The sequence below is a fragment of the Myxocyprinus asiaticus genome, chromosome 29 (genome assembly GCF_019703515.2).
Source record: "Myxocyprinus asiaticus isolate MX2 ecotype Aquarium Trade chromosome 29, UBuf_Myxa_2, whole genome shotgun sequence".
In the NCBI taxonomy this organism is placed as follows: Eukaryota; Metazoa; Chordata; class Actinopteri; order Cypriniformes; family Catostomidae; genus Myxocyprinus; species Myxocyprinus asiaticus.
The window spans coordinates 17048181-17336538 of NC_059372.1; the positions used below are offsets into that span (position 1 = coordinate 17048181).

At 37.7% G+C, this 288358-nt stretch overlaps 9 protein-coding genes across 21 annotated transcripts in view; 8 read left to right on the top strand and 1 right to left on the bottom strand.

Moving 5' to 3' along the window:
* Positions 1–3045: 3045 nt before the first annotated feature.
* On the top strand, positions 3046–39593 carry LOC127419768 (transmembrane protein 201-like). Of its 2 annotated transcripts, XM_051661477.1 has the most exons (11): positions 3046–3209; positions 4333–4453; positions 7747–7935; positions 8279–8458; positions 12641–12999; positions 14495–14692; positions 27610–27833; positions 35287–35346; positions 35476–35757; positions 37823–37951; positions 38408–39593. In XM_051661477.1, the coding sequence occupies exons 1-11, from the start codon at positions 3124–3126 to the stop codon at positions 38503–38505; spliced, it is 1926 nt and encodes a 641-aa protein (XP_051517437.1). In that variant the 5' UTR covers positions 3046–3123; the 3' UTR covers positions 38506–39593. The 2 variants fall into 2 exon arrangements, with proteins under 2 accessions (XP_051517437.1, XP_051517438.1); XM_051661478.1 differs by lacking the exon at positions 8279–8458.
* A 2380-nt stretch (positions 39594–41973) lies between these two features.
* Positions 41974–43875, top strand: LOC127420173 (forkhead box protein L2-like). Its single transcript, XM_051662224.1, has one exon. It carries the CDS (start codon positions 42029–42031, stop codon positions 42887–42889), a length of 861 nt encoding a protein of 286 aa, XP_051518184.1. The 5' UTR covers positions 41974–42028; the 3' UTR covers positions 42890–43875.
* A 4767-nt stretch (positions 43876–48642) lies between these two features.
* Positions 48643–81840, top strand: LOC127420056 (phosphatidylinositol 4,5-bisphosphate 3-kinase catalytic subunit delta isoform-like). Of its 3 annotated transcripts, none has more exons than XM_051662000.1 (23): positions 48643–48902; positions 49756–49930; positions 51106–51334; positions 53608–53834; positions 55536–55715; positions 57630–57785; positions 60253–60342; positions 62663–62881; positions 65369–65465; positions 65675–65805; positions 65951–66001; positions 66219–66386; positions 69557–69678; positions 70077–70220; positions 70320–70419; positions 72868–73046; positions 73977–74077; positions 74177–74255; positions 75077–75244; positions 78094–78217; positions 78524–78669; positions 79701–79833; positions 81089–81840. In XM_051662000.1, exons 2-23 carry the CDS (start codon positions 49790–49792, stop codon positions 81221–81223), a joined length of 3120 nt encoding a protein of 1039 aa, XP_051517960.1. In that variant the 5' UTR covers positions 48643–48902; positions 49756–49789; the 3' UTR covers positions 81224–81840. The 3 variants fall into 3 exon arrangements, with proteins under 3 accessions (XP_051517960.1, XP_051517961.1, XP_051517962.1); XM_051662001.1 differs by having other exon boundaries at positions 48643–48888; XM_051662002.1 differs by lacking the exons at positions 78524–78669; positions 79701–79833; positions 81089–81840 and having other exon boundaries at positions 75077–75292.
* A 6034-nt stretch (positions 81841–87874) lies between these two features.
* Positions 87875–134927, top strand: LOC127420150 (beta-catenin-interacting protein 1). Its single transcript, XM_051662199.1, has 4 exons — positions 87875–88014; positions 106275–106392; positions 108296–108386; positions 132784–134927. The coding sequence occupies exons 2-4, from the start codon at positions 106297–106299 to the stop codon at positions 132840–132842; spliced, it is 246 nt and encodes an 81-aa protein (XP_051518159.1). The 5' UTR covers positions 87875–88014; positions 106275–106296; the 3' UTR covers positions 132843–134927.
* A 47484-nt stretch (positions 134928–182411) lies between these two features.
* clstn1 (calsyntenin 1) lies at positions 182412–251563 on the top strand. 4 transcript variants are annotated; one of them, XM_051662165.1, is made up of 19 exons: positions 182412–182718; positions 216978–217100; positions 221373–221402; positions 224866–225061; positions 227475–227683; positions 230260–230409; positions 230773–230958; positions 231451–231699; positions 232868–232989; positions 233743–233905; positions 235418–235468; positions 236949–237106; positions 237357–237505; positions 238914–239152; positions 239612–239782; positions 240456–240601; positions 241025–241160; positions 241603–241787; positions 247609–251563. In XM_051662165.1, the coding sequence occupies exons 1-19, from the start codon at positions 182637–182639 to the stop codon at positions 247801–247803; spliced, it is 2940 nt and encodes a 979-aa protein (XP_051518125.1). In that variant the 5' UTR covers positions 182412–182636; the 3' UTR covers positions 247804–251563. The 4 variants fall into 4 exon arrangements, with proteins under 4 accessions (XP_051518125.1, XP_051518128.1, XP_051518129.1 ...); XM_051662168.1 differs by lacking the exon at positions 235418–235468; XM_051662167.1 differs by lacking the exon at positions 221373–221402 and having other exon boundaries at positions 182413–182718.
* A 136-nt stretch (positions 251564–251699) lies between these two features.
* lzic (leucine zipper and CTNNBIP1 domain containing) lies at positions 251700–256823 on the bottom strand. Its single transcript, XM_051662191.1, has 7 exons — positions 256685–256823; positions 256221–256330; positions 254509–254644; positions 254248–254346; positions 254042–254137; positions 253826–253907; positions 251700–253715 (listed from the first exon to the last, which is right to left on the bottom strand). Exons 2-7 carry the CDS (start codon positions 256319–256321, stop codon positions 253657–253659), a joined length of 573 nt encoding a protein of 190 aa, XP_051518151.1. The 5' UTR covers positions 256322–256330; positions 256685–256823; the 3' UTR covers positions 251700–253656.
* A 57-nt stretch (positions 256824–256880) lies between these two features.
* Positions 256881–266735, top strand: nmnat1 (nicotinamide nucleotide adenylyltransferase 1). Of its 3 annotated transcripts, XM_051662189.1 has the most exons (7): positions 256881–257068; positions 257630–257756; positions 257886–258021; positions 258258–258293; positions 263566–263749; positions 264492–264625; positions 266165–266735. In XM_051662189.1, exons 3-7 carry the CDS (start codon positions 257907–257909, stop codon positions 266557–266559), a joined length of 864 nt encoding a protein of 287 aa, XP_051518149.1. In that variant the 5' UTR covers positions 256881–257068; positions 257630–257756; positions 257886–257906; the 3' UTR covers positions 266560–266735. The 3 variants fall into 3 exon arrangements, with proteins under 3 accessions (XP_051518149.1, XP_051518148.1, XP_051518150.1); XM_051662188.1 differs by lacking the exon at positions 257630–257756 and having other exon boundaries at positions 256882–257068; XM_051662190.1 differs by lacking the exons at positions 257630–257756; positions 258258–258293 and having other exon boundaries at positions 256885–257068.
* Positions 266736–266870: 135 nt separating this feature from the next.
* On the top strand, positions 266871–269768 carry LOC127420146 (retinoid-binding protein 7-like). Its single transcript, XM_051662196.1, has 4 exons — positions 266871–267709; positions 267983–268161; positions 268888–268989; positions 269098–269768. The coding sequence occupies exons 1-4, from the start codon at positions 267637–267639 to the stop codon at positions 269149–269151; spliced, it is 408 nt and encodes a 135-aa protein (XP_051518156.1). The 5' UTR covers positions 266871–267636; the 3' UTR covers positions 269152–269768.
* Positions 269769–270586: 818 nt separating this feature from the next.
* LOC127420131 (ubiquitin conjugation factor E4 B-like) overlaps positions 270587–288358 on the top strand; it is a 30838-nt gene continuing 13066 nt past the window's right edge. The window contains exons 1-15 of one of the 5 annotated variants that reach the window (XM_051662159.1): positions 270587–270882; positions 273245–273464; positions 278323–278458; positions 279010–279097; positions 279374–279521; positions 279622–279847; positions 280452–280844; positions 282401–282505; positions 284612–284753; positions 285043–285143; positions 285834–285948; positions 287073–287156; positions 287270–287326; positions 287438–287554; positions 287670–287768. In XM_051662159.1, the coding sequence (XP_051518119.1) occupies positions 270859–270882; positions 273245–273464; positions 278323–278458; positions 279010–279097; positions 279374–279521; positions 279622–279847; positions 280452–280844; positions 282401–282505; positions 284612–284753; positions 285043–285143; positions 285834–285948; positions 287073–287156; positions 287270–287326; positions 287438–287554; positions 287670–287768 (2055 nt within the window). In that variant the 5' untranslated portion in view covers positions 270587–270858. The remainder of the gene's footprint in view (positions 270883–273244; positions 273465–278322; positions 278459–279009; positions 279098–279373; positions 279522–279621; positions 279848–280451; positions 280845–282400; positions 282506–284611; positions 284754–285042; positions 285144–285833; positions 285949–287072; positions 287157–287269; positions 287327–287437; positions 287555–287669; positions 287769–288358) is intronic. The other 4 variants (XM_051662161.1, XM_051662160.1, XM_051662162.1 and 1 more) reach the window with 4 other exon arrangements.

Sequence of the window (288358 nt, forward strand, 5' to 3'; positions counted from 1 at the left end):
GAACGGCTTGTAATGCAACTTAAAAAATGAGCCCTTCCCGGACTTCCTAGGTTGCCTATTAAAGCCTGTAGACTGATTTTCATGGGAAGGGAGCGGGTCGCTTTTGCCGGGAAAATCCAAAGGATGTGACGTTTATGCGCGCTCCCGAGAGTCTTGCCTCAGTGCTTCCGCTATTCAACAGCAACAACAAACTGGAACACTGGGTAACGTTATCTTAGAGATGGAATCCAGCAAACATCCGGCTCCCAGCACAACACCGACTCCTACACACTCAGAGTAAGCCAAAAAAAAAAAAAAAACATTTATCTACTGAATCCCATCTGGCTAAGCGGAAAACGTGATCGTGGTGGAGCGAAAACTAGAGTAACATCGGCAGGGCATTTGATTCCTGGACCTTCATTCGGTTTTGGCAATCAAAACCGACCCTGAATAGGCGTTCTTCTTATTGGACAGGTAAGCTTACATAACTGCAAAGCATGTGAAATATAGTGCCATAAGGATTGATCTGTGTAATTTTAGCTAACTTGATCTTGCCTGCTAACGCTGACGAATTGCAAGCTACCTTGCTTCGTAACTTTCAAATAATTTCAACGTTCTTCTCTTTATACTAAAAATCAGGTTAATGTCAATGTAAATCTGTAATTATTCAGCAAGGTAAACTACAATAACACATGAAACGTGATCAGTCATGATCAGTCATATTTTCAAAATTTCACAATTTCTGCCAGGGTATGCAAACTTGAGCACAACTGTATTTATACACTACTGGTCAAAAGTTTTGAAACACTTGACTGAAATGTTTCTCATGATCTTAAAAATCTTTTGATCTGAAGGTGTATGCTTAAATGTTTGAAATTAGTTTTGTAGACAAAAATATAATTGTGCCAACATATTAATTTATTTCATTATAAAACTAAAATTTAATAAAAATAAAAAAAAAAAATTTAAATTGATGACTTGGACCAAATAATAAAGAAAAGCAGCCAATAAGTGCCCAGCATAGATGGGAACTCCTTCAATACTGTTTAAAAAGCATCCCAGTGTGATATCTCAAGAAGTTGGTTGAGAAAATGTCAAGAGTACATGTCTGCAAAATCTAGGCAAAGGGTACGGAAGCTCTGAACCGCAAGGTGGAAAAAAAAATTGTGTCCTTCCTTCCTGAGCCTAAGTCTTTTTTTTTTTTTCTCTCTCTCCCTAAAATGTTTTTTTTTTCTCTCTTCAAAATTTTGTTTTTCTCTCTTCAAACATTTTTTTTTTTCTCTCTTCAAAAAAATGCACGCGGTACCAACCTTGGCCACCAGGTGCCACTATCTGTAAACATGTAATCTTACGCTTTTAATGCTTTGTTGCTGTATAGCTGAATAACACATTTATTATTTATTTAAGGGTTTACAAACCTTAATCAAGACAAAATCAGGATACATATGTTTGATATGGCATTCGTTGTCATGTAACAACTGGAGTTATTTTTTTGTTTGAAATTGTTGGTCTTTCTAAACCAATCTATGCCGTTTGCTCAGTGTTACATGGTGGAAGCGAAGGAATGTATTGAGGAAAACAGGAAACATGGGGAAATTATTATTATGTCTGTCCTTCTGAAGTGTTAGGAGTACACCTGGTAATATTAATATTGTTGTAAGTAATCTAATTTCTAAACGAAAAGATCACTTATAAATTAAATCCTCACGACTGAACGGGGATGTCATGTGCAGACTTTCATGGTGGAGTTTAATTATAATAATATATTTTAATATAACAAGTTGTCTGTGCTTTTGAAACACACTGTCTACTGCAGAAGTGAAGAGTTCCAGATGAAGAATGTCAAATAAATATCCAAATATTGCTGGTCTGTCTAAACATGAGCTAGACAGTTACGCCAATGTAAAATGCTCATCCCAAACAAATTGGTGAATCACCTATAGTATCGCTCCCGGGTAATCTTGAACTCGAGGTTTAGGCGACCGCTGTTGATGTGTTCTACGAATGCTGTATCCCACGTCCAGTAGCGGGTTAGGAAGCCAGCAGTACATTTTGTTGTTGGGTTATTTGTTTTACATGCTTGTGGGTTTCTTTTCTCCGGGGAGGCCTCATTGAATGTAATGTGTAATGTTATTTATTAAGTCACAAATAACCCCTCCCAATTTACTCATGCCGTTTTCGCAATAACAGCCAACCCACGTCCCGGCACGGCAGCTCCGGCAAAAAGGTTGGTACCGCATGCATTTTTTTGAAGAGAGAAAAAAAAATTTTTTTTTTTTTTTTGAAGAGAGAAATTTTTTATTTATTTTTTTAATGAGAAAAAAAAAAAACTTTTTTTTAAGAGAGAAAAATGTGTTTTTTTACAGAGAGAAAAAACATTTGAAGAGAAAAAAAAATTAAGACTTAGGCTCAGGAAGGAGCTGAGACACTATTTTTTTTTTTTTCACTCTTATTTATTTATTTTTTCACTTTGCGGTTCAGAGCTTCCGTAAAATGGTGACTACTTTGAAGATGCTAAAATATAACACAGTTTTTGTTTATTTTGGATTTTGTTTAGTCACAACATAATTCCCATAGTTCCATTTATGTTATTCCATAGTTTTGATGACTTTACTATTATTCTAAAACGTAAAAAAACAAAAACAAAATTATAATAAAGAATAAGTGTTTCAAAACTTTTGACCGGTAGTGTATATTTACACACATACACGCACACGCGCACACACACACACACACATACACGCACACGCGCACACACACACACACACACACACACACACACTATATATATATATATATATATATATATATATATATATATATATATATATATATATATGATTATTATTTATATATAAAATTCTATCTTTATTAATTAATGGAGGAGTTTGGAATATAATAATAATAATGTATTAATATAACGCCTTTATCCATGCTTATGGTCGCTTCACAAGGCAAAAACCCTGTGTTTCACTTGATTGTGGTGCGGTAATGATTTCTTAAGAGACCTCGAGGCGCATTGACTTTTATTTTGATAACTCCTTCACATGACCATGTTGTAGATCGCTGCACGTGGACTCTGTTGCCACATGCACGACTCCAGCTTTCTTATTAAAAACACTACTGTCAATATCCCATTTTGCAATGGAGGCCTTTAACCAGATGTTACTACAATACCCGCCATTAATAGTCGGTGGCGTCGGAGCGCTGATCTACAAACTTACAACCAGGTATAGTGTCCCTGCCCATAAAATGTCGCTGGGCCTCGCAGAACAGACATGTGTAGCTTGCTACGACTCTGGAGTGCATCACAATTAACAAAACGCTTTTCCTGACCTCCTTTCAATAACGTGCAGGAGAATTTTCATGTAAAAGTTATTGCCCTCCCTTCGCATACGCAGCCTGTGAATGCGGGCGCGCGCTTTCTAAATAGGCGCGCGAGTTTTCCCTTCATATTTGAAGTGCTTAAAAACGTACACAAATTCATAATGGTACCCATAGTTAGTATATAATATAGCATAGCTATTATAGTTATTGTTTTTACTATAGAATTATAACACAAATTAATGTAAAATGTTTAAAAGCTTTTAAAATATTTATTTCTATTATATTCTATTATGGTATTGGTTAATACCAAGTTAGTAATAGAAATTCCCAGTAAATATTTTATTATATTACTATGTTATATAATATTTCTACATGTCTTAAATGTCACTACTGTCAGAAATTAGCTTATACCACGCATTTCCTAAAGCTAGACTAAAAGCATGTATATTAATATAAGATCCCAGCTTTGATAAGTTTTCATGCTCTAATTATATGTGAATTAATCATATTTTGTCTAGACTGCCACTTTATCTGGCAATTAGGCTACACCATTCATTATGGAAAAAATACATAATTTCCTGGAATCTAGTTCCTTCAAATTTCTAACTAATAGAAAACATGTCATCACTTGTTATGGTTGATGAATCATATTTTTTATGCATCCAATCATGTTGCCATTGTTTATATTCTCACAGACTGAATTTATCCATGTAATCAAACTCTTATCCGCTTGTAAATAGTTTCATACTACTGTTAGGTAGTCAGTTTCAAATCCCAATTAATAAAAGACATTGATTGATTGAGTAGTTTATTTACTCGATAGATTAGATTAAAAGCTAGAGGATACATAAATATGAATTAAATCATGTTTTTCAGCATATCACATCGAAAGGAATGCAGCCAAAAACTAGACTGTCAGGTCAAGCTAATGAAAGAATTGCACTGCGGTTATATCCTGCTATTGATAGGTATTGATGTGTAGCACTTCTAAGACTGATCTTCACAATTCTTGTTTTAATTCTACAGGAAGAAACCAACTCATGTCAAAGTGAATTGTTGGTTCTGCAATCAGGACACAGTGGTACCATATGGGAACAGAAACTGTTGGGATTGCCCATACTGTGAACAGTATAATGGGTTTCAAGAGGTATTGATTGCATCCAAAATGATGGGAGATACAGTATATTTGTTGTTATATGTGTCTGATAATGGGCATTATTCATAAGATTTCATTGGGCAATTTACATATGAAGGGGTTCATAAACAATTTACACACAGTTTTGTTCTGCTCGTGTTACAATACAATACTGTATGTTGATTAGAGCCCGACCGATATGGGATTTTAGAGAGGGAAAATTCACTGATTACCGATATGGTGGCCGAAATAGTTAATTTTTGAGCTAGAATTAAAACAGACCTTTCGTATGTAGATTTTGCACAGATATGACTATGCAAAGGTACTGAAGGCTGCTTTCATAAACAAATATTTTTATCAAAGAATATTTGACATTATTAATATACATTGTCAACAAATTCTAGAAATGAACACTGAGAAAATAAAGAATGAATAAAAAATACAATAAATAGCTTAATAAACATCAGTAATGTATGTTTAGTATCAGTCAGTTGCTGACCATTTAAATAAAGAATAAATACAAATAAAACAAATAGCTAAATAAACATCAGTATTACTGTTTAGTATCAGTCAAATGTTGACCATCAAAATAAAGAATAAATAAAAATAAAATAAATAGCTAAATAAACATCAGTATTACTGTTTAGTGTCAGTCAACTGCTGACTATTAAAATTAAGAATGAATAAAAATGAATAGCTTAATAAACATCAGTATTACTGTTTATTATCAGTCAAATGTTGACTATATTAATACTGCTGAGTCAAGATAAACAGCGGCAGTGGTGTTACACCGTATTCTGCTATACAAGTTCAGGGGAAACTTTCAACTGTGGAAAACCAGACTTTTAAATATTACATTTTATAAATGACACGACTGGAATTGTTCAGCTGAAGGGAGTATCAAACTGTGAATCCTGAACAAAACAGTTTGGTGAATACATGTTTACACATTAGCTCCCTCTCAGCTGCAAGCAGTGAAAGTAGCTATGTGATTAGCTAGTTAGCTATAAGCTCGTTGTCACGGAGAGTAGAAGACGGACGTTTATTTTAATTTCCAGCATTGTGTCTCACCAACTAGGTAATAACATAGTGTGAAATCAACACTCAGACACAATCCACCACCGCACCGTTGTCTGCTGAGCTGCAAAAACATGCTCTGATTACCTTTCAATCTGCTACATTACTGATTGCACTGACAAACTAGAGCTGGCTAACAGCAAACAGACATGAGTGACATGGTTGTCAGGGACAGGGTTAACGTTATATTAGTAATAGGGAAAATTATGGGGTCATTGTTTATTAACTTTCCAGTATGTATTTCACAAACTAGTTAGCAACTTACCGACACAGCTCAACTCCGCCCTTTCTGCAGACCCACCGTCAGCTCAGAGTCAGCTCTGTAAACAATGGAGTTGGAGCGTGCTCAGCTGAACAAACGACATAATGACACCAATTCTAAAGCATTGTTTTCTTTATTATACGTTCTGAAAAAAAGTTTTCATATCAGCGCATATTGGTAAAATATACAGGTGCATCTCAATAAATTAGAATGTCGTGGAAAAGTTCATTTATTTCAGTAATTCAACTCAAATTGTGAAACTCGTGTATTAAATAAATTCAGTGCACACAGACTGAAGTAGTTTAAGTCTTTGGTTCTTTTAATTGTGATGATTTTGGCTCACATTTAACAAAAACCCACCAATTCACTATCTCAAAAAATTAGAATATGGTGACATGCCAATCAGCTAATCAACTCAAAACACCTGCAAAAGTTTCCTGAGCCTTCAAAATGGTCTCTCAGTTTGGTTCACTAGGCTACACAATCATGGGGAAGACTGCTGATCTGACAGTTGTCCAGAAGACAATCATTGACACCCTTCACAAGGAGGGTAAGCCACAAACATTCATTGCCAAAGAAGCTGGCTGTTCACAGAGTGCTGTATCCCAGCATATTAACAGAAAGTTGAGTGGAAGGAAAAAGTGTGGAAGAAAAAGATGCACAACCAACCGAGAGAACCGCAGCCTTATGAGGATTGTCAAGCAAAATCGATTCAAGAATTTGGGTGAACTTCACAAGGAATGGACTGAGGCTGGGGTCAAGGCATCAAGAGCCACCACACACAGACGTGTCAAGGAATTTGGCTACAGTTGTTGTATTTCTCTTGTTAAGCCACTCCTGAACCACAGACAACGTCAGAGGCGTCTTACCTGGGCTAAGGAGAAGAAGAACTGGACTGTTGCCCAGTGGTCCAAAGTCCTCTTTTCAGATGAGAGCAGGTTTTGTTTTCATTTGGAAACCAAGGTCCTAGAGTCTGGAGGAAGGGTGGAGAAGCTCATAGCCCAAGTTGCTTGAAGTCCAGTGTTAAGTTTCCACAGTCTGTGATGATTTGGGGTGCAATGTCGTCTGCTGGTGTTGGTCCATTGTGTTTTTTGAAAACCAAAGTCACTGCACCCGTTTACCAAGAAATTTTGGAGCACTTCATGCTTCCTTCTGCTGACCAGCTTTTTAAAGATGCTGATTTCATTTTCCAGCAGGATTTGGCACCTGCCCACACTGCCAAAAGCACCAAAAGTTGGTTAAATGACCATGGTGTTGGTGTGCTTGACTGGCCAGCAAACTCACCAGACCTGAACCCCATAGAGAATCTATGGGGTATTGGCAAGAGGAAAATGAGAAACAAGAGACCAAAAAATGCAGATGAGCTGAAGGCCACTGTCAAAGAAACCTGGGCTTCCATACCACCTCAGCAGTGCCACAAACTGATCACCTCCATGCCACGCCGAATTGAGGCAGTAATTAAAGCAAAAGGAGCCCCTACCAAGTATTGAGTACATATACAGTAAATGAACATACTTTCCAGAAGGCCAACAATTCATTAAAAGTGTTTTTTTTATTGGTCTTATGATGTATTCTAATTTTTTGAGATAGTGAATTGGTGGGTTTTTGTTAACTGTGAGCCAAAATCATCACAATTAAAAGAACCAAAGACTTAAACTACTTCAGTCTGTGTGCACTGAATTTATTTAACACACGAGTTTCACAATTTCAGTTGAATTACTGAAATAAATGAACTTTTCCACGACATTCTAATTTATTGAGATGCACCTGTATGCCGATACCGATATATCGGTGAAAGGCTAATATCGGCCGATAATATCTGCCGACCGATATATCGGTTGGGCACTAATATTGATGCAGTGTTTAGACGTGCTATACATTTATGTGACCAAGCATGTGAGTGCATTGGGTCTGTGGCCAGCAATTGATGCTTTGAATTTGATGTTGATATGTTTTTGATCTGTAGAATGGGGATTACAACAAACCCATCCCTGCTCAATACATGGAGCATCTCAACCATGGAGTTTCGGCTGGCGTTTCTGAGTCACCTAAAACTCTGCAGTGGGTCAACTGCCAGATGCTTTTGTGCAGGAAGTGCAACAACAACCAGATGCTCAAGATTAAGCAGCTGGCCTCGTTCATCCCCAGGGATGATGTAGGTTTAAAACCGACCCATTTATTTGCATAATTATGAGGGGTTGTGAATTGATTTTGGTTTTATTGTACAGTGTACATCAACTTCTGTCATGCTATTTTTACGATTTTGAGACTAAATCGATTGTTTAAATACAACATGCAAAAGGCATCTATGAATCTGTCATAAATCTGTTTTTTGATGGTAGGAACATCTAAAGCACTGTCCTGCTCTTAACCATTTTGTTTTGAGTTTACTCCAAGTTTACTTCAACTTACCATGCCTGTGATGAAAGACACCAGCTTAATAAGTAACAGACATGCAACCAGTAACATTAAATCTGATATGTTCATCACCTTGGCAGGAAAACTATGATGAAGAGATCGAGGTGTATAAGCATCACCTCGAGCAGACCTACAAGTTGTGCAGGCCATGCCAGTCTGCAGTGGAGTACTATATAAAACATCAGAACCGACAGCTGCGAGCTCTGCTCTTCAATCACCAACTCAAACGTAGTTGGGATGCTGATAAGGCTTTCGTTAAGGTGATTTTCACTATATATTTGGCATATTTGCTTCAAAGCATTAGTACAGCCAAAAAGGAAAATTATGTCCATTTACTCGCCCTCATGTCATTCCAAACTTCCATAGAACATGGACATTGTAATAACATCATGGCCACTTTTTTCATACAATGAAAGTGATTAGGGACTCGGGCTGTTAAGTTCAAATGACACAAAAAGCACCTTTAAAAGTGGGTCATATGACTTGTGTGGTATTTTCTGAGTCCTCTGAAGTCATACGATACATTTGTGTAAGACCAAACAGACCAAAACTTGAAGTCAGGAGGGTAAATAAATAATAGTGACAGAATTTTCATTTTTGGCTGAAATATCCCTTTAAGACCACATTGGACTCAAGATTGCGCAGAGTATGGCGGCTGCGTTGTGAGCTCCGACACAACATGGTAGTGTTTGTTTGTTTTGTTCACAGTTCTTATGTTTTTTGTCTTGGATGTTGTCTGCCTTATTGTCTACGACAGACAAACACTTTTGGACATTGGTTCAGCAATTTCACACCGTAACTGGACTTCAGATTCCTCAATGCCGACCCGCTGTTTACAAACACGCAAGCGGAGCCCTTTGTCTGGGCTGCACGGCCGCGGAAACGCAGGAGGAAAAGGGGAAATGGAGCCGGCGTTCTCATCAGAGTAAGACGCCGCACAAATCGACCCCAGCTACCCAGTATTCTACTGGCAAATGTTCAGTCTCTGGATAACAAGCTCTGCGAGCTGAAAGCGCAGATCTCTTTCCAACGAGAGACGAGGGACTGCTGCATTGTCTGCCTTACAGAAACTTGGATGTCTGTGGAGATTCCAGACTCAGCCATTGAACCCGCGGGGTTCTCCGTGCACTGAGCGGACAGAGCGAAAGACCTCTCAGGTAAAAGCAGAGGTGGTGGTGGTGTATGTTTTATGATCAACAAATCCTGGTGTGATCAGAGGAACGTACATTCTATCAAGTCTTTCTGCTCTCCTGATCTGGAATTTCTCATGCTTCTGTGTTGACCATTCTGGCTACTGAGGGAATTCACAGTGGTCATTATCACTGCTGTGTACATCCCGCCACAAGCCGACACAGACCGGGCACTCAAGGAACTGTATGGGAGTATAAGTGAGCAGGAAACCGCGCACCCTGAGGCCACGTTCATTGTGACCGGGGACTTTAATAAAGCCAGTTTCAAATCAGTCGCACCAAAATACCACCAGCACATTAGTTTCAACACACGAGGGGACAGGGTTTTGGACCATTGCTACTCTCCCTTCCGGGATGGCTACAAATCCCTCCCCCGCCCACCATTTGGCAAATCGGACCACTCTTCCATTCTGCTTCTGCCCGCTTACAGGCAGAAACTGAAACAGGAAGCACCCACCCTCAGAACGATCCAGTGCTGGTCGGACCAATCAGACTCTATGCTACAGGACTGTTTTGATCATACGGACTGGGAGATGTTCCAGTCCGCCTCTGATGACGACATCGAGGTTTACGCTGATAGCGTAATGTGTTTCATCAAAAAGTGCACGGAGGACGTCGTTCCGACCAGAACAACACGGATCTATCCGAACCAGAAGCCATGGATAAATAGCGATGTTCGCGCGGCACTTAATGTGCGGACCTCCGCTTTAAATTCCGGGAACGCGGAGGAGCATAAACAAGCCAGTTATGCCCTCCGAAAAACAGCAAAACGCCAGTACAGGAACAAGATTGAAGGACAGTTTAACACCACCAACTGTAGAAGCATGTGGCAGGGAATTAACATCATCACGGACTTTAAAGGGAATAAAAACTCCGCCATGAACACCGCTGCCTCTCTCCCGAATGAGCTAAATACTTTTTATGCTCGTTTTGAGGGAAATAACACCGCCCTCGCGGAGAGAGCTCTCGCGGCCGAAGCTACAGAGGTGAGTTCACTCTCCGTCTCTGTAGCGGATGTAACCCGAGCCTTCCGACGGCCCAGACGGCATTCCGGGCCGCGTCATCAGAGCATGAGCGAACCAGCTGGCTAGTGTTTTTACAGACATTTTCAACCTTTCCCTCTCTTTGTCTGTAGTCCCCACATGCTTTAAAACATCTACCATTGTGCCTGTTCCAAAGCAATCAAAAATAACTTGCTTAAATGACTGGCGTCCTGTTGCTCTGACCCCCATCATTGGCAAATGCTTTGGGAGACTAATCAGAGATTACATCTGCTCTGTGCTGCCTCTCTCTCTTGACCCATTGCAGTTTGCTTACCGCAACAACCGCTCCACTGATGATGCCATTACATCTACACTACACACTGCTCTCTCCCACCTGGAAAAAAAAAACACTTATGTGAGAATGCTGTTTGTAAACTACAGCTCAGCATTCAACACTATAGTGCCCTCCAAGCTAGATGAGAAACTCCGGGCTCTTGGCTTAAACAGCTCGCTGCGCAGCTGGATCCTGGACTTCCTGTCAAGCAGACGCCAGGTGGTTAGAATAGGCAGCAACATCTCCTCATCACTGACCCTCAACACTGGAGCCCCACAGGGCTGTGTTCTCAGCCCACTCCTGTATTCCCTGTACGCACATGATTGTGTGGCAACACATAGCTCCAATGCCATCAAGTTAGCTGATGACACGACGGTGGTAGGTCTGATCACTGACAATGATGAAACAGCCTACAGAGAGGAGGTGCACACTCTGGCACACTGGTGTCAGGAGCATAACCTCTCCCTCAACGTCAGTAAGACAAAGGAGCTTGTGGTGGACTTCAGAAGAAAAGACAGAGAACACAGTCCCATCACCATCAATGGAGCACCAGTGGAGAGAGTCAGCAGCTTCAAGTTCCTGGGTGTCCACATCACTGAGGAACTCACATGGTCCATCCACACTGAAGTCGTTGTGAAGAAGGCTCATCAGCGCCTCTTCTTCCTGAGACGGCTGAGGAAGTTTGGAATGAACCGCCACATCCTCACACGGTTCTACACCTGCACTGTATTGAGCATCCTGACTGGCTGCATCTCCACCTGGTACGGCAATAGCACAGCCCACAACCGCAAAGCACTGCAAAAGGTGGTGCGAACTGCCAGACTCATCATCGGAGGTGAGCTTCCCTCCCTCCAGGAAATATATACAAGGCGGTGTGTGAAAAAAGCTCGGAGGATCATCAGAGACTCCAGCCACCCGAGCCATGGGCTGTTCTCACTGCTACCATCAGGCAGGCGATATTGCAGCACCAGGACCCGCACCAGCCGACTCCATGATAGCTTCTTCCCCCAAGCAATCAGACTTTTGAATTCTTGATCTCCCACAATCAAAATACATCAGCACTGCACTTTATTACTCTTATATCTCACACCGGACTGTCATAAATTATATTATTATATATATTCTCTCTTAACAACTTACTATCAGCCGACAGCCTGAATGTCAATACAGTACAATACAGCCTACTGTACATCTATATATACTACTATATATACTTTTTTTTATTTTTATTGAATAATGTGTATCTATATTGTGCGTATTGTATACTGTACAGTGTATGTTATTATTTGTATATTGTTGTGTGTAATTATGTGTATATTAGACTTTAAATTGTGTTGTGTTAATTTGATGTTATTGTAAATTGGTATATGTCTCATCACTTTCACGACTGCTATATTGATCGGAACTGCACCCAAGAATTTCACACACCATTGCACTTGTGTATATGGCTGTGTGACAATAAATGTGATTTTGATTTTGATTTGATTTGACATTGTTTAGTTCCTGCCATTGGACTTGACTTGACATGAAAAATAGAGCAAGTTCCTCTTTTATACGACTCTGAAGTCAATTTGATTCAGTGATACTAGAGGCTTGATTAGGTGCCAAGGGATTGACATGAAATATGTACTGAATTCAGATAAGTTGCCCAGATAACCTGCAATTTTACAACAACTTAGTTTGCGTGTGTAGCGTGTAAAAAGTGTGATTAATGACCAATCTGTTACTACTGTTTTCTTAAATCACAGATAGATGGATGTAAGTGAATGCCAGAGATAAGAAAAGACCTGTTCTCTCTTGCTGCTTTTGTGTCCTAAGTATTTCATTGTACAGCTACTGTTGATTCTTGTTGAGGTTTTAATCAGGCTTGGCATGCAACTATCAAGTGCTCTTCTGGTCCTGTATCAGGTAATCTTCCATTTTTCTTTTGGACAGAACACCTACACCCTCACCACACCAGCCTGGTCGATCTTCCCTCGAGTCCTTGCCTTTTTCACCTGTGCCTTCTTGGTAGCTGTTGCTTTGTCTGGATCTGGAGATCCAGAGGTGTCATTCAAGGTCATGCAGCCCTTAAGCGGAGGAGTTACCCCGCCCAAAAACCCCCTTAAAAATGGCAGCGAAACCAAGGCCAATGAGAGCACCAAGATGTGGGCCAATTTTGTGGGTCTTCTACCAGAAGAGGCCGTGAAGAACACCATGCTAGTGTGGAAGTCTGGAAGTGATAACCAGATGGCTGTGGCCTCTGTTGGTTTCCTGACTTGCATCACAGCTGTCTTAATGTCTGGACCTGTCAGGTGAACCACTTACACTTTTCCAGTACAATGTATTCTCATTTAGCACTTCTTAGGTCAGAAACATAGAATGCTGATGCAAATGCCTGGCCAATGCATTGCAAGTGCACTGTCCTGTTGTACAAACTTATGCATGTTTTTAAGTAACTGTGGCAGTAACGAACCTCATTACTCAAGGAGGCGATAGAGAGTGTATGTTAATAAACCATATGTTAAAGAGCGTTCACACTGGCACCGACAAAGCATCCAGAATTTATCATTTTCAATTAGAATTGGCAATTTCTGGCAACATAAGAGCATCCATTGGCGATACGACGAAGTTAAGCAGAGTTCAATGGTGGCGGTGGAGCGTTCACACTGACAGCGATTTGCAGCGCTTAAGCAAATGAAAGTCACACATTTTCAGTGAGAATTGGTGATTTCCAGCAACATGAGTGACAGCCACCTTTGGTGATGCAACATAGTTTAGTAGAGTTCAACTTTATGCAAATGAGTAGTGAAGTGAAGACTACTAAGGCTGTAAAATATTTTTTTTTTTATCATGGTCAAAGACTCCGTGTAGTGCATGCTAACATAGAAAAAGACGGACTCAAAGAGGCATTCAGAGTGACTGGCCCCTTAGATGAAGGTCTTCGCAATTGAGTCTTGCTCTCTTATCAATGGCTCGCTGCATAAGCATTAGGTACATACATACAACTGTATTTAATGAAAAACAATGTGTTACCACCGGCATTGTGATCTTGAGTCCGTGGTAGTGCCATGGCAACAGTATAGGCTACTGTGCAACACTAATTTAACACACTAAAGTGTTTCTTTTCTTGTTTTACTTTTTTACTGAAGATCTGAGAATATGAACTGTATATGAATATGAAATCTTTTAAATGTATAATTTTATGCACTTTTGTTAACAGCCAGATACTGCATGTTCTTTGCAATAAACAATAGCTAAAACATGGTTCTGTTTGGTTTGTATTGTAACAGTGGATGTAGGAGGCTTTTTACCCTACCTGAAATGTCTTTAAAATTCTAATATAACTTGATTTGAAAATTTGAATTATTATTTTATTTTTTTCAGCCATTTTGACAGCCCTAACAACTACCAACTACCAGTGCAGACTGGGATTCACTGCATATAATTGCATGTGATACACTGATGCAGAGACAGTAGTCACTGTCAGTGTGAACAGAGCTTTTTTTATTTATAGTAGCTATAAACGTGTTTATACAGTCTAACTTTGAAGATTCTCTTCAAAATGTTGCTTCGCAATACTAGCTGACCTGAAAGAGAAAACTGACTGCTAATGCACTGTAGCACCCCTTGTGGCAACACTTAAAATGCAATGTATACTAGTGTTGCTTAATGGATTGCGTTTTGATGCATTTTCGGAATGCAACAAGTTAAATCGAGCTTGCGCATAGGTGTATGTTTCTGGCCTTAGAATGTGAATGTTACCTAAAATGATTAGATAAATACATTTTTCGTTTTTTTCTTTTCAAGGAGGATTGATGCAGTGGCCTCGGTGCTGTGGCTCCTGGTGATAGGCTTCTACCTGGCTGAATTTTACCTGAAGACAGACATCCCAGACTGGTTGGAAACGGTCAAATTTGGCATCATATCTGTGTGTTGTCTGGTGGGATTCACTACTGCTGTGGCAACACGCAAATCTACGAGTCAGAGAAGAGCCAGAGTTCGCAGGTTAGAATCTGAACAGTGACACTATTTTATGGGATACTTAAGAGAGGACCCTTTTGGGACATATAAGATCAAGGGTTTCATTTTTCTCAAATTGGATCATTTCTTCCCAGCTTTCCTAACAAATTAATACACTCCAATATAAACCTCCATGACCTTTAAGATATCTGCTATAGTTTATATTGGCCTTTGAATCACCATGCTTTTAATCAAAGATGGTTAGGGTGCTTGATTCTTGCCTTGATGGTCTTGCTCAAGGTGAAGTAATAGAACAAGAAAGTTTATTGTGTGCTTTCTGTTTTGTAGTTTAATTCTTGTCAAAGTGCCCCTGATTTGACATAGACCAATCTAATTTTTCAATACAACATACTGTTTGGGGTCACGTGACGCCATGCAAGGAGCAGACGTGTGAGCGACAAGCTCTGCGCACTTTGCTGAATTTTCGATTATTTTCATGTTATAATCTGGTGAATTTTGATACACCCAGTTACACATTTGCCCTTTGCTGCAAAACATGGCAAAGAAGTCAAAATCCTCGGGCTCGGGAGACATTAAAACATAATGACACTTACGTGTTCAGGATGAAAGCCCCGACAGGCCTACAGACCCGGGACTCGATTTGGATGGCGCGGCGGGAGAGGAGATCCAGCGTCCGTTGTCCAACATGTCGGTGATGTTGACGAAGATTCTTGCTGACTTGGAGGATCTCACTGTAATACGGCGATCGATTACGGCGATGGAAATAAAATTCTCCGAGTTAGGTACAAGAGTGACTGATGTTGAAAAACAAATCGATTTTTTTGGAATCTTCGGAGAGGGAATTAACCGCTAATCCGCCCGTGACCAAAGTTGATTTGGAACATCTCCTTGAAAAGCTTGAAGATCTTGAGAATAGAAGCCGCAGGAATAACGTTTGAATTGTTGGAATTCCTGAGCATGAGGAGGTCAGAGATATGGTGAAATTCCTAGACAAGCTTTTCCCGAGTCTGCTCAACATAACAGGCCACAAGCTGGAAATCGAGCAAGCTCACAGAGTCCCGGCTCACAGATCTGCTGAGGGAGGAAGGCCCCAGCCGATTCTGGCCAGATTCCTGAGATCATCCGATAAAGATCTTGTGTTGCGCCAGGCGAGGAGCAAAGGGAAGCTTTCTTGGAAGAACCATAATATTTTCTTGTTCCTGGACTTTGCGAGTTCGACAAGAGAAACGCGATTTGTTCGAGGAATGTAAGAAACTCTTACATCAGAAAAAGATCTCGTTTGCTCTGATGTTTCTGGCCAAACTGAGAATAGAAACGAAGGTTGGTCGCAAAGTATTTACATGTCCAAATCAGAATAGATCTATTATAGAATCAATGTCTGAGTAAACCATTGGATGTGTCTCATGTGAGTGGGTCTGACTTGCTGTACTTACTCTTGAGGAAGCTGGGCGACATTTTGGGTTTTTTGCATTGGCTTCGCCGAGCGGCTGGAGCTTGTTTTGTGAATAACACTTTTCCTTAAAGAAACATTGCATTGAAGTTCCCGGACAGATTGAGAGAGGACACTACGGATGACCGCAAAATATCTACATGCTCACACAAAGGATGTCTTTTATAAAGTTGACGGATTGTGTAAGTCATGGTATATACTTCTATGCGGCCTCCGAGTGAATTGACTCGACCATCCGGGGAACTGGGATGCCGGTTTTATTTCTTTTTGTGTTGGTTCCGCCTAGGGGCTGGAGCTTGTTCTATTGAATAACACTCCTTTGGAACAGCTGTGGATTAATCTGTTCGTTCTTCGTGCTTATTCCTCCTCCTGGCTGTAGTTTGTTTTGTTGAGTTTTTTTTACGGGACATTGGAATGATTATGTCATCCGCTGAACTCATAACAGCTGGCTCACTAAACATTCGTTTGTCTGTCTGAGGATTCTGAACGGATATTGGCTGGAATTAGTTTTGTGGAAGATCACATCTTTGAGACAGTTCTGTGGATGAATCTACACGTTCTTTGAGTTCATTCTTCCTATTTGCTGGGTTTATTCTACAAAGTATTTTCTGTTATGTAATTTTGCCTCACAAATTTGTGAGGCAAAATTGAGCAATCCGATGGTAAAGTTGTCGTGGGGGCTCGTGGGCGTTCATGGACCTTTTGAGTTTAGAGGGTTTGTTGCTGGTTGGCGCTTTCGTGCGTGGAGTTAATGCGCACGTTTTTCTTTTTTCTGTTTGTTTTGTTCGGGGGGATGTTCGGGGGTTGATTGTTTCACTAATGGGGAATGTGGTCTGTATAATTTTGTTTTTCACACACAATTTTTTTTATTTTTTTTATTATATCAATATGTCAGTTGTTAATATAAGTGTACTATCTCTCTCCACATGGAATGTGAATGGGTTGGGGCACCCTATAAAAAGAAGGAAGGTTATTACTTTTCTTAAACGTAAGAAATATCATAGTGTTTCTTCAAGAAACGCATCTCTCCCCGCAGGAAGCTGAAAAATTTGGGAAGATATGGGGTGGACATGTTTTCTTTAGTGTTGGCTCAAGTAAGAGTAGGGGAGTCATTATATTGATTAATAAACATCTACAATTCAAATGTCTCAAACAGATTAAAGATAAATTAGGAAGAGTCATTATTGTTTTAGCAGAAATTCAGGGGCAAAGGTTGATTTTGGCTAATATTTATGCACCTAACGCTGATGATCAGGGCTTTTTTATAGATCTTGAAGGGATGTTGCAAGCTGCTGGCACCCCTCATGATATAATATTGGGAGGAGACTTAATCTTTTGATGGACTCAGTCCTTGATCATAGTGAAGCAAAAGTGTGTAAGCCCCCTAGAGCAACATTGACGCTTCACAGGATGTGTAAAAATCTTGGTTTTACAGATATTTGGAGACTTTTGAACCCATCTGGTAGATTATTTTTTTTTCATCAGTCCATAAGATTTATTCTAGAATGGATTTTTTTTATTTTTTATATCCAAATCCCTCATTTCATCTGTTGTTAATTGCTCAATTGGAAATATCTTAGTCTCAGATCATGCCCTGGTGAGTTTAGAGGTGATGCCACATATAGAGAAAAAGAAATCATATAGTTGGCACCTTAATGTATCCCTTTTGCAAAATCCTGATTTCCAACAAATGTTAAAGACTGAAATCAATGTTTATATGGAGACCAACTGGTCCTCAGTATCCTCTGTGGCTGTGGCTTGGGAGGCACTTAAGGCGGTTCTTAGGGGTCGGATCATACAGTATGCCTCATTCATCAAAAAATCCGAAGCACGAGAACTTGTGGAGTTGGAAGAGAATATTAAAAGTGCAGAGGCAGAGCTGAAGCACTGTATGTCAGCTGATGGCCTCAGAGAATTGACCTAATTGAAATATAGATATAATACTATTTTGTCACAGAAAGTGGAGTTTTGGTTATTCAGGGCAAGACAGTCATACTTTGAGTCAGGGGACAAAGCAGGGAAGCTTTTGGCTAGATATATAAAGCAGAGAGAGTCTGTTTCTATCATTCCCTCAGTGAAATCTGCTGGTGGTGAAATTTTTACCTCAGCCATTGATATTAATAATACCTTTAAAGAGTTCTATCTTGATCTTTATAGTTCCACATCTTCATCTACTGATGAAGATATTAGAAACTTTGCGAAACCATTAGATTGATGATTGAGCAAACAAACTCTCTTGATTCTGAGATAACCTTGGAGGAGCTTGACGAGATAATTAAGTCCCTACCTACTGGCAAGGTTCCGGGGCCAGATGGTTTTGCCGCTGAATTTTTTAGATCCTATTCTACAGAACTGGCTCCACTTTTGTTAGAAGTCTATACTGAATAATTAAAGAATGGAAAGCTTTCTCCAACCATGACACAAGCCCGGATCAGTCTGATTCTTAAAAAGGATAAAGATCCAAGTGAGTGTAAAAGTTACCGTCCAATCTCCCTGATCCAACTAGATGTAAAAATATTATCAAAAATGTTGGCTAACTGATTAAGTAAAGTTATGACATCTCTTATAGAACAGGTGGGGTTTATTTGGGGCCGTAGCTCTTCTGATAACATCAGGCGTCTCATCAATATTATGTGGCGAGTGGTCAGTCTCCGGTCGCTGCCTTCTCACTTGACGCCGAAAAGGCGTTAGATATGGTAGAATGGGATTATCTTTTTAAGATTTTGGAAATGTATGGGTTTGGGAATACATTTATTGGTTGGATTAAGTTACTTTATAAACACCCTGTAGCAGCGGTACAAACAGATGGATTAATTTCAGATTATTTTACTCTGGATAGGGGAACTCGGCAGGGCTGCCCTCTTTCCCCTTTATTGTTCTGTCTTGCCCTGGAACCATTAGCAGCCGCGATAAGAAAGGAGGATGATTTTCCAGGGGTGATTGCAGGAGGTGTGGCGCATAAGCTTCTGCTTTATGCAGATGATATTTTATTATTTGTCTCTGAACCTACTAGATCTATGCCTTGCCTCTACAGAATTATTAATTCCTTTCCAAGTTCTCAGGATACAAAGTTAATTGGTCTAAATCCGAAGCTTTGGCTCTGACAGCGTACTGTCCAGTAACGGCTTTCCATCCGGGTGCCTTCCAATGGCCCAAACAGGGCATTAAGTATTTGGGGATTTTATTCCCAGCAAATTTGTCTGATTTAGTTAGTGTCAATTTTGACCCTTTAATAAAAAGATTTTCGAGCGATGTGGGCAGGTGGGCTTCATTACATTTATCGATGATTGGAAAGGTTAATGTTATTAAAATTAATTGTATTCCAAAATTTAACTACCTGCTACAGTCCCTACCTGTAGATGTCCCCCTCTCTTATTTCAAGCAATTTGATAGCGTAGCGAAGTCCTTCATTTGGAATGGTAAACCTCCCAGATTGCATTTTTATAAGTTACATAGGCCTGTTGACAATGGTGGGTTAGGCCTACCCAAGATTTTGTTTTATTACTATGCGTTCAGTCTCAGACATTTGGCTCATTGGTCACTTCCACCTGAGAGAGCCCCTCCCTGGTTTTTTATTGAACAGGCAGTTGTTGCCCCTATTTTGCCATTTACAAAGCATCTCTATCAAACTAATCAGAAAAGTAAAGTTACATCCCGTTATTTCGCATTTACACTCGGTATGGACTAAAGTGTCCAGATTGTTTAAATTGGACACTTATTTAAATGTTGCCTCGAGCATATGGCAGAACCCAAGATTGTGTATTGGCAAGTCCCCTTTCTGCTGGCCAGAGTGGATTGTGAGGGGGGGTTGCTACACTCGGTGACCTATATGAAAGTGGAGTGTTGAGATTGTTTGAAAACTTGGTCCAATATTTTGGGATCCCCAGACCTCAGTTTTATAGGTATTTACAATTGCACCACCTGCTTTGTACTATTTTTGGAGTAGCACACACCCCCCTGAGGAGGCAGATGCTTTGGGAGAGGTGATTGCGGCTTTTGGAAAAGGTCATGAGGCATCAGTGTATTACTCCCTATTAATTCAGAGTATGGGGGATGGAGCTGATTTCATATACCGTGAAACCATGATATTTTCGGAGACTGTTATCGTACCGTGAAAATCTCTTACCGTTGCAACCCTAGCTACAACATAACGCATTTGATAGAGAGAGTTTGTCACATATTTGTGCCTTGTGCCCTTCTCTTTGTATAGTTTCTAAATAATTAACAAGCCCGACTGAATTTCAGGTTCTTAAGCCTGTAATGACTTCACCAATTTGATTTCATAATCATTAACACAGAATTTATGCAATATTATTATTCACATATAGGAAACAGAAAAATTAGCTAACCAAGTACTTGGCATTCAAGTCAAATCAAACTTTATTTATAAAGCACATTTTAAAACAACAGTAGTTGATCCAAAGTGCTGTACAATTTACAAATCAAACATATAAACAAAACATATAAAAAATATATAATAAAAGATTAGTTAACAATCAGTTAAATAGTATCAAAAGACAATTAATAAAAATAGATTTAAGGGCAGATTTAAAAATAGCTAAAGATGGAGCAGACCTCATGTGGAAGGGCAGGCTATTCCAAAGTTTTGGAGAAGCAACCGAAAAATCCCGATCAGCCTTTGACTTGCAGCGGGAACTGGGGACAGATAAAAGAAGTTGATTACCAGATCTTAGCATTCTTAGAGGAGAGGAAGTGTGGAGAATGTCACTAATGTATTTCGGTGTGAGACCAAAAAGGGCTTTATACACACAAACATACATTTTAAAATCAATTCTGCACTTAACTAGAAGCCAGTGTAGAGAAGCTAATACAGGGGAAATATAATCCCTTTTTTCATTCCAGTTAAAAATCTAGCTGCCGCATTTTGAACAAACTGCAGACGAGATATGGCAGACTGAGGCAGACCGACATATAGTGAATTGCAATTATCCAGCCAAGATGTAATAAGAGCATGGATCACCGTTTCAAGGTCCTTTTTGAGAGAGAAACTATTTAATTTAGCAAGAAACTGTAGATGAAAGAAACCTCCCTTAACAACGGCATTAACCCCCGTGGGGACCCAGGGTAAAATAGGTCCCTAGCACCCCCTTCCTGATCGTAAGAGGTGACAAATGGGTGACTTCTTTGCCGTAAGTTGCAACCCGTGTCTGGGGAGGACGAGGACCTGGTATTTGAGGAATGTGTATGCTGCGGCTGACTCAGATCCAACACAATACTTTGGCTTCGAATTCACATAGACGGGAAGTTGGAACTAGCTGGCACTAGAGAGCTACACGACATGGATGAGGCTGAAATAGCATCAGAATTAACTCAACAAGGTGTAATGAATGTCAAGAGGATCACAATCAAAAAAGAACAACAGATAATTAAGACAGGTACTTACATTATGACTTTTAATAAATCCCAAACTCCAGAGAGGATTCAAATTGGATATGTGAGTGTACCAGTCAATATCTTTATTCCAAACCCATTGAGATGCTACAACTGTCAAAAACTTGGCCATGGTTCTGCTTTCTGTAAAAGAAAAGCAATCTGCTGCAACTGTGGAGAAGGACATGAATCAGTATGCTGAAGACCGTCAAAATGCAACAACTGTTCAGCTAATCACCCAGCTTCAACAAAAGAATGTCCGATTTGGATAAAGGAAAAAGAAATCCAAAGAATAAAATGTGTTGAAAGGATCAGCTATGTTGAAGCACGTAAAAAGGTTGAGGAGTCCCCATCCTTTAATTTGAGGAAAACATATGCTTCTGTGGTGAAACCAACCATGAGTGTCAAACCACTGACTGTCAGACTAGAAACCACAAAATGTCAGCAACAGAATTTCTAATCAAAAAGAAGAATCAAGGAACACAAAGTCAAATAATGACAAATCAAATCCAAGCCAAGGAAGACAAAAAATCATCAAATGAGCACAACCAGTCCTTAAGAGGGAAAAAGATACAACAAAGTACAAAAACTCAATCAACAAAATCGAATCAAGAAAGGAAAACACAAAACGGAATGTTTTAAAGAATAACGATTTTGAAATGACAGAGTACAAATTCCCGAAATCGAAGCTTGTCTCCAAGATGCAAAGGTAAAGGGCAGATATTTGTTTTACCTACTTGAAAATGAGGAATCATATAATTCAGTGGAATTGTTGAGGATGTAAGGCCCATTTTGAATCTGTACATTCACAACAAATGGCAAATAGAATGGAATGAATGCATATATAACAAACTACATGAGGTGAACACAGTACTAACTCAAGGAGTTTATTATTTTGAAAATAATGTCGAATCGGTCACTCAAGACTCACTCATTCATACTTTTTGAAAGGGGAAGAGAAACCGGTTTGTGATTTATGTAAGAATTTCTTGTGTAAAACATATTTTAATAGAATGTCCATTTCTAAATGATATTAGACAACGTTTTTATTCAGAAAATATATTAATGGACATTTTTAAAAAGGTTTCTCCTGGAATAATTTTAGAATTTCTATCATATATTAAACTGAAAGATTCTATATAATTGTTATTATTACTATTATTACTATTGTTATTATTGTTATATGTATTTTTGTATATTGATTGTTTTTAATACAAAATTGTTAAATTAGTGTAAACAATATTTAAATTGAAACACTGTTGTTTTTGCCATGAATATAGCCATTGCTGCTGATAAGGCATCAAATTATAAATAAATAAACAACGGCATTAATTTGTTTGTCAAAAATTAAAGATGTCAAAAATGACCCCAAGATTTTTGACGTACTTTTAAATGTTGGAGGGAAGAGAACCTAACTGTGCTTCAAGGGCAGGAAGGGGCCTGGAAAAGCCTAAAACAATAACTTCTGTTTTGCCTTCATTTAACTGCAAAAATTGTTTGCCATCCAATGTTGGATGTCCTCTAGATATTTGAAAAGCACTTCAAAAGGGCAGCTACTCTCTAGTCTGACTGGTAAATAAAATTTGGAATCGTCAGCTTAGCAATGATAAGAAATATTATATTTCTGAAAAACAGAACCCAGGGGGAGCATATAGAGTGAGAAGAGTAAAAGGCCCAAAATGGATTCCTGGGGCACACCACAAGATAAGCGGGCTGATGTAGAGGAAAAATTCCCTGTGCTCACAGAGAAGGTCCTCTCTCGCTAGTAAGAGGTCAACCGCTCCAGGGCCACACCCTGAATGCCGACCACACTCTCCAAACGATTTAACAAAATATTATGATCAATAGAATCGAATGCAGCGCTAAGATCCAATAAAACCAACACTGCATTTGATCCGGAGTCAGTGAAAGTAAAATATCATTAGTGACCTTCAACAGCACGGATTCTGTACTATGTAAAGGTCTGAATCCAGACTGGAGCATGTCCAAAATATTAAAAGAATTAAAAAAAGAATATAGCTGGGAATACACAATGCTCTCCAAGAGCTTTGACATAAAAGGCAATTTGGAAATAGGCCTGTAGTTATTGAGCACAGTTGGATCGAGATTAGGTTTCTTAAGCAGAGGGTGAACAACTGCATGTTTAAAACTAGTAGGAACTACTCCACTAACTAGAGAGCTATTTATGATAGCTGTCACATTTGAGCTCACAGTTTCGAAGACATCTTTGAACAGACGTGCAGGAATAACATCTGTCGTACAACTTGAACACTTCATCTTTAAAACTAAATCAATTAGCTGGGCCAAAGAGACTGGTTGAAAGCAAGTTAAATAAATGAACGGCGGGTATTCCCATGGTGGATCAAATTTTAAGGGCTTAATGGAAGACTTCAAATCTTGGATTTTATCAAAGAATTCTCACAGGTATCAAGAGATGGATTAGGACAGGCAACTGAAGAAGGGTTTAGCACCGAAGCGATTGTCTTAAACAGTACTTTGGGCCTGTTTGAATTTTCTGAAATAAATTTTGAGAGGAACTTTAATTTAGCCTCTTTCACTGATCTTTGATAACTGATTAGACATGCCTTTAATAAATCATATATTGTATATACAGTTGTGCTCAAAAGTTTGCATACCCTGGCAGAAATTGTGAAATGTTGGCATTGATTTTGAAAATATGACTGATCATGCAAAAAAACTGTCTTTTATTTAAGGATGGTGATCATATGAAGCCATTTATTATCACATAGTTGTTTGGCTCCTTTTTAAATCATAATGATAACAGAAATCACCCAAATGGCCCTGATCAAATGTTTACATACCCTTGAATGTTTGGCCTTGTTACAGACATACAAGGTGACACACACAGGTTTAAATGGCAATTAAAGGTTAATTTCCCCACACCTGTGGCTTTTTAAATTGCAATTAGTGTTTGTATATAAATAGTCAATGAGTTTGTTAGCTCTCACGTGGATGCACTGAGCAGGCTAGATACTGAGCCGTGGGGAGCAGAAAAAAACTGTCAAAAGACCTGCGTAACAAGGTAAAGGAACTTAATAAAGATGGAAAAGGATATAAAAAGATATCCAAAGCCTTGAAAATGCCAGTCAGTTCTGTTCAATCACTTATTAAGAAGTGGAAACTTCGGGGATCTCTTGATACCAAGCCAAGGTCAGGTAGACCAAGAAAGATTTCAGCCACAACTGCCAGAAGAATTGTTCGGGATACAACGAAAAACCCACAGGTAACCTCAGGAGAAATACAGGCTGCTCTGGAAAAGACGGTGTGGTTGTTTCAAGGAGCACAATACGATGATACTTGAACAAAAATGAGCTGCATGGTCGAGCTGCCAGAAAGAAGCCAATGCCACAAAAAAGCCCAGTTACAATATGCCAGACAACACCTTGACACGCCTCACAGCTTCTGGCACACTGTAATTTGGAGTGACGAGACCAAAATAGAGCTTTATGGTCACAACCGTAAGCGCTATGTTTGGAGAGGGGTCAACAAGTATTATGCTCCTTGAAACAACCATACTGTCTTTTTCCAGAGCAGAATTTTCCACTTCTTAATAAGTGATTGAACAGTACTGACTGGCATTTTCAAGGCTTTGGATATCTTTTTATATCCTTTTCCATCTTTACAAAGTTCCATTACCTTGTTACGCAGGTCTTTTGACAGTTCTGCTCCCCATGGCTCAGTATCTAGCCTGCTCAGCGCATCCACGTGAGAGCTAACAAACTCATTGACTATTTATACACAGACACTAATTGCAATTTAAAAAGCCACGTGTGAAAGAATGACTATAGATTGAATGTTTTTCTAGTTTTACATTAATGTAATCCCCAACTATATGTATGTAGCATATGCTGGGAAGTTCATCTTTGCTGTGATCAGAGTACTTACTGATGTGACATAGACAGTTACTGTTTTCAACTTTCTCAATCTTAAGTCTATTTCTCAAGCACATTTTCTCAGATGTGTATCACCTTATAAAAATGTTGTGGTAGTTAAGAGCGTCCCAAAAGTATGTTCACCTCAGACAAACTATAGGCTCTCAACATATACTGTAGACTCTGGCTTATAGGTAAGCTTTTGTTGAAATATTTATATATTTTGTATTACCAAAAGTTAAAATGTGCCTAATTTGATTCTTTTTAAAGCTCCGTTAATACACTATTTAACATTTTAAAATGCATTGATTAGCAGTAAACTGGCTAATCATTAGTGTTAACATTTCATATACAATATAATGGCGCATTTCACTTGCTTTTATAGTATTTGACTGTAGGCATCCTTAATCTTGAATATTAATTTGTTTTATATATCCTCGTTTATAGTTTGCTTCCCAAATGCTGATTTTTGTTTTTTGTTTTTTTTGTTTTGTAAATAAGCCATTGTATCTAGACTTGACATTGATGTAATTGTCTCAGTCATGTATACTGGTTAACCAGCCAAAGCTTTATTTGTATTATTTTAAGGATACTTGATCCTTTCATTGACTACCAATTCCCTCTTATCAGGCTTGAGTAATTGTTGCCTTTTGCTCACATTTCACCTAGTGTCCTCCTTTTTGGTGTAAGTTGGCAGTTATCTTGAGATCCACAGATTTCATATGATAGCAAATGTAAGCAGATAAGTGGAGTTGAAAACAACACAGAGGATTTAATGTGATGGGACAAAGTCACAGATCTGTACACATTGTGTCAGAAGGTGCATGCCATGGTGATGTCAAAGATTGATTGGAAAGAAAGGAAAGTTTTGAAATTGGTACCGCTTGTCCAAATTCCAGTTTCTCAGTCTGGTTTGGACCACCTGAGGTCTTACAATTAAAAAGCTTAGGTAAGCAATTATAATACCCTAAATCTATAAGAAACTAAGATCTCAAATGAATAGGAATTTGCCAGTTTTCATACTAAATTTGTAGTGATCAGAAGCCACAATGTGTTTTGTACCTTTATGGTTCTTTATTGCTTTTCCTTTGTTGCAGGACCAGAACATGTTCAAATTTGAATGTAGAATAACATTCTAAAAATTGAAATCTAAAATACTTGGTTTCATTCTCATCAACCATTTGCCTTTTTATTAAAAAAAGCTAAGACATTGGTGTTGCTATTGTCTCTCTGGTACAACTGATAAAAGATCAAGACTTTTGAATGACTCCAAAGTTGTGAAAGTCAAACAACTGCATTGTTGAATTGTGTGAAACTGTGTCCGTCCAGAAACATAAGCTTGGATTTGTGTTTGTAATGTTTTGGAGAGTTGCGTTTTGAGTAAAACAGCATGTTGGAGTAATTCCTGTTGTCTGCTTGGGTTGTGTTGAATATTTTTATACCTGTATTATTTAACCCTATTACAAAAAGTGAAATTAAATGCTGAAAAAATGGGAACTGTGTGTGCTGTTTGTTTTGAAACTATATCTGGTAATTTCGATGTAGGTGTTGCATTGAAGTTTGAGATGGAAGCTATTGTGCTTTTGTGTAGGCTATTAGAGAAACTTTACCAAAGAAATGTGTATGACATACAGTAGCAATACTGTCTTTACTGAGCAAATGGAGGTGGATTGCGATTTATTAGTGGCATTGGATTTCATAAGTTTGCAAATTTGCTATATTAAATTTTGTTGCTTGTTGTGTCAAATTACCTTGGAGTTCAGTATTTACATTTCTGTCTGCAATATGGAAATCATTAGCCTACATCACTACGGTCTACTAGATTGTAGTCTATCAATAGTTCTTCATGGGAACAATGATTGGATTTAGTAATCGGACAGTCAGTAACCCTCTTAGTTTGTATTCAGCAGAAGAAAGTAAGTCATACACCTCTGGTAGGGCATAAGGGGTGAGTCAGTAATGAGAGAATTTTCATTCTTGTGTGAACTATCCCTTTAATGACATGGAAATCTGTGGAGTTTTCTACAGAACTCTGTGGAGGCAGATTCCGATACAGGTCTATCAATCAGTAATTAATCTATTCACAGAGGAGTTATCTGCTTTTAGTACAACAGAAAACAATGTTTCACCAAAATAGTAACTGAAAGTGATTTGCTCTGCCCAGTAAAACTCAGCGGCGGATGGACTCTGCTCTTGGTGTGTTGCAGGTACCTGTCTGGCTTTTCGTCTGAGCTATACTACAGCAATCACTCTCCTCTGTCTGCACCTGTGTCTGGATCCTCTACCTTCATCCTCACACCTCCCCAAAACCTGTCACAGCTGCTCATCCGCCAACAAAGCCACAGAACACGAAAGGTCCCGCCCTCCTCGTTGCCTGGCCGACTCAACAGGGCCCTCTCTCTGGGAACGATCCCCTCCCTAACACGAGCAGGTGAGTGCATGTTAACAGAGTACTTCACATAGTCTGCTTGTCTTTGTGTATGTAAAAAGTGGTCTGGTGTAGGGTTGAATGAGATAAAATCTAAGAGAATTAAACTGTGAAAAATGTCATCTTTTTAGCTATTGTTGGAACACAAACACACACACACATGTGTGTGTGATTGATTTTCAGTTTTTGTTTGCCTGAGATTATGTGCACCATAACTATTGTTATTAGGTTTAAAAACTCTTGACCTCATATTTGTGTGAAAACATACTTTTTGGACAGGTGATTCATGTGGTATTTCATTTCATATTGATTAAACAGACAAGTGACTTTTTTCTTTTTTTTTTTTTACAAATAAATTACATGTTAATTGTTACCTGTTAGTTAGATAAAAACAATTAAAAACTGTAAAGGGACACTTTAGGATAAGGAAGCTGTCCACATTTCCAATGAATATGGCCTTCCTGAGAAATAGAGGCCATAGAATGAGAAAAATCCTCATTTGCGAGGCCCCAGGTGCTGTTTTGTGGAACCAGTACAGAGGTGCATGATGGGAAAGATAGGGGTCACTGATTGACTGAATGAATGGAACGGGGAACTCTGCTCACTCTTCACTTCACCCCAGACGGTGCCGCACCTAGCAGGGGAATTTTGCCAGCTGCCAAAGAAAACTGCAATGTGTGATTAAGAAATAGTCTGTAAGGTGTCTCCAGCTACCTGCACGGCACAGGGATTTTCCCACCACTGATGGGTTTTGAGTTACAGGAAATTACTTCTGTACATTATTTTATCCACAGATGTCCTGTTTCATCATATTCCATTTATTTATACAACAAATGCACTTTCACTTATTGACCTTTTTGATTTGCTGTTTTTTTTTAATGCATTTATTATCATTCAAATACTGTATGACTTTATTTTGTGGTACAAGATGTTACGCAGAATGTTAGTCTCAGTCACAATTTTATTAAAATAAGATGCAATGAAAATGAATAGTGACTAAGGCTAACATTCTGTCTAACATCTTTTTTGTTCCATGGAAGAAAGTAATACGGTTTTAGAACAACATGAGGGTACATGATGACGGTTTTCTCATTTTTGGGAACTATCCCTTTAACTCATCAGTGAATTCCATTTGCAGTTAAACTACTAGCATAACATATTTATTAAAAGGTCTTGCAGGGACAACATTTATGTATGTTTGACCTTTCATGTGGGACTTAGTATGACACACAGGCTTTTTAAATCCAGGGATCAGGATTAGTGTTTAAATGACTGTTGTGAGACAGTAGAAGTATCATGGTTTGTTTCATGTGTGGATCTTCAGACGAGACCAGATGATATGGGAAACTTTAGCCACCTTTAATCAGATGCAGAGGCTCGGCAGGTGGGATCAAAAGGCTGAAGCCTGGTCTTTGCCACTGCCTTTAGCTCTTTATTTAAACACACACTCACACACATCAGAGAATCTCAGAGTGTTCTATTTATTTTCCACAATATATACCTTATTACTTACTATAGATATGGGAACGTTCACAATTTGGTCTGTTGTTCAATTCTTCACTAGGAAATACTGTACCAGTCAAACGTTTGGACACACTTGACTGCATGTGCTTTCTAATTTCTAAAAACCTTTTGATCTAAAGGCTCTATATGCTTAAATGCTCAAATATAAATTGTGCCTACATATGAAATTCTTTACAAAATCAACATTTAATTAATGAGTTGAACCGGATAGTAAAGGAAAAGCAGTAAACAAGTGTCAAACATGGGTGCCCCAGAGTGTACAAAGCTATAATATTGGCAAAGTGTGCCTGATTGGAAGAAGCCAAAATATAAGATAGTTTAGATTTTGTATTAGATTAGATTCTTTTGGTCATTGATTAATTTCCATTCTTATTCTATTTGTGTCGTTTTACAGTTTTAATGAATTCTAAAATGTGGAAAATTGTAATAATTAAGAATGAGTGTGTCCAAATTTTTGATTGGTAGTATCTCTGGTAGTATCTTCTGTACCAATGTGAGCGTCTCTGAGATCATTCACAGCAGGCTTTGTTCAACAGAAATATTAACGTATCACTCATCTCCCTGCCTGCTCGTGAAAACACTTCCACAAAAGTTACTGAAAAGGCTTTCATGTGAACAGTGCCCTGTACCTACTCCATCATGTATCTTCACCCATTCTGTCTATGTTGATTGGTTTGATTGGAAAGCTCCTCTATACTGTTGCAGCTGTGTTGGCTCCACAGAGACATTCTTGGAATGAAAGTATGAAAATGTGAAATGACTCTACTCTGCAGCTGGATACTTGTTTATTTTTTATTGATAGCTGCTTTCACATTCCGAGAAAGTTGGCTATCCATGGAAACATTTTAAATAAAAAAAAAACTTCTAATGTTTTAAACTCCAGATGCTGTCTGTTATCTGAACAATGGAAGACAGAAGGGATGGCAGGAGTGATTGGGAAACCTGTTTGGTCCTGCTAGATGTGTAGAACATACACACTTCATCTTTAAAGGATTATTCTGGGTTCAATACAAGTTAAGCTCAATCGACAGGATTTGTGGCATAATATTGATTACCACAAAAGTTCATTTTGACTTGCCTCTCCATTAAAAAATGCAAAAATCTGGGTTTCACTGAGGCATTTACAATGAAAGTGAATGGGGCCAATCCGTAAATGTTAAAATACTCACTGTTTCAAAAGTATAGCCACAAGACATAAACAATATGTGTGTAATGAATTTAGTGTAATAAAATTGCTTACTAACCTTTGCTTTGTAAAGTTATAGCCAATTTTACAACTTCATTGCCATGATGATGTAATGTCAACAAACCCTAAAATTACTGTAACAGTTATGATTTAAATAACTTCACATCTCAAATAATACATGAATTTTAAGAAAGTCCTTTAAAAAAAATAAAAGGACTTTCAGTTTTTAAACCTCCAAATCCATTGGCCCCATTTACTTCCATTGTAAGTGCCTCACTGTAACCTCAATTTTTTTTCCTCTAAGTCCTCGTGGTGGCGTAGTGACTCGCCTCAATCCGGATGGCGGAGGATGAATCTCAGTTGCCTCCGCATCTGCAACCGTCAGTCCGCACATCTTATCACGTGGCTTGTTGAGCGCATTACTGCAGAGACATGGCGCGTGTGGAGGCTTCACTCTATTCTCCGCGACATCCACGCACAACTCACCACGCACAACACCGAGAGCGAGAACCACATTATAGTGATCACGAGGAGGTTACCCCATGTGACTCTACCCTCCCTAGCAACCGGCCAATTTTGTTGCTTAGGAGACCTGGCTGGAGTCACTCAGCACGCCCTGGATTCATACACGAGCTACCCAGGCCCCCGATTTTTGCTTTTTTTTTTATTTAATTTTTAAGAAAAGTACGGACGAATCGAAATAATTTTTGTGGTAATCAACATTATGCCACAAATGCTATCAATTAAGCTTAACTTATATTGAAACGGGAATATTCCTTTAAGGAGTTTTCTGTTTAATCCAGGTTTTCCCACGCTCCTTAAAAAGTACTTGAAAGTACTTGGAATTCAGACGTATAGATTTAAGGATGGGAAAGTCTGTGAAAATAGACTTCGGTCCTTGAAAGTGCTTGAATTAGGGCTGAAACATGGGCTGAACAATTAATCAGAATAAAATCAAATGACATGTGATATGAAAATAATATAATCAGCCTATTATTATTGATATTATTTTACAAAATATATTTCTGTAATCATTTAAGTTATTATTGGATTGCAAAAATGATTAAGTGAGCTGAGACAGAGAGAAAAAAACAGATACACATTGCATTCACACCTGTCCATTGTGTATCTTTTTTTGTCCAATGTTTCACTGTATTTTTTTTTATTAATTCTGTTTCCCTTTAAAAGGACTCTAGTGTAACAGTATTTCTACTTGCAGTAGATCATGTTTGTCCATTACTTAATTTTAGTCAAAAAGAATCACTTACTATTTTTTTAATGTTAAACATATTGCAGTTCAAATCGCAATATTTTTCAAAATAATGACACTTGTACAGGTGCATCTCAATAAATTAGAATGTCATGGAAAAGTTCATTTATTTCAGTAATTCAACTCAAATTGTGAAACTTGTGTATTAAATTCAATGCACACAGACTGAAGTAGTTTAAGTCTTTTGTTCTTTTAATTGTGATGATTTTGGTTCACATTTAACAAAAACCCACCAATTCACTATCTCAAAAAATTAGAATATGGTGACATGCCAATCAGCTAATCAACTCAAAACACCTGCAAAGGTTTCCTGAGCCTTCAAAATGGTCTCTCAGTTTGGTTCACTAGGCTACACAATCATGGGGAAGACTGCTGATCTGACAGTTGTCCAGAAGACAATCATTGACACCCTTCACAAGGAGGATAAGCCACAAACATTCATTGCCAAAGAAGCTGGCTGTTCACAGAGTGCTGTATCCAAGCATGTTAGCAGAAAGTTGAGTGGAAGGAAAAAGTGTGGAAGAAAAAGATGCACAACCAACCGAGAGAACCGCAGCCTTATGATTGTCAAGCAAAATCGATTCAAGAATTTGGGTGAACAAGGAATGGACTGAGGCTGGGGTCAAGGCATCAAGAGCCACCACACACAGATATATCAAGGAATTTGGCTACAGTTGTCGTATTCCTCTTGTTAAGCCACTCCTGAACCACAGACAACGTCAGAGGCGTCTTACCTGGGCTAAGGAGAAGAAGAACTGGACTGTTGCCCAGTGTTCCAAAGTCCTCTTTTCAGATGAGAGCAGGTTTTGTATTTCATTTGGAAACCAAGGTCCTAGAGTCTGGAGGAAGGGTGGAGAAGCTCATAGCCCAAGTTGCTTGAAGTCCAGTGTTAAGTTTCCACAGTCTGTGATGATTTGGGGTGCAATGTCATCTGCTGGTGTTGGTCCATTGTGTTTTTTGAAAACCAAAGTCACTGCACCCGTTTACCAAGAAATTTTGGAGCACTTCATGCTTCCTTCTGCTGACCAGCTTTTTAAAGATGCTGATTTCATTTTCCAGCAGGATTTGGCACCTGCCCACACTGCCAAAAGCACCAAAAGTTGGTTAAATGACCATGGTGTTGGTGTGCTTGACTGGCCAGCAAACTCACCAGACCTGAACCCCATAGAGAATCTATGGGGTATTGTCAAGAGGAAAATGAGAAACAAGAGACCAAAAAATGCAGATGAGCTGAAGACCACTGTCAAAGAAACCTGGGCTTCCATACCACCTCAGCAGTGCCACAAACTGATCACCTCCATGCCACGCCGAATTGAGGCAGTAATTAAAGCAAAAGGAGCCCCTACCAAGTACTGAGTACATATACAGTAAATGAACATACTTTCCAGAAGGCCAACAATTCACAAAAAATGTTTTTTTTATTGGTCTTATGATGTATTCTAATTTTTTGAGATAGTGAATTGGTGGGTTTTTGTTAAATGTGAGCCAAAATCATCACAATTAAAAGAATCAAAGACTTAAACTACTTCAGTCTGTGTGCATTGAATTTATTTAATACACGAGTTTCACAATTCGAGTTGAATTAATCAAATAAATGAACTTTTCCACGACATTCTAATTTATTGAGATGCACCTGTATTGTTTTATCCAAATCATTCAGCCCTAGCTGAAACCAATAAAAAATGATGCAGTTTAACCAGAGCCTGAGAGGAAAAAGATGCAGCTCACAGTCCAGACACTCCAAACTTTCCAATAATGTCAAAATAATGCAGAAAGCAAAGTATTGCAGAATTATTAAAAAATACTAAAGTAAAAAACAGAATCAGTGTTGTCGTGAAGTAAAGGGGAGCTGGCAAAATTTGCATGAAAAAGGAAACACCCCAGCATTATTTCCATCAATTATAATGCATACCTTAAAGTTCTATTAATAAGGAAGCAGGTAATATATATAAGCACAAACCCTGAAAGAGGCATTTCTCTGTGAGGTCAGAGCTGCTTATCTGAGTTGGAGCAAAATCAAGTTGAAGGAATATTCCGGGTTCAATACTAGTTAAGCTAAATTGACAGCATTTGTGGCATAATGTTGATAAGTACAACAATTAGTTTTGACTTGCCCCTCCTTTTCTTATAGTTACAGTGAGGCACTTACAATGGAAGTGAATGGGACAAATTTTGGGGGGGTTTAAAGGTAGAAATTTGAAGGTTATAATTTTAGAAAAGCACCTACATGAATTCTTCTGTTAAAATTCATGTATTATTTGAGCTGAAAGTTGTTTAAATTGTCATTTCTACAGTAGTTGTAGGGTTTTAGGTGTTGTTGACATTACATTGTCATGGCAACTAAGTTGTAAAATTGGCTATAACTTTACACAGAAAAGGTAAGTAATTTTATCACACTAAAATCGTGTTAACGCATATTTGTATGTCTTGTGGCAAAAATTTGAAATAGTGAATATTTTAGCATTTACCGATTGGCCCCACTCACTTCCATTGTAAGTTTCTCACTGTAACCCAGATTTGTACTTTTTTTTTTTTTTTTAAGAGAAGGAGGGGCAAGACAAAATACATTTGTGTTAATATTATGCAATAAATGCTGCTGTTTGAGCTTAACTTGTATTGGACCCGGAATATTCCTATAAGGTGTGAGAGGGTAAGCCTATTGTACACTGTGAAAAAAATAAAAATTAACCTGTAAATCAGTGAGGGTCATTTTAAAGTATTTTTTAAAGATGTTTTCATGCTCATTTCTTTGTCAGTAAGCACATGTTTAATACCTTTTAACTTGATGCACAAGCTGAATTGTCAGATGTTTATTAATCATTGCAATAATTGCCTAAATAGTCGGTTAATCATTCTAATAATTTATTGATTAGTCAAGTATCAAAATAAGCCTTAGTTGCAGCCCAAGTGGACGCTATCCTGCATGGGTACAGATCTCCAAAGATCAGGAACGCCACAAATTCTGAAAAGTGTGCCTTCAACTGCTGCTGTCTCATGGGCAGGGACAGTAGTTACACATGTTTTTCTTAATGGTTCTGCAGTTCATTTGTTCAAATGATACAGGGCTTGTACGAAGCACTAGGTTTGGCTAAATCTAGTCCAATGAAAAATCACTTCCCTTTGGTCATAGATGAATACATGCATAGATGGAAAGGTGATGTACACAATACTGTTGACCTGAAAGTATTGTTACATTTTAACCATTAATTTTTCTATTGATCTTAAAGAAAATGCTATGTTCACTCATTAAATATTATGTTTAATTTATTATCTAAGAGGCCTTCATTACCTTGTATGCTCAAACATGATTTTGATAGGTGCTTGATAAAAATGAAAGGTGTTTGAAAAAGTCCTTGAATCTGGTGTTCATAAAATAGCGGGAACCCTGTTAATCCAACATTGTTAAACCCCCCCAGTTGAGGATTATTCCTGTATATACAGTATATTGTTTTTCTGAATTGTTCTCTTATTTGTAGATTCAGGCTTCCTGTTCAGTGGAAGTAGACCTTCACAATGCAAAGACTCTCCACCTTCAGGTAACTCAGAAGGATTAAATGAAGACATTTTGTTCCCATCCTGACATAAATCAGATTTGTAATAATGCTACTACAGGTTTGTAGTAATTTGATCAAATTACTCTTATTTTTCTTCCATCTTTCAAATAGACTACTTCTCCCTAAAATCTGGAAGCCGGCCCTCCTCTCCTGGACCGTCTACAACCCCTTCTGTGGCTAGTTCAGTCACCTCCACCTCCAGCTCTGCCAGGCAGCGTCGGCCGCTCATCAGCCCAGCGAGACTCAACATCAGTGGGCAAAAGCTGCAGCTTTTTTCCTCTCCTCTGGAGGCTTTAAGTTTTCCCTCACCGCCTCCCTTTCTGTCTGAGCAAAGCCATGTGCAGAGCGGAGGATTTTTGCCTGTTGTTCCACACTTTCATTCACTCAGTCAAGGTATATAGCACTTTTAGATTAAACTACTTTTCAAGTTACCTTAATGAAGAAAAAGAGTCTTGGTGTGTGTGTAAGTATTTGTTAGTTCTTATTATGTTAACAATATTTTTCAAATTCTAATAATCACGTTACCTGTACATGATTATTTTTATAAATCTTTTTTTATAGATATTACAGTGCATCCGGAAAGTATTCACAGCGCTTCAATTTTTCCACATTTTATGTTACAACCTTATTCCAAAATGGATTAAATTCATTATTTTCCTCAAAATTCTACAAACAATACCCCATAATGACAGCATGAAAGAAGTTTGTTTGAAATCTTTGCCAATTTATAAAAAATAAAAAACGGAAAAAAATCACATGTACATAAGTATTCACAGCCTTTGCCATGACACTCAAAATTGAGCTCAGGTGCATCCTGTTTCCACTGATCATCCTTGAGATGTTTCTACAACTTGATTGGAGTCCACCTGTGGTAAATTCAGTTGATTGGACATGATTTGGAAAGGCACACACCTGTCTATATAAGTTCCCACAGTTAACAGTGCATGTTAGAGCACAAACCAAGCCATGAAGTCCAAGGAATTGTCTGTAGACCTCTGAGACAGGATTGTATCGAGGCACAGATCTGGGGAAGGGTACAGAAAAATTTCTGCAGCACTGAAGGTCCCAATGAGCAGAGTGGCCTCCATTATCCGTAAATGGAAGAAGTTTGGAACCACCAGGACTCTTCTTAGAGCTGGCCGCCTGGCCAAACTGAGCGATCAGGGGAGAAGGGCCTTAGTCAGGGAGGTGACCAAGAACCCGATGGTCACTCTGACAGAGCTCCAGCATTTCTCTGTGGAGAGAGGAGAACCTTCCAGAAGAACAACCATCTCTGCAGCACTCCACTAATCAGGCCTGTATGGTAGAGTGGCCAGACGAAAGCCACTCCTCAGGCACATGACAGCCTGCCTGGAGTTTGCCAAAAGGCACCTGAAGGACTCTCAGACCATGAGAAACAAAGATTGAACTCTTTGGCCTGAATGGCAAGCGTCATGTCTGGAGGAAACCAGGCACCGCTCATCACCTGGCCAATACCATCCCTACAGTAAAGCATGGTGGTGGCAGCATCATGCTGTGGGGATGTTTTTCAGCGGCAGGAACTGGGAGACTAGTCAGGATCAAGGGAAAGATGAATGCAGCAATGTACAGAGACATCCTTGATGAAAACCTGCTCCAGAGTGCTCTGGACCTCAGACTGGGGCGAAGGGTCGTTGTCCTGTTAGAAGATGAACTTAAGCACACAGCCAAGATAACAAAGGAGTGGCTCTGGGACAACTCTGTGAATGTCCTTGAGTGGCCCAGCCAGAGCTCAGACTTGAAGCCGATTGAACATCTGTGGAGAGATCTGAAAATGGCTATGCACCGACGCTCCCCATCCAACCTGATGGAGCTTGAGAGGTCCTGCAAAGAAGAATGGGAGAAACTGCCCAAAAATAGGTGTGCCAAGCTTGTAGCATCATACTCAAAAAGACTTGAGGCTGTAACTGGTGCCAAAGGTGCTTCAACTAAGTATTGAGCAAAGGCTGTGAATACTTATGTACATGTGATTTTTTTATATTATTATTATTTTTTTTTTTTTAAATAAATTTGCAAAGATTTCAGACAGACTTCTTTCACGTTGTCATTATGGGGTATTGTTTGTAGAATTTTGAGGAAAATAATGAATTTAATCCATTTTGGAATAAGGCTGTAACATAACAAAATGTGGAAAAAGTGAAGCGCTGTGAATACTTTCCGGATGCACTGTATACTGCCAAGATTGTTCTGTGAATGTTTAGTCAAATCATATATATTAATTTAATTTTGATGAGTCAAATAACTTATTATATTACAAATTTATGAAATGTAGTACGTTATTAGTACAGATGATGTGAATGTTTCAATCAAATTACCTGTACATATTTCAAAATTTTATATTATACTACTAAGATTATTCTGTGAATGCTGAGTCTGCAGGCTAACCTTTGTATGTACTATTTTGCTCATAATTCTAACTATGATATCATTTTGCACCCAGGTTCACTGATTGATGAAGGCAGTGTATTTGAGCATGTGGAGAAGAGAAAGGGCAGCTCCTCTGTGTCTTCAAACTGCCATGTAGACACAACCACTGGAAATGGATCTGACAGCAAGTCTGAATGGAATGGTAAGCAGCATTTAGACAGTCCGAAACATACTTTTTGCAAGTACGCAGACTTGATTTTGTACATTGTTCAAAAATGTGTCAGACTTCCGTTCCTATCACAACTAGAGTATGTATTGTATTCTCAGCATTGCCACAAGGGGTGCTATATAACATTACATACTGTGCGCTGCTTCAGTGAGTTTTCTCTTTCAAGTTAACTACTGTCATGGCGGAGCAACAGCTGGAAGAGAATATTGCTGCAGAAATAAGTTCAAGTCAATATATTTATAGCAACTTACCTGAATAATAAAGCCAGTTTAATGGCACATATTTTGGAAGGTAGCTCTATCATCTTAACAGTAACACAAGAATCCATGTTATGCTCAACCAGACCACACATTGGGCAAGCACTCCCATCTGCACACGCATGAGTAAAGTATGTTTCTAACTCTTTCCTGACTCTTGCTATTTGCTCAGGTTTCCTGGGCCTGTCCCTTTGGCCTGGTCTACTGTTCACAAGCCTGACTATCAACCTAACCTTCATCTGCTTCTATTTATATTACAATTGGAGATGAAAATGTGGGTCAGAACTGAGGAGTCAGAGGTCACAACAGAGGTCAAACTCATCTGTGATGTATGCTGATCTTTGTCCCCTGTGTACTTTGTAAATCTGGGTTCTTTAACAGGAAATACATGGGGAACATTGATCTTGTGTGATGATTTCAAAAATGTTTTGCTGCTGTACAGTTTCTGAGATACAAAGGCTGCTTACTGGCTTTGTGCCTGGTCATGTAATGAGACGACCTTGTTCTCTTAAGTTCTGTAAAATTCACAAATACAGAGATTCTCTATTTATGCAGCGAAGTACAGTGTGAGCTTTGTAAAACATGTTTTTTGTGCATGTTCAATCATCATTTGTACTTTTAAACACTGGATGTGTATGAGAATGAATGAGCATGCCATGTTTATTTAATAGAATGATGTTTGTTGGGCACATGGTATATCTTTATTAAACGTACATCTGGCTGTTCTTTGCCAGATACTGGTGTACACAGAGTATTTTTGTATGTCCTGCTTCCTCAAAGGATAATGCCATTTTCTCAAAATGATTTGAGATTATAAATTGCAGTATATTTGTGCTGATCTACTAATGTCAACAACCATGACACTGAAAAACATATTGATTAAAAAAATATCCATAGAGCAGATTCCTATTTTATTACTGACTCAGGCTTTGTATTATGATATAAAATAGGATAACATTGATGTTTTGTAAAACAAATTATGGCGTTTCAATTACCAGATTGAAATAAATCTTCATTGTAATAGTTATATGATGTTTTGGTGTCTTCTGTGTGGCATAAATCAAACCTACACTGAAATACACTGTTTCAATGAAATATTACATGCAAAAATTATCATTTAAACTCTAAGCTGAGTGTATTGATGTTGCAACCATCTTATTTAAATCGTTTCTTTTTTTGTGTCTTTTTCATTTGTTAAACTAAACTATGTAGTGTTTCTATAGTGTTTCAAGGTAAAAGATCATGTATTGTTAATGTCAATGAAATACCATGACAGAACTGTGTACATTAAATGTGCCATCTTAATGTGATATATTAATATATCCATTTAACATTGCTGACAATTTATCTGTACTTTTCACATGAAGTAACTGGAAGAAAAGTAGATAACTTGAATTCAAAAATTCTTGAAATATATTTGTTGAAAATTTTGGTTGCTTGCTTGGTGAAAAGATGGTTATGAATGGCTTTACACATCTTTATAACTGTCATTGTGGAAAAATTGTTTGTTGAAGTTATTATATTGCTATGTGCTTGGAAACATTCTCCTGTTCATGCAGGTTGCCTTTTTAAATTAATCTGTTAATTGCCTGACAGGTTCTACATAAGTAGCATTTATAAAGAACACTAATATTTGTAATTTTTTTTTAAATGTGTAACACATCATTGAAACTGAAAGTGAACTATGAAAAGTATTCCAGAGTTCCAAAAGTTTATCTTTCTGGATCACTGGTTCAGTGTAGACAGTCTGTCGCCTGAGAGTCATTGATAATAATCTCTGTTCTCTTCTCTCATGTTAAAATGATCAGAGTAAGTGATCAAATGCTCCTTGCTGTAAGAATGTTTTATATTACCTTAGGATACATTCATGCAGAGAGTATGTTACTTGTGGTCAAATATTAGATCTAGATCTACCGTAGTAGTGAATTAGCTGAATTCTCAAAACTACAATTGTTACACTAGTGTGCAAAGGAGCGGATCTGTCAGAGCAATTATGTGAAAAACTAGTCATACCTCAACATATATAAAGTTATAGATTTAAGTGTATGGGTAACTATCATTTGTGCCAATAGGGCTACATTTATAGGGCCGTTCACACTGAACGCGTTTTTCTGTCTGTTTTTCAATTGTTTTGTTTTTTCTACAGCGATTTAGGCTAGACGGACGTCTTTGACCGTCGCGTTTCGTTCTTTCCTGATTTCTCAGCTTCTCGCGCAGGAGCGCCGCGTTTTTTAGACGTCCTGTCTTGTTAAAAAGAATGTCAACTTTTAAAAACGCGTCTCGAGACACCTGCATCCCGCTCTATTCGTTGCGTTGCGTCTAGCTGGGTTTTTTTTTCTTCTTTCTTTTTTTTTAGCGCAAGAACAGCCCTTAAAGGAATATTCCTGGTTCAATACAAGTTAATCTCAATCGACAGCATTTGTGGCATAATGTTGAGTACCACAAACATTTGTTTCGACTTGCCCTTCCTTTTCTTTTAAAAAAGCAAAAATCTTGGTTCCAGTGAGGCACATAATGGTAGTGAATGGGGGCCAATTTTTGAAGATTATAAAACTCACTGTTTCAAAAGTATAACCACAAGACATAAAGGAAATGTATGTAAAAATGATTTTAGTGTGATAATATCACTTACTAGCCTTTTCTGTGTAAAGTTGGAGCCAATTTGACATCTTCATTACCATGACGATGTAATGTCAACAAACCCTTAAACGACTGTAAAAAATGATGATTTAAACAACATTTACAGCTCAAATAATACATGAGTTTTAACAGAAGAATTAATGTAAGTGCTTTTATAAAATTATAAACTTCACATTTCTGCCTTTAAACCCTTCAAAAATTGACCAATTGACCCCATTCACTTCAATGGTAAATGCCTCACTGAAACTCAGATTTTCGCGTTTTTTTTTTTTTTTTTTTTTTTTTTAAGAAAAGGACAGACGAGTCGAAACTCATTTTTGTGGTACTCAACATTATGCCACAAATGCTTTCGATTGAGCTTAACTTGTATTGAACCCGGAATATTCCTTTAATTTGTTGATGCCTGCTCCTGATACAACATCAGTATTTAAAGCAACAAAGAGGTGCTACAGAAATATTTCGTTTTAATGTAAAAACAACATAATTCTGTTTACAGACATGCTCATTTGACCTTACGCGGTAGCGCCTCTGATGTTGCTATTCAGATCTGTGATTGGACAGACCAGAGGTGGGAACACTTTTGAAAAATGGCACAGCTGTGCAGAGGGATAAAAAGTTTACAAACTTATTTTTCTTTGTTCTTGAGACCTGAACAGTCAACAAATGTTCTAATTTGCGCATTGCACATAAACACGAGCTATTAAAGATTTTGCAAAATCGGAATGAGAGTAAACCTCAAATTTTTTTTTTTTTTGTTAGTTTGGAGGCTGCAATTTGAAACTGTACAATTGGTAAGAAAGAAGAAAATGTTCCAAACAAAAACTCAAATTCTTTTGATTTCACTGAAGTAGTCTTTTCTCTATATCAAGCCTACCAAATGTTGTCTAATACCAGAGAACATCAAACAGATGTTTACTGTAACATTTTTAACAAGCAGCCGAAATATGTCTGCGACCCTCTTTCATGTTAAATGTGCGAACTTTTGACCTGAAGGCGACCTGTGGGAAAAAGAGACCGGAGGCAGGAAAAGTAGGTGGAGACTAAAGCAAACCTGATGAACACCTGGGCAATCTCAGTTTGGCTTCTGCGCAGTGCAGAATAAACTTGATCTCCCCAATTCATCCATCTCAAGTGCACTTTGGCAACGGCGATCATGGAGAACGGTGAGGAGACATTTGGACACAAACTCAAGTCGAACTCCCACGACCCCGTGTCGACTACCGCGGACGACAGTTCCACAAGGGATGATGGAGTTGCCAAAGCACCTGGACCTCCTGCATCTGAAAAGCCGCCTTATTCATACGTGGCTCTCATTGCCATGGCCATCAGAGAGAGCGAGGACAAGAAACTGACTCTGAATGACATCTACAGCTTCATTGTTTCCAAGTTTCCGTATTACGAGAAGAACAAAAAGGGGTGGCAGAACAGCATCAGACACAACCTGAGCCTGAACGAGTGCTTCGTGAAAGTGCCCCGGGACAGCGGCGGGGAGGGGAAAGGGAACTACTGGACGCTGGATACTGCGTTCGAGAATATGTTCGAGAAGGGGAATTACAGGCGCAGGCGGCGCGTCAAGAGACCCTACAGACCACCTACCTTAACGTATTTACCTTCGGGGTTTAATTTGACAGACTCATATTGCCTGCAACAGGAGCCCGTTTACTGGCAAACCCCGTTCGTCAACACCGCCACCACCGCCTGGAGTCAACACCAACCCAGCTCTCCATCGCAGCTTGCCAACTTCCAGCACCTGCAGCCCATGCTCGGCAACGCGCGTCCTCTGTCTCCAAACGATTTCGCCAACTCTCCCGTGAGTTACTATCACGGTCATCCTCACCTCCTCCCGTCCTACAGGGCGTATCAGCGACATCCGAACGCTCTGGTGCCTCTGAGCGCGCGCACGTACAGCGGGATGACGCCGCCGGTGAGTCCGGGCGGAAGCTCCATCTCCACCTGCAGCTATCCGCAGCATCACAGCAGCCACCCTGAACTGGTGCATCATACATTCGAATGATGTATGACCTGAGAGAACTGGATATTACAGACTATGCGGATCCCTATTTGTTATTTTTCCCCCCCAGTGTTTCTTGATGTTAATCCCTGAAAATATTAAAAGTGTTCAGTGGTCGGAAATAATGTTTCTCAGTTTGGAGAGTTGGATAGGCTACTAAAAGTAAAGTAGGTACAAAAAAGGTAATGAAAGTATTGTCTAACCGGATAAGAAAAACAACATTTGTTGAATTCGTTATTATTTTGAGTAAAATAATGTCTTTATTTTTACATGGTTGCAAACAACAATTCTACATTAGTTTAATAATTAGTAGGCTACTTTGAAAGTAATGGGTTCACAGTTGGATCTTAATAAATGGCATTCTTTTCCTATGTTAATTAATAGTTAAGTTGAAACTTGAAACTGTTTTTCTCCCTCATTAAATTCAGCAAATGTTTAAAGAAAGCATCAAGCAAGTTAAGCATATTTATTTTGCCATATGTTGAGTTATAGTGGACTGAAGTTATTAACATTTTGATAGCAATTTTACTGTGTAGAAATGTTATTGCTTAGGACAGATGAGGTGGACAGTTTTTAAACTCTTTGCACAACTGCTTTACAAGAGTTCTTTATCCATTCAGAGGTGTGTTTTCTTTGAAGACACGTTTTTATATTTAATAGACATGTTTATTGTCTGTATTCGTTTGGAAAATATTTTATATGTAAACTTGTTCGGGCTTTTCTCTTGATAAAAGACTCTATCATTTATTGGAGAAATAATTTTTCAGTTATTAATTAGGCCTAAATTTCATCTGATAATGTTATGAATGAAAAGTTCTTTATTGTCGCAAAGGGAATAAAAAAGAAAATAATTTGCTTGTAGCACAACAGCAGATTAATGGTCCTAACTTGCCTAGTTTTTATTTGAAAATATCACAAAATACACTGAGAATCACAAGAATTATTCAATTATTTTTTTAATTCTAAAATCTGTATAAGTGCTATGCACATATTTCATTAATCAAAATTGACCAAACTATGAATTCAGAACATAAGACCACGGTTAGTATAAACTCCATAATTCTCTTTGTAGCTTAATGGCGCCCTCTTCTGGAATTGTAATACATTTGCTGTTCTATACTGTATAATTTCCCCTAATAACTGATAAATATTTATCTATTGATATATTTACGTTTAAATATATTTAAAACTGTTAATTTTAAACTATAGTATATTTTACTATTTAAAAAAAGACGAAATTTACATTCTATTGATAAATGGAGGATACTCTCCCCTTGAGTTTTTATGAATCCATTTGCTATAGCATGTTTATGAAAAAAGCACCAGACACTGGATGACATGAGATGACTGATTATTGTGTCTGTTCCATGTGTTTATACTGATCTAATCTGGTCACTGATCCCAATTTGGGTTTGTAATTTAATAAGTAAGACTCAGACTACAGCTTAAAGAAAAAGTTCACCCAAAAATTAAAATTCTCTCAACATTTACTCACATTTAAATTTACTTACCCTCATGCCATCCCAGATGTGTATGACTAACATAAAGGTCGCATTAAGGTAATCCATATGACTCCAGTAAGCGATCCAAACAGACCAAAATGTAACTCCCTTTTTACTGTACATCTTGCCATTGCATTCTCACGTCATGATTTCAAGCTCGTTTCCTAGTGCTTGACGCATGCGCAGAGCGCTAGATGGTGCTAGGAAGTGTAATCAAGCTTGAAATCATGATCGCCAAGGAGACTGCTGATGTCAAGATTGATAGTGAAAACTGAGTTACATTTTGGTTTGTTCTCACCCAAAATCGATACGATCGCTTCAGAAGACATTGATAAATCCACTGGAGTCTTATGGGTTACTTTCATGCTGCATTTATGTGCTTTTTGGAGCTTCAACGTTTTGGACCCCATTCACTTTGTATGGAGATATTCTTCTAAAAAATCTTTGTTTGTGTTCAGCAGAAAAAAGAAAGTCATATATTTGGGATGGCATGAGGGTAAGTTCAAACATTCATTTATGATAGAATTTTCATTTTTGGATTAACTATTACTTTAAACCAGTAACTGACCTAAAGTGCCTTTGAGAAGAAAAAAAAAATGTCATCATTTTATGACAGTTCAGATTCAAATACAAGTTGCTGGTTGAATAAATAAGAGATCAATTGTAAAGAAAGACAGGGTGCCAGAATCCCAAGGATAGACAAGTCTCTGATTCTGTTGCCATGGTGAGGAAAGTCTGTTTAACAGCTATTTTTTAATAGCTACATTTTAAAAGTATAGTTGGAGCTAGACTAAATGTGTGTAATTTCGTTATATGTTGTATAGTAGATGGATTCTATTAAAAAATTTGAATTAAACTTATAGTAGTACCAAGGTTTGGCAAAATTCTGAATTTAAATTTGGTTCTCTTTCATGAGTTGAAATGAGCTGAAATGGAATCTGAAGTGGAATGACTGAATTGCAATTCAAAGAAATTTAACAGTAACACAATAGAGGAATTTTAATAGTCCAACTGTTTGGGGACAAAACATAAAGAAAAATACAGTGTAAGTACAGTTAAGAGCAGAGCAAGGAGAGTTAAGTAAAAAGTGTAAAAGAAAAAGGTATAGCTAATGAAAGTATGTCAACTTCTTGTGTAATACATAATTAATTTGGTCTAATTTTCAATATTTATTCCCTGATATTTAGAATACATGTTTGTTTGTTTTTGCCAACTAATCAGACATTTACTCTCCACAAACTAAGATTTGTACTGTCAAAATACTTTTCATTTATACATAATACTTTACCCATTTATGGTGAATTAGAGCAGTCTGGGAAATTAAGTGTAATTCATGGTCCATAAAATAAATTGTATATATATATATATATATATATATATATATATATATATATATATATATATATATATATATATATATATATAAAATAAATGTATGCATTTCACACATTCATTATTAATATAATCGAATGTTTCCGAAAGTACCCATAAGTTGTGTGTATGATACATACTTGTTTATGGGTAATTCATACTGAAAAATAAAATGTATTACTAAAACTACACTTACTAATTTGAATTTTAATCCATTTTGAATGGCACCCAACCCTGCTTACTACAGTTCTCATGGAGCAATCTGGGGTTAAGTGAGCACAAGGGAAATTGAGGGCATTCAACTGAATGTAGAAATGTACCAGCCCACATATTTAACCACTACACTGCCACAACACTGAAATATTCAGAATAAAAGAACAGAAAATGAATTTATCTACAAAGATGATCATGAATCAGTTCAGGTCTAGATCTGTTTTTTGGTCATGGATTAATCATGAGGTCAAATCATCAGTTCAGTTTTGATGTGGTGAAAGCTATTTGACCTATATGTATGTGTACAGTCTGAGGTTACAAATCTGGACTCATAGGCCTAGTCATACAGGGAAAAAGCATAAAATGACGATCTAACCCTAACCTTTTAAAATGTACATTATGGATTTAGTGTACTAATTTGAGTAGCCCTGCCGTCTAATCTCTGTGCAACAAAACTGTTGGACCATTATCTTAGAAGCAGGGTTGTATGTCCTTCCATAATTTCCATTTAATGGCATCTGAAGCCCCTTTCTACAGCTATATTTGATTAGTTCAGGGGCCATAATGACATTGCATGTGTTTGGTTTTTCCCGTCACCTCCAGTAACTTCCCTGCGGTGATCGACTGTCTGGCAGACTGGTGCACTTTGCCCTGCAGTGACTAGTTGGTAGGAGGGTAAAGGTGGGTGGTTGCAGGCACAGGGGTCTTTGGCTTTATTTGACTCTGAGTTTCTGTTCTGCACATACACTTCCTGTTTTCACAAGCTGTGAGCGTGTTCAATCGTGGCGTGCATTTTAGAAGCCTGTTATCATCACAGGTTCACAACAGTCTGCTTTTAGATGACTGAAAAGAGGACCTATGAATGTGTGTGCAGAGGAGAAAACAATATGTGTTTAAAGGAATAGTTCACCCAAAAATGAAAATTCTTTCATTATCGACTCACCCTCATGTCATACAAGATGTGTATGACTTTCTTTCTTCTGCTGAACACAAACAAAGATTTTTAGAGGAATATCTCAGCTCTGTTGGTCCATACAATGCAAGTGAATGGTGGCTAGAACTTTGAAGGTCCAAAAAGCATATAAAAGCAGCATAAAAGTAACCCATGCGACTCCAGTGGTTAAGTCCATATCTTCAGAAGTGATATAATAGGTTTGGGTGAGAAACACCATTCACTTGCATTGTATGGACATTCAGAGCTGTCTTCATTTGTGTTTAGCAGAAGAAAGTCACACATATGGGATGGCATTAAGGTGAGTAAATGATGAGAGAATTTTCATTTTTGGGTGAACTATCCCTTTAAATCCATGCAGTTATAGATCTTATATTCAATAGCAGTGTTTTGATAAGGGATCCAGAAATTAGGCTGAAAGGGCACCATCTATCATTTTTATTTAATGCAAGTAATTGTGTGTGTGTGTGTGTGTGTGTGTGTGTGTGTGTGTGTGTGTGTGTGTTAGCAACAAAGTAATACCTTTTGCCAGCCATCTTTTGAAGGCAGACAGGCTTTTTTTCCTGAGTGACGGAAGTGTGTTCCCCATGGAACTATAATCGTAATTCGCTTGCAGTGGCCTCCAGAATTAGAGCTTCCTTCAGTCTCTCAGAGGAAGACACGTCTGTTCAGTTTTTGTTTGAAAACGAGGAAATATTTGGCTCCATAATTCGTCGCGTAAAAGTAAAGCATTTACACTTCTTATATCACGTGGTAACTGGGGTCGAATAAGAAGTTGTTCACATCGAACAAATTTTTGCTCTTTTCCCAAATATAAATAAATAAATAAATAAATACATTTTTGTATATATATATATATATATATATATATATATATATATATATATATATATATATATATATATATATATATATTGTATCTAAACATGCGCATTACGGACATCTTTGCGTCGCGTCTCGCTGTTTTTTTCAGTGTTTCTCGTAATGTTTACACGCCGTGTGAAAAAAAAAAAAAAAAAAAAAGAACGTCTCGAGACACCTGCGTTCTAGCTTTTTTCAGCGCGAGAACTCCTTCTGCTAAAATATGCCCAGCATTGAACAGCACATAAATGCCAAGACAATTTAAAGAAAATAATATATAATACTAAAACAATAACTGACTTTATTATCGAGAATCAAATCTGAAACCTTACACAAATAATTACCCATAAAAAGCATAAGAATAATATAATTAAATTATCACAACATTGCAGTTACAGCAGTCAGATCTCAAATAAACGCACGCTTGTGACAAGCGTGAAAACACCCAAAATGAGGAAGCCAGTCGTTGCTGAGGCACAGTCAGGGACCGTTGCTAATGTTTGCAAGCGTTCTAAAAATGCAAACCTTTATTACAAATGCACCAATGCATGAGATTTCACTCAAAAGTATCCAAATGTCATGTAGAAAAAAAATAATTTGAGGCCGAGAATTGTGTATATTTTACATATAGCAACAATGCAGAAAACGTTGTCTCTCAACCACAGTGGAACCCCTTTCCTTTGTACGAAAGATTTCTATTAAAGGCAGAGATTATTGATTATTGGTATTGTTGTACATAACAAGAGGAGAGAGAGAGAGAGAGAGAGAGAGAGAGAGAGAGAGAGAGAGAGAGAGAGAGAGAAAGGAAGGAAGGAAGAGAGTGCGAGAGAAAGAGGAAGAAAGACAGACACTATGTTGATGATCCCTACGAGTTAGGAACGCACGGTGCACAACGCGCAGTGCAGACAGCTACTTCACCACCTCCAATCATTAAACGATTATCAACACTTCAGCTGGCATTTCGTTCCGAAATAATCAGACCGTTCAAATACTGGCTTCTAGATCTGTCCTCAGAATTACACGCGTCAGGAAGATCTCAATTTTCAATGTCAAAGTGACTGGAGCATCGCTGATTCTGAAGATGATGGAGAAATGAACAACTGGTGAGGCTTTGAAGGCAAGTTCAAACTGTCACATTGTCACATTTTGTCTCGCGTTCCCCGTTGCTGCAATATTACATGTGCAATGGCTTATTCATAATGGCTCACGCACAAACATACCGGTTAACACCTGCCATTTTAAAATGCATCATAAATATGATATATTTTTGTTCCTTCCTAAGCCATATATATATAATCGACAGACTCATAGTTCAAAATCTAGTAATATAACCATCTGCGCTATGAAATTGTCATGGTGATGAGAGATGATGTGCGCCACGTTTCTCGGATACTGGCCCTCCAGCCGGCTTTGTAACCCTAGACACTACGACAATTCATCACAGAGCTGCAGTATGTGCCACATGCATATATGAATTGAATAATATAATATAATATAATAAACTATAGGCTATCCCATTTGGGAAATTAACCTATGAACTCATGCATGTTAATACTGTTTATTAAATGCATGTGAAGTTGTCGTTTTGTCTTTGGTAATGTAAATTATTACTGTTGTAATGTAGTGACCAAATAAACAAATGTGTGCAATTAAATGAGCTCTCTACCTTACAAGAGATTTAGCAAATACTGTTTATTTAGTGTATCATCTAGTATGAAATGCTGCTTTGAATAAAGCAGCTGGTTTACAAACCATGGTAAAGTGATCAACCTAGTATAAATTAAATATTATTCTACACAAGCACAATGTCTATATCTTTATAATGTCTTATTATGTAGGGTGTGCTATATTCTCTCTTTGAGGTCACTCTCTGTCTCTGTGTAATTGGTTCAATGGGTTGTAGAGCTTGTAAACATTTAATGTGTATTCAGTGTTGTATCACTTGTGTTAAAGTGTCTGTGTGTGTATAGCAGTGGGATCGGCTGTAGATGAGTGTCCTGCACCATGCCGCCGGGGGTCTACGGCATGCAGGATGTGTGGGAGAGGGAGGGTCGGCAACAGGTCAACATGGAGTTCCTCCTCCCCACGGGGATCTACCTTAGCTTTCCCGTCGCATGCAGTGACACCATTAGTACCATCAAGAAGGTGAGGAGCCCCCCATGATCGCCTGTAAACATCAGTTATGGTATTTAGAGGCTTGTGTGCAGAAAAAGCTTAATATGGTAGTAATAGACTATTGTTTTTTAATTGAACTCGGGTAATTGACAAATAACATGGACATAGACATTTTAGACTAAATTTATATGAATATATTTGGGAAATTGTATATTTTAGGGGCTGTGACTTGTCACAGTTTCTTTGAAGTTTTTCCACTTTTTATCAATTTTTTTTTCTTTTACTAATTTATTTAAAGGGATCGTTCACCCAAAAATGAAATGTTTCTCATTTACTCACCCTCATGCCATCCCAGATTTGAGAAGATTTTTAGAAAGATTTTTAGAGGAATATCTCAGCTCTGTTGGACCTTACAATGCAAGTGAATGGTGACCAGACATTTTAAGCTCCAAAAAATGATGTAAAGGCAGCATAAAATTAATCCATACTTCTCCAAAGGTTAAATCCATGTCTTCAGAAGAAATATATGTGTAGGTGAATAACAGACCAATATTTAAGTCCTTTATTTTACTGTAAATCTGCACTATCACTTTCAAAATGTGAAAGGAGAGATTTATAGTACAAAAGGACTTAAATATCAATCTGTTTCTCACCCACATCTATCATATTGCATCTGAAGACATGGATTTAACCATTGGAGAAGTATGGATTACTTTTATGTTGCCTTTATGTGATTTTTGGAGCTTCAAAGGTCTGGTCACCATTCACTTGCATTGTAAGGACCAACAGAGCTGTGATATTCTTCTAACAAATTTCATTTATGTTCTGCAGTGGAAGGAAAGTCATAAACATCTGGGATGGCATGAGGGTGAATAAATGATGAGAGAATTTTCATTTTGGGGTGAATTAACCCTTTAAATGATCCTGCTGTGTGACAAATTAATTTTTAAAAGTACAAATATTTAATGTGTTTTCTCAATTAATATAAGATCATGAAACCTGGTTTAAAATCATTATAGATTTCCTCAAGCATTTCATGTAAATTGCCCATTCTTTAAATAGATACATTTGCACACAATAATACAATACATTACGGACAAAAAATTGAACAACAAAGATAGAGAAATTGTTTAAATAATATAAATGAAACAGCTGTTAAAACCATTGCAACACATTTTAACCCTTATTCGTGGCATGTGTCTTAGTTGGTGTGGAAGAATGCCAAAAGCGAGCCTCTCTTCAGTGCCCTGAGTGACCCAGATGCCTACGTCTTCACCTGCATTAATATGACCGCCGAACGGGAGGAGCTGGAAGATGAGCAGCGTCGTCTGTGTGATGTTCGGCCCTTCATGCCAATTCTCAGGCTTGTGGCTCGAGAAGGAGACAGAGTTGAGAAGCTTATCAACACCCAGATCAGTCTGCTCGTAGGGAAAGGTCTGTTTCATACTGCAGGTCTATATGTCTACAGCTTATCTCAGAAGCTATACGGCCAGCTCACAATGGGAGTGCACTTACCACTGCAGCAGAATGATGTAGTTTTGGCAGCTGTTCAACAAATAAGAAGAATTTGTGTTTATTGAAACAAGTGGTGCAGGCATGAGGTTAAAGGGATAGTTCAAACAAATATTTAAATTCTTTCATAATTTATTCACCGTCATGTTGTTCCAAACCCTTATGACTTTCTTGTGAAACACAAAAGGAAATGTTAGGCAGAATGGTAGCCTCAGTCACAATTCGCTTTCATAATGTGGAAAAAAAGATGCAATGAAAGTGAATGATGACTGAGGATAACATGAGGTTTAGATTTATCCATTTAAAATAAAGGTAGATGCCCTTTTCATAGTGAGTCCCCTCTTTTTAGTGAATGTATGATAGCTTTTGTATTTGTTTTATTTTGTAATTAAAAATTTAGCATAAACACAAGATATCGGACAGGCCATTTTATAGACCGATATTTGGCCATTTTTGACAGCGGTGCCTGACTGGCTGATTAATAGAGGCTGTAATTTTGCCTGCCACCAGTTCCAAAATATAGTGTCAGCCATATCTGTGGATAATGCATTTTTTCTGTTTTCAACAGTTTGTTTTTTTTTTTTTTTTTTTGTGTTTTTTTTTACATTTTAAGTACTGGTAAATATTGTGTGCAATAAATGTTGAAATTTCACTTATTGTACACAGTTAAGTAATTTTATTTGGCATAATAAATTATATACACTGTAGTACTGTGCAAAAATTGTAGGCACTTATGAAAAATGCTGCATAGTGAGGATTTATTTCAAAAACAATTCCATAAATAGTTTTCATTTATCAATTAATGTCATACAAAGTCCAGTAAACATAAAAAAGCTAAATCAATATTCGGTGTGACCACCTTTGCCTTCAAAACAGTGCCAATTCTCCTAGGTAAAACTAGACTGAGTTTTTCTTGGATGTTGGCAGATAAGATGTTCCAAGCTTATTGGAGAATTTGCCACAGTTCTTCTATCTATTTAGGCTGTCTCAATTACTTCTGTCTCTTCATGTAATCCCAGACTGACTCGATGCTAAGTCGAGGGCTCTGTGGGCGCCATGCCATTTGTTGAGGGGCTCCCTGTTCTTCTATTCCAGTGGTTCTCAACCCTGTTCCTGGATCCCCCCCCACCCCCAATACTGCACATTTGTATATCTCCCATTTCTGACACACCCAATTAAAGACTGTTTCTCAATGTGCGTTCTTTTGTGTTCTTACGTTCTCGTGGACTCATTCTACGTCATTATCCACATGCCGAAGTTTGATTCCAATCCTCAAGAACGCAAGTACTGAGAATGCAGGAAATTACATGGATGTGTCCTTGAAATCGAGGATGCATCGGATGGTGACTTGTGAGCAAGAACTCGGTACTATGATGGCAGAGGAAGGATGACGTTTTGATTTGTTTTTTCCTTAAGAGTTTCCCGCTGTAAGCTCACGAAAGTCTGACGGCTTGAGAGTCGTTATACTCCGTTAACATTTTATTTTTTGGGGCATAATTTTAATACAGTAAAAAACATGGAGAAAATGAGTATTTACAGACTTTATTCGTTTAACGTGTCACTAGTCATGCAAAACCTCACTGGTGTGATAATGCCAGTAGTTCTCTCACTAGATTCAAATGTGCTGTGACGGTTAATTGTGCAACAGGAAGATCACAGCACATCTCAAAGCTCGCAATAGATGCATTCTATGTCCTCCTGTCCTTCCAAGTTCGTTCTTCCAAGGTAGCTTGGCAAGACTTGTCTCCATTCTTTGTTCTTAGAATTGAGAAACACCCAGGGTCTTGGGGTCTCCACTAACAAACTGATGATTTGAATCAGATGTGTTTGATTTGGGAGATATCCAAAATGTATAGTGTTGGGGGTGCTCAAGGAACAGTATTGAGAACCACTGTTCTATTCTATTCTATTTGCAAAAGCAATGTTTGGGAGTCTAAAATTTATATTTCCTATTGACACACTAAAGCTAAAGATATAAATAACCATCTTAAGACAAATGTTTTGTGAAACACCTAATGTGCTTAAGACTTTTGCACAGTACTGTGTATATATGTATATACAGTAAATTCAATATCAGTCATATGCTAACTAGCTGCATCGGCCATTAAAATACCCATATTGGTTGACCACTAGTTTACACCACAATTTTATCATCCTCTCTTTGTTCTAAATGCCTGAAAACCTTGTCTCTACAGGTCATCATGAATTTGACTCTCAGAAGAACCACGAAGTGAATGAATTCCGAACCAAAATGCGAACATTATGTGAAGAGCGTGCTCAGGAGCGTCAAGTGTTGCCATGGTATCAGTGGATGGAGTATAACTTCCCTTGTGACTTGGAGCCATGCCCTATAGTGGCAAATTCTGGGAAATCACGCAGTATGAAGAAGATCTTTGTCAATGTGAAGTTTGAGGGCAGTGAGGTGATTCATATTTTATATTGTTTCCTAATAAACTCAATTTGCATTTCATGGAGGAAAAATCAGTGCTTGCAAGGCAGCAAAAAAATAGTGTTAAAAGTTTTAGATAAAGCTTAGGATTTGGGCTTTGGTTCTATGTAAATGAAATGTTGCATCAGAGCTGTTTAGCCATTGTCATGACACTCATAGCACTTGTCTTGTTTTTTGTCGGCTGAGAGCAAGAATTACCACACACCGTCTTTGCAGTGTAAAGGTGGCTATAGATGGTTAAGTAATTGCAATAAAGGAGACTAATCGCAATTCAGTATACAAATAGTCATAATTCGGTATGCAAATATTACGATGATGTCACTGCTGTCGGTTAAACTTTGAATGGCAAACATTCTGTCGGTTTAAGTCAATGGACTTAAGTCAAACTTCACTTTTACATTTCGCAGTAGTGTTTACAAATCCATTTGTCTACAGTTATCTAATTTAATCTGCAAAGTTTGAATGGAGTCTGTATGTTAAGTAGTTCGGGCTGAATTAATTGCATAATTGAATTTTCATACTTTGGGTTTAGGGGTTTAGAGAAATCCCTAACTAGAATGTTTTAGGAATATCAATACAGTGTTGCCTTGCAAGCACTGTAATTCCATAGCTTTTACAGTACAATTTCACCTTCTGAGAATTCATTACTTCACTATAATTCAATATCTACTTTCTGTTCGTGCTGACCATGTTAAATGAGCATTTTATCTAGTTATCTTGCAGTTGAAGGTTTAACCTGCACTGCACACATGCAAAAGTCTAATTTTAGACTGACATATTTTCTGCCTTTGAAAACACAAATCGTAACAGTCAGGAGATATTTGACACAGTGATGATGTCACTAAGCAGCATCTGCAGGCACACTTGGGTCTCACGACCCAATTTTCCAGAGGCCTTTCATAGTATTTCTGTGTTGTGTTGCTTGTCAATCCCCCACCCACTCATATGAGCTTAAACCATGTTTTGAGACAGAAAGTCTGAAACCCTCCAGCAACACTTGTTTTCAAAATGCATGACATGGATCAAAGGGCCAAACTTTTTAACCATTGCAGTTACAAGGGAAAAACAATTATTTTATGAGTAATTCATTTTACTATTGTGAGTAAACTCTACATCAGTAATTACGAGGGTGTCTTCTTCATTTTAGTAGAACTAGAGCAGGGTTTATTCAACTTTTTTGAACCAAGGACCCCTATCATAATCGCAAACTCGCCATTACCATTCTTATGGGAATCACGGCAACAGTGACCAACCACTCCCATACAGCACTCCGTTATCAACTCCTTCCAGTGAACTTTGCAATTGCGCATTCATATTTATATATTATATTCATGGTGTCATGAGAGTAGTTTAATTGCTGGTTTGATTTCATCATTCGCAAGATTAAGTGTTGTACCCCTTCTGATTGAACACTTTTAGCTTTGAATAAAATAAATCTTGAAAAAAGTCTTAACTGAAGAATTTTAAAAAATGCATATGAAAATGCTTCTGGAACAGAGACTGCTGGATGCCATGTTTTTCAATGAGAATTTTCCACAGATCCTCCTCACTATTTAAAATGGCCACCTCCCAGGGGGTCTGCGGAACCCAAATACTAAAATAGATATATGTAAAGTATATTAATTTAACTACTGTACAGCATCTAAATGTGTGTAACCTACCTGTTCTCTGTAGGAGACCTTCGTTCTACAGCAAGATCTCCAGGACTTGCCAGTGGTTCTCAAACGGAACGCCCTGAGAAAGAAATCCACTGTGTTCCGATCGGCAAAGCAGGACAATCCAGAGGATTACACCCTGCAAGTTAATGGGAGATTGGAGTTCATTTATGGAAAATATCCACTATGCCAGTTCAAAGTAAGTCAATGAAAATGAAGAAAACATCTCAACTTCACAATTGTTTCAAAGTCTTTTCAAAGCACCCCTTTTAGATTGGAATTTACACATTCGTGCAGACACAACCCATCTCTCATTGACCCCTGCTCCGTGTTTTTTTAAAGGAATAATTCACTAAAAAATGAAAATTCTCTCATTATTTACTCACCCACATGCCATTCCAGATGTGTATGACTTTCATTCTTCTGCAGAACACAAATAAAGATTTTTAGAAGAATATCTCAGCTCTGACGTCCATACAATGGACTCATTTTGTAAGTCGCTTTGGATAAAAGCGTCTGCTAAATCAATAAATGTAAATGTAAATACTAAGCAAGTGAATCGTGACCAAAAGTTTGATGCTCCAAAAAGCACATAAAGGCCACATAAAGGTAACCATAAGACTCCAGTGGTTTAATCCATGTCTTCTGAAGCAATCCAATCAGTTTTGTGTAAGAACAGACCAAAATGTAAATGTAACCTTTTTCACTATAAATCGTGACATCTGCAGTCTCCTTGGTGATCATGATTTCAAGATCGATTACAATTCCTAGCGCTATCTAGCACTCTGTGCATGCGTCAAGCTCTAGGAAGTGTAATCAAGCTTGAAATCATGATCAACTCTAGAGACTGCAATGGCAATATGTACAGTTAAAAAGGAGTTACATTTTTATCTGTTCTCACCCAAAATCAATTAGATCTTTTCAGAAGACTTTGATTAAACCACTGGAGTCTTATGGATTACTTTTATGCTAACTTTATATGCTTTCTGGAGCTGCAAAATTTTGGTCACCATTCACTTGCATTATATGGACCTACAGAGCAGAGATATTCTTAAAATTTTTGCTTGTTTTCTGCAGAAGAAAGTCATATAAATATGGGATGGCATGAGGGTGAGTAAATTATGAGAGAATTCTCATTTTTGGGTGAACTATTCCTTAAACACTCTGTCCCAAAGTTTGCTAGATACATTTTTATTAAATTTTGCTGCAAGTTAAAGTTTTTAAAACCCTTCAGACACCTTGATTTGAATTCATCGTACATTTCAAAGGACTTTACGGCTCTCAAGCAGTTGTTGATTTAGAAACTGCCAGTACCTGCAGAGATGAGTCATAGACTTCTATCAGCCTTCAAAACATCAACTACATTCAGGATAATATGATTTCAGCTGCATTAAGCTACCTAAATGAACAGGCTCTGATGATGATTACTACATGAGTACTGGATCTGGTCCTATATTTTGGAAAACAGGAACTGATAAAACCATCTGTATCGCTGCTACCATTTTCGTTCCTCGCTGTCTATCTCTGTGTGTCTAAGAAATTATTACAAATGATCATAACTTGAGAAAAGACAAATTCACTAACTTTTTAGAGCTTTTTATTTTCAGTGTTAAATATATATATTTTTAAATCTTTCTATTCTCACCATGTTGTTCCAAACCCGTTTTTTGTTCTTCTATGGAACACAAAATATAATTTTAGGCAGAATGCTAGGCTCCATTCACTTTTATTCTGTGAAAAAGATGCATTGAAAGTGAATGGTGACAGACTAACATACTGCCTAACATCTCCTTTTGTGTTCCACAGCAGAGAGAAATCATCATTTCTATTTCTATTTACATTGTATTTAGTCATTATTTTTGCAATTCTGTACAGTGGCGCAGAATTTACGCACTTCGCCTTTAAGGATTCTTTTTTAGCTTTTTGTCATTTTATTAATAGCAAAAGTGGAGAGATGAAAGGAAATTGTGGGGAGAAGAGAGCAGAATTGGATCGGGGCACGATGTGGGCTGGATTCAAACCTGCCTCTTTCTTGTGAGCAAGAATGTGTTTTAACCACATGTGCACAACCTAATTTTTCTCTATTTTCATTCTCTCTTTTCAAATCTCACAGTATATTTTTTCATGTTTGTACGGTGGCCATACCGCACACCTGACCATGGTGCATCATTCAGCCATCATCAAGTACCAGGAGGAACAGGGTGGCCTCAGTAACCAGGTGTCCAGGAGTCGCACTCTGTCCAAACCGCCTCCACTGCCTCTGAAAAGGGTGAGAAGCACTTTTACACTAGAACATGATCTATCATTAACAGGGGATCTACTTACTTATATTCCTCTTGTAACTTGCATTGTAGACTTTGACCTCTGTGAACTCGCTTACCCACAATGATGACTTTTTGGCCCTCTGTGACCCCTTCATTGAAATGTTTTGAATTTATAAAATGGAGCATAAAAGCTTGTCCCTGCTGGCTCAATAAAAAAAAAAAAAATTGATACAAGAAAAAAATAAAATAAAATATATATATATTTTGATTACATATTTAATGTGGCCGTTCAACTGAAATAACTGCTTATCCAGTATCATTATCATTCTTGCTAAAGGAAGCTTCACAATTACTATTGCTCATATTCAGGGTTAGGTATATGAACAAACCCTTAACCCAAAGTATTAAACTTTAGTGTACGTAACTCATACCGCATCATTTGTGCTTTGAATATCATGTGGCATGTTGACTATAAGGTTTGCTTAGCGGATGATTAAACTGGCATAAGAATTCCATAGACTTACATTGAAGAAGGGACCTGAGGCATATCTAGATCCATATCAGAGAAACCTGGGCAAATACAGTGCAGCAGTCTAGTTCCGGAATAAAAATCCCATTCATTTTCTCCATAGACAAATTAATTTTTAACGATGACTTATAAACCTTTAAACACAGACCTACCATGAGCTCCAAGGTTGTTAATCAATGGTATATGCTTCTGTTAAAGCCATCAGTTCGCGTTATTTCAGCTTTATTTTCTAAACATTGTGTTTAATAGCAGAATATATGTTGAAGAACTACACTGCCCAATGTACCCATGATCAAGTAGGGAAATATCCACCAATCAGTGAATCAAGAGCATGCCAAACAAGTGAAGCTTTGACCCCTCACTTCCATGACATTATCGAGTCAATCTCTCTACACACACTTGCACTTATATATCTGAATTTTTTGCAATAAACTTAAAGGTGCACTCAGTTTTTCCTCATTAAAAAAGTTGAACTCCTAAAGACATGAATTATAATTTTGTAATATATGTAGGAAATCATGACCACTCACATTAAAATGAAGACTCCAGTCATATCAGTAACCTTATAAAAAAATTTTATTTTTTTTTTCCTCCAAATTTGGAATGCCCAATTCCCAGTGTGCTTTTTAAGTCCGCATGGTCGTGTAGTCCGGGTGGCGGAGGACGAATCTCAGTTGCCTCCGCGTCTGAGACCGTCAACCCACGCATCTTATCACGTGACTTGTTGAGCATGTTGCCACGGAGACATAGCGTGTGTGGAGGCTCCACGCCATCCGCCGCAGCAACCACGCTCAACTCACCACGCACCCCACTGTGAATGAACCACGTTATAGCGACCACGAGGAGTTTACCCCATGTGACTCTACACTCCCTAGCAACCGGGCCAATTTGGTTACTTAGGAGACCTGGCTGGAGTCACTCAGCACACCCTGGGATTCGAACTAGCGAACTCCAGGGGTGGTAGCCAGCGTAGTTTACCACTGAGCTACCCAGGCCCCATTAAAGCTGTTTTACTCTACAAGGAGAGGGTCTGCACACGGGGTCTGCCAGGTAAGAATCATATGACCAGCCGAATATTACTCGCTCAGTCTCAGTAACAATCCTCTTATTGACACTTTCACTCATTGATTAAAGTAATCATGGCTGACTGTGAATTCTTCATTTCTGCAATGGCATCTGAAACTGAAAACTGTTGATTTTAAATGATGCTGCATCCAAGCTGCTAGGTGTCAGTGTGAGTCCAAGATGACATAAAGACAAAACTTACTGAGTGCACCTTTCAAAAATTGATTTTTCTATACTCATAATCACGTTTTATATTGGTCTATCATTTCGATTGCATCATTTGCAATACTTCATGGGACTGTAGTGCGTTCCCTTAATAAATACGTTAAGTATGCACTCTTGTACCTTTTCGTTATGTCTTTTTTCGTCTGATTTTCAAATAGTTTCTTGCTTCAAGTTAATAATGTTGTGATTCACCTCGGAGCTGTTTTGTTTGGTTCATGGCTTAGAACTGTTTTATAAAAGATTTTATGAAATCTCTATGGAAACTGAATGGAAAAAATATTTCCAGAACCAAGATGGCTGAAAAAGTGGACGGGCACTATTTGCTCTCTTAGAAAATGGATAGCAACTCCATGGCAACCACCCACTTTTTACCCGAGCATTTAAATGTACAAATCTAGTCACTTTAGATGTTTCTACGTATTTACATTTGTCCTGTGGTTGTTTGATGTACCAGCTACACTTTACAATGAAAAAATTGTACTGTGCTTGGTTTACCTTTGAAACATTAGATTCACACATTGCAAGTTCCCCCTTTTTTAATTTGGCTTTTGTTTCTCTGTTACTGGAGAGCATGCACAGGCATAAACAAACAATTGGGAAAATGTTTAAGTTTCATATGTTAAGACGAAAATCATAAAATATTTTCTCAACAGCAAAACACATTGTCGCTGTGGTGTGTCCAGGAGCCGTTCTACATACACCTTTTACAGGGTAGTCGAGTGAATGCGGACGAGGGCATGAAGGTAAGCACACTTCTTTGTTTACTTGTTTGTTTATCTGCATTTGTTTATCGTTAGTGAGATGCGAGTTCTGTTGTTTAGTGTCTCAACTGTGGCAGGCAGTGAAGAGTGAAATCATGAACACTGTGGTCATGTGACCCTGACCGCATATTTCCCATAATTCATCAGAAGCGGTTAAGTGAAACATCAAAACAGGAAGTGGGGAGTGACTATCTGGCTTTACGGCTCTCTCTCTTGGGCCTGGATTCTTTGAAAAGGCCAGCACTGTTGCTTGTGTACACCACTTGCATCTCCTTTTTTTGCTTGTCATAGAAGTGAACAGACATTGGACGGTTGTTTCTATTAAAAAGTCATGGGAAACTCACATAGGCAAGTTCGATGTTTCATTTGTTCCTTAATCTAGTCTGAGGAACAATTATTGCAGTGGTAGACAATGTTAGATTGCTATGTTTGCATGAAAAAGCATTTTATCATGCAAAAACCTTCCCTTGGAATTTGTCATTTGTTCTTAAAACAAACTGTTTCTGGCTTTCGACCTCTGCAACTAGCAGTTTCAGCGTGAAGAATCAGATTTTTGTTTTTGTTTACAGCATTTCCTTAGTTTTCCAGGTTCAATACAAGTTAAGCTCAATCTACAGCATTTGTGGCATTATGTTGACTACCGCAAAAAATAATTTTCGACTCGTCCCTACTTTCTTTAAAAAAACAAAGCAATAATGGAGGTTCCAGTGAGGCACTTACAACGAAAGTGAATGGGGCCAGTTTTTGGAGGGTTTAAAAGCAGAAATGTGAAGCTTATAATTTTGTAAAAGCACTTACATTAATTCTTCTATTAATACTCATGTATTATTTGAGCTGTAAAGTAATTTCAATCATCATTTTTACAGTCATTTTAAAGTTTTAGGGTTGTTGAAATTACATCATCATGGTAAGAACATTTTAAAATTGGCCTTAAGAAAAGGTTAATAAGTGATTTTATCACACTAAAATCATGTTAACAGACATATTGTTTATGTCTTGTGGCTGTACTTTTGAAATGGTGAGTAATTTAATGTTTACAAATTAGCCCCATTCACTTCCATTGTAAGTGCTTCACTAAAGATAAGGAGGGATGAGTCTAAATTATTTTTGTGGTAATCAACATTATGCCACACATGCTGTTAATTGAGCTTAACTTGTATTGAACCCAGAATATTCTTTTAATAAGTTTTTTGTCTTCCAGTGAAATATCTTTTTTTCCTCTTAAAACAAGTCTTAATGTCTTTGGCAATTTAGCTTCTCAAGAAGGCTTTTCTTAAGGATGTTTCTATGTTTTTGCTGGAAAACAATAATAAAAAAAATATATTAGATTTTTATTTTTTAATTTTTTTTGCAGTGTTCGCTGGCTTTACTCTTAAAAGAATAGATGAAAAACATCTTTGGCATGCTGTCAATTACTATAGAAAATAATTGCAACTCATTTCGACTAGCATTGACAGTTATGCGCTCACACTGAAAGTGTGAATGTGAAGCCACAGAATGTGGCAAATGTGCATTATATATAGTCTCACACTGTAAGTGGATTTCTGTTAGTCAGTCAGTTTTTTGTTTGTTTGTTTTTACAAACTGAATATTTCCAAGTTGTCACATTGGCAACCTGCCATTAAACAGTGACCGCATGTTTAATGTGATATAAATGTGACAACCTGCCCTGACCCTTGTCTGAATGTAGGCCAGTGTGGGTTTTTTTATGTTCAGTTGTTTGCCAAAGTACTTTTACAAATTATGATATTTGGATTGTGGTTTGGAGGGTAGAATTTATGTATTCAGACTATTGAATCAAAGCATCATAGTTCCCAAGATATAGTTACTAGCTCTTGCAACAACTTCCCCATGTAACAAATATCCTTAGTCTCCCCTACATGCCTTTTTCTATCAGACACTCATTCACTTCCTCATTTATTCACTACATTCATTCATGTATTCTTTCATTTTCAGAAAACTGAAATTTACTCATAAAACTCATTTTTATAAGCCAGATCTGTTTTTATTGCCTGAATGTAATATGCATCACTTATTCCCTGCTGAAATAAAACCCCATCTTAAACCATCCTAAGCTTGTTTGCTGGCCTTAGTTGGTATTCCAGCCTGGTCCGTTCTGTTGGCTGGTTTTAGAGGGTTTCTGGGCAAGTTGGGTGCTGGGAGACCAGCTAGACCCACTTTACACAAGCTAAGACCATCCTAATCCTGCAAACTAAGTCCAAAAAACTAGCTAGGGCTAGTTCTTGTTCCTAAACCATTTAAGTATTTTCCATACACTGAAATCATTATTGTTATCTCTCAGCTGGTGGTTCAGGCTGGCCTTTTCCACGGCAGTGAACTCCTTTGCAAGGTGGTGACCAGTAATGAGGTCAGTGTTTGCTCGGAACCAGTATGGGACCAGAAACTAATGTTCGACATCTGCGTGAGTGACCTGCCTCGTATGAGCCGCCTCTGCTTCGCCCTCTATGGTGTCATCGAGAAGACCAAGAAGCGCCCTACCAAGAAGAAAAACAAAAGAGCGGTATGTTTCAGTTCATCTGACAAGAGATGAAACACCTGACTCAGAACAGATGCTATACTTCAATGTTTGACATGCATGAATGCTAAACATATTCATTGCAAATGTTGCATCAAGACAATAAATTATGTCTAATTGTAAATTAGTATGTGTATTTAAAGGGATAGTTCACACAAAAATGAAAATTACGTCATCATTTACTCACCTTCATTGCATCATTTTTCCATACAATGAAAGTGAACGGTGACTGAGACTAATGCTCTACCTAACATCTCCTTTTGTGCTTAATTTCATAGACAGGTAAAATGGTATTAAAGCTGTTTCCCAATATATTTTAGAGTTGTTTAGATAGCAGTTATGTATTGATTAAACCTAACACTTCTCAGAAAAGTACACATCATTGTTAGGATCTTATACATAACATGATGCATTATTATTTAAACCCTCATAACAGGATGTTGTGGTCCATTGCCTCCTTAATGCGAGTAAACTAAGTTAAAAGTTAGGACAGAGCAGCTAGTTGAAGTCAACTCAGAACTACCCTAACATACCTCTTCGTAGCTCACTGTCATGTGATGTGCAGACAGTGTCAACTGAAGCAGTGTTGTAATTCCCAGGTGTCTGTGTGTGTGTGTGTGTGCGCGTGTTTGTGTGTGTGTATGGTGGGCTGCTTTGGCAAAAAACGCCAACGCATCTACTTCTGCTTTCAGTGTAACTTCTCTTTCAGTGAACATGAGAAGTACACATTGATGTGAGACAAAAAAGTAAAAAAAAAAAGTGTCTCTCCACCCCTTTCTGTTGTCCTCATGTTATACAGGCGGAAGCCCATATTTGACCATCTTTGTATTGAAATGTCTTGCGTGTGTCCATTTGGCTCGTGAATCTTATCGCTTTTGTCTTTACTGCCTGTAACACAAGTTCAAGTTTGTGCATCAACAGGTTGAAAAAATGTTTAGCTCTAGATTTAGACAAAATATTTACATTTAGACTTTGAATTTAGAGTTTAAATTTAGAAATAATGTTTCTGTGTTCTCTAGAATCAGATCTATGATTAAGACTAAACTTTGATTTATACAGAATAACAATTTAGATGACATTAGAACTGACATTCATAAAGTGAAATTTGTAAATCTTTTTAAAAACATTTTTAAAGTTAACTCTGGCCAGTTATTTACTGCAAACGTTATTTTATATGTGGCAACCCATGTTTGTCTGAATCTGTGTCTTATCTTGAATATATTTCACAACATTCTACTGGCTTAACAACTTCATGTTTATGTGGACACGTATTTAAAAAAAAAAAAAAAAAAAACTTTCTCAATTATTTTAATGATTACAAAAATGGTTGCAAAAAAATAACAGCATCACACCAATGGCATTAAGGCTATAGTGGAGATCATTACCATTATGTATATTTAAAAAATCATCCACATTGGTATATACTGTGTGGTTTATATCAGGGTTTTTAAAAACTGGTACCCCCAGGGCCTGCAAAAAATGTAATAGAAAAAGGGTGTAAAAGAAAATGTAAAACAAGGACATATTTTTTTATTATTTTTTTTATTTCCATTTCATTCTATTTTCTGAAGACTACATTTGAATTTCAATTGAATTCTTTTTACATTTTTATATTCATACATGTACCATTACTCTAGAATGCAGAAAAATATGCTGTCAACTAAATGCAAAGCAAATCTTTTAGAGATAATGTTTTATATTTTAAGCCAATTATTTAATCTGGTTCAAATCCTCTATGCACATTTCGGTACCTGAAAATACAGCTTTCTTTAGGGAGTCCCTCGCAGGTGGATCATCATATTTGGGGGTCCTTGGCATCAAAACGTTTGAAACCCCTGGTTTAGGTGATGATGCCAACTCTCTCACTTAAAATTACTATTGTGTAAAAAGTGTAATGTCAATATGGTCAAAAGGGTCATGACTTGAGTAATAAAATTTTCCTTGATCTTTTGACATATAAGAGGTCATTGTAATATAAAAACATGCTGTAAGTTTCAGAACTCAAAACGTCCTCCTCACTGCAAAAAGAGCAATTGTTGAAACCAAGCTGCCAAAATGACTCGTTCTTTACTTTCTCCACATTGTAATGTCACATTGTGATAGACATTTGCATCTGACCTTCTCCACAAATACACATCAAGGCTAGTTTACCTTTAATCATGTCCGTAGGCCCGCCCATTAGCAGTGAGCAGTGAGATGGCAAGTAGAGAGAGAAGGTCAGTCAAGAGCAGAGAGCCAATCATAACAGCGGGCGTTTACTGTAAAGTCTTAAAGGAGAAGCAGCACCAAAACCGAGTGTTTCTGACAGAGGGTCAGAATGAGGGTGGAAAATGATCATGCTTTACAAATATGTTTTTTGTGCAAAAAAAGTTACTAATATTATAAGTGAACCTTAAGGAACATTTTAAAATAATAAAAGGCGGCATGTCATGCCCCTTTTAATATACCTTCAAATGCTCTCTCTTTCCACAGGATTGCCCTTTGGCCTGGGTTAACACGATGGTGTTTGACTATAAGGACTGCCTAAAGACTGGTGAATTTTCCCTGTCCACCTGGCCCTCCGTTCCAGGTACTTGCTAATTAAAGCTGCTTCTCTTGGTATGACCTTTGGTCGGCGAGATATTTTAAGGAATTCTCCAGTACTCCCTTGTAGGAAGGATTATACAGTATGTTCTGAATGTTGTGGCTGAGTTCCCTTCTTTTGAATAGTCATGTTTGATATTGCAGACATTAAGGGACCTCTAATTTGGTTTTAATGGCCAATGTCTTAATTTTCAGATGATAAAGGTGATCTATTGAATCCTATGGGCACTGTGGAGAAAAATCCAAATATTGACAGCACTGCTGGTCTCCTGATTCGGTTTCCCAACATCAGACCACACCCCCTGTACTTTCCTCCAATCGAAAAGGTGCCTTTTTGTGGTTCCCCATAATGGTTGTATAGTTCTCGTAATGTCTAATGCAATAAATGCTATATGTTTTTTGAGAATGGATTGTAATTTATATTGCATTTGTAAGCTCTTAATTCAGTCCCTATGATCTTATTGTTTTCAGCTAAATGAGCTGGGGCTAAATGGTGAAAAGGTCATTGCTACAAAAGAAGAGGTAAGGAATTGCATTCATCGGTCTGTTAGCAGGGAAAAATGCAAAATATTTACTAAACAAATGGCCTGGATTTCTAAAGCACTATTATGAGTTGTGGTTGGCCAAGGCAATGAACATGTTCCAATTATTGATTCAGATCACTTAAGATGCAGATGCTGAAATTACAGACTCTAGTCTCTGGTAAATTCTGGCATACTTCTGTCTTCTCTCTCTTCAGCACCTGAAACTGAAAGAGATAGTTGACAATAAGAACCACACAGAGTTCTTTGAGGATGAGAAGGAGCTCCTTTGGAAACTGAGAGGGGAAGTGAGGAAGCGCTACCCGGAGAGTCTGCCCAAACTCTTGCTCATCACTAAGTGGAACAAACACGAAGATGTGGCTCAGGTAGTATGAAGCACTGCTTGACCTGTTTTTAAGGGCTCGTCCCTTTTAAAAAATAAAAAATAAATAATAAAAAAAAATAACCAATAGGCTTTAGTTTAAGTTATGACTGTGAACCCTCATTTGCTACTTGTTAGTTGGTTGCAAGGGGAGGGACATTCTCATTCTAGAGAGAATTTAATTGGACAAAAAAACTGTGTAGTGCAACATGAGTCATCAACTCCTGTAAGAGAAAGATGGTCAATTTTAAATGTGTAATTTGCTAGACAAAAATGTTGTCAACTTATAGGGGTAAACTAGTATGTAGATGGCTTCAAAGCTAATGAGTGTGGACTAAAAGCTACAAAACACTGTTTTTATTAGTTAGAGAATAAATCAATATCAGGCACTAACCGGGATTTAGCGGGTCAAATTCTTAAAATGTCTTATTCCGTTTTCTTTTTTTGGAATGCCCAATTCCCAATGCGCTCTAGGTCCTCGTGGTGGTGTAGTGACTCAATCCGCGCATCTTATCACGTGGCTTGTTGAGCACGTTACCGCGGAGACCTAGCACGTGTGGAGGCTTCACGCTATTCTCCGCGGCATCCATGCACAACTCACCATGCGCCCCACCGAGAGCGAACGACATTATAGTGACCATGAGGAGGTTACCCCATGTGACTCTACCCTCCCTAGCAACCAGGCCAATTTGGTTGCTTTGGAGACCTGGCTGGAGTCACTCAGCAAACCCTGGATTCGAGGGGTGTGGAAGTCAGCGTCTTTACTTGCTGAGATACCCAGGCCCCTTAAATTCCGTTTTCTAAAAATGTAAGGTCCTAATAAATCTTAAATGGTTTAACAAAAGTCTTAATTAACATTTAAAGAGGTCTGAAAATTCGGGATGTAATGACCAGAATCGCGATATGGCCCTAATATGATTATTATATTTTATAAGGCTACAATTTAATTTAGGAATAGTTCACCCAAAAATGAAAATTCTCTCATGATTGACTCACCTTTAAGACATCCCAGATGCATATGTCTTTTCTTCTTTAGCAGAACTGAAATTAAGATTTAAATAAGCACATTTCAGCTCTGTATGTCCATACAATGAAAGTGAATGGGTGCCATGAGGCTGCTGGCTGTTTGACGGTCCAAAAGGCATATTTAGGCAGCGTAAATTTAATCCACATGATTCCAGTCGATCAATTAATGTCTAATGAAGAAAAACGATAGGTTTGTGTAAGAAACAAATCAGTAATTAAAACTTTATAAACTTTAAAAAAATGCTTCCTGCTAGCAGTCGATGCATCTCAAAGTTGTCTCGTGACATAAGTGTGATGGCGCGTTCACGCGAGAAGTTGGAAGCGCACACGTTGTTTACAACAGTGGAATGAATGAAATGCGAGAGTTAGGTCATTTCAAACAGCAATACAGCGGTGGGTGGAAGAACTATTTAAAGTAAATATATATATATATATATATATATATATATATATATATTTGTTTCTTACACAAACCTATTGATTTGCTTCAGAATACATTAATTGATCAACTGGAGTCATGTGGATTACTTCTATGCTACCTAAATATGACTTTTGGACCACCAAACAGCCAGCAGCTTGATGGCACCCATTCACTTTCATAGTATGGATATACAGAGCTGAAATGTGCTTATAAAAATCTTCATTTCGGTTCTGCTGAAGAAGGAAATACATACACTTCTGGAATGGCTTAAAGGTTAGTCATTCATGAGAGAATTTTCATTTTTAGGTGAACTAATCCTTTAATAAATGTATCGTCTGCATGCACTGCGGGTTTCAAAGTGAAAATCATGTGGGGAACTCGAGATTCAGTGTTCCAGTGGCTTCAGAGCGTTTCACAATCAGTGAATACCAGACATTTATGACAGGCATTCGCTGATGATCTACTTTTCATTAATTATTACAATGTTTATTTAAAGTTGTTGTATTGTAATACCTTGTAGATGAACGTAAAAGTGCATATTTTATTTCCCTTATCTGTTTGAATGAGCAGCTGAAAGCATTGAAGTGCATACATTTCAAAATAAGAGTCCTTCGTGTATTTTGGGCTTGTTTATTGTTAAAAGTCCTGCATTATTCACCTGTTGTTTTTTTCTTTTCTGGTTATTATTGGTATTTTGGTTGCATAATAATCTGCTTCTGGGATTTTATTCAATTTGAACTCTTGTAGCCTCTGTCTGTCATGGAAGGAAGATTAAGAAAAAATTGTAACACATTCAAAAATTTATTTTAATGTCATTTGCACAGATCACACATGGTAGAAATTGAGCATTAAAATTTGTAACAGGCAGATTAATCTGTTATTGCTGTTATTTCTTTCAGCATAATATTATCGCATTAGCAAAATCCAATATCGGTCGACCTGTTTTGATATATTGGTGCATAAGACAATTTTAATATATGTGGAAAACATGTTTTGAGTATTTTAAACTTGCAGATACACTGTTTTGCTGATAAGCAGTGTTACAAGCTCTAGGGCCTTGTTAAATATGTGCCACAGCCTGTTTAAGTAAAAAAATCCGTAATTTATGATTTATTTTGAGATTGTGAAAGTTTGTTCTGTTTGGACATGGTATTAATTGTATTTGTTCAGGTCTTAAATTTGATTTAAAATCGCTGCAGCAATCCTGAATAATTCAGGCTCATTTTTCTCTTTCTATCAGTTTACTAAAAACTTAGTTGGAAATAAGGGATACAAAAAGATTTCAAATGAAGATCGTTTACCTTTTGAGTACATAAATGCATGTTTACCTTTCAGTCTGTATGTTTATATGTGGTCTACAAGATGACCATGGTTTCCTTGGAATTATCAGGGAATCTTAATGTTGTGATTTCCAGACCTGGAAAAGTCATTGAAATGAATACAATCTGAAAACGTAATGGAATTGTATTTTTCTAGTTATGCTTAGTTCTAAAATATTTCATCGCCTAAAAATTCCTCTTTGAGAAAGCAACCTCTATAAAATTATTGTTCAAAATCCTGATCGAGTAATGATAAACAACTAAAAAAGTCACAGAAATTAATTGTTCCAATATGAAAACATTTTGTTTTAATTTGATTTGCCTTCTAAGGTTTACTCATTTTGCAACAGCTTACACACAAATGCCACCCAAAATGCTTTATTTCTAACATGCAGTGTTTTTTTTTAGATGGTTTGTTTATTGCAGAAATGGCCAGACCTGCCTGCTCTGCATGCTCTAGAACTTCTGGACTACAGTTTCCCTGACCCTCATGTTCGTTCCTTCACCATCCGCTGCCTCAGGAAGCTGCGGTGGGTAGCACTACCTCGCTCATCAACACCTTCTCTTTCATCTCTGCTCTGGAGAGCTATTCTCAAGAGCTAGTGGGATCATGTCTGTCATGAATACTTGTCCAAAAATCTGAGGTGTTGTTTTCTGGAAGTAACATATTTATTTTCGTTGTTGTCAAGTGCATAAGTGCAAACTTATTGATTAATTATGATTTCTGCGTGAAAACGTTCGCACACAGGTTTTATGCACAGATATGTGCATATACAAGTTAAATAGTTTGTCAGTGATTTTCATTGCATTATCATTCACATATTGAGTCAGCCTTAATTAGTTATTCAGAAGTGATATAGATGTAGTATATTGTTAAAAATGGCTCATCTGTAATTAAATGTAAAAACAAAATGTTTTTCCTCAACAGGGATGATGAGTTATTTCAGTACATTTTGCAACTGGTTCAGGTGCTGAAGTACGAATCTTACTTGGATTGTGACTTGACCAGTTTTCTTCTGGAGAGAGCCCTGGTCAACAAGAAGATAGGCCACTTCTTATTTTGGCACCTCAGGTACAATCTGGCTTCACAGCAGTTTTGTAGTACTCTACAGTTATTGTGCCCTTCTATTCCTGCGGGTGTAATTTTGGTTTTGTTTTGCTCTCTCTGAAGATCAGAAATGCACGTCCCCTCTGTCAGCTTGAGATTTGGACTTATTCTGGAGGCCTATTGCCGTGGAAGCATCTATCACATCAAAAGTTTGATGAAGCAGGTGTGTTGCAGTTATTCCTAAAGTTTTCAATTTATGTCTCTTAATAAAAACTGTACCTTTTATCTTTTTATACATTATTAGCAATTTTCAAATTTAGATTTGTACTTTTTTCTTTCCTTGTTCATTATGTTCTCAAATTGTTTGCTGAAAATATAATGTATCTAAAATGGCAAAAATTAAAAACAGACCTGTGGACACCACTATATACATTAGATTAACCTAAATTTTTTCCACTTACTGTACAAAGTTGCATATGTACTGTGCTTGGCATCAGCCTTACTCCATTTTAACCCTACAGCTGCTCTCATTGACAACAATTCTTAATTGTCTTGTTTTTTGTGCCCTAGTGTGAACTGCTAAAGCTGTTCCATTTTGTATCACGGTCTCGGGTGCCCTTCTTGGCACTTGTGGCCCAAATTTAGAACTTGTCTTGTTTTCTCAGTTACTCCTTCTGATAATAATCTCTTTGCAACGTGCCCTTTCTTGGAATTCGCTTTGAAAACTTTCAAGAACATACAGTAAATGTACGTTTAAATGCTGTATAGTAGCTGAAGACATACATTTTGCCCATTGTTGCAGGAATAAATTTCTTTTTTGTAGCTGCAGTTCCATAGTAACTGTGATCAAAAGCCATGTTCATTTGAATGTTTAATAATAGCCAAACGACTGGAGGGAAGAGGAACTGCACAGTGTTGTTCAAAGTTTGTAGCTGCAGCTGCTTTTTTTTATCAGCAGGGTTGGGTGTAATGCATTACTAAGTAATTAATTACTGTAATTAAATTACTTTTTTCATTGAAAAATTATTTTTTCAGTAATTTAATTAGTTACTTCTGATGTAATTGTGTTAAATACAGTATAGACTATAGAACAATCCTATATAAAACGATAGTGAATTTAAAATCCAAATTTAACGTCTAATGTTAAAATATGTCTTCTAATTTAATGCAGCCCCCTTAAATTCTTTGGCCAGTTCATGAATAATTTATTTGATTTTATATATTTTATTTGAAAGAATTAAAAGAACAATTTCATGTCTATCCTTATATTTTTCATCTGGTCGAGGTTGATCAGTGTTCTAGAAAGTAATAAGTAATAAATAATGCAATTACTTTTCAGACAGAGTAATTAGTACAGTAATCTAATTACACTGTAGAAGATGTACTTAGTAGTTAGTAATTAATTACTTTTTTTTTTTTTTAGAGTAACTTACCCAACACTGATTATCACCTCAAATGTTATCACACCCCTGTCTATAATTCTTGGTATTAATTTCTGATACTTTATATTCGGTGACTGAAAAAGAATAGGACTGCATTATTATGGTTGTGCTGAACATATTTGTGTGTATATGAATTTACAAATACAGTGGGGTTCAAAAAGCTGAGTGCACTTGTGAAAAGGCTTTTATTTTGCATCTTCTAATTTAATGAACGTTTTTTTTGTATTTTAGTACAAATTATATAATAAGTGTAACAATTTGAGTGGAAAGTTGAATAAAAAAAATTACGTGAATTTCTTAGTACAGTATGTCTCCCTTTTACTCTAATGACAGCATGCACTCCAGCTGGACTGCAAAACCTGATGATCCGTGTTATCCTGCATGGTTAAAAGGAAAGTTCACCCAAAAATTACCCATTTACTCATCCTCATGCTATCCCAGATGTGTATGACTTTCTTTCTTCTGCTGAACACAAACAAAGATTTTAAGAAGAATATTTCAGCTCTGTAGGTCCATACAATGCAAGCTCCAAAAAGCCCATAAAAGCAGCATATAAGTAATCCACACGACTCCAGTGGTTAAATCCATGTCTTCAGAAGCGATTATGATATGTATGGGTGATAAACAGATCAATATTTTGTAGTCCTTTTTTACTATAAATTCTCCTCCCTGCCCAGTAGGTGGTAATATGCATGAAGAATGTGAATTGTCAAAAATAAAAGTAGAAGAAAGTGAAAGTATAGATTGATGGTAGAAAAGGACTTAAATATTGATCTGTTTCTCACTCACACCTATTATATAGCCTCTGAAGATATGGATTTAACCACTGGAGTCTTATGGATTACTTTTATGATGCCTTTATATGCTTTTTGGAGCTTAAATATTTTGCTACATTCTTCATTTGTGTTTAGCAGAAGATAGAAAGTCATACACATCTGGGATGGCAATTTTCGGGTGAACTATCCCTTGAACCTTTTTAATGTCATAAATTTGCTTATTTGATCAGTGGCCTAGAAATAGTGCAGAATCTTAAATATTTTGGCACTATTCTGCACATAATGTTTCTTTGTTTTAAATTTAGCAGATTCCTTAAACTTTGTTTATTTCCAGGTTTATATTTTATTTTGAGTCCGAGATTGTCAGTGTGAACTCAGACTTTCAGAACCCCACTGTATGTATACTTATTACGCATAGTATATACTTATTGTCTGCTCTCATATCTCCTGTAGAATGAGGCTCTAAATAAGATGAAGGCTCTGAATGACTTTGTGAAGTCAGGCAGTCAGAAGGCGACCAGAATACAGACTACAGAAGACATGAAAGTGTGCATTAAACAGGACACTTATATGGAAGCACTCTCAGATGTTGTGTCTCCTCTTAACCCAAACATCCTGCTGTGTGAACTCTGGTACCACTCACATATCATTCTTGCATGTTAATGCATGTAAATAATTTGGATTATAATGATGACTGGAGGAAAGATGTCCACTTTTAAGTCTGAAGTGTGTAATTTGTGCACCACTTGGGGCAAAAATAAAAACAAACATGTTTCCCGAACACGCCCCCCAATCTGTTTGTTGGACAAACAGATAGTCCCGCCCCATACTTATGCTTTTGTGAGCCAATGTTGCAATGTTGGAAGTGGTCGGGATGCTCAAAAAAATTAAGAAATGTTTTTAATTGCTTCTACGAGTGGCTTACTTACAGTTGCATATTAATCTGGGATAGGAGAAAGTACATAACCTTAACATTTATCATTGCACATATGATGTGAAAAATTACACACTTCAGCTTTCATTTTTAAATCACCAGGAAATTCATGCTACGTCTTAATTATAAAATCTAAATTAAACAGTTAAAATCTAATCAGACACATGCCCCCTCATGGACAATGACTGTGATGCCCCAGTTCTTTAAATTTATGTTTGTTTTACTTTAATGGTGGTGTTTTTTTTGTTTTTGTTTTCTGTCTTAAATATGTTTTCGAGGCTGTTGTGTCAGATCTTGGTTAGTGATAGTTCTCTCATATTAAATGATATTTCCCTATTTGGTCGATGTGCTACAGATTGTGTGTGATTTTAGCAATGCAGATTTTGAGAAATAACTAATGATTTCTCTTTCAAAGGAATCTCTCATTATACCTTTTTATTATTGTAAACAGTAACTACTTCTTCAAAGCGACATGCATAATCCACAAAATTTGTAGTTAAGTTTGCTTATCAGTAATGCCATATAGTCACCATGCCATAAACAAACAACTAAAAGAAAAGAAAAGAGGCTATTTTGCAAGCGTTTGAGTATGTGTGCTGTTTTTTTATGTTAATCTTTTTTGCCTTAGTGCAGACAAGTGTAAGTTCATGGACTCTAAGATGAAACCTCTGTGGCTGATGTACAAGAACAAATATGGCACTGAGGGCATTATCTTCAAGAATGGAGATGGTATGCGGACAAATTTATGCTACCTCATTTTATGGTCATCCTTTGGTCTAACTAGAAATTGATGAAGACATTGACCTTTGTCTCCATTTTTTTTTTTAGATCTGAGGCAGGACATGCTAACCCTTCAAATGATTCAGCTAATGGATGTTTTGTGGAAGACAGAGGGTCTTGACCTTAGGTTTGTATTGTTTACTTTGTTCCACATTGCTGTTATATTTACATACAATTGGATAAGTAGTGTTTTGCAACACAAAACCACCTACCAGTAGTGGGGAAGCTATTTTGAAACTGTAACTTCCCAAGCTACAAACTAGTTATAATTTAAAGTACAGTCCAGTTACCCTTTTAAAAGATTAAATTATTTAATTCTGCAATGAGAGCAGTATTTACCTGCGCAGAAGCAATGAAGATCTCAGTTAGGGTGACAGCATTCAGCTGAACAGACACATTAATATATTTATTTAATTCCTTTTTTTTACTATAAATTCTCCTCCTCGAATTGAATTGAATAGGTGAATCATTTATTTGTACCTGTTCATTTACATAAACCATCTGAGCGAAGCGATTCTCAATGCTACATATTGTAATGTTTTGTGATGCTACATTGTTACTCACTGGGAAAAGTAGCTTGTTTCTGGGAAAATTCTGTCATCATTTACTCATCCTTGTGTTGTTCTAAAAGCCTCAGTCACCATTCACTTTCACTGCATCTTTTTTCCAAACAATGAAAGGGAATGGTGACTAAAGCTGTCATGGGTTTTGAAATGGTAAATGATGAGAGGATTTACATTTTTGGGTGAACTACATTATTAAGTTAGTAACGTTGGGACTTTAGTTAGTTGCTCGCTAACACTGCCACCTACTATATGTTGATTTTTGAGAGGATTCTTATGAAATGCTAAATAATGTCCTCAAACTTGGGGGTTTACCAGTAACAGGGGTGCTATGTAATTCTAATGAACCACTAATTTCTATTGGTGTTTGTTTTTTTGGTGCCAGAATGCTTCCCTACGGATGTCTTTCCACTGGGAGTAAGACAGGTCTTATCGAGGTTGTGAAAAACTCGGACACTATTGCCAACATCCAGAGAAACAACAGCAACAGTGCGGCCACTGCTGCCTTCAACAAAGACGCTCTTCTCAACTGGCTCAAGTCCAAGAACCCAGGGTGAGCAACACGCCTTCCAGCCCTAACGGAATGCATGGTGTGAACAAGGCAAGCAAGCAAATTGTATCCGACTATTTAGGGTGCCGTCAAACCTCACTCAAAGAGTTAAACCTCTCTGTACTCATTTGACCTATTAGTGTGTCTGAAACTTTTATTGCTGCCAAGTTACCAACCACTATAGTGTAACATCAAAGGTGTTTTGGTTGCGAAAGTTACAGCAAACTTATAGATCATAAATTTACCCTGCATGGTGCTGTGCGTGCAATTACATTTGTTCTCTTTAAGTTGTTGTGTTTGTAATGATAACTACTAAGATACAAGCTGAACATAGGCCACTTCCACACTAATATGTTTTCTTTTGAAAATTCATTAATTTCTCTACGTTTTGGCCTTCCGTCCACACTGATATGCTGATTTTGTCCACCAGAAACTGAGCTTTTGGAAAACGCTCTCCCAAGTGGATACATTTGAAATGGCATCTTCGCGTTGTTGTTTGGACAGGGAAAATGGAGATGTTTGAAAATTATGTATTTGTTTTCATGTGAAGCAGTCATGTGATCCATTTAACCCAAAACAATCAAGATGGTGGCCCATTTTGTAGCGGTGTTGTTGTGCCTGTTATTCACTTTGATATCATTGTTAAAGATAAATGTTACTTTGTACAACTTTCACATTGCATTCCTTCAAAGGCAACGGGAAGTTTACTCATAATTGGTGTCCAATGGTGGAACTCAAGGACAATTGTGTTTCAGACCGTACATGTAAATGAAGCAGGGCCACGCTTCTTAAGTTTTTTTTTTCCTTGCATGCACAGTAAGGGTATTTAAGCATTTTCAGATGTTTCACTGTGGACGAACAACTTTTGGAAAACATTTGAAAATGCCAGTGTGGACGGAGAGCATTTCGAAAATGAAAATGCTGTTTTCAAATGTATCCGGATTAATGTGAACATAGTCAAACTTTTATTGCTCCCAAGTTACCAACCACTATAGTGTAACATTAAAGGTGTTTTGGTTGTGAAAGATGCAGCAGAAGCAAGGGCGTAACTACAGGGAGGGCAGGGTGGTCAGCCGCCCCATGGTCCATGGTGAGAGGGGGCCCGTGTAGGTCGACCAAAAAGAACCATAAAACCAACTGCGGGCCTGATGGGCAATGAAAAATTACCGAGGCCCCCCCAAAGAAGGACCCCTGAAGGGTTCTTTGCACAGGGGCCTGTAAGATCCAAGTTACACCACTGAGCAGAAGATTAAATTTACCCTGCCTAGTGCTGTGCATGCAACTACATTTATTCTCTGCAGTTGTTTTCCACTAAAGTGACTAAGTTGTTGTGTTTGTTATGAGAAAAGTTTAACTTGGGCCACGTCCACGCTAATATGTTTTCCTTTGAAAACGCATTATTTCGCTACGTTTTAGAGATATCTGAAACAACGTATTTGTTGTCATGTGACGCAGTCATGTGATCCATTCAACGCAAAACAGTCAAGATGGTGGCCTATGTTGTAGCGGCATTGTTGTGCCTGCTGTCTGCTTTGATAGCGTTGGTAAATATAAATGATATTTTGTACTACGTTCACATTGCATTCCATCAAAGCCAAAGGGAAGTTGAAACTGCTGTTCAGCGGCGAAACTACTGGATAATTGCGTTTTAGACCGTACATGGAAGTGATGCAGGGCCATGCTTCTTACGTTTTTTTCCCCCGTATGCGCAATAAGGGAATTTAAGCATTTTTTAGATGTTTCAGTATGAGTGAACAATTTTTGGAAAACGTTTGAAAACAGCAGTGTGGACGGAGAGTGTTTCGAAAATGCAGTTTTCAAATTTATCCGGATTAATGTGGACATAGCCTGAAACTTTTATAGCAACCAAGTTACCAACCACTTTCGTGTGACATCAATTACGTGCAATTACATTTGTTCTCTGCAGGTGTTTTCCACCAAAAACGACTTTAAGTTGTTGCGTTTGTTATGATAACTACTAAGATACAAGCTAAACTTAGATGAAACCACAAAGTGTGTTGCATTGCATAACACACAGTCTCCTTGTTTGAGGCGTAGATCCGGTAAGGTAAGAGAGAAAATCATGCTGTGTTAATATGACCTTTTCTAGAATGGACTACTTGTTAGAGTCTTATATGTCTTTGACACACACTAACCACTCAGGGTCAGGAGAATTCACTTTGCTGACATCATTGACCTTTAAATAATTTGTGTGGTGTTTTAGCATGTAAGCACCTAAACTAGCTCAGAGAGTCTAGCTCCTCAATAACAGACACATATAGCCTTGTGAACTCCTGAAATTAGACTACAGCAGACAGGCAAAAGACCACTGATGCGTGTTTGAAACCGATATATGCCCCCTGTGGACATATCCAGTTCTGTGCACCGGTTGTCCGCTTACTGTAAACGTTGTGCTATATTGTAAGAAATAATTTACATCTGAGACTCTTTGTTCCAGTCCATTGTGCACAAATTGGATGCTGTATGTCATTTTTTGTATTTTTCCAGAAACAAGGAGCGACACAAGCAATTATTTGCTGAGCTGTTTAATGTATCTGTCACTGAAAGCCATTGAATGACAGTTCTTTGTAATATAACTTCATATGGAATCTGAGCTAGTGAGGAAAGGGGGCCTAACAGGAAGACACAAACTATTCACTCACCAATGTCTCGGGTGAGCCAGAAACACAGCTTTATCTGAAAATGTTTAACACTAATGAGAAAGGCAACCTTCTGTGACTCGCCGAATATTTGTGTACGTGTCAATGGGTTTACAAACAGGAAGGTAGTAGGGAAAAGAATTGGTTAATAAGAATTCAAACATGTTATTCTTTCTATATTCATCTAAACAGGGATAAACTGGATCAAGCCATTGAGGAATTCACCCTTTCCTGTGCGGGCTACTGTGTAGCTACATATGTTCTGGGAATAGGGGACCGTCACAGTGACAATATCATGATCAGGGAAACGGGGCAGGTAAGAGTAAACTTCTTGCACTCATTGGCCTTTCGAGTGCACGTGTGCAAAATTGTGTAATCATAAATGGTATCACAAGATGGCACCAGCGTTTAATGCCATTGTATAGAGATGGTCAGGTCATATTTCACACACGCAAAGCAACATCAGTGTAATCAGTTTATCTGATTGCCTCCATTTTATAATAGTCGTTTAGAATAGTTGGTTTAGAATAGTGTACATAATAGCAACACTTGCAACACAATAGCATACTTATCGTCTGGGTTATTTCATTTCTTTTTTTTTTTCTTTTCTTTTTTTTTGCAGTTATTCCATATAGATTTCGGGCACTTTTTGGGGAACTTCAAGAGCAAATTCGGGATCAACAGGGAACGTGTGCCTTTCATTCTGACATATGACTTTGTCCATGTTATTCAGGAGGGACGGACCAACAACAATGAGAAATTTGAACGGTCAGTGCAGAGAATTCCTAAAGCAACCTGAGTAATTCATTTCTTGATTTCCAAATCGACACCACACAGTTAGTTGTCATTAGAACATATTAACTAGTTCCATTTTGTGAAATACTCATTATTAAAACTGTTTCCACACAAGTACATGCATAATTTACTCACTCTCATGCTATTCCAGAAATGTATGACTGGACGCACATATTAATTCTCTTCCCCTTCACATCTGACACAGTAGTTTTAAATCATGTATCATCTTTGCAGTTTAAATAAACCATAATTGACACCTACTTCAACAGTGCATCTTTGATGTATTATGAATATATTAATAAATACTGTACTTTCTATATAAAGTGCTGTATGGAGCTAGAAAGTGTAATTGAGCTCGAAATCATGATTGCTAAGGAGATTGTTGATGTTAAGATTTATAGTAAAAAATGGGCATGGGGGGCCTGGGTAGCTCAGCGAGTATTCATGCCCCTGGAGTCGCGAGTTCGAATCCAGGGTGTGCTGAGTGACTCCAGCCAGGTCTCCTAAGCAACCAAATTGGTCCGGTTGCTAGGGAGGGTAGTCAAATGGGGTAACCTCCTCGTGGTCGCGATTAGTGGTTCTCGCTCTCAATGGGGCACGTGGTAATTTGTGTATGGATCGCGGAAAGTAGCATGAGTCTCCACATGCTGGGAGTCTCCGCGGTGTCATGCACAATGAGCCACATGATAAGATGCGCGGATTGATGGTCTCGGAAGCGGAGGCAACTGAGACTTGTCCTCCGCCACCCGGATTGAGGTGAGTAACCACACCACCATGAGGACCTATAAAGCAGTGGGAATTGGGCATTCCAAATTGGGGAGAAAAGGGAATAAAACATTTTTTTTAATTAAAAAATGGGCATGAGGATTAATAACTGATGAGAGAATTTTCATTTTTGGGTGAACTATTCCTTTAACTGCAGAAAACCTTTCTCCAGATTATCATTAATCTGTTAAGGTTTTATGGGATGGGAAAAAAAGTGACTAAAAAAGTGTCTTTGTCAGGTTTCGGGAGTGCTGTGAACAAGCTTATAAGATTCTTTGTCGGAATGGGACTCTTTTTGTGAATCTCTTTGCCTTGATGAAAGCTGCAGGACTCCCTGAACTCAGTTCTTCCAAAGACATCCAGTACTTAAAGGTAAGAATTATTGAGAAGTATAAGCTATATGAGCTAAACTGAGAAAAATTATAATGTATAATCAGCAGGTCATTATGGCAAAATAAACCCCCTCAAGGGCGATAATGAGGCAGGGTTCTATTAGTTTTACTTTCCAAACAAAGAAATGGACACAAAATGTTGATTTGTGTTTAAATTATTTTTTCTTTGAAAAGAGACCATAGAGAGACCTGAAACAAGCACAGCTACTGTATGTCAGTAATCAGTTGCCTGGAACAACTATCAATTATACTGAATGCCGTGATTGACCAAATATTCCTCTAGTTCAGTGATTCCCAACCAGGGGTACCATGCTGGTATGGAAGCAGGTTCCAGGGGGTACTTGAGAAGAATTGGATTTTGCTTTGTTTAACCTATATGACTTCAAATAAAAATAATGGGATTATGGCAGCGTAAAAATATAGATTTCCCAATTTATCATGATCTTAATTCTCAAAATCCCAAGATCGATCTTTTATTATGCGAAGTTCAGCACTGAGATACTTTCACTGCGTGTTGAGAGTTTAGTTTGACTCGTTTCGTTTAATGGGTGTTCAAAGATCAGATCCATCAAATTAATTTTTCACTGATAATGTCTCTTTTAATATCCTTTCTGTTCTTCACAGTCAGTTGTTGATCTAAAAACCAAAAAATAAGAATGCTATTCTAATAAAGAAGATGTGCGTTAATATGCGCTCACAAAACAAAACGCTGAACAGCTGGTTGTCTTAAAGAGACAGTACTGTTTTAGCAATGGTTCTTCATATCAGTGTAAATACTTGTAAATAGAACAAATTATGCAAGTAAACAATAAACATCTGAAACATTTAAAAGGTCTCTTGTATAATTAAACAGCATTAGTCTATTCCAATAGTTTCACGGCTTGTATGGCCTGGTTTTGTTTTTGTTGTTGTTGATGAATAAACATCATAACCGGCAACTTCCTATTACAAAATTCATGATAACATTAAATTATATTTTGACTTTGGTACAAATCTTTGGTTATGTGAAGACGAAGGGGTACTTGAGCCTTACGAAAATTGCTGTGGGGATATTTATGGCAAAAAAAGGACTGTTGTATATCAGAATTAAATTAGAACAAAGCAATGACCAGTAGATCATTTAGTGTTTCATTCATTTGAGGACAAGTTATTCTCTTATTAGGCTGATTCACAGTATGTTCATTGGTGACATTCTTCCTTCATTAAGATTGATTGACTTGTTTAATTTCTCCAAGGACTCTTTGGCGCTGGGGAAATCTGAGGAGGAGGCACTGAAGAACTTTAAAGTGAAATTTAATGAAGCTCTAAGAGAGAGCTGGAAGACCAAGGTGAATTGGATGATGCACTCATTTGCCAAAGATAACAGATAAACAGCACTTGTTTCATGAACTGCTATGGGAGAGCCACCAAAATCCTCTTGATGCTGAGTTTTTATTTAAACTGATGCAGCTTTAGACAGAATATGTAGTTGCACTGCTGAATTTTATTCATTGAATTATAGGTGACAGATCACATCAACGGCTGTTTAGAGAATGTTTACATCTGTAACTTAATAGTAAATAATTATATAAATTTGTTTTAGTGAGACTTCCAGTTTCAGATTTCATATGTTGTAATTGCAACACAATGCACTGGGGATCCAAGCTACTAATTTAGATTTGCGTGCCACTGGTTTGTTTCTGTAATACTTCACAGAGATAAGCTCAGAGCAAGTGAGATATGTATTTATAATTTCTAACTGTACAGGATAAATAACAAGTGATTTTGGTTCAGGAGAAGAACACTTTTTTGTTTTTATATCGTTTACATTCAGATTTGGGATTTTTCTTTATCAGTTTACTTGAATGTGTTTGTACATATTGTTTTGTGTATCAGGCATATACAGTTGTGCTCAAGTTTGCATACCCTGGCAGAAATTGTGAAATTTTGGTATTGATTTTGAAAATATGACTGATCATGCAAAAAAAACTGTCTTTTATTTAAGGATAGTGATCATATGAAGCCATTTATTATCACATAGTTGTTTGGCTCCTTTTTAAATCATAATGATAACAGAAATCACCCAAATGGCCCTGATCAAATGTTTACATACCCTTGAATGTTTGGCCTTGTTACAGACATACAAGGTGACACACACAGGTTTAAATGTCAATTAAAGGTTAATTTCCCACCATTAGTGTCTGTGTATAAATAGTCAATGAGTTTGTTAGCTCTCACGTGGATGCACGGAGCAGGCTAGATACTGAGCCATGGGGAGCAGAAAAAAAAGCCCGGTTACAATATACCCGACAACACCTTGACACGCCTCACAGCTTCTGGCACACTGTAATTTGGAGTGACGAGACCAAAATAGAGCTTTATGGTCACAACCATAAGCGCTATGTTTGGAGAGGGGTCAACAAGTATTGTGCTCCTTGAAACAACCACACCATCTTTTTCCAGAGCAGCCTGTATTTCTGAGGTTACCTGTGGGTTTTTCTTCATATCCCGAACAATTCTTCTGGCAGTTGTGGCTGAAATCTTTCTTGGTCTACCTGACCTTGGCTTGGTATCAAGAGGTCCCTGAATTTTCCACTTCTTAATAAGTGATTGAACAGTACTGACTGGCATTTTCAAGGCTTTGGATATCTTTTTATATCCTTTTCCATCTTTATAATGTTCCATTACCTTGTTACGCAGGTCTTTTGGCAGTTCTTTTCTGCTCCCCATGGCTCAGTATCTAGCCTGCTCAGTGCATCCACGTGAGAGCTGACAAACTCATTGCCTATTTATACACAGACACTAATTGCAATTTAAAAAGCCACAGGTGTGGAAAATTAACCTTTAATTGCCATTTAAACCTGTGTGTGTCACCTTGTGTGTCTGTAACAAGGCCAAACTTTTGATCAGGCCATTTGGGTGATTTCTGTTATCATTATGATTTAAAAAGGAGCCAAACAACTATGTGATAATAAATGGCTTCATATGATCACTATCCTTAAATAAAAGACAGTTTTTTTTTTTTGTTTTTTTTTTGCATGATCAGTCATATTTTCAAAATCAATGCCAAAATTTCACAATTTCTGCCAGGGTATGCAAACTTTTGAGCACAACTGTATATACAGTCCTTGCAGAGTATTTTGAATTGTTTTGAATTATTTGTAAAACAGGAATTGTTCATCAGGAAAGCCTTTGTATAGTGGTGTATATGAGAAGACATTTTCTATGTCAATGTAGATATGAGCCTTAAATATTTTGTATTTGTGGGGTAATCTGTGCCTTTGGGATGAGACACAAGCCATCTTGAAGACATGTCCAAAGAGTTTGCTTTTTATTTAGTGAAATGAGTTCAAAGGACGTATGCCTTGAACTACTGTACTATGTATCAGGGCGAAGTTAAAAAAGAAATATTATTGCATTGTAGAAAATTGCGCATCTTAATTGTGTGCCTATTTTGAATATCAATTCAATCTAAAGTAGTGTTTTCTCTTCCGGAAAAACCTTAAACAGTTCTAGAATGTATCACCACAGTATACTGGAATCCACTGCTAAATGATTTATGAAGATAAATATACTTTCTCAAAAGATGCATAAATGTTTATTTTGAATCTTCAGATGTCCTCTAGAATGTGAATTTTTGAATCCATTTAATCTTTACATACATAAAAAGTCCTATAAAACAGCCATCACATAGAATTGTATTAACGTAAGGACCTATTATAATGTAAGGAATGTTGGTGCATTACTATCTATTGGACTACTAACCGGGTACCTCTCATGCTATGGTCTCATCCAAGCCATCATTATTTTGTATTTGGTTGTGTGCCATGATCGCTAACCATTTCACAGTGTGAAACTTCAGCATCCTGAAGTCATCGGTTTACTAATGTATTACTTGTTTTACTTTTTAAACATTACAACTTCTTTGTTACAAAGTCCTAAACAATGTTTTGAGTTATGGAAGTGTGCTTTACATTTTTGTTTTTGCCATAAATTATTGATTCTAAAACTGATTCTTGAACTTTTTGTTTGATTGATTCATTTTTGACATTTTAATGTTATAACAAAGTTTCATTCTGAAAACTCACTATTGTGGTTAAAGGGTTAGTTCACCCATAAAAAAGTGAAAATTCTGTCATCATTTACTCACTCTCATGTTGTTCCAAACCTGTAATACTTACTTTCTGTTAGCTGAGAGTGTCATTCTGCCATGTTCCACGAAACAAAAAAAGAAATATACGTTTGAAACAACATGAGGGTAATACATTTTCATATTTGGGTGAACTATCCCTTTAAATATGTCAAAAAATCAAACATTTCACTGAATGGAAAATAGTCTTGCAGGAGCCAGACTTTTGACTGTCCATGGGTGGTCCGTGGATGTGCTATCTGATGCTGAGACTAACTGAGAGAAATAAGCATGCAGAACTTGGATGCATTTGGACAGGAAGCTAAATAAGCACAATCAGCTTTTGAATATCATTATAATGGGTGTGAACATGGAAAATGGGAACTGAAAGTTACATGTCTCTCTCTTTTTTTGTATAATCAATGGTAAACAAGGCTTTTCCTGTGTGAAAAGTACAGTAGATGAGGTTACTGGGAATCTCTCTGTAACATTTGCTTTGATGTGCAATAGTGGTGATAACTAAGTGAATGCAAATAATTTGGTTTTAGCTCAAAGGAAGTAAAAAGGAATATGGAGGTTTTCTGTAATACAGCAATACTTTTAAACCCTAAAGAAAACGTGAATTATCTCGCTTGCACTCCTGAATGGTTTATTCTAAAAAATGCCAATATTAGCTACATTTTATTACAGATCCTGTGCACTGCGGACTTTAAAAAAGGGTTTATTATTGCCTGACATGTTCACGCTGCCTAAAATATTTCAAATGACAAACGATTGAATGGTTGTACATTATTGTTATGCTTTTCTCAAGGAGGTGATATACTGTGTAAGGTTTTATATCAATCAACTTAGAGGGATAGTGCACCCAAAAATTACAATTCTGTCATCATTTACTTACCCTCATGTTGTTCCTAACCCATGTGACTTTCTCCTGTTGGACACAAAAGAGATCTGAGGCAGAATATTTACCTCAGTCACCATTCACTTTTATTGCATCTTTTTTTCCCCCATACAATTAAAAGTGAATGGTGACTGAAGTTAACATGATGCCTAACATCTCCTATTCTGTTAGACAGAGGAAAGAAATTCATATGGGTTTGGAACAACATGAGGGTGAGTAAATGATGACAGAATTGTGATTTTTGGGTGAACTATCCCTTTAAATGTCAACATATGTGATGGTCACAAAAATGCTATTTTAATATAGACAACTGCAGATTGTCTTACCTTGGATAAAGTAATCATAATCATACTATGAAAAATAGTATTTAGGACAATAGCAGGACAAAAGCAATGTTGTAGGACTGAAAATGCAATTGCAGAACAACCACTGTTTAATATTTTTAGATGCACAATGTCAGTATTAGATCAGTGTTTGAAAAATTGCTGATAGTCAAAGTTCAGTCTAGTAAATCTGAAAATATGAACTGCGATGAACATTTTGTTTTTGTTTTTTTGCATTTATTGTTAACAATCTGTCAGCTAGTGCTTATGTACTCTTCAGCATATTTCAGCAGTCTTTATTTTCCTTGTTCCTCCTCATCCTTTGTTTTTCATTTGATTATTTATTTTTAAGTGTGTTTGGGGATGTGGGTGTTTGGCCTGGGTTTCCCTCATGGATTCTCTTGAGTTATTTTAGTACATCCAGTGCTAGAATTTTCCCCAGCTTCAGTTGTGACAGATGTTACTTAGTATTTACATCTGTTTTGACTTATATTTTGTACAAATATTATTTTCCTGTCTGGTTAGATCTCTCTAATGTACTGTTGGAATCCTGGCTTGGCCTAATGCTCTTCTGACATTATGAGTAGATCTATATAATCTGGTGTAGCCAGCAGGTCTGAGTCACTGGCCGGAAACAGTGTGTGCCCGTGAATCTACTATCTCTTAATCCATTCATGCCACTGTAACATGGCAATTTACATCTGGTTCCACGTTTTCAGTCATCATGATTTAGCATACGATCAGGTGTGGAGGAACACCTGGGCATACTTTTGGTTCCTCTAAAGATCTGATATCTATTCTGCAAAGACCTACTTGGTCCAGCTTGTCCAATCCATCAAAAGCCTAGTTGTATCTATTAATAACTTTGTTTTTGTTTTTATTATATTTTATTTATTTACATTAATCTACATTCAGCTTCTCACCTTATTGTGGTTCTATCTCAACTTTGAGGATCTTATCATTCAAAAGTGGGCAAATTTTTGGCAACAAATTATTCAAATGCCCTTGTAACCAGTGTTGAATTTACAATGAAGTCTACATTACACTTGTTCTTTTTTGTATTCCCTGTCATGGTAGGCTTAAATATATGTACAATGTCAGTAACAAAAGCCAAAAACTGCTCACACAAATTTTAACTGGAGAAGTTTGTTGCTTTCCCACAGTAAATTTATTTCATTTTATTTTTGTTTCAGCAGTTTTTTTTTTTTTTGTGTGTGTGTGTTTGCTTCTGATCAAGTATGCCAACAAACCTATATAATACATCTATCTGAGCTCTTCATTTATATATTATCCATAACAGATTATTATGTATGTTTCACCTGCTGATTATTAGAAATGGCCAAATTTTATTAGGTTATATAAAATGTTCATTAAGAATGTTGACTCTCTTTTTTTTTTTTATTTGAATGTATGTAATTATCCTATATAAAATGATAGAGAAATCCATACTGAAGCCCATACTGTACTATACTATAATATAATATAAATGTGTCCACATCATATTTGTGGTGTAAACACTTGTGCAATTATATTGTTTTATATTTATTATAATATAATATTTTAATTGTTATTTTAATGTTATGTTATGATAAAATCTGAAGAAAAAAATATACAAATGGCAAGTTCATGGTTTCAAGCTCGATTACACTTCCTAGTTCATGACACATGCACAGAGCTAGATTGCGCTATAGGAAGTGTAATCGAGCTTGAAATCATGATTGTGCCTGGAGACTGCAATGTCAAGATGTACAGTGAAAAAGGAGTTACATTTTGGTCTGTTCTCACCCAAAACAACTGGATCGCTTCAGAAGACATGGATTAAACCTCTGGAGTTTTATGGATTATGTTTATGCAGACTTTATCTCCTTTTCAGAGCTTCAAAGGCCTGATCACCATTCACTTGTATTGTATGGACCTACAGAGCTGAAATATTCCTCTAAAAATCTTAATTTGTGTTCAGCAGAAGAAAGAAAGTCATACACATCTTAGATGGCATGAGGGTGAGTAAATGATGAGAGAATTTACATTTTTGGGTGAACTATCTCTTTAAGGATGCATTAGCATAGAGCTGACTCTCAATTTTAATTTTAATTTATGTAATTATCCTACATAAAATGATTGAGAAATCTATACTGAAGCCCATAGTATAATATAATGTGTGGTGCAAACACTCATATGCAATAACTTTATTATACTGTTTTATATTTATCATATTACTATATTATAATTATTAGATTATGATAAAATCTGAAAACAAATTATACAAATATTTTTTCTCATGCACCAAATATCATAATTATGTAAAAAAATATCTAAATTCCGAAACCCTTTTTTTTCTGTCTCTCAGGAGGATAAGGCCTTAACACGTCTAGGTCGTTTTGCACCCTTGAAGGGCTTTGAGGGAAGGGGACGCCACTCGAATGGTCAATCCAAATGAAAGAAGGTAAATTCTTTTTTTTCACGAAGGGAAGGGCCCTTCCAGACTGTTAGCGAAGGGTTCATTCATGCAGTAATGCCATGCTCCCTTCATAGTGCCCACATAACGAGCTCTGTCCTCGGAGTGAGTAGAGCATAGGTACGATCCCTTTTGATAACTGGCACTTCCCCCTCTCACAATGAACCCAGTGGCCTGTACGACAGCATCACAGCGCCCCCTGGTGGCAACAGTCATGTAACGCTTCGGCAGGAACTGATTCAGCAGAGCGTTTACGCTCTCGAGTCACTCCAGCGCTACCGACTGTCGGGATGTGACCCCGGAACAGGACGCCTCCTTACACACAACACAGCTCTCAAATAGATCAGAAACGTCGAAATCCTGGACCAGGAGAGGTAAGACCTGAAACGGGACGTGGTTGAGGCAACATGTTAAAATTACGCCCCAAAACGAGGCGAGAAATGAAGCGGTTTGGCTGTTTTTCTGTTGCTAGCTGAGCTAATGTGTGTGTGTGTGTGAATGGGAATTGTGGGAACTTCATTCAGGGCTTTGTTACAGCCAGACTATCCAGTTTGCCTTTTAAAACACCCTCTGTATCGGACACGGACTAACTTTTCTCTCTTAAATCGCATAATAATGGATAAAAGGGGTCTGTTTTACTAACAGGCTGCATTTTAAAGAGATATGAGGGATGTATGCATGCTGGAAGCGACAGGAAGACTGGAGTGGCAATAGCTCACTGACTTATGTAGTTCAGTGTTAGAGATACTTTATTATCTTATTGATTTAATTTTTATCTCATTTGCACATCTGTTTTGTTGTTTATGATCTGCAGACCCTGTACTGCTTACCTTTATTGTTTTTAGCCCTCTTTCAGTACATGAATGTGCTTCAGTGAATGCACAGATATGTTTTCAAATACTTGCAAACCTCATTATGATCGCAGGTTTAGGTTTATTTCTTTATAAAGTGGTTTACTCACCCCCATGTTGTTCCAGTCCTTATGAGCAAACCATGTGCAACACAAAGGGCGGAATGTTTGGGATTCACAGGCTCACCCCCCATTCACTTCCATGGCGTCTTTTTTCCATACAATGAAAGTAAATAGTGACTGAGGCTGTGGGTCCCTAACGTTCTGTCGAACATCTTTTGTGTTCAATGAAATAAATGAAGTCATACAGATTTAAACAACATGAGAGTAATGACAGAATTTTATTTTTTTGGGAACTATCCCTTTAACACTAAAGTTGGTAACATTTTTACTACCTAGTTTTACAGTTGCGGCATTTCATGCATTTGTTTGTTTGCTCACATCTGTTTAATTTACACTTGTTTATTTGATCATCTCAAACCTCATGATATGTTCATTCCAGTATAACCTGTCACTTGTGCCACATTATTATGCCTAAGCGCTGATGATCATTTATTTTTGCTCTATCCACGCCCTCAACTCATTGTGAATACCGAATGCCTCTGCTTTTACAACTGTCAGCTAACAGTGTGGCTCGCATTCTGCCATGAAGCTGGCAGTTTGCCTGCAGTGGGCACTTGAACTACGCCGGGGTTTTGAGAGCTGACAGGGCAGGGCCAGCTACTTGTGAACTTGGAAGTGAAGCTGTCTCCACATTCTCCTGAGGGTTTCTGGCTCTTTGAATCAGAGACTTAGAGACCGTTCCCTCCTCTGTGGCAGGGGGGAAGGTGCGGTGCATGGACTGCTCAACTCTGCGTCCCAAAGGGAGATCATCAGCTGCCTTTGAGCTACAAGCCTAGGCATGGGCTGAGACCTCCTGCCAAGCCAAGCTTCGACAAATTTTTTTGTTGGGGAGCCCAGCCCCCCTGTGTCACTTGGCATCCCCCACCCCCATCTCTTTTCTGTCTGTCAGTTAGCACACAGGCTGTGTTTATGCCTTAAAGGGCTGCTTCTGCATGATCAAGGCTGGGATGCAGGTTTAAATCAAGCTCACTTGCCACAAATGTGTAATCTTTCTGTGGTAATTAGTGAAATCCTCTTTTCGCTTAAATTTTAATTGGTTGGTCTCCTCTGACTTTGAAGATGAGACCTTACAATAGGGCTGGGCTATAGGATGATGTAATCAGATATCTACGATATCTGACATATACCCCTGTGCCAGTTGACAGTCACTGACAGATGATGATCGAGAATATCGGGAAATGACAAACCATGGAGCTGGAAGTTGCCAAATATATTAAATAGTAGCCCAATTTTTGTCATGCACTCACGTTTTTAGATGCTAATCAAATTATAAAAATGCTAAAAGCATTTGGGGATATGCAAGACTAGTCGACTAAATGGTACTGCTGCTGCTAGTCGGCACTGGAAGTTGTTGGTTAATTATTTTCCCCATTAAACTTTTCAGTATTTTATTTACACATTTTCATATTTTTTACAAAGGCTACACTCAAATTACTGTCATATTAGTGTTCCTTTTTTAAAGGCTTAGTTCACCCAAAAAGGAAAATTCTCTCATCATTTACTCACCCTCATGCCATCCCAGACTTTCTTTCTTCTGCTGAACACAAACAAAGATTTTTAGAAGAATATCTCAGCTCTGTAGGTCCATTCAATGCAAGTGAATGGTGACCAGGCCTTTGAATCTCTAAAAAGCAGATAAAGTCAGCATGAAAGTAATCCATTGACTCCATCAATGTCTTCTGAAGCGATCCAGTTAGTTTTGTGTGAGAACAGACCAAAAGACCAAAACATAACTCCTTTTTCACTGTACATCTTGTCATTGGAGGCTCTAGGCATGTTGACTGCTGTCAAGTGGTACAGTGCAAATGGAGTTATATTTTGGTCTGTTCTCACCCAAAACCAACTGGATCGCCTCAGAAGATGGAGTCTTATGGACAGTGTTGGGTAAGTTACTCTAAAAAAGTGAATAATTACTAACTACTAATTACATCATCTACAGTGTAATTAGATTACTGTACTAATTACTCTGTCTGATAAGTAATTGCATTACTTATTACTAATTACTTTCTAAAAACCTTTATCAACCTCAACCAGATGAAAAATATAAGGATAGACATGAAATTGTTCTTTTAATTCTTTCAAATAAATCATATAAAATCAAATAAATTATTCATGAACTGGCCAAATAATTTAAGGGGGCTGCATTAACCCTTGTGTGTCAATAAAATAAAAGTTACTCACTGGTCTTAAGAGGACAAAAATGTCCACGTCAAAAAACTGCCATAAAAATATTATATATTAATATTATTTTCCACTTTCAGTGACTTAGATTTTTTAACCAACATCAGTCCTGATCTGTTATAATACAGTATGTTTGGTAACTTCTACTTGGTGAATTCCATTTAGAACAGGCTATTAGGTTTGCTCTTATTGATCCTGCATTGCAAATTCATTGAATCGTTTTCAATAAATGTAACAGTTATAATCTACTCTATAGACTCAGACATGAATTCTAACACACGCTATGGCTTAGCAACTAGATAACTTGTGTGAGAGTCTTTTGTGAGAAAATGCGATTACTAATGCGCACATGCCATCCATGGTTGCTGGACTACTGTGTGTACTGATATTTCCTTCTTCTTAATATATTAACAATTTCTTAATGTGCAAATAAATGACTTACATTTTATGACTAAACAGAAATCAGAAGAAACTAGTGCCCGACTGATATATCGGTCGGCCGATATTATCCTTTCACCGATATATCGGTATCGCTGTATATTTTACCGATATGTGCAGATATGAAAACTTTTTTTCAGAAAATATAATGCAGAAAACAATGCTTTAGAATTGGTGTCATAGCATAGTTTGTCCAGCAGAGCGGGCTCCGACTCCATTGTTTACAGAGCTGAGTTGACGGTGGCTTTGCAGACAGGGCGGAGTTCAGAGGTGTCATCACAGTAAATTGTTAACTAGTTTGTTAAATACATACTGGAAACTTAACAATGACCCTATCATTTTCCCTTTTCAATATAACTAGTATAACGTTAACCTTGTCCCTGACAACCATGTCACTCATGTCTGTTTGCCAGCTATAGTTTGTCAGTACAGTCAGTAATGTAGCAGATTGAAAGGTAAACATCAGAGCATGTTTTTGCAGCTCAGCAGACAACGGTGCGGTGGTGGATTGTGTCTGATGAGTGTTGATTTCACGCTATGTTATTACCTAGTTGGTGAGACACAGTGCTGGAAAGTAAAATAAACAACTTCCGTCTTTTACTCTCCGTGACAGCGAGCTTATAGCTAATTAGCTATTCACGTAGCTGCTTTCATTGTTGTCAGCTGAGTGGAAGCTAATGAGTAAACATGTATTCACCAAACTGTTTTGTTCAGGATTCACAGTTTGATACTCCCTTCAGCTGAACAATTCCAGTCGTTGCATTTATAAAATGTAATATTTAAAAGTCTGGTTTTCCACCGTTAAAAGTTTCCCCTGAACCTGTATAGCAGAATACAGTGTAACACCGCTGCCGCTTTTATCTCTTGTCTTGGCAGTATTAAAATAGTCAGCATTTGACTGATACTAAACAGTAATACTGATGTTTATTTAGCTATTTATTTTATTTTTATTTATTCTTTATTTTAATGGTCAGCATTTGACTGACACTAAACAGTAATACTGATGTTTATTTAGCTATTTATTTTATTTTTATTCTTTATCTTAATGGTCAGCATTTGACTGATACTAAACAGTACTGATGTTTAGCTATTTATTTTATTTTTATTTATTCTTTATTTTAGAATTTGTTGACAATGTATAATAGTAATGTCAAATATTCTTTTATAAAAATATTTAAGAATGCAGCCTTCTGAGTTCCTTTGCATAGTCATATCGGTTCAAAATCGGTGAAAAATCCACATAGAAAAGGTCTGTTTTCATTCCAACTCAAAAAGTAACTATATCGGTAATCTGTGAATTTCTCCTCTCTAAAATCGGTATCGTATCGGTCTGAAAAATCTAATATCAGTCAGGCTCTAGAAGAAACTGCTATCTACCATTTAAAATACAATCTTATTTTCTTAAAATACGCTCTTCCTGCCTCCTCCTCCATGTGACGCGTGACCTTACCAACAAGCTTATGTCATCCCTGTCATGAGCGTGTGTCACAGAGATGTACGGACGTGAACGTTTGTAGTTAAAAAATATATAAGTATTGTTTTGTTTCTAAAAATAATCAATCGTTTGGGTTCAGAATAACTTTATTTGTTGACTGGAGTCGTGTGGATTATTTTGATGCACCCTAAATATGCATTCTGGACCGTCACAAAAATGGAGGACATTCACTTGCATTGTTTAAAGGGGGAAGCCTGAAATGAAATCCTAAAAATCTTAAATTTTGTTTTGATGAAAGAAACTCGGATACATCTTGGCCTGAGGGTGAGTAAATTATCAGCAAATTTTCATTTTTGGGTGAACTATTCCTTTAAGACTAGGTTTCAGCCAGTAAGTGCATATAACAAAAGACGTGCATGCTTTCTTTAGCGCATCCATGTGTGATTAGAATTGAATGTTTTTTTGTTTTGTTTTTGTTTTATCAACATCTAACTGTAAAAAACAGAAAGGGTTTTAAGAGACATTATTCAATGACAAATAGATCAGTGGATCTCGTCTTTGGACACACAGAACGAGTTAAACCAAACTTTTACTCTGAACATGCAGTGAAAGGACCCCTATACTAATAACTTCTTCAGTATACTACACAATCACTGGTGAGTGAAATCTGAACATTTACTAGCCAGTGGCTAATCATAGATATTTTTAGCCGCATAGCATGAGATTTGGTTGCACATCTGAGTGATTTACTTGCATTATAGAGGGTTGCCACCTAGAGTAAAAGGTCAGTCTTGGGATTTGAGAATTGATATCGAGATTGTTCAAACGAAGATATTTTTACCCAGCCCTTATTAAGAAGTAAAGTTGTTTAAATCGTCACTTTAGGTTTTACAGTGTTATGTTGTCATGGCAACGAAGTTATAAATAGGATGTACATTTTCTCAGAAAAGTTGAGTAAGCGATTTTATCACACTAAAATCATGTTAGCATGCATATTGTTTATGTCTTGTGGCTGTTCTTTGAAGTATTGAGTAATGTTTACATATTGGCTCCATTGACTACCATTGAAAGTGCCTCACTATAACCCAGATTTTTGCTCTTTTAAAGAGAACAAGTCAAAATAAATGCTTGTGGTAGCAAACATTATGCCATAAATGCTGTCGATTGAGTTTAACTTGTATTAAACCCGGAATATTCCTTAGAAAATTAAACTAGTTTATGTCAGTACGTTTATTTGCACAATTATAATCAAGCTACAGCCTGATAGTCTGATTTCTACGAAGGTTTGATTTTAGCCAACCTGAAGCGTTTACATGACATTTAGTTCAGCTGAAATCGAACTTTTAAAATGAATAAACGTACTCACTGAGATAATTGTCCTGTCATTGTATCTCTAGCTGTATGCAGCAGCAGTGATCCCAAAGGGACCTACCCACTGCAGTAGGTTTTGTATTGTGATTCATGACAAGCACTGTGTATGACAGCCATCTTCTAAAACACTTAGATGGATTTGAATCCTGAATTGAATGTGCATTGACAAAATATCTTTTGGAATGTTTCAGGACTTACTTTGTTGTACTGCACACCTTGTTATTAACTGGGTTGAAGTTAATTCCAATTGTGATTTGGCTTGTTTACATAATTAATTGAATTCAAGTGATTGGTTAAATTCTGAAGCATCACACCAATATTTTTTGAGATGCCTAACTATTGAGCCTTACAGACAACCAAATCCTGGCAAGACACAGTATTTATTCTTTGGATATCTGTATGAAGCCTGTCTGCCTTTAGTGAAACCTATTTTCTGTTTTGAAAGTTGTGAATTTGCAATTGCATTGCTGGCTCATGCTTAATTAGTTTGATAATAAGTAATGACCTAGTTATCAGCCATACTGGCTCTTGCTGCTTCATCTCTATTGTTGTCAAATACAGTGACTATTGTTTCCACACAGTAAATATGAAAGGGACGTTTACCATAAAATCTATAGGCAAACATTGCAAAGAAATAACTAAAACAGTACTTGCATTCGGGTGACATGTGCCAGTAGAAGTTCTGTCAGCTCCCTTTAACACATTTTGCGTGTTTAAATCCATTCGAAATTCCACAGATTTCCAGTGCTGAAGATGTGAAAACAATCAACTGATGTCGTCTGGTGATGAGGCCTGCAATATTTCACCTGAATGATGATAAAACCTGGGGGAAAATCCCTAGTTTTTCCAATCTAGAATCCGAGAGCCGTATCTAGGGATCAGAATACCATAGAGACTTGGATGGCATATTTTTACTTGGGCCAGTAAGCAACCTTCAAGAAATCCCTAGCGACCGCATAGCAACATGCTAAACCCCACTTAGAACATCTTAGCAACTGCATAGCAACACTCTGGCAACCACCCACACCTAACATTGTGGCGGCAAGTTTTGCACGGGCAAGTAGAAAATGTAAAAATCTTGTTGCACTATATTTTCTGTCAAAAATTACCTAGAGCTTACTTGGAGTCTTCTATTTATCTTTGTATTTATTTCATTACATTTATTAAGTCAATGTAATGTATTCATTTTATTTTTAAGTTGGGCGAAGAGTAGTCAGGAAAGCTGCTCAAGAAGAAGAAATAGTACTGCTGATAAGGTTGGCATTCTCGCTGACAGATTTACTCTGACGGGATTATTTTTTGGGGGGTTTGGTAGTTAGTCCCATCCAATAATTCTTCAGTGACTTATCTGCCCACACAAGACAGCATCTTCTGTTTTCACTGGCAGGACAAAGTTATGTGACGTCTCCTTGCCATCCAAAGCAAAATCCACTGTGGTCTGTCTGGGTCTTCTCCCCAATTTGTCAGCCATTTTACTGCTTCAGTTAGGGCTGGGCGATGTTTTTTTTTTTTTTTTTTTTTTTTTTTTTTTTGTATTTTTTAGGTTGTATAGATTTTTTTCGAATTTACATTTTGACATGATTTTGTTTATATCGAGGAATCGAGGCTTTGCATAAAAATATTAGCAAACGCTACAGTTCGAAACAGAGTCAATCCACCAAAGGCTGAATAAGGAAGATATTTTTTTTTATATAGCGCTTGGCTTGATGCTGCCCTCAATCTGATCAGCTGTACATGTGTGTGCACTCCAAATGAACATAACATAGGTCAACTACATGGAGACTGATATAAAAGCTGGTACTATTTCCAGTGCAATTGTACAGTGGTATTGTAGTTCAACTTTGTCCATTATGCATGTATGCACCGGCTTAATCAGACTGTTACTGGCCTTGAAGTTTTGTGCATGTTGATGAACTAAATAGTCTCCTTTATCTTTGAAAATACCCATAATAAAGTGTTAGTTATGTGATAGTTACAGGCCCTTAATATCAAATCATTAATGGAAAGCTCAAACATCCACCTCTCCTCCTTCTACCATGATGATTCAGATAGATCACTAATTATTGCTTTGTTAGTTGATGTGTTTCAAGTATACTGCATCTATATCCATTATGTGGGAAGCGATCATTTTGACAAACTTTGCAAGTTGAATTGTAATGATAAATCATTTTGCTGCACAGTGTGTACTGCTAGAGGGCGCCACATGCTCACACAGCGCTGACTGAAGTGGTAAAAGCAGATTATTAGATTTTAAAATGCAGCCTTTTGCAGTTTAGTAATATTGCGTTTTCAATCTTCAATTCAATTAATCGTGCAGCCTTAATAGACACCTTACTTTTTCTTCCTTTTTCTATGTCAGTTTTTTCACGTCTGTAACACAAGTTCATTTCCCAATCTAAGCTGGAAAAAAAACTTGTCTACACTGAAAATGTTCTGATGTCTGAACTCGATCTGCAGGAGTTTATGATTATACATGTAAATTGTTTGATATACAATGTGTTCTTTCTAGATAAACTTGATAATTTCTAGAAATTGATTTCTATATAGGCTTTTTTTAGATAAACATTAATACCTAGATTGGCTAAGAATTTTTTTCCAATGTTTCTTATTTTATACTATTATTTCTGAACATCTGGGTTATTTTAAATAAATTCGATTTTAATTTATTTTACATTTACACTGTGTGGTGCATTTTTTTATTTTTCTTGCACACCTATGTTTCCTATAATGAAAAGTTACTTTTTAGTTGAGTACATTTAAAAATTGAAAAATCATAAATCGTCCTTCAGTTTAAAAGGACGATTTATTTGTTTTCATTTATTTATTTTTTGCCATATCGCTCAGCCCTAGCTTCAGTACATGAAGTAGCTGTCTAATTGTTTAATCTAATTGAATCTGGGCCACAGACACAAGATGATGCAGGTTTATTACCTTTCTGAAACTTAAACTACTAAGTTACTGAGAATCAAATTCCTGACATTTGAACACAGTGCTTGCACCCAGGAAGATTTAAAGATGTTTGACTCACTGTAGTAATAGACTATGATGTTAGCCAAGATAAAATGGTTTAACAAGCCAGCAGAATCTGTTTTGCTGCCCACAGACAGAGTTATGTGTGCAACTCATTGGGGGTGCCTGGGTAGCTCAGCGAGTATTGACGCTGACTACCACCCCTGGAGTCGCGAGTTTGAGTCCAGGGTGTGCTGAGTGACTCCAGCCAGGTCTCCTAAGCAACCAAATTGGCCCGGATGCTAGAGAGCGTAGAGTCACATGGGGTAACCTCCTCGTGGTCGCGATTAGTGGTTCTCGCTCTCAACGGGGCGCATGGCAAGTTGTGCGTGGATCGCGGAGAGTAGCATGAGCCTCAACATGCGGAGTCTCTGGTGTCATGCACAACGAGCCATGTGATAAGATTGACTGTCTCAGAAGAGGAGGCAACTGAGACTTGTCCTCTGCCAACCGGATTGAGGTGAGTAACAGCGCCACCACGAGGACCTACTTAGTAGTGGGAATTGGGCATTCCAAATTGGGAGAAAAGGGGATAAATAAATTTAAAAAAATTAAAAAAAGAGTGCAACTCATCTGCTTATGCAAGACACAACACAGGATGAGCAGGTATTAGTTGTGGTGAACAGTGGGATTTTGATTGCCTGTCATATATAAACCCAAAAATCAATACACTCTGAACTGTCTCATGCTTTGCCAAAGGGCAGCATGATCTAATTGCTCTCTCGGAAGAAAACTAGATCAGCTAGATTATTTTTTGAGAGTGTGAACTCAATATTGCAATATGTATTGTGAGGTGGCTGGCGAGGCCCAACCTTAGTGAAAACAGAGTCTGATATTAGCCGATGTTGAACCTATGCAAAAGTTTTTTCTAAAGGATGTTGAGTTTGATGCATTATTTTTAAGTATTCAAACAATTGAGGAATCTGTATCTGCAAGTTGCTTATGAAGATCCACATGACTTGATTATTCTATAAATAGAAGCGCTATTTGCATGGTGTATCTTCTTCCAGGCCTCCTGCAGCTTCCCTACATGGATAGTGGCAGCAGTCACTAATGAGGTGTCTTTGCTTGGCTCAATATTGCGACCTTACACCAGAACACCGGTTCATTTCAGTGATAACACCTTGACTAAAACACTTTGGGTTTAGCCACTTTTGAATCATTCAAATTAATCTTTAATTTAACCATGTGCAGTCATTAGAGGCTAACTTTAGCCCCACAATGCAGCCCATGTTCTGACTGAAACAGAGGATAGGTGTTCTATATTTAGCTGTCCACCCAAAGGACTGCATATGATCTTCAACTATGAAATTGAGCAAAGTTTAACATGACATCTGATGGCAGTAAGACAGATTAGACTCATGTTCTTGTTAGTGATGTGTAATCCAGATCAGTCCACAACAATGTGTAAAACGCTATCTGAAACTTGTTTAAATTTACATTTAATTCCAAATATTTACATTATCTATTTATACATTACCTTATTAATATATATATATATATATATATATATATACACTAGCGGCCAAAAGTTTGGAATAATGTACAGATTTTGCTATTTCGGAAGGAAATTGGTATTTTAATTCACCAAAGTGGCATTCAACTGATCACAAAGTATAGTCAGGACATTACTGATGTAAAAAAACAGCACCATCACTATTTGAAAAAAAAAGTCATTTTTGATCAAACCTAGACAGGCCCCATTTCCATCAGCCATCACTCCAACACCTTATCCTTGAGTAATCATGCTAAATTGCTAATTTAGTACTAGAAAATCACTTGCCATTATATCAAACACAGCTGAAAGCTGTTTTGTTAATTAAATGAAGCTTGATATTGTCTTTGTGTTTGTTTTTGAGTTGCCACAGTGTGTAATAGACTGGCATGTCTTAAGGTCAATATTAGGTCAAAAATGGCAAAAAAGAAACAGCTTACTCTAGAAACTCTTCAGTCAATCATTTGTTTGAGGAATGAAGCTATACATTGCTTGAAATTGCCAAAAAACGGAAGATTTCATACAAAGGTGTACACTACAGTCTTCAAAGACAAAGGACAACTGCCTCTAACAAGGACAGAAAGAGATGTTGAAGGCCCAGATGTACAACTAAACAAGAGGATAAGTACATCAGAGCCTCTAGTTTGAGAAATAGACGCCTCGCATATCCTCAGCTGACAGCTTCATTGAATTCTACCCGCTCAACACCATTTTCATGTACAACAGTAAAGAGAAGACTCAGGGGTGCAGGTCTTATGGGAAGAATTGCAAAGAAAAAGCCACTTTTGAAACAGAAAATCAAAAAGAAAAGGTTAGAGTGGACAAAGAAACACAGACATTGGACAACAGATAATTGGAAAAGAGTGTTATGGATCTTAACCCCATTGAGCTTTTGTGGGATCAGCTAGACTGTAAGGTGCGTGAGAAGTGCCCGACAAGAAATGTCACCTGAGTATCTGGACAAACTGACAGCTAGAATGCCAAGGATCTGCAAAACTGTCATTGCTGCATGTGGAGGAGCTGTCATGACTGGAAATAGCTTCCCGAGAACGTTCCAAACATGGCCGACAGTGGACTGACTTGCTAGAAAGACTTTGGTTGCACTCACGCTGCTGTGCGTATCCAGCACGAGCAGCAATCTCCATGCAGTTTAAACGGCCTGGATCGGCTGCTTGAATTGTCATGGACTGACTGTCATGATTTGTGAATCAGAGGAACTTTTGATCCTGATCCTGAAGTTTTGATTCTGGCTGATAGAATACACGCTTCAGAGGAAGATATTAGGTGAGCGCTCGATGGGAAGAAACTGTTGAGGAGAGAGAGGGAGAATGAAACATGCGAGCACATTAACTTTATGAGCTAGGGCTGCATAATTTGTCAAAACTAATTGCGATTACGCTTATGGCTGCCATGATTATGTAATCGTGAAAACTGATGATTACAGCTTTCAATTTAAGTCTGCTCCTGTTGTGTCAAAGGTTTCTATTTACAATGTGTTTTTGCAGTGGTTGAGTAATCTAACCAATCACTAACATGTCAGTTGAGCAATGAAACGGCAATGGCCAATCAGAGCCACTTAAATTAGTTCTCCGTCCTATCAATAATGACAACTGATCCTAATGTGCAAGTTTTAAACTATCTGAATGCCCAGATGCTTGTTTTATGTTCCACCTCTGTTCGCAGTGGCACACGAAAATTAATACTGAAGAAATATCACCTGACACTGGGAAAAAAAGCTGTAGAACAAGAGCGAAAAGCACTTTGGAATTATTTTGAATTTACTGCATATTGCACAGTTCGCTTTGAACATAGATGTTAAATACACTGCAAATGAGCACCATGACAAAACTAAAACACTCCCGTTCTAATCAAGGCATAGACGTGGTGTAAATAATAGATTTATTATGCTGATTAGACAGCTTTGTTTTTAATGAGAGCATTCACGAGAGTGCATGGAGCATCATTGAGCTTGCGTCCTAATGTAGGTCTCAAACAGTGTAAACCTGCAGTGAGTGACAGCAGTCATTCTAATTGGAGAGTTTGTCGATTTCTGTGTACCGTTTATTAAAAATGTAAAAACAGTTTTGTTTTGTCATGTTAATAAGTAGGCCAATGTGAATTTGATTTGTACAAAACAGCAATAAAGTAATTCAGCTTAACTGTTCTAAGTGTGTTTTGGAGGTGTAGCCAACATAAAGAATATGGCATGAATAGCATATTTCAGGAATCACCTTCATTTTTATCGCATCTGCTGTAATAAGACCTATTTGGCACGCAGCTGGTATTGGTAGATTTAACATTTTCACGAATCGCACAAACTGAGATCGCAAATGACTGTTTTTAATTTCCAAAGTGCAACCACTGTGGCCAAAAATGATCTAACGATGATCTTACATGAACAAGATCACCATTGAAGATCTAACGGGATGAATGGTCCCCTGTCTCATCACCAAAGGGCTTACTGAACGCCGTAAGTAACTTGGTCAGTTTAAATCGGCTGTTATTAAGATTGAATATTGAATATGTCATATTATTTACAGTACGTGGACTAATAATTTAAGCAGTAATTTAGCAATAAGTTAATTTATTCGATACCATAGATATCCATTTGAAATCATTTTTATTTGGCCTAACATTTAACGAACATTATTACAATATTTAATGCTTGAAAAGATGCTTAAAAGAAACTGGAGCGCAGCACATATGAAATCTGCTACTCCGAAGAACCGCACGGTTGCTTCCTTTGTGATGTCACGTTAATTTAATATTTTATTCAACATTAATAATCACAATTACAACATCAGGTGCAATAATCGACAGTTATGATTTTTGCTATAATCGTGTAGCCCTATTATGAGCTCAAATGCGTCTGCCGCAGCTCTGATATGCGGACTGTTTAAATAACACTCTGTTGCATACCGGTCTGTTACTGTAGTAACATGATGGCATGTGACAACAAAACCAACCATGACTGGTCGTTTACATGTCTCAGTCGCTTCACATGCAAGCAGGCGATTTTTGGTGCCCCCAAGAAAAAAATCGGCCAAACTGGAAAATTTATCGGCTAATGCCGATAATTAAAAAAGTCAGAATATCGGCCGATTTATCGGCCTCTGCGATATTTCGGTCGACCACTGTTTGTAGGTCCTCTATGTTGTGGAACTGAATCCAACATACAAATATGTCATATTAATTAACATACAAATATGTTGGGTACTAATAGGTCTGCATGATTTGGACAAAAAGTCATATTGGTATTATTTAAAAAATATTGCGACTGCGATGTGATGCACAAACAACTAGTAAGGGATTCCTTTGGACCAAAATTTGATAATGTCTTGTCCATGTTCTACTGCCAATAAAAAGACTTTTAAGGGTTCAAACTTGAGTCCACTTAAAAAGATCCACACTCAGACCTTTTTAATTTCAGCCACAAATAAATATGTGCGGGGTGGTGTGTGTGTGTCAACATGCACTGTTTCTGTTCAAATATTCAGCCTTTTTTCTCTTTCGGCTGAAACCGAAAATAGCTACATTTTTGTTACATTTGGTGCATCCCTATTACTCATTCCTTATTTATGCAATACGTATGACTGATGTATGTCAACAATAACCTGTAATACAAATCCCTCGTCTCATTCTTCGTGTTTTGTTTTCTTTCATGGTATACAAAAGTAATTTTTCTATTAAGATCATAGTTACTGTAGGTTTAAGTTAAGGGTTAAACTTAGGAAAATGCAATAATATTGTTCGTTGGTTCGTGTATTTTTCTCTATGGAAGTAAGTCAACTCATTCCTTTTTCTTTCTTTTTTTTTACGATTTTGCCACCTTGTACTAATTATAGACTTTTCTTGAGACCGGCAATGAGGGGCATTTAATTAACGCAAGACTATTGATTGACTTATTTTTTTAACTACTACTAACACTTCGGTACATGGTGCAAGATGCTGAAAAAAACAAAACCGTTAACACCCCCAGACTTTAAAAACAAAAACCTAAAGCAACCACAAAAGAAAAACTGCAGACTTGCTCAACCAAAACACCTGCTCCTGAACTGGAGTAAGCTACAGATCGAAGCTTGCAAAAGCGATGAAAGATTACAGGGCATTTTTTAGAGATCCATACGCTCAGTCTTGGATGGATGAAAAAATATCGTTGTTGTGCACTGGCTTTTCTTGGGTGTGAGTACGGTTGCAGTCTGGCCTGTCTCGTCTCCAGCACTGAGGACAGCAATGATCAAAAGCGAGAGAGACTGCCGTCTCCCCACTGAAGGTGTGCCTGGTGTCACAGAGCTGCAGAGCTGCCACTCCAGTCCCTCTCTGTCTTTCATCTGTGTCCTGCCTCTCTCAACGAGCGCTCCTCATCCCCCCGTGGCTGCCAGTGAGATGCAGCAGAATAAAGTGCATGCTTTATTGAATATGAAGCCCTTTTGATGCCATGGGCCTTTGGTGACTGATGAGTCCGTGACTGTAAAGGAAATCTGGGTTAGTTATTTTGCTAGTCACTCCATTTCTATACTGCTCTCCATCTTAAATCCATCAGATAATTCACCCAAAATTTAATTCTGTCATGTTGTTCCAAAGCTGTATGACTATTTCTTCTGTGGAATATCCTTGCCACTCTTTTCTATATAATGAAAGTGAATGGAGTCTAGGGCTATCAAGCTCCAGAATGACATAAAAGTACTTTAAAATTATCACAAAAGTGGTTCAAATTATTTGTGTGCTATATTCCAAGTCTTCCGAAGTCATATGATGGCTTTGTGTGAGGACTTAAAAATGTAAATAATTTTTCACTTTAACCTTTCCCTTCATTAGTCAGTCGACCGCTGTGACTGGCTAATTGAGTCAGTCAGCTGAACTTGGGAACCAAATCATTCAGATTTGTGAACAAATAATTTTTTTGTAAACTGGATCACTGATTTCTTGACTCAAACATTGACATTTCTTGTCAGATTTATCTGACTCAAAAGAATGATTATTTCATGATTCGGACATAACTTTTTTTCTCATGTGCCAAGGAGAGCTAGGGCGGATGTCATGATTTTCAGTGAATTATGACACAAAGTTTGGTCTGTTCCTCCTCAACCATTATGTAGTGTATTTTGACCCCTTGTATAATATTTGTATGGTCCTTTTTTTTTTATCATTTTGGAATTTAATAGTCCCAGTCCTCCTTTACGGTCATCATATGGAGAAAAAAAAGTGACCTGGAAGTGCTGAAGGTTCACAGGTACCGGGGTTCAAAACTGGTGTGGGTCATGTCCTGATTCTGTTCCCTTCTGTCCTATAAATAAAGACTAAAAGGCCCAAAATTAAAATATAAAAAAATAAACTTGTGTTCCATGGAAGAAAGTCATTCATACTTCTCAGCTTAAAGGAAAACCGTAATGGTATTTCGAAGGGCAGCTTACACTAAGTGCCTGCTGTCATTCTTAAAGTCAAGGCCAGATGAATGTGTCTGAGCAGTATAGCGCTGGCTGTCGTAAAATGGAGTGTTGAGCCAGCTTTTCAATTAAATATAACCCCACATCAAACAAGCTTTCAACATGTATTAGAGGCTGTTTGTGCAGATAAAAGGGTGTGAGACATCACAGGCTGGATGTTGCAAAAGAATTCAGTCTGACAGATTCACAGAACCACAGAATGTATTTGATGTTATTCATTTTGCTGCATTGTCAGCCCTTTACCCTTCTATCTTCATTCTGTGGGTGATGTAGGATACTTCCTCCCCATGTCTGTGATTTATTTTTTATTTTATTCACTTGGCATTGATGGGATACAGTGCCAAGAAAAAGTATGTGAACCCTTTGGAATTAGCTAGTTTTCTCCATTAATTGGTCATAAAATGTGATTGCATCTTCATCATAGTCACAAGTATAGACAAAGCACAATGTGCTTAAGCTAACAACACACAAACAATTCTAATCTGTCATGTCTTTATCGAACACATCAATTTAAACATTCACAGTGCTGTGGAAAATGTAAGTGAACCCCTAGGCTAAAGATGTCAACAAAAACTAATTCAAGTCAGGAGTTGGCAAACCTGGCATCCAATTAATGAAACGATATTTGAGGAGTGGGTTAGAGCTACTTTGACTTTTAAAAAGCACTCAAACAATTTGAGTTTGCTATTCACAAGAAGCATCTACTGACGTGGACCATACCTTACAAAAAATGGATTTCAGAAGGCCTACGATCAAGAATTGTTGCTTTGCACAAAGCTGGAAAGGGTAACAAAGTTATCTCGAAGAGCTTTGATATTTATCTGTCCACAGTTTTCTATAATTGGAGATGATTTAGTACTGTGGCAACTCTCCCAAGAAGTGGCCGTCCAGCTAAGATAACTCAAAGAGCACACCACAGAATGCTCAATGAGGTAAAAAAGAACCCTAGAGTGATAGCTAAAGACTTGAAGGAATCATTGGAACTGGCTAACATCTCTGTTCACGAGTCTACTATATGAGAAACATTAAACATTAAAATCCTGTCCATGACAGGAAACCACGAAGGAAGTTTTTCCAACAAAAACATTGCTGCGCATCTGAAGTTTCCCAAAGAGTCCCAGTCAGAGCCCAGACTTTAACCCAACATAGATGCTGTGGAATGACCTCGAGAGCTGTTCACACCAGACATCCTAAGAATATGGCTGAGCTGAAGCAGTTTTGTAAGGAACAATGGTCCGAAATTCCTTCTGAACATTGTGCAGGTATAACCCGCAGTTACCGGAAACACTTGGTTGAGGTTATTGCTGTCAAAGGAGGATCGACCAGTTTTTAAATTCAAGGGTTCATTTACTTTTTCCACAGCACTGTAAATGTTTAATGGGATGTGTTCAACAAAGAAATGAAAGATTATAATTGTGTGAGCTTAAGCACATTGTGCTGTGTCTATACTTGATGATGAGATCACATTTTATAACCAATGAATGCAGAAAACCAGCTAATTCCAAAGGGTTCACGTACTTTTTCTTGCCAGTGTACATTAATGCATTGTTTACTTTGTTTACTGTGTTGTGATGCTGTTTTCTAGATTTTTTTTTTTTTTTTTGCCGCATCAGATGGAGAGAATTGTTTTGCAGTTTTACTGTGTCGCATGGGAGCTCATTTCTTTTCTGTGATTAAATTCTTTACTGCTACTCTCAGGATTCTTAAAAAATGTTTCACTCTGAGTGCTAGTTTAAAATAGGTCATTGGGAAGTGAGGAAGATGGGAAAGCAGGGAGTACGGTTAGATCTAACATTAAATATGAATGAGGGCCATTTATGATGATGTCTACCTGCTCTATGATCTGAAGTGTGTTCAGATTTTAAACATGGTCTATCTGTTTAATTAGAAGCTTTCTGCATCATAATTGCAAAGGTTATGATGAGTTTGAGTTAAAGCCAAATATGTTGTTTTGGCATGTGAACAGCTAGTTGTTTCTTTGTAATTTTATTTTACAGTTCCTTTTTAATTGAAATACACAGGCCTAACCGAAATGTGTTGTTATACAGTTTAGTCAATTTTACAGTTCAGCAGTCATTATACAAAATATTTGACCACAGAATGCTTAGATGGACCAATCAGAATAGAGTATTCCAGTATTCTAGCACAGTTATGTAGGAAGCAGCAACGGTTGATTATAGTTTAGCAGCATTATCCAAAAGGGAATGTATTCGACTAGAATTCTAAAATGGAATTTTGGGTTATGAATAATTGAGTAATCTCTTGCTGTGTATGTGGTTTTTCAGCAGTGCGTCAGGAGCAGGGGGGATGAACCGTGAGGAAGCCCCTGGCAAGTCTCCTGAGGAGATGTACATCCAGCAGAAGGTGCGGGTGCTGCTAATGCTCAAGAAAATGGGATCAAATGTAAGTGCCAGGCCATGCTAAGATGTTTTAAAGGAATAGTTCACTGAAAAATTACATTCTTTTCACTGACTCACCCTTATGCTATCTCAAACTCGTGTGGCTTTCACTCTTCTGTAGAACGCAAAGATATTTTCATAGATGTATGATGTGTTTATATCCCTGTGATGCAAGTCAATGGGGTCCAAAATTTTCAAGCTCCAAAAAGGACATAAAGCTCAATTGCACTTCCTTGCACTTGACGCTCTGCACATCAGGGTTACCGCGGGTCCTTAAGTCTTAAAAGGTCTTAAATTTACTTTTTAAATTTAAGGCCATAAAAAGTCTTAAATAAATTACAAGAAGTCTTACATTTCGTTTGCTGAGGTCTTAAATTTTGGGGCGTGAATAGAGAAGACGCTTAAAACAGCAGAATCTGCCCGAGTCAAAATCATCTCTCTCTCTCTCTCGTGCATCCATCATTTAGCAGCTGACACTTGAGTTTAGTGTGAGCGTGCACAGGGAAGCGCATTTTTATTGAACTTACGATGTTACACATGTATAAACCTTCATAAACCCGTTAATCAGAAATGCAAATGCTGTTATTTTGCATCTCTGTAAGCGAGCGATGCGCTAATATTATCGCAATATATAATGTTATTCAGCACATACTAGGCCTTATTCAAAGCAGCGCCATGTTTAATTTTTAACGAGAATGACATCGAGGCTGTGAGGGATAGACGTACAGTCTCTTCAATGGGCTGTACTGCAGTTTAAAGTGTTTTTGGATCTTTCTGCTGACAAAACATTGGAAAAATATATTTTCAAGGACACACAGTAGGCAAAAAACTCCAGACAACATGAGTTGTGGAAAATCAGATGGGATATTGGAGCTTTTTACAGATTTATACCGTGCATGCCATTGAAGAGATGGTAAGTCTATCTGGGTAGCTCAGTGGTAAAATACGCTGGCTACCACCCCTGGAGTTCGCTAGTTCGAATCCCAGGGCGTGCTGAGTGACTCCAGCCAGGTCTCCTAAGCAACCAAATTGGCCCGGTTGCTAGGGAGGGTAGAGTCACATGGGGTAACCTCCTCGTGATCGCTATAATGTGGTTCGTTCTCGGTGGGGCGCGTGGTGAGTTGAGTGTGGATGCCGCGGTGGGTGGCGTGAAGCCTCCACACGCACTATTTCTCCGTGGCAATGCGCTCAACAAGCCATGTGATAAGATGCACAGGTTGACGATCTCAGACACGGTGGCAACTGGGAATCACTGCGTGACCACGAGGACTTAAAAGCACATTGGGAATTGGCCATTCCAAATTGGGAGAAAAAAAAAAGAAATCAAACATGGCGCTACTTTGAATAAGGTCTATAGACCAATCCTCTTGTTTACAAAAATGTCAGCGCATGCGCAGTAAGTGGTGGCAGAAAGCCCGCTGATTGTTGTGTTAGATTTCACAGATTAGCGGATTAAACGAAAGTATGACATCACCTTCCATCATAAATACAAACATATTCTTAGCGATACAATTACTATAATGAAATGAGTTAATAACAAACATGTAATCATGTTTGCTATAAATTTTTGCTGCAAAGTTGAGAGTAAGAAATGATCTTCTCAGTCCAGTCAGCTCTGTTGATGATCTTGAAGCCACAGCAGTCAACGAGAGCCCTAGGAATCATTTTTCAACCACGTAATCTGATAAAAGTTTACTTTTTGCGCATGGTTTTTGCCACCACTTCCATGCTTGACATAAACGGTGACGTTGCCAAAGCATTGGTCATATGATAGAAACCAGATCTACAATCCTCCTAACTTTGGTGACAATTTCCCTTCACTTTGGGTTAGCCAGTTTAGTAGCATTTAAAAGCTATGAGTGTTTCTTGAACCCTGACGCTGGCATGAATTGTCATCCCCCCTGTAGCTGACGCCAAACGAGGAAGCATTTCTGAGGAATTATGCAGGCGTGGTGCACAGCCAGATGAGTCAGTTGCCACAGCACCCCATTGACCAGGGTAAGTCAACATTCACCACAGCCTGAACAACACAGGCCAAACCTATGACATCACACCTCCACCCTTTCACCATTAAACACTCATATTTACAGACATACTGATTCAGGTCTTATCACACTAACCAATAAAGATTAGAAGAATTTTTTTTCTTTCCTTTTTGACATTTTGCAATGTTGCATAGGTGGTGTCGGTAAAGTGTCACGCATACTGCGATACGGAGTTTCTATCCTGATATGAAGCAGATATATTGATTTTGAGTTATAAAATATTTTATTGCAATATTAGACAGCAGACAGTGATACAAGAGACATAAATCTAGCACAGTTATGTAGGAAGCAGCAACGGTTGATTATAGTTTAGCAGCATTATACAAAAATATTTGCCCACAGAATGTTGCAAATGCAAATGTTTTTTTTTATTATTATTTTTTTTTTTTATTGTCTTCTTGGAAAAATTACAAATGCATTTTTCAAATTCGGTAATGGAAATGACCATAAAGCTTAATAAGTGGTTTACATAACTGTGTACATAGTTATTAATACAGATTATTAACAAAATAACCTTATTAGCTATTTAAAAATGAGACTTTAGAAAACTTGCCTTGCCATTCAATGGATAGGATGTTCAATCAACACAAGGGGGCGCTAGTACTGTATAAATATGTCTTGCTGTATGTCTGGTTGGTAGACTGGATACTCCGTATTTTGTTGGAATTATTTCTTTTGTAATTCACCAAGATGATCAGTTGGTTTAGCATTCCAAAGTGAATTAACTTTAACTGCATCATTGAGGAATAGACTGAATTGCTCAGTTTTACTGAGATGCATTACTATCTTCAAACACCTTGGCATAAAGATCACATGCTCTTTGAAATTTGTTTAATTTTTCGACGGGAAAAAAAAGGTGTCTATGTTTAGAATAACACTAGGTGCATCTAAGAACGAAGCACACATTTTGCGCTCATTAAATATGCATACTAGCCTGGTTGTTAAGCAAGCGTATCAATATGCTCTTTTTGGAAGGATCTTTATAAATAATGCAGTAGCAGAAGAGAGATGGATCTAGATGTGTGTTGCACTTTTGGGATTTTTCCTCTATAAAATGCTCTTGTCTCTGCTTCATATCTGTTGTATGCATGTATTTGTTTCAACAATATGAAATCTATCTATCTTCTGGCATTGATTATTCAATATTTTGGTGTGTGAGATTTTAGTAATATGTGAAATGTGATATTTCTAGGATAAGAAATGAAATTGGCTGCTCTTAGATAAAAGCGATCGCTATCTATCAAATGCAGTAGAGGCCTTTGGTCTTCTGCAGTCTAATGAGGCCAAGATGAAAGAGAGAATTAAAAGGAAAACACATTTAATGAACACACATCAAAGAACAATAGAGTCTTCTGAAAGCCCTCTACAGAGTGAGAATGAACTGTTTTATTTTGCTATTACTGAGGTTAATAACTAGGGGTTAAATGAGATTCAGCCACCCATCCCTTTTTGTGGTACTATTTTGTACATATATGTGAAAGAAAATAAGCAAATAACACAAAAGAAATAAATTAATAAAATACAATACATTAATGTGTGTGTGTGTGTGTGTATATATATATATATATATATATATATATATATATATATATATATATATACAGGTGCATCTCAATAAATTAGAATGTCGTGGAAAAGTTTACTTATTTCAGTAATTCAACTCAAATTGTGAAACTCGTGTATTAAATAAATTCAGTGCACACAGACTGAAGTAGTTTAAGTCTTTGGTTCTTTTAATTGTGATGATTTTGGCTCACATTTAACAAAAACCCACCAATTCACTATCTCAAAAAATTAGAATATGGTGACATGCCAATCAGCTAATCAACTCAAAACACCTGCAAAAGTTTCCTGAGCCTTCAAAATGGTCTCTCAGTTTGGTTCACTAGGCTACACATTCATGGGGAAGACTGCTGATCTGACAGTTGTCCAGAAGACAATCATTGACACCCTTCACAAGGCGGGTGAGCCACAAACATTCATTGCCAAAGAAGCTGGCTGTTCACAGAGTGCTGTATCCAAGCATGTTAACAGAAAGTTGAGTGGAAGGAAAAAGTGTGGAAGAAAAAGATGCACAACCAACCGAGAGAACCGCAGCATTATGAGGATTGTCAAGCAAAATCGATTCAAGAATTTGGGTGAGCTTCACAAGGAATGGACTGAGGCTGGGGTCAAGGCATCAAGAGCCACCACACACAGACGTGTCAAGGAATTTGGCTACAGTTGTCGTATTCCTCTTGTTATGCCACTCCTGAACCACAGACAACGTCAGAGGCATCTTACCTGGGCTAAGGAGAAGAAGAACTGGACTGTTGCCCAGTGGTCCAAAGTCCTCTTTTCAGATGAGAGCAAGTTTTGAAACCAAGGTCCTAGAGTCTGGAGGAAGGGTGGAGAAGCTCATAGCCCAAGTTGCTTGAAGTCCAGTGTTAAGTTTCCACAGTCTGTGATGATTTGGGGTGCAGTGTCATCTGCTGGTGTTGGTCCATTGTGTTTTTTGAAAACCAAAGTCACTGCACCCGTTTACCAAGAAATTCTGGAGCAATGCATGCTTCCTTCTGCTGACCAGCTTTTTAAAGATGCTGATTTCATTTTCCAGCAGGATTTGGCACCTTCCCACACTGCCAAAAGCACCAAAAGTTGGTTAAATGACCATGGTGTTGGTGTGCTTGACTGGCCAGCAAACTCACCAGACCTGAACCCCATAGAGAATCTATGGGGTATTGTCAAGAGGAAAATGAGAAACAAGAGACCAAAAAATGCAGATGAGCTGAAGACCACTGTCAAAGAAACCTGGGCTTCCATACCACCTCAGCAGTGCCACAAACTGATCACCTCCATGCCACGCCGAATTGAGGCAGTAATTAAAGCAAAAGGAGCCCCTACCAAGTACTGAGTACATATACAGTAAATGAACATACTTTCCAGAAGGCCAACAATTCACTAAAAATGTTTTTTTTATTGGTCTTATGATGTATTCTAATTTTTTGAGATAGTGAATTGGTGGGTTTTTGTTAAATGTGAGCCAAAATCATCACAATTAAAAGCACCAAAGACATAAACTACTTCAGTCTGTGTGCATTGAATTTATTTAATACACAAGTTTCACAATTTGAGTTGAATTACTGAAATAAATGAACTTTTCCACGACATTCTAATTTATTGAGATGCACCTGTATATATCAAAGATGGTGAAAAACTGTTCCAGATCGTTCTGACAAAATGTTATAATTTTTGTTTAATGTCTGTGTGCACCCTTAATGAAGCCTATACTAAAAATATTAGAAGGCTACTGAGGTCAGTAGGACTGTGTTTGGTAGAGACACTTATTTTAAGCAAATTAAATAATGTAGAATCATGACACAACTATCTGAGGATTTTACGGTAATGTAATATTGTTGCAAATGGATGACACTTTTGACCTACAGAGGCTAATGCTTTCTCTCTCACATCAGACAAAATAGAGCAGAATCTCTATGGAAAGAATTTATTACAGTTGAATTCATTTTTGTATTTTTTTTTATTTTTTATCAAGCTGTCTCAAAGGGCTGTCTGTGTTTGCGTCAAAAACTTTGCATCAAACACGTATATCTGTGCAGACTAAATTTGCTTCTCATAACGAAATGCTGGCCTACTAAAAAAAGAAAGCAACTACATGGATTTCCATCTAAAAATATGTGTAATCTGTTGATCTCTCAGATTTCTGGGGTGAATTAAAGGGCCTTCTCTTGGGTTAATGAGAACTGTGTAAGGATGGGAGTTCATTTGTGATGGGCACAGTGAAGTGTTCGTGTGAGAATAGACTCAGTCTACAGACCCTGACCACTGAGGCTGACCCTTTCACTCTCTGAACAACTATTGTTCTCACAAACACTTCTGTGTATTGAACTGTTTTTTTTTTTTTGTTTGTTTGCTTTCTCCCTTGTTTTAAAAAAAGAAATGTTTTTGCACGATAAGGCTTTGTGTTTTTTTTGTTTTTGTTTTTTTTAAGATGTGGTCAATTTTTAAAAGTAAACACAATATTTCTCCGTATCTATACAAGCATGATTGATATATCACTTTCAAACTAATATGTATTCACAACTTCCAAAACTGAACAGAATCTAAAAATACTAAGAATCATATACTGTACTTACTGACTACGTTAAAGGGTACAGACCAAACTGGTCATCACACACCAAACGACTGGGGATCAAAGACTATCTGGCTTTCAAGGTGTTCTGATCACGAAATAGCGTGGAAATACATGGCCTCTGGTTTTAAGAGACGCATGACAGCTACTCTGTTCTGAGTTGCGAAAGAAACAGGCTAAGCATATTTGGAGGGGTCTCTGGTGGAAAGACGGACTGTGACGGAAGTTGGAGGTGAGTGCCGTTAAAATTTTAGCTCCAATTTGAATGTTTGTTCGCCATCTCCATTTATTTGTGTTCCAGTTTCATGGCCGCTCGCGCTCGATTTCCATTGGCTGCTCACAATATGACTTTAGATTTGAGCCATGATGCATCATACTGAGATTTCCTTTATTATCGGCTCTAAAATATAAAACATTTTTGATATCCATTTTTTAAACGATAACATTTTGGGATAATTTCACTATCTTATCCAATTTTACAACAATTTTGACTCATGAGTAATTGCGTCATCTTCATCAGAACTTTGTGATTGGCCCAAAGCTGACTTCTTTCATCAGCGCATCCTGACCTTGTACTTGCTCAAACCAGTAATCTTATGGCTCTGTTCACACAAAGCATCAAAACAGAACTTTTCAGGGAATGCTCATTTTGGGAAATTGCCTGAGCTGATTTACTGGTATCTTCTAACAGGTCGAGTGACCTCTAAATGAAAACTTGCAATTTATTTTCTGGGAAAAGGCTGTATGTGTAAAAGCAACTATTGATGAACATAATTCAGATGTTTCATTTTACCACTAAGGGGCTGTTTACACGACAACGTTTTCAACTAAAACGGAAAACTTTTTATGCGTTTTGGCTGTTCATTTACACGACAATGGCGTTTTGACGCCTGAAAACGCAAACTTTTGAAAACCAGTTTCAATGTTTTTGAAAACGATGCTGTTATCGTCTCCGTCTAAACATACAAAAACGCGAATTTGTGAAAACGATGACGTCATGCTCATGCGTATTACGTGTTCTAGGCTATAGGCATGAACTTCGTACTTACCTCCAGGGCGAACAGACCAACATGAGTCATTTCGAGCTACATTAGCCAAATTCAAAGTGTGATCAGTCTGACCTTGTTAAACACTGGGGGTTTTAACGTTAAACTTTGATGTGTAACTCGTCCTGGACCATTTGTGCTATGAACATGAATGATACTTCAAATCATGTTTCTTCAGAAAATGTAAAAACTAATGTGATGTTTGTTTTTAAAGCTCTTCAGATGCTCATAATCTGCCACTTTGCCTGTTTACCAGTCTACGGATTTGAAAAAAATAGCATTTGTGACCATCTAATTGGCTCATTATCATAGATGTGCATATTCTAAATTTTGTAATGCATATTTAATCGATTTAAAGGCCTTGAAGTTTAGGGTATGAAACTGGATGGAGTCATGGGGGAGAACAGTGGACGTAGGAGGACTTTATGTGCTGTATAAAGCTTTGTGCTGACTGAACTCTCACAACAGACTCATTAACAGGCCTGAGGACATCGCTGCAGTGCAAATGGAATGATCAGACAGTATTTTCTTCACAATAACTAGATTTTTACAGTTGCTAGTGTGTTCTAGGTGGTTGCTAAGGTGTTCTAGGTGACTGCTAGGTGTTTACTTTCTGACCCAAGTCAAAATAACGCAATGTAAAAAAAGTAAGAGCACACCTCTCCTCAAATAACCAAACAATTTTAGGTACCATAATGTCTGTAGCACAAATGGTGCGGGACAACTTATGCACCAAAGTTCAATACTTAGTATACCAAGGATGAGCAATAGTTATACTAATGCTTGCTTTATAAATTTGTGCATTCAGTGTCTCTTACACAACCTTTTCACACAATTTCATAAAAAAGAGGATATAATGTATACTGAGCATATATATTTTAATTAATACTCCGTATTTGCCACAGTAAGACTTTATGTTCTTGTGGTTTGATTTAACTTCGATGGAAGCCTGAACTAATTAATCATAGAGAACTCTGAGTGACAAAACTGTCACTAGCTGAGTTGTGAGCCTCGCCATTGGCCGAGAGCCCACAATGAGGCTGCGAGAGAACCTGCCGCCCCTTTTGTCAGGAGCCTTGGGCACCGAGCGAGTACGGTACACAGTTTCCATGACGACGGAATGGGTGAACAAGGGCTCTGTGGTGGTGTGTGAATGAGGGAGAGAAACAGGCTTCATTAGAGGACCCTCAGGCAAGCTGTATTTTTAATTGCAGACGGATGGTTTGATAGCATCACACTTAGTTGTTTGAGCCTAAGCGTTTGAAAGGACACTGCTCCTTTACATTGCCCTTAGGTGCTTTTATTGTCGTTGAACTGGAAGAAACTGTATTGACTAGATGGAAACATTGTCTAAGTGGTTGCCCAATAGCAAGAGTTCAAAGCTATGCAACATTTAAGGTGTGTATTTATTATCCATTTTTTATACTGATGCAGCAGAGTCAGCACACTTTTGTCTTTTGTGTCTGCGTTTATAATCCTCAGAGAGTGTAATCCCAGACTGCACTCCATCAGCGCACTGATGCAACACTGAGCGCACTCTTAAGACCTTCTTTACTAAGCCAATGAGTCAGTAAGTTCCAAAACACACACATTTTATTTATTTTATTTATTTTTTTTTTGTAACGTGTACGCCAAGTTTGAACTCCAAGCCATTTTTTTACCTCTAAAAATGGTAATGCATTCATTTTTAGAATCCATGAAGGCTTGAATGAATTACTTTTGCCTTTGGCTAAAATTAGAGGGGGAAATAGCATATTATGGTTTACATGATAAATTCCCTCTGTTACTTTAAGCCCAGCCTAAATATATCAATTTCTTTTTTTTTGTTAAATGTAACTATAATTGTTTTGTTTGCCAGCTGTGAACACTGTTTTAGGTGGCTCAAGAACATAGCAGAATAATGTAGTAGATATTTGATGTGCTACCCAGCTGTGCCGCAGTCCTGCTGTTCAAATCGTTATCTGCTTCTGTAGCAGATTGTGACCTGTTTCTAGGAACTGTAATAATGGTTGGAGTCTACTTCCCCTGATAAGACAATTAGTGACCATTAGAGGCCATGTTTGAGAGATTTACATGTGGAAAGGGGAAATTAAGTGTCAGAGTATCATAATGAAACTAAAGATGTTGTTTGCTATTGTGATACAACAATAGCAAACAACATCTTTAGTTTCATTATAATAGCAAATCTTTTTTGACAGTTTTTTTTAAAGAAATGATACAAGTTCTTTTAAAAAAAAAGGGAACTGTCAAAATATAATAGCTTTCTTTTTTTAGTGTTTGTATATTCAGTATGTGTGTATACTTATATATACACTGTATGTGTATGTGTGTGTGTGTGTGTGTGTGTGATATATATATATATATATATATATATATATATATATATATATATATATATATATATATATATATACACTGTATGTGTGTATGTGTATATACAGGCAGGATTAACTAACAGATTTGCCAGCATAATTTTCCAACTGCAACATTTACAGTGTGTTTTTAAATAGGTGACTTGTTGGGTTTGAATAATACAATTTCACTATACAAAGACTGCAGAGAATTTGACTTTTAACCAAAGTCCCATCTGGGTTTGATTTATAAATACATTTTTTGTTAAGAAAACCATTCTTCTTCATTTACTAATAAATTTGAGCCCTGCTATGGGATCATTGTGTCTGAGTGTTAAACTCCAGACTCCTGTGCTGTTGCTCCAATTTCAATCAGTCTTTAGAAAGAGGACAGAACAGAAAGAAGGGGTCAATTTAGGTAAATGCATTAAATTATGTGTAAATTAAAACATCTAATGATGTAAGATTTATGTAATTTCGTGAAAGTTAATGTTAACTTCAGAAGCCCTGATTAGTTACATTGCATTCCATGGACCTTATATGTTCAACACAAGCAGATCAAATTTCTGTGTAGATTGGGCATAAAACCATTCTTATATTAACTGTCACAATGAATTTATGTTAACATTGATTTATGAATGATTTAAACAAATTAATTCTGCTTATGCATTACATGAATAAGGCCCCATGGATTTATATACTGTACCAGTCGTCATGGTTACTAAGGCTAATTAGTCTAAGTAAAGATGCCTATAATTTTATTTATTCAGATGGATCTCTGGCACTGGAATGGAAATGAAACTTAGAGCTATAGTCTGTGATTGTGAGTCATATATTGGCTGGCTTGACTCTTTGTCGGTCTATAAGTGTCATGCGTGGTCCACACAGAAGGGTGTGGGGGTGTATGTGTGGTCATGTGGTCAGTCCTACACGCTCACTGCTCATGATTTATCACTACTGTTCATGTTCCACCATGCTTCCTATAATACCCCAGTAACCCCATTAAGACAATCTCTACTGTCTTTCAGCTTCTCAGACATAATCCAACCTGCCTTTATCACTCTATCAGAGATATGAGCTTTTTCTTGTTTTACTCTTATTGCCTTAGCACTATTTTGGCATCATAAGTCGAAGGATTCATACAGTTGAAGTCAGAAGTTTACATACACCTTAGCCAAATACATTTAAACTCTGTTTTTCACAATTCCTGACATTTAATTGTAGAAAACATTCCCTGTTTTAGGTCAGTTACTTTATTTTAAGAATGTGAAATGTCAGAATAATAGTAGAGAATGATTTATTTCAGCTTTTATTTCTTTTATCACATTCCCAGTGGGTCGGAAGTTTACATACACTTTGTTCGTTTTTGGTAGCACTGCCTTTAAATTGTTTAACTTGGGCCAAACCTTTTGGGTAGCCTTCCACAAGCTTCTCACAATAAGTTGCTGGAATTTTGACCCATTCCTCCGGACAGAACTGGTGTAACTGAGTCAGGTTTGTTGGACTCCTTGCTCGCACATGCTTTTTCAGTTCTGCCCGCAAATTTTCTATCGGATTGAGATCAGGGCTTTGTGATAGCCACTCCAATACCTTGACTTTGTTGTCCTTAAGCCATTTTACCACAACTTTGGAGGTATGCTTGTGGTCATTGTCCATTTGGAAGACCCATTTGCGACCAAGCTTTAACATCCTGGCTGATGTCTTGAGATGTTGCTTCAGTATATCCACTTAATTTTCCTTCCTCATGATGCCATCTATTTTGTGAAGTGCACCAGTCCCTCCTGCAGCAAAGCAACCCCACAACATTCTGCTGCCACCCCCATGCTTCACGGTTGGGATGGTGTTCTTCGGCTTGCAAGCCTCACCCTTTTTCCTCCAAACATAACGATGGCCATTATGGCCAAACAGTTCAAGTTTTGTTTCTCCAAATTTCTCCAAAAAGTAAGATCTATGTCCCCATGTGCTCTTGCAAGCTGTAGTCTGGCTTTTTTATGGTGGTTTTGAAGCAGTGGCTTCTTCCTTGCTGAGCAGCCTTTCAGGTTATATCGATATAGGACTCGTTTTACTGTGGATATAGATACTTGTCTACCTATTTCCTCCAGCATCTTCACAAGGCCCTTTGCTGTTGTTCTGGGATTGATTTGGACTTTTTGCACCAAACTGCGTTCATCTCTAAAAGACAGAATGCGTCTCCTTCGTGAGCGTTATGATGGCTGCATGGTTCCGTGGTGTTTATACTTGCATACTGTTGTTTGTACAGATCAACATGGTACCTTCAGGTGTTTGGAGATTGCTCCCAAGGATGAACCAGACTTGTGGAGGTCCACAATTTTTTTTTTTTTCTTTTCTGAAGCGAATTGGCTAATTGCCTAAAGGCTTGACATAATTTTCTGGAATTTTCCAAGCTGCTTAAAGGCACAGTTAACTTAGTGTATGTAAACTTCTGACCCACTGGAATTGTGACAGTCAATTAAAAGTGAAACAATCTGTCTGTAAACGATTGTTGGAAAAATTACTTGTGTCATTCGCAAAGTAGATGTCCTAAATAAGCTTTTGCACGAGTGTAACATTACAAGCTTGCGCTAATGATCTCCTCTGATCTCTGACGCGCAGACCTTAAAACTGACCCATTTCAATTCTAGTAAGACTTTTCTAGTTTAAAGCATCACAGAGGAAGTCAAGACAAACCCATCAAACAGGCAGCCCCGACATGCCAAACAGCACTGATGAGGAAAAGAGCAACACTGTGTTATGCGCTAGAAAATAAAATAAAATCATTACACATCATCACCTATACAAAGTTTCACGATTTTACATGAGTAAAAGTATATGTTTTGACAAAATGCTATAGTTTCATATGAAATAATCTATAGGTATAATCTATTAGACCTCATTTTTATATCAACAGTGGCAGTTGTAGTTAAAGTTTCAAAATGTGTTTTGGCTAGTATTTTCTTTTTTTATCAATAGGCTACTATAATTTATTATTATCATTACTATTATTTAAGACTAGCTACATTGACCTAACCATGGTTATAAGGAACCTTTCCTCCTGTGTAATATGTATGTTCTGTTTGAGTGATGTTTGAAATTAGGAAACAAACAGGATAATAATGGGCTCATAACCTATAAATAAATATGCTCTTCAATTTTTAAAAGGGGGGAGAGAGAACTTCCTGTAGATTTTGTTGTTGACATCAGCAACAAAAATAATGTCATTTGATGCATGCCCTATTACTTGAAAACCATGAACAAAGCTATGCAAGATAAAAGGAAATGCGACCCAGGATACATTAAATACAGGTTAAGTTTTTAAAATAGTGGGTTGCTACTTGACTTCCAATGTAAAATCTGGGTCCTGAAGCAAAACCAGTTGAGAACCACTGTCCTAAATGACTTGCAAAAACTATAGTTTGCTAATATGGAATCTGTGGAGTGGTTAAAAAAATGAGTTTTAATGACTTCAGCAACCTAAGTGTATGTAAACTTCTGACTTGTGAGGTGTGGGTTTAAAACAGGAAAATTATTAGGACTTCAAGGACTTAAATTTAAAGCATTTTCATTAAGGTTGTGAATTTAAGGTAATTATTTAATGTAATTAATTATTTAAAAAAAAATAAGACACATTTAATGCAGTTTATTTCATGCCAAACCACACTTACTGAGAACAGACAGAGCAGATCGCACAGGTCGTATTCTCGAGACATTCAAGACACAGTCAAGTTTAGCTACTTTTAACTTGGCACAAAGTTTTAAATCACAGTGTTCCTGGCGCAAGGCAGTAAAAAGAGTGAGACGCGACGCAACAGCCAAAGACCTCCGTTTACATAGAACAACAACGTAGACTTCCCTCTTGTCAGTAGCTGAAACCCTGCGACTGGCGAGAGCTAACTCCAAATCATCTGTTCTTATCCTCCTTGACTTGTCTGCTGCTTTCGACACAGTGATCCTCCTGTCCACCCTCTCTGACCTGGGCATCACAGGAACTGCGCTTTGTTTGTTTGAGTCATACCTCATTGGAAGATCCTTCAAGGTCTCCATGTTACACCAGCCGACCACTGTTTTTCCTCAAGGATTAGTGCTTGGACCCCTCCTCTTCTGGATATACACAACATCACTTGGACCGATCATTGAGGCACATGGCTTTTCCTACCACTGCTATGCAGATGATACGCAGCTCTACCTGTCGTTCCAGCCTGATGGACTGTACTGTCTTGGCTCGTATCTCTGCCTGCCTCTTGGATATTTCGGCCTGGATGAAGGAACGCCACCTTCAGCTCAACGTTGCCAAGACAGAACTCCTCGTGATCCCAGCCAACCCATCAGTTGACCACAACCTCACTATTCATCTTGGTTCATCTACACTGATGGCAACCAGAATTCTGATTATTTCAAGACTGGACTACTGTAATGCTTTGTTGTCTGGCCTCCCAGCTAACACATTCAAGCCACTACAGATGGTCCTGAATGCAGCAGCGTGTCTGGTTTTTAATCAGCCAAAAAGTGCTTATGTTACCCCACTCTTGATTTCACTCCACTGGCTAACTGCAGCTGCCCGCATCAAATTCAAGGCTTTGACTCTGGCCTTCAGGACAGCCAATGGAATAAGAGGTCTGTGCGGGACTGTTTTTTTTAATTCATCCTGTAAGTTTCTATCCCGCACCCGAATGCTCCCGCTGAATTTAACTCCATGTTCACCTGCTCTCTGCCCGCAGTGATTTTCTATTATCGTTTTTTGTTTTTTGCATTCATTAATTAATAAATAAAAAAAGAGATCCACATCGGATGTTTCAGGCTATTCTCTGACCGCCCGCTCCCATCCACAACTACCGTCCGCTCCCGCCTTCAACTTGGAAATGTAATTCCGTGCCACAAGAAATCGAATCAGGTTCTGCGGGAATCCAGACCTCTAAATGGAACCGCACCATCTTACTTCAATTATCTTCTCAGGTCAATGCTCCAACTCACTCTCTTGTCTATAAATGAGCGGCGCCTGTTGGTCCCATCACAAAGAGGCTCAAAATCTTTCACAATTGTTCACTTTCTCTGTACCTCTTTGGTGGAATTAGCTTCCAACCTTCACACGATCTGCTGATACCATCGCAACATTGAAGAACTGGCACTTACACAATCCTCACTAATTGTACTTACTATTAAAATTAACTTGCACTTACTGTACAAAAAAAAAAAAAAAAAAAAAAATTCTTCTGTGCTAGTGCCTATACTTCTCCAGCCACCTTGAGAACTTGGCAGTACAACACTGCAGATAATGTTGAACTTTGTATGATTAATTGCTTATGTTCCTCATTTGTTAGTCACTCTGGATAAAAGCATCTGCTAAATGACTAAATGCAACAATTTAAAAATAGTGCAGACTGAATACGAGTACACATTCTATGTGAACGGCCCCTAAATCAACCTAAATTGACAACCTTGTTTGCAAAATGGAACAATGTGAACTGCAGGCCAGTGAGAGGCTTGTGTTCAATGATATGGAAGTAAATCAAACAATATATTGACATATAAAAAACACTTTTTGCAGTGTTTATTCAATTATTTACTTGTCTACCACAATAATGTCTTTGGTTTATTTTCATTTGGCCGCTTTTCTAAGCAAATTTTTACATATGTAATTAATTGCGGTTAATTTGACTAATTTGTTAAATTATAACCAATTGACCGCCCCAATTTTCATTAATATAAGATGATAAATGTGTTTTATGGGGAATCACTTAATCTAATTAAGACATTAGTGTCACAGATTTGCCCCTGAAAACAGGAGAACACTTTAGTGTCATAAAGCATAGGTGCTTAGTGATATGATTATGGATTAGTGTGTGTGTGTGGTTAGGGTTGTGGATAGATGTTAAACAGGGCAGTAGAGAGACTGTGATACAGGGAGGCAGACAGCTGCTGTTTGTTCATAGGTGTTTGCAGCCTGTTGGATTGTGATGCAATCTGATTCCGAGCTGTTGCTAGGCAACAGCTCAGAAAGGCTCTGACGTCTGTATAGTGTGTTGGCTGATGCTTCTGTGACACAGCGTGCATTGAGGGAGTGGCTCAAATCATAAAGAAGTCAAAAGATGGAGAAGGAACATTCCATAAATCTGTCCATGGTCTTTCCTCCCTTGAGCTTTACTCACACCTCAATAGGCTACTGTAAGGATTTTGAGAACAGCCTGTCTGTGATCGTAAAGCCTTGTCCTTTTCTTTGACCCCTCTTTGCCATGATCAGGCTGTTACGCAAGCATTATTCAACCCTAAGATGATACATGATCAAAGTTGTGCTGTTGATGGCATTATGTAGCTACAGTACTCCGCATCAGTCTCATTTTTATCATCAAAGTTTTGTTTTCTTTGGTTTGCATCAAGTTTACTGTCCATTTAAATATGTTCTTTTGTATTAGGCTAAGAGCTTTAATTTTATTCAGCTGCAAGCTTAAGGCCCCTAATCCACAGTGCATATCTACGGTGCATCCACAGACAACAGTATCAGTAAGAATCAAATTAGACCCAGATTCTGTAGAATCAAACACCACAGAAGTGTGTGCTTTGCCAACAGAATGTGACATTTCTGTTGTAAGGTACTAACAACGTCTACTGAAGATATCTTGATGAAATTGTCTTTGTATGGAAATGTTCCTTTTTTTTTTGTTTTTGTCAGAAAGATAAAGGCTACTCTTCTTTGTTATCCGGCTTAATAAGGCTGCTTAAACAAGCATTGTTATTTGGGTGACAAAGTGTAGAAGCCAATAAACAAATAAAACAGACCCATTGCACTAAGTGCCATTGTTTTTCATATAATGCCCAGTTTTTAAAGATGTTTTCCTACATTTATTTCTATAAGACAGTGTCATTGTCATATCATTACATTTGGTGATAGTTCATTCAGATCACCCCATATTTCTATGTGGTCAAACATTCGACAGACAAACAAAGAATTCTTCAAGGACCAGACCTGTAAAATATTTTGGTTCTGTGGATCTGGGTAGTTTTATGTATAGTGCTACAGTGACCACATTTATATGGACACCAGAAAGCAGCTTATTGTGAGAAAGCTGCCTTCCCATTTACATACACTGCATAAGCAACTTAATCTTTAATCCCTTATACATGTTGCTCTGTCAGTAAGCAGCTTTCTCCACAGCAACGTAATTTTCCTGCGACGCTTGTGTAAATAACAAACATGGCATCTGAGTAAGACTTCGATAATTTTTTCTCCAATGCATCGCTTTATTTCCAGATATTCCAAAGTTGTTGCTGTGATCGTTTTATTTACTTTCTATCACAACCCGCAATGGAATTTCTGCTATAGTGGGGTTTCCCTCTAATGTAAAACTCTGGGATTCCCCCAGTTAACAAGTGCATATATGCAAACGTGAGGGACAGTTGGTGTGTATAAATGGGTATATTTTATAGTGTATATGTTTTTCCCACTGTACTCCCGGAAATTTGATATCTTTCCGCTGTGTTGACTTGTTGTTGGGCTCCATCCTATGACGTTTGTTATCCGGTCACGCACATGCGCACTCCTCAAACCTGTAAGAATGCTGCTAATGCGTTTACATGGGCACAAGCCGTATTCCCCGGGAGAAACCTAGGAGTGTTAAACCGATTACTCTTACTCCCTTTTATGGCATAAGGAAAGGCGTTCTTGTTTACATGATGTTTCAGGATGCCGCTTTCTGCAAAAACCATGGAATAAACCGTTTTCTCAAGATCATGTAAACATGGACAGTGGACTGTCCTTGAATTGAGGGCAGTTGAGGTAGTTGTTTTTTAATTCCCTTTTGGAATTTGCAGTTTAAAATGCAATACTTAGCATTTTTAGTATAGTTAAATTTGTAGTTTTTGGATAGGTATGGGAATTGTTAGGAATTTAAGGATTCCAGTTCTGATTTCTCTTAACGATTCCATTAAATTTTCTTACTTTTGAGGAAGAAATATTTGGAAATAAAATAAAAAAATAAAATAAATATTTCATTTACTGCCCTCAACAGTCTGCTGCCTAATTCTGAGATATTTTCAGTTTTCAACAGAGCAGATATGTCAAATCAGAGCTTAATTTAATACAATTCTTGCAAAAGACATGTTTACACAATGTTTAATGAATTCAAAGACTTTTTAGAGGCATAAATGCAATTAAATAACTGGTCCTACTGTAACTATACATAAAAAAAAAATAAAAAAAATCTAAACAAACAAAAAATTGCTAACATATTTGTCATATGAACAACCAGTCAGTAACTGCACTGCCTGATTTAAGTGTCAGAAGTCTTAAAAATTACATAACACTGTAACAGTTCTTGTTTAAATTCGAGGTGGACATGATTGAGGTCTGAGCCATAAAAAGAACCTGCTAATAAGAGTCATTTGTTTGGGATTCTTACTTTACAGGTCATGCTGTGTTTCGTTCTGTAGATTCAAAAGAAACAGCTCATTTTCAGAGTCATTTGTTCAGGAATCGGACTACTACTGGTTGCGCTGTATATTCAGAAGGACCAGCTCATAAGAGTAATTTGTTTGGGAATTGTACTGCTCTGGTCGCGCTGTGTGTTTTGTGCTATATATTGAGAAGAACTGGCTCATAATAGTCATTTGTTGGGGAATCTTACTACACAGGTCGTGCTGTGTGTTTCACACTGTAGACTTGAAAGAACCGGCTCATGAGAGTCATTTGTTAAGAAGTCATACTACACATGTCGTGCTGTGTGTTCCGTGCAGTAGATTCATAAGAACCAGCTCATAAGTTTGGGAATCGAACTACTGCTTGTTGCACTGTGTTTTGCGCTGTAGATTCAAAAGAACTGCCTTATAAGTGTCATTTGTTCGTGAATCGTACTACTACTGGTCGCGCTGTGGATTCATGAAAAATGCATGTTCAAGAACTGTTAACAACTGTAAGTTATTAAAAACCATACGGTTCCCGTATGTTTTTAAAAATGGAACTAGTTCAGAATTCGAACTGCTTCTCTGTTCCCACCCCTATTCTTGGATATCTAAAAATATACTTATACTGAAACTCAGTGTTAGGAGTCAAATCACCAAAAATACTGGACATCAATGAGGTACAAAGGGCACCTTTGATGTTTAATCTGTGTCTTCTGCATTTTGACAGTTAGACATTGTCTTAAAGTCCTGAAGAATAAAATGGGTCATTTTACCCCAAATATGAGGTGCGTCTGATTTTGTGGGGTAGAGGACATGAAAGGCAGAGGAAATTAACATGAAAAGAGCCTGCCCTCGTTCTGCTTTCTGCTTAAGCTTTGGTAAGGTCAGTAAAAACACATTGCACATGTCCCTAATGAGGACTTCTGATGTGTGGCATAAAAAAAACCAACCATATCTAAGTGTGCCAGCCACTGTGCCATTAAACTTAACCCAAAGAGGAAGACACCTACCCTCCTAAATCTGTTAAAAAACACATGGTTTGAGTTTTAATATACATACTTTTATCTTTCCTCATAATTATGTCCCTCAAACCAGAACTTGTTGTGGGCAGCCATGAAACTTTTTTTTATTCCAATAATGTGGACAAATCAAAAGGGTTTTTAGCTCAAAGAATTTACTATTAAGAGACAAACTCTTTCACATCAGATAAACAGCATTTTGGAGATATGGTCCATTTTATCTTTCATACCACTTCAGCTACACTCACTGAGCACTTTATTAGGAACAGTGTGGTCCTAATAAAGTGCCAGACATGGTCTTCTGCTGTTGAAGCCCATCCGCCTCGACATTTTGTGCATTCTGAGATGCTATTCTGCTCACTGCAATTGTACAGAGTGGTTATCTGAGTTACCTTAAACTTTCTGTCAGCTCGAACCAGTCTGGCCATTCTCCATTGACCTTTCTCATCAACAAGGTGTTTCTATTCGCAGAACCGCTGCTCACTGGATGCTTTTTGTTTTTGGCACCATTCTGAGTAAACTCTAGAGACTGTTGTGTGTGAAAATCCCAAGAGATCAGCAATTACAGAAATACTCAAACCAGCCCATCTGGCACCAACAATCGTCCCACATTAAAAATCACTGAGATCACATTTTTTCCCCATTCTGATGGTTGATGTGAACATTAACTGAAGCTCCTGACCTGTATCTGCATGATTTTATGCATTGCACTGCTGCCACACAATTGGCTAATTAGATAATCGCATGAATAAGTAGGTGTACAGGTGTTCCTAATAAAGTTCTCAGTGAGTGTATATTGCCCATTCTAAACTGTCAGTATGGCATAAAATCAAAACGCATAGGCTTTCAGTGCAAAAATACTAAATACAGTACATTTGAGATATACTAAAGATTTAGGCCTATGTCTTCTTTAGCTACTTTAAACAGCATGTGATTAATTTGCCATGTTAGACAATAATAAAAAACAAAAGCAAGTTTTGTCGGCTTTTGTGTGTATTGTTTATGTGGCTAGAACGGGTGCAGACCCTTTCAAACCTAAGTAAACAGAGAGGGTTTAAAGTCACAGGATTAATTTTGTATGATTCAGATTTGGTTTAGATTGCTTATTTAGCAAATTTGCATTGCCAAACACACTTGTGGGGTATTTACACTTGGCCACCTCATGCTTTTTTAATGATCAGATAGCTATCCTCTCATGAAAAGGTCAAGTGTAAATGCCCTCCAAGATGGATTCGAGAATGATATAAATCCAGTCCGAGACGCATTCCATTCGAAACTCGGTCAAGTGTAAATTCATCTGGCTGTTCAAGCTATATATGTAAACTTTACTCCACCCAAACAGTGCTACGTCAGCATAGGGAAAATGCGAAACATAACAGTTGCAACCGAGTATTTGCATAGGGCTCGTGTCATGCAATAAATAATACTAAATTCAGAAACGAATGCACGTTGTAGGAGAGACAGAACTTTGTTCTTAATTTGTATGATGCAGATTGCTGCCGAAACTGAAACTAAATACTCAAAATGAGCGCAGCTGACGCGTATGAACATATCTTACCTACCACATGCCCCGAGGGGAAAAATACACAGCATGCACACACACACACAAATGTGCACTGGGCAGTCACTTGGAATCAAATAATAAATAAATAAATAAAATAATTTTATCCACTGCCCGGCATTAGCATAATTATTATTATTATTTTTAATTTATTTTTTTCGTTTGGCAGAGACTCATTTATTTGGCCAAGTGTAAATGGAAAGTGCTTTTTCAATCAGATAGCAATCCGATCAGCAAAATCACATGAAGTGACCAAGTGTAAATGCCCCCTTAATGTTGGGCAACATCTGCCCAGGCACATGAGAGCCCTTCCTGTGTAGCAAACCCCCTTTGACCTTCAGACATCAACCTGCCCTAAAATAATCTGCTCAAAGCTCATGTTTTTGGTTTTTATACACTGTTTACACATTTGTAGTATTGTTATTAATCCATGTTCATCTTGGGACAGCTGGACCTACAAATCTTGTTTACCTGGTTTGCAGGGGTTTGTTTTCCCATCCTGGGCTGAATCGTTAATTCAGGTTTGGAATTGATTAGCGTCTCCCCTCACTGTGAGTCTAGCCTGAACCTGACTGAAATCACAAACGATCTCATTCCTCCTTTAAACCACCACCCCTGCAGTCTTCCTGCAATCCACTGGTGACATTTTCAAGTCTTTAAAGGACATCTCTTGCAGTGTTTGTTCGGGTCGCTTTATCTCCCAGTGCCCGTTTGTCAGATACAGATGGTGGTAGTATGGGGGTTTATGGGGGCTTTTAGTGGCTTTACTTATCTGTGCAGCCCAGAAAGTCCCATGCAGCAGATACTGTACAGCAAGTGGCATGTATTGTTTGTTGTGAGTGAGATTACCTGACAGCCATCTTATGTCATATGCTACAAATGCAGATGCTGATTTCAACCTGACGGTAAAGGTATAGTTCACCCAAAAATGAAAATTGGCATTATTTACTCAGCCTACTGTAAATATAAAACCCATATATTCTGTGAAACACAGAAGGTTTAGTCCGATTCATGACTAAATGATTCTTATGAACCAGTACTTTTAAAACAGTGATTCACCAGCTCACGAGTTCTTGTTTTGAATCAGTTTGACAAATCCATCAGTGAATTAACTTACTGAGGGGCAGAATGAATGTGATTTTCTGTAAGTTGCACTAAGTCATGTCTCAAAATTTTGTTAAAGATAATTAATAATTTTAATACATAATTTTTTATGTGATTTAAAGTTAAAGTGTGTGTGTGTGTGTGTGTGTGTGTGTATATATATATATATATATATATATATATATATATATATATATATATATATATATATATATATATATATACACACACACACACGCACACACACACAGAGTATATATAATTTATAAATATAAACTTCTGCCCCCAAGCAATGTCGCTTGGTCCAATCCGGCCCGTGACCCAAAATGAGTTAGACACCCCTGATTTAGATTGAATGTTGGAGATGGACTCATTATCATGGGCTGTGACCATCCATCCTGGTAGTCGTCCAGGTCAAAGGTCAGGGCAGCTGGAGTGAGTGAAATATTGATTAGAGGTCCGGATTGTTCTGGAAGGCTCATCTTTACTGTAGTGTTCAAATACCTAGGCAATGGTTGGGATAACATACCATACTATTAGCATTTCTGCAGAGTATAGAGTGCAAACTGTGCATAATATGCTAATTTTATCTATGCATGAAATGCCCAAATGACTTACTTCATTTGCCAAATTGAGCAGTATACAACAAAGCACACTGCAAGAAAAACTGGATCTCGCAGTGCATTGTGCTCAATTTGGCATTCAATTTTATTGTGACGAATTAATATCAACTGTTATTTTAACATTTTCTTGACTCATTTTTTCATAGGATTGCCTAGAGTCAAGACATAGATTGGAAAATATGCTAAATAACATCAGAGCTGTAGCCTAGCGGGCTGCACTTATGACATGTGGTGCTGATGCATCGTGGGTGACCCGAGTTTGAGTCCCGGCACGTGAGGTCCTTTCCCAATCCCATTCCCACTCTTCTCCCTCTCATTTCCTGTCACCTCTCTACTTTCCATATCCCAGTAAAAAGCCAAAAGCCATAAAAAAAGCAAAATAACCATTTATTTCAGAGATGATGCCTGGACATCGCTAGTGCACGTAATGACGTCATGTGACAACAATGTAAAAATGTATTGTTTAAAATGTGTATTGTTCCATCATAAATATTGTTTCACATACTGTTTTAAAAAAATAGCAGCCATTATTTGGTGTATACTGAGTGGTAAACAATACGCTAGTATTAAATTCCAAACATGGTCCTAGATTCTGTTCTACCCCAATGTAAAAGAGAATTGGGGTAAAACAGTGAATGAGTGTGCGGGCAGGTGGTCGGTCAGTCTCAAATTGCTAACCTGAGCTCCTGAGTTCAAACCCTCTGGCCCTGTCCCAATACCCACGCTTGCGGTCTTGGCCACTTGAGTGCGCGTGGACGCAACGGGAAGTAAGTGTTCAAGACTGTCCCATGTCTAAAACATGCCAAAGCTCAGTGCACTTAACCCACACTAAATCCACACTAGTGCGAATACCGCTTCGGAGCGGTCTTTCAGGCTAAGTGTATCCCAGAGTTCATCACGATCAGGAGCTCACACCTCGCCTACCCAAGCGATCGGTGTATTTTCGCCATGATGATGTCAAGGAAAGCTTTTCAACAAGTTTTTTATTATAATCAGATAGTGAAACGTAAGTGAAGCATACGTTTATTTTAGTATAAATGAAAGTATTCAACATTATATAACGTGTTTAGGATGACTTAATATCAGCATCATAATTACAAAATATTATGTGTATATTTATATACCTCTTTGTTATCCTTCTCGCCCAGTAATCACCTTATTTTGTTTGTTTTTGCCTAATACTGCTTGTGATTTTGGTCATTTATCAGCCAGTGTGGCATACAATATGCGGTCTAATAAATGTTGTTTAAAAATAAAACATTTATCAACTACTACCTCAGGTTCTTTCTCATCTTTATGTATTTAAAATATACGTTTTAATGCTTTTTATTTGTTGTATGGAACCACATACTGATAAGTTGTGTAAAGCAATCTTTGGTCGACAAGCCAAAGCATATGATTTAAATGGTTTGTATTAGTAGCTATTATTGTATCACACAGGTTTATAGAATAAAGATTTTATTTTTTTAATATAGTTTTATACATTGTATTGAGAAACAAAGTAGAAAGAAATTGCTTATTTCATATTTTACAGCAGTTATGGGCAATGCAATTTTACAGTTAAACAGTTTTTAACGTATTGAAACTCAAAATGAGTAAAAAGTAAACTTTTACAATTATTTTCACACAATAAAATCATTGTAAAAATTTTTACTTAGATATTTTCTACAGCACAATACACTTCCAACAACCAGTAGTGTATTAATAGATGAAAAGATGGGTAAAAATTTTTGTTGTTTATTATTTTAAGTAGGCTATAACAGTCACTGCTACCAAAAACAATCAGTCTTCAGCTGAGTGAAAAGACAAAAACAGCTGTCGCAACCAGCACCAACATCTTTAAGTCTACGAGTGTCCCAACATTCAAGTGGGTAAGGCAAGACCAAAACCGCAAGTGGGGGTATTAGGACAGGGCCTCAGTTAGGTTTTGTGAACCGGCTCGACCGGTTACTTGCTGGGAATCAGCTCAAAAGAATGATTCGTTCAAGAATCGGACATCACTAAGCACAATAGAACGGGTGAAAAGCGGCGTGAGACAGATTGGTGGTGCGCGCTATAAAGACGTATTCAATAACTCGCAAGATGATATCTGACGAAACTGCATATGAATGCACACAACCTGACTGTTTACAATGGCGACTAGATTTTAAATTATTGTCGCAATCAATTATTTTTGGGTGCATTTGCCACCATTTTAGTCGCAGTCTGGAGCCCTGTCCCATAATCTATTATACAGCTCCGAAGATTACATTTATGTTCAGTGTTTCCAAACTCAAAGCTGTTAGGGTAATAGTTGGGCAGAGTGACTATATATATTTTTAATTTTCTTATGTAGTAACTTTGTGCAGTCGCGACACAAGTCACCTTCTCAAACCATGGATCGTTTCAAGTTTCAAGTTTGGACTTGATTAAAAGATTTTAGATTTCAGCAGATTTTGCTTTTTGTGTAAGCAGACATTCAGTATTTATTTTTGATTGTCTGAGTTAGATTAATGTCAGACAGTATTGTCAATCAGTTTAAACCCTAATTTGACACCATGATCACATGGGAAATCAACATGTTGCTACCAAAAGTTAATGTATCCTGAAACCAAACCCATTCGGCCAAATTACTGACAAGCAGCATCCCCCATCAGACATGTTTGCATCAATAGAGCCGTTGAGGTTGTGGTCTAAAAACCCAGAAGAGAATTAGCATTTTCGAGCCATGGGATCCCTTGGGATTTTCCCATGGGTCGTTATAATGGCAGTTTTGGATTTATGAGTAAAATAAGGTTTGTGGTAAACATTATTTGCATATACATTGATCTCCAGGGATTTTCATACACAACAGTCTCTACAGTTTACTCTGAATGGTGCCAAAAATATACACATCCAGTGAGTGGCAGTTCTGCGGATGGAAACGCCTTGTTGATGAGAGATCAACTTAGAATAGCCAGATTGGTTTGAGCTGATAGAAAGGCTACGGTAACTCAGATAACCACTCTGTACAATTGTAGTGAGCAGAATAGCATCTCAGAATGCACAACACGTCGAACCTTGAGGCGGATGGGCTACAACAGCAAAAGACCACGTCGGGCACTTTATTAGGACCATTGTGTTCCTAATAAAGTGCTCAGTGAGTACATAATGCAAACAGGTTGGTTGAAAAGGACTACAACGGTTTTCCGATTCATCTGACATGTACACTCACATGCTAGTGGTAGTTGTAGTACTTATTTAGTAACTTGTTAACAACATACATTTTTAAAAACACGGTAGCTTCAAAATTCACATCTGAGGTATGACTGTGTGTAATCTGTGTTGTTGAACAAAACGTCCAAATATCTTCATGTTAACCACAGACCTTATTTTAAACATAAATTGAAAAACGCCATTATAAAAACCCATAGGAAATTCCTAAGGGAACTCATGGCGAGTCAGCCTTTCAGGTTCGCCTGCAAATTGATGTCACGGCGGAACAGCTCTATTCAAGCGCAAATACATTTCCCTCTAGCGCTACTGACCACGCGATGCGCAATTAACCTCCGAGACACCGGTTCTGGTCTTGTGGAAACCAGGAAGTAATCGCGTGAACATAAATAATGGTGAGTGCGATTTGGAAGTTGTGTTATGATATCTAAAATCATATTTTACTCCACTGATAGGTTTAGGTTTGGGGTTAGGGTGTACAGTTAATAAAATATGCATTTTCATCTGGAAACAAGCTCTTAACGTGCCCATAGGTTGAACAAAACTGAGGGGCAGTGATTCAAATTTCGTTAAGTACAGAATGATTTGAGTAGCAAAACTTTCGACCTGTTGCCGAATTCACAGTGTGATCAGTCTGATTATGATGTGGTTTAACTTGTGGTTGACTGAAATGTTTTGTTGGGGTTTTTTTTGTGGCGGATGCTAATAACAATATTTAAAGACAGCAGAATGTTTACAACTCTTATACGAATGACTCAAAATTAAAAAAAAATTTAAAACAGAAATGGCTTATCCATTGACAAGGTTGTCTGTTTTGAAACTGACACAATGAAGAGGTAAATTTCTCTTTATTGGCCAAAAGGACACAGTTCTCTCAAAATGGCTAAATATCAGACAATGTATATTGGTTTTGACAGTTTTGTACTTTTCCCAGGAGCTGAGGATGTGGTGATGGCCTTCTCAAGATCAGAGACCGAGGACAGGAGACAGTGACCTCTCGCCATGCAAAGTCACTACAGCTGAATACCACACAACACTGATGGAGAGGGCGGAGCCTGAGATGGGAGAGGGGCGGGGCTACTCAGCATGCCGATTGCCCCATTCCCCTCCTCTTCCTAAAACTAACTGTTACACTATCAGGGCCCTGCATCCTCACTACCTGATGAATTACAGCAAATGAGTCCCGAAAGAGTCCGTGGGTAAATATTAAATTTGGGTTTTGTAGGATTTGTTTTTGTTATTTTTAGTTAGTGCCATTTCTTTGTTAGTTCCCATGAGAGACTGAATGGACCAAGATCTTAATTTGTCTGGTCAAACCAAGAAAGAATATAAAGAGCCTTATGGGTTATGTTATTTGAAACAACCTTGGTTTAATCTTGTTCCTTAATAAATTTTTTTGTAGTTTCTTGTTTTTGTTGTCCACAGGGTCAAGTAGACTATTTTTGTGTTTTATTTTTAAGGTTTTTGTTTGTTTATTAGTTGTTTAGTAATTGTTTGCATTGTAATTTAATCGAAACATTAATGTTGCTGTGGAGGCTAGAGAATTATGGATGAGGCCCGTATGCAAGCACACAGTCACAGAATGATTTACACAAAAGATCTGATGTATCATTATCTCTTTTTTCAATGTTTGGATTCATGTGAAATTTCATAGCCTTTTTTTTTTTTTTTTTTGTACAGAAAGTGAGAAATAATTAGAAAAGTGAATGAGTCGTGCCAATTGTGTTTTATGTAAAATATTTCTTAAGGTATCTAATGAATGTCTTAGGTCCTTATTTATTTTTCCAATGTCTTAAAATGTAGACATAAACATGAACTTACCCCCAGATAAAAAAAAATAATTCTGTTTTTTAATATCATGTTTTGATACAAATGATTACTTTACAAACCATAAAAACCTGAAATTTCCAAACAGCCTCAGCCTTAATAATAATTGTAAAAACAGAATGTGCCATACTCTGACATGGGTATGAGTCACCATATATTTGACTGTCTAATTCAGTGATACAGTAGTGCTAGTGAAAGACAATTTTTTTAGTTATTCTAATTGAAGTCAATGCGGAATACAAGCTTGTGGTAATTAAGAGGACTCTAAACAGCCCTCTAACTTAAAGGGATAGTACACCCAAATTCATTTACTTCCCCATGTTGTTGTAAACCCTTATCACTTCTGTGTAACACAAAAGGAGATGTAAGCCAGAATGTTAGCTTCAGTCAGAATTCACATTCGTTGCATATTCAATACAATGAAAGTGAATGGTGAGTAAATGACAGAATCTAAATTTTTGAGTGAAACATCCCTTTAATAATTAAAAACCAAACTATTTTTATTTTTTACTTTTAATAGTTCACTTACATTTATTTTTGGCCTCTGACCTTTTTGTAACATCATGTTGGGTATTTAATGTGTATTCATGTTTTGTTAACTTGCTTACAGAATTATTGTATCTTTAGTGTTTTAAAATGACGCATGCCTGCTTGTGGTTTAAATGGTGTTTGTTCAAGTAGCTCTGTAATGGTCATGAGAGCCATGCTGCATTAAACATCAATGTACACCTCTTTTTAATCTGTGGATTTAAGTCCTTTTGAACATTTATGAAAATGGCTTTTATAGTTCTTGCAAATATCCAATCAGCAATAAGTATTTGATTGAATGTCTTCATTGAGGCTACATGTCCAACAGCCACATTATCTCAACAATGAAAGGAAAGTGCATCTGATTACTTTTAACTGTTGTTTTAAAATCATTATTTTGTCTATGCATTGTTTCTTAACTTTCAGAAGCATACAGATGTGTCTTACTGCAATCATGTCATGTTGAGTTTGCAGCCTTTTAGCCTTTGATTCATATGAATGTAATTGTTTTTGCATTATCGTTTAATTCATTGACATCATGGCATGTTGTCCCTAATCCCTTGAGCTGTAAAACTATTTAATGTGAATTGCTTTTTTATTATTATTATTGTTTTAAAATTCAATTGAATAGTTGTTTTATGCCGTATGGTTGTTGACTACGTCCCTTGACTTAAATGCGTCCAAAATCTATACCAACTGAACCATTAAAGGAGTTTAAAACTGCCTGCTCTATTTAATGTTTTTTTTTTTTTCTCAGTGGAATTTATTCTGAAATCATAAACTAGCAAGACTACAGAGTGTTCCAACCTTTCTATCTTTGTGATAAGAACTAAGCTGGAGAAAGATCACATTGTGCCAAGATCAAAATAAGGGCATATATTTTGCACCTCTTTCAGGAATGCTCTGGAATCTACTCTAGGACCTGATAAGATACCAACGCAAGAAAAAAGACATCAGACAGTGTGCGTAAACATAAGAAAGCAACAGAAAACTTCAAATAGATTAGATGAGCGAACATGTTTTGAATGTAAATAGAAGTGCAGATTATTATGCAATTATATGGTGTATTAAATGTTTGAGTTTTAGGGTATTGTTTTTTCTAAAATAGTTTAGAATAATCTGTTCCTTTGTTTTTGCTGAATTAACCCTTTAATGCTTAATTGAATTAACACTTCAGTGTATTTTTTTTCTTAATGGCACCATAAATTCAAAATGGCTCACAAAAGTTGTAATGCACCAAATACTTCTGTAATATTTAATAATATTAGTATCTTTTATTCCAGTGGAAAGAAAATTAGTGATTATATTCTTGTATTGAAGTTAAAAGAAACATATTTTTCCCCTTTGCAATTTAATAATTCATGCACCAAAGAGTTAATTGTAGATCAAACCCAATCTCATGACAAGTCATAATAATAGTACGAGATAGAAAAATTGAAAGAGATAATACGAGTTGGCTCATATAAAAACGTTTTCTGACTTTTACAGTTATAGAGGAAAAATCAATAAACACGATGATGTAATTACACAGTAAAATCAAATTTGTTGACCCTATTTAGATTTTTTAAGGCAATCGGTTTGCATGCATTTTTAAGGAAATTTACTTAATTGGCTTTTACTTACAGTACAAGTAAACTGAACTTAATTTTTTAAGTAATGTTAACTAGTAAACCTAACTCATCTGTGATTAAAGTATCATTGTTTTTATTTATGCTGCGGAATTTAAATGGGCATGCATCATCCTCAATTGGATTGCCATTTTCATATCATGACACTGAAAGACAGCTCTGTCACCTGACTAAGCTAAATATGCACCAACAGCATATCAGTAAGATGTTAAGTGCCTGAAAACTGAATAATAACATACTTTAATCTCAGATCTGGGAATGATAAAAGCTATTGCCTCAAGACGTAACTTAAATATTCATGTTGTCTGTTTAGAGAAGCTGGCTAATGATTTGATATGAAGGCATATTGAATAATTGGACTGCTTCCTAGCCTTTTGGTTGATTTGAAAAGCTGTCCCACGACTGTTTGGGTAGTGCAAAATAAAGGCCATGATGACAACGTTCAGCCCACAAGCCAAGTTGTCTAATTCTGATTTATCTTTTAAGTGTGGCCCATATCAAACATTGGTTTAAACAGGCAACACTTATAAACTGATCCACATTTGTAAAGCACCTTCTTCGTAACATCATTAACAAATGTTTTATCGTTTAATATGATATCATACTTTGTTATAAAACTAGAACTTCTATGCAATGGTATTAACATTTAAAGGATCATTCTGGGTTTAAGTTATTCTGAATCGACAGCATTTGTGGTGTAATGGTGATTACCACAAACAAAACATTCTTGTCTCTCCTTTTCTTTAAAAGACAAAAGCACAAGGAAAGTACTTAAACCAGAGGTCTCTCAAAATGTATTTATTATTTGAAAAGCATGCTTCATATTGAAAACTTTGAGGTCAATGCTACATGTCATTTTATTGAGCAAGGTGTAACTGGCCACTGGTTGAGCAGATGTTTAATAAGGCTGCATGGAGAGCACGACTCCACATGTTAGCAGAGCTGTCTCCCTCTGGCAATGATAAAACCACTTCATTCAAAGACGCTTTCAAACGGATTTCAAACATCTGAAAATGCCAACATGTTTTGACTGCTCCAGTCCTCCGCTTGCCTGCTAACACTGATAACTTATAATGATATTGAAATACACACATCATTATTTCATGGGCGCCTGCAGCATTTCATCTGAGGGTATGCACAGAAATCTGCCTTGTACAACCTTCTATTTGGGGGGGACCAGGGGCATGCTCGAGTATGAGTAGCATTCATGTAACTATTGGCTAGAGTACGTCTTCCAGTAACCATTCAGAACAGATGTGTTCTCACGCTAAATAAGCAAAATACACCACAACAAATAGAGCAGAACGCAGGTGTCTCGAGATGCGTTTTTATCAGTTGAAGTTCTTTTTAACTTAAAACGGCTTCTAAAAATGCAGCGCTCCTGTCAGAGATCCTAAAAACACAGTGAAATATGACGCAGTTGTCACAAGACATCCATCTAGCGAATGCTTACATGGAAAACGATTGAAAAACAGCGTGAGCGGATGTAAAAACATGTTCAGTTTAACAGCCCCTTGATCACATGACACATCACTAGCTGAAGTTACCTTTCAAAGTTACCTCTCAAAAAGATAGCCTTTTGTCTCAGTTGATTGTAGGTAAATTTCCGCTGTATTCAGCGCTGTTTGTTCTCTGTATTCTTAAATATCCAGATGCTGTTTTACTGTGCGAGAAACCGCTCCGTTTTGTAAGCCCGTTTGGCCAGTTCACTGAAAAGAACTGACTCATTTGCAAATTGGTCACTGCTAGTTCTTTTAAACAGCCAACAGAAATACGGGACACACTTCATGAATTATGAAATATTCTGAGAGTAAATGTTTCTTAGGTCAGCGCTTATGGTACGCACAGTGCGTAAAAAGTTATGAAAAAGTTCATAAGGAATATTTAAGATTCTGCACTATTTTTAAATCACATCAGTTAAGCAAATTTGTGAAGTTTTCAATTTAACTTTTCATGACAATTGTTATACTGACAATATAATTTGTAATGAATTAGACCCACTATATGAATATGTACAAAGATAACATTCAAACCCCTCTGTAATTATTTTCATGATTAAATAACAAGCTACACTTGTAAAAGGGCTGATTTTTAAGTTGAATATTGTGTCCCACTTTATAACTCTTTAACTACTATGTACTAACATTAAAATAAATGCAATACAATATTTATTGTGTAACTACATATTGTTCTGCTAAATGCTCACAAAGTTCAAATTTGCTGCTACTGAGGTTGAGGAATGGGTAGGTTTAGGAGTTAGGGTTTAGATTAGGGTTAGGGTTTAGGGTAAGGGTTAGGTTTGGATAAGGGGTAAGGTTAACAGTGTAACTACAGATGTAATTAAATGAAGGTACTTTAAATATAACAATGCAACAACACATATGTACATAATAAGTACATTGTATTAAATGTTTAAGAACATAGTAGTTAAAGACACCTAATATAAAGTGGGTCCGAATATTGATAATAAATAAAGACATATCAAATCCAAAGCTTTCTGTAATGAGTTCAACATTGGTCTCCCTCTTCATGCCTCTTCAGTGTTTTTAAACAGATACTTTTACATATTTAGTTGAATTCAATGACTCATATGTGGGTGGAGGGCAACTGTTTTTTTCACTGTGGTACTCCACAGAGGCTCCTGTCCTCAAACTGCTCTCTGTTTAAATGAGAATTCAACCCATGCTGATTAATCCTGGATGCTTCTCATTTTACTTAACCAGAGACGTCTTCATCCGTTTGTGCTGGATCTCAAAGAGGACATTAGCCTGACCATCTGCTGCAAAAGATAATTCCTTCAAGAATTAAAAGGAGAACTTGACCGTTTTACGTAATCATTGCATTTAGTTTTGTTTCAGATTACCATTTTTCTTTTTTCATTCTAGAGTTTTTGGATTTACTTATAATGAAGGGTAAAATTGTAAAATTTCTTGAAATTCATTCTTTAGGGTTTCAGGAATAGCCTGTACGTCTTTCTCCCATTAGCTTCTTGCAAAGAGTGTTAACCTAACACTATAACCTTTTTTATGCTTACTGATACAGAGTTTTAATTATAAAAACAAACTGTCCAAAAAAAGGCCAAAACCGAGCGTTTCAGATTGAGGGCCAGAGACAGGGTGGAAAATGATCATATATTACTAAGTTTATGACTGTGTTGGTGCAAAAAAAACTTTAATAACATTATCAGTGGACCTCATGGAAGAAAATAAAATTATTTAAAACATTTTTTTTGTTTTGTTTTTTTGTTTTTTTTGTTTACATAGCAATAGCTGCAACTGTTAGTTATTGCACATCTTATTGTGCAATAATAGTGGCCTCTGGTAACCCTGAGTTCCCGAGCAATGTCGTTTGAGTATCCTTGGTATACATGTTATAAATTGATGCTTTAATAGAGTTTTCAATTATTTTTTGAAAGTGGGCAATTTTTTAAGTTGTCACTTGTCAGCGAGGCACACGCTGACAAGCCTATTCCGGTCCATTTTAACAACATCCCATTTATAAGTATATTATAAGCAATTATATGTAGCATTCAGGGTTGCAGGGGTGTCCATCATGCCTGGTGTTTTTATAATGAGCCCTGTCCACCTATGGCCTTCTCATACACTGTCTGTCTGTCTGCTGCTTTTGCCATCAGGATGTCCTCCCACCTCCACTGGAGGTTTGACATGTGCTTGGGAAAATATGGATTCCATAGACAAAATAGGAAAAAAGTAGATAGGTTATTACCCATATAGGAAACATAAAGTAAAGCCTTCTTTGAAAATCAAGTCATATGCACTGCAAAACAATTCTTAATCAGTATTTTTGTCATTTTCCCAGATAGATAAAAGATTAGATCAAATGTCTAAACATCCTTAGAACAAAATAAATAAATAACCCTAACCTTAATCCTGACCCTAACCCTTCTTGAGAAACAACATTGCATAAGATTTTAAAACAAAATATCTTGAATTCAGTTTATTTTTCTTACTCCATTCGCAAATTGTTCTTTTCTTGTTTTAAGCAAAAATCTAGCAAAATTTAGTGAGGTGCATTCTTAGAAAAAAAAAAGAAAAAAAATCAATTTGCCAATAAGAAAACTCATTACCCTTACTTAATTGAATTTGAGAATGTTTTTATAAGCAATTTAATATATTTCATTCAGATTGAGTCAGTTTCATTCAGCCAACATAATTTAGTTGGATTAGGTCAAATCAGTTTACTATAGTAGTTTTAACTCAACTTTATTAGGTTTGTCAAACAAAATTTACTAATGTTTAATTTAATTAATTTTCTTATATTGGTCCAACCTAATTTATTTGATCAATCATTAGTATATTCAAGGTGAACAAGTGTAAGGACAGTGAAATGATAGAACACAAGGAAATCAAGTTGTGAACATTTTTTTCAAGAATTGTGTTGTTTTAGTTCATGTTAATTAAGCAAACTGAACAAACTGCAAAAATCCTTTGTGTGTGTGTGTGTGTGTGTGTGTGTGTGTTTGTAAACTTAATTCAGGATATATTCTCTGAAAACAATTAAGTTTATCTTGTTTTAAGTATGTTTAGATATTGTTTTCTGGAAAACAAGATACAAATACTGATTAAGAAAATTAATTTTTTCTACCGTGCACTTGTATCGCTTATGTGAGCACTATCAAAAAAGCTTATTGGTCATATTGGTCAGGCCGAATAACTTCTCATTTAGCTCGTCTCTGTAGTTACCATAGATACAGCACGTTGCATGCTAATTATGCACCGGTCAGACAGCAACCTAAGGTCTGACTGTTTCATTAACTCAGGAATTCCACAGATGCACAGTTCTGGTTAATCAGTTCTGGCAATGCTTGTCAACAAAGCAGTATAAAATGAGATATCCTCATAAAGTGAGCTGATAGGATTATATGTTAGAATTCTCAAATATTTACTTTTTCTAAGATTATATTCTAAATGTGTGTGTTACTAGGCAATCTTTATATAGCCTTAAACATTTGGATTCAAAGATGTTCCAACCAAGCTATATTAATAGCTTCAGACTGAAGAAGATTGTGTTATGCCATCAGTGTCTGTCAAAGTGACTAAATTAAGCCTGAAATGACATCTGTCCTCTTGCAATATAAATTAAAATACCCAGATGTGCACATGTATCAGGCATGATGACCATATGTGATACCACTCATGATAAAATCACATTTCAGAAGTATTTATTTTTCTTATCCAGCAATATATTTTATTATATTGCTGATTATACAGTTGAGTTTAGAGGGAGAATATGACATATAATCAGATTAAACCTGTATGTCTTCTTTAAGAAATAATTTCTCTGCAGTCTGGCTCCTTAAGGAAAAAGTTTGGAAACTTTTTAAGAGAAACTGATACTTGATAAAATTGCATCCTAAGGATGCAAGAAGGGGGTAAAAAATGCTGAATAGACAGTTTCCACAGCGGTGTATCATGAAATCGACTGAAAGTTGAGAGACATTTATTGCACCAATTTATTTATTTATTCATTTATTACCAATTTATGCCTCAGTGCTATCTGAACTAAGGAACACTGAATAGATAACAACTTTACAGAATACACTAGAAGAATCCAGATTTTGGTTCATACTTGAGTGCCATTGACTCTTTAGGAAGATGCAATGGGCTGTGGTCACAGTGGTAGAAAAAAACCTTCATAAAATGGCTAGTTTGGGCTACACAATTTGTGATATGAACATGGTGAAGTGGTGGTGGTGTAGTGGACTAAAGCACTGAACTGGTAAGTGGAAGGTTGTTGGTTTGATCCCCACAGCCACCACCATTGTGTCCTTGAGCAAGGCACTTAACTCCAGGTTGCTCCAGGGGGATTGGCACTGTAAGTTGCTTTGGATAAAAGACTCTGCCAAATGCATAAATGTAAACATTAGTTGAATTATATTTTAATGTGCCAAATTGCCATAAACCAAAGATACCATGTACCATGAACGGAAATATCATGATTAATATTCAAAAGGTAGATGCTATTTACACTGTGTAAATTGCAACAAAAAGCATCTTCTTTGCACTAAGTGTAAATAGTGTTAGATACTATTTGCACCCCGGTTTAGAGTCCCACAGACACCCTACTCCAACCCCAAAACCTAACCCTAACCTTACCTTACAAAAATTTACCATGGTTTTATTACAGTAACCAAGGTAACACCATGGTATTTTGTAGTAAAATCATATTAATCACAAAATTTAACAAAGTTACTATATAAACACCATATAACTGTAGTAACACCATTGTTAATTGCATTAAAATTATGTTTTTTTTTTTTTTACCTGGATCAAACTTTTCTCTCAATTCCTCGAGCTTCACCGTGACCAAATCACTGCGAGGCAACCAACCTTTATCTTAATTTTTATTTATTTATTATATATATATATATATATATATATATATATATATATATATATATATATATATATATATATATACAGTACATACACAGACATACATACATATATATATATATATATATATATATATATATATATATATATATATATATATATATATATATATACATATACATATAATAGACATACAATTCTAAAACTATGCCTCTTTCTCCACAGTCCCAGTCTGAGAGCCCCCAAAAATATCAAATATTTACCCCATTTCCCATTAAAAGAATCCCATATCCCCAGCCTTCTACATGTTACCTCTTCGAAGGCCGCCACCCTTCCCATCTCCTCGCACCACTCCCGAATTGAGGGTGCTCCCACCGACTTCCAACACCTTAAAACAATCTGCCTGCCTATCATCGCACTGGTGAGAACCCAATCTTTTATGTATTTATCACCTACGTCGATGACCGCCCCATCACCCAAAACACAGAATCTGGGGCAAAACGAAATCCGAATGCCCAACACGTCACACACAAAACTCTGTACCTTCAACCAAAATTCCTGAATCTCAGCACACCAACAAAAAACATGGGCCATGTCCCCATCCTCCGATTGGCAATGCCGCAGGTGGGTGTGTCTTTAAGACCAAGCCTATACAGTCTAGAGGGGGTCCAATAGAATCTATGTAGAATCTTGAATTGTATAAGTTGCACCCTTGCATCTCTAGATACAGACTTGATGTTTTTTAGAATCCCAGCCCACACTCCCTCCTCCAATACCAAGTTAAAATCGTTCTCCCATAATCTCTTGATAGAGGTTAAAGCTCCATCCCACAGACTCTGAACTAGCAGGGAGTAATACACTGATGCCTCATGACCTTTTCCAAAAGCAGTAATCACCACTCCCAGAGTGTCTGCCACTTTAGGGGGGTGTATGCTACTCCCAAAAATAGTACAGAGCAGGTGGCGCAACTGTAAATACCTAAAAAAACTGAGATCTGGGAATCCCAAAATGTTGAGCCAAATTACCAACACTCCACTCTCATATAGGTAACCGAGTGTAGTAACCCTCCTCACAATCCACTCTGACCAGCAGAATGGGGACTTATCAATACATAATTTTGGGTTCAGCCATATGCTAGAGGCAGCATTCAAATAAATGTCTGAATTAAACACTCTGGACACTTTTGTCCATACCGAGAGCAAATGCGAGATAACGGGGTGTAACTTAGCTTCTCCGGTTAGTTTGATAGAAAGGATTTGCATGAAATATGGGCAAGGACTGTTCAATAGAAAACCAGGGAGGGGCTCTTTCAGGTGGAAGCAACCAATGAGCCAACTGCCTGAGACTGAACGCATAATAATAAAAACAAAATTCTGGGTAGGCTTAGCCCACCTTTGTCTATCGGCCTTTGTAATTTGTTGAAATGTAGTCTGGGACGTTAACCATTCCAATGCTATTTCGCTATGCTATCAAATTTTGGACTCAAGATGGCGCCGAGTATGGCTGCTGTATTGCGAGCTCTGACACAACATTGTAGTTTTTTGTTTGTTTTGTTTACAATTCTTATGTTTTTTGTCTTGGATGTTGTCTGCCTTATTGTCTACGACAGACAAACACATTTGGACATTGGTTGTGCAATTACACACCGTAAACCGGACTTCAAATTCCTCAATGCCGACCCGCTGTTTACAAACAGGCCAGCGGAGCCCTTTGTCTGGGCTGCCCGGCCGCGGAAATGCAAAAGGAAAAGGGGAAACAGAGCCGGCATTCTCATCAGAGTAAGACGTTGCGCAAATCAACCCCCGCTACCCAGTATTCTATTAGCAAATGTTCAGTCTCTGGACAACAAGCTCTGCGAGCTGAGAGCGCGGATCTCTTTCCAACGAGAGACGAGGGACTGCTGCATTATCTGCCTTACAGAAACTTGGATGTCTGTGGAGATTCCAGACTCACTGGGTTCTTCGTGCACCGAGCGGACAGAGCGAAAGACCTCTCAGGTAAAAGCAGAGGAGGTGTTGTATGTTTTATGATTAACAAATCCTGGTGTGATCAGAGGAACATACATTCTATCAAGTCTTTCTGCTCTCCTGATCTGGAATTTCTCATGCTTCTGTGTCGACCATTCTGGCTACCGAGGGAATTCACAGCGGTCATTATCACTGCTGTGTACATCCCGCCACAAGCTGACACAGACCGGGCACTCAAGGAACTATATGGAATTATAAGCAAGCAGGAAACCATGCACTCTGACACATTCATTGTGACCGGGGACTTTAACAAAGCCAATCTCAAATCAGTCGCACCAAAATACAACCAACACATTAGTTTTAACACACAAGGGGACTGGGTTTTGGACCATTGCTACTCTCCCTTCCGGGATGGCTACAAATCCCTCCCCCGCCCACCATTTGGCAAATCAGACCACTCTTCCATTCTGCTTCTGCCCGCTTACAGGCAGAAACTGAAACAGGAAGCACCTACCCTCAGAACGATCCAGTGCTTCTCGGACCAATCAGACTCTACGCTACAAGACTGTTTTGATCACACGGACTGGGAGATGTTCCGGTCCGCCTCTGATGACGACATCGAGCTTTACGCTGATAGCGTAACATGTTTCATCAGAAAGTGCATAGAGGATGTTGTTCCGACCAAAACAATACGAATCTACCCAAACCAGAAACCTTGGATTAATAGCGATGTTCGCGCGGACCTCCGCTTTTAATTCCAGGAACATGGAGGAGCATAAACAAGCCAGTTATGCCCTCCGAAAAACTATCAGAACAGCAAAACATCAGTACAGGAACAAGATTGAAGGACAGTTTAACACCACCAACTCTAGAAGCATGTGGCAGGGAATTAACATCATCACGGACTTTAAAGGGAATAAAAACTCTGGCGTGAACACCGCTGCCTCTCTCCCGGATTAGCTAAATACTTTTTATGCTCGTTTCGAGGGAAATAACACCGCCCTCGCAGAGAGAGCTCTCGCGGCCGAAGCTTCAGAGGTTAGTTCACTCTCCGTCTCTGTAGCGGATGTAACCCAATCCTTCCGACAGGTGAATATCCACAAAGCCGTGGGTCCAGACGGCATTCTGGGCAGCGTCATCAGAGCGTGTGCGAACCAACTGGCTGGTGTTTTTACGGACATTTTCAACCTTTCCCTCTCTTTGTCTGTAGTCCCCACATGCTTTAAAACGCCCACCATTGTGCCCGTTCCAAAACAATCCAAAATCACTTCCTTAAATGACTGGCGTCCTGTTGCTCTGACCCCCATCACCAGCAAATGCTTAGAGAGACTAATCAGAGATTACATCTGCTCTGTGCTGCCTCCATCACTGGACCCATTGCAGTTTGCTTACTGCAACAACCACTCCACTGATGATGCCATTGCATCTACAATACACACTGCTCTCTCCCACCTGGAATAAAAGAACACTTATGTGAGAATGTTGTTTGTAGACTACAGCTCAGTATTCAACACCATAGTGCCCTCCAAGTTTGATGAGAAACTCCGGGCTCTTGGCTTAAACAGCTCACTGTGCAGCTGGATCCTGGACTTCCTGTCAAGCAGACACCAGGTGGTTAGAATGGGCAGCAACATCTCCTCATCACTGACCCTCAACACTGGAGCCCAGCAGGGCTCAGCCCACTCCTGTATTCCCTGTACACACATGACTGTGTGGCAACACACAGCTCCAGTGCCATCATTAAGTTTGCTGATGATACGACGGTGGTAGGTCTGATCACTGACAATGATGAAACAGCCTACAGAGAGGAGGTGCACACTCTGACATACTGGTGTCAGGAGCACAACCTCTCCTTCAACGTCAGTAAGACAAAGGAGCTTGTGGTGGACTTCAGGAGAAGAGAAAGAGAACACAGCCCCATCACCATCAATGGAGCACCAGTGGAGAGAGTCAGCAGCTTCAAGTTCCTGGGTGTCCACATCACTGAGGCCGTTGTGAAGAAGGCTCATCAGCGCCTCTTCTTCCTGAGACGGCTGAGGAAGTTTGGAATGAACCGCCACATCCTCACACGGTTCTACACCTGCACTGTAGAGAGCATCCTGACTGGCTGCATCTCCGCCTGGTACGGCAATAGCACCACACCGCAAAGCCCTGCAAAGGGTGGTGCGAACTGCTAGACACATCATCGGAGGTGAGCTTCCCTCCCTCCAGGACATATATACCAGGCGGTGTGTGAAAAAAGCTCGGAGGATCATCAGAGACTCCAGCCACCCGAGCCATGGGCTGTTCTCACTGCTACCATCAGGCAGGCGGTATCGCAGCATCAGGACCCGCACCAGCCGACCACATGACAGCTTCTTCCCCCAAGCAATCAGACTTTTGAACTCTTGATCTCTCACGATCAAAATACATCAGCACTGCACTTTATTACTCACTGGCTAATATTAATGACTGTCATAAATTATATTCTCTCTTAATAACACACTGGCAACTTTCAACCGACAGCCTGAATGTCAATACAGTACAATACAACCTTACTGTATATTTTATATATACTATATATACTATTTATATTGTATAATGTGTATTCTATATTGTGTGTATTGTATACTGCACATTGTATGTTATTATTTGTATATTGTGTTATGTGTAATTATGTGTATATTAGATTTTAAATTGTGTTGTGTAAATCTGATGTTTATTGTAAATTGGTATATGTCTCATCACTGTCATGATTACTATGTTGCTCAGAACTGCACCCAAGAATTTCACACACTATTGCACTTGTGTGTTTGGTTGTGTGACAATAAAAGTGATTTGATTTGATTTGAATTGCTTGAAATAAGAGAGGGGGACATCTGTAGGGAGTGACTGTAGCAGGTAGATGAATTTTGGAATACAGTTCATTTTAATAACATTAACCTTCCCTATCATCGACAAATGTAATGAAGCCCACCTGTCCACATCGCTCGAAAACATTTTTATTAAAGGGTCAAATTTAACTCTAACTAAATCACACAAATTTGCCGGGAATAAAATACCCAAATACTTAATGCCCTGTTTGAGCAACAGGAAGGCTGTTACTCGACAGTACGCTGTCAGAGCCAAAGCTTTGGATTTAGACCAATTAACTTTGTATCCTGAGAACTTGGAAAAGGAACTAATAATTCTGTGGAGGCAAGGTATAGATCTAGTAGAGTCGGAGACAAATAATAAAATATCATCTGCGTAAAGCAGAAGTTTATGCGCCACACCTCCCGCCATCAGAACCGGAAAATCATCCTCCTTTCTTATCGTGGCTGCTAATGGTTCCAGGGCAAGACAGAACAATAATGGGGAAAGAGGGCAACTCTGCCGAGTGCCCCTATTCAGAGTAAAATAATGATCATCAACGTTAGTCGCATAAATATTAGCCAAAACCAACCTTTGCCCATGAATTTCTGCTTAACAATAATAATTCTCCCTAATTTATCTTTAATATGTTTGAGAGATTTGAATTGTAGATGTTTACTTATCAATATAATGACTCCCCTGCTCTTACTTGAGCCAGCACTAAAGAAAACATGCCCACCCCATATCTTCAAAAAATGTTCAGCTTCCTGCGAGGAAAGATGTGTTTTTTGAAGTAACACTATATCACATTTCTTATGCTTAAGAAAAGAAATAACCTTCCTTCTTTTTATGGGGTGCCCCAACCCATTCACATTCCATGTGGAGAGAGACAATCCACTCATATTAACTTTTGACATATTGATATAATAAAAAAAATAAATTGTGTGTCAAAAACAAGATTATACTGACCACATTCCAACATTAGTGCAACAATCAAACCCCAAACTCCCCCCGAACCAAACAAACAGAAAAAAGAAAAACGTGCTTATTAACCCCGCGCATGACAGGCCATGTACGCCTACGAGAGCCCCCGCGACAACTTTGTCATCGGATTGCTTCTGCACAAATTTTGTGGGGCAAAATTACATAACAGAAAATACTTTGTAAAACAAACCCCAGCCAATAGGCAGAATAAACACAAAGAATGTGTAGATTCATTCACAGAACTGTCTCAAAGTTGTGTTCCTCCACAAAACAAATTTCAGCCAATATAAAGCCATTCAGTTTCCTCTGACAGACAAATAGGTGTTCAGTGAGCCGGCTGTTTATGAGTGCAGCAGATGATGTAAAATTCCAATGTCCCGCAAAAATACTCCACAAAACAAACTCCAGACAATAGGAGGCAATAGCACAAAGAACAAACAGATTCATCCACAACTGTCCCGGAGCAGTGTTATTCCACAAAGCAAACTCCAGCCGCTAGGCGGAACCAGCACAAAAAGAACAAAACGGTTCCTCGGATGGTCAAGAGTCAAATTCACTCAGAGTCCGCATAAAAAAATACACCATGACTTACTCAGTCAGTCAACTTTATAAAAGACATCCTTTGTGTGGACATGTAGATATTCTGTGGCCATCCTTAATATCCATTCTCAATCTGGCCGGGAACTTCAGTGTAAAAGCAATCTTCTGTCCATGCAAAAGTTTCTTGGAATGATATTCCACAAAACAAACTCCAGCCGCTGAGAAACACCAAATGGCTTACATGAGAAACACCAAATGGCTTACTCACTCCATTGTTTCTATGAAGGAAAGTGCTTGTTTGGGACACATAAATACTTTACGGCCATCCTTTGTATCTGTTCTCAGTTTGGCCTGAAACATCAGTGCAAAAGCGATCTTCCGTTGATGTAAGAGTTTCTTACATTCCTTGAATCTATTGCGTTTCTCTCTTGTTGAATTTGCAAAGTCAGAAATTTGGCCAGAATTGATCGGGGTCTGTCCCCCTCAGCAGGTCTCCGAGCCGAAACTCTGTGAGTTCACTAAATTTCCAGCTTGTGGCCTCTTATGTCGGGCAGACTCGGGAAGAGCTCGTCTAGGAATTTCACCATATCTCTGCCTTCTTCATGCTCAGGAATTCCAACAATCCGTACATTATTTCATTGGCTCCTATTTTCCAAATCTTCCAATTTTTCCAAAATGCCCTCCACGTCTTTTCTGGTCGCTGGCGGATTAACGGATAATTCCCTTTCTGATGACTCTAGATAATCGATCCGTTTCTCAACATCTGCCATTCTTGTAACCAACTCAGAGAATTTTGTTTCCATCGCCATAATCGATCGACGTATTACAGCGAGATCTTCCAAGTCAGCAACAACCTTCGTCAGCATCACCGACAAGTTGGACAGTTGACGCTGGATTTCTCCTGCCGAACCATTTTAATCAAGTCCCTGGTCCGCAGGCCCGTCAGAGTTTTCAGCTTGAGCACGTAAGTGTCTTTTAATGTTTCCAGAGCCTGAGGATTTTGACTTTTTTGCCATGATTACCTCAAAGAACAAATATGTAGCTGGGTGTATCGAATTTTACCAGATTATAACATGAAAATAGTTAAAAAACTAGCAATGTGCGCAGAGCTCACCGCTCACACATCTGCTCCTTGCGTGTCATCACGTGACCCCCCTATTATTATAAGTATTAAAGGAAATTTAAAAATGCTGGTGAGGGCAGGGCAGGCATGCAGTGACTCAGCAGACTCAGCATAGGCGCAGCATCCAGCACTCTCAGACAGCCAGTGCTGGGGAACCTGCTGTTCTTTGACTCCTGGCTGATGATCTCCTGCTGGGCTCAGCCACAGAGCTGCATGCTGAATTCAATCTGACAGCTACCTCCACTTAAATGCTGGCTTGTTGCATTCCTGTGTGATAGATGTTTTTGGCATTGGATGCGCACAGCCTCTTTGAAATCACGTGACATGGAATATGAATCAGGTTAAGGCTCTTGTATCAGAGAAGCTATGAATAATGCGTCGGTGATAGAAGAGATTGGTAAATAATTCATCATGCCACGTGTGCCTTTTTCTAAAAATAAAGTGAAAAACAGTTTATCTTTGGTTAGTGACAATTAGTGGTGTGTTGTTTTAGTCTAGCATATTGGATGTAAAATAGGATGATATTTCCGTCACCTTTACTTCAATTAATTCCAATAAAAGGTCCTTTACATCCTATTTATTCATACATAACCTCACAGAGAATAACTAAAGAAAAAGGATATGTAACAAGCAATGTAATAAATGTTTCAATGATACCTTATTAAGAGTTGTCAAACATCGAACAGTGTTTTTCAAACTCTTGAAGGAAATGAGGCAACTCATTGCGATATCATGTTTTGTGTGGTAACTGTAGAGTTTTAATATGTAGTGTGCTCTTTGCTCTGGCATTCAGGTAAATGGGTACAACATCTCTCCAGGGGTAATTTGTGTCCTTTTGTACCACAGCTGTCCTTCCTGGTTCTAAAAATAAAGACTATGCTCTTGTTCTCTGGCCAGCAACATCAACATAAAACACATACTTTTTTATGGGAGCAAATTTTTTTTATGCTGACTGTCCCAATGTGTGCAGTTTTGCTCGAAGGTCAAGAACATATTGAATTTAATTTTTGCTCTGTGAAGGTCCCTCCTCCCAAGCCTTCCGTATGACGTCAAGCATGCCATGCAGCTTACACCCATACAGGAGCTCTAAGGGGGAAAACCCTGTGTAACCTAGACCGCAAATACCAGGGGTTCCAACCACTTATCCTAATTCCTAGCACCCTCGTGCACAAACTTACGAATCATATTCTTCAGGGTGTGATTAAATCACTCGACCAACCCATCAGTTTTGGGGTGATAAACACTGGTGCGATTCAATTTAATTCCCAATAATTCATACAGTTAGTTAGTGTACATGACATTAAAGTTGTGCCTTGATCGGTGAGGATTTCCTTTGGAATCCCCACCCGGGAGATAACCTTGCAGAGTGCCTCCGCAACACTATGTGCTGAGATGTTGCACAGAGGCACGGCTTCCGGATATCGTGTTGCATAATCCACTAGGACTAACACAAAGCGATATCCGCATGATGACCGCTCTAATGGCCTGACGAGGTCCATGGCAATTCTTTCGAAGGGGACCTTGATTAATGGCAGGGAGTGCAAGGATGCTTTTGGGGTGGCCATTGGATTCACCAGCTGACATTCACAGCATGCCGCACACCATCTGTGAACATCCTGTGAATGTCCTGCCAATAAAAATGGGCCATTATTTGATTCAGTGTTTTCTCTTGCCCTAAGTGACCTGCCATAGGATTATGATGAGCCGCCTGGAAAATCGTTTCCCAACGGCTCTCTGGGACTAATAACTGTGTTGTATTCTCTTTTGTTTAAGCGTCCTGAGTCACTCGATACAACCGGTCTTTAATAATGGAAAAATAGGGATGTGTGAGTGCGAGGTTCAGCTGGAGCTGTTGACCATCGATTACTCTCACTTGGTCAAAGGCGTGCTTAAGGGATTCGTCACGTGACTGCTCCAGAGGGAAATCCCCCTCAGGGAATTCCCTCAGGGTGGAACGCCCCTCCCCTGCATCATTCTGATGACGCAGACGTAGACAGCCCTGCCACCGCCTCTCCAGCCAACGCACCACACATCACACATCGTGATATTTGTTTCCAGGACCCATGCACACATATTCCCCTTAATAAACTCTGAAACTCAGGCCAATTTCGTTCCCAAAATCAGTGGACAGGTGAGGCGGGAGCTAACCGCAGCCTCCACTCTATGCTTTTTCCCCCTGAATTTTATCTCAGCGGTCACCACAGGATACGTGTGAATATCCCCATGCACACATCGCACCCTCACCTATCTATTTGTGCCCAATGCCCTGTCTTGCACCAAGCATTGGTGGATAGAGGTTTGAGAACAACCTGAATCCACCATAGCTTGATATGTGTCCCCTTTTATACTCACCGGTATCCGATACACCCCTGCCCGATCAGGGGTGGCCTGTGGAGCATCAGGGATCCAGACCAGTGTCCCCACCTCCATCACTGGGCAACAATCCTGGAAGTTCCTGGCTTCCCCACAGCTCCAACAGACCAGCCTAGGCTTCCCTACCACTCCCGTGGGGACGGTCTCGTCAACCTGGGGGGGAAAGCAGAGAGAGACAGGGGAAGTGGGGGACACAGACAAGGGGAAGGACCCCCTGAGCCAGGGGAGGGGTTTAGGCAGGGTTCCTCCCCAATTCCGGGGAGCCGGAACAGGACGGAAATGGGAGGTGCGGGGGGTTTGTGGGTTGAGATATAGGGGAGAGAGAGAGAGAGAGAGGCAGCGATTCACTCTCTTCTCTCTCTCTCTCCCCTATATCTCAACCCCCAACCCCCACTACCCCCCCCCACTCCCCTCGGAAACACTGTCATGTAGTCTTCGGCAAGCTGGTTGGCCACCTCCAGCGACACTGGGCGATGGCCCTACACCCACTCAGCCAAACCACGAGGAAGCTGGGAGATGAATTACTCCAGTACCAACAGGTTGACAATGTCCACGGCACCGCGGATCCCCTCAGCTAGCAACCATTTCCGACAGGCATCCCGGAGCTGTTGGAAAAAGGCAAACGGGCGGCCATGCCTCCCGAACTTCCGGGATCTAAAACGCTGGCGGCTCTGCTCAGGACTACGGCCAACCCGTTGCACGATGGCTTTCTTCAGGACTTTGTAGTCAAAGAGGCTGTCGGCAGGAAGTTGCTGGGCTGCTAGCTGCACTTCCCCAGAGTATATCGGTAACAAGCGGGCCACCCACTGGCCGAGTGGCCACTTCCACACCTCGGCGGTCTTCTCAAAGAGATTGAGGTAGGCCTCGGGATCATCATTTGGCCCCATTTTGATGAGGGTAATGGGTGATGTGGGCTCCGGGGTTGCAGCGGCAGCCCCCTCTCTGGTGATCAGGCTCCAGAACGCCTGCTGGTCCTCCGCTTGGGCCTGTAGCAGGAGTTGGAAACGCTGTTCCTACTCCAGGCGTAACTCCATGAGGGTTTGGTGTTGGTTCTGCTGGATGCCGGCGAGGGACTTGAATACTTCGCCCAGCGGTGACAACTCCATAATGACGCTGTCCTCTGATTTCTCCCGAATTTCGGCATCACTGTGACAGGTTCGGACTTTTGGACAATGGAGGAGCCAGGAGGCAGTGAACAACTGACGTGAGTATTTTTTTAGTTTTTTTACAACACAAAACCTTAACATAAAAAGGCTCTCAGTGTCCAGCATAAACAGAAGGGTCTTTTCTGTTTTTCTTTTAGAACACAAGGTAAACACAGACTTTATTGTGTGGCACACACTCAGACACCACTCTGCCACTCTCTCTCCCTCTCTGATGCATTTGTGCTCTTTTCAGGTCTCCCTCCGCCATCACTGTAACAAGAAACAGGTTTTAGAGATAATGAAACCCAGGTGACGAGCCTCACCACTCTCTCTCTCTCTCTCTCTCTCTCGCTCTCTCTCCCGCAGACAGATACACGAAAACTCCCCCATCCCCCAAATATTTCCCTACCCAAAAAATCTATAATTCTGTTATAATTTATTGACCCTGATGTCATTCCAAACCCGTTTGACTTTTTCTTTTGTGAAATACAAAAGGAGAAATGTTGAAGAATTTACTGGCCTCTCTTTTCAATATAATGAATGCAAATGGGGACTGGCTGTGCCCTACTGACACTGTTTTACTTATATTTGTCTTAATCTTAATAAAATCAAATCTAATGACATCTTCACAGTTTTTCAGTGCTTCCTGTAGTATGACACTTGCAGTAAAACCCCTTCAAGGGATGCTACCGCATAATTTAAGGGATCATTTTGAACCTGGTATGTTATGCTAAGCTATGCTACACTATATACATACCGTGTCCCTCCATTGGCATGTGAATAGTTTTCATAGTACCCAGATCCACAAACACTACACTTAAAATTAGATGGCAGCTGTTCTCACATTATCTCATCCTACAACAGATTCCCAAAATACTGCTGTGCTTGGTAGACGAGTGCAACTGGAGACTTTTTGAGACTGGACTATTCTGGACAGGTTTGTTCCCAGCAATGTGACATAGTGAGAGTGACTGTGAGTCTAAGGAAAAAGAAAATATACGGATACTTTCACCTTCACGGGCTGACTTGTTTGAACAGCAGTAGACGAGGGGTGTATACGAAAAGCTGTTTTGAAAACATTGCTTAGTTTTGCAATTCCATTCAGTAGTGCTAGTGTAGCAGAAATTACCTGCTTCAGCTTTAAGGACATTTTTGTATGATAAACAATTTTGATACTGTTTGGTCGCCACTTGACTTCCAATGCAAAATCTGGGTTGTGAAGAAAAACCAGTTGAAAACTTGGATTAGAAAACTAAATACATCTGAATTTGCAGATTAGGTCATTCTAATGTACACTAGCCTATATAGTGATTATGGATATTACTATATAATAGGGCTGGGAAATTGAACCCTTTAATCATTAGCGATTAATAGTTGACTGTTGAATGGGTTAAAAAAATTTAACAATTAATGCAGCATCTGTTTTTTTTTATTTTATATATATATATATATAAACTTCATCAAATTAAACTTCAGCATTCAGTTTGTTTTATATCTGTATGTATAGTGTCTAATAATGCATTGGCAATGTACACTTAAGTTTCTCTTGCCCAAAAGCTTAATATATTTGATATGATATTTGTATCAAAGATTTATGTATGAAATGTGTCTAATTAACTTGATCCAGAAAAAACTGAACATTTTAACATGTACATATTTATATGATAAAAATAAACTATGGCTAACCAATTTCTTGCAAGTTCTTTGAGACAAAGTATAAAGTAAATATATTTATGATTATATTTTAATGTTTGTTTTAATACCATGATTAATCATGATTAAACGCAATTATTCACAAAAAGCTGTGCGATTAATTAGTTTACTTTTTTTTTTATTGAATTACAGACGAGCCCTACTATATAATTTGTGTGTTTTATAATAATTAGAGGCACAGGTTGACTAATGAAATGTCTTTTAAGGTATATAAGATATAAGCAGAAAAAACATTTAAAGCTTTCTGGATGCAGTTTAAAGACGACAGTGACGCATGAGCCCATCTCTGCTGCTCTTCCATGTGAGATAATATTTCTCTTTGTTTCGGGTACAGGGAGATATCCTCTCACCTCGCACTGTGCTGACAGTCTCATATGAATCACCCTCATTTATTCTGCTGACACTGCAGGTATACAAGAGCCAGAAATGTATTATGCGGCCGTTGGGAGAGAAGAGCTACGGGTGCTGGAGAGGATCAATAATTAAAAGGTCACACAGAGTGGCTGAACTGATGTTTGTGAGCTATATGAGGAGCTGAGTGTGTCTGACTGGAATATTGGTGCAGAAGATACAGATAAGATGTGGTTTGTTGGGTTGTGTGGATGGCAACGCTTGGTACACAATGATCTTATTTACTAAGGCACAAAATTCAATCTAAAAAGCCCTCATTTTATTAACTTTTTCACCTGATATCTAAGATTTATGACAGAGTGGGTGAGATTCTGCATTACAATGCTTATAATCTCTGAGGATGTTGTGATTTTGTCTATATTCTCTCCCAGAAGATACATTTATTGATCAGATGCTTATGTTTTTTATGAGATTATTGGGGTCTTTTCTCAGTTGAAAAAATCTGCAAAGCAAGAGACTTCCGCTAAAGTCTCCATTTGATTTACATTTAATCTGACTGATGTCTAGGAGAAACAATTGAGATACAAATTTTTCTTTCATATTGTCTCACTTATTCACATTTTCTCATCCTTTCTTTTTGGTTAGTGTTTCCTACGATGTGCACACTTTACACAACTAGTCTTGGCAAAGAACATAACTTGCCACAGGCTTTTTTCACCTTTCTACCCAGAGCATCCTACTGGACAAAACAGTGGCCATCTTTAGTGATAAAATAATATTTAGTAAACAAATCATGCTACAGGCATATTATGATCTGGCCCCTTGTGCCTTCCACAGGAAACTGGAGCAAATCCAACCAACTTCCACATCCCCACCACTCACCCACGCTTTATAGAAGTATGGTTGCAAGATGATAGAAGTCATATCCACATTGTCTGGGCAGCAGGTTTTCTCATATATTTTCTAATAAATATTATAACAGAGGAAGTATTGGTCACCCTCCTACATTTTAAGTTTCTCTATCCAATTACATTACAGATGATAGAGCAGTTTAAATGAGAGCTTTCTGTTTTTGTGAATCTGTGTATAGTTCTGTGCATACAGTATGTCCCTATATGGCCTTAAAGGAATGTTCTGGTTTAAATACAAGTTAAGCGCAATCAACAGCATTTGGGGCATAATAATGATTACCACAAAAAATATTTTTGTCTCACCTCTTATTTAAAAAGCAAAAACCATTTTTTTTTTCTACATGCTAAGGCACTTACACTGGAAGTGAATGGGGCCAGTCCATAAACTTTAAAATACACAATTTCAAAAGTATAGCAACAAGACAAAGAAAATACATGTTAATGTGATTTTAGTCTGATAAAAACCTCTGTACTAAATTTTAGTTTGTTAATTGCTCACAGGGTTTATGGCATTACATCATCATGGCAACAAAGTTATAATATTTGATAAAACTTTGCACAAATAAGATTAGCAAGCAATTTTATCACACTTAAATCATGTTAGCACATATAATGTTTACATATTGTGGCTAGATACTTTTGAAACAATGTGTATTTTTAGATTTATGGACTGGCCCTATTCATTTCCATTGTAAGTGCCTTAACCTGTTCACACCAAATCCGTGACGATTTTGCGAGACGAACATCTGACAGAAGGTCTATTTATACTGAGTCCGTACAAAAATGAAATGAAAACTATTTCACTCCAGTGCAGTAGACGGCGCTGTTGCGGTGCTGTTGTTATACCAGTCTCCTGTCCGCACCCTTCATCTGTTAGAGATTAATATCCTGAACTATGACTGAATGCTGTTAAAGCATTTATTTACCTACTTTAGCATAACTATTTCATTATGTTATTTCCATGCTGTTGATGCATTTTGAGGAGTATATAACCAAGTCAGTCCACTGTCGGCCATCTTTGAAACGCTCTTGGGAGGCTATTTCCAGTCATGCCAGTGTAGCTCCCATCTACTTGAATGGAGAAAGACCAAAATCTCCAATACGGTTGGTCAAGATTACGATCAAAGAACATATTTCAAATTAGCAATAAAATATGACAATAAATTGTAATTCTTTACCTCATATTCGCTAAAAAACCCTTTGGCTTCATATGATCACTATCCTTAAATAAAAGACTTTTTTTTTTTTTGTTTGCATGATCAGTCATATTTTCAAAATCAGTGCCAAAATTTCACAATTTCTGCCAGGGTATGCAAACTTTTGAGCACAACTGTATATGGTTATATGGGGTTATTTTTGTTTCATATTAACATACAAATAAAAAGTTGGTTCACAAATAAATTTAATCAGATTCACAAATAAATGTAAGGAGTTTCACAAAAATTCACAAATTCAATTCACAAATAAAAAGAATGATATTTACAAATATATGTTAGGAGTTTCGCAAAAATAAAGTTAATTCACAAATAAATAAAATAAGATTTGCAAATAAAAAATGTATTTACAAATATATATTTTAACTCACAAACATAACTCTGTCCAGCATTCATTTGTAAATCATGCGCATTTATTTGTGGATCGCTACATGCATTTGTCAATTTTGAAACAAATCTATCGTCAAGATGTGCACACAATTCTACAAATGGGTGGACTCCACCCATCGTCTACTCAAGCCAATCAGATAACGGCCACATTACTCGGACCAATCGTAGCACATTCTATCTTCAACCAATCACACTTCATTTTACTATCAGGGCGGGACCAGAATCACAGAGCTCTCATGAGCATGGAATCAAGCACATACAGATAAGCTCCAAGGCCGCAAACTTTTAAAGAAACGGACACCATCAGAGGAATACTGTGAATTAAGGTTTGTATCATTTTCTCTCAGTTATAAACATGTGTAGTGTCTTGTTAAATGTCAAAAGCTGAAAACTGCCCATTTGTAGAGTGTCCTGATCATTAGATTTATAGCTATCCTGGCTGACTGTATGAGTCTGCAATTTTAATTTTAACCAAGTTTCTTGACTGAAATGTGTCGTCAAAACCTTTACTTTTAATGTTACATGACCGATCCAAACAGGCATACTACTAGACACTACCAAAGATCAGTAGTACAGATAGTGCCTTTATAAAACCTGAATCATATTATATGATCTTAGGAGCACAAACCATATATTAATACCCTATATTACAAGTGTACAAGAACTGCCATGGCATTAATTTGGTTTCACATTATGTAAATGTATTAAAAATAAATAAATAATTGAAGTAATATTTCAAAGGATTTATATTTTTTAGCACTTAGTGTTATGGCAGACCAATCCAATGTTACTCACATGAAATAATTATGTTAACCCTGTAAAACAATGCGTGTTTCACTTATTTACTCAGGAAGTATGTGGGCTGTAAGATACAGGAGAACAACAACAACAACAATAATAATAATAATAATAATAATAATAATAATAAAAGAGTTGTGAAGATACTGGAGAACTGGTGCTCTCTGCTCCACATCACAAAAAGATGGAAACAGTTGTTGGACTTTTGTGCTACTGGTGGTAAGACATCACAAAGCTCCATGGCACAATCTTGTTTGTGTAACATGTTCTTTTCTATACAGTAATGGACTTGTTTTTAATGTGTAACTGTTATTTTTTTCAATAATTTGTGCAGAATGCTCTTACCCTGACTAGGAGTATCTGTCCCAGACAACTGATACAACACCATAACGTGGCAATGAGGATGTTCATGTACAACAAACTCGAGCAAAATGCAAGCACTCCAGTTTTAATGTTCAATTACAGTGTTTGTGTGTGTAAATACGTGTTCTCAAATTTATTGTCTTTTGTAGTTACATGCATGACAACCTGTAATTTGCAACCAAAAATCATACCTTTTAGCCAACAGACTTGCTTTAAAAAAAACTGTGTGGTGGAGAGAAATTGTGCCCTGTCACTGTAAGGATCCGCCACCAGTCCCAAACCTGAGAGTATAAAATGGCTGCTCATTTGAGTCCATCCATTTGTAGTCTCACTACAGTTGAGTGTGAGACAGAAGTGTGAGACAAGTGTGGGGTGAACAGAGTTAGTGCTTGTAGAAAGTTTGCCCAGTGTACATGTGATATCAGGAGCGCCATTGGAGTGAGAAAAGAACAAAGACGACTACCAATATGTACTAACTAGTGATTAAAATGGTTTGCCTGGATACAAAGAATGGACCAAGCCATCTAACCATTGACTCGATGTTTAAAACCGAGTGGCATGAGTAGCAGAAGATTGCTGACCTGCTGAAGTGCTCTGTTGCAGAGTTAAGTTGGATACATATGTCTGAAGTGTCAGGTGATCACCTAGGTTTGCTGACCTACTCCATACCTTTGTTTGTGACTCCCTCTGCGTCCTTGAAGCCTCAAACCACACCAAGGTACATGTAAACTCTCCTAACCAACACCCTCTCATTCTTTGAAATTATGCACAAGTGAGAATTTAACCTTTTTTGTATGTGTATTTGAGTTAAAACAAAACTGTGTTCATTTTAACATATTGTGTAGCAGGTGGCTTAGAGCTATACAGGGTCAAATTACACTTTGTGACAGGTCTAATCCTGTCTGGTGCCAGAATTTATTTGTTCAATTATTATAATTTAATTGAATTATTTATTTACATTTATTCTGGGGGCTGCCACCATTACAACAGACACTCTTTAAAACATATTTACCTCAAAATGCCTTGATAGAACTGAAAACATTTGTCAACTAAATGACAAAAAATATTTGTCAAATGAGATGAATCTTAATGTATCAGAATCAGAATCAGCTTTATTGCCAAGTATGCTTACACATATAAGAAATTTGTCTTGGTGACAGGAGCTTCCAGTGTACAACAATACAAAAACAATCAAAAACAGCAGCAAGACATAGATAATAATAAAAGATCATAAATAATTATACATATACGTACATACACACACATACATAGTGCAAATCTAATACAAATCTGTTATCTGTTATGTACAATGCAAATATTATCTGTTATGTACATTGCAAATGTTCTTTTTTTTTTTTTTCTGAGGAATTAAATGGCAGAAGAGGTTGGATGTGTTGGATAAATATAAAAAAGACTAAACTGTGTATTGCACATAGTTATTGCTCAATGGGGCAGTTTTAACTGTTCATGAAATGGATAGCCTGAGGGAAAAAATTTTTCCTGTGCCTGACGGTTCTGGTGCTCAGAGCTCTGAAGCGTCGGCCAGAAGGCAACAGTTCAAAAAGGTAGTGAGCAGGTTGAGTGGGGTCCAGAGTGATTTTTACAGCCTTTTTCCTCACTCTGGAAGTGTATAGTTCTTGAAGGTGGGGCAGGGGGCAACCAATAATCCTCTCAGCAGTCCGAACTGTCCTTTGTAGTCTTCTGATTTCTGATTTCGTAGCTGAACCAAACCAGACAGTTATTGAAGTGCAGAGGACAGAATCAGTGACTGCTGCGTAGAACTGTATCTGCAGCTCCTGTGGCAGGTTGAATTTCCTCAGCTGGTGAAGGAAGTACAACCTCTGCTGGGCCTTTTTCACAATGGAGTCAATGTGTGTCTCCCACTTCAGGTCCTGTGAGATGGTAGTGCCCAGGAACCTGAATGACTCCACTGCTGCCACAGTGCTGTTTAGAATGGTGAGGGGGGTCAGTGTTGGGGTGTTCCTCCTAAAGTCCACAATCATCTCTACCGTTTTGAGCGTGTTCAGCTCAATGTTGTTTTGACTGCACCAGACAGCCAGCTGTTCAAACTCCCTTCTGTATGCAGACTCATCGTCATCTCGGATGAGGCCGATGACTGTGGTGTCGTCTGCAAACTTCAGGAGCTTGACAGAGGAGTCCTTGGCGATGCAGTCGTTGGTGTAGAGGGAGAAGAGTAGTGGGGAGAGCACACATCCCTGGGGGGCACCAAAGCTGATTGTACAGGTGCTGGAAGTGAGTTTCCCCTGTCTGACAAGCTGCTGCCTGTCTGTCAGAAAGCTGGTAATCCACTGACAGATAGACATGGGAACAGAGAGTTGTAATTTATTCTGGAGTATAGCTGGGATGATGGTGTTGAAAGCCGAACTGAAGTCCACAAAAATTTATATTCGTATTCATGTTGTTCCAAACCTAAACGACTTACTTTCTTCTGTGGGAGGAACTCAAAAGGAGATGGAATAATGATAGGGACTGACAGCCTCGCTTTTATTTTCGGCCTCATTAGCAGCATCTACATTTTATAGTGTATTTTCATATTCCACAGAAGAAACTAGATTATACAGGTTTTTTTTTAAAAAAAACACGAAGGTGACTAAATTACAGAATTTTCATTTTTAAGTAAGTCAACCCAAATAGAATGTTACAGTTTATTAAAATTTTGTATTGCACTTTCATTTCAAGACATGACATTGTAACATAAAAGAAATCAGACATATCAGAAAAATAAAGAATATCATATAACACATTTTAAAAGTTGTCCTATATTGGAGCTGGAACCACTGAGTTTTGGAGCAGGTGAGTCAAGTGCTCAAAGTTGATGGGCAGTACACAGGGGAAACATCTGAAAAACATGGCAATAACCTATGAGTCAATTATCACTGTCAGAACATGAAGCTGTATTTTAGAAAGGGACCCCATCATAGTACCTCCTAAAACATTCACACAAAAGTGCTAAAATGCAAAATTCTAATAAATATTACCTTACAACTGCTTTTATTAAATATATTAACATAATATGAAACCAAATTATTGCCATGGCAGATCTTGTACACTGTGTAATATAGGGCATTCATTTATGGCTTGTGCTAAGGTCATCTAATATGATTCATGTTTTATTAAGGCACTATCTGTACTACTGATCTTTTGTGGTGTCTAGTAGTGTGTCTGTTTGGGTCTGCCATGTAACATTAAAAGTAAATGTTTTGACGACACATTTCAGTCAAGAAACTTGGTTAAAATTAAAATAGCAGACTCATACAGTCAGTCAGGTTAGCTATAAAGCTAATGATCAGGACACTCTACAAATGGGCAATTTTCCGATTAACATTTTTTTTTATTGATTCAACCATTAAATATATACATAGCAGAACACACATATACAGAATCAATATACAACCCCCACTACCCCCCACCCCCCAATCCCCCACCCGACCCCCAACAACACCCCAGTGGTCACACAACCATAGACACACAACAAAAATAAATTAATTAATTAATACAAAAATAAAAATAAAATAAAATAAATAAAACAATCACACACATAAAACCCCTACACCTCTCTCCACTGTCCCTCCCAGAGAGCCCTCCAAAAAAGACAGATATCTGCCCCACTTCTTCGCAAACATGTCCAGACTCCCCAGTCTTCTGGATACCCCCACCTCAAGAGCTGCCACTCTGGCCATCTCTGAACATCTTTTTCAACATCTGTCACTCTTGTAAACATCTCAGAGAATTTTGTTTCCATCGCCGTAATTGATCGCCGTATTACAGCGAGATCTTCCAAGTCAGCAACAACCTTCGTCAGCATTACCGACATGTTGGACAGTTGATGCTGAATTTCATCTACCGACGTGCCATCCAAATCGAGTCCCCGTCTCACAGTCCCGCTAGAGCCTCAGCTTGAACATGTAAGTGTCTTTTAATGTCTCCAGAGTCTGAGGATTTTGACTTCTTTGCCATGTTTACCTCAAAGAGCAAGTATGTAATTGGGTGTATCGAATCTCACCAGATTATAACATGAAAATAATGAAAAAACTAGCAAAGTTTGCAGAGCTCGTGTCTCACACGTCTGCTTCTCAGATGGTGTCCCCGGAAAGCCCCAAATGGGCAATTTTCAGCTGTCAACATTTAACAAGACACTACACGTTTATAACTGAGAGAAAATAATACGAACCTTAAATCACAGTATTCCTCTGATGACGTCCGTTTCTTTAAAAGTTTGCAGTCTTATCTGTATGTGCTTATCTGTATGTGCTTGATTCCATGCTCATGAGAGCTCTGTGATAGTAAAATGAAGTGTGATTGGTTGAAGATAGAACGTGCCACAATTGGTTTGAGTAATGTGGCCGTTATCTGATTGGCTTGAGAACGATGGGTGGAGTCCACCTATTTGTAGATTTGTGTGCACATCTTGACGCTAGATTTGTTTCAAAATCGACAAATGCGTGTAGCGATCCGCAAATGCACAGGAAGTGATCCACAAATAAATGCTGGACAGAACTGTGTTTGTGAGTTAAAAATATATTTGTAAATATTTTTTTTTATTTGCAAATCTCATTTTATTTATTGTGAATTCACTTTATTTTTGTGAAACTCCTAACATATTTATAAATCTCATTCTTTTTATTTGTGAATTCATTTCATTTTTGTGAAACTCACATTTATTTGTGGATCTCATTCAATTTATTTGTGAACCAGCATTCTAACTGTAAATCTCTTTCCATTTGTATGTTAATATGCAACAATTCTATCTCCATATGTTTACATCCTTGGTCCCCATTATGTGTGTTTCTAGTTTGTGCTGGTCTCATTCCAGATTTGCAGTGACCCTTTCTGTACTGTACTGCTCATATTTGTAATGGGCTGAAACCTGTAAGGAGCCTAACCTTTAAGATGTTAAAGAGGGTCTCAGTATCAGTGTCTCTTGGGACAGCTGTCTCCAGGTGAGTGATGGGGTCAGTGTGTGTGTATATACAAGTATGTGGTGGCAGAGGCCTTGCCCCTGACTGCTCTGTGTTGTGAGGCAGAAAGCTATGAAAGGTGCTTTACTCCAAGGGCGTGATCTGGCATGCCATCGGTGGGCTTTTGTGGGGGTCATAGATCAGTGTCTTTTAAACTCAATTGTCAATCCTCTTTATAAGCACACAGCCCTCATCAAAGACATGCTTCCCATTTGGGGAGATTCCCACCTGCAGACTGCACAATACTAACTTCAGAAGAAATTTTCTAAGTTCAATATAAGTTAAGCTCTATTGAAAGAATCTGTTGGTAACATCTAACCAGAGTTCATTCACTTATAACAATAGTCCCACCTCTAAATTAAAGATTTAGACAACTTTATAACTCAATCCACATTTTTGTGCAGAAGAAGCACCTTAACAAATATGCAAGCTGCTTTTAAACCCTCTGGAATACCTTGTCTCTTAGACTTCCATCATAAGTACATTACTGTAAACATGATTTTCATTCATTTATACTAACTGAAATTATTTTCTGTAGAAATCAACAGCATGCCACAGATGGCATATTACCTATATAATGATGTAGATTTCAAATGAAAGACCGGGGCAAGTTGTTTCATGTTTCTTATATGTTGTAATTTGATAAAATATATTCAATACAATTTCTGTCAGCCAAAACAGTATTTTTTTAATGTGACTTTTTAAACCCAGGAGCTGTAGATAGAGCTTAAGTTGTATTGAAACTGGAACATTTCTTGAAGACAAGCTACTAGTTGCTTATGTTCTCAGGTTTCACTGGTTACATTTATTTTAAAATTAATCTAAAGAAGTTGTGTATGACATTTACTTGAAGACGTTCTTGTCGGTAATTAATAAACAAGTCATATCGCATTAAAATATATTAGGGCAGGTCTAATGTAGGTCCTATTCCAGTTAGTCTTTTCTTCAGGGAATTTTTCTTCCAGATTTAAGCAGCAGCATCTTTTAAGCACCAGTCACTCAGTGTCTTCCTAATAAGGCCTTGTGACTTTCAAGAATACAGCTCCTGTCTTCGGTTCTGTTTGACTCTGATGCACACTGTCTTGTCTCAGTGGACACCTCTGCCTGGCAACTGATGAAAATGTTCTCCACAGCAGAGTAGCAACACCTCACAAGAGAACAGCTCAATAATTGACAGTCTTCTGACAGCTCTGTCTCTCACAGTTAGCGAATCTGTGACATGTTTACACAGGAAAATGTCTTCAGGTGCAACAAATCCTTTGAAATACTAACCTAAAAAACAATGTATAATTTGAACATGAGGATTTAAATCAACAATCACTTATACATGATAGAGAGCGACTATATTGTTTGCTTACGACCAAGACAGATGCCAATATGTTTTATGCAATATGTTATAGATAGATAGACAGACAGACATCAAACAGAACAAGCCTGATTTATGACCAAAATCTGGTCTCTTAGAGTATAAACTTTCCTGTGACGGTCTGGTTTATCATAAGGCAGAGACTATTTTCAGTAAGTGTAAAAAGCAACAAAAAGTATCTTCTTTGCACTAAGTGCAAATAGCATTAGATGCTACTTGCACTCTAGTGAAAATAGTGGCAGATACTCTTACACCCCTGTTTAAATACTAACATACAGTATAGTGGCATCACTGCAGCATTTTTATTGTGTTTATTTGGAGTCCCATAGGAACCCTTCATCAACCCCTGCCCCTAACCCTACCTTACAAAAATGAACCATGGTTTTACTACAGTAACCATAATATCACCATGGTATTTTTCTAGTAAAATCATAGTAACCACAAAATTAAACATGGTTACTGTTAACTACTACTAACGTTACTGTAGTAGCACCATGGTTATTGCATCAGAACTATTTAGTTTCCACCAAAACACATGGTTACTACAATATTACTACAGTAAAATCATGGTTAATTTTATCTGGATCAAATCCTTCTCTCAACTCCCTGACCTTCACTGTGATCAAATCACTGCGAGGAATCTCATTTATCTATTACTATAAGTAGTATTATAGGAAATATTAAGAGTAGAGACATGGGAAAAAGTATGTCAAGGGGTAAAATTCGAACCCAGATTTCCAACATGACTACACATACACATACCGTCATTACACCCAGAGCTACTACAGCTGCACATTGGGGTGCAGTTTGTCTTAAAATTCTGTGTTTCCACTAGACTATTGGAGTGCAAATACTCACTTAGTTATCCAATCTCTTAATCCACTAAATGTGTAACCCGTTAACCAATTTAATGTCTCTGCCTCATTGCAAAAAATTCAAATATGCCTTCATTTGATCAGTAGTTGACCCCAAATAAATCTGTCGTGGCTGTCTTGAGTTTGGTCTGAGCAGTGGTGGGCAGAGTTAGTGTAAATAGCCTCTGCCAACAAGATGGGCTGTTTGCACTTAGTGTAAATAGACACTCCGCTATCTTAAATATGCTCAGATTAAGAGAAAACAAATTCCACACTCAAATAAAGTAAAAGCCATTTTTCTTAGTTTCATTGTTGTACAGTAGTTACCATGTTTTGCTTTTGTAGAGCAGGATAGCTAAAATATATTTGGAATCAGAAGGCAAAGGGTATCATTAAATTTCAGCATTGTGTGAACACTTGTGTACCCCAGTTAATGGATTGGGCCACTCTATCAATCTTTTTTAATGTCTCATTTGAGATGTCTCTCTCCAATTCTTCCTCTTTTCTTTGTTCGCGCCTCTCACAGAACCACACACAAAGAGCTGGGGAGCTGAAAGCCTATTATCTATGAACACATTCTGCAGGGTACTGTTATCTGTTTTGATGTCTCTAAGCAAGTTTTAAAGACACCCACACACCAGACAACTCAGTGTTTTCTCTTTCTTTGTGGTTTCAAAATCAGGACAGATTCAAGAACAAACATTCTCTCACACAGGATTTCAGAAACAAAGAATGTTTAAGGCTTACAAAGCGTATGGGAGGAAAAATTTTCCTCTTTTGTAATCCAAAGAGAATCATCACAGAAAGGAGATTCAGAAACAGCACAAAGGATGAGGATGCATAACATAAAATGGACAAAACGAAGATTTCAGCAATAGTACTTGAACAGACAGGAGTCATATCATGGAGCTAGAACATGACTGGAGTATTCCAATCTGAATTTTGTTCATTTGAATTCTAGACATGTGACATTTAACAAAATTAAAGATTTTTGTATACAATATAAATTTGTATTTTTAAACTGAAGATTTTTATTTAATATTTTAGAGGTGGAATTAGCTGTAACTATTCAGTTTCCATCTGAATAGGCCTATTTACATCGGCCATCTTTGGATCGCTCTTAGGAAGCAATTTAGTAATGAAAGTGCAGCTCCTATCTACTTGATTGGGGGAAATATAAAAAATGGTTGGTCAAGATTACGATCAAAGAACATGTTTCAAATCAGCAGTAAAATCTGACAACACTGGAATCATAAATGTTGCTACTTTACCTCAGATTACACTTAAAAAAAAACATGCAATTTTCCCAGCTTGTATAGCTAACGCGCATACGCATTCTCGAGTTGATTGACAGGCGATGTCTGTATCTAAAATGTGATTGCCACTTTTACCTGTAAGGCGGGACTTTTTTTGTACAACCATTGACTGTTGGGCATTTCAATTTCTCCCATTTATTTGAATGAAGTGGCCCATCTCTGCTAAATAGTCTCTGGTTCACTCGGGAAAGTAGAGGTTATCAGAATAGTTGAACGTAGCATTTGAGAAGGGTCTGCGTCCTGCAAGACTATTACAAGGTATGCCCACTACAAGTTACATTCCCTTCAAATAACCGGTGAAAGGTTGAGGTCTTGCAACATTTGGATATCACATTCATACACTGTGTTTATGTTTATTTGGAGTCCTGTAGCGACCCTACAACTACACCTATCCTTACCCCTAAACCTAACCATAACCCTACCCCTATATCTAATCATAACCACAAAGATTAAAACTGAACAGTTTGTAAAATTATTAAATAAACTGCAACCTAAAAGTTCTATAGAATCCAATCATTCTTCCGTATCACTAGGTGGCGACAGTGAGGAGAAACGTGATGAAAATTAAGAGAAGAAACTATGCTAATCTAATAGGCTAATTGATTAGCTATTAAGCTAACTGGAGAAAACAGAACTGGGAATTTTTTTATTTAACCATTTATATCTCTGGTTTAATAATATGATATGTGACATAATTTAAAAGTTATTCTTTGTCATGTTTACATAGAATCATAAAGCAGTCACATAGTTTAAAAATACTTTCATCAAATAGAATCGCTTTGTGATCCAAAGATGGCATTACTGGAAGTGAGCATGTCGTGGGTGTTCCTTGTCATCTTGCAGGATGCATACAGATACTGTATATTTGGAGAATTTTAGCCAATCACAGAGCTACCAGAAAACTCTGTTACGGTATGAAAATTTGAACCTGTAATTTAATAGTCTAAATATTTACAGCTAATTCCACCTCAAAAAAAAAAAAAAAAAAAAAATCAAAACAAACAATCTTCTGTTTAAAAATACAAATTTATTAAATACGCCACAAAAATCTTCAATTATGTTCATTTTCAAATGTCTAGAATTCAAATGGACAAAATTCTGATTCAAATAATTAAGTCATTGTTCTAGCTCCATGGTGTCTTCTCATGTAAACGATAGGGGGAATACCTCTCTCCATTTAGACAAATAGAAATTTATTTTTGTTATTAACAATTTTTATTGATTCCATTCATAAAATAAATAAACATAACAAAAAATACAGAATCAAATTATATACATTAAGCCCCTCCCCCAGAACACTACAGTGGTCATAAATAATTAGAACATAAAAATAAAAAAAACATAAAAAATTTATACTTTCAAAAAACAATAAGAATGCACATACACATGCACATACACACCGGCTAGGACCCAACTTTTTAAATGTCTGTCCCCTATTTTAATGACCGCCCCATCGCCCCAAGATATAGAGTCTGGGGCAAAATGAAAATTGAGTGTCCAATACGTCACACATAAATCTCTGAACCCTCAACCAAAATTCTTGGATCTTAACACACCACCAAAAAAAATTCAACGTGGTTGTGTCCCCATTTTCTGATTGGCATCGCCAGCAGGTGGGTGTGTCTTTAAGACCAAGTCTATACAATCTAGAGGGGGTCCAACAGAATCGATGTAAAATCTTAAATTGCACCAGACGAAAGCCTTGCATCTCTAGATGTAGACTTGACGTTTTTTAGAATCTTAGCCCACACTCCCTCCTCCAATAACATGTTTAAATCTTTCTCCCATAATCTCTTGAGAGAAGTTAAAGCTCCATCCCCCAGACTCTGAATTTACAGGGAATAATACACTGATGCCTCATGACCTTTTCCAAAAGCAGTAATCACCACTCCCAGAGTATCTGCCACTTTTGGGGGGTGTATGCTTCTCCCAAAAATAGTACAGAGCAGGTGGCGCAGCTGTAAATACCTAAAGAACTGAGATCTGGGAATTCTAAAATGGTGAACCATATTTTCAAAGGATCTCAACACTCCAATATCATATAGGTCACCGAGCATATTAACCTCCCTCACAATCCATTCTGACCAGCAGAAAGGGACTTATTAATACACAATTTTGGGTTCAGCCATATGCTCAAGGTAACATGTAAATAAATGTCCGAATTAAACACTCTGGACACTTTTGTCCATACCGAGTGCAAATGCGAGATAAGGGGGTGTAACTTAACTTCTCCGGTTAGTTTAATAGAAAGGCTTTGCAATGGCAAAATAGGGGCAAGAACTTCCTGTTCAATACAAAACCAGGGAGGGGCTCTCTCAGGTGGAAGCGACCAATGAGCCAAATGTCTAAGACTGAACGCATAATAATAAAACAAAATCTTGTGTAGGCCTAACCCACCACTGTCAATCGGCCTATGTAACTTATTGAAATTTAAACTGGGGCGCTTACCATTCCAAATAAAGGACTTCACTATGCTATCAGATTGCTTGAAATAAGAGAGGGGGACATCTACAAGGAGAGACTGAAGCAGGTAGTTGAATTTTGGAATACAATTCATTTTAATAACATTAACCTTCCTAATCATCGATAAATGTAATGAAGGCCACCTGCCCACATCGCTTGAAAACCTTTTTATTAAAGGGTCAAAATTAACTAACTAAATAAGACAAATTTTCTGGGAATAAAATCCCCAAATACTTAATGCCCTGTTTGGGCCACTGGAAGGCGCCCAGCTGGAAAGCCGTTTCTGGGCAGTACACTGTCAGCGCCAAAGCTTCGGATTTAGACCAATTGACTTTGTATCCTGAGAACTTGGAAAAGGAATTAATAATTCTGTGGAGGCAAGGCATAGATCTAGTAGGTTCAGAGACAAATAATAAAATATCATCTGCATAAAGCAGAAGCTTATGCACCACACCTCCCGCTGTCACCCCTGGAAAATCATCCTCCTTTCTTATCGCGGCTGCTAATGGTTCCAGGGCAAGACAGAACAATAATGGGGAAAGAGGGCAGCCCTGCCGAGTGCCCCTATTCAGAGTAAAATAATCTGAAATTGATCCATTTGTTTATACCGCTGCTACAGGGTATCTATAAAGTAACTTAATCCAACCAATAAATGTACTCCCGAACCCATACATTTCCAAAATCTTAAAAAGATAATCCCATTCTACCATATCAAATGCCTTTTCGGCGTCAAGTGAGATGGCAGCGATCGGAGATTGATCATTCGCTACTGACCACATGATATTGATGAGACGCCTGATGTTATCAGAAGAGTTTCGGCCCCGAATAAACCCCACCTGATCTATATGTATAAGAGATGTCATAACTTTACTTAATTGGTTAGCCAAAATCTAGTTGGATCAGGGAGATTGGACGGTAACTTTTACACTCGCTTGGATCTTTGTCCTTTTTAAGAATCAGACTGATCGGGCTTGTGTCATGGTTGGTGGAAGCTTTCCATTCTTTAATGATTCAGTATAAACTTCTAACAAAAGTGGAGCCAGTTCTGTAGCATAGGATCTAAAAAATTCTGCGGCAAAACCATCTGGCCCCGGAGCAGAGATGTCATACCTTTACTTAATCGGTTAGCCAAAATTTTTGACAATATTTTTACCTCTAGCTGGATCAGGGAAATTGGACGGAAAAACACTTGCTTAGATCTTTGTCCTTTTTAAGAATCAGACTGATCCGGGCTTGCATCATGGTTGGTGGAAGCTTTCCATTCTTTAATGATTCCGTACAAATTTCTAACAAAAGTGGAGCCAGTTCTGTAGCATAAGATCTAAAAAATGCAGCAGCAAAGCCGTCTGGCCCCGGAGCCTTGCCTGTAGGCAAGGACTTAATTACCTCACCAAGCTCCTCCAAGTTTATCTCAGAATCAAGATAATTTTTTTGCTCAGTCGTCAGTTTAGGGAGTTCTAATGGTTCCACAAAGTGTCTAATATCTTCATCAGTAGACGGAGACATGGAACTATAGAGATCAAGATAGAATTCTTTAAAAGCATTATTAATATCAATGGCCAAGGTAAATATTTCACCACCAGCAGATTTCACTGAGGGAATGGTAGAAAAAGACTCTCTCTGCTTTATATATCTAGCCAAAAGCTTCCCTGCTTTGTCCCCCAATATGACTGTCTTGCCTTGAATAGCCAAAACTCCACCTTCCATATTAAAATAGTATTATATCTGTATTTCAATCGGGTCAATTCTCTGAGGCCATCAGACGACATTCGGCACTTCAGCTCTGCCTCTGCACTTTTAATATTCCCTTCCAACTCCACGAGTTCTCGTGCATTTGATTTTTTGGTGAATGAGGCATACTGTATGATCCGACCCCTAAGAACCGCCTTAAGTGCCTCCCAAGCCACGCCCACAGAGGATACTGAGGACCAGTTGGTCTCCATATAAACACTGATTTCAGCCTTTAACATTTGTTGGAATTCAGGATTTTGCAAAAGGGATACATTAAAGCACCAACCATATGATTTCTTTTTCTCCGTATGTGGCAACAAGTCTAAACTCACCAGGGTGTGATCTGAGACTAAGATGAGCAATCAACAACAGATCAAATGAGGGACTTAGATATTTAAAAAAAATCTATTCTAGAATAAATCTTATGGACTGATAAAATAAATGTATAGTCCCTACCAGATGGGTTCAAAAGTCTCCAAATATCTGTAAGACCAAGATTTTTACACATCCTGTGAAGCGTCAATGTTGCCCTAGGGGGCTTAAACACTTTTGATTCACTTTGATCAAGGACTGAGTCCATCAATAGATTAAAGTCTCCTCCCAATATTATATCATGAGGGGTGCCAGCAGCTTGCAACATCCCTTCAAGATCTATAAAAAAGCCCTGATCATCAGCGTTAGGTGCATAAATATTAGCCAAAATCAAACTTTGCCCCTGAATTTCTGCTAAAACAATAATGACTCTTCCTAATTTATCTTTAATCTGTTTGAGACATTTGAATTGTAGATGCTTACTTTTCAGTGTAATGACTCACCTGCTCTTACTTGAGCCAGCACTAAAAAAACATGTCCACCCCATATCTTTCCAAATTTTTCAGCTTCCTGTGGGGAAAGATGCGTTTCTTGAAGAAACACTACAGGTGCATCTCAATAAATTAGAATGTCGTGGAAAAGTTCATTTATTTCAGTAATTCAACTCAAATTGTGAAACTCGTGTATTAAATAAATTAAATGCACACAGACTGAAGTAGTTTAAGTCTTTGGTTCTTTTAATTGTGATGATTTTGGCTCACATTTAACAAAAACCCACCAATTCACTATCTCAACAAATTAGAATACATCATAAGACCAATAAAAAAAAACATTTTTAGTGAATTGTTGGCCTTCTGGAAAGTATGTTCATTTACTGTATATGTACTCAATACTTGGTAGGGGCTCCTTTTGCTTTAATTACTGCCTCAATTTGGCGTGGCATGGAGGTGATCAGTTTGTGGCACTGCTGAGGTGGTATGGAAGCCCAGGTTTCTTTGACAGTGGCCTTCAGCTCATCTGCATTTTTTTGGTCTCTTGTTTCTCATTTTCCTCTTGACAATACCCCATAGATTCTCTATGGGGTTCAGGTCTGGTGAGTTTGCTGGCCAGTCAAGCACACCAACACCATGGTCATTTAACCAACTTTTGGTGCTTTTGGCAGTGTGGGCAGGTGCCAAATCCTGCTGGAAAATGAAATCAGAATCTTTAAAAAGCTGGTCAGCAGAAGGAAGCATGAAGTGCTCCAAAATTTCTTGGTAAACGGGTGCAGTGACTTTGGTTTTCAAAAAACACAATGGACCAACACCAGCAGATGACATCGCACCCCAAATCATCACAGACTGTGGAAACTTAACACTGGGCTTCAAGCAACTTGGGCTATGAGCTTCTCCACCCTTCCTCCAGACTCTAGGACCTTGGTTTCCAAATTAAATACAAAACTTGCTCTCATCTGAAAAGAGGACTTTGGACCACTGGGCAACAGTCCAGTTCTTCTTCTCCTTAGCCCAGGTAAGACGCCTCTGACGTTGTCTGTGGTTCAGGAGTGGCTTAACAAGAGGAATACGACAACTGTAGCCAAATTCCTTGACATGTCTGTGTGTGGTGGCTCTTGATGCCTTGACCCCAGCCTCAGTCCATTCCTTGTGAAGTTCACCCAAATTCTTGAATCAATTTTGCTGGACAATCATAAGGCTGCGGTTCTCTCGGTTGGTTGTGCATCTTTTTCTTCAACACTTTTTTCTTCCACTCAACTTTCTGTTAACATGCTTGGATACAGCACTCTGTGAACAGCCAGCTTCTTTGGCAATGAATGTTTGTGGCTTACCCTCCTTGTGAAGGTTGTCAATGATTGTCTTCTGGACAACTGTCAGATCAGCAGTCTTCCCCATGATTGTGTAGCCTAGTGAACCAAACTGAGAGACCATTTTGAAGGCTCAGGAAACCTTTGCAGGTGTTTTGAGTTGATTAGCTGATTGGCATGTCAAAATATTCTAATTTTGGTGGGTTTTTGTTAAATGTGAGCCAAAATCATCACAATTAAAAGAACCAAAGACTTAAACTACTTCAGTCTGTGTGCATTGAATTTATTTAATACATGAGTTTCACAATTTGAGTTGAATTACTGAAATAAATGAACTTTTCCACAACATTCTAATTTATTGAGATGCACCTGTATATCATATTTCTTATGTTTAATAAGAGAAATAACCTTCCTTCTTTTTATGGGGTGGCCCAACCCATTCACATTTCATGTGGAGAGAGACAATCCACTCATATTAACATTTGACATTTTGAAATATTAGAAAAAATAGATTGTGTGTCAAAAATAAAAATTATAAAGACCACATTCCACATTAGTGCAACAATCAGACCCCGAACATCCCCCCGAACCAAACAAACAGAAAAAAGAAAAACGTGCACATTAACCCCATGCACGACAGCAGCAACTGCCGTGCATCCCTCTACACTCAAACAGTCCATGTACGCCTACGAGAGCCCCCGAGACAACTTTGCCATCAGATTGCTCAAGTCCGGTGTTTCTATACAAATTTTGTGAGACAGAATTTCACGACAGAAGATAATCTAAAAAACAAACTCCAGCCAATAGGCGGAATAAACACAAAGAACATGTAGATTCATCCACATAACTGTCCTGAAGGTGTGTTCCTCCACAAAACAAACTCCAGCTGCTAGCGGAACCAGCACAAAAAAAAAGAAGGGCGTTCAGTTTCCTCGGACAGTCAAACGAATGTTCAGTGAGCCGGCCCATTCGACTACTACATGAGTGAAACAAATGACCTAATCACTCTAATGTCTTGCAAGAAATATTCCACAAAACAAACTCTAACCAATAGGAGGCATAATCACAAAGAACATGCAGATTCATCCACAACACTGTCCCGAAGGAGTGTTACTACACAAAACAAACTGCAGCCACTAGGCGGACCCAGCACAAAAAGAAACAAAAAAGGCACTCAGTTTCCTCGGACAGTCAAGTGAATGTTCAGTGAGTCGGTCCACTCGGCTGCAATGTGAGTACCACAAAATAACTTACTCAGCCCATTGACTTTATGAAGGACATCGCTTGCTGAGGACATGTAAATATTTTATGGCCATCCTTAGAATCTATTCTCAGTTTGGCCGGGAACATCAGTGCAAAAGCGACCTTCCGTGGATGTAAGAGTTTCTTGCATTCCTTGAATCTATCACGTTTCTCTCTTGTCGAATTTGCAAAGTCTGGGAACAAGAAAATGCTGTGGTTCTTCCAAGAAAGCCTTCCTTTACTCCTCACCTCGTGTAACACGAGATCTTTGTCGGATGATTTCAGAAATTTGGCCAGAATTGATTGAGGCCTGTCTCCCTCAGCAGATCGCCAAGCTGGAACCCTGTGAGCTCGCTCGATTTCCAGCTTATGGCCTGTTATGTCAAGCAGACTCGGAAAGAGCCCGTCCAGGAATTTCACCATATCCCAACTTTCTTTGGCCTCAGGAATTCCAACAATATGGTTTTCCATATCCTCCGACTTCTCCCAGACGCGCTTCAATTCCACCTTGGTCTCTAGCGGATTAGCAGCTAATTTCCTTTCCGATGACTCCAGGTAATCGATCTGTTTCTCGACATCCCCCACTCTTGTAACCACCTCAGTGAATTTCGTCTCCATGGCAGTGATCGATCAATATGTTACAGCAAGATCCTCCATGTCAGCAACGACCTTTCTCAGCATTGCCGACATGTTCAACAATTATCGCCGAATTTCCCTCACTTCTCTGGACAAATCGGCTCCCGGGCGTCAGCTTGAGAACGTAAGTGTCTTTTAATGTCTCCAGAGCCCGAAGATTTTGAATTCTTTGACATATTATCTTCCTAGAACAGTTAAGGATCAGGGTATATCAAATCTCACTGGTTTATGACATAAAAAGTGTTAAAACTAGCAAAGTGCGCAAAGCTCGCCGTTCACACGTCCGAACCTCGCATGGCGTCACATAACTCAGCAAATGGAAATGTATTAATGACTGCAACTTGTCATTAAGAAAGGTGACACGTTTGTGAAAAACTAGATGGACTGACATTTTGCTTTCAAATGTTCAGGAATTACATCAGCTTTTAGTCCTTATGTTTCATTAGCATTAATGAAGGAGATATGTATGCCAAATGTAAACCTTGAATGTAAGTTGCTTTGGATAAAAGTGGCTTGTAGGTAATAGAAGTCCAGAATGTCTACCACAATTGCATGCTAAATGCAGACAGCAATGAAATGCCAGTGGACTGCAAAAATGTAGTGGACAGATGGTTAAAATCTAAACTAGGAGCTGGGTATAGAAGGTGGAAATAAAGGCTAGATATTCTTTATATCAGCTGACTGGAGGTCAGTTTGTGTTGTTGGACTGTCTCCAGGCCTTTCATGCACTGAGAGACAGCGACTCTGTGGCCTTTCATAAAGACTGAAAGAGACTGACTGAGTGAGGACTTGGTTGGATAAGGATTTTAATCTTGTTAAGGTTGAACCTGAGGTGATACAGTAAGTAGCGATTCCATTTGAAATGACTTTAGGTTTTCTCTGTGGTTAAAGAGGTTCGACAGAAGGTATACCTGTGTATAAATGTATTCAGCATAGCCATGATTTTTTTGTTTTTTTACGAGCATAAAAGGAGCCTTGTTGGTTACGTTAGTTAAGAAGTCTGGTTGGGACACCAGCATACCCGCATCCCATCCCAAATCAGCATCTACAATACAATTCTGGTAACCAGCAATGCTGTTCAACAAGGTATGATATAATCATTCAACTGTCATCCTAATCTAAAGGTCACCTGATAGCTACACTTTTATTCACTGTTATTATCTCACAAGAATGAGATTGTACAACATCCAAAGGTCACTTTAAATAAGACAACTGCTCTCTTTTTTCTGCTAGTCATTTAAAATACATCAGTAAGCAGAGGCATTCAGACTGCTCTAATTTTGCAAAGTAATTGTGTCAACATAAAATTGCATATTCCTGCATTCTGTCTATCCAACACATACATAAATACCAAGCATACATGCTTGTTTTTACACTTTCTTCCATCAAATAAGAGCCCAGATCACAATGACTGCCTTTTCTGCAGTCTGTTACTATTGGAAAATCAAAATCAAATAAAATCAAATCACTTTTATTGTCACACAAGTGCAATAGTGTGTGAAATTATTGGGTGCAGTTCCGAGCAACATAGCAGTCGTGACAGTGATGAGACGTATACCAATCTACAATAAACATCAAATTACACAACACAATTTAAAATCTAATATACACATAATTACACATAACACAATATACAAATAATAACATACAATGTACATTATACAATACACACAATATAGAATTCACATTATACAATAACAAAAAATAGTATATATAGTATATATAGAAGGTACAGTAGGTTGTATTGTACTGTATTGACATTCAAGCTGTCGATTGATAGTCAGTTGCCAGTGTGTTGTTAAGAGAATATAATTTATGGCAGTCTAGTGTGAGATAATAAGATTAATAAAGTGCAGTGCTGATGTATATTGATCGTGAGAGATCAAGAGTTCAGAAGTCTGATTGCTTGGGGGAAGAAGCTGTCATGAAGTCGGCTGGTGTGGGTCCTGATGCCGCGATACCGCCTGCCTGATGGTAGCAGTGAGAACAGCCCATGGCTCGGGTGGCTGGAGTCTCTGATGATCCTCCGAGCTTTTTTCACACACCGCCTGGTGTATATGTCCTGGAGGGAGGGAAGCTCACCTCCGATGATGTGTCTGGCAGTTCGCACCACCCTTTGCAGGGCTTTGCGGTTGTGGGCGGTGCTATTGCCGTACCAGGCGGAGATGCAGCCAGTCAGGTTGCTCTCTACAGTGCTGGTGTAGAACCGTGTGAGGATGTGGCGGTTCATTCCAAATTATGAAACAGAGGGAAAAGAGTTTTTAGCATGACATATAATCACTCTATTGAAGTAAGTACATTCAATCTCTAAATCCCATTGTCTCTGAGGGGAATGAAGAGATGGAGATGTCAAATGTTCCATGGGTTTGAGGCAGGGATGCTGAATCAGTTTTGGAGAATTTAGTTATTTCAGTCTGACTATACTGACTTTGATGTTTTTTTTATGTCTTCACATATTGCCAGAGAAGTGCTGTTTTTTCTTTGTCTCTTGTGCAGAATTTTGTATTCATAAGACGACTCACTGATGAAAAATCAGAGAAAGATGAAAAATAAAGAAAAGAAGAGATCACTCTGTACACAGAGCCACAGGTGGGCTCAGCAGTCAAACACTTAAAAATAAATGTTCTTCACTGGTTCTGGGGGCTGGCTCTATAGAGTTCTTGAGTTGCTTTGTGTTTTTTGTTTTGTTTTTTTGTTTTTTGGAGATAGAAGTTCTTAATATTGCATTATGAGTTCTTCAGATCAGTGTATTAGTTTCTGGTTTCTTTGAAATATTGGCACAAAGATGGTTTTCTAAAAAACTAAAGCACAAAAAGTTATTTGTGAAACTCAAAAAAGGTTCTCCAGGTTATAAAATCCCATTTGGTTCTAAGTGGCACCTTTTTTCTTTTTCTTTTTTTTTTTTTAATTCAAATAAGAATACATTAAACTCATTCTTCTAATGTAGAGTGCTCAGAGTTTTGTATTGGATTCTTATGATTGAAAATGCTTATTTTTTCTTTTTAATTTGCTTCATAGACCTGTAATTTTGTGTGAATGGTCTGTCTCTTTGTGTTTAATACTAAAAAGAATCTTCCACTTTCTCTTTATGACATCAGTGTCATTGTCTTCATCAGAATGTGTGTCAGGAAGTATAAGTACAATGAATTCTCAAGTCCTGTGCCCTGTGTCCCCTGTCTTGTGTATTGATAGACATAAGTAAGTCATAAATTCCCTTGCACATTACAGTTAACATGTTGATCATGAGGAAGTGTTAAATACTGAAACATTAAATGAAATGTATAGTAAAACTCTTACTCTGACATTCAAAAATGTATTGGGTTTGGACACTTTGACAACATTTAAATCTTTCCCGGGAGTTTGAGTTCTCCCCTGCTCACAACACAAAATATTTTGTTAAATCTTTCAGATAAGTGATGGTTACATTTATTTACAGAGAGACCAATGTTTTGTGTTCACTGTGGGAAAGCTTTAGGCCATCCCTGTGACTCAATGTCAGAATATGTGATGAAACTGCCATATAACATTTGCAAACATTAACCTAAGGATTGCGAGATGATTATTTTGCTTTACCGTCTGTCCAGATGTTGTAGAAGAGTTGGGCATATAAAGGGGCAAAATAAAGAAAAACTTTTAATTAACAATAACAGTATAGTATAAAGGACATGACATTGATAAATACATCAGATTTCTAACCAATATGAAATAGAGGGTTGGTGTGTCCAACCAAAATAGTCTCATGAGAATTCGTCACAATACGAGGTAGTACTTAATTTGTATGAAAACTATTGACTTAAACATTAACCAATCACATATGCTTTACAAACACGTGTTTGGAACCCGGAAATTTCACTTTCTTCTGCATAACACATCAGTTATTTTTATCAATAATGTCATGGTTATGTTTAAGCTCTGGTTAGGGTAAGGTGTTACACTATATGGCTATATTTAGGGATGGTTTGGGTTAAAGATACGAGAACACAGTTTTGGATTAACACGGAACAAATGCCACATCATGAACTACAAGGACATGAAGGAAAGCAAATCTCATTGGCGGTCACACTACACTTCGCGCTCCATTCACTCTTAGTCAAACGCATCCGAATACGGGAGAACGAAATGTTGCACTCCACTGCGTACAAGAGTTCAAGTTTGGCAAACTCTGACCTGTGAATACAAATGAATAATTAACGCATGTGAATTGGTATGAATTCGACACCTCGTACTACTGTGACAAATTCTTGTGAGATCAGGTTGGTCCAACTGAAATATATTTTAAATAAAGACATGAAAATATTAATTGAGGACAGATGTGCCACTGTCATTTCGATAACTAACATAAAATAATATCAATAATAACAGTAATAAGAAGGTTGGTTGTTATAAAATTCATTAAATGTTTAGAGAGTCAGACACAGTGAAGACTCAGTTACCAAGGATAGCTTCTGAAAGCAACCATCAATGGCCATAACTTATCCCTCAAAGATATCTGACTTGGCCTCTCACCTCTCATTTGAGAAAATTCATCCCCTCCTCCATCCCTCTCCCATTGCCTTCCTTGTCCACCCTAGGATTTTCACTCTGTGCAGAGCGGCAATGTCCTTTTGAGATGTCCTTCAACTTTAAAGAAATAAAAAAGCAAGTCATAACTTCTAACCCTATGCTGTTGGCCCAAAAGTTAGCAAATGGAACAAAAACAAATGTGTGAGTTTAATAAAGAAACTGATGTGAATGTTATCCAATCACAAAGTAAGCAGCTGTACTTTGGACATGGGGAGGTCATATAAATCAGCAGAAAAAATTGTTACCCTGCCTGAGTCATAAGGCACACCTTAAGGAAAATTAGCTTTTTTTCTGGTCACAATGTGTATATCAAGATTTTTAAAAAATAGGTTTCTTTTCATTGAATATTGATGGAGCAACATAATTTGTGTGAAAAGAAATAATAACGGAAGATTGCTTTGATTAAAATGTATTTATTTAAAAAAAGGTGCCGAGGGAACATTTTACCCCACACTAGGGTTATAGTGATATTATTCATATTGGGTCAAATTTGTCAACTTAGGGAAATACTTCTGAAATAGCAAGATGATTTTTTGAGTAACAAATTATGATAATACATCTTCAAAATCACCACTTAAGAAAAGGGTTAACAATTATGTTCATTTCAATCACATTCTGCATTTCATTACATCTCAAGAAGCCTATGTTATAAACAAATGTATTTCCATTGTGATTGGATCGGTTAATGTGAGTCCACTTTTTCATAACAAATCTATTCCACTCATTTAAGAAAAACAATGTGTTTTATGGGGACCTTAAGCCCTTTCTTACCATTCACTTTTGTGTATGTAGGGTAGACTGAGTACAGTTGTACTGCACAAATACAGAGCTGAATAAACATGCAATTTCTTCACATTAAGATACCTTTATCTATCTACTAAAAAAAGATGCAAAAAACCTGCATACATTGATCCTGTTTTCTAAAATTAGTGTTTGAAATCAAGGAGTGCTTTTGTTACAACTGTCCCCATACCAGGTACAGTTGTAACACTACCCTGGGACAGTTGTAATGTCCTAAACAAGGCGTTATGCCTGACTTAAGTGAAATATATGGACACCTTTTATACTCTGTGATTGTTTTCAAATATTGCTAATGCTTGCATATTTATTATTTCAAACACATCAGCTGGAAATACTCTCTTAGTTTTCCTCACCCTGATATGAGGCACCCTGTGACATGCACACACATGCAAACAAACCAAAAATACTAATTTACAATCATATTTCTAGAGGAAAATTAAGAGGAAAAATGAAGCCTTATTGGATAAGAATCCAATACAAATCTCTGAGGTCTCTACTTTAGGAGAATGAGACCAGTTTATTTCAATTTATTCTTATTTGAAGTAAAAAGGTACCACTTTGAACCAAATGGGATTTTATAACCTGACGACATAGGAGAATCTTTTTTGAGTTCCACAAATAGCTTTTCATGTTCAAATTCTATCTATCTATCTATCTAAATTCATTAATTTGTTTTGCGTAGCTATCTAAGCTTTCTGACTGAATAAAAGCTAACAAAACTCTAGAAGGAGCATTGGCAACCATGGCCCTTATGTAGCGGGTACAGTTGTGATACTACATCTGTCCTCCGCTGATCACCTTGCATGTTTGCCTGATTTTCTCCATGACCGTCCATCCTAGAATGTCCCAATACATTGATTGAAGGCAGACAAATCAATGATAACAACAAGCAAAGTTTCCTTTCATGGTTACTCAGAAATAATGATTTATTCACCATGAAGGAAAGAACATGAAAAAATATGATCAATGTGGACTATGTTCTTCAAATTTTCCACACATGAGAGGATGCTAATGTGAATATGCATACTGAAAATGAAAGTTCAAACCTACATTAGACGGGAAATATTCACAGTGTTTCTGTTGTACTTGGTCTACCAAATGTGATACAGCAAGGTCTCCACAAACTGGAAGAAATTCAACCTTAGCTGTTTTAAATATATTTGAATATTATTTTCTAATCTTCTGGCTTCTGTTCAAACACCATCTGACAGCCACATTTAGCTAAAAAAAAAACAAAAAAACAATTCAGCTAAAAATGCTATGTTGATTTTGAGGATGCTGCTTTACCAAAGTTGCCATTGTCCTCTCAAAATGCTGGAGAGGATTAAAGAACACACTGTTTTACACATACAAAACATCCACACCCTCTCTTTATCTCGCTCTGAGGTTTGGCTATGCAAAGGGCAAAGCGGGCGGCCCGCACTCCCACAATAACAGTCCTGACGTCAGCCAGACACCGCTCCCGTTGGATGCAGCTGCGGAACGGCGAGAGAGACTGAACGGTGATTGAAAGAGGAAAGTTGAACGGCGGTGGCGGCAGCCATCTTAGAACTACCGTACTAATCCGAGATATACATCTCCTGGATCATTTTAAACACCAAGCGAAATTAGATTTTATCGGGCAAGAGGAGACAGAGTTACGTTGTTTACATCGTTCGGTGTTTTTATTACGAAGGCGCGATGCGGATCGGCGGGTTGAAACCTTTCGCTTCTGCAGTCGGTGTGCTTTTAGGACTATTATGCGCGGTGGACGCATCCAAAGGTAAGATTTATCTCTTCTAAATTAAATATGTAACATTTGTTACGTAAAAAAATAAATAAATAAATAATAACATACATTTTTTATATTCAAGATTTCAAAGTTGGTCTCTTTAAATTCTGCTCAAATATTAGCCTACCCAACAAGAAAAATCTGGAAATAAAAAATAATTGTAATAAATTATAAAAGGTTCAGTTAATGACGCTCGTCCTGGAATAGACGAATGGATGTATAGAGTCCTGCGCTGTCGCGCGTACCGTACATCGCACCGTATTACAAATCTGTTTCTACTGCAGTTTGCCGGCTCATAACGAAAAGATGTCATTTCTTAATTTCTATGGCCTGTCAGCTGTGAATTGTCCACTTTCCCCTCACGGTTCCGCTTCACTTGACATCTGTTTTCGAGTGTCAATCCTTTACAACAACAATCTTCTGTGCCAGTAGTGTTTTGAGGTAAAATCTGTCTTTTGTATCTACGTTATTTTAGCTACTCCATTCCCCCGGGCTGTTTGTGTAATTGTATCCGATAACTAGACTAACTTGTTTGTGATTTCTATTAGGCCTAATATATACCTATAAAATGATTAAGTGTAGAGATTAAAAGGCCCGTGCTTATTGCAGATCCCGTGTGAAATACTAGTATGTGTGGTCTGGTTTTTAAAATGCATCTTCATGGGACACACGCAGTCAAATATGAGTGAAGGACATCGCTGCAGGTGCAAGCGCAGACAGTACAGCAATGACACACACACACACACACACACACACACACACACACACACACGCACGGCTATATGTGCGAAGCATTTGCTTGCGAAACGCTGCCTTCCAGAAATATCTTGCCTATTAGTGACCTTGTTCATTTTTCTTAAAAGTGCATATCTAACAGTTAGTTGCACTTTAACGTGGACCTAATGAAGGAAATATCATAATATATAAATAACTATATTGTTTGCTTGCAAATACAAATCAAATCCAATATATAATCATTTAATATAGGGGGTGATGGTAATAGAGCTGTTCAGGTTGTAGTCCAAAAACCCAGAAGAAAATTAGCCATTGGTTCCCTGGGGATATTCCTATGAGTTTTTATTAGGGATGCACCGATACTCATTTTCTCTTCCGATTCCGATATCTGAAATCTCAGTATCGGCCGATACCGTTCCCGATCCGATACCAGTGTTGTTTTTTTTGCATAATCAGTTTAAAATATCTCATTGTGTGGAAAGAATTAAGGGGTACTCTTTTATATGTAAAGAAACACAAACCTCTAACTACACATTATTTCAATATAAATGTATAGCTTATTTAGAAACACTTTATTGTTAACTAGTCTAGTGGGTAATGTAGCAGCACAATTAGCAGTAATTCCAGTCTAAGTCTTCAGTAGAAAAGAAGCCAGGTTTCTTTGCATTTTTTAAAACTTGTATCTGGAAGTTAAAGGATTCAAATATCTTTTTGTTCAGTTTAGCTGTAAGATATTAATCCACTTTTCATTCAGAGTTATTTTTTAGAACCCATTCAACTCAAATATTGTTATGATTTGAAATTACATAATAATAATACATTATTATTATTGACTTTTAGAATTTTTAAATACAACAGTAATATATTTCAGTTGTGCACCTTTATCTTGAAAACCATCAGGCAGATAGTCCTGTATGTGTCTGTATGTAGGCTTCACAGTGGTTTAATTCACATCTTATTCAAATTCTGGTAAATTGCTCCTCTGGTGCCATTCTAAATGCATATTATATGTGAACTAATCTATTGATCATCTACATCTGAGATGTTGTTTGTGAGTAACACTCGCATATGAAAGTAGCCGCGACCGCTTCACCAGCTTGCGCGTGCTTATATTTGTGTCAACATAGCAGCTCCATTCACTAACGCTCTGCGTATTTACTTATTAAACTCAGCCTTTTGCGATTCACAGAGCTATCGTATGTCTTCAAGTGGCTTTTGATTAAAATGCATGAGTCATATGGACTACTTTAATGGTGCTTTTATGGTTATTTTTTCATTTTTGGAGTTTGACAGTAACGAATATGACTAACACACAGTATCGGGTTTGGATTTGGTTCGTCGGACCGATACCCGATCTGTCTAAAAACATCAGTATCGGAGCCGTTACCGATCCAGGTATCGGATTGGTGCATCTCTAGTTTTTATAATGGGTTTTGAACTTATGAGTAAAATAATGTCTGTGGTAAACATTCACTGCAAATTTGAAATCGGAAATTTAACACCCACAGAGTTAAAATCAACACTTTCCAGTGTTTATATGCAAAATACCGGAAAGATATTAAATTTACACTTTCTAACACTGCAATAGTGTTAAATGACAAACTCCAAGAGTGTAAAATTTTAACACCCAGTATGGAGTACAAGGACACTAGTTTGGAGTTGATGAAGAGCTTTTAATTTAACACCAAACCAAAGTTAAAGTAACACTGAATAGTAGTAGTTTGTGCTCAATTTAAAAGTTACACTCAAATAGTGTTGATTATACATTATAATATGGTAGGTATTCCATATAATATTTTAAATTTGCTCTCCACACCCATCCCCACTCTATAATACAAAAATAATACATAATACAAAAACATATTATTCCATGTGACTCATGCCTTGTTCTGAAAGCATACAATAAGGTTTGGTGAGAAACAAACCGCAATCTAATTAATTATTTAGTGAATATCTTCACCAAATGTTGCTCCCCTGAGTGCCTTCAAGAGAGTGCACGATAGCAGCAGTTCACGTAGACCCTAATAATTTATTAGACTTCTGAATTATACTTTTGTGTCCTTTTGAAGCTTGAAGAGGTGGTCACCATAAACTGCCATTGTGAAATGACATAACCGAGAACAACATTTTTTCAAAATTTCTTCCTTTGTGTACTAAAAAAGAAAAAGTTCTGTAGGTTTAAAACAACATGGGGGTAAGTAAATAATGAGTGAACTTCCATTTTTGGGTGAACTATCCCTTTAAGATTAAAGTTTGCACTAGTGGTCGACCGATATATCGCAGAGGCTGATAAACCGGATGATGTTCTGACTTTTTTAATTATCGGCATCGGCTGATAAATTTTCCTGTTTGGCCGATTTTTTTCTTGAGGGCGCTGAAAATCGCCTGCTTGCATGTGAAGCGACTGAGACATGTAAACGACCAATCACGGTTCATTTAAATGGTCATAATGTTAAAGTGCTCGCCTGTTTCATTCTCCCTCTCTCTCCTCAAAAATTCCCTGTAACTTTTAACTGTCTTGTCTAATGATAAAAAGGCAAATATCAATAAAACTAATATCATATATACCGTCTGCTAATAATAAACAGATGTAATAAACCAACCTCACAACTTCAGCAGATCCAGTATGCTGTGGAGCGCTGATTTATTTACCTCTAAAGCACGTATTCTTCAGCCTCTCCTCAGCAGTTCCCTGTCACTTTAAACTATCTTTTCTAATGATAAAAGGCAAATATCAATAAAACTTATATTATATACCGTTTTCAAATATGCAGATATCTCATTTAAACAGGTGTAATTCATGAACCTCACAAAAATCCAGCGTTTTCTTCCCGTTGAGCGCTCACCTAATATCTTCCTCTGAAGCATGTATTCTATCAGCCAGAATCAAAACTTCAGGATCAGGATCAAAAGTTCCTCTGATTCACAAATCATGAGGACAATCCAATCCAATCTGATCTAGGCTGTTTAAACTGTCTGGAGATTGCTGCTCGTGCTGGATCTACATGAGTGCGTGAGTGCAACCAAAGTCTTTCTAGCAAGTCAGTCCACTGTCGGCCATCTTTGGAACACTCTCGGGAAGCTATTTCCAGTCATGACAGTGCAGCTCCTATCTACTTGAATGGGGAAAGACCAAAATGGTTGGTCATGATTACAATCAAAGAATATATTTCAAATCAGCAGTAAAATCTGACAACACTTGTATCATAAATGGTGCTGCTTTACCTCAGATTATGCTAAAAAACTAAATTTTCCCAGCTTTTATAGCTAATGCGCGTTCTCGAGTTGATTGACAGGTGATGTCTGTATCTAAAAGGTGATTGGCTCTTTTACCTTTAAGGCGGGACTTCCGATCTACATCCGTTGACCGTTGACTGCAGTTGGGCATTCTAATTTCTCCCATTAATTTTAATAGAAGTGGCCAGTCTCTGCTAAATATTCTCTGGTGCAACTTCAAAGTAAAAGCGCTTCACATGTGCTATAAGTAAATGTCTTATTCACTATGCACTGTATGTATAATTCGATTGATTCTGTATTTTTTGAGTAAATGCGATTGCTAACGTGGACATGCCATCCATGTTTGCTGGACTACTGTGTGTACTATTATTTTCTTCTTCCTAATATGTTAATAATTTCTTCATGTGCAAATAAAAGACTAAAATTTGATGACTAAACAGAAAACAGAAGAAACTGCTATCTACCATTTAAAATACAAGATACATTTTTTATTCTTTTTTACAAAGTTTTGTGTGAAATTGAGTAAATATTGTGCTAAATAAGAGTTTATTATTTTTTTTTAGCAATTTCATGTTTATGTTATTTACTATATTATATTGTGTGATATATCGGCATTGTATTTGCCTATCAGCCACCCTGCTCTCTAGATATCGGCATCGGCCATTAAAAACCCATATCGGTCGACCACTAGTTTGCACTCAGTATTTTTTTGAATATGGGATGTTTTGAATACGGACACCTACGCACATGGATCCAGCATCATTCAGATGCAGTAGTTTTTAATGACTTGTGCCTTTAAAGAAATTCACTATTCCCTACAGTCAGTCAGGATTAATTTAATCCCTCAGCGAAAGTGTCTAATAACGGCAGTTACTGAGATGAAGCGAGCAGTATACGGCTGGTCATGTGATTCTAACATGGCAGCCCCCATGAGGGGACCTTCTCCATGTAGAATAAAACAGATTTTATAATGTTACTGATATCACAGCAGTTGAGTGCTCATGATATTATACGTATGTTTCAAAATTACAAATCATTTTCTTAGAAGTAAAACTTATTAAATGAGAAAAAACTTACTAAGTGCTTCTTTAATCTAAGCAATGTAAGCCACAAACACATATGATTAATATACTAATGACTCTCTGAATGTTGCTAGGTTTTCAGCATTGGGAAAATTGATTGAAGTGTTGCACTTGTGAATTCTTGCAAGTTTCTCCTTTTTTTTCTTTATTCTGGTTTGGAACACAAATTTAAATGTCAACCTCCACAGATGGTTACTGTGTCTGACACAGTGCTTATTAGCCTTGGATAAATTTATTACACTTGATGGATTTGACAGGGTTTCTGTTGAATTTGTCTAGCTTTGTTTTAAACACCTGCTCACTTCCCTGCTGTTATCAGTTGAGTTGAGTAAAACATTGGCATTGAGGTGTGTTCCTTTGCAATCTGTGACCTGGCCAATATATTCTAAAGTGATATTGTGGTGTTTCGGACAATATTTTAACAAATCCATAATAAAACTACTGTTAGAGAAGGGTGCCATTCTTTATGTCATTGAAGGATGCCTCAAGCTTGCTATAATGCATCTATTCAAACTGTGTTCCCAGTCTTGCCCTGTGAAAAGCACATTTTAAAAGTTGTCAGGGAAATGCAAGTTTCCAAATGTTGAACATTCAATAAAGAATGTTGCGGAAGATGTTTTGTACATTTAAGGGCTTTATTATCAGTGGAATTTTGTCACAGTTTCGTTTCAAAGCTCTTGATAGCTGTACATGCATCTGCCAAAAGTAGGCATACAGCTTTGTGGTTAAATAAACATATTTACAGAAGTGCAGAGGTAGAACTCTGTCTGATTAGACTTGCTCATACCTTCTCGTGTTGGGGCAAAAACCTTTAAACCTGAGAAGATCTTTTAATAGCTGCTTGTAGAGCCCTTAAGCAGTGCAGAACATTTCAAATTGGAGGAGATTTCACATAAACAGCTGCTTGTTCAGCACCCGTGCCCCCCGGTTGAATGTTTTACCTACATCTGCAGAGTGAATTCTGTAGAAGTCTTAATTTACAGATGGCTTGATGGATAATCTCAAAGGATTCTTTACATTGAAACTAGACCACATTTGAAGTGTTGGTTTTGCAGAAAGCTAGACATCTGTTAGCAGTTCTCCCTTCAAAGTAGCCTGTGAAGGTTCCATTAATTCTGTAAACAGTGATAAGAGAATAACTCCACATAGACGGATGGATGAAATGAGCCAGTTCTCTCAGGAGGAGGCACTGGACTCATTGTTCCTCACGGTGAAATGTAGACAACGTAGTGACTGGTGTTAATGCATACTGTTAGAACTTGATTACATTTATGATTTATTTTAAATGTTTTGAAAGCACAGAGCAGATTAATTTATCATAGAATAATTGAAATTGTGCATATGTGGAACTCTGTGGATCCAAAATTGTCATATGTTGTGCTGTTTGTATGTGGAATTTGAACTATGGGAAACAAAGGGTCTCTTGGCCGAGAGTTTAGAGCCGTGTGTCACAATGCACCCACTGTTAAGAACAGCTCAGACATTCGAATTATGTAGCAAATCTTAAATTCCAAGGACTTAACATAACAAATACCAAAACATGTCATCTATTTGAAAAAATAAAATAAAATTGCTTCAGTTTTTCAATATTGGTGCAGATGGTGTGGCACAAATTCCTTTAGACAATCAGCTTAGTCATAGGCGGCTGGGCAGTCAGTTGTAATTTAATTGACCCCTTTGCAGGCTGAATTGAGTCAGTGATCTGTCAAGAATAGGTCACTCCATACTGAATGTTAAATGTCTGTCCATTTGACTCACATGGATAGTCAGTTGACTGCTGTTGTTGATCTTCCTAAAATAATAAGCTGCAATTGAAATAAAGCATGAAGCATGTTTTTGTTTGTCTTGATACTGAAATGGGAGCTTTGCTTGCTGTGATCTACTGGGAACTTGGCTGAAAACAACTGTTATTTATGCTGAAAATGACCAGAAGAATGCTTGATATGCAGAAGTTGGTGTAAATACTGTATACTGTACAATGGGGGCCAAAAGTTTGAGACCATTAGTGAAAATGCTTTTATGTATGAATTGATATTTTATTATAATTATAATTTTATAAGAATGCTTTTATATGTTAATGTCTGAATTTCTTAGTAGGGTCTTTCCGTGTCAACTTAAGCATTGGTCCCCAGCTCAAAATGCCGTTGTTTTACAAGTGAAAGATAAACATAAATGATAATTAATTTTCACCTATGATTTTGGAGCAAAACTACAGGTCAGATCAGTTGACTTCAGCACCCCTTGTTGCATATGCTAATGGTGTGAATCCAAAAATTGGAAGGAAAAAAAAAAAAAACATTTTTGTGTTGTTTTTCCAAAATTGAAGTGCCTGTAACTAAGTAGTATTAAAGGAATATTCCAGGTTTAATACAAGTTCAGCTGAATCGACTGCATTTGTGCCATAATGTTGACTACCACAAATAATATTTTCGACTTGTCCCTCCTTTTCTTAAAAAAGTGAGGCACTTACAATGGAAATTAATGGGACCATGGAGTGTTTAAAGGGAGAAATATGAAGCTTATAATTTTATAATAGCACTTGTATATTTTCTTTTGTTAGACTTGTGTATTATTTGAGCTGTAAAGATGTTTTAGGGTTTACAGCGTTACATCATCATGGCAACAAAGTTTTAAATTGGATATACACTCACTGAGCACTTTATTAGGTACACCTGTACACCTACTTATTTATGCAATTATCTAATCAGCCAATAGTGTGGCAGCAGTGAAGTGCATAAAATCATGCAGATACAGGTCAGGAGCTTCAGTTAATGTTCACATCAACCATTAGAATGGGGGGGGGGGAAATGTGATCTCAGTGATTTTGACTGTGGCATGCTTGTTGGTGTCAGATGGGCTGGTTTGAGTATTTCTGTAACTGCTGATCTCTTGGGATTTTCACGCACAACAGTCTCTTGAGTTTACTCAGTATGGTGCCAAACCTTGAGGCGGATGAGCTACAACAGCACAAGACTACGTCGGGCACTTTATTAGGACCATTGTGTTCCTAATAAAGTGCTCATTGTGTATAACTTTACACAGAAAAGGTTAGTATGAGATTTTATCACACTATAATCATGTTAACACACATATTATTTACATTATCTTGCTATACCTTTGAAACAGTGAGTATTTTAATGAGTACGGATTGGCCCCATTGATTGCCATTTTAAGTGCCACACTCCAACCCAGATTTTTGCTTTTTTTAAAGAAAAGGAGGGACAAGTCAACATTAATTTTTGTGGTAATCAACATTATGCCACAAATGCTGTCAAATGAGCTTAACTTGTTTTGAACCCAGAATATTCCTTTAAAGATATTGTAATGTCCTTTTAGATTCTGGTTTAAAATAAACTTTCCTTTTTGTATCTTCATTTTTAAGGCCATATGGTTAAATCCCAGAGATATGGGGCTCTCAATGTGGCTATTTATTGAAACCTACAGTATTTGACTGATAACCTTATCCATAAAATCATGACTTGATTCTATTACAGGTCAGGCTAGTTCACATGATGAGGGCTGTGGATAGCCCATTCATCCAGTGTCTATCTGTGTTTCTTGCTCTTTGTTAGCTTGATAAATACATCTCTGCTATTCTTTGCCTCATTGCGTCAGCACCGTGGGCTCCATGGGAACAGGTAACCAGAGATTAAGTGTTACCTGTGCATAGAGGTCTGTAGCACTGCCTCAAGAGACATGAAAAGCAGCTCTGTGTTCCAAGGCTACAGCTCACTTTCACTCTCACTGGGTCTTTGTGTGCCCCATACTGAGCTGTGATTGAGCACCATCCACACCGCCCTGCCCCCACCTGTCCTAAAAACGGCTTTGCCTTGTTGTTCTGTTGCGATTGCTCCAGTGGACAAACAGACTCTTCCTTGAGTACACATTGACCCCTTGCTTTGGTGTAGCTTACAGCCCCTCCTGTGTGACTGGGAAATATTTTGGGAAATGGGAGACCAGTCTGCATTTGTCTACAGGGTCTTAAACCTCAGCAGACAATCAATCCTCTGTGACTGATTAGGCCCACTTTAACAAGCAGCGACCATTTTATAATTCCTGTGCAAACATTTAAGTGTGGCTGTCAAACTGAAATGCTGACAAATTGAAGCTTGCTTGATATGTCAGTGTGCCAATACATTTAAATGGCCCATGTGTCGCTACAATATAAGTTTTGTGAAGTTCAGGCAATTAGATGCCCATTCTCTCCTCAGAAAATCACACTTGTATAAGCATGATAGATGATGTGAATGCTTATGTCTGAGCCCTTAAGGAGATTATTTGTGCTCTCCAATTTGGTTGTGAGGTATATTGTCATTATCACGGGGAAAAAAATATGAAAGTTTTGGGTTCAATACAAGTTAGGCTCAACAACAGCATTAGTAGCATAATGTTGATTACCACAGTAAATAATTTGGACTCGTCCCTTGTTTATATATATTAAAAAATGCAGTCACAGTAATGCACTTACAAAGTGAGTGAATGGGGCCAGTCTATAAACATTAAAATGCACACTGTTTGAAAAGTAAAGCCACAAGAAGTAAACATTATATGTTAATATGATTTCAGTGAGAAAAAATCTCTTACACAAAGTTGTACTTTTTTTTATCACACTAAAATCATGTAAAATCCCTGTAATATTGGATATAACTTTGCACAGATAAGGTTAGTAAACAGTTTATGTCTTGTGAAGCAATGTGTGTTTTAATGTTTATGGACTGGCCCCATTCACTCCATTCTAAGTGCTTAGTGGACTAGCAAAATTTTTTTCTTCCCAAGTTGATTATGCCTCATGCTATTGATTTAACATTTCTTTTAATAAATATTTCTGTATGTGTGCCAGTTTAGCTATTGCAGCTAATGAAACCTGGAAGAGATTAGCACTTTTGAGCCATAAGTTATCTAGCCACTTGTTAGCAACTTATTAGCTTCATGTTTGAGGTGTGTAATTTAAGTTTTGAAACAGAATATGAAGGTCTCTTAAAGTAATGTCAACCACAGATTTATTTTACATCTAAATCAAGCCGTTATTCTTAAAACCCATTGCAGATTCATTAGGGAAGCAATAGTGAATTAGCCTTCTTGGTTGGCCTACAAACAGATGACTGAACATCTCTATTACAAAAAGACAGATAAGAAAAAAGGAAACATTAAACCCTCAAAACCAAACATTTGCATTGAGTTTTAGGATTCTACCTTCATGAGTTGTGTATTCATGTTGCATTAATGCTAATCAGGCTTCTTGATTTTGTTTTGGAGGTGGGATATCAATTGTTGGGTGATTTGTATAAAAGAAGGCCATTGTAAGGCAGATTAGGATACCCCATTGTCCTGCATTTATTCATGTGGGAATGTCATCTACTCAGTGAAGACGTCAAACCACGGCAGCAAATTTTCGATGATGCTTCAAAAAGAGGGCCGTTTAAAAGTCTCTTTGAGGAGTAACTACACACCCATCAAGTGTGAAAGCCAATCCATTTCCAAGTCTGCCGAGGTTGAGATAAGTAGTTATCTTTTACTACCACTGACAGACCTTGAATTGTGAAGCAGCTGTATGCTCTGTGAGAAAACACAGCTCACTTGCACCAGAGGTGAGAATGAAGGTTTCAGTGGTGTTAATTTACAAAGGCTGCAATAGATCACACTCTGGGTGTGAACGCTATCCTGAAAAGGGTTCTGGGCCATACTGACTGGAAATAGCTACCCCTTCCTAAATTGTTTAAATGTGCCTCTGAATAGGAGTCACAGGAGGAGTCACAGGAGGAAGCCCAGATTGTTTATTCCAAGTTTATTATGGACAGGTCACTTTGGTTGACTTGTTATCCAACAACTGACTAGTCGATTATTGAGGTTGACTAGTTTATCTGGAATTTTTTTTCTTATAGAAATTTTCTAGTTTTAAAAATTTTAGTGGTTGTGCTTTAATTAGCATGCTCATAGTGTCCTGTACTTTAGTTGTTCGCTTTAATCACCATTGCTACAGCCACGCACAACCTGATCTCATGAAATTTTACGTGACAATGGCAAAACATTTAGCATGTTTTCAAGTGAAATGTCCAGTGGGGGTCACCAAAAGCGAGTAACATGATGTAATCAGACAAGGTTTTTAAGGTGAATATTAGATGGATGTTTTAATGAGTAAAATGTACCTCCTTAACCTAAAACTGTAGCCTAAACCTAACCAACAGTGTCCTAAAAGATAAATGAGAATTGAACAAAACAGACATCCTTAACCTTAACCAATGCCTAATCCTAACTGATAGTGTTTTGAAAGCAAATTCGACATGAAAAGCCATAGTAGCTGTGATTTGTGTGTAAAAAAAAAAAAACACACAGTTGTTGTAGAGCCTGTAGTGTTCATTTCACCAGGAAACTGAATCAAAACCTAGAAAGTGTTTGCAGTAAAACACTTCCTGCAATTGTTTTTTTCCTGCTCGTTAATTTTTTGAGACTAGGTTGGCGGCCATACACATTTGTGTCACAAACTGACATGAATGTTAAATTTTAGAATGTTGTGTCGAGTTAAAAATCTTCAAACTTTTAAAAACATGTCTTGAGATCTTTGTGATTGTCCCATTCCGTTGCACTCTTGTGTTCAAAACCGTATAGACAGATCAATCTGGGATCACACAACCAGCCTAATTATACAAGACAGATTAGTCGACTAGTCATTCAGGCAACCCACCAACAACTCGATTTTGAAAATATGCAGTTTCGCACATCCCTAGGCTGTTTTTTTTTTTTTTTTTTTTTAGAAATGAAAAAAGGATCTGAAATTGTGAACAAAAATGGGATTTTGGATATTTAATGGTTGCACACACATAGGACTTTATCTCTTTTTATACGTGGCTTTGTTGCCTAGAAAAACAGTACACATGCTCATCCAGGCTGTTCTGTCTTTGTGTTGTGTCTTGAGGAATTCTAGCAGATGGATGCACCAGTGTGCTGACACAATAACCTTTGCCCTCACCTCATCAATCAAACATCATAATGCGAGAAGGACATTTTACTTTGCTATTGTTTCTGAGGTCTGACAATTGAATTCAGATTTCCTAGAATACCACTTGGACTTGCTTGCCATTTTTTAAGATGCCCATTCATCAGTGAACCCCCAGTCCCCATTGTCAAATAATGGTCAAAATTAGGTTGAACACAGTATGTAGCTTAATTGCTTTATGCTTGGCTGCAACATTTACAAGTTCTCATGGGTTACTGAGCCAAATGCAAATTAATCGTGCTTCCATTTGCCATTACTGAAGACTGTTGTTAGCCCTGTAGAGAAATTTATGAATGAATAATTACAGGAAAAGCCTTGTTTGTTTCCTTTGTAGTGCCACCACCCACCATGCAATATTTTCAATTAAAGTTAAGTTAAAATCCATTTTAGTTATTTAAAACAATAACCATCTTTTAATATTTTTGGCCCAGGTTTTTTGTTGTAGATTTTATCAGGACATACTCCAGAAAATGTCTTTAAAATGTTATATTCTCAGTATAAATTTTATAGTATAAAATGCCAATTATGATTAAGATTCTCAATATAAACTTTTATAATATAAAATGTAATATTCCCAACAAAAGACAATTGTAATTATTAAAAAAATAATCAAGGAGTTGCATGGCGCCATGCAAGGTTCGGATGTGTGAACGGCGAGCTCTGCACACTTTGCTAGTTTTCATACTTTTTGTGCCATAAGATTCGATACATCCTGATTCTTAACTGTTCTAGGAAGACAATATGTCAAAGAATTCAAAATCCTCAGGCTCTGGAGATATTAAAAGACACTTATGTGCTCAAGCTGAAGCCCCTAAGCAGCAGGCCGAAAGCCTGGGTGTCAATTTGGAGGGTGAAGTGAAGGAAATTCGGTGTCAATTGATGAACGTGACGGCAATGCTGACAAAGGTCGTTGCTGACTTGGAGGATCTTGCTGAAATACATCGATCGATCACAGCCATGGAGACGAAATTCACTGAGATGGTTACAAGAGTGGCGGATCTTGAGAAACGGATCGATTATCTGGAATCATCGGAGAGGGAATTAGCTGCTAACCCGCTAGCGACCATGGCAGACTTGGAGCGCATCTGGGAAAAGCTGGAAGACTTGGAGAATCGTAACTGGCAAAACAACGTCCGAATTGTTGGTATTGCTGAGGACATAGAAGGCCGAGATATGGTGAAATTCCTAGACGGCTCTTCCCAAGTCTGCTCAACATAACAGGCCATAAGCTGGAAATCGAGCGAGCTCACAGAGTTCTGGCTTGGAGATCTGCAGAGGGAGACAGGCCCTGATCAATTCTGGCCAAATTTATGAGATCATCCGAGAAAGATCTTGTGTTATGCGAGGCGAGGTGTAAAGGAAGGCTTTCTTGGAAGAACCACAGCATTTTCTTGTTTCCAGACTTTGCGAATTCGACAAGAGAGAAACGTGATCGATTCAAGGAATGCATGAAACTCTTACATCAACGGTAGGTCCCTTTTGCACTGATGTTCCTGGCCAAATTGAGAATAGATATTAAGGATGGCCACAAAATATTTACATGCCCACAGCAAGCCATGTCCTTCATAAAGTCAATGGAGTGAGTAAATCATTGTGTGATACTCACGTTGCAGCCGAGTGGGCCTGACTCACTGAACATTCACTTGACTGTCCGAGGAAACTGAGTGCCTTTTTTTTTTTTTTTTTTTGTGTTGGTTCTGCCTAGTGGCTGGAGTTTTTTTTGTGGAATAACACTCCTTCGGGACAGTTTGTGGATGAATCTGCATATTCTTTGTGCTTATGCCTCCTATTGGCTGGAGTTTGTTTTGTGGAATATTTCTTGCAGGACATTGGAGTGATTAGGAAATTTGTTGCACTCATGTAACAGCCGAATTAGCCGGCTCACTGAACATTTGTTTGACTGCCCGAGGAAACTGAACAGGGTTTTTTTTTTTGTGTGTGTGTGCGCTGGTTCCGCTTGCGGCTGGAGTTTGTTTTGTGGAGGAACACACCTTCGAGACATTTATGTGGATGAATCTACATGCTCTTTGTGCTTATGCCTGCTATTGGTTGGAGTTTGTTTTATAGATTGTTTTCTGTTGTGTATTTCTGTCTAACAAAATTTGTATAGAAGCACTGGACTTGAGCAGTCCGATGGCAAAGTTGTCACGGGGGCTCTCGTATGCGTACATGGACTGTTTGAGTTTAGAAGGATGGACGCCAGTTGGCGCTGTTGTGCGCGGGGTTAATGCACACATTTTTCTTTTTTCTTTTTTTTTTGTTTTTGTTCTGGGGGATGTTCTGGGTTTGATTGTTGCGCTAATGTTGGAATGTGGTCGTTATAATTTTATTTTGACACAATCTATTTTTTATAATATGTCAAAATGTCAAATGTTAATATGAGTGGATTGTCTCTCTCCACGTGGAATGTGAATGGGTTGGGGCACCCCATAAAAAGAAAGAAGGTTATTTCTTTTCTTAAACGTAAGAAATATGATATAATGTTTCTTCAAGAAACGCATCTTTCCCTGCAGGACGCTGAAAAATTTGGAAAGATATGGGGTGGACATGTTTTCTTTAGTGCTGGCTCAAGTAGGAGCAGGGGAGTCGTTACATTGATAAGTAAGCATCTACAATTCAAATCTCTCAAACAGATTAAGATAAATTAGGAAGAGTCATTATTGTTTTAGCAGAAATTCATGGGCAAAGGTTGATTTTGGCTAATATTTACGCACCTAACGCTGATGATCAGGGCTTTTTTATAGATCTTGAAGGGATATTGCAAGCCGCTGGCACCCCTCATGATATAATATTGGGAGGAGACTTTAATCTTTTGATGGACTCAGTCCTTGATCATAGTGAAGCAAAAGTGTGTAAGCCCCCTAGAGCAACAGTCACGCTTCACAGGATGTGTAAAAATCTTGGTCTTGCAGATATTTGGAGACTTTTGAACCCGTCTGGTAGGGACTATACATTTTTTTTCATCAGTCCATAAGATTTATTCTAGAATAGATTTTTTTATTTCTAAATCCCTCATTTCGTCTGTTGTTGATTGCTCAGTTGGAAACATCTTAGTCTCAGATCATGCCCTGGTGAGTTTAGAGGTGTTGCCACATACGGAAAAAAAGAAATCATATAGTTGGTGCTTTAATGTATCCCTTTTGCAAAATCCTGAATTTCAACAAATGTTAAAGGCCGAAATCAGTGTTTATATAGAGAACAACTGGTTCTCAGTATCCTCTGTGGGTGTGGCTTGGGAGGCAATTAAGGCAGTTCTTAGGGGTCGGATCATACAGTATGCCTCATTCACCAAAAAATCCAAAGCACGAGAACTCGTGGAGTTGGAAGGGAATATTAAAAGTGCCAAGGCAGAGCTGAAGTGCTGAATGTTGTCTGATGGCCTCAGAGAATTGACCCAATTGAAATACAGATAAAATACTGTTTTGTCACAGAAGGTGGAGTTTTGGCTATTCAGGGCAAGACAGTCATACTTTGAGTCGGGGGACAAAGCAGGGAAGCTTTTGGCTAGATATATAAAGCAGAGAGAGTCTTTTTCCACCATTCCCTCAGTGAAATCTGCTGGTGGTGAAATTTTAATATTAATATTAATAATGCTTTTAAAGAATTCTAACTTGATCTCTATAGTTCCACACCTCTGTTTACTGATGAAGATATTAAAAACTTTGTGGAACCATTAGAACTCCTTAAACTGATGACTGTGCAAAAATTCTCTTGATTCTGAGATAAAGTTGGAGGAGCATGGCGAGGTAATTAAGGCCTTGCCTACAGGCAAGGCTCCGGGGCCAGATGGCTTTGCTGCTGAATTTTTTAGATCTTATGCTACAGAACTGGCTCCACTTTTGTTAGAAATTTATACGGAATCATTAAAGAATGGAAAGCTTCCGCCAACCATGACACAACCTCGGATCAGTCTGATTCTTACAAAGCACAAAGATCCAAGCGAGTGTAATAGTTACAGTCCAATTCCCCTGATCCAGCTAGACGTAAAAATATTGTCAAAAATGTTGGCTAACCTATTAAGTAAAGTTATTATACCTCTTATACATATAGATTAGGTGGGGTTTATTTGGTGCTGCAGCTTTTCTGATAACATTAGGCGTTTCATCAATATCATGTGGTCAGTGGCGAATGATCAGACTCCGGTCGTTGCCATCTCTCTTGACGCCGAAAAGGCGTTTGATATGGTAAAATGGGATTATCTTTTTAAGATTTTGGAAATCTATGGGTTCGGGAGTACATTTATTGGTTGGATTAATTTACTTTATAGACACCCTGTAGCAGCGGTACAAACAAATGGATTAATTTCAGATTCTTTTACTCTGGATAGGGGCACTCGGCAGGGTTGCCCTCTTTCCCCATTATTGTTCTGTCTTGCCCTGGAACCATTAGCAGCCGTGATAAGAAGGGAAGATGATTTTCCAGGGGTGGTAGCGGGAGGAATGGCACATAAGCTTTTGCTTTATGCAGATGATATTTTATTATTTGTCTCTGAACCTACTAGATCTATGCCTTGTCTCCACAGAATTATTAATTCCTTTTCTAAGTTCTCAGGATACAGAGCCAGTTGGTCTAAATCTGAAGCTTTGGCTCTGACAGCGTACTGTCCGGTAACGGCTTTTCAGCCGGGTGCCTTCCAGTGGCCCAAACAGGGCATTAAGTATTTGGACATTCTCAGGGTTGGGAGGGTTACTTTTGAAATGTATTCCACTACAGATTACAGAGTACATGTTGTAAAATGTAATTTGTAACATATTTCGTTAGATTACTCAAGGTCAGTAACATATTCTAAATACTTTGGATTACTTCTTCAGCACTAGTAGATTTTTTCACTTGTTTTGACAATAAAAACTCTGCCAGTACAGTAAGACAAAAACACCTAAATATCTTATGCTGTGTTGTTTCTAAAACAAGATAAATTAAATTGATCTTGCTTTAAGGATTTTTAGATATTTTTACAAATTATTATCAAGAATATGATTTTTGCCCTAATATCAAAGGTCTTACTAGAAAAAAAGAAATTATGATCCAATGTGAATTGTCTTGATTAAAAAATATGAGCGTGCCTGGTAACGTGCATGTAAAATGGCTAGAAATAGCATTTTAGCTTAGCATAAAGCTGACAATTTACACAAGGTTTATTTCTATTTCTTGTGCTCCAAACTTACTTCAAACATACTTCTCTGTCTGCTCGTATGAATTAACACATCATAAGAAAGTGTTTCACCGCTGTTCAAATGCCCTTTGGATCACATCATTTATATGTATAAATGTTTTCCATCTGAAAGGACTAAATATTAAATGAAACAAATGACAATAAAATGCAAAGTAATCTCTTCAGTAATCAAAATACGTTTTGAATGTACCTGTATTCTAAATACCAATTATTTAAATTGTAATTGTAGTGGAATACAGTTACTTATATTTTGTATTTTAAATACGTAATCCCGTTACATGTATTTCGTTACTCAGCAACCCTGGGCATTTTATTCCCAGCAAATTTGTTTGATTTATTTAGGGTTAATTTTGACCCCTTAACAAAAAGATTTTCGAGCAATGTGGGCAGGTGGGCTTCATTACATTTATCTATGATTGGGAAGGTTAATGTTATTAAAATGAATTGTGTTCCAAAATTCAACTACCTGCTACAATCGCTCTCTGTAGATGTCCCCCTCTCTTATTTCAAGCAATTTGATAGCATAGCGAAGTCCTTCATTTGGAATGGCAAGCGTCCCAGATTACATTTCAATAAGTTACATAGGCCGATTGACAAAGGTGAGCTAGGCCTACCCAAGATTTTGTTTTATTATTATGCATTCGGTCTAGGATATTTGGCTCATTGGTCGCTTCCACCTGAGAGAGTCCCTCCCTGGTTTTGTATTGAACAGGACATTTTTGCCCCATTTTGCCATTGCAAAGCCTTTCTATCAAACTAATCGGAGAAGTTAAGTTACACCCTGTTATCTTGCATTTGCACTCAGTATGGACAAAAGTGTCCAGAGTGTTTAATTCGGACATTTATTTAAATGTTGCCTCGAGCATATGGCTGAACCCAAAATTATGTGTTAATAAGTCCCCTTTCTGCTGGTCAGAGTGGATTGTGAGGGGGGTTACTACACTCTGTGACCTATATGAGAGCGGAGTGTTGAGATCCTTTGAAAATTTGGTTCAGCATTTTGAGATTCCCATGTCTCAGTTCTTCAGGTATTTACAGCTGCGCCACCTGCTTTGTACTGTTTTTGGGAGTAGTTTACACCCCCCTAAAGCAGCAGGTACTCTGGGAGTGGTGATTACTGCTTTTGGAAATGGTCATGAGGCATCATTGTATTACTCCCTGCTAATTCAGAGTCTGGGGGATGGAGCTTTAAATTCTACCAAGAGATTATGGGAGAAAGATTTAAACTTGGTATTGGAGGAGGGAGTGTGGGCTAGGATTCTGAAAAATGTCAAGTCTACATCTAGAGATGCAAGGGTGCGCCTTATGCAATTCAAGATTTTACATCGATTCTATTGGACCCCCTCTAGGTTGCATAGGCTTGATCTTAATGACACACCCACCTGCTGGCGATGCCAATCAGAAGTTTGAGACACAACCCATGTTTTTTGGTGGTGTGTTAAAATCCAAGAATTTTGGTTGAAGGTTCAGAGTTTTATTTGTGATGTTTTGGGCACTCAAATTTCATTTTGCCCCAGACTATATTTTGGGGATTGATATTCATCAATATGGGGGATAAACACATAAAAAATTGGGTTTTGACCAGTGTGATGATTGGTAGGCAGGTTATTTTAAGGGGATTGAAGTTGGATGGAGCGCCCTCAGTTCCGGAATGGTGTGTGGAGATGGGAAGGGTGGCAGCTTTCGAGGAGGTGTTAAGTAGAAGGCTGGGGATTTGGGATTTGTTTGATAGAAGATGGGGCAATTATTTACCGTTTTTGGGGGACTCTCGGGGAGGTGCTGTGGAGAGAGATGGTTAGTTTTAATTATCTATGATTATTTAAAAAAAAAAAAAAAATTTGTGTGGGTATTCTTATATGTGACCACAGGGGTGTTCGTTGGGGGTCAGGGTGAGGTTGGTGATTGGGGAGGGGTAATGGTGGAGGTTAAATGTAAATGTTGATTCAGTGTATATATGTTGTGTTTTTCTTTGTTATATATCTTCGGATCAATAAAACATTTTAAATGTAAAAAATAAATAAAAATATAATCAGCTTTTAATATTTTTGGCTTGCATTTTATGTTGAATGGATATTTCATCAGGACATATTCCAGAAAATGCCTATATATATATATATATATATATATATATATATATATATATATATATATATATATATATATATATATATATATATATATACACTATATGGCCAAAAGTTTGTGTACACCATATGTGCTTGATGAACATTTGATTTCAAAACCTTAGGCATCAATTTCCCCCTTTGCTGTAATAACAGCTTTCACTCTTTTGGGAAGGCATTCCACTATACTGTATGTAGTAACATGGCTGCAGGGATTTGCTTTCATTCAGACACAAGGCTATCAGCGAGGTCAGGAACTGATGTTGGTCGATGGGGCCTGACTTACAGTTGTTGTTCCAGTTCACCCCAAAAGTGATCATTGGGGTTCAGGTCTGGGCTTTGTGCAGGCCAGTCAATTTCTTCCATGCTAGACACAGTAAACCATTTCTTTATGGACCTCACTTTGTTCACAGGGGCATTGTCATGCTGGAACAGAAAAGGGCTATCCCCAAACAGTTGCCACAAATTTGGAAGCACACAAATTAAGAAATATTAAGATTTTTCTTTACTGGATTTAATGGAGTAACCAAATTCGTTAATTAGAAGGGGGTGTCCACAAACTTTTGGCCATATAGTATATATATATATATATATATATATATATATATATATATATATATATATATACACACACAGTTGAAGTCAGAAGTTTTTTTAAATACTTTAAAACTCAGTTTTTCCAAAATTCCTGATATTTAATTGTAGAAAAGATTCCCTGCCTTAGGTCAGTTAGGATCACTACTTTATTTTAAGAATGTGAAATGTCAGAATAATAATAGAGATAATTATTTATTTCAGGTTTTATTTCTTTCATCACATTTCCAGTGAGTCAGAAGTTTACCTGCACTTTGTTAGTATTTGGTAGCATTGCCTTTATATTGTTTAACTTTGGTCAAACATTTTGGGTAGCCTTCTACAAGCTTCTCACAATAAGTTACTGGAATTTTGGCCCATTCCTCCAGACAGAACTGGTGTAACTGAGTAAGATTTGTAGGCCTCCTTGCTTACACACGCTTTTTCTGATTGAGGTCAGGACTTTGTGATGGCCACTCCAATACCTTGACTTTGTTGTCCTTAAACCATTTTGCCACAACTTTGGAAGTATGCTTGGGGTCATTGTCCATTTGGAAGACCCATTTGCATCCAAGCTTTAACTTCCTGGCTTATGTCTTGAGATGTTGCTTCAATATATCCACATAATCTTCCTTCCTCATGATGATCTATTTTGTGAATTGTACCAGTCCCTCCTGCAGTAAAGCACCCCCACAACATGATGTTGCCACCTCCATGCTTCATGGTTGGGTTGGTGTTCTTCGGCTTGCAAGCCTCACCCTTTTTCCTCCAAACATAACGATGGTCATTATGGCCAAACAGACCAGAGGAAATTTCTCCAAAAAGTAAGATCCTTGTCCCCATGTGCACTTGCAAACTGTAGTCTGGCTTTTTTATGGCGGTTTTGGAGCAGTGGCTTCTTCCTTGCTGAGCAGCCTTTCAGATTATGTCGATATAGGACTCGTTTTACTGTGGATATAGATACTTGTCTACCGTCTTTACAATGTCCTTTGCTGTTGTTCTGGGATTGATTTGCACTTTTCGCACCAAACTATGTTCATCTCTAGGAGACAGAATGTGTCTCCTTCCTGAGCAGTATGATGGCTGCGTGGTCCCAAGGTGTTTATGCTTGCGTACTATTGTTTGTACAGATGGACGTGGTACCTTCAGGCATTTGGAAATTGCTCCCAAGGATGAACCAGACTTGTGGAGGTCCACAAATGTTTTTCTGAGGTCTTGGCTGATTTCTTTTGATTTTCCCATGATGTCAAGCAAAGAGGCACTAGATTTGAAGGTAGGCCTTAAAATATATCCAAAGGTACACCTCAAATTCAGTACACCTCCTATAAGAAGCTAATTGGCTAATTACCTAAAGGCTTGACATAATTTTCTGGAATTTTCCAAGCTGCTTAAAGGCACAGTTAACTTAGTGTATGTAAACTTCTGACCCACTGGAATTGTGATATAGTCAATTAAAAGTGAAACAATCTGTCTGTAAACAATTGTTGGAAAAATTATAGTAGATGTCCTAAACGATTTGCCAAAACTATAATTTGCCAATATGAAATCTGTGGAGTGGTTAAAAAATGAGTTTTAATAACTTCAACCTAAGTGTATGTAAACTTCTGACTTCAACTGTATATACTGTATATATATATATATATATATATATATATATATATATATATATATATATATATATATATATATATATATATATATATATATATATATATACACACACACACACACACACACACACTTTAATTAAATGCCCTGTAAATTGCTTTGGATTAAGGAATCTGCTAGGAAGGAATCTGAAGAAATAAGAAATTCATACATAAAATCATTCAAATGATTTAAAACAATTAATCAGCTCTTAATATTTTTGGCCTGGGTTCTTTTATTAATTAGCAATTAGAAAATAAAAATAGCAATTAGATTTTATTAGTAATATCCACAAACAATGTGGTAAAATGTTAAAATATATTTTGATACATTTTTACAATAATTTACTTTTTTAAGGCTTTTCTTTTCATGTTCCAAAACAAAAGAAGCTAAATCATTAATTTGATCAAAATTCTACTATGACCTGAATTGTATCAGTTTATCATAAGAAAAACCCAACACTTGTAGCCTTTTTATTGCAAAGTTATGATTCTCTTCAAAGCATAAGTGACACAAACACACCACAACACTTTGTAAAGTCTCACAAGTCCATGACCTTGTTAGTGAATGAAACAGGAGCATCTCATTATGGGATTAGGTGTCAGTGGGTTTACATGATGGCTAACAGGATTGCATGCCATGCATAGCACAACACTTCATGACCCAGACCCCCCCATCTGGGCTTGGCACATGCCATCTGCCATAAGTCCTTACAATAATATTTTTAATCAATCATATCATAGCTGGCTGCACATTGTCGGCATCCTAGCATCCCGGTTAGAGTGACTTGACCTGAATGGATGGGTGTGTTGGATAAAGCATGTACAAGACTGTGACTAGGCAATTCTCTGCCTGCCAGCTTCAATATTTGGGTTGAAATGCTGAGATTAGCAGTTAGCGTTTTGATATATGGCTGCTGACTTGTTCCAGACGCCTCCACTTGACTGTGACAGACAGGGCTTATTTAACCTTATATACATACTGTATATAAAATGCAAAACACACAGTAGATCCGTGTCACAAGATCTTTAGTCTTGGTCTAATCTAAGATCTCCTAATCATGAGTGTGACTGGAGCTGAGACAGCTCCAAGCCATCCGTGTCTCCTCACTCGGCTGCATCATTAGCCACTAATTTCAGTCTATAGATTTAAAGATTTAATTAGGGCTAAATGGCTTAATTTGTGGATATTACCCAAATTACTGTAATTTATAGAATGGATGGTGGTGAACCTGTTATGCTGTAAAAAAAAAAAAAAAAAAAAAAAACTTTTTACAGTTGTGATAAATAGACATTCTTGCTCCAATTGCCATGTTTTGTACATTTTTAGTTTACGTAATATTTTGAATATTAGATGTTGAGCTGACTTTTCTTTGGAGACTAATATGGCCTTCAGACTTCAACTAAATGCGTTAATCCCATAGACTGTTTAGAAATCATGAAATAAATGCTATTTTTATGCATTGTCAATGGCGAAAAAAAAACCTTTTCATTTGTTAAGGAAAAAAGCTAATTTTTCATTACTGTAATGTGAAAAATATTATATAATTTGGATTGTAAATACATTTGTAAAGTTAAATTGTAAGTATGCATCATTTGTTCAACTTCACATTGGCCCTCTTAGCAGCATGACTGCAAAGCAAAACTGTTATTTAAATTTCGAATAAACTGAGTAACAGACATGTCTGTGATTGGTTTCAATGCTCAACTGCTGCAAAAAATATGTCATAAATACAAACGAGAGTAGACCTATATGGAATGCTGTAATTGGCTTTTTTCACAATTAGTTAATTGTGGCAGCTGTAATTGCAGTCTCAATTATTTATTTGATTGATTGTGCAGCCCTCTATGGTATTTTTCAAATTAAAAGATAATTTGGGGTGGAAATGTTCTTAATTGTCATGAAAATAATGTAAATGCAAAATATTAATGGTCCTAAAAATAGCTTCATGTTCTTTATGAAGAATATACTGTGTATATATATATATATATATATATATATATATATATATATATATATATATATATATATATATATATATATATATATATATATATTTTTTTTTTTTTTAATTGGTTCCAGACATTTCTTCTTATGTGAGACTATTTCTAAATGCATTGGTATTATATAAAAATGTCCAATTTATCAGTCTGAAAGATAATGGATTTAACTATGATCTCTGCATTCTTATTTACTTGATTGTACAACTCGAAGTATTAGCATTGCGCTAATGCACAAGTTACATAACACTGATTTGCATGGCTTTCATGTATAAATCACTATGCTGTAATAACATCTTCAGAAATTTACAAAACATTGAGTATGTTTCTATCTATAGTGATCTGCATCACTCTAGCATTTAGCCACTTGTCTCGACACTCTCCGTTTTGAATGGGTGTTGTCATTATGAGATTACTTTTTAGTGCGCCATCATCATTTGTGGTCTGTTTATTGAACGAGTTTCAGTGCGTCTCTGTGAGCCAGAATATGAGACTTTCATCACCACAGTTGAATCATATTGTTGCTGTGCAAAATACTAAATCAAATCCCTTTTATTGTCACTCAACCATATAAAGTGTCTCTATGCGAAATAGATGTAAAAACGATCAGCTCGCTGCATGCCTGTCCATACTTCTGCTATGTGCCGGAGCTGTAGTGCGCTCTGAATTATATCAACCACACCAGAGTTGCTTTGGTATCTGATTTATACACTGCCAGCATGGTAACCAGCCCTTCCTCTTTGATGCCCAACCGTTCAGTTGATAACGATGCAAATTAGACATCAGGGCAAGGCTTTCAAGCACAAACCGTTTTAATGGTTCATTAAGGGGCTTTAAAGAAGTTTAGAGAAGAAAATAATTGCTGTTTGATTGGTAGGCTAAATGTGTTTCTGGTAAGAGACTGAGTGATATATGTGTACCATATGTTATATGAGTGTTCTCAGATGTCTCATGTGTATATGTGGGAGTGCTGCCAGTGTTTAGCACGTGTTTGGCTGGTATGTTTAGTGGTGCTCTCTAGCTGGGATCGCTGCCATGGTCGAACGCTCTCGAAGAGGTCTCATAGACCCTTATTGTGACGTGCCAAAACATCACCAATGAAGACTCGTTCACGAAGTTATCCATTTGTCCATATATCATTTAGAATTCGCGTTTTGGTGCTTAGATTAATTGCCTGTTGGTGAACAGATTATTTGTGATGAGTCTTTCTCTTTTTGTGTTAATGTGATGATAAACATTGTTATCAATGAGTGCGTTTACATGCACACCAATATGCTGATAAGTACCAAAAATGAGCTTGTTCAAAAATTCAACAACACAAGATAACATTGCTATACATTACTTCATATTTAGCAACACTCTAGAAACCAACCAGACACCCTATTGTCCGTATACAGTAGCAGCACTTTGGCAACCACCCATAACACGAGTTTTGCATGGGCAAATACCATTCAAAAAATGTATTTACTTATATGTGCATTGTAAACAAAACAGTTTTATCAGCTCAACTTTATAATTTTGTATCTGCTGTAAGCTTGTTTCCTTGGTTAAAAATTATTTAAATTTTCCTATAAAGCATTCATAGTGTCCAAGTAACAAAGTCCAGTGAGGTAAACAACATATGTTATGTTCTTGCTCTATTCTGATTATTAGTAACCTGATGTCCCATCCTGCCCTTTGAGCATGTGACTGACTTCACCTCTTAGTTTTTTATAAACCTGGGAATTAAAAGCAGATTATCAGGGTATTCTGGTCTGACAGTCCGTCCAGAGACAACCAGCACTCCTAAAGTCACGTGAGCCCACTTGCTAAGACGATTTATGAGACAGATTACAAATTTCACAAATAATACCAAGTCCTGGCCCTCCTCTTAACTCCTTACTATACTAAATGCAGTGTTAAAGGATAGTTCACCCAAAAAATGTAAATTCTCATTTATGCCAACCCAGATGTGTGACTTTCTTTCTTCTGCAGAACACAAAAAAGATTTTTAGAAGAATATCTCAGCTTTGTAGGTCCATACAATACAAGTGAATTGTGACCAAAACTTTGAAGCTCCAAAAAGCACATAAAGACAGTATAAAAGTAATCCATAAATCTCCAGTGGTTTAATCTATGTCCTCTGAAGCAATCTAATCGGTTTTGGGTGAGAACAGACCAAAATGTAACTTAATTTTCAATATAAATCTTGACTTTTGCAGTCTCCTTGGGAATCATGATTTCAAGTTCGATTACACTTCCTAGTGCTCTGCACTTGCATCAAGCCCTAGGAAGTGTATTCGAGCTTGAAATCATGATCATGCCTAGAGACCGCAAAGGTGGTATAGTATGTACAGTAAAAAATGAGTTACATTATGGTTAGTTCTCACCCAAAACAAATTAGATCACTTTAGAGGACATGGATTAAACCACTGGAGTCTTATGGATTGTTTGCTGCCTTTATGTGCTTTTTGGAGCTTCAAAGTGTTGGACCCCATTCACTTGCAATGTATGGACCTACAGAGCTGAGATATTGTAAAAATCTTAGTTTGTGTTTTGCAGAAGAAAGTCCTACACATCTAGGATGGCATAAGTGTGAGTAAGTGATGAGATAATTTTGTATTCATTTACTCACCATAATGTTTGACTTTCTTTCATCCATGGAAGACAGATGGAGATATTAGGCTGGTATTTAAGGGACTGACAGCCTCAGTCACCATTCACTTTCACTGTGTAAAAAAAAAATATTCTGCTTAATATCTCCTTTTGTGTTCCACGGAGGAAAGAAAATCATATGGGTTTGAAACAACATGAGGGTGAGTAAATAATGACAACATTTTAATTTTTGGGTGAACTATCCCTTTAAGAGTCAGTCTTTTGTGTTTTTGTTGTGTTGATAGACAGATGCAGTCATTGGCTATTGCAGCTGAAAATTAACAGGGTAAAAAAACATAAAAATGAAGCGATAGCCCTGTCAAGCTCACTATTCTCCTAAAGGTGTGAAATTGGATATGCCATGTTATTTGAATGGATGTGAGTGTTAAGGTGTTATTATTGCTGTGGAAGCTATATCCTTCAATTAGTGTCAGTGATCAGGCTTCTGCCGGCGGGCTGAATCGCGAGACACCGGTGGAGAGAAATCACAGTCAAGCCAGTAAACCATTTTAATTTGCTTTAGCAGCTGCACCAGGCGCTGATATTTTCAGACAGCAATTTTATAAGGAATGTAAGAGATGGTGGCCATTAGCATAGTGGATATTGAACAGTTTACCTAGGTGTAGTTATAGATTTGGGTGTTTTTTTATATGGTTGTGTTAAATGATGATATAAAAGGCATTTTATTGTTTTAGTGAATGTATATTTTTATGACATTTACTTTTAGATTAATTTAGCTGACACTTTTATCTAAAGCAACTTACAAATTAAGAAAAACTCTTGGAATGTAGCATAAAGGAGCCAACAATATAGGCTGTAATAATGATATAAAGGACATAATTTTCATTAAAATATTATTTTATTAAGCAGATTATTAAGTGCCATCCTTCCACCGGGATATATAGTCCCTGACATGTAAACAGTAACAGTGATATACACAGTAGCTGTGTGTACAGGTGTTTCACATCATGGATGTTTCTGTATCGTTCTGTATTTTCTTTCTTTCTTTTTTTTTTTTTAGCACCACTAGAACACTGTATTGACCAATTAGAATCCAGGAACAAAAATGCCCAGCCTAATCTCATGAAAATTACGTTAGTGTGGCACATTTTTCCAAATGTTGCTCGTTACACATATTACATTGCAGTTCTAAGGACAAATGTCCGCTGTGTGGCGCTAAAAGTGAGCTTTTTAAGGTTAATGCTCTATAGAGTTTTAAATCAACTAAACCTACCTACCTCCCTACCGTAAACCTTAAACCAAACCGATGGTGTCATAAAAAGCAAATGTGAGATAGAAAACAGATTAGGTTTTTAAGGTTAATGCTTTATAGGGTTTTAATTCAAGGAAACCTACTTTTCTACCCAAACCTAACCGATCATGTCATAAAAAGCTAATCTGACATAAAAAGCAACCACATCATATTGTGGCGCTGTTATGATACTTTTGGCTCTCATGTCAATTTATGTGCTCTTCTACCCGCAAGTGCAGTGCTCCATCAGTTGAGCCACAGCGTAATTTGATATCACCCAAACAAGCTTGTAAATGTTGTTGGTTATGTTATGCAAAATTTAAATTGCATAGCCTTACAAGTAATGCGCTATAATAAAAGGGTTCTGATGTGTTTCTGAACTGATAATCTGATGTTTGACTTGTGATTTGTATCACTTTATAGAATAAAAAGTTATTGCTGTTGTAGCGCCTCAAGTGTTTATTTGCACTCAGGTGAAAATAACACGTGCCACACAGCGTGGCTATTTGCACCACAATGGTCTATTGGAAACATAGATATCTACGACAAACAGCATTGTGAGTGTCACTTCAGGGGTGTGGGGTGTAATGCAGATGAGACTGCCTTTTCGACCCGGGTAAATTCCGTGTTTGTTGCACTCTTTTTCCCATTCTCCTCTCTTAAATTTTCTTTAATACTACTTATGATAATACTTCAAAATGAATTTTGTAATGGTAATGGTAGTTTTACTATAGTAATATTGTAGTAATATTGTATGTTTTTTTTGGCAGAAACCATAGATTTGATGCAATTACCAATAGTGTTACTACAGTAATATGGTGTTGTTTATATAGTAACCATGTTTAATTTTGTGGTTACTATGATTTTACTGCAAAATTCCATGGTGATACTATTGCTACTGTTGTAAAACCATGGTTAACCTTTGTAAAGGAAGATTAGGGTTAGGTTTAGGGGTAGGGGTTGGTGTAGTGTGTCTGTGTGACTCTAAATAAACACAATAAACATGGTGAAATGATGCCCCTATACTGTTAGTATTTAATAAGGGGTGCAAACCACTATCTGCCACTATTTGCACGGGGGTGCAAACCACATCTACCATTATTTTTACCAGGGTTGGGTTTGCACTGGGGTGTAAATAGCATCTGCCGTGTTTATTTCACTAGCATCTGCCGTGATACATACATAGAGCTACGTAAAAATACTTTTTTCAAAATGTAGGTATAATAACACGAATTCTGAGTCCAGGTTGTTTAATACGGGTTCACTTGCAATGTGAATAAAAAAACAAATTCCGACCACAATGTTTTTTGTGTGGTGTTTTGAATTATTGGTTGGCGAGAGAATGGAACAGTTGAAATTTCATTTTTATTTGAATTTTAACAATTAAAAATGTAATTTTAATTGTTTATGAACAATGCTGTTAAAGCATTTGTATACCTAATTTGGCATAACTGTTTCATTATGTTCTTTCCATGGCGTTGATGCATTTTGAGGAGTATTTAATCTGTGTTTTTTTCATTCGAGTGAGATGAGTAAAGAGTGCTGTTGGATATTTATTTGCACATGTATTTTGCTAGGAGTATATTCCAAATGTACTCCTGAAGCCAACTTCTCTTTTTATAATGTCTGGATTAACTGGTATAATATAAAATATGATATTAATATAAAAATAACATAAAAGAAAATACTGTCTCATGGTCTTTTCTTTATTTAAATTATTGTAATGCTTTGTTATTGTACCCTTGCAATAAAAAATAGCAGTGTGGTTCTTCAATTCGTTTGTCTACAGTAAAATATAGCATGTAAAGTGTCTTTTTATGGGATTTTCTAAGAGCTTAGTGCAAACCAATTTCCGAACCTCGCTGCTGTTTTAAATGCCATGAGAATGTAACAGGCACAGTGATATACACATAAAACACCATAAGCAGACTTTCAAAAACAGACCAGGATTATGTTTGCAGTAGCCTACAAAGCGTTCATGAACTGCAACTATTTATTTTTATGCATTTAATTTTCGGGGGTGTGTATCAGCTGCACGTCCAATGCCGGTGTTTTCCAGTTGATTAGCACCACCAACCCGCTGGATTGAGCAGCTGCAATGACTCTGGAAAAAATTACAAAAAGCTCTTATCTCACTGGTCAGTCAGTCAGTCCGAAACAAATAAAATCTGTCCACGCTCCATAAAAATAAATAAATAAATAAAAACCTTCTGATTGTCGGTGGCCGACTTGTCAGATGCGATGTGAATAGCGCTATAGAAATGCATTATTCCAATTCAAAAGCTTGTTCAGAATGAACAATCGCACCGAAAAAACAGACTTGGGGTGAACAGGCCTTTAGGTTGCCTCTTGTCTTATGTAGTATCTGGGTCCTGAAGCAAAACCAGTTGAGAGCCACTCTACTAGGAAACAAACTGTGTTTCTTAAATTATTCAGTTTGCCTCAAGTTCTGATTCAATTAGACTCTGGCGTGTGATGGATTCTGCTGATGACAGCATCAGTCTGCTGAGCTCATCCTGTTTCCCAGCGGTCTCCTGTTTCCTGCCTCTTCCTCGCTGTCAGCTCTGCACACAATGAGATCAGCACTGCAGGAGTATCCCCTTTCCCCCAGCAACTGCTGATGCGCTCGCATTCTGGGTATAGGCACTGATTAGCAGTCAAACAGAGCAATCTGCCCTTCACTTCAACCTCAGCCAGACAGAGCTGCAGCAATATTTCTGCAGTCTAAAGCTAAAGCACACTGCATCTGTCCTCTCTGCTTTCAGCCCCGGTAAAGCTCAATGCCTTCAGTCAACACTAATGAGCTGCTGAGATTCTGCCTGAACAAACAGACACGGCAAATTCCACAGCATGCTAGTGCTGAGTTATGTTACGCACTGAAGGGCTGTTAGTGTGCAGTGTCGGGGGAAGCTACTTTAAATTATGAGTAACATGTAGCTCGGGAAGCTATGGTTGTAAAGCTGATGTGTGTAATTTTTCCAAAGGTAAAATATTTTCTCCTGTCCCAGCTGAATATACAGACAACTACAAGGAAGCCATTCGTAAGTTGAGTTCCCAAAAATTTTAAACACTGTGGATCTGTGGTGCTATCAAAACATTGTTTTGTTTGTTTGAGCAACCTGACCAGCCTGACACTGCAACATTGGCTCAACCAATGGTGTGAGTTTGGGGGTTAGGCTGTTTATTTGACCAATGGGAGACAGGGGAGTATTCGGGAATGCTGTTTTGAAAACAATCATTATTTTTGCAAATTTTATTTGGTAATGCTATCGGAGCAGAAATTACACACAAGAGTCAAACAACTTTTAAAAAGGTAGTTGGCTACACCATAAGCTACTAACAAAAAGCAGTTAAGCTGTTTAAGATGTAACATCTTTTTAAACATTGGCTATACACTGGCGGCCAACGGTTTGGAATAATGTACAGATTTTGCTGTTTCGGAAGGAAACTGGTACTTTAACTCACCAAAGTGACATTTAACTGATCACAAAGTATAGTAAGGACATTACTGATGTAAAAAACAGCACCATCACTATTTGAAAAAAGTCATTTTTGATCAAATCTAGACAGGCCCCATTTCCAGCAGCCATCACTCCAACACCTTATCACTGTGTAATCATGCTAAATTGCTAATTTGGTACTAGAAAATTTGCCATTATATCAAACACTGCTGAAACTATTTGGTTCGTTAAATGAAGCTTAAGACTGTTCTTGTTTTTGAGTTGCCACAGTATGCAATAGACTGGCATGTCTTAAGGCCAATATCAGGTAAACAATGGCAAAAAAGAAACAGCTTTCTCTAGAAACTCGTCAGTCAGTCATTGTTTGAGGAATGAAGGCTATACAATGCTTGAAATTGCCAAAAAACTAAAGATTTCATACAAAGGTGTACACTACAGTCTTCAAAGACAAAGGACAACTGGCTCTAACAAGGACAGAAAGAGATGTGGAAGGCCAGATGTACAACTAAACAAGAGGATAAGTACATCAGAGTCTTTAGTTTGAGAAATAGACGCCTCACATGTCCTCAGCTGACAGATTCATTGAATTCTACCTGCTCAACACCAGTTTCATGTACAACAGTAAAGAGAAGACTCAGGGGTGCAGGCTTTATGGGAAGAACTGCAAAGAAAAAGCCACTTTTGAAACAGAAAAACAAAAAGAAAATGTTAGAGTGAGCAAAGAAACACAGACATTGGACAACAGATAATTGGAAAAGAGTGTTATGGATCTTAACCCCATTGAGCTTTTGTGGGATCAGCTAGACTGTAATGTGCGTGAGAAGTGCCCGACAAGACAGCCACAACTATGGCAAGTGCTACAGGAAGCGTGGGGTGAAATATTACCTGAGTATCTGGACAAAATGACAGCTAGAATGCCAAGGATCTGCAAAGCTGTCATTGCTGCATATGGAGGATTTTTTTATGAGAAATCTTTGAAGTAGTTTAAGAAGTTCTGAAATTTTTTTCAAATTGTAATAGTAATTTTTCACATTATTAATGTCCTGACTATACATTGTGATCAGTTGAATGCCACTTTGGTGAATAAAAGTACCAATTTCTTTCCATAAGAGCAAAATCTGTACATTATTCCAAACTTTTGGCCGCCAGTGTAACTATAAATTGACATTTTTTTTTTTAATAACATCTTTATTGAGTTTTTACAATTTATACATTGAAAACATACTTAACTGAACTTTTCTTCTACCCTTCCCACTGCAAATCAGCTTTGACATGAAATGTTCTACATTCCTTATGTTGATTTAAATACATACTCCATAACTTCACACATCTATAGCTTCTTCAATATCTCCATTTTTAACAAAGTCCAGAAACACCTCCCATATATTCTGAAATTCAGAGGACTTCTTCCTTAACACATATGTTTGTTCGAGAGCCAAGCTTGATATTAAGTTTTTTAACCATAAACCTAGAGTAGGGCAGCTAGTATTTTTCCAGCATAGGGCAATAGCGCGTCGGCTTGTAAAAGGCATAAATCCTTTCTTTAATAGAAAGAAAACCGTTGTCTGGGTATATACAGAGTATACACAATACAGGGTTTAATGGAACTAAAGAAGAGGGAAATTGAGAGATATATCGAATCACCCCATTCCAAAATGTTTGCAGCTCCTCACATTCACAATGAAATAAAGTACCTTGAAGTTTATAGCATTTAAAGCATAGATCCGGGATATTAGAATTAAATGTATTTAGTTTTACCGGAGTTATATACGTTCTCATTATCCAATTGTATTGTATAAGTCTCATCCGTGTGTTAATGGCTTGCGTTTGTGCATTTAAGCATATTGTTCCCCAATCCTCCTGTGAAATATCTATTTTTTAAATATTGTATCCACATTAGTCTTTTATTGTCAGAATTTTTTTGTGATTTTCCACTAGTATATAATATAATTGGGTAACCCGCCCCTTACTGAAACAATTCTGTATAGAAAATGTTTCGGTGGGGCCTGGGTAGCCCAGTGGTAAAGACGCTGACTACCACCTCTGGAGTTTGCTAGTTTGAATCCCAGGGTTTGCTGAGTGACTCCAGCCAGGTCTCCTAAGCAACCAAGTTGGCCTGGTTGCTAGGGAGGGTAGAGTCACATGGGGTAACCTCCTCGTGGTCGCTATAATATGGTTCGTTCTTGGTGGGGCGCAGGGTGAGTTGAGTGTGGATGCTGCAGTGGATGGCGTGAAGCCTCCACATGCGCTATGTCTCTGTGGCAATGCGCTCAACAAGCCACGCAATAAGATGCGCGGGTTTATGGTCTCAGACGCGGAGGCAGCTGGGATTCGTGCTCTGCCACCCGGACTGAGGCGTATCACTACATGACCACGAGGACTTAAAAGCACACTGGGAATTGGCCATTCCAAATTGAGGTGGGGGGGATCCCCCAAAAAAAGAAAAGAAAATGTTTCCAATATAGACATTGGAGGAAGCTGTACTGAGTTCTTTAGTCGTGAAAAAATCAAACTTCTTAATTGTAAATATTTGAAAAATTGTTTAGGAGGTATATCAAACTATATCAAGATCAGTCTACCAATGCCCTTATTTAACCACATTTTAAACCTCATATCATTTTTAGCCGGGCTGAAATGTTCATTGCCCCAGATTGGTGAAAAACAAGACAGCACTGGGGAATCATCAAGATATTTATGTACTTCGTGCCAAACCTCAGTAGTGTTTCTAACAAATGGATTATCTATCTTTTTCTTTAGTTCCTTACTGCGTGCTGAATATAAAAGACTGTCCAGTGTTAAACCTCTTTATAAAGTGACATTTAATTCTGCAATAAGAGCAGTATTTATCTGGCACGAAAACAATTAGTATCTCAGTTAGGGTGACAACATTACATTGAACAGATACATTTGTACTAAATACAACCACTTAAACTAAAAAACAACCATATTTATGAAACAGAGTCGAAAAATATTGGTAAACAACAGCATTTAACTAAATATTTTGATACAGAAAAGAAGACAGGAACTTCTGTGTTGGAAATCAATTGAACAGGTTTGTTTACATGAACCTTCCAAATGAACAAAGCTTGTTACTGGAAAAGCTATACTATTTATAAAGCACCTGAGCTACTGTCACGCTACTAAAAAATACAGTTGGTTTTACTTGTTACTCCTCAACACTATTTACTCTGTGCTTTTGTGTTCTGCCTCAAAGCTCGTGTATTTTTGGTGTGTATGTGCTAACACATAGTGAATCCTCGCTGAAAAACAAAATAATTGCAGTCCATCACATTTGCCAGTTGCAAACTTTTACCTTCTCTTCTTTTTTTATTTCCACAGTAAATAAGCACAAGCCATGGATTGAGACCACATATCACGGTATTGTGACAGAAAATGATGACAAAGTTCTCCTGGATCCTCCACTGATAGCTTTGGATAAAGATGCTCCATTGCGCTATGCAGGTAAGACCCACCATCTTCTGGTCTCAAACGAAGATGTCAGCCATTTTGCTTCCTCATGCTTTATAAACGTTAATTGTTTTTTGTCATGATCTGGTTTATTGTAGTGATGGCCATTCAGAGTATTTACCTAATTTGTCTCCAGTTTTAATTTAAAGGTGTAAAATGAGGAAAGGTTATGCTGAATAAAATTGATTATGATAATTATAAGTGGAAGTATTCATATTTTTTTTTTTTACTTATGATTATCAGTTATATCACCTATAGTTTACGACCCCATGAAATGGCTCGACGAGCGCAGTTTTCTTTCCTGTGTTGTCGTATTTCTTATTTAAACAGGAAGTTGGGGTGGGATATACTGAAGGGCTTGTCCCTTTTTTTCCAATACCCAAAAGACTTTAGTTTACATTATAGCAGCGAACCATGATTTGCTACTTACTTTTGCTATAGAGGCAGGTGATATTAGAGAGAGGGACATTTTCACTCTACAGAGCATTTTATTGGACAACATTTTGGATACGCCCATGAGTGCAAGATGAGCCATCAATATTTTTTGGTCCGTTTTAAAGAAAGACAATACATACAGTATATCTGCTAATTTTTAATTTTGAGGTAATTTATTAGTTTTTTATTTATATGTACATTAGCATAAAGGTGGCCCCAAAGCTTAGAGACGTGGACTACATTTCATGGAGTCTTTAAAGGCTTTTCAGATTTTTTTTATTTTTTTTTATTTTTCCCACCGTTATTTATCTCGGGCTCTGGAGCCAGACTGAAATCATTTTGCAGCCTTTGGTTTGATAATGCAAGGATCTTAAATAAAACTTATTTCAAAATCTTAAAATAGCTCTTTTAGAAACATTAATTACATTTTAAATAAATGAGCTAATATTATACAATTGCCATTGAACCATTATCAGACTCTACTTCTTATCGTGATTGGCGAAGCCATCTCTTGTTTGTAATTAGGTTTGTAGATATATTCTTGTTGGCTCTGATGCCCTAGTTTAATGGAGCTATTGGTTTATGATTCTTGGGTTTGCGGGTCTTCAGATATTAAGCAGTATGTTGTGCAGAACTTAACATCAAATACACACAGTACCATTGGTTTCCACAAAACTGGGCAGGAACCAATCTGAACATAAGAGCATTCCCTTATCTTTTTTTTTTAATTTTTTTATTTTTTTATTTTGAAGATGTAAATGAGGTCATTTTAAACATGCTGGAGTAATATGCTCATAGTTAATCAGTACAGATGATGATAGGATGTCCATTTTAAATTACTTTTCTCATTCCCCTGGCAGCTGGTCGCCAACTCTTCTGACATCGAGATCAATTAAATTTCCTCTTACTCTGCTCGTTTCTTGTGAGCATTGGCTCTGGCCTTTTTTAATCACTTGGAGATTTACTTTGACCTCATTTCAAAGCACTTAATGCAGTGGGCTATTGTGAACAGGCTGCCTCCATTCTCACAGTTTTAGTACCAGTTGCTAGTGCTCTCCCAGTGCACCCTGAAAATGGGACACTGTTGAGAATTATGGGACCTAACGGCAGGCATTCTTGGCGTACACTAATGTGGTTTACCTTAAAGGGATAGTTCACCCAAAAAGAAAAATTTTCTCATTAATTACTAACCCTCATGACATCCCAGATGTGTATGACTTTCTTTCTTCTGCAGAACACAAACAAAGATTTTTAGAAGAATATCTCAGCTCTGTAGGTGCATTCAATGCAACTGAATGGTGGCCAGAACTTTGAAGGTCCAAAAATCACACAAAGGCAGCATTAAAGTGATCCATATGACTCCAGTTGTTTAATCCATGTCTTCTGTAGCAGTATGATAGGTGTGGGTGAGAAACAGAACTTTCACATTCTTCTTCTTTTTTTTTTTGGCAATTCGCATTCTTTGTGCGTATCGCCACCTACTGAGCGGGGAGAAGGATTTATGCTAAAAAAAGGACTTAAATATTGATTTGTTTTTCACCCACGCCTAACATATAGCTTCAGAAAACATGGATTTAACAACTGGAGTCGTACGGATTACATTTATGCTGCCTTTATTTGATTTTTGGAGCTTCAAAGTTCTGGCCACCATTTACTTGAATTGAATGGACCAACAGAGCTGTGATATTCTTATAGAAATCGATGCTTGTGTTCAGCAAAAGAAAAAGTCTTGCATGAGGGTGTGTTTTCATTTTTGGGTGAACTATTCCTTTAAAGTATTTGTATAAAAAAGCAGCCACATTATCATTGTTAATTTGATTTGAATGAACTGTATCTGTCAAGAGTTGATCTAGATTTATTTGAGTCCCTCTTAAAAATATAATTCCTCTTGAATTGTTAATCAAGCGTCATTTATATTTCAGACTGCTTGATTTGTGAGTTGTGGAGCCAGCAGTGAGAGTGTAGATGATCGGCACACTGATTATATTAACAAACTCTCCTAAATTCAGTTTGAAGCCGTCACATGTCTGTGTGGGTGACTGCTACTTTTTTTAGCATCTCTGCCAATCCTGGCCCACTTAGGACCTGGTGCCATGGTGACTAGCTCACTTTACTCTGAACAGGGACTTCGAGAGTTTGGCAGAAGCCATAAATAATTGTTGTGATATTTAGTTATTCAAACAAGAACTCATGTTGCAGTGTACAATAATTAATGTATCTGTGAAAGATATGTTGAGGTATACAAGCATCTGAGTAGCATTTAATCAATGTTGGAAATTAACTTTTTTAATAAGGGTAAATAATTTTTTACCTTTTATGAGGGCTTTTTTTATCCCACTAGAAATAGGCTAAAAATCGAATGCATTTTTGTCACTTTCAGTGTCATTTTTGCTCCAGGCACAAGTTAATTAATGACCCATTAACAAATTTTCATGTCCTAACTGAAGTTTGTCTATGAAAACTTGCTTGGAAGGGTACAATTGATTACAATTGATATTCTGCTGGCTTTTTATAAACCCACTCCAAGCACTGATGTACTTTATCAGGAGCTCTTACAGTCCTATCAGTGAAGGGTTATTCAGTGCCAGCTTGCTGTCAATTTCAATATTTTCTATGATTCAAAGTGACCGAGTCCTTATTAGCTTTTTCAGGTCACTAAGACTAAAAATCTCTGACAGTCATAAAGCAAATCAAATAAACAAAAACGCCCTTCCGCTAGGATGCCTTTTTTCTTATGTCTCATCTGTTGTTACATCTTGATCCATTTCAGTATAGCGGTCTGGGGAAGGAATCAATATTCATTGTGTTTTGCCTGATGGAAAATAGAGGATTATTGGAGTTGGCACTTGGCATGAAGCAACAGTCTGGGTTTGGATGTACAGTCATTAAAGCTTTAGAATTCACTGATGAGGCACAAAGCCTCCACTGCATGACTTGCTCTGAACAGCAGATCCTAATGAAAAATCCATCTCTAATTGTAGGGGTGAAAACAGGGTGGACAGCTCCACTAGTAGAGGCCACATAAGGGGTCAAAATGGACCTTAAATGGTCAGCCAAGCAGAACCTAGCCCAAAGGAAAAACATTTCAGAGAGGCAGTCTCCATACTTTGTTCTGTATCTGTGATTATAATTGTCAACTCATCAAACTGTGCTGTATACTGTCATATTAGGGCTCAGAATAGCCTCAGAATTAGCATGGGGCAGATTGATACAAACTAGCGAAAACAGTCCAAATGTTGTCTTAAACATAAGTTACTCAGTAGTAACTTAATAGAAGTGTAGTATAAAAGCAATGTCACACTCACAATTGTGCTGCTGTACTGAAGATCAGCATGTCTGTGATTACCAGCGGATTAAACAGATGCTGATTCAGAACAACAGCACTCTTGCTTGTGTGTTATTGCTGAAATCCAGTGTAGAATTTTAAATGCTTCAAGTAACATTGGATATTGAAACATTTTAATTTACTATAGAGAAAATTGCTAACAATGTAGTACTTTTATAACCCGGCATACAAAGAGAATATTGTTTGAATTGGAAAAAAGCCCTCATGTTATCTGCTTACAATATCGGCCAATTCAGACGGATGCAATACTTAATAAATGCTTACATTTGCAGAGTTCACCAATATATTGTGCATCCCTAGTACAAACAAAACTAAAACTGTACTGGTCGATCTATACCCATGCAAACAGGTCAGTTGATGTATTGTGAGCCCTTGACTGGTTCTGTAAAATCTGTCTTTTCAATTCTCTGTGTCTGTGTTTCTGTGATCTGTCAATCTCATTCTTCTCAGACTGACCTGGGTTTATCTTTTCTCTCTTCTTGTAGAGAGTTTTGAGGTGACCTTCACCAAAGAAGGTGATGACAGGCTCTTTCTCCCGCCTTTTAACCTATTTTATTAACCCACTAACGCAAATAAAAGAAATCAGCACTTCACATGGAAACTCCTGTTATGCTCGTTATTGCTCTTTATCTTCCTAGTTCTACTTATGTTTTTGGTTTTCTGTTTTTTCTCATGTTTGAATTGTTTGGAAATGAAAATTTAGCAACTGGATGATAAGTGTGATGTGGGGCTATAACAAAATCTAGAAATATCTATGCATGAGCAGGGCCGCATTGAGGCACTGCGGGGCCCAGGGCTCTGCTGTCATTCGTCCGACTGAGGGAGGGAGGGGGTAATCAGTCCAACCAGGGGTATAGTGGAGGTTGTGGACTGTTATTCTATGAACATATTCTAGACAGTTTTTGCTGTTATGCAAAGTTTCCACAGTTATATCAGCGTCTTCCGCTGAATGCATTTATATGCACTCCTCCCGCGACCGTCTACGGGAGATTAGGGTCGAGGAGACCATGAATGGTTAAGCTCAGGTAAGCCCGTGCATTAATGCGGCCTTGTGCATAAGACATCCATTGAAGTTTGCAGATACTAACAGCACTTCAGCCTCAAAAGTACATTTAGGGAAATATTGCATTTACACTAGAATCTTACAGGGAAAGCCAATCTTAACATCTTAAAAATATGTCAGATATCCTGGATTTTTCATTCAACCTTTAAAGGAAAAGTATTTTTTCCTCTTTATGAAGTACTCTCTTGTATTTTGGGGGTAAAAAGTAACTTGGAACCCAAATTAATGAGCATTTTTATTTATTAAATATTTAATTGCATAATTATGACACATTTATTACGTAGTTATTACATGTTTTATAAGCACAGTTGATGCTTGAATCATTTATTACATGTTTAATTGTATAATTATGATACATTTATTGCATAGTTATTACATGTTTTAAGCACAGTTGAGGCAATCAAACTGTGATGCAAACAGCCTTTAGAGAGTTCAATTTCCACTCAATTTGTGAAGGAAAGCAACATTGCTGAGATTGTTAAATGATGCAAACTCTTCTCTACGGTGTGTGATGTGCTCTGATCTCTAGTTTGAGCCTCTCTTCACCCTCTCCTCCACTAATGTAAGACACCGCATGGCAACTACTGCTGTTTGATGTGGATGTCAAGCAAATGGATATTTCTAACCCCTGCTCTCATCCAGTCCTTTAGTTTTCACTGCTGTTCCTCTATTTTCTATTGTTTCATTCTTTAAGTTTTTCTTTAAAGGGTTTGAGAGAGACAGCATTACACAGGAAGACTTTCTTCACTCCAGAATTTAGTTTTACAGGGGAATTTAGGCTTTAGATAAGATTTTTTCCTTGTTTGTTTGTATATTTGCTTTGATTTGTGTATAAAAGTGGCATTGACTGAATTTCTGATAGGATGCTGGATCTCTGTCATAAGTTCACCTTATCTCCTTAACTTTTAACCTTGCTTTCTTTTTTTAATGTGCTACTTTTAACAAAAATCAGCAAAGATCTTTGTTTAAGACCTTTCTTTTAAACATGTTGTAGTATTTCTAAGTAGGGCTGGGCGATATAACCAAAGAAATTGTGGCTCAGTATTTTACTGCCTTTTGACAATATTTGATATAGGAATCTCAGTATTCAAGTTTTTGCTCGAAAATGGCTTAAAAGGGTGATTTTTCATCATTTCAACACAATGTTGCCAAGTAGATTCAAAATGTTTAATGTAGAGACTAAAACAGTAAAAAATCATGACATTTTTAACACAGTTTTTCAATAAATTAACACAAAGAAGCAAGTTATTTAATCATTTTCATCTATTTGCACCAGTATATCAACACATGCAATATTTACGTACAGATAGTTTTACTAACATTTTAATCCCACGTGGAAACGTCCATGCACCTTTTTGAGTGATGACGCCCACAAATTGTTGAATGTGAGTTTTGAATTGTTTCATTGAAATGGACAGTTTGAACTAATTAATGGAAATTATTCAAATGTACCATTTTTAAAAGCATTTTTTGTCACTAAAGTTTAATCCCAAGACGCTACACTCAGAAAAATGGTTCTCTATGTACAAGAGCTGTCACTGGGGTGGTACCCTCAAGGGAACCTTTTCTGTACCTCTAGTTAAAACCCATTTTGGGTACATTATTGTACCCTAAGGACCTATTGTGTATCTTTTAAAGGTACATTTAAAACTTTTTGTTTCTTTAAGGGTACATATATGTTCCCAAAACAAGGGTACCACACCCAGTGACTGCCGTTGTACCTTAAACTGTACCATTTTTTCTGAAAGTGTATTAAAACATAGAAGGATCACGGAACCACTCTATTGACAATAGCTGCTTTTACACCTTGCTCCAAACCGTTCGGCTACAGTAGCATTTCCACGGTTAGGTAACCGTACTCAACCATTCTCAACCATGCTGGTGGAATGGCTTTAGTACGTGGCGGGTCTTTTAGTGTATCATCATGGTTTTATTATTATGGTTTAACTAGTATTGTAGCCTACATTTATTTTTCTAAATGCCTTTTCCATTAGGGCAGCAGATTACTAGCTCATTAAATCTCAAAATACATCATATTATATTCTTATATATTATTTTCATATAATACTTATATAATATTTTGTCAATAAATATGCTTTTTTAGCTAGTATGGTAACTTTTACCTTTCTGCATGTTCGTGTCCGGTGGCAAACACAAGCGCTCAGCAAATGATGGTAAACCTCTCGCCTTTTTCTGTTTACTTTCCTTTTTGCGACATGGTCCGTGTCTTTGCTGAAAAAAGCAGTCCTAAAAATGGGAATATGCGATCATCCTCCATAGTACGCCCAGATTGGCACGGAACGGTATTGCGATGGTGGAAAAATGCCTAATGTCTTTAGGAAACTTAATGGTCAAATAAGAAGCACATTAAAATCATTGTGATATAAACGATGTTGCTGAATTTTATATCACAAACAAAATCACTGTGAATACATCTTTAATATCTGATATATCACCCAGCCCTATTTCTACGTGTACAGATTAAATCAAGATATTGGCACAGATCTGTTCAGTGGTACATTTTATTTCCTTCCTGTCCTTGTATAGTAAGTATTCCTGTGAAATGCCTGTTGGCACATGGGTTTTTTACTGCATGAATGAATGCAATGTGATCAAATGGCTTGGACCAGACACTCAGTACCCCCTCTCTTAACTCTCGACCCCTCACTCCCCTCCACTTCCTCAATACTTACCCATCCCACAGTGCTTCTGGCTTCCTCCACAGACCCAACCCAACCTCCCCCTTCAGTGTTCCAATCCCTTTTGCTGCCAAACCAACTTTGGCTGTTCTTATTTGAGTGTGGCTTGTTATTAGTTTTGTTGTGGGTTTCATTTATCTCATGAACAGCAGCTGGTGTTTGGGCTCAAGAATGGCCATGACTAAATGTGCATGTGCCGTTTCTCACCATGTTCAGGAGAGATCTGCGGCTTTAGGATTCATGGGCAGAACGTGCCATTTGAAGCGGTGGTGCTGGATAAGTCCACTGGAGAGGGGGTGATCCGAGCCAAGGACAAACTGGACTGTGAGCTGCAGAAGGAGCACACCTTCACCATTCAGGCATATGACTGCGGAGAGGGACCTGATGGAGGCAACATGAAGAAGTCTCACAAGTGCGTATCTTAGTTCAGGTGAAGCTAGCCTGAGTATATCCAAATTAATTAAAGGCCAGACATGTCTAGGTCTAGCATATATAATTGTGTTAAGTGTTTCTTTAGAGCTATACTGCTTATTTTGTGGTCATTGTGGCATTTAGTAGCAAGAGATCTTCTATGAAACATCACATAATTTGAAATGATATTAGATTTTAGATATTATGAATACCAAGAACAAGAGTCAAGGACATGTCCAGGTCATATTTCACCTGAAAATCAAAAGAAAATGTGTAAAGAAAATGTGCAATGTAATATATAATATATTATTTTAAATATGAGGATTTGAGAAATATGAGAATCACCATTGAGAATAATTGGAATGAAAAGAAAAAAAAAATCTCTAAGCATCCGGACACATTGTGGTAATTACAATTTGTTTGAAAAATGTGCTTCATTGTCATTCAAATGATGTCACTACCAGGGACTAAAAACTAAATGTTTTTCATTTTGGTTCATTCTGTGCAGTATTTTTTCGTTCTGGTTCAAAAGTTCCGCAGCCTCCTTTCCAAATGGTAATCGGTTAGGACAAAATAAAAGAATGGTTAATAACGTTATTTTTTAAATGACAGTAAATACTAATTGCAGAATTGCCAGATCTCACAAGAGAAGCAAGCAATCTGGTCTGGAAAAACAAGCTCAAAATAAGCCACTTGCCTCAAAATAAACAAACAATTAGCGATTTATCACAAAATAAATCATAACAAGCATACAGTTAATTAACAGTTAAATAAAATTTTAATTAAAGATCTGCTTCTGAGTCAGAACCCGGCAGCATCAAATCTGTATTAATGCATCATATCTAACGATAATTCAGTGAAGACCTGGAAACAACTGAGAAAAGTACTTTTTTAAATCTAATTATGTTTTCCTTGTATGTGAATTAGCCGTGCCTGTATATGTAGTAATTATACATACGTAGTTGTAAAAAGGTCTTTGTTCACAAAATACGACCCACAGACAATTAGGCAAAGAAATGTGTGATGCAGCAGTTTCCTTCAGGTTCAAAGCACGTTTCTTTTTTTCAGGCAACATGAAGTGGTGTAGTTCCAAAAATAACTGTGATAAACCCTTTGGCCTTTGGTTTCATTAGAAAATTATCGGAACAAAATTAACCGGTTATCAGCATTTAAAAATAATGTTTTAACTCCAGAACAACACAAAGCATCTTAATGGTCCTAAAATAAGATTAATTTCCATCCATCCAAAATATAACTTACACATTTTAAATTGTTGATTTTGGGTTAAAAATGTGACCTGAATATGTTAAGAGACATGCTAAGAAAATGAAAGAAAGAGAGTTTGACCTCTTCAACTCCCTCCAAAAAGTCTTATTTTATTCCACTCGTTGGCAGCAAGTAATAGAAATTTTATTTTTTCCTCTATCACCTTCCATCACAAAATGCCAATCTAGAATGTAAGTGCCGCATTTTTTTTGCCCTCACAGATGTGCTCGTCCATAGACATTGAGTAAAATTTTCAGCTCATGCACAACCCCCATTGTTTCATCGAATATCTCGGCCTCTGAGTGGACTAGAAACTCAATCTAGGTATCATTAGAAAGCTGATCCTCCCCGTTGTGATGCTGTAAAAACTGATGATAAAATTTTATCATCAATAGTAGGTAACATATATTTCAGATTATTTGTTTAGTATGGTTTTCCTGTTGGACCACATATTTTGTTCTGGCCATCTAAAATGAAACACTGGATTATTCACACAAGCAAGCTCACAGACAAATAAAAAATTGCTTATTATTTTTTTGGAAAACTGGCTAAGAAGCAGATATTTTGGGCTTACAGCAGTGATCGGCACATACAAAATTTGATGACAGAAATTCTATTATACTTTGTGATTCTTTTGAAAATCTTTCGAACTGTGGTATTAGGGCAACAAAATCAATTCATTCCTGAGAATGAAAGATTTCATTTGACATACGATACCTATATTTAAGTGCTATTTTAAAGACTTTCATAGTCATATTAATAATTCTTCCACATGACCTCTAGGTGGCGCTGATTTGCGATGCGAATGTTTTCAGGCCTTATTTTGATATTTTATGTAACATAAATACAGAAGGTACCTATGAAAATTTCAGATTATAAGCCTTCGAACGATACCACAAATGCCTGACTTTGGTATTTGGAGACTTGAACATTTTAAGCATAAACTTTTTTTTGCGACATAGTGCCCCCTTTTGGACCCGCCGGCAGGTCCGCAGAGTTAAAGAGGTACCTTTTAAGGCCCTGTGAATGACAGTGTATCAGCTGTTCACACCCACATAAATTGACCATCTGCTAACAAGCAAAACCTGCGTCATTGCTGTGCCACTTGTTCGATTCTAGTTTAAAAATTACACTTTGATGTTCCCCAGGGCTACCGTCCACATCCAAGTGAATGACATGAACGAGTACTCGCCAGTGTTCAAAGAAAAGTCCTACAAAGCCACAGTGATTGAGGGCAAAAAGTACGACAGCATCCTGAAGGTGGAAGCAGTAGACGCTGACTGCTCTTTCCAGTTCAGTCAGATCTGCAGCTATGAGATTGTCACCCCTGATGTGCCCTTCACTATTGACAAGGATGGTAAGTGAAAGGAGGTGGTAAAATGCTGCTGCCAGTCCTAGGCTCCTGCCAAAAATCCAGCTTATATACCTCACAGTCATATCAACTTATAGTTCATTGTTATTCATGGCACTTAAGGTGTGCCTTTAAAAAATGATTTATGCAAACAAGCAACCATTTCAGAATCCTTAGCACACCTATCTTGATGTTGGCCAGCTGTCACCTTGAGCTGTGGCCTGAATTTAAGCATGATCAATGATCTTCTCAGCTGTGATCTTTTCATACATATACTCAGGGCAGCACTAGTGGTGTAATTCCAAAGCTTAAAGGGACAGTTCCCCAAAACATTTAAATTCTGTAATTATTTTCTTACCCTCATGTTATTCTGAACACATATGACTTTCCTTCTTCAGTGGAACACAAAAAGAAAGGCAGCCTCAGTTCCCATTCTTTAATTGCATCTTTTTTCCACTAACACTGTGTCCTAACTTTAAAAGGTGTCTTTTCCATGTTAAACAAAGTTTTTTCCTCACCAGCCGTGTCAGCGACGAGCGACAGGGCAATTTATTTTTGAAATGGTTTCTATTTCTGTGACGTCGTGCCGAGCAGCCCAGTCAACAAATGGGTCTTAAATCCTTCTCATAACAGTATATTTAAGCTGGCATCTCACTAGCCTGTTCAGAACAACTTGATTTTTGCCGAGGGTGTCATACATCTATCGAATGTTGTGCTTGAGGTCTCTCTCTCTTCAGTCGGAGGTCTGTCACACACACACACCAATTCAGAATGCTGGAGGAATCAGGGATGGCAGACATAGTGGCTCGCTCTGACTTTCTCTCTGCTTCCCTGTCACGTGGAGATTGCAAAATAAAAACAGGAGTACCGCATGAACATAAACAATGGTAACAGACTGAATTTGGACACAAATTATAAAGTAAATTTGCCCTGTGTATGTGTGTGATTGTGTATTTATCCCCTCTGGGTTTACCGTAGAAAGCGTATTCCCATACGCAGCATATGAGAAAATAAGTTGCGTTCAATACCTTTGTCACAAATAAGATTTTGTAAATCAGACGTACTATTTCAAGCCACTTTTTTGCATGAAGTCTGGTGATGAATATTGTTGTTTATTTTGCCACAATATGAAATTGTATTTAAATTATGGCACTGCGTTCTGTTCCCCAGACAACCCTGAAGAAATTAGAGGATCCTGTGTTGACTTTGGTCCATTCAAATGTAATAAGTATTGAATATTTCAGAGGTTACTCTGAAAACAAAGCAGAATATCGAGGAATTTGAAAACTTGAAGACGTGAGCCACACCATTTGCGTTTTTTGCAAAACTCTTTGATTAAGACACAATGCCATGAACTTCCTAAACTTTGGCAAATCCAGCAACTATTTTATGCTCGTTTTAACAGCATACTTACAACATGCATCTGTATCCACTTTTACTAAACACAGAAGTGCTCCATAATTCATAACAGAAGTATGTTTTCGTTTTCCAGTTTCCAGTGTTTTCACTCGCATTGGTGAATGTTCTTAGCAAATACTTTGATGTTTATCGTATTGAATTTGTAAAAACGTAAAAAAATAAAAAAGCATGTGGCTCCATAGTGCCGATACTTTACAGCAGGGGTCAGCAACCTACGGCAAGCGTGCCAGCATTGGATTAGACTATTTTATTTATACAAAGGCCCTCGCAGCTGCATGCCAATCTACATCTTGATGTAATCCTTTCTCATGATCATGCAGCGTGTTTTCATGAGCTAAATGGGAGGCTAAACACTACTAAAGAGTGACGAGACTGTGGTATAGTCAACAGACAAGCGCAGCACGTGCCAGCCAATCATGCATCACAAGATTAATTCAGGCAGCACTTCACTTCGGTGAATGAAGTGAAGTTATGGACCACGGTTAGTTACATTGACTTCATAAACTAATTCGAGCTCTTATGACAGCAGACAACTTCACAAGTTGAGCCTGAACTTATTTTTGCTCCAACTAACACTTAAAATGCTGTTTTTCTCCTTTTGGAACATTCGTATTGGTAGTTTTACATTTGCTTCTTATGGAGACTGGAAACAGAAAACAGTTCAGCAACAATTAGAGTCATCATGGTGGCGCCTAGTGGTTAGTCAGGATAACTGAATATAATGCGGATATGGACAGCCAAAAGAGACAAAACCTTTTTTAATACCATGTTTTAAAATATAAAGTGTTTAAAAAATCACTTTTGATCTGTGGTTGTGTTTGAGGCTGAAAATGGTTGTTGGGACCTTTTTCATTTTAGTTCCAGTAATAAATAATGAAAAGAAAAATCAATAATAAAGATTAACATCATATAAATGATATCTTGCAGATTTAATTGCAAACATCTAACATATCAGCATTTCTAATAAAGTGTAATATATTACAATATTCCATTAAATGAGAACCCCATACGCATCCAACTGTCTTAAACCCTAAATATCGACTGACCATATAACTGTCCCTATAAAAACTGTTTACTTTCATTTGGATTCTGGCACACCAGGCTGCATTTTTGCTCCGCTTGATGAGTGCGAGTCATTGACTATCACTTCTCTATATAAACAGGCAACATCAAGAACACAGAGAAGCTGAACTACAGCAAGGAACGCATGTATAAACTCGCTGTGACTGCATATGACTGCGGTAAAAACCGCGCCTCTGAGGACGTCCTTGTCAAAATCAACATCAAGCCCATCTGCAAACCAAGCTGGCAAGGTATCAAAGACTTCTGCATCTTTTGTCCTTCAAAACGGCAGAACAGCTGTATTATTATGTTGGCTAAAGCTATATAGCTCAGCTGTGCAGGAAAATTGTGTGTAATTTCCAAGCACAGAGTTTGAAGCAGATGCAATCAGTACAACCAGAAGTTGTTTGAAGACATAGTAACACTGTACAATGCCAAATTAAAGTTAACATACAACCATATTGTGAAGTGTTATTGTGTACAATTGTAACTTTGAATGTATAATGTAACTAAATATGTATCAGTATATGTATAAATTAATAAAAGTGTTTTTTTTTTTTGTTATTGTGAGTGGTCTGTTGTAAAACACATTTCTCTCTCTCTGATGTTGATAGGATTCAATAAAAGGATTGAGTATGAGCCTGGCACAGGAAGTCTAGCCCTGTTTCCCAGCATGCACCTGGAGACCTGTGATGAGCCAATTACTTCCATTCAGGCCAGTATCATGCTGGAGACCAATCACATCGGCAAGGGCTGCGACAGAGACACATACTCAGAAAAATCCCTGCACAAGCTTTGTGGTGAGTCACAACAAGGTTATTACAATAGAGTAATTACCATTAACGTCAGTAATCGTTAGGGCCTGATGGAACCTGCTGCCTTTTTCGCATATTCGAGGAAAATCTCTGACAATCTGTGGAATGGATTTAAATGTAGTAAAATGTGTTATACAAATAATCAGTTAAGCCAAAATATTTACAACACACAAGAGGTAAAGGATGCGTAGCACATCTTGAATGATGGCGTTCCAATTCTTTGGAAATCCGCAACGCTTTCTGCAGAGTTGTGTGTGCAGATTACTTGTGGACCTAACGAACATTAAAATGTCTTTATTATTTAGTTATTAATTTTGGGTTAAGCAGATCTAATGTGGTAGACTTTTTAGACTTGTTTTTTTTTTTTATGCTTTTAGAGTAATTTACATAATTGCTGAATAATGTAGGTACATTCTAAACTACGATGAAAACAAAATGTGGATACTCATAGGAATAACTGTTTGTGTGCTTGTGCAGGTGCCAGCGCTGGCACTGTTGAACTGTTGCCTGCTCCCAGCAATGCTGCCAACTGGACTGTTGGCTTGCCCACTGACAACGGGCATGACAGTGACCAGGTGTTTGAATTCAATGGCACTCAGGCCATTAAGGTTCCTGAAGGTGTGGTGAGCACCAGCCTGAAGGATCCCTTCACCATCTCAGTGTGGATGAGACATGGACCTGGAGGCAGGGAGAAGGAAACCATCCTTTGCAACTCTGACAAGACCGGTAATGATATTCTGCCATCATTTTTTAATTTTTTTATTTAATTCGACATTTTAAATATTTAAAAAAATTACAGAGCAAATTGCATACTGTTTTTTGGCTAACATGGAGGTCCTCTGAGAAATCTAATCCCATCTGGACTGGAATGTGTGATTGCCGATTTTAAAAATTCACAACACTTCTGCTTGCTTATTTTTAACTTTGTTGAATGCCGTAACTAATGCTAATTGTGTCATTGCGCTACCTGGTGCACCTTCGTTATGGATTTAAACATTTTTGCCAACTTTCTGGGTATAATAACGGTTGTTCAATTACTGCCTGCTGGCATCCCATCCGATGTCAAAAAGAACATTTAATAATTAAAGTTTATATAAAATTGTAATAAAGAAAGAAAAAAACATCAAAGAGAGTCCAATAACACAATGTCATTGACTGTTCACAATGGCCACTAGCATCAGGTATGACCCTCAACTTAATGATTTCCTTCTCTTGATTATATAAATAATGTTATAAATATATCAAATATATAAGTCTTGTTCTGAATAGGTTTTGTGATGTACGCATCCAGACCCCATGAACTTCTGTAATGCCCACATCCAGACAAAAAACTCTCTCACATAAGTAATCATTACAGAGATCGCAATCTTGTGAGAATCAGTACATGAAATGAAGTTGAGTGTACAATTCAAACAGTGTTTTGAACAAACTCTGTCCAAATAGTTCTAAAATCACTGGAATGAGAGGGTGATGATGTCTTATATGTTTGTAATACGACTAGTGTCTTGGAAATTGGTCACTGGAAAAATATCATCTAGAGAATATCTATAGTGTCTTATAGCAGGATTTTTGAGGGTTATGAAAGGATTCCTTGTAGTTTTGCTCATTAAAGCAAAATTCCCTGCCTTAGAAAAAGCTCATCAGCTGGGCCTTATGTAATGCTGATTACATCATGGTTATGACCCCGTTTATGGAAAGTTGCTTCATTGTTGTCGAAGAGAGTGGGGCTGTAGCAATCCATGCAGACATAGACACGTGTTTTGTATTCATGCCTACTGTGCTGACAAAATCATTTTCACTTGAGTGTGAAAAAATTCACGTGGTAAACAAGTGTATTAACATGAATTGTAATAGACAGAATTATGATTTATTCCTGTGTCTGTGTCCTCTGCAGAGATGAACAGGCACCACTATTCCCTGTACGTACACAACTGTCGACTTGTGCTACTACTGCGTCAGGACCCCACCGAATCTGAGAACTACAAACCTGCTGAATTCCACTGGAAACTTGACCAAGTGAGTTAACTAGGGCCCCTTTAGAGCCACTTAGATTTGAAAGACACCCTTGTGTGTTGGACTTAACATGCTTAGTTTAAGCCCGCTAGCAATTAATAGGTCACCTCTTGGGCTGGACAAGGGCATAAACATACGAGACTATCACAGGCAGGGCCAGAGATGAATGGGGCGCAGGGAAAAATGTGTGTGTGTGTATATATATGTTGGTACATTTCATGGTCCATTTACCATGTTATTTATTCAGAATTGAACCATTTTGTCTTTTTATATATACACTATACAATATATACCGTACACATGTATATGTATATATAGGACTATGCAAAGGTTTTAGGCACTTGTGTTGCGTAGTGAGAGAATTTGCCACAGTTCTTTGATCTGTTGCAGGGCTCCCTGTTCTTCTATTATATTATATTTGCAAAAGGAATGTTTGGGAGTCTAAAGTTTATATTTCTTATTGACACACTCAAGCTGATGATATAAATAATTAAAATGGTACCATGTCCAAAAACATGGTAATAACGTGCTGCTTTTTGTCCTTTTTTAGTTTAGATAACTATGTGGAATGTTTTAAACAAATCTGTGTTCTTTGCTCCTTTATTGATCACTTGAGGTAAAATTAGGTGTTATCTAAACACAAACTAAAGTTTAAATTCTGCTGAATGTTTTTCATAAATAAAAAGGATAAAAAGGCTTCGATCTTATGCTATTTGTATTTGAAGCGAGGCACTGATCCAGAATGTCTCCTCCCAGGTGTGTGATAAAGAGTGGCATCACTACGTACTGAACATTGAGTTCCCAGCAGTGTCTCTGTTTGTGGATGGTGCCACATTTGATCCCTTCCTGGTCACGGAGGATTATCCTCTGCACGCTTCCAAGATCGAAACCCAGCTCACCATCGGTGCCTGCTGGCAAGGTACGCTCACGAATGATCTATGGATTTCCTCCCCAAACACAATGATGTAACCTCGGTTTTAGACTTGACATTTCCTTGTCACCAGCTGCAGTTAAAATTGAAGCATGCATTGCATTAAGTAAATTGTGTTGGCAATTTGTAGAGTAGCCTGTTTCATTATCCCAGTCATGGATGTAGTTTTAGATTGCCGAGATCTTTTGTCACATGTCATGCGTTAGATCTTATGATCTTAAGGACCTCATAAAACATTTAAAAAAAATTATGGCTTTTAGTCCACATCTGTTAGCTTTGAAGTCATCTGCATGCTAGTTTTCTCTTTAAAGTCAATAAAACTGAGATGTTATTCTTGCGAAACCTATCAAGAAAATGTCCTGGTCATATTTAACCCCAAAACAATACAAAAAATATGTTTAGCGTAAAGAAAATGAAGCCTATATTTAGGACCATTAAGATTTTTTTGCATTGTGACATTTTCGGGACACTTGCGCACATTTTACCCCATAATTCTCAGTACTCTAATGTGCCCCAATGTTTTACGTTTACTATTCCTATTGTTTTAAATGGTGATTCTCATTACCATCACCCAGTCATTTTTTATTTTATTACAGTTTAAAATAATTACAATTATTTTTTTAATAAATCTGCGAAAAAGAAAGGCCATACTAAGGGAGTACTACTATGATATATAAATGTTTAATTTAAATAATATATAATGTTTTTTTTTTTTTTTTTTTTTTTTTGTGGTAATGAGAATATAGTAATGACCCTCTTTTTTTGCATTGCAGTAATGAGAATTGGAGGTTAAAATGTGTGTAATTGTCATAAAAGTATTGTCACAATGTAACAAATCCTAATGGCCCTAAAATTTTCCATATGCAAAATATAATTTATTTTTTTTTCTTCTGATATTTTCAAGTCAACCTTTATTTATACAGCACATTTAAAAACAACAGAAGTTACCCCAAAGTGCTTTAAAAATCAATAAGAATGCACGATCACCCTTGGATGTATAGCGACAACAAGGAGCATTCAAAAGAAGTCGATGAGAAAAAAAGATATTGGAGTAAAAATAAAAAATATAAAATTTGTGAGAATCACCCAGATGTATACATTTAAAATTCAGGAAAAACAACCAAAAATGTTTATGACTCATCTTGTACACAGGGGTGATTCTAGATTTTTGTCCAGTAAAATGCTCCCTAGAATGAGAACTTTCCCACCCCCTAAATTATAAACACCACCCGTCACTGACTAGCAAGTAAATAATAGTTTTTCTTGGCTGTGATGTAAACTAAAGCCTATTGCCAAATTAAATAAAAAGGACAAGTCGTTTAAAACTGTATGTCCTTCTGCAACTTCCTGTGTCAATAGTAAATACATCAACACAGGAAAGATAATTGCGTTTAACCATTTCTTGGGGTCTTTAATGCATGACAATGTATCAAACTACTTTCTCTCCCTTGACTATATTGAGCCCTAGTCTTTCCCTGACCTTCTGTCTTGCCTCCACAGACCTCTCAGGACATGACAATGATACTGAGACACTCTCAGAGCCTTTGACAGGTTGCCCATGTTTTTCCCCATCACCCCAATATGTCATTACGCACGTCTATTAACGCCCTGCACACGTAAGGTTCTTCCGCAGTTGAAAGCAGCATAGCATATGGCTGCAGAAGGACCATACGTGCACACAGCGTCAGTCTGCCCCAGCGTAACATTTGTAGCATGATGCAATTCAGACGAGAGACCCAATATCATAAACCCTGCCTGTTTCCTGTTCCACATTTATTCTTGTCTGTTGTTTTAATTCATCAAACCAGCTCCATCTAATTTCAGTTTGCCTGCACGTCTGGAGATGTACATAGGATGGGATTGTAGCCATCCAATACCTGGGATGCACCTTTCCCCATTTTCAGAATGGTTAAGAGTGGTTACAGTTTTGACACAACACATTACACCAAAACAAGCCCAACTGACCTTAAGGATCTGCATTTTCTATGATACATCAGAGTGTTTGTCTGCAGTCATTGCTGCAGTTTGTAGGATTATTTATGGCAGTAATATCAGTGCAGTTGTGTCTGTGACAGACAGATTCTCACATATCTCACTGAATGACGTTGCTGCTGCAAGAGACCGAAATAGAGCATCACTCAGTGTCATATTACTACATGAGGTCATTCGGACCGCTTCCTCAGTCTGTGTCCTTCAGTCAAGCCATATAGGGCATTACCATACATTCAGCTAGAATATCACTCGGCTTTCATTTCTCCTAATGTCGATAATAACAAGTCATACAGTGGCTCCAAAATATATTTGTACACTTAAGCTACACTTAAAAATGTATGAATGTCGTTGCATTAGATTACAGACATTTATGTTAAAGAAAGATAGCACAAGCACACTTTTCAAGCCTAGCATTTCATAGTATTTAGACACTTCTGGTTGACAAACTTGGAACATGTCCATAGTATATGTGATAAACTACACCTGTGGTTTTTGTACTAGGACATCTGTGTAAACTTGAGGGAAACTGACTTCATTCATTCTCTAAAAACCACACTGGAAGCAGTTGGTTAAAAGTAATTGCAAAAATGGCTCAGAAAAGTTAGTTCTGAGAAAAGGTCTAACATCATTGGTTTGCAGATTCCTCTTGCTTTAATGTTTTGTTATCTAATACAATATATTGAAGTGTAGCTTAAGTGGCCCAATACTTTTTGGAGCCAATTAAAAATACATTGTTATTGTCTGTTGAATCATACAGATATATGTTGATTGGTGCAAAATGATTCATGCTTTGATTCATTTGTTTGCGTGCTTTTGTGTTCATTCCCATTCATTTGCTACTTTTTTTTTAACTTAGAGTTGCATGAGGCCAAGCGCCTGTATCAGGTCATCCATCTTTCTGACTGCAAGGCCTCATATGCATTGAACTTAACATGCATGAGCATCAGTCACACTGAGATACAGAGCATGCTTGAGGTCAGCACACAGCAGAGCACATGTTTGGCATCTGACAGTTTCTATCTTCTCTGTGTTTGTCTAGGTGGCAGCGCCCGCATGGCTCAGTACTTCAGAGGCAACCTGGCTGGACTCATGATCCGCTCTGGGAAACTGGAGAACAAGAAGGTTATTGATTGTCTGTACACCTGCAAGGAAGGTCTTGACGTGCAGCTTCCAGAGGAGGTGGCTTCTGCTGTGAAGGTGAGTGACCCAGGGTCTTACCTTTCAAGGTCCCCATGAAATCAAATTTAGAGTTTTGTGGCTTGTGGTCAAACAGTAGTAATAACACAAATTACAAGAGACCAGCTAAAGTAAAAATGCTATGTTTGGAACTATATAGAACCAAACACTGGTAATCATAATACCTGATGAGCAAAATCTATCCACCCGTGTCCTGTGTTGTGTGACTGATGGTGTCCTGCTGGGTGTTTGTGTCTGGGTTTCTATACAGGTGGAGTTTAACCCCAACCAATCTTCTCTGAGCCTGGATGGAGATGACATTGAGAGCTTTGAGAAGGTCATGCAACACATCTCCTACCTGAACTCGCGGCAGTTCCCCACCCCAGGAATCCGCCACCTACGAGTCACCACCACTGTCAAGTTAGTTTCCATAAACAAAGCAATTCAGTTCAGCTGTAGCGATACAACTGAATAACAAAAAGATCAATAAATTATCATTTTTCCATCTTAGTCTTAATCTTGATCTTAAAGGAATGTTCTGGGTTCAATAAATTTAGGCTCAATTGTAAGCACTTGTTGCATAATGTTGATTACCACAGAAAATAATTTCGGTTCATTCCTCTTTTCTTTTTTTTTTTTTTGAAAGCAAAAATTGCGGTTACAGTGAGGCATTTACAATGGAAGTGAATGAGGCATTAAAATTCAAAAACAACAAAAAGAAACTTTTAATTCTAATGAAGCATTGCACAGATGTTGTGAAGAAGCCATTCGACTCCTCTCTCGTAAATGTGCGCTCTAAAAGAGATGGTACCGGTTTTTAGCATGTCTTCTACAAATAAATGTAAATACTTGTAAATGGTACAAATGATGAATGTAAACAATAAATGTAATTATTACAGTATATATATAATGCATTATAATTTATGCAATTTCAAGACATATCTTGAGATTCATATTTATTGATGGAATACATGGGTTTGTACATTTTTAAAAAGCTAAAATGTAACCAATATGGTGAAAATTAATTATGATCAAATATAATTTGTAAAATGTATATTTTCGTAATGTACCTAGTTAGAAGGTCCCCTGTATAACTGACAGCATTATCTGAGAGAGAATTTATTTTATTTGTAAGCACAATGGGCCTTATAACTGAAATATACCCATATGAATCGATATCGAATCAAAATAAAAAACTAATCGAATCAAAAGCTTGAGAATCGGAATCAAATCTATTTGGGGAATCTGTATCTGTACCCAGCCCTGGTGACAAGTGATGAGTGACGAGACATTTTATTGGTCACTTAGTTTCAATTTTAGCGCCCCTTTGTATAGCCCCGCCTACAGTGAAATCCCATTGGTCCTCTCATCACTGTATATTAAACATCAAGGTTGTTCTAATTGGCTTTGATTGTATTTGTTGCACAGTATTTTCGCTTTAATATAGACAGACAAAATACTTGCCGCTGGGAACTTGTCGCGTCACGCCTGGTTAAGATGAGGTATAAGGGCCCGTTCAAACAAAAAGCATTATTGTGCTGTAAAAAGCTAGACGCAGTGCAACGTATATAACAGAATGCATGTGTCTCAAGATGCGTAGAAGTTCTTTTAACCTGACACAGTGTCTAAAAATGCAGTAAGACACTGAAAAAACACCAAGACGCAGTGCAACGATCAAAGATGTCCGTCTAGGGTAAACGCAAAAACATATTTGTGTGAACGACCACAAAGTCTTAGTCTTTGTCTTAGATTAGTATATACTAGATATATATATCATTTTATAAATATGAATGGCTAATGATAACCCCTCGTTACTGTGACTCTTTAGATGTTTCAATGAGGAGACGTGTATCTCCGTACCTGAGGCTGAAGGCTACGTAATGGTTCTCCAGCCAGAGGAGCCAAAGATCAGCCTCAGTGGAATTGACCATTTTGCCCGTGGAGCGGTTGAATTTGAGAGCACTGAGGGCGTAACACTCTTCCCTGAGCTGCGCATCGTCAGCACCATCACCCGTGAGGTTGAGGTTGAAGCCGAGACCAAGGCTGAGGGAGAGGATGACCCTACAGGTACGCTATGAATGTGAGATTATTAGATTTTGCTGCAAAAGGAGGAGAGGAGGAAGAGGATAATAAAAGGAGTTGATAGAGTATGCCTAAAAAATCTGGCCAAATAGATCAAGAGCAAATTATTTTAAATAGTCTCTGTATTGACTGCATGAAGAATGACTTCAACTTTGTTGAAGATGGAGTAATATTTTAGAAGTTTATGCTTGAGTAAGCACTGAAAAAGCTGGCGTAATCATCTGAATGAGTCTATACTATAATAGATTCTGAGATAAAACTTAAAGCTGTATACATGTCTTGAGAGGTTTACTCTTGGCTCATGATTATTTCTTAAAGATTGCTTTTCCCCTTCAAAACAATATTTGTAATAAAATTGCTTTGTAAACTTTTTCTGAACCGTTTCTGAGATTAACTTTAGTCTAAACAAACAGAATCACATGGAGGTGTTTTATGTTTGGGCAGTGCAAGAGACAGTTGTATCTGAGGAGATCATGCATAACTTGGACACCTGTGAGGTGACGGTAGTAGGAGATGATCTGAATGGAGATCATGAGAGTCTGGAGGTGGATCTAGCCCAAATCCAGCAGAGAGGTCTGGAGATGAGCTCTTCTAATGTGGGCATGGTCATTACAGGTATGCATCAGGGGTTGTCAACCTTTTCCGACCCAAGGGCATTCTCCCCCAAATAGATTCTCAACCAACCCAGGGACCACCTTAAAAAAAGTCTACATTTTCACAGAAACTGTGTATAATATATTTTATTAATAACATTATTACATTATGCTAAACTAGTGTTGACCAGGTTTCTCAATTTACTACCTTTACATCCTTTGCCATTTTTTGGGTACATCGCACCATTTTATTGTCCAAAAGAACGAAATGTTCTTGTTTACTGATGGGTTTAGGCTCTATAGAAGCAACCAAATCAACCAAAGATTATATATAAAGGTTTTTTCTTTCAATTAAAAAAACCTAAAAAATAAACCACATTTAGAAGTCAATTTTGAAATACACTGGATATTTTAAGACCTTATTTGCTTTATATATCAGTTCCCCCATTAAAAACCCTTGGTCAACATAAACAAACAACTGCCACTAGATAGATACAAATAGTTGGACCCATCTGTTGGATAATGTGTGTTAGTATTGTTCACAAGAGTTTAAATCCAGCATCTGGCAAAGGTTGGCTGATCTAATGGTATGAAAGCTTCAATACTTTAATCCCGATTAGGACTAGAAAAGAGAATAACATTGTTTGTTGCCTTAGTTGGTAGAAAAGTAAATGTTTTCTTGTCTCTGTCCTCAGGTGTTAACACCATGGTGAACTTTGAGCAGGTCCTGCATCTGATCCGCTACAGGAATTGGCACACAGAGGCTCTGTTTGACAGGAAGTTCAAACTGGTCTGTTCTGAACTCAATGGGCGCTACATCAGCAATGAATTCAAAGTGGAGGTATGGCTGACTATACAGTTGTGCTCAATAGGCATCAAGTATTACCCTGGAAAGAAATTACCATGGTTACTACAGTAATTGTTGCTGCAGTAAAACTGTGGTAACTTTTTATTATCGTTACTTTCACCAAAAAACTTCGAAAGCTTCTTACTCTGTTTAGATTCCAATTTATTTTTTAATGGTTTTATTCCAGTAAAAATAATTTATATAGTTGTTAAAAAATACTAAAGTACTTAGTTGGAAGCTGTGGTAAAAATGGTAACTTTTTGTAAGGGTATTGTGAATATAAAAGGGCTTTATAAAAAAAAAAAAACTCTCAAGATAAGACATATGGGGATATGCAATGACTGATAGTATGTTTAGTTTCAAGATGAGGTTACATTTGCATGATTGTATTTTTTATTTTATTTTTTACATATTTAGGTCAACGTGATCCACACAGCCAACCCTATTGATCATGCCAACAATGCTATGGTTCAACCTCAGTTCATCAACCAAATCCAGCATGCTTCAGTGGACCTGTCTGGACACAACCTGGTCAACACACATCAGGCTTCAGGTATCCTTGATTATATATTCTTCCCTTTTGCTCACCTCCTCTGACCCATCTGTTCAGCTTCTTTCGTATGGAGATAAAGACATTTCATTGGCTGCTTCATTCCTCACAGTATCTCTCCTAGATTATTGCTCTAGTCTCTCATTAAAGATAATCCAGACTTTGTAATCAAACAAATAATCTGTTTAATGTCGAGCTCAGAAATGAATTCTGTTTCTTTTCCATGAGTTTTCCCGCAGCTTAAAGTCAATTTTAAAAAAGTGGGGCAGTTATGGAGTGCCGTGTACTTAACCTGTTTTTAATGCCACAGTTTTAGGGATTACGTACTGTCTACGATATCTGGACAGATGGCCAGGGGTACCTCACACAACCTATTTAAAAAATGTTTTACCCTAAATACTAAATGCTAAAGTGTCTGAATGTTATGTCCATCCTCTCTTCAAAGTTGTCCCTAGTGCCGCCACCATCGTTATCATGGTGTGCGTGAGCTTCTTGGTGTTTATGATCATCCTGGGTGTGTTCCGTATCCGTGCTGCTCACCAGAGCACCATGAGGGACCAGGAAAATGGCAAAGAGAATGAGATGGACTGGGATGACTCAGCCCTCACCATCACTGTCAACCCTATGGAGGTGCATTCTTTTTTTTCTGATTAACATTTTTTTTTATTGATTCATATAGTTGACAAAGAAAACAAAACATGTATACATTGAATCAACATTTAACTCCCACTACTACCCCTCCCCAATAACCAACCCTACCCTGACCCCCAACGAACATCCTAGTTGTCACACATAAATACACACACACACACAAAAATAAATAAAACAAAATATATATATAATAATCATACAAATCTAAAACTATGCCTCTCTCTCCACCGCCCCTCCCCGAGAGTCCCCCAAAAATGCCAAATAAATGCCCCATTTCCCATCAAATGAATCCCAGATCCCCAGCCTTCTACATGACACCTCCTTGAAAGCTGCCACCCTCCCCATCTCCGCGCACCACTCCCGAAATGAGGGCGCTCCTGCCAACTTCCATCCTCTTAAAACAATCTGTCTGCCTGTCATAACACTGGTCAGGACCCAATTTTTTATGTGTTTATCCCCTATATTGATGACCGCCCCATCGCCTAAAATACAGAGTCTGGGGCAAAACGAAAACCAAGTGCCCAACACGTCACACACAAAACTCTGAACCTTCAACCAAAAGTTGGCATCGCCAGCAGGTGGGTGTGTCTTTAAGACTAGGCCTATATAATCTAGAGGGGGTCCAATAGAATCTATGTAAAATCTTGAATTGCATAAGGCGCACCCTTGCACCTCTAGATACAGACAGAGTATCTGCTGCTTTAGGAGGGTGTATGCTACTCTCAAAAATAGTACAGAGCAGATGGTGCAGCTGTAAATACCTAAAGAAATGAGATCTGGGAATCCCAAAACGTTGAACCAAATTTTCAAAGGATCTCAACACTCCACTCTCATATAGGTCACCGAGCGTATTAACCTCCCTCACAATCCACTCTGACCAGCAGAAAGGGGACTTATTAATACATCATTTTGGGTTCAGCCATATGCTCAAGGCAGCATTTAAATAAATGTCCGAATTAAATACTCCGGACACTTTTGTCCATTCCGAGTGCAAATGCGAGATAATGGGGTGTAACTTAACTTCTCTGATTAGTTTGATAGAAAGGCTTTGCAATGGCAAAATAGGGGCAAGAACTTCCTATTCAATACAAAACCAGGGAGGAGCTCTCTCAGGTGGAAGCGACCAATGAGCCAAATGTCTGAATGCATAATAATAAAACAAAATCACCTTTGTCAATCGGCCTATGTAACTTATTGAAATGTAATCTGGGATGCTTGCCATTCCAAATGAAGGACTTCGCTATGCTATCAAATTGCTTGAAATAAGAGAGGGGGACATCTATAGGGACAGATTGTAGCAGGTAGTTGAATTTTGGAATACAGTTCATTTTAATAACATTATCCTTCCCAATCATAGATAAATGTAATGAAGCCCACCTGCCCACATCGCTCGAAAGCATTTTTATTAAGGGGTCAAAAATAACTCTAACTAAATCAAACAAATTTGCTGGGAATAAAATGCCCGAATATTTAATGCCCTGTTTGGGCCACTGGAAGACGCCCGGCTGAAAAGCCGTCACTGGGCAGTACGCTGGCAGAGCCAAAGCTTAGGATTTAGACCAAATGACTCTGTATCCTGAGAACTTAGATAAGGAATTAATAATTCTGTGGAGGCAAGGCATAGATCTAGTGGGATCGGAGACGAATAATAAAATATCATCTGCGTAGAGCAAAAGCTTATGTGCCCCACCTCCCGCCACCACTCCTGGAAAATCATCTTTCTTTCTTATCGCGGCTGCTAATAATTCCAGGGCAAGACAGAACAATAATGTGGAAAGAGGGCAACCCTGCCGGGTGCCCCTATCCAGAGTAAAATAATCTGAAATTAATCCATTTGTTTGTACCGCCGCTACCGGGTGTCTATAAAGTAACTTAATCCATCCAATAAAAGTATTCCCAAACGCGTATATTTCCAAAATCTTAAAAAGATAATCCCATTCTACCATATCAAATGCCTTTTCGGCATCAAGTGAGATGGCAGCGACCGGAGTCTGATCATTCGCCACTGACCACATGATATTGATGAAATGCCTAATGTTATCAGAAGAGCTGCAGCCCCGAAAAAACCCCACCTGATCTATATGTATAAGAGATGTCATAAGTTTACTTAATCGGTTAGCCAGAATTTTTGACCATATTTTTACATCTAGCTGGATCAGGGAAATTGGACGGTAACTCTTACACTCGCTTGGATCTTTTTTTTTTTCAATTTGGAATGCCCAATTCCCAATGCGCTCTAAGTTCTTGTGGTGGCATAGTGACTCGCCTCAATCCGGGTGGAGGAGGAAGAATCTCAGTTGCCTCCATGTCTGAGACCGCCAATCCACGCATCTTATCACATGGCTTCTTGAGCACGTTACTGTGGAGACATAGCGTGTGTGGAGGCTTCACGCTATACTCTGCGGCATCCACGCACAACTCACCATGCTCCCCACCGAGAGCGAACCACATTATAGCGACCACGAGGAGGTTACCCCATGTGACTCTACCCTCCCTAACAACCGGGCCAATTTGGTTGCTTAGGAGACAATGCTGGAGGCACTCAGCACATCTGGATTCGAACTCGCGACTCCAGGGGTGGTAGTCAGTGTCTTTACACGCTAAGCTACCCAGGCCCCGGATCTTTGTCCTTTTTAAGAATCAGACTGATCCGGGCTTGTGTCATGGTTGGCGGAAGCTTTCCATTCTTTAGTGATTCCATATAAACTTCGAACAAAAGTGGAGCCAATTCTGTAGCATAAGATCTAAAAAATTCAGCAGCAAAGCTGTCTGGCCCTGGAGCCTTGCCTGTATGCAAGGCCTTAATTACCTCGCCAAGCTCCTCCAAGGTTATCTCAGAATCCAGAAAATTTATTTCGTCAGTTTAGGGAGTTCTAATTGTTCCGCAACGTTTCTAATATCTTCATCAGTAGATGAAGACGTGGAACTATAAAGATCAAGATAGAATTCTTTGAAAGCATTATTAATATCAGTGGCTGAGGTAAATATTTCACCACCAGCAGATTTCACCTAGGGAATGGTAGAAATAGACTCTCTCTGATTTATATATCTAGCCAAAAGCTTCTCTGCTTTGTCCCCCGACTCAAAGTATGACTGTCTTGCCCTGAATAGCCAAAACTTCACCTTCCGCGACAAAATAGCATTATATATGTATTTCAATCGGGTCAATTCACTGAGGCCATCAGATGACATTCGGAACTTCAGCTCTGCCTCGGCACTTTTAATATTCCCTTCCAACTCCACGAGTTCTCGTGCTTTGGATTATTTTGGTGAATGAGGCATACTGTATGATCCGACCCCTAAGAACTGCCTTAAGTGCCTCCAAGCCATGCCCACAGAGGATACTGAGGACCAGTTGGTCTCCATATAAACATTGATTTCAACCTTTAACATTTGTTGGAATTCAGGATTTTGCAAAAGGGATACATTAAGGCACCAACTATATGATTTATTTTTCTCCGTATGTGGCAACATCTCTAAACTCACCAGGGCGTGATCTGAGACTAAGATGTTTCCAATTGAGCAATCAACAACAGATGAAATGAGGGACTTAGATATATATAAAAAAAAAAGAATTCTAGAATAAATCTTATTGACTGATGAAAAAAAAGTATAGTCCCTACCAGATGTGTTCAGAAGTCTCCAAATATCTGTAAGACCAAGACTTTTACACATCCTGTGAAGCGTCAATGTTGCTCTAGGGGCTTACACACTTTTGCTTCACTATGATCAAGGACTGAGTCCATCAAAAGATTAAAGTCTCCGTGGAGGTGCATTCTTAAAACTCACTCAAAGCTCTCAGAACATTAGCTTTCATGCATTTATAGTTAATGAAGGCTAAACCTGCAAATCTAAATCTACCAAACCTTTACCTTCAGACAAACAGTTTGCACCTAAAATGTACAAAGAGTACCTTGCTGTGTACCTTGGGAGCATGGTTCCATGGTGATACTATGTTTTTTGGAAATACCATGGTACTTACCATGTAAATTCCAAGCTACATGAATAATTTAGTACCATGGTGTTATCATTTGACCCCACCACTGTGCCATGTTACTGTCATAGTACTGTTAGAGAGGGGGTTATGGTTGCAAGGGTGGAACAAACATATTATTATCATATTAGCATATTTTCATCTTTATTTGTCTTCTATTAAATACATATTTTTTTGTGGTTATGTGATTTATGGTTTGTTATAATAAGTGTCAGTGTAATCTGATTACAGAGTTATTAGTTATTGTAATCAAATTACTTTTAAAGAAAAAAAAAAGGGTAGTGTAAAACATTACATTTTAAATTAGTGTAATCTGATTAATTGAAAGTTAATGGCTTTCAATTAAGTTAATTACTTTTAATTATTTTAAGTACATCATGTGGGTTACACACATTTCCAAAACAATATTTATGTTGAGTACATTTAAAATATGAATTATCTTATTTTTAAGAAGAGCCACTAATGAGTCATTGTAAGGAAGAAACATGTGCTGCTGAGTATATGACTTGTATGCGACAATGAGCAAGGAAGAAATATAGACATAATTTTATATTCGTTTACCAGAAAAATTATCTTTTTTTGTGAAAAGAGTTTTAAAAAAGTAATCTGGGATGGTACTAAGATGCGATCTTTGGGGGGGGGCATTTTGATTTTTAGGGTGGGCAAATGGTTGTCTCTTCATTGGACCGGGAGGAGGGTGTCAGAAGTTTATGGGGGGCACAAGGAAAATCTAGGCCATGCTTAGCTAAGTAATTAGTAATGTGATTACTTTTCCCATGAAGTAATTAGTTGTGTCATCTAATTACAATTTTAGAGAAGTAATTAGTAATTTTTAGTTGATTACTTTTTTTGAGTAACTTACCCAACGTTGGTTATAATTAGTACTGTCAGTCGATTAACATTTTTAATCGTGATTAATCGCATCATATTTCGTAGTTAATCACAATTAATCGCTGAAATGTGACTCTAAATATACTTCTTTTCCTATCAGAATGCATTTATTTCCTTCTTAGGAAAGAAAACAAAACAATATGTAACAATATAATGCTTTATTAACAATTTCCAAACAAAGCCTTCAACAGTATAAAGATAGAAATGCACTAAAATAGCACCAATTTTAGTAACATTAAACGTTTCCCAAAGTCTAAATGGGAGTTTGATTAATTGAAAACTAGTCCACATAATGGTAACATATTCATTGCAATGGGCATTAAATATCTTAAACTCTCATCCTCTAGAATATGAATCAGCCGGCAGACTTTGGCAATACGCTTTGTTACAGCAATCGTGAAGTAATTAATTCATGATTCGCATCAGAGCAACAGCGTCAAACGGAGCTTTGAACTCCACATGAAAAACGCTTGCAGACAAAAACGTCTCATTCTGCGTTGTGGTGATAGTTAAGACTTGACATGCTTCTGTGATCATTTAAATGCATCAGACTCTGGGCAGACACATCGCAAAGGTTCCGCCCTTCCAACCAGCGTTTATGTGGGTATATGTAGTATTAACGTAAATGCGTTAACTGCGATTAGGAAAAATTAACACGTGAAACTTTTTTAAATTAATTGCATGCGTTAACTCATTCGTATTGACAGCTCTAGTTATAATACATGGAAAACAAAACCGAAAGTGATGACAGCTGCAGGCTAGAAAAAAGCAGTGTGTGAAACTTATGGAGGTGTTTTTTGGCAAATTCTATTGCAGTCTCAACAAATTCTTAAATAAATCCAAAGACCCAAGCATCTTTGTGCATTATGCAGTCTAGAGAATGTATCAGCTCTTTCTCTTCTTATTATATCTTAGACTTATGAAGACCAGCACAGCAGCGAGGAGGATGGAGAAGAGGAAGAGGAGGAGAGCGAGGATGGAGAGGAGGAAGATGACATAACCAGTGTGGAATCAGACAGTAGTGAGGATGAAGGCGGAGAACAGGAGAATCAACAGGGTTCGAGCAGACAGCAGCAGCTGGAGTGGGACGACTCCACCCTAACCTACTGATACACCTGAGCACACAATACAATTTAATAACACACAGATACACACACACAAATCCACCCACACACAGTCACACCCCTCTGCCAATGGGGACGCCCATGTTTCCCTTACAGTCCCTACCTAAGGAGCCATGCGTAAAAACAACGTAAACGCGGAAAACTAAATAATTATACAATGTATGTAAAATATAGATGCGATATATCTGGTGTCTGTCGTGACAGGTGTTGCAGTCAGCTTAATTTCCAGTGGCCGAGGATTCCCTAATGACATCTTATTGTGGTGGTATTCAGTGTAGTATAGTTATCACATGGTGTCTCAATCTAAGTTCCTAATTTATTGAAACTTTTCCTAGGGAATCCAAGGGAAACCTGGCCTATATTTGCATTTCTTTTGAAGCCGTGTAGGGACACATCCCTGCACTTATACTTTTCACATTCAGCTCTATCAAATCGAAAATGATTTAATGTATATTCCTTGCACATGAATTTTAGATTGATTTGCTACAAAGTTTAGAAGACTTTTAAAAGAGATAGTTCACCCAAATATTTAAATTCCGTGATCATTTACTTCCTGTTGTTTCAAACCTGTATGACTTTCTTTCTTCCAAGGAATGTAAGCCACGGTCATCATATGCTTTCATTGCTTTTTTTTTTCCTTCATACAGTGGAAGTTAATGGTAACTGAGACTAACATTACCTGACATCTTCTTTTGTGTTCCATGAAAAAAAAAAAATTCAATATGGGTTTGGAACGATATGAGGGTGAGTAAATGATGACGGGATTTTCATTTTTGAGTGAACTGTCCCTTTAACTCTTTGCTTTTTTGGGTACTGGTGTTGTGCTCCGTAAAGAAGAAAGAGGTGATGCTTTTTGGTCACTTTTTTTCCCTCCTATCTTTATATTGCATGGCAAGATTTGCAATCATGGGTATGAAAGAATACAGTTGCTTTTTGATATTTTGTAAATATGATGAAACCATGTAATTAGTCAATGTGTTAGTGAAAACCTAACCAAACGGTTTCCGGTATCTAAAAAGACACCTGCTGTAGAATATTTATGTCAAGAGATGCTCTTAGCATGTTTCAAAACATTCGGTGAAACTCTTCTGTCATGCTTGTATGGGACATCCGCTTCACAGAAAGAAACCCATGACAGAGGCCGAGGTTTCTGTGGAGGTGGGTGTGCATCTTTGTTGTTTTATTTTTAATTTACTGTAGTAGTGTTGGTGGGCGTGCTTTGGCTATACATATGCTAATTCTGGCTGAGCTTGCAATGGCACAAATGCTACACCAAGGCTTCAATGTATTTAAGTCAGTGAAGGCCCATTGTGGCACAGACGTTTGTTTTGGAGACTAATAATGACATTCAGGTTGTTTTACGCATGGTACTGTATGTTGTACTGTTTGGCACACTGCAGTTATTTAAGCCATTCTTAAGTGATTGTGTGTGTATTTTCTGTTATAAATAGAGACCAATTGGAATCACAATATGCACTCTCATAATCCAGTTTAGTTTAAGGCCAAAGCATACTTGTTTTCCGCGTGCCAGTGTGCGTGACGCATATTTCGCTCCGTTTTTCTAGACACATGGACAGGATGGCAGGGGAAGTGTCATTTTTATTCATGAGGAAAGCCTAACCAATCTGGTAGAGCATTCCTCATAAATAAGAATGAGGCTGCGTCTGCAATGGCATACTACCATACTACTCTTACTAGTTGTGCCATATGGCAGAAGTTGTAAGAGTTGAATTGGTAGCCTGAGTCTGAGCTCAAGATTCAACTGAACTGAATAGAAATTAATGGGGGTTTAATTATTGTATGACAAATTTTGTGAACTTTATAATTCTTTTTTTGTTTTTTGCAAATTCAGGGTTAACCCAATGTCATTCAGTTATTTGGAATGTTTGTCATTTCAAGGCCCCTAAAAATTCTTCGCATTAAAAAGGGATAACCCTTTCCAGAAATTAAGTTCAAGTTACTGGTTGAACAGTACTCTTTAAACAAACAAAATATTTTTGCAGTATGGCCGCTATATTTTATTGTACATGGAACTGTACTGTAGAGTTGTGTAAAGATATTTGTTTACATTTAGTAAACCTTTATTCCTTTTTGGTGATGATATACTCCATATTTGCAGGGCATTTCTCCATGTAGTTGCTCAAAAGCATTTCATTCTCTTACTGTGATTGAACATTTTGGGATACCCCCCGATATAGCCAGTTATTGGGAAAACTCTGAATTCTCAGTTCCCTATTGGCTTGAAAAGAATGCTAATTATTATTAGTAAAGAGTTATAATTGTTTAGTAAAGAGAGACATGAAGCTTTAGGGTACTTCATTCAGAATACCATTTTTTGTTTACATGCATGAAAACTCTCGGTTTAAGGCCTAAACTAAATGGTTTTGTTGTAATTGGTAGTATGAATATAATTTTATGTTTTTCAGAAAAGGCACAATGTGGGATGTTGTCAAGAAGGTTTATTCTCTAATAGAAGGTCTATTTTTGTGACCCATGGAACGGCAATGGGAGATTTTTCAGAAATGTCAGCTATTTCTTTTTATTTTTCTGTACTTATTACTTTTTGTTACACATTTTGTTCAACTGGTCCCCCCTAAAATTAATCAGGCCTTAAACGGATGTCCAAATTTCAGCTTGTGGATTTGGGAGTGCCTTTTGCCTATCACAGCTCATTAACACAACTAACTAAACACTCATCAATGCCATTTTAGTTGTTGCATTTTTCACATTTTATAATTATATAATATTAGATTTCTTACAAGTTTGGGGATGTAATTTTATTTAATTTTATGTTGAAGTAGGGGTCAACAGCTATAATTTTAACAAGAGTGAGCATTTTAAGTGTCCTGCATAGATGTGTTGTGTTCATGTTGTTGTGTAGAAAATATAGGTCCATACTGTATCATCAATGAATATTGTATTAAATCATGTTTGAGGAAATCCACTTCTAAAAAGATGTACATTTATTGAAATTCTTTAGGCAGCATATGTGGGTATGAATTTAACAATTTGTGTAAAAGTGAAAGGTGATGTTGAAGTGTATTTCCTGAAGAAGGTGTTGAGGGCAGCATGAATCCGATACATGATGGGATTTCTGACACAAATTCTCACTTTTCATACTGTATTTTTATTCTCAGCTTACATTCATTTAGTTTATAATCTGTTTGATCGATGCAGACCATTCCATTAGAACACATTTGGTATAATCAATGTTTGTGATGAAAATCGCACAATTGTTTATCTCTTCCACATCCACCCGCCCCCCCCCAACAAATATTAATCTGCAGGTTCTCAGTCTTGTGTAATGTATTTCAAATAATGTGATTTTGTAATCTGATTTGACAATTTTAAGATGCTGACGCAGAAATGTTCCAAAACAAATGTTCTGTGGTTGGTTTGAACAGCAGCAGAAGGTGGATATTTAAAGGGGTATTTTCTTTGCATGTAACAGATATACATATTTCTTGTAAATGACACATGGAACAGTGGGTTTGGAATGTTTCGGATTGGTCGGGAGACTGATTATACTACTGAATCAAAGATTAGCTGTCACAGATTTGCAACGGTCATTGCTCACTTTTTGAATAATTTTTTTTGGTTTTTTTTGTTTTAGAAATGAAAACTGGGGATGTTGTAGAATTTTTGGATGCTGGCCTCAAGCTCATTCACTTTTCTATTATTCAGAGGAAAATTATAGTGAAGTTGATGCTTGCTCATGAATAAAGGATAATGAGATGGAAATAAAATGTTTTTGGAGTGATTCATTTTTTAGTAGTAAATGGGCAGTTGACATGAAATTTTAAGCAGTGAGTGCATCTGACATTAAAACTAAAACACTCCATCTAAATCTATTTTAACCGTTTTTTTCTATTGTTTTGTTGCATTTTTTATGACCTCATTATTTGAGACTACATGGAATATTTGTACTTTTGAAAATGCATTTCTCATATCGACTATTTACGTGAACTGCAAAAACAGCTTAAAGTTGATTTAAAATGGTGAAAACTACAGCATATACATCTTCCCTTATGTGTGTGTGTGTGTGTGTGTATATATATATTTACCTTATAGCACTACATAGTAGTATTCTTACAAAGGGTTCAATTATAAAAAAATTCTGTAAAAAATTAAATAACAAATATGGAGTACACTGAGTAACAATCAGTGACAAAACAAAACATACATTTACTGTTAAATAGCACCATTAAGGGACATATATAATCAATCCTTAACTATTTATTTAAAGGAAAGAAAAATGTTTCCTTTTTCACCAGTAAATGGGTTTTAATCATTCATTCACCTTGATCTTTCCTCAAGCATTAAATTTCATCGTTCATGATGCCTCTTTGATGGATGGTGGATAACAGATCAAAACAAATATTTCTAGAACTAGAGCGCCACCTAGTGCTTAAGAACTAAAAATATTCATATTTGCAATATATCTACACTGAAGCCCAATAACATTTGAAATGCTGCTGAATGGTTTAGACCGAATGTAGAGCCCTAATATATAGCTGTCGTAAAATGGCTAAGTTGACAGCCTACCTGTTTACTTTTGGCACTGTTGTATTTCTTACAATGTTATTTCTATATTTCCTGTTTTCCAAATATCACAGTAGTCTTAAATTGAGTTTGATCACAGAGTTTTGAAGCTGTTTTTTTTAGCCTTTACCGACTGTGAATTGTGAATAAAATAAAAATTTATAAAAAAAAAAAAAGAGTAAACAGACAACTTTTCAGATGCAATCATCTGTATCATCAAATATATTCTAATACAAAATATTTACAAAAGCTCACTGGTTAAAAAAAACAAATCAAAAACAACATTAAAATGCATAGTGATTACAGTCTATTTTTACGATCAAATACTAGTACCAAAAAGTTATTGGCTGCTGACATTTTGATAAGGTTAATATATTACAATACAGCCAGAGGGTTAAAAATTAAAAATAAGAACTAAAATTATAAAACGTTTTGAATTATATATCATGTGTAAATGTTAAAGGAATATTTCAACCAAAAATGCACCACAAATAAAGATTTTTAGAAGAATTTCTCAGCTCTGTACCAAAATTTAGAAGCTCCAAAAAGCACAAAGGCAGTATCAAAGTAATCCATAAGACTCAACTAGTTAAATCCATATCTTCAGAAGCGATATGATAGGTGTGGGTGAGAAACAGATTAATATCAATCTCCACTTTCACCTCACATTCTTCTTCTTTTGTTTTTCGCGATTCGCATTCTTCGTGTATATTGCCACCTACTGGCCAGGAAGGAGAAATCATAGGAAAAAAAGGACATAAATATTGATCTGTTTCTCACCCACACCTATCATATCCATAACCAGTGGAGTCTTATGGATGACTTTTATGCTGCCTTTATGTGCTTTTTGGAGCTTAAAAATCTTGGTACCCATTCACTTGCATTGTATGGACCTACAGAGCTGAAATATTCTTCTAAAAATATTTGTGTTCTGCAGAAGAAAGAAAGTCATACACATCTGGGATGGAATGACGGTGAGTAAATGATGAGAGAATTTTCATATTTGGGTGAACTATCCCTTTAAAGACATTTAACCAAAAATGTATCTAAATCAGAATGTACAATCAAGCATAAAACATGTAAGATACATACAGTACAAATAACTGTATGATTATTCCCAAAGTACATACTTTGGGATGAATGTGTGTGTTTTAAGTTAATTACCAGCTGGATGGATGGCATCTGACAATATGTTTAGAAACGACAACCATTGTTTAAAAAAAAAAGAAAAAAAAAAACACTGTACAACTCACAGACAGCATTTAGGCCACACTCACAACAAATGTTGTGTAAACCTTTATGTCTGGGTCTTCTCAACTCCAGAACTGGCCAGTGCCATTATCTTATCTTCAGATCCTGGTAAGGTTAGATAAATTAGATTATCAAAAAAGAAGTTAATTGCATAATTTATTTAAATGGTAATATCAATTTATAGTAATAGTAGTGATGGTTTATTCTCAGCTTACCCAAACTTGCAGTCACCTTCTCAAACTGGCTAAGAGTTGCACTGGCATTTGTAGCAAAAAATGCTTCGTCCTCTGTTGTAAGCTATTCACAGATAGCAAGTTGTAGATATAAGGAATGGTTTAACAATATATAGATAAACAAAAGTATGCACTGTAACCTAGATCAACATGCAAAGCTGTGGGACAACATCTCAGCGTCAATAATAGCCCTCTCACCTTCTCGCCAAGTTTTCTCAGAGCCGTGAGGATCTCCACTTTCTGCTGAGTGTACACGTCTCGAGGCAGCTTTCCAACCATAACGTCACGGTCCATCTGATGCATTCATTCAGTATGATGTGAGTTTTCAATAATAACACAAATGTTTTTGTTTTTAGCCTATGTAATAATTGTGGACAAAATGTAAAAGGAAATTATTTAGTCACCTCAGCCAGTCTTGTCCGCAGCTGCCCTGGCTGCTTCTTGGCAAACAGACGAATAACTTCAGGTGTCTTAAAGGCTTGACTGATGGCAGCTTGTATTGCCTGATGAAGAAATGTTTGCACAGCATATTAAATCAGCGTATGGCAGTCTAGTTCTTCTAATAGGCACCAGTTTAGAGCTCTTTACAGCGCTAAAATGTACTGCAACAAAACTTCGGCTCACATTATTGGAATACGTTAACAGAATAAAATCTAATTTCCTACCAGCTGCATTCCTCCAAGTTCATCAACTAGTGTCATGTTACCAGACATCAACTTCTTCAGTGACTCATTGAACTCGCTCAACTGTTCTAAAGTCTCTTTTTTAGTTTCTTCATATTCCTCCTCTTCAAGCTCTTCTCTGAAATGGAAAAATCAATTTAAGGGACAGATTAAGGGATCGTTCACATAAAAATGAAATTTTGTCATCATTTACTCACCCACATGTCATTTGTTCTTCTCTGGAACACAAAAGCAAATGTTTAGCAGAATGTCCAAGCTGCTATTTTCCATACAGTGGCTGTCCATGGTGCCCGTCCACTTTTATTTCATGGAAAAGAGCAGCTTAGACTACGCTAAACTTCTCCTTCAGTGTTCAAATCAAAATCAATGATCAAAATCCACGGAAGGAATAAAGTCATTTGGGTTTGCGTTGTGAGTAAATCAGAATCAGCTTTATTGCCAAGTATGCTTACACATACAAGGAATTTGTCTTGGTGACAGAAGCGTCCAGTACACAACAATACAAAAACAGCACCAAGACTTTAAAAAAATAATTAAACGAATAAAAATAAATAAATATTGAAAAGAAAAAAGTATATATAGAATACACAATAGACAATCTATATATATAAATATATATATATATATATATATATATATATATATATATATATATATATATATATATATATATATACACACACACACACACACACATATATATACACTTACACACATACATACACACACACACATATATATATACACATACATACATATATATACACACATACATACATACACAGACAGACAAACACATACATACATACACACACACATACGTAGTGCAAATCTAAATACAAATCGGTTATGTACAGTGCAAGGGAATGTAATGGCAGAAGAGGTAGGATGTGTTGGATAATATAAAAAGACTAAGCTGTGTATTGCACATGAATTATTGTTCAAAGGGGCAGTTTTAACTGTTCATGAGATGGATAGCCTGAGGGAAAAACTGTTCCTGTGCCTGACGGTTCTGGTGCTCAGAGCTTTGAAGCAACGGCCAGAAGGCAACAGTTCAAAAAGGTAGTGAGCTGCGTGAGTGGAGTCCAGAGTGATTTTTCCAGCCCTTTTCCTCACTCTGGAAGTGTATAGTTCTTGAAGGGGGGGCAGGGGGGCAACCAATAATCCTCTCAGCAGTCCGAACTGTCCTTTGTAGTCTTCTGATGTCTGATTTCGTAGCTGCACCAAACCAGACAGTTATTGAAGTGCAGAGGACAGAATCAATGACTGCTGAGTAGAACTGTATCAGCAGCGCCTGTGGCAGGTTGAACTTCCTCAGCTGGCGAAGGAAGTACAACCTCTGCTGGGTCTTTTTCACAGTGGGGTCAGTGTGGATCTCCCACTTCAGGTCCTGTGAGATGGTAGTGCCCAGGAACCTGAATGACTCCACTGCTGCCACAGTGCTGTTTAGAATGGTGAGGGGGGGTCATTGATGGGGTGTACCTCCTAAAGTTCACAATCACCTCCACCGTTTTGAGCGTGTTCAGCTCAAGGTTGTTTTGACTGCACCAGACAGCTGTTCGACCTCCCTTCTGTATGCAGACTCATCATCATCTCGGATAAGGCCGATGACAGTGGTGACAGAATTATAATTTTTGGATAAACTATCCCTTTAAATTATTGAATTATTCTATCCATGTTAAGGATGTCATTACCTGCACTCTTCTAAATCCTGGAGTTGTTGCATTAACCGGTCCAACTGTTCTTCCATGTTTTGTCTCAGTTTACTTGTTTCTGATTTACCCCGAGAAGCCATTCTTTATCTCTTTAAACGAACAGGCAGAAATCACATTTTCAGCACAATGTCTCCATACAGAACATGACATTTCTTACTGTTCCTACATGTGGATGTCACATCTGTTTTGCTCAGACATTCACTAAGTTATTTCTGATCATAATGAGTACGCAGTGTTTGGCAGATTCAAGATAATTGTTGTTATATAGGCTTGGTTTACCATCCTTAACAGGTATCTATGAAATATAATCACATCTATTAAATATATCACACTCCTTTGTTAATATGCGCAGTTAGCTTAGCAGCACTTAACCAGCAAACAAACATACAAACTGCAGACTGCAAGAATGCGTGGTTTTACAGCAGTAAATATGTAATTCTCACCCGTGCTTTTTTTATCCAATAAAAGTTTCCTTGCGAACACAAAAGTATAATACGAGATAAGTTTGTTTATGTCCAGTTGCTAAGGTGTGGTTTGCTAGCACTAGTTGTCTAGCCTATTTTTCTGCGTAAATGTTACGCATAGTTAACGCTCATGAAGACTCTGGGACACTCACACGCTTCATTTACATGAAAGCAGGAATTACGTAGACCTGCCACTCGCGATGATTATTTGTCCCATAATAAATTTACAACTTTAATAACTAAAATCATATACGAATATTATTGAACTTTACATTTGTAGGTTCTATTATCACAGAGCCATATTTCGCGGCGTCAGTGAGCTATACACAAAGACACCATCTAAATAGGAAGTGTTTTGCTTTGGTAAGGAGTAAACATTGTTGTCTGACAACAATTATTTGACAAATTAACTATTCTAATGACATATCAATACGTAAAACATTTTTTTAAGTGTCTTAAAGTAATGGCTCATCTGCACGACAGTATATGATTCGTGTGTACTTTGGTGTCTTTCTGTAAATTATGTGTTTTAAAGTGGTTGATGAGTGTATGTGTGCATTATATTTTGTTTGATTACCTCTGCTATGCATAGGGTTTTATTTTATGGTATATGATCCCCAAATCCTTTCTACTCTCTTTATCACCTGAATTTCTTTGGATACAGGAGAAATACAGAGTGTAGTATTAGGACAGTTTCTTTTAATGCTTCCTGTTTCCTAGTTCCCTGTTGTCCAAAGGTTGTCATGAAATAGTGAAAGAATGCTACATCTCTCTACCTACATTGTTTGAGGGGGGAAAGTCCCTTTTGCCCTAGTTAGGTTCCCTTAGGAAACATCTGTTGTTCTTTTAATGCATTCTTAAAAGGATAGTTCACCCAAAAATGAAAATGTTCTCATTATTTACTCACCCTCATGCCATCCAAAGATTTTTAGAAGAATATCTGAGCTCTGTAGGTCCATACAATGCAACTGAATGGTGGCCAGAACTTTGAAGGTCCAAAAAGCACAAAATCTTTGTTTGAAGAAAGAAAGTCATACACATCTGCATGAGGGTGAGTAAATTATTAGAGGATGTTCATTTTTTGATTAACTATCCCTTTAACTGTATCCAGGGACAAAACTTGTTCTAATTTTATTAGAATATTGGAATATCTAGAGTTCTTGTTTTTGTTTTCCCACAGACAGCATCTTTTATGTGATCAATGACATCACAAGAGAAAATTGAAGTAGTGCTGCTGGCATGTGGCTCCTTCAACCCCATCACAAACATGCACCTGCGCATGTTTGAACTGGCTCGGGATCACCTTGAAGATACTGGTACATACATGAAAATTAAATTAATTTAAGTTTATAATGGCATATTCTAAAACTCTCCTTTATTATTATTCTGTCATCTAATTTGTGTGATTTTTTTTCTTATTAAAGGAATAGTTGAAAATGACTATTCTCTCATCATTTACAAACCTTCATGCCATCCCAAACTCATATGACTTTCTTCTGCAGAACATAAATTAAGATATTTTAAAGAATGTATGATGTGTTTTTGTCAATAGGGTCCAAAACATTCAAGTTCCAAAAAGGACTTAAAGGTAAATAAAAGTAATCCATACGACAAGTAGTTTCATTTGTGTCTTCTGAAGTGATACGCCAACTTCAAGGTAAGAAACAGACCAAAATTTAAGTCCTTATTCACTATAAATCTTGACATCCACAGTCTCCTTACCACGTTCATAAGAGAAGCTTGTTAACACACTTCCTCTTGCTTGACGTATGGTCAGCATGCTGTACACAAACCAGACACTGTGTTGCCCGGTTTGCGGTTCCCTTTCAAGTCAGTCATTTCAATACTGCATCATCTTTAGCTGACGTATCGTTTTCATGCCCACTTTTGAAAATGCAAAAGTGAGTTAAAATGATAGAGTAACAGCTTGAGATTTTTGGGTTACTTTTAAAATGTACAGAAAAAACTAGAAATTGGAAATGTTTTTGTACAATAGTACTGGCAAGGTTCCACGGTCATGGAAAACCTGGAAAATCATGAAAGTTTTTTTAGAATTAATATATTTGTATTTATTATGCTCTATCCTTAAATATTTAACCAGGGTGTTACATTGCACTGGATTAAAACACATGGTGAAGTGTTTAAAACATATCATGTTATTTAGAATACCTGACCAATTAGGGTTCGAATGACGTCAAAGTTCGGTTCATTTGGATAATGTGAACACTGTTTTCCGAACTCAGGTGCGTACCCGGAAACCGCACCCGAGTCCACATGAAAAAGTAATAAATAAATAATGATATCATAAATAATGATATCATCCAAATTGGCATCGGCATATGCAGCACATGGACTGAGGACCCTGTCCATAAGACGCTAAAACATAGCCGGTGCTCCAAACAAACCGAACGGAAGGGTCACAAATTGGTGTAAGCCAAACGGTGTGGAGAAGGCCATTTTCACATGACATCAGCGTTAAGGGGATCTGCCAATATCCCTTTGTTAAATCCAGTGTCGAATAAAAGTGAGCCGTGCCCAACCGATTGAGCAGTTTGTCAATACGAGGCATTGGATAAGCATCAAATTTTGACAAATTTCGTGTTAACTTTTCTATAATCCACACAGAACCGAACTGAGCCATTGATCTTCGGTACCAACACCACCGGGCTGGCCCAGTCACTGTGGGATTCTTCTATTACTCCCATATCGAGCATGGCCTTTAATTCTTCCTGTACTACCTGTTTCTTGTGTTCGGGTAAGCGGTATGGACGATTACGTACCACTGCCCGTGGGGTTGTCTCGATGTAGTTTTTTATGAGATTAGTGCAGCCGGGGAGAGAGCTCGATGTGGGCAATAATACAAGTACTTTATCTCCCTGTGCAAACTCCCATAGCCGAGCTCCCCTGTTATACAGCCGGGACTGACATTCTTGCGCCTGTAGCAAATTCTCCTGTGATAGTCACCCCAATGTGTGGAGTTTTGCTTTCAGGTTAAGAACACATTGAATTTCATAGTGAAGGTCCCTCCTCCCAATTTTCCTTTATGACGCCTAACACGCCACAGGCTTACGCCCATATAACAATTCAAACAGGGAAACCCCTGTGGAGGCTTGCGGGACCTCTCGCACCGCAAATAATAGGAGTTCGAGCCACTTCACTCATCCCATACTGGTTTACTTTCTCACAGGACCCATACACACACAACCCCTTCAATAATGATTGAAAAGCCGGCCAATTAGTTCCCAAAATTAGCAGATGGTGAGGCGAAGACTAATCACCACCTCAATATTATGCTTTTTGTCCCTGGAATATTACCGTGACGGTCACTACAGTATAATCATGAATACCCCGTGCACACACTTCACCTTCACCTGATTATTTGCCTCCAATGCCCTGTTTTGAACCAAGCATTGATGAATGGAGGTTTGATTACAACCTGAATCCACCAAGGCTTGGTATGTACCCCCCACTCACATGTATTTGGTACGTCCCTGCTCGCTCAGGGATGGTCTGTGGGGTGTCGGGGATCCAGATCAAGGCCCCCACCTCCATTACTGCTCTTGAACATGTCCCGGCTCCCTGTAACTCCAGCAGACTAGCCCAAGCCTTCCGCCCACACTCGTGGAAGCAGACTCTTTCAGAGGGGAGAGATGGGGTTTGTGGAAGCAGAGAACCCCCATGACTGGGGAGCCGGTTTTAGGGGAATGTTCCCCCATTTTCAGGGAAATGGAACAGGACGGAAGGAAGGAGGGGGGGAGAGAGAACAGGGGAGGATACATTAGATGGGGGAAGGGTGTGGGGTGTGCCAGTCCCCGATACGCTGCCAGATGGTCTTCTGCCAGCTGGATCACATCATCCAGCGACGCAAGCCAGTGGCACTGGACCCACTCGGCCATCCTCTTCGGCAACCGGGAGACGAACTGCTCCAGCACCACCCGGTTGATGACATCCTTGTGTTGCTGTCCTCCTTGGCCAGCACCCACTGCCGGCAGGCATCGTGGCAAATGGGTGGCTGGCCTCGCTCAGCGTTAAGGAGAGGAAATGCTGGCGATGTTCTTCTGGACTGCGACCGACCCGCTGCAAGATGGACTTCTTCAGCACCAAGTAGACCAGGAGGTTGGTGACCAGAAGCTGTTGTGCCGCGATCTGGGCTTCTCTGGTCAGCAGTGGCAGAAGATGGAACGCCCACTGTTCTGGCGGCCATTTCAGAGCTTTGGCGGTGTGTTCAAAGAGCTCAAGGTAGGCCTCCGGATCATCTTGAGGCCCCTTCTTGGTGAGCAACACGTGGGGGTGCACTGCTGCCAGGGACGGGGAGTCTGCCCCTTCCTGGGGTACTAAGATCCGCAACACCCGCCGGTCCTCCTCCTGGGCCCGAAGGAGTACCTTAGAGCGCTGTTGCTGCTCTCTCCGAAGCTCCATGAGGGCCTGGTGTTGGCCCTGGTTGATGCTGGCAAGGGACCGGAAGACTTCCTCCAGCGGCGTCGACTCCATGACAGCGTATCCTTCTTTCTCTAATCCCAGGTTTCGGCACCAGTGTAACATGTTCGAGGAATGAGGAAGCGGGAGACGGCGAATCCAACTCAAAGGTAAGTTTATTCTTCACACAAACACATTTGCTTGACTGCATAATGGTAAAACTTCATATAAACACTCAAAAACGCTCTATTTAGTAGGACTGGCAGCTGCCAACACACTCGAATTTTCAGCTGGGCTCTCCCTCACTCTGAGGTCTGGCCCCTTTTATTTCCCCCGTCTCTCACTGTGAACAAAGAAACAGCAATTACCAGCAATTCATCTCAGGTGAAAACCCTTACCACTTCCTCTCTCCCCAGATGAACTCTCAAACACGCCCTCGCCTCCACAGCTTGGTTTTTCCATTTCCCGATATTGTCAATCATCTTCAGTCAATTGAGAGTTAAGATTACATCGTCCTATCGCCCAGCCCTAAAGTGAACCACTTGTGATGACGGATATGTAACACAATTTTTGTTCCTGGGTAGTAAGTGTTATTTCCTAATTGCTTATGCCTCAAAAGCATAGAGAATGGCTATTATTCCCCACAAACTTTGCTTTTGTGACCAGGACAGTGATATTTTGAAATGTACCTATTTCCAATGAGAAAACGGGCGTATTTGTGTCTTTTCGTTCACATAAAGTCAGAAAAAAACAACATATGAATCCAAAATCCTTCTCTATCTGTGGTCCGACGAAGACACTGGCTTTGACCTTTGCCTCAGACAGCTTAGGGAAGAAGTCTTGAAGGTACTTGAAGGCTGCCGACTCCTTATCTAGAGCTCTGACAAATTGTTTCATAAGGCCAAATTTGATGTGCAGTGGTGGCATCAACACCTTCCTGGGGTCCACCAGTGGCTCCCACTTGATGTTGTTCCTACCCACAGAGAACTCAATCCGCTGTGGCCAGTCCCACCTGTGGTAGTACGCCTTGGTGTCCCTGCTGTCCCAAAGGCAAAGATAGCAGGGAAACTTGGTAAAACCGCCTTGGAGACCCATTAGGAATGCCACCATTTTGAAGTCTCCTATGAACTCCCAGCCATACTCATCATCCTTCAAGGCATCCAGCAAGGTCTTGATGCTGTTGTAATCCTCTTTGAGGTGCACCGAGTGAGCCGGGGAAGAGACGGATACTTGTTACCATTATGGACCAGCACAGCTTTGAATATTACTTTAGTATAAATACATGTTAATTTGGATTCATATGTTGTGTTTTTTTGACTTTATGTGAACGAAAAGACACAAATTCGCCTGTTTTCTCATTGGAAATAGGTCAATTTCAAAATATCACTGTCCTGGTCACAAAAGCAAAGTTTGTGGGGAATAATAGCAATTTTCTATACTTTTGAGGCATAAGCAATTAGGAAATAACACTTAATGCATTTCTCACACCTGCTTGTGTCTAAATAAATCCCCTTTAGAGAGCAGCTCTCTTTCTTCACATCTCTTGTAACGCATCCGCAGGCTCGCGGCAGAAAAACGCTAATTTTCATCACATCATTACACATTCAGTGCATCTGCGGGAGACAAACACAAGTGTCATTTTATGCATGTAAAGTTTTGGTGGTAAATCCAAAGAGATGAATATTATAATAACACAGCGAAACTGATGTCTTCTTGAGTTGTTGCCTAGTTACAGTGTAAACAACTGCCGTTTGTACTCACGTTGATGACTCAATCGGAACGTGATTCGGACCGAAATAATATAATGTCAACAGAGACCAGCGGGGACAGGGGGAGGGACGAGGAAACGAACACGGGTACGGTCCAAGCAATCGAACCAAATGTGAAAGCACCCTTAGAGACAACGATGTGCCGCTAATCCCCTTTTGTTTGTATGGATCAAATTTAAAATTAAATGTTTTCAGTTTAACTTTTATCAAACAATGGTGAGTTTGTTTTTTGTTTTGTTTTTTACAAATTTGCAATTATGTGATTTTGGTGCCATTTTCAGAATGGAAGGCTTAATGTTGGGGCATAGAAATTATCTTTCAAGTCCTGGAAAAGTCATGGAAATTAATTGGTTGAAAAGAGTGGGAACGCTGTACTGGTATTGAGTACCTGGTGACCGCCTGAAGTGTCAAAGCGTCTTGAAGCCTGCACTGTGTTCCAATTGGGACGGATGTTAAGATTTATATCGAATAAGAAATTTCTATCTGTTTCTTAATCAAAGTGATTGTAACGCTTCGAGTCATATGGATAACTTTTATGTTGGGACAGCATGTCTGTGAGTAAATAATGAGAGAATTTAAATTTTGGGGTAAACTACTGTATACCTTTATATGTAATACTTTTAAATGTCATATTTTGGAGTAAATTTTTTGTCTTTCTGTATTGACACATGTCAGGAAGATACAGAGTGGTGAAAGGTATAATCTCACCGGTTGGAGATGGCTACAAGAAGAAAGGTCTGATTGATGCCTGTCATCGGTTGAAGATGGCTAGACTTGCCACAGAGAGCTCTAGTTGGATCACAGTGGATGACTGGGAGAGTCAGCAGCCCGAGTGGGTGGAAACAGCCAAAGTAGTTCGGTGAGAACCTCTTAAGATCATGTGCTTGTGGAAAAGAAGTGTGAAATCATTTTGGTTGAAGTTAAATATACATATGTGACTCACCCCTTTTCCCTTTGCTGCTATTTTAGCAGTGTCCATGATGAATTTGTTGTCGCATCTTAAAATATGTTGTTTGAGTGGACGTCAGTCTAGATTAGTCAACATTTTTGCTCTTCAAGCTTTATTGATTCTGACGTCAGCTTGACATTTAGCTAGAATAAAAGGGATAGTCCACCCAACAATGAAAAAATACTGTCATTAACTCACTGTCATGTTGTTTCAAACCCATATGACTGACTTTCTCCTGTGGAGCTCAAAAAAAAAAAAAAATGTTAGGAAGAATGTTTGCCTCAGTCATCTTTTTTCCATATAATGAAAGTGAAAGGTGACTGTTGCTGTCGTGCTGTCTTAACATGTTTTGTGTTCCACGGAAGAAAGTCAGTCATGTGGGTTTGAAACAACATGAGTGTGAATTTAAATTTTTGGGTAAATTGTGACTTTAATGGATTATAATGTAACAATAAACAAATTTACATTTACCATGATTAATAAATGCTTTTCCAAATTATTATGTTCATGATACCTAAATTAATGCATGTCTTTACAACCATATCGCAATGTGTTGCCACTGGAACAAATTCCAAGTTTTCAAAGTTTTATGAAACATCCTACTTCATTTGTATAGTTACTATAAGATAACTTTAGTTCTGATCTTTAAAAGGCACCATCATACAAAACTCATTTCCTCTGAGAACTACATTGATGATGTGGACACAGTGAAGTGTGGGAAGAAGAGAAAGCTGGAGCAACATGAAAGCATATGTCAGAACTCTTCTCATATCAACACAAAAGCAGGTATGGACAACAATCTTCAGCACTCCTTGTGGTAAATGTTTTTACAGCTCCATGTCTTTGAACAAACAGGCACAGTCTGATTAAACACTAATATGTTAGTAGAACTCGGTTAGCAGAAATTTGAGGCAGTCAGTTACATCAATTTTTTAGTTAATAGAACTTTCAGATTTTGATTTTGTACTACGCATGTATGTTAATTGCTCTTAACTTGAAATATTGAGTAAGCTAACTCATACAGTACATTTTAATGGTACTTTAAATTGAACTCTTTGTCTGAACTTAAAATTACCACGTAAGCTCAACTTAAATACTTCAAGTAAAGGGAACCTAACTATCAAGCTCCACTGTTCACAATAATGGTAACCCCCAAAATCTTTAACACAACAGAAACTCTTCTAAATAACACAACAAAACACTAAACACTAACAAGTCTCCCCCTTTACATTCATTTGCACAAAGACACATTATATAACACTTAATTTGAACATTTACTCTCCCTGTCGAGTGCCATGCAAAGCATTCTGAGAAATAGAAATCCCCTGCCCAGTTTCAGTTAAATTTAAGTTCCTGTAAATTTAAAGAGACATGTTCATTAAACTCAAAACAATAAAACAATTCAGGTTACTTAAAATGTGTAAGTTTCATGAACTCAAAAGATATAGAAAGTTCTAAATACTCATCAAGGTTAATTTATTTGAACTAATTTGTATGATTTAATTTTTCCCTTCTCAAAACAATTAATTATTTTGAGCATTAGGGTTTACAGTGTGTATGTTTAAATTATATTTAGGCCACATCCACACTAATCTGTGGAGTGGTGGTGGCGTAGTGGACTAAAGCACTGAACTGGTAAGCAAAAGGTTATTGGTTCAATTCCCACAGCCACCACCATTGTGTCCTTGAGCAAGGCACTTAACTCCAGGTTGCTCCAGGGGGATTGTCCCTGTAATAAGGGCACTGTAAGTCGCTTTGGATAAAAGCGTCTGCCAAATGCATAAATGTAAAATCTGTTTTTGTTTGAAAAACTCAAGTTTCCAATGTACTAATGTCATCATTTTCTAAATGATATGGTTATAGAAAGCCTTTTCAAAATGCCGTTTCTGTTGGAGAAAACACTGTTCCAGTGTGGTTGAACTTAGCAAAAATCAATGTTTTTTCAATAAAAACTTATTAGTATGGACGAGGCCTTAGTTGCAGTATAACAGTCTAACCAGACCATAAGTAACATGTAGTCCTGGTTTGCCATTATGGCTTTGGAAAAGAGCACATTCTTTAGTTGATTCATGGACTTTCACAATAAGGTGTTCCTGAGCTTGACTTGTAGAGCATGGTTCTAGAAATGCAGTTAACAAGGTTATGGGTTTGATTCCCAGGCAACACACGCTGAAAAAATGCACCTGAAATTCACTGTAAGTTTTGGATAAAAGTGTCTCCCAAATGCATAACTGTAATATAAATGTTAAGATGTACGATTAAAGCAGTCAAAATGGCTGGTTATTTATGATGCATATTATTTATATGTGCTTTATATTCTTCTAGACACCGCCCATCTGAAACTGCTGTGTGGTGCTGATGTACTGGAGTCCTTTGGTGTCCCCAGCCTTTGGAAGCCAGAAGACATTGAAGAGATAGTGGGGCGTTATGGCATGGCGTGCATAACTAGATGTGGCAGCGACCCCGAAAATTTTATCAATCAGTCTGATGTGCTGTATAAGCACCGTAAGAACATCCATGTGATTCGTGAATGGGTGACCAATGAGATCTCATCCACCCATGTGCGCCGGAGCCTACGCAGAGGACAGAGTGTACGTTACCTGCTGCCTGACTCTGTGGTGCAATATATTCAGGAGCACAGCCTGTACAGTGCAGAGAGCGAGCAGATGAATGCCAGTGTCATCCTCGCCCCCTTCCAGAGATACACCAGCTCCAACTAGGCTTATGCTCTAATGCTTTACTTCTGGCCTCTTAAATTCAGTTTAGAGTTTTTGGAGGAGGGCAGGCCTATTACCCACAAGGCATTGGATATTTTAGAATTGCCTACAAGAATTGTGTGCCATTTGAATGTATTTTCTTATGGAAGTTTAAATAAAGACTGATTGATTAGAAGATTGATTTGTTTCATTGTATTCTATCTAAGACAGAAGAACCATGTTAGATGGTATTACTAGATCTCAGTGCTGCCTTTGACACTGTTGACCACAACATTCTCCTAGACAGATTGGAAAACTGGGTACGGCTCTCTGGGACGGTCCTCAGCTGGTTCAGGTCATATCAAGAAGGGAGTGGTTACTATGTGATCATAAGCAACTAAGTATCTGAGTGGACAATCAATGGCGTGTGGAGTCCCACAAGGCTCGATTCTTGCACTGCTCCTGTTCAACCTGTATATATTCCCAAGAGGCCAAATTATGAAAAAGAACCAAATTGCGTGCCATAGCTATGCAGACAACACCCAGACTATCGCCAAATGACTATAGCCCCATAAACTCTATGGCTAGAGCACGTTGCTCAAGCTTTGGTGATTTAAAGTTAAGGGCAAACCTCGGTTTATGCCACATTTGCTCACTGACATTTGTTTGACAAGTGCATGAGAACATTTGCTCTGAGCATTTAAACATCAGATAATCTTAATCTATGAGTATTCAGTGCAGTGTGTTAAATTAAACACATTAAACGTATTTTTACACATGCAAAATGCGTTTTTACAATACTTTCAAACATCTGATAAATGTAATAAAATTTACTTTTTGAACAGGTAATGCTGTGCTCATGGGTGTGTTTTGGCAAAAAACTATCCACACAAAGACCTGCCAGACACGTTTTACTTTACGTAAGACATATGATACAGAGCCACAACTTTGCAGCATTGATGAAAGATGAAAGTTAAAGGATAAATCTCCGTCCACTCAACTCACAACACATACTGTATAAACGTTGGGAATCTTGCTGTCTGTCATATATTGCACCTGGTTTCTTCAAATCACAACAAGTGATTTCAGACAGTTGATAAAATGCCTGCCATCCTCTCTGGTACATGGGATATGGTCAGCAATGTCAACTTTGAGGGATACATGATTGCTTTAGGTGAGATTGCATTTTTTTATTTTTTTTATTTGCTTTGAATGGAAGATTGCTCTTAATTGTGCTAATGCATTGTCTGTATTACTGCACATTTTATTACTTATGCTTTTTATCTCTCTCAAGCTACTTTGTCTTTATGTGACAATGTGTAAACATTTTAATAAAATAATTGTATGATGAGTATATTTGTAAGCTTGGCAGGACAAAGTGTCCTTATAACTGTCCTACTATGTTGTGCACCCCAGAGTGGAAGTCATAAACTCTGTTATCTCTTAGGGATCGGCCTGTATACCCGTAAAATTGCCCTTAAGCTGAAACATCGTAAAGTGATCGAGCAGGTGGGAGATTGCTTTGTGATCAAGACACTCAGCACTTTCAGAAACTACACTCTTTCCTTCAGAGTGAATGAGGTGTTTCAAGAATTTACAAAGGGACTGGATGACAGACACTGCAAGGTATTACAAAATAACATTATAACTTGTTTAAAAAAATAACTTATGTTAAATTGGAGGGCATGCCATTTATCGGTTATTAATCGGTTATCGATTCTTTAATATCTGCTCTACCGATAAATGGTAAACCCGATATTAATAAAATTATAACAGATTAATTGGGAAAGCGTGAATATTGCTGAAAAATATTGGTCAAACTGATAAATGATTATTACATAATTAGTTTTACTTCTGTTTTTTAACACAATAATAAATAAATAATCATTAGATTACAACAATGACAATAAGCTACATAAATGGTTATTATTTATGCAAAGCTGTTTTGTATAAAAAGTTTAAGTAATTTGAGCAAAAAATAGCTTAAATAACTAAGTTACGTTACAACTGAAGGCACGCTGGTTATCGGTTATTTATCGGTTCTTTAATATCCATTCTATCGATAAATGGTAGACCCAATATCAAAGAACCAATATAGGTAGTCCCGATTATAAAAAAGATAACCGATTATTTGGGAAAGTGTGAATATCGATAAAAAATATTGGTCAAATCAATTATCAGTCTATCTATATAGATTACACTTTTTTAAACAGCACCAGAACAGAGGCAGCTTTCCTTCAGTATTATCTTTAGGCTATTTGAATACAAATATTTGCTTAATACATATTAAGGAGAATAGATGCCTGTGTTGTGGTGAAGGACAAAATTAAACAGAATTCTATCTGTCTACAGTCCCTGATGAATTGGGAGGGAAACAGGATGGTGTGCGTTCAAAAGGGCGAGAAAAAGAACAGAGGCTGGGCGCACTGGATTGAGGATGATAAACTTCATTTGGTAAGTTTGGTAAATTGAGCACTTTACACCATAAACATCTGTAGGGAATATTTATGAATTTATTTCAACATTCACCCTTTAATGGTCATACCTCTTAATCTTTTACAGGAGTTGTACTGTGAAGATCAAGTCTGCAAGCAAGTTTTCAAACAGGTTGTCTGAGGCCCTGTGGTGGCATTTAAGACTTAAGAGATGATGCACTGATGTAAACAAAGTAGTTTACACTTCAAAATCCGAGGAACATGGGGCAAAAGGGAGGATCAAGAGTTCCAGCCTATGTCCCAAAACCTAGGCAGAGAGGCTTGCAGACTGAGCTAGTGTTGTTGAACAAATGAAAGTCTAGGACATGAATTATGTTGCAACTAGAGGGCGACATAAGACCATTTACAAACAAACACTGTTCAGACTGGTCAACAGTTTGTTGGAAAACATTGTAATTTGTTAATAGTTTCCGAGAGAGGAGCCACTTTCACAAAGATGAAGCTATGTGCCAAGTATAACTTAATGGCCCTGATTTTATGTAATTAAATCCAGAATCATCATTTCACCAGAATATGATGCATTAAGATCAAGTCACCTTTTTAAATAAATTTAATTTAGATCATTTTTAAGGCTGTTTTTAAGCTTTATTTTTAAATTCATTTCTGCATGTTTAGTCACATCTAAACATGGTTTGTAAATGTAGTCATCAGTCAAGTGAAAGTCCTGTATTGCACAATTAATTTTTTTTAAAAAACACATGTACATATTTGTCAGTGCCTAGTTTGTAACATCTTTATCATAGGGAAGTGCAATAAAAAAATAAATAAAAAAAAACAGTCATCAATTCAATCAACCGAAAGTCATTTATTGTCCAATAAAACATGAAACAATTTATACTTTGTGTGCTTATATGCCATTGCCTGGTTTGTAGTGTCTTGATCAAAAATAGATTAATAAAGTAATAATAAACTCTTATAAAAAAATAAATAAATAAATAAAAAACCTTGGTCATCAATTTAATCAATTGAAATTCCTTTATTGTGCAATAATAATAATATAAATGTCATACCTTATGTTCTTTCATGGGGAAATTCGATCAACAAATGAAAATAATAATAAATTCTTTAAAAAAATCTAATCAATCCAATCCACTAAAAGTCGTTTATTGTGCAATAAAACTTGGAAAAAGTTATACTTTGTGTGCTTATTTGCCATTGCTTTTATTTATTTATTTATTTTTTATAATATGTATTTTTAATGGGTAAGTTTAATCAACAGATTAATTAAAGTAATAATAAACTCTATATATCAAAAAAGGGAAAGTTATATGGCCAATTTCCCCTACAGCCTGTTAGCCTTATGCAATTTATTTATTTATTGGTGTGCCTACATGTTTGCTGGCCTTTCTTTCATCTTGTCAAAAATGTGAATAGAGTTGCTGTCGTATGATGATTAAAGACCTTTAATAAGCTAAATAATAGCTTTATAACGTATACCGTTTGCCATTCATTTAACCTAATTAGACTTTGTCCTGAAGTAAACAAGTCTCTCGAGGTTGCCTCAGCAGTGAAATCAGTTTCCTGAACTGCCGCAGCATGGAATATGTCGAGCTCACGTCACGTGACACCAGATCCAAAATGGCCGCGTCAGTGTTTTGACGAATAATACTTTTGTGTTTGTTTCATTCTTCACGTAAATCGAAAATAACGCGTAGCGATCGGCAGAAATCATCCGCGCGTGTTTGAAGTTTTAATATAAATATTTGACTTAGACAATCACGACTTATTGAAATTTATTTTATGGTTCAGACTATGCACTTTTGGTGTTTATAAGGTGGCTAGCTGACTGGCTAGCAATATAATTAAGCTGAAAATTTAAAGAAAGGCGATGGAGCAGCTCAGTCCTGAAGAGGTAAGACTATTTTTAGACAGTTATGTGTGTTAACCAGTCGAAACAGATCAAACGATGGCATGACTGTTGTGTTTTTGTGTTCTATGTCTTGTCATTGTCACCTTTTCAGTCGCAGTAATGAATGGATTAGCTATCAGGACATAGGCTAATCAACAGCCCAATAAATCTCGATTTAATTAATTTCACATAGAAATATAAGATTGAGTTTTGACCATCATTGAGTCAATTTAGTGTCGATATAGACGCGAAACTAATGACAATAAGAAGGCTATTTCCAGTCAGCTCGTTAGCAAGTGATGCATTTACCAACCTGAATCTGACACAACCCTCGACCATCTGTTTATTTCCTCTTTTAATTTATTTTAATTTCACAGTTAAAATGTGATCTAACTCTTTCGTTTTCAGTCGGCTGGTTAATGGGTAAGCAGTTTAATGTGTGAGTTAAAATTTATTTTGTAAAGCTTTTCTTCACTGGGAATCCAAAATGGCTGAAAGGCTGTCGTGTGAAGAAATAAAATCATTTTTGGATGTGGAATTTAATCAATTAAACGTACAATCTATGTAAAATGTGGGGTTATTGAGATTAAACATGGTAATGGATGTGTTTTTTAAAGTCTCTGGTTTACAGGCAAATCATGCGCAACTAGCTTTTGTCAGGCGTCAGGTTAGGATACGGTATTTGTCATGGAGGGTCAAGTACTTTTTTGCTTACAAATTTTTTGGGTCATTTGTTATTGTTTTAAGGTAGTAATCTTTTTTTTTTTAACAGTTATTGCTTTGGGTTTTAGGTTGTGGGCGTTTATTATTTGACACTGGTAGTGGTGGTTTTTGTGTCTATTTACAGTGGGGGATTTGTGTTTTTACTGTTGCAGGTGAAGACTAAACTGGCTTAAAGGAATATTCCTTGTTAAATACAAGTTAAGCTCAATCTACAGCATTTGTGGCATAATGTTGATTACCACAAAAAATTATTGCGACTCGTTCGTCCTTTTCTTTAAAAAAAAAAAAAAGCAGCAAAAATTGAAGTTACAGTGAGGCACTTACAATGGAAGTGAATGGAGCCAATTTTTGAGGGTTTAAAGGCTGAAGCTCATAATTTTATAAAAGCACACATTAATTCTTCTGTTAAACATGTATTATTTAATTGTAAAGTTGTTTAAAATGTCATTTTTACAGTAGTTTTAGGGTTTGTTGACTACATTGTCGTGGCAACAAAGTTAAACTGGCTAATTCTTTACACAGAACAGGTTAATAAGTAGTTATCACACTAAAATCATGTTAACGCGCATATTGTTTACGTCTTGTGACTATACTTTTGAAATGGTGAGTATTTTAACGTTTATTGTTTAGTCCCATTCACTTCCATTGTACGTACCTCACTGTAACTTCATTTTTTAATTTTCTTTTTTAAAGGAATAACAGTCCCCTTAATTATTCTTACAGTGTTAAAATAATCATAAAACAATTGTGAGTGTCAGTTAATGGATTTCATCCACTTTACCTTGTCTTCTAAAATGGTCAGCTAGGATGCCATACATCTTCAAAATAAGTGGCCTTGATCATTTCCATTTTAAGGATTCATAATTGCATTTAGGCTAGTGTACATTAGGTATCATTTTTGTTAGCTCGCATAAATCTAAAAGTAGTTTATACACAGAGTGGGTTTTATTTGTTTTTCTTGTATCGTTCGTAAATTCATTCATACTTAAATTGCACCATTGAATTAAATGGGACACTTTGCGGAAGATTTACAGAGAATTTCTTTGTGCTGTTTCATGAAAAAGGACTGATGTGAGTTGTAAAACCAGTATGTCTGTGAGCTGAGATGCACCATCCTTTGCTTATTCAAACTGGGACTTGCCTTATTGCAATTTTAATAGCATAGCAGACTGAATTGCTCAATAGTCAGTCAGTCATGCATTTATGTCCTTGGTATTTCACTGACAGGATTTGCCATGAAAGTTGAAGCCCTCCATCTACCTTCCCAGCTAAAATGAGTCACTGGACTGTGTAGTGATTTTCCTTCACAGCAGACAACAATAATGCTGCTTTATGACTTTAAAAACAAACTGTTGTTTGCATTTAAAGTATATACACACGCACACACACATATATATATATATATATATATATATATATATATATATATATATATATATATATATATATATATATATATATATATAAATAAATGAAGGTGTTTTAGAGAATAGTACGTACTGTAGAATATAGGATTTCCCTCACTGCTTTTTGTTCTTGTTTTTACCAGCTAAAAGCAAATGAGGCCAGACTGTAAACTATTGCTCATTATTAATCTGTAATTAATAATTAGATTAATCTGTAATTAATCTCTCTTGTTCAGATCCGAAGAAGACGACTGGCCCGGTTAGCTGGAGGGCAGACGTCACAGCCCAGCACCCCCCTCAGCACACCTTTGACCTCCCCACAGAGAGAGACCCCTCCAGGCCCCTTGCCAGGGCCCTCTGGGGCCTTATCGCAGCCTGTCCCACCAGCTCCATCCCACACTCTGGGCCTTAATGCCCAAAATGTTACCCCTGCCACCTCTCCAGTGGGAGCCTCAGGTACGTTATACTGCCTCTGTCATTCAGAAAGTCCATCTTTTCTAATACTCATTACTCATCTACTGGTAATACTCAAAAGTATCACCTTGAGAGGATTAGGTCTGTTTTTTTTATAAAGAGAGAAACTTGTTAACAACGAATAGTGCTGATAAAATCAGGTTATAGAGTCGCTTTTAGAAGATGGGGATTTCCGTTGTCTTTTTTATTTTCGTTTTTAAAGCTAAAAAGCAGATTGTTTACTTTAATACACAGCCTTTCAGTTTTGGGGAATTGTTAAAGCATAAAGCCTTATGATTATTGTATTGCATAAAGACAGGATCAATTTAGATGACATTTTATGCATGGTAATGGCTACAGCTCAATAGCATTTAAGAAAGGGTCATTCTCTACCAGCCTATTTTAGAAATACAGTATGTTTGTAATCTGTGATATTTGTGCTAAATGTTGGCTATCTTATGGATACATAAACTTCTTGGATGACAAACGTGAGCTGTATCAGTAGACCATTCTAGGTTCTTTATTGTAATTTATTATGACTGTAATCCTGTCTCAGTGTGAAATTGTGACCAGTGTAATATTATCAAGGATCTAAGTAACTGTAATCCTGTGTGAATGAAGCTGAACTCACAGTAGAATACTGTTTGTATTCTTGTGATTTTAGCTGCTTTAATCAAGAGCCTTACTTCATATTTTTTTTTTGATCAGAGTTGGTATCAAGGTAAGTGGTTTTTGCCTGCTGTGCCTTGCTGTGCAGAAAAGTGCACAGTCATACTGGAGGTAGCCTTGCTCAATCTTGGCCAGGGTTTAACCCCAGGCACGTAGGCAAGCAAGACTGTTAGCTTTACTTCACTCTCAGATTTGCTGCTTGTCATAATCTCCTGTGTTTATAGACAGCACTCTGTCTTTGTTTGATTGATTGATTAATTTATTTTTTGTTAGGTCAGTGTCATGTTAGCTGTGGTTTAGTTCCTTTGAAGTTTTATTTTTACTGTCTAAGGGCCTATGCTCTTGGCCTAGTGACTCTTAAATAAGCTATAGAACTCCTAGAAATAGGATTTCAGTGCAAATTGAGTTTTATAGGATTTGGATTGGGCTTGCTGATACTGATTTCTGGGTTCGATTCCGGTTTAAAAGCTCTCAATTCAATATCGATTTACGTGGGTATATTTACGTTATAATGCCCATTTTGCTTGCAAATGAAAGGAATTCTCTCCCAGCTTATGCTGTTAATTATACAGGGGATCTTCTATCTAGGTACATTAAGAAAATATTAATTTTACAAATCATCATTTTTTGTCACATTTTAGCTTTTTACAATGTACAAATCCATGTATTCCATCAGTAAATATATTGCATATACTGTATTATGTTTTATTTATAATTTATTTTATGTACAAGTATTTACATTGATTTGTAGAACACGTGCTTAAAATCAGTACTGTCTCTTTAAGAAAACCAGCAGTTCTTACCATATATTAACCAGAGAGAACTCAAATGACTTCTTTACATCATCCGTTCTATTCGTGATTAGAATGAAATATGTTTTTGTTGTTTTTGATCAACAATTGACTGTAAAGAACAGAAAGGGTATTAAAAGAGACATTATTCAGTGACAAATGGATTGTGTGGATCTCGTATTCAGACACACATTACACAGAACGAGTCAAACCAAACTTTAACTCTTCTCACGCAGTGAAAGGATGCTGAACTTCTTCGCAAATATACTACTCATTCATTGGTGAGTAAAATTTGAACATTTACCAGCTAGTGGCAAATCATAGACATATAGCTCTGGAAAAAATTAAGAGACCAGTGGAAAATTATTAGTTTCTCTGGATTTACTATTTATAGGTATGTGTTTGAGTAAAATTCACGTTTTTGTTTTATTCTATAACGTACTGACAACACTTCTGTCAAATTCCATATAAAATTTTTGTAATTTAGAGCATTTATTTGCAGAAAATGACAACTGGTCAAAATAACAAAAAAGATGCAGTGTTTTCAGACCTCGAATAATGCAAAGAAATCAAGTTCATATTAATTTTTAAACAACACGATACTAATGTTTTAATTCCTGACTGACTGACTGCATCACTGCCTGGTACGGCAATAGCACCGCCCACAACCACAAAGCCCTGCTAAGGGTGGTGCGAACAACCAGACACATCATCGGAGGTGAGCTTCCCTCCCTCCAGGACATCCAGGCGGTGTGTGAAAAAAGCTCGGAGGATCATCAGAGACTCCGGCCACCCGAGCCATGGGCTGTTCTCACTGCTACCATCAGGCAGGCGATAACGCAGCACCAGGACCCACACCAGCCGACCACATGACGGCTTCTTCCCCCAAGCAATCAGACTTTTGAACTCTTGATCTCTCACAATCAACATACATCAGCACTGCACTTTATTAATCTCACAATGGACTGTCATAAATTATTTTTCTCTTAACAACACACTGGCAACTGACTATCAACCGACAGCCTGAATGTCAATACAACACTATACAACCTTACTGCATATTTATATATATATAATTTTTATTGTATACTGTGTATTCTATATTGTGTTTATTGTATACTGTACATTGTATATTATTATTTGTATATTGTGTTGTGTGTAATTATGTATATATTAGATTTTAAATTGTGTTGTGTAAATCTGATGTTTATTGTAAATTGGTATATGTCTCATCACTGTCATGACTGCTATGTTGCTTGGAACTGCACCCAAGAATTTCACCCACTATTGCACTTGTGTATATGGTTGAGTGACAATAAAGTGACTTGATTTTATTTTTAATGTAGGTCGCAATGCATTGGAAGATCCATATTTATTTTTTTTTTAATCCAATCCTAGTTTGGATGGTGCTAATTTGTTTTTTATTTTCCCCTGAATTAACTTTTTGTGCTATATTGCTCATTTGATCACAACCTCTTTTGCTTGTTTTCTCCCCTCATCACTGTCCTAGTATTCAGAAGAAGCATTTCTGTTTTGTGCTTAATTAACATGGACCAGACTTGTTGAGCAGAATTATGGAAAATGTAATTGGTCTGTGTTGTCATTGGAAACAAATGTATCTTGTTGTGTCCATTTACCACCAATAAAAACAGCAGTTCTAGCAAAAGTGTAAGTTCTCTCTTGTAGCTTCTTTTTGGAACTTGCAGCATTGGGATGCAACCCAATCATCAGACAGAAATCAGGTCCAATACATTAGTTCCTCTATTGTTACAGTGCTTTCTTCAAACATTCTGACGCAGAGTATTTAACTTTTGCGATTAAATTATCATGTACTGCTTAACTCCATTCAACCTTTGTTTTGTAGATGATTTCAGCCTTAGGTCTGCTATCTATTAGATCCATTTTGTTTATTTTTTATGAAATTTAAGATTAAAGTTTGTTAATCTCCTATTTATTTATATACTTGTAAAGAATTACAATATTTGCAGTCTGCAATTGGTTTTCAATCACTGAATTGTGATTGATCTGTCTGTCTTGTATCAATTTAACGATTTATTGAGATTGACTGATAGTGGATTTTGCAGATACTGATAACCAAGTTGGTGGAAAAGGCAGATAACCAATTAATCTGCAAGAGTGAATAAAATCCCAAATGCAGGTTATTATTCAACCAAAATCCCAATAATAACCAGGAACAATGAAGATTTGGTGCATAATGTAGGACTTTTAACTGTATAACAAGCCCAAAACACACAAGGGACTCATTTTTAAATGACTGAGACTTGGCTTCGTTACAGTGCTCTATATTTAAGTATTTACCAAAATAAGCCTTATTTAGCCTGTATATTCACCAGATGAAGAGTTTTGTATATAAATATATTTCACCAGATAAGGTTTAATGAGGAATAAGGTATATTATTCACAAGATGTATGTGCTAACGTGGCATGTTTTCATATAGTCACATTTTTCTTTGCATGCCATCTCTTATAATTAGAACATATAATTATCTAATCAAAATAACAAAATATGCATTGAAGGGTAAAAAAATGGCTGAATATTTTCAATGATGAAAGATTTAGATACAGCTCTAGAGGCTGCATTTATACTGTAGAACCAAGCGGTTCTGACTGTAGAATCTTCGAGCTCAGATGAACACGATGGAATAATAATAATAATTAAAAAAACAAAACAATCGGCAACTATCGGCATAGATTTTTTGCAGATAACCTACAGTTCCGAAAAGCAACTATTGGCACTGATTAATCGGTAAACGATATACCGGTCTACCTCTATTATTTATAGCTGTGGTTACACTGCAAAAACAATAGATATGCGCAGGGGTCGTTCACACAGCATGCATTCTTGCATTAAACACAGACAGAGCTCAGATGAATTGAACAAAGCATATTGTTCCATTGTTTTCAAACTGACATTGATTGGCTGCTCTGCACTGGTTTTTCCTTCAGGAAATACAAATCTAATTCTTGTTCATGTTCTCTGACTGTGTGCTTTGTTTTTGGGTAAACAAAAAGGCCCAGATTTCCACTTTTTAAACAAGGTGTTGCTCTTTGTATACATGTACTATTTTGTATATTTTAAATCAGAAGATTTAGTGAAGCACTACTGGTTTTGAAGAGTGCTGTGCGAGAGTTGTGATTTTGATGGAAACTCAGCCATTTTCGTTGCATAAGATGAAGTGTTTCTTTGATCAAAAATGAATGTGCTTTGGCCAAACCTCTACTACTCTGTGGTTTGTTTACCTTGCATAAATTTTTTTTTTATGTTTTTCATAAGCTTAATTGCAGCTTACCCAGTTTTTCCATGATACAAAGAAATCTGAAGGTTCATACCGAACATGCAGTGCTTATTTATTTCCTTATGTGTTTTTCCGTTACTGTAGGGGTTGCTTACCGCAGCCAGAGCAGTGAAGGGGTCAGCTCTCTCTCCAGCTCTCCATCTAACAGCCTGGAGACACAGTCCCAGTCCCTGTCCCGCTCCCAGAGCATGGACATTGACACGGCGTCCTGTGAGAAGAGGTGAGACACAGTGAACCTTTGTCCTCTCTGAACTCCTAATCAAAAGATAAAGAGCATGATGTGAGGGCTTGTGTCACATAAGATGGTACTGGATATTTTGTCTCACTCACTGAATGACAGATATCTCATTGAAAATAGTCTCTCTATTAAAACTGCTCTCTCTGGCACATCTCTCTACTGTTGGATTATATACACTCTGGTGCTCTTTCGCACTGCAGTCACATAAGCACTAAAGTGAGCATAAAGATACATTTTCAACAGAACTTTAGTTGTTGAATTGTCTAACAATGTTTAAAAATGAATTGCTTTTGTTTAAAGTATAGTTATTTCAAAAATGAAAATGCTGTCATCTACTCATTCTAATGTCACTCGAATGTTCAGTCTGCTCTTTTTCCATACAGTTAAAGTGAATGGACTACAGCTGTCCAGCTCCAAAAAGGACCATACGTATATAGCTTGGGAGCCATTTTATAACATACAATGCTAAAATTGTGTAACAATTGAAGATTTTAACTGCTACTTGAACTAGATCGCATCTTTGTGGTTTTCAGCATGTCCCAAGTAGATGTAGACTCAGGAATTGAGAATATGGAGGTGGAAGACAGTGACTGCAGGGAGAAAAGGAACCTGTCTGAAAAGGTAACCAGTTCTGCCACTCTACTGAACAAGAAAAATGTAGTGATACACCAAAGGAACTATCTCTCCATTAATTAAGACAAAAATATATTGATCTACACACAGTGCCGTATTGTCATGAAATGATAATATGCCATAAAGGGAGTTGTTAAAATACCAACACCTCCTTACATTTTCACCACAAGAAGTGTAAAAATATTTGTGAATATTAATGCTGTGATCTTGGCATTAAAGTGCACAGATCTAAAGACATGTTGCTTTTATTCATTTGTTGATTAGCAGGACTCCTCATCTAATGCTGACGTCTCTGAAGAGCAGGCTTTGCAGCTCATCTGTAAGATCTTGCGCGTTTCTTGGAAGGAGCATGACTGTGATGTAATCTTCCTCCCTTCACTTGCTGCTGAGTTCCAGAAGAACCCTAAGGATGGTATGGACATAAAGTGACACGGAGGGACGAAAGATGAAATGGTAGAGAAATCCTCTCTGCTGTCATTCCTGTAATTGATTTGCATTTTGCTGTCTTCTAGTTTACTCTGACTTCAAAGACCTGATTGGCCAGATTTTAATGGAGGCTTTAATGATATCCACCCATTCGCGTGACTGTAACCCATTCACCAGTTTGACCGCCACATCTCAGCCAATTACTGCTGCCAGATCCTCTGACCATCACCTGACTCTTGTCCCACCCTCCAACCAGAGCGACAGTCCCATGATGCCCTGCGCAGGTTCATTCGGTGCCAGCTCTCTGTCCAGGCAAGTGCAATAGCTGGCATATTTACTAGAGAATGACCAATATTGTTTTTTTTATGACACATACTGTTTATTTTTATGTTTAATTGTCCGATAACCGATATGGATAATGGTTTTAAAGCATTGTTTTATTTTTGTTCATTTGACACATTAATAACTGAACCATTTGTCACAACCATCTGAAGGTTAGTGAGACTAATATTACACATAATAAACAAGAAACAACAGTACTTGTTTTACAAGAAAAGGCCTGTTTTATTGGCAACATACACCACGTCTTTTTACTTGATCTAACTTAAAATTTTAAGTCTTTTGGAATTGAAGACTTTATGCAATTTGTCTTCCATTATGTGAGTTGTTCTTTTTGGATATATGTCAAACTTTATTTGTAAACCTGATTAAAATTATTGGTCAAACAGTTTATCTGTATATCACTAATACTTAGATCAAAGTAATTCTTTATAGGGTGCACTCTGGGACCACCTACATACCCTCCCCTTGGTCTCACATCCTTGAATTCATTTTTGTTTAAATTTCCTGTAGTTTTATTTGTTTCCATGTTTCCACTATCATGTTTTATATTGTGTTTAATCCCTTTTATTTTCAGTCTGTACGGTTGTAGCCCAAACCCACTAGCTCTCAGCTTTGCCAGAATGAGTGCTCCATCTGTCCCACCATCCTCTCCAGTCCCTTCTGCAGCCTCCCTTCAAGTTCCCCCCAGTCCTCCAGCTTCTTGCCCTCCCACCAGCCTCCCGTCTCTCTCTTCTTCCGCTCCTCTGCCTATTTCCCAGAGTTACAGGCCCTACTCCCTCAGTTCCTCCATCCCCATTAGCTCCAGCCCCAGATCATCATCTGGTATGCTTACAGCCCCTACGACCTCAGGTATGCCCTCTAGCCCCTCCCCCAGACAGCGTACTACCCAGTCTTCCATGCCCTTCTTACCCGGCTCCCCCAGCACTATTGCGAGACGGACTGCTCTAGCTGCCCAGATGCCCTCTAGGTACATTTTCACGCTGTTAGATGTGAAGTTGTATTGACTAACATAAGCTATCGTTAAAAAAAATTCAATCTAGAAATTACTCTGAACTTGCATGCCTCAAGTTACACCATTTAAAGGCATTGCATGTGAGTAAGTAAATTAATATCTAATTTCATTGCCATTTTAAACTCGAAACTTTTAGTTTTGATTAATACACAAGTGAAGCTCTTCTAAACATGTACAGGTCACATTTCTTCCCAAGATTAAAATCACAAAGCCTTTTTTTAGGACTTAAGAGTTTCTGCATTGTGACATTATTTTCATGACAATTAAAGGATATTTCCCCCCAAATTGTCTTTAATATAATATGTCCAGATGTTTAAAGCTACACTATGTAACTTTTGGCCCTCTAGCGATTGGAGCAAAAAAATGCAAGTTACTTTCGGAGGAACACTTTACTTCACTTGTGATTTGGCACTGCTCTTCAGGCAGATGAATCTCATGGGTTGAAGACTCTGAGATTACCTAGTCATAAAGAGCGATTTTCATGTTGATATATTGGTTATAAATGTTTAAGCGAATAACATAATATTACTTACTTTGAGAAGATTAACAGCACTCTTAATTATATTTTAATATGATTATTAAAGTATTTTATCCACTACACAATACACATTACTGTTTGTATTGTATTACACATATCAATTTAAGAGGTGAAACTCATGAAATGGCTGATATGATTTAAATTGAAGACACTTTATTTTTATATTACAATCTACATCCTCAGTGGACAATGCAAGTGAACCGTCATACTACAATAGTAGGTCTATGCACTGCAAACAATAAAAATGCAAAATGAGGATTTAATAATGATGAAATACTTTAATGAACATGACAACAATACAACAATTACAATTATAAATTTTTAATTGTTTATTTGGAAGTAAAGTTACAACAGCTTCTGACCTTCTTTCTGAGCTTACGGATATGATGTAAACATGCAAGGACAAATGACGTATGCTTGCGATATCCTAACCCTCAAAATAAAAATCATTATTGTAGGCTTGCAGTAGTAAATTGGGGTAAGACAAGAACATGGTTTTGAACATGAATTTTTTTTTGTACTCAATAATTAACTTTTGTTAGTTGTAACCAAAAAAGTTGTTTTTATTTAAATCAGAATAAAGACAGTTCAACAAATACTACCATGATGCGTAAATACTTTACAAATGTGCTTAATTGTCATAAAAATAATGTGACAATGCAAGAAATCATATTTGTCCTAAGAACAGGCTTCATTAACTAATCTTTTTCATTTTGATTTTTGATGTGAAATATGACAGGCATGTTCTTGATAAGGTTTGTAAGATTTACGCACTCACTACATGTCATTCAAAGGGAAGTAAATATCAGTTAAATGGAGAGAAAACTAAATGTAATTAGTTAATTCATTCATTGAATTTTCCAATTTACTATATGTGTCCTTCATCCCTTCTAGTCTTCATGTTATCACTCCATCTTTTTATCTGCTTTCATTCACACACTTCCTTCTTTTCATTACACTGCAACCATACCAGCCCATTCTCCCTCCTCTTCTTCAGCCTGTCCAACATGTCTCAGGACAGCAGTGATGAAGAACTAGAGGAAGAGGAGGATTTTTCTGGGGTTCAGTTTGGGTCCAGGTACCAGTGCCAACGTGTGTTGCATGCTTCAGCGTGCTGCCTGGCAACTAACAGCAGCCCTCCGTGTCCACAGCAACGTGCAATGAATAAAAATAAAGTGTTTGATGGGCGGAGTTTGAATGTCATGTAAACCATGTTCATGTATTAACATCAATAACTGCTTTTACATGCACAGGAATATTCCAATATTAATCAGAATTTTGGCATATTCCAATTGTTAAAGCATCGTGTAAATGCATTAGTCTCATTGTCATAACCAGATTAAGCCAATATTCTTATTTCTATAAATCCGAACAGTGTGGCTTGCATATGCCTGCATTGATTGAAAAATGTGGGTCATATAAACACCCTATTCAGAATATTCCCTGTTCTTGCATTAAAAAAGCTAGATGCAGTGCAACAAATAAAACAGAAAGCAGGGTTCCTTTTTTTTTATACGGTGCTCCTTGGCGAGATGCTAAAAAAACAGAGAGAGATGTGGTTCAGTGGTCACTGATTACTTTTATATGGACACCAGAAAGCAGGTTATTGCGAGAAAGTAGCATTCCAGTTTACATGCGCTGTATAAGCAGCGTACTCTACTCCCGTATACATGCGGCTCAGTCAGTAAGCAGCTTTTTCCACAGCAATGTAATTTCCCTGCGACGCTTGTGTTAATAACAAACATGGCATCCGAGGTCTTTGCTATTTTATTTCCCATTGCTTCCCTTTATTTCCAGATATTCCAGAGTTGGTTTTTGTTTCCTTAACTTTCTATCACGACTTACAGCGGAATGTGCTGAAATAGTAGGGTTTCCCTTTTACATTAAACTCCAGGATTCCCCCAGTGTATGAGCGCATATATGCAAACGTGAGGGACAGTTGATATTTTACACTGGTGTGTATAAATGGGTATAGTTTTTAGTGGATATGCTTTTCCCACTGTATTCCCAAAATTGTTGAATTTTTTCCGCTTTGTTGACTTGTTGTATATCTCCATCCTATGATGTTTGTTATCCGGTCTGTTCACGCACATGCTCACTCCTCAAAAAACCTGTTAGAACGTGTTTACATGACCATATTAAGCTGTATTCGCCGGGAGAAAACTGGATGTGTTAAACCGCTTTCTCTTAATCCCTTAAGTGGCGTAAGGAAATTGCCGTTCTTGTTTACATGACATTTCAGAACGCCGCTTTCTGCAAAAACCCTGGAATAAACTATTTTCTTAAGTGCATGTAAACGTGGTCAAAGACGTCAGTCTAGAGCAAGTTTGCAAGGAAAAACAAGTAAAAAACAGCACAAAAATGCATTGTGTAAATGTTTTTAGAATATTCTGATTAGATGTGTAAAGGAATATTCCAATATTTAAAATATTCCAAGCTTTGGCGCATGTAAACGTCTTATCAAGAATATGTCAATGAATCAAGAGGGAGACAAAATCAGTGTTTCTATCCATTTTCTGTGGAAATAGCTTTGCCGTCAGATTAAATCTTGTCAATTCTGTCAGGATTTATTGAGACTCATTCAGCTTGCAGCAGAAATATGATCCAGCTGACCTTTAAACTCCCATGCAGGACGTGTGTGCTACTGGATAAAGGTGTTGTTTGAATACAGTGTGTCAAGTGTTTAGATAATGCTGGTAATAAAGGTTTGCTAGTTGACTTTATAACAGAACTAATAAGAGAGCCACAGGCCTGCTGTGGAGTGTTTACTCACCCTAGAGTCCACTAATGCATGCTTGTCATGACCCAACACCTTCAGGGGGAACTGAAATCTGAATTTCTGTATGTATTCTGAATAGGGGTGTTTCTGCCAGCAACAACTAAAAGATTTGCGATATTTTGAAGGTATCGGCACAGCCCCAATTCTGATGGCCTAAATGTTCTAAAGTATGTATGATGAAAACTTAGTGGCTAAAGAAAAAGGGAAACATTTAATTGTGAAACAAGACTTTTCACTGGGTAGGTAAAGCCACATGGTTGTGTTTAGTTACACTTTTTTTTTTCTCCAAGAAGCGTGATCCAAGTCCCTTATTGAGGGGGGTGTTTATTTGACACAACATTCACACTCAACGTCTCACTCTTACTCTCACTCTCTCTCACTCTCTCTCTCTCTCTGTATTCATAGCCTGGGAGCATCTGGAGGGGGGATGGCCGGTTACTCCGGTAGTGACCGCTTTACCATAGAGTCCTGTAAAGAGACTGAGATGCTCAACTACCTCATTGAGCGCTTTGACAGTGTGGGCATGGAGGAGAGGAAGGCCCCAAAGGTAGCTGCTGATAGACCTTCATTTTGCACTTATTTCTTATCTTCAATTTAAATCCCAAAGTATCATGTATAACAGCATTTTATGTAAAGCAATTATAATTGTATTCCTGCATAACAAGAATTACAAGGAATTAATGCATTATAAAAGAGTTTATGCAGACACAATTGTCAGTAGGTCAGAGGAGGGTGTGGGTGTCAAGCCTATGGAAATGAAAGAAAAATCTCTTGTCAAGCCTAGGGGAATTCCCTCTTCAGCATGGCTTTCTTCTGATCTCTCCGTACTGTTTCAGATGTGCAGTCAACCAGTTGTTAGTCAGCTGCTAAGCAACATACGTTCCCAGTGTATTTCCCATGCTGCACTAGTGCTCCAAGGGGCCCTCACACAGCCCAGGTCAGTAACGGCAAACTTCAATGCAGTCTTTTGAGCGTTTTCACACTAGAGCTCTTGGTGTGGACCTGAATTAATTTGACATCAGAGTTTAATTTGTTTGCTTGGTGTGAAAGCTCGAAAAGAACCACACCCAAGTCTATTTGAAAAAATGGGTCACGTGGGTGGTTTGCAATTGGTTTAGAAGCAATCTGACCTTATTTGCTAAAGTGAACCGCTATTGATGATGTAGCGGCTCATAAAGTATAATGCATTTTCTCATTACAGTTTATCTCCACATATGTTGCCTTGAGCAAGCAGCTTGCATTCTTTCTCTTTCAGCTTGCACTGTTCTTGGCGTGTTTAGTTTTGGTAGTAAAAAAAAAGAGACAAAAACATTAAACAAAAAGTAAAGTTGTGATGCCTTTTCCTGAGTCGTTACCTAGCTACAGTGATAAATGGCTGCCGTTAGTACTGCGTTCATCACACAAACATACGGTTTCATGCTGTTTTCAGCCATTTTATACAGTGTGAAAAGACACCTACAGGGTGGGGAGTGAAATCGAGCTTGGGTTCAGATCAAGCAATCAAACCAAGTGTGAAAATAGCATTGGGTTTGTTGCATGATGCATGTCTTATGATTGTAAATACACAAGCTTACTATATTTCGAATGAGACCCACCCCACCTCCTCTCTCTTTTGTCTAAAAAAAAGAGCCCCTCTGCAGTCTTCCCTGCTGGTTCCCTACATGCTGTGCCGGAACCTTCCATGTGGCTTCATCCAGGAGTTGGTGCGCATGACACACCAGGAGGAGGAGGTGTTTAAACAGGTGGGAGTTGCAGCAGAATTTGGAAACAGTTTGCATGCTGCGACACTTTATATTTGAAGCACAAGAGGGCTCTATTATTGATGCATGTCACACTCACAGTGATATTAAATGTATTTTTGAATGTTTCATGTTTTGTAGTTGTAAAGATAGCTCTATGAAATCTTTATTTTAACCCACATCAGGTATAGTGGCCCCAGAAAGTGTATTTGGACACTTAAAACTTTATGAATGTCATTGAATTAGATTAAACCAAGTAGCATTGATTTAGAAAGATAGCACATTTTTAATGCAGAACATTTCACAATAAGAAGTTTGTTTGGTTTTAAATACTTAATATGTTTTTATCTTTCAAAATGAAGACAGAAGTATTTAGACACTCCCTGGTTGTCAAAGTGGAACATAGTTAAAGGGATAGTTATATAAAAAATGATGCCATCCCAGATGTGTATGAATTTTTTTGTTCTGCTGAACACAAAGATTTTAAGAAAAATATCTCTGCTCTGTAGGTCCATACATTGCAAGTGAATGGTGACCAGACCTTTCAGTCTTCAAAAATCACATAAAAGCAGTTGTTGTACATGTCTTCTGAAGCAATGCAGTCACTTCGGATGAGAAACAGATCAATATTTCAATCCTTTTTTACTCTAAATCTCCACTTTCACTTTCAGAAAGTGATCTGTTTCTCACCCGCACCTATTATATAGCTTCTGAAGACAGATTTAACCACTGGATTCATATAGATTACTTTTATGCTGCTTTTATGTGATTTTTGGAGCTTGAAAGGTCCGATCACCATTCACTTGCATTTTACGGACCTCCTGAGCTAAAGTATTCTTAAAAAAATCTTTGTGTTCAGCAGAAGAAAGACACCTATGCGAACTTGAGGGGAACTGACTTCATATATCCACTAAAAATCATCTTGGGACCAGTTGGTTAAAATTGATCACAAAAATGTCTAAGAAAAGTTAAGTTAGTTCTGAGAAAGTGAAGTTAGATCTCCCTGCTTGTATTAGAAATTAGATAATTTTAGACCTGTTAAGGGATTGTCTGGTTTGTTAGATGCATAGTGGTGGGTATATCCCAAAACCACTGTCACACTATGATCAGTATTGTTGTTCTTTCAGATCTTCATACCCATTCTTCAAGGGCTCGCTTTAGCTGTAAAAGAATGTTCCTTTGAAAGTGATAACTTCAAGTTTCCTTTAATGGTAAGAGACAGCATGCTCTTCTGTTAAAAGCATTTCTAGACTGTCTTAGCAGGCACGTTAGGACAAAACACAGTCCCTTGATTTATTCATGTCTATGACCGATTGTTTTCCAGGCTTTAGCTGAGCTTTGTGAAATCAAGTTTGGGAAGACTCACCCTGTATGCAGTTTGGTAGGTTTTTTTATCAGCTTATAAATTCAAGTCATTCAGGTTATCCAGTTCACAGTTAATATTCTTCAATTACACTTCTATTCATCTGTGCCTGTCTGCGTGTATTTTAAGATCACCTCTCTGCCATTGTGGTGCCCTGACCCTCTGAGTCCCGGGACAGGAAGAGAAATTCAAAGACTCTCCTTCCTTGGAGCCTTCTTCAGTCTGTCTGTGTTTTCAGAGGATGACGTATGTCATTTTGTTTGGTGTATAAAACAGATAAGACTTATACGTGGTATGACATTAATGAATGATTAACTGGAAGAAAGTGGTTTATTTTTATGTTTGTTCTGCTGTTCTATAGACTAAAGTGGGAGACAAGCACTTCTCTGGCCCTGCCATTACTATGGAGAACACTCGTGTGATCAGTCAGTCATTGCAGCACTATCTGGAGTCTGCAAGGGTGAGGCCTCCATGGTATCATATGTTTCTAATTAGCTGCTCCAATCAGTTGGGGGAATATTCCTTTAATAAGGCCCTTTCCCACTGCAGGAACTTAAGCCCGTTTTAGGTACTTTTACTCAGAACCACAACTTTTCATCATTTTTGCACATGAGGAACTATAGTTCCTCTTAGCCATTTAGATAAGGCCCTTTCCCACATACAGTCCCAGTAATTTTCCTTTAACTTCCTAGATGAGAACTTTTACGAGGAACGGAACAACCGTGGAGACTTTTCCACTTTTGCGTCTGACTCACAGAAATACCCTCGTAGTGACGTCATCTATCGATAATTTTTCTTGTAACATTATTTGCATGCGCGATTCAATAGCAACAACTCTGAAATAAACAAAACCGACAGAGGACGCCGGGATCGGAGTTACACTTTTGTTAGGGCTGTTTTACACAAGGTTTGGCTGCATTCGAAAACGTAGGCAGCTGCCTAATCAGTTACAAACGACAGTGTTATTGGATGAATGGAACTCTAAAGGAAACTGGTTTCTTAACAGTTTAAAAAGCAACTTATTTTGTTCTACCCCCTTATACAGCCCTC

Excerpts from the sequence above, each read along its gene's own strand:
- nmnat1 (XM_051662189.1), top strand. The coding sequence starts at position 257,907 with ATGACATCACAAGAGAAAATTGAAGTAGTGCTGCTGGCATGTGGCTCC. Across the intron at positions 258,022-258,257 it reads GGATCACCTTGAAGATACTG|GGTCCAAAACATTCAAGTTC; the intron begins GTACATACATGA and ends TTTTGTCAATAG. Across the intron at positions 258,294-263,565 it reads GTTCCAAAAAGGACTTAAAG|GAAGATACAGAGTGGTGAAA; the intron begins GTAAATAAAAGT and ends GACACATGTCAG.
- LOC127420146 (XM_051662196.1), top strand. The coding sequence starts at position 267,637 with ATGCCTGCCATCCTCTCTGGTACATGGGATATGGTCAGCAATGTCAAC. Across the intron at positions 267,710-267,982 it reads GGGATACATGATTGCTTTAG|GGATCGGCCTGTATACCCGT; the intron begins GTGAGATTGCAT and ends GTTATCTCTTAG. Across the intron at positions 268,990-269,097 it reads AGGATGATAAACTTCATTTG|GAGTTGTACTGTGAAGATCA; the intron begins GTAAGTTTGGTA and ends AATCTTTTACAG.
- clstn1 (XM_051662165.1), top strand. The coding sequence starts at position 182,637 with ATGCGGATCGGCGGGTTGAAACCTTTCGCTTCTGCAGTCGGTGTGCTT. Across the intron at positions 217,101-221,372 it reads TGCTCCATTGCGCTATGCAG|AGAGTTTTGAGGTGACCTTC; the intron begins GTAAGACCCACC and ends CTCTTCTTGTAG. Across the intron at positions 237,107-237,356 it reads AGGTGGCTTCTGCTGTGAAG|GTGGAGTTTAACCCCAACCA; the intron begins GTGAGTGACCCA and ends GTTTCTATACAG.
- LOC127419768 (XM_051661477.1), top strand. The coding sequence starts at position 3,124 with ATGGAGGCCTTTAACCAGATGTTACTACAATACCCGCCATTAATAGTC. Across the intron at positions 4,454-7,746 it reads AGTATAATGGGTTTCAAGAG|AATGGGGATTACAACAAACC; the intron begins GTATTGATTGCA and ends TTTGATCTGTAG. Across the intron at positions 7,936-8,278 it reads CGTTCATCCCCAGGGATGAT|GAAAACTATGATGAAGAGAT; the intron begins GTAGGTTTAAAA and ends TCACCTTGGCAG.
- LOC127420150 (XM_051662199.1), top strand. The coding sequence starts at position 106,297 with ATGAACCGTGAGGAAGCCCCTGGCAAGTCTCCTGAGGAGATGTACATC. Across the intron at positions 106,393-108,295 it reads TCAAGAAAATGGGATCAAAT|CTGACGCCAAACGAGGAAGC; the intron begins GTAAGTGCCAGG and ends TCCCCCCTGTAG. Across the intron at positions 108,387-132,783 it reads ACAGCACCCCATTGACCAGG|GAGCTGAGGATGTGGTGATG; the intron begins GTAAGTCAACAT and ends TACTTTTCCCAG.
- LOC127420173 (XM_051662224.1), top strand. The coding sequence starts at position 42,029 with ATGGAGAACGGTGAGGAGACATTTGGACACAAACTCAAGTCGAACTCC.
- LOC127420056 (XM_051662000.1), top strand. The coding sequence starts at position 49,790 with ATGCCGCCGGGGGTCTACGGCATGCAGGATGTGTGGGAGAGGGAGGGT. Across the intron at positions 55,716-57,629 it reads ATCCACTATGCCAGTTCAAA|TATATTTTTTCATGTTTGTA; the intron begins GTAAGTCAATGA and ends CAAATCTCACAG. Across the intron at positions 60,343-62,662 it reads ATGCGGACGAGGGCATGAAG|CTGGTGGTTCAGGCTGGCCT; the intron begins GTAAGCACACTT and ends GTTATCTCTCAG.
- lzic (XM_051662191.1), bottom strand. The coding sequence starts at position 256,321 with ATGGCTTCTCGGGGTAAATCAGAAACAAGTAAACTGAGACAAAACATG. Across the intron at positions 254,138-254,247 it reads TGCGGACAAGACTGGCTGAG|ATGGACCGTGACGTTATGGT; the intron begins GTGACTAAATAA and ends TGAATGCATCAG. Across the intron at positions 253,908-254,041 it reads TGAGAAAACTTGGCGAGAAG|CTTACAACAGAGGACGAAGC; the intron begins GTGAGAGGGCTA and ends ATCTGTGAATAG.